At 46.6% G+C, this 243,826-nt stretch overlaps 9 protein-coding genes and 1 long non-coding RNA gene across 22 annotated transcripts in view; 5 read left to right on the top strand and 5 right to left on the bottom strand.

The window, feature by feature from the left end:
* The first annotated feature begins 18,308 nt into the window (after positions 1-18,308).
* ATP1B2 (ATPase Na+/K+ transporting subunit beta 2) lies at positions 18,309-34,102 on the top strand. Its single transcript, XM_033925419.1, has 7 exons — positions 18,309-18,522; positions 22,751-22,879; positions 24,308-24,412; positions 27,190-27,395; positions 29,135-29,203; positions 31,637-31,747; positions 32,934-34,102. Exons 1-7 carry the CDS (start codon positions 18,411-18,413, stop codon positions 33,093-33,095), a joined length of 894 nt encoding a protein of 297 aa, XP_033781310.1. The 5' UTR covers positions 18,309-18,410; the 3' UTR covers positions 33,096-34,102.
* An 8,133-nt stretch (positions 34,103-42,235) lies between these two features.
* Positions 42,236-61,906, bottom strand: TP53 (tumor protein p53). 3 transcript variants are annotated; one of them, XM_033925416.1, is made up of 12 exons: positions 61,731-61,906; positions 60,154-60,254; positions 54,601-54,735; positions 53,907-53,955; positions 53,233-53,472; positions 50,410-50,596; positions 50,102-50,214; positions 48,456-48,565; positions 47,203-47,324; positions 45,285-45,367; positions 43,468-43,574; positions 42,236-42,519 (listed from the first exon to the last, which is right to left on the bottom strand). In XM_033925416.1, exons 2-12 carry the CDS (start codon positions 60,246-60,248, stop codon positions 42,432-42,434), a joined length of 1,329 nt encoding a protein of 442 aa, XP_033781307.1. In that variant the 5' UTR covers positions 60,249-60,254; positions 61,731-61,906; the 3' UTR covers positions 42,236-42,431. The 3 variants fall into 3 exon arrangements, with proteins under 3 accessions (XP_033781307.1, XP_033781308.1, XP_033781309.1); XM_033925417.1 differs by lacking the exons at positions 60,154-60,254; positions 61,731-61,906 and adding an exon at positions 57,688-57,904; XM_033925418.1 differs by lacking the exons at positions 60,154-60,254; positions 61,731-61,906 and adding an exon at positions 54,958-54,980.
* A 2,139-nt stretch (positions 61,907-64,045) lies between these two features.
* On the bottom strand, positions 64,046-81,266 carry TRIP6 (thyroid hormone receptor interactor 6). Of its 5 annotated transcripts, XM_033925412.1 has the most exons (11): positions 80,925-80,935; positions 79,183-79,282; positions 78,603-78,826; positions 78,317-78,504; positions 75,520-75,639; positions 73,289-73,855; positions 72,116-72,206; positions 68,175-68,344; positions 66,130-66,308; positions 65,770-65,890; positions 64,046-65,125 (listed from the first exon to the last, which is right to left on the bottom strand). In XM_033925412.1, the coding sequence occupies exons 3-11, from the start codon at positions 78,814-78,816 to the stop codon at positions 64,994-64,996; spliced, it is 1,782 nt and encodes a 593-aa protein (XP_033781303.1). In that variant the 5' UTR covers positions 78,817-78,826; positions 79,183-79,282; positions 80,925-80,935; the 3' UTR covers positions 64,046-64,993. The 5 variants fall into 5 exon arrangements, with proteins under 5 accessions (XP_033781303.1, XP_033781299.1, XP_033781300.1 ...); XM_033925408.1 differs by lacking the exons at positions 79,183-79,282; positions 80,925-80,935 and adding an exon at positions 81,113-81,266; XM_033925409.1 differs by lacking the exon at positions 80,925-80,935 and having other exon boundaries at positions 79,124-80,539.
* Positions 81,267-81,278: 12 nt separating this feature from the next.
* LOC117350795 lies at positions 81,279-85,604 on the top strand. The gene is made up of 3 exons (XR_004537290.1): positions 81,279-81,354; positions 82,358-82,632; positions 85,350-85,604. It is a non-coding gene; the product is annotated as an uncharacterized LOC117350795 (long non-coding RNA).
* A 4,420-nt stretch (positions 85,605-90,024) lies between these two features.
* On the top strand, positions 90,025-102,662 carry BCL6B (BCL6B transcription repressor). Its single transcript, XM_033925413.1, has 8 exons — positions 90,025-90,136; positions 90,887-91,152; positions 92,783-93,004; positions 93,938-94,627; positions 95,691-95,836; positions 97,274-97,404; positions 97,859-97,996; positions 102,035-102,662. The coding sequence occupies exons 2-8, from the start codon at positions 90,929-90,931 to the stop codon at positions 102,200-102,202; spliced, it is 1,719 nt and encodes a 572-aa protein (XP_033781304.1). The 5' UTR covers positions 90,025-90,136; positions 90,887-90,928; the 3' UTR covers positions 102,203-102,662.
* A 12,489-nt stretch (positions 102,663-115,151) lies between these two features.
* On the top strand, positions 115,152-129,251 carry SLC16A13 (solute carrier family 16 member 13). Of its 4 annotated transcripts, none has more exons than XM_033925016.1 (6): positions 115,152-115,640; positions 119,009-119,086; positions 119,388-119,624; positions 121,779-121,922; positions 123,344-124,129; positions 127,004-129,251. In XM_033925016.1, exons 3-6 carry the CDS (start codon positions 119,420-119,422, stop codon positions 127,210-127,212), a joined length of 1,344 nt encoding a protein of 447 aa, XP_033780907.1. In that variant the 5' UTR covers positions 115,152-115,640; positions 119,009-119,086; positions 119,388-119,419; the 3' UTR covers positions 127,213-129,251. The 4 variants fall into 4 exon arrangements, with proteins under 4 accessions (XP_033780907.1, XP_033780905.1, XP_033780906.1 ...); XM_033925014.1 differs by having other exon boundaries at positions 115,153-115,640; positions 118,943-119,086; XM_033925015.1 differs by lacking the exon at positions 115,152-115,640 and adding an exon at positions 117,214-117,235 and having other exon boundaries at positions 118,943-119,086.
* A 7,694-nt stretch (positions 129,252-136,945) lies between these two features.
* LOC117350615 (monocarboxylate transporter 13-like) lies at positions 136,946-145,773 on the top strand. Its single transcript, XM_033925013.1, has 4 exons — positions 136,946-137,203; positions 140,171-140,314; positions 141,748-142,530; positions 144,966-145,773. Exons 1-4 carry the CDS (start codon positions 136,996-136,998, stop codon positions 145,223-145,225), a joined length of 1,395 nt encoding a protein of 464 aa, XP_033780904.1. The 5' UTR covers positions 136,946-136,995; the 3' UTR covers positions 145,226-145,773.
* A 2,515-nt stretch (positions 145,774-148,288) lies between these two features.
* Positions 148,289-179,778, bottom strand: LOC117349544 (monocarboxylate transporter 13-like). 2 transcript variants are annotated; one of them, XM_033923095.1, is made up of 6 exons: positions 179,727-179,778; positions 163,411-163,598; positions 160,360-160,578; positions 159,767-159,910; positions 154,748-155,533; positions 148,289-150,418 (listed from the first exon to the last, which is right to left on the bottom strand). In XM_033923095.1, exons 3-6 carry the CDS (start codon positions 160,568-160,570, stop codon positions 150,147-150,149), a joined length of 1,413 nt encoding a protein of 470 aa, XP_033778986.1. In that variant the 5' UTR covers positions 160,571-160,578; positions 163,411-163,598; positions 179,727-179,778; the 3' UTR covers positions 148,289-150,146. The 2 variants fall into 2 exon arrangements, with proteins under 2 accessions (XP_033778986.1, XP_033778985.1); XM_033923094.1 differs by lacking the exon at positions 179,727-179,778 and adding an exon at positions 165,141-165,434.
* Positions 179,779-180,943: 1,165 nt separating this feature from the next.
* Positions 180,944-232,464, bottom strand: ACAP1 (ArfGAP with coiled-coil, ankyrin repeat and PH domains 1). 3 transcript variants are annotated; one of them, XM_033925103.1, is made up of 23 exons: positions 232,263-232,461; positions 210,321-210,378; positions 209,981-210,100; positions 206,472-206,525; positions 205,886-205,944; positions 203,431-203,614; positions 202,571-202,615; positions 202,170-202,265; positions 199,649-199,723; positions 199,179-199,291; positions 197,740-197,791; positions 197,551-197,651; positions 195,181-195,292; positions 193,184-193,386; positions 192,413-192,482; positions 192,126-192,220; positions 191,672-191,859; positions 188,849-188,902; positions 185,996-186,186; positions 184,916-185,025; positions 183,407-183,517; positions 183,024-183,073; positions 180,944-182,062 (listed from the first exon to the last, which is right to left on the bottom strand). In XM_033925103.1, exons 1-23 carry the CDS (start codon positions 232,307-232,309, stop codon positions 181,956-181,958), a joined length of 2,295 nt encoding a protein of 764 aa, XP_033780994.1. In that variant the 5' UTR covers positions 232,310-232,461; the 3' UTR covers positions 180,944-181,955. The 3 variants fall into 3 exon arrangements, 1 of the variants encoding a protein (XP_033780994.1); XR_004537275.1 differs by lacking the exons at positions 180,944-182,062; positions 183,024-183,073 and having other exon boundaries at positions 185,955-186,186; positions 232,263-232,464; XR_004537276.1 differs by lacking the exons at positions 180,944-182,062; positions 183,024-183,073 and having other exon boundaries at positions 183,479-183,517; positions 184,916-185,491; positions 185,863-186,186; positions 232,263-232,464.
* A 6,407-nt stretch (positions 232,465-238,871) lies between these two features.
* The window catches only part of LOC117349800 (protein phosphatase inhibitor 2-like), a 14,562-nt gene continuing 9,607 nt past the window's right edge, over positions 238,872-243,826 (bottom strand). Inside the window, exons 6-7 of the mRNA XM_033923395.1 lie at positions 239,162-239,318; positions 238,872-238,962 (exon numbers count right to left, since the gene is read on the bottom strand). Of these exons, the coding sequence (XP_033779286.1) occupies positions 238,872-238,962; positions 239,162-239,318 (248 nt within the window). The remainder of the gene's footprint in view (positions 238,963-239,161; positions 239,319-243,826) is intronic.

Genomic DNA, 243,826 nt, shown 5'->3' with positions numbered 1-243,826 from the left:
CATCTCGTATTTTTATTTTTCTATGCTCACCCGTGTTCCCCACTGTCCCTAAGAATAGAACACAGGAATAGTCTTATTGGGTCAGATCAATGGCACATCAAGCCCAGTAGCCCATTTTCATGGTGGTCAATGCAGTTCCCTAGTACCTGGCCAAAACCCAAAGAGTAGCAATATTCCATGGCATTCCAGGTCAAGCAGTGGCTTCCCCTGTGTCTTTCTCAATTACAGACTATGGGCTTTTCCTCCAAGAACTTGTCCAAACCTTTCTTAAAACCAGCTACACTATCCGCTCTTACCACAACCTCTGGCAATGCCTTCCAGAGCTTCACTATTCTCTGAGTGAAAAAATATTTCCTCCTATTGGTTTTAAAAGTATTTCCCTGTAACTTCATCGAGTGTCCCCTAGTCTTTGCCATTTTTGACGGAGTGAAAAATCGATCCACTTGTACCCATTCTACTCCACTCAGGATTTTGTAGACTTCAATCATATCTCCTCCTGTTGAAGACTTGCTAATGGAAGAGGTAAGCCACACAACAGATTCTACTTCTGCTGCAACACAGCCACCAGAAGTCTTTTCTACCCCTCTCCAGTGAGAAAAGCCACGACAGTGTTTCCAGATGCTGATATGCCTCAACTGACTTCCTTCTCAGCATCCTGTAGCACCCTTTTTCCTCCAACTCCTGCACAAGTTCGTCTCTGGCAGCTCTTCCTTCCCCCGAACTCTCTCCTATTTGCTCCTCCACCTCACAGCCCTCACCATGTACCACAACCTCGTCAATTCCAAGGCCATCCCCGTTCATCCATTGGTATCACACGTCATGCGTGGCCTCCTCCATGTTCGTCCTCTACTATGACATCCTGGACCTAAACGGGACCTCAACATTGTCCTCTTGGCTCTCATACAATCTTCCTTTGAGCCTCTTGGCCTATCTTCTCTCAAACATCTAACTTGGAAACTGTGTTCCTCTTTGCCATGACGTCCACCAGGCATATCAGTGAACTACAGGCTCTAGTCACTTAGTCTCCTCCGACCCCCAGTTTCCCCAGAACAAGATGTTGCTTGAGCACCCACTCCAAGTTCTTCCCGAAGGTTATCTCTGCCTGCCACATAACTCATTCCATCATTCTTCCAGCCTTCTTTCCAAAGTCACACTTTTAACCAGTAGAAGAAGCTCTCTAGTCTAGACTGTAATAAGGCCTTGCTTTTCTACCTCTGTGAAGCCAAGACTCTCCATTAGAGGTCACAGCTGTTTGTCACTTTCAACTCCAACTAGCCTGGCTTACCGGACTCCAAACAAGCCACCAGTCACATTGCAGCAACAGTCATAACAGGTCTGACTGGTGTAAATATAACCTCAGTGTTTAAAATAACCTACTCTGGTGGCATCAGAACACATTCTGGGCTTTGCAATCTGTTGCCACCCTGCAGAAGTGAGTGGGGGGGGGGGTGGAGAAATGGAGGGAAACAGCATGTGATCAATCAAATTAATGAGCAGATCTGATTTTCCCCAAAGCTTTCCCTCTCCATGCAGCAGGGGGAGTCCTAGGACTGAAAGACCCCCCCCCCCTGAGATTTGATTGCAAAGTTGCTTTGTTCTGCGGCTGTGGGCCTTCACATCTCTAGCTACCCCCTTGCAGTTCTGTCCTTTCACTTCACCATAAGGCTGCGATTAGAGTTTCGAGTGTCAAGCATAGGGCAGGCCACTTAGCAAGCTCTGGCAGAGTCCATGAAGCAACATAAGGAAGAAAGGGATGATTTCATAATCTAGGAACATGCCCAAGGAGAGAAGAGGGAGGGATGGATGAGGAGTGGCAGCGGTGCGTGCATCTTTGTGTGTGCCTTTCATTTGGCATGCAAGGGAGTGTGGAGAGGGACTGAATACATAAGAACATAAGCAGTGCCTCTGCCGGGTCAGACCAGAGGTCCATCCCGCCCAGCAGTCCGCCCCCGCGGCGGCCCAACAGGTCATGACCTGCCTTAATCACCAAAAGGGGCCCCCTTGCCCCCTAGGTTTCTCATCGAAGTCCTATCTTCCCATCAATGTCCTAACCCTCCGGCCTTGCACCTGCACGACCTGGTGAGCTGTCTATACTTATGCAACACCCCAGCACCTCCCTCAGTACCCCACGATCCCCTTTTCCCTCAGGAATCTGTCCAATCCCTGTTTGAATCCCTGTACTGAATGAAGGGGAGAGAAACGGGGCCGGTGCAACGCGATGAGCACGGCAGGGAGGGAGATGGGCAGTGCTTGCGGGAGATCCCAGAAACTACTTCAAACACTACTGGACCACCTCTGCGAGCGCAGTTCAGCTCTTATGTACTTCTGTCGCTTTCATATCTGTGTGCAGCAGACTGTTTGCTTAGTAGCGTTATAGAAATGATAAGCTGTAGGGGTCAGCCACACGGGGCGGCAAGAAGCTCTGCTTCAAGTCTCACAAGATTTCAGACCAGGAGACGCTCATGAGAACTGCTGCCTGAATTGGATGTCAAAATGTAGTAGAGAGCTACTGGAGGCAGGCCAAGTGGAGGGGGGAGGGGTTTGGTAAGGAAGGGAAGGGAAGGAGAGATAAGATGCTTGACAGCGGAAGGGGTGGCACCTGGGACAGCTTAACTTATGGACCAGGTGAGGCTCTGGCCAAGGGCACTGGCGTTATAAGGTACCCATAGCCGTGACATCACCGATCCATACGTTAAGCTACTCTGCGGCTTGAACACTTCCTTCCTCCTCCTCTTCCCTTTTCTGATGCTGCTGCCCTGTTCACAGGTCAGCTGCCGCAAGGGGGGAGGACCAGCGTCGGTGACAGAGGAAGGACGCTCAGCGCCTCCTTCCTCCCTTCTCTGATGTTACTGCTTGACACTGATGCTGGCCTAGGGAGCCACAGGGCAGTAGCATCAAAGGAGGGAGGAGGGAACTGGCTGGGGGGGGGGCGGGGCATGGACTGGGGTGCCGTAAACTCTTGAGCCGGCCCTGGGGGAACACAATGATTTATAGGTGGCGGGGGTGTCAAAAACTCCCTCCCTGGACAGAGTGCTCCCGAGGAAGGGATAAAGGGAAGGAGGGAGAATGGGCGATGGAGAGTGAAGGGGGCAGAGGCAGCGAAGGATTAATCCTTTGATGGGCCCTAGGCACACAAATACACTGGGCCCCCTACCTTCACCCCCGCCCCACAACTAAAGGACAAAATACTGCACAATGGGTGGATGAACCATCCAACAGGCGACGTACGAGCATATATGTTGCATTTCGCCAGCTCTGGTCTGGTTATCGCTTAATTTAACAATTGCCTTTCATTTTTGATTGCTTCCCCCCCCCCCCCTACAATGTCAGAGAATATCAGTGGCTTCAAAATTGCAAGACCGCCAACAGACATTGTCCGTTACTGATTCCCGGAAGACCTCGCCGTAAGGGGCAAATTCTGTAAAGGACGCCGAAACATTAAGCATCATTTAGACGTTTGGGAGCACAATGCCCAGCGCAATTCTATTACGCATAGGCGCACAATGGAGAATCACGCTCAGGGGTGTCCAGTGAATTTAAGCACTTCTATATAGTTACATGTCCCTTATAGAATCACCTATTAGGCATCACATAGACGTTCTGACAATGTCGATAATGTTATCGTGTTTTAGAGTTACAATGCCATTACAACAACAATTTTATGAGGGTTATTTTTTTGACATTAAAATAGCACTGGTATTATATTTATTTATATACCACTTGTCCTAAGTAATTGCTATTTTTAAAAGGGCGGTTGGACTACCTAAGTATTTGTTATCTTTCGAAAGCGTCTGAGTAAAGATAGCATGCGAGAGAGCCCTTAAGTTTCTTCCGGGCAGATTCTTCTCTACGGTAACGCGGCAGAGGGTTCCCGATTTTGGGCGGCGTTAATCGTCTTGTGCTTATTACCTTTAAAGATGGGGATGGATAAGAGGTGCTGATTTGTGGATCTGAGCGTCCTCGGAACTGAGGCGGGAATTATGAGCTCATCCAGGCCTACAAACGTGAGGAAGCGAGGGAGGCGGAGAGTGAGGGGACGCAGCAGGCCACTGACATAAGCTTTGGTTGGATCACCCAGTCCAAATGCGGAGGTGTTTTTTTTTTTGTTTTGTTTTTTTAAGGCTTGTCCCAGGCTGAAGCATCATTACCTGGGAATTAGGTTCGTCTGGTGAGACAGGTTCAGGACCTTATAGAAACAGCAGCACCAGATTCAACTCGATTCTTCTGCCTGTATCCTAAACCTGCACCCTGGATCCTACACGTCAAAAGCTTGTATCCCCTGCCCTGCATCCTGGACCTCCCACTCTTTGCCCTGGAAAGTTCATCTAGCACCAAACTCTCTATTGCACCCTATTTTCAGCGTCACACTTCATCAAAATATACAAAGAGAAAGGTGCAGGAACTGAAAATATTGTAAGAGATTCTAGCAAAATGTACAGAGTGTAAGAACGTAACGTGAGAACATTCAGGGACAGGCCAAAGGTCCATCAAGTCCAGTATCCCAAAGAGTAAATTTTGCTGCTTATCCTAGGAATAAGTAGTGGATTTCCCTACATGCATCTTCATAATGGCTTATGGGCTTTTCTTCTAGGAAATTAGCCAAACCCTTTTTAAACCCTGCTAAGCTAACTGCTTTCACCACATTCTCTAGCGATGAATTCCAGAGTTTACATATATTAAATTATACATTATACACATACATATATGGTCAGTGAAAAAATATGTAATTCAGCTTTAATGCAAGCAATTCATGTCTACCTGTTCCACTCTACTCGGTAATTTATAGATCTCTATCTTATCTACCTTCTGCCTTCTCTTCTGCAAGCTGAAGAGCCCTAACCACTTTAGCCTTTCCTCATCACTGCAAAACACAGGGAGCATACCAGAGGATACTTCAGCAAAAGAGACTGCAGGGCCTGAAAATATACGCCGTATACAATTTCAAGGGTCCCTTCCTGATATCACTTATAAAAATATTGAACTGAACTGAACCCCAGGATGGACCCCTGAGGCACTCCACTCATCCCCCTTCTTTCCTCTGAGTGTACTCCATTCTGTTGTCCATCAGTCATCTGGTTTCTAAGCCATCTGCTCAATTTATTCATAAGCCTCCTGCTTGGGACATCTAACATTTGTCCACCCCCCCCCCCCATTCTAATTCTTTGGTCACCAAGGCAAGGAAACAGATTTGTTCAACATGGTCTCCCTCTGGTAAAACTGTGTTGTCACTGATCCTATACTCCTCTGGACTGAATCATTTCATGGTAATGCATTTATCTGCAGGGAATTTTTTAAAAAAAACATTTTTGCCAACACTGCTGAGCTGGGAGCTTGCTGCAGGTTCAGACAAAGTCTCCCAACACTTTGAACGCCTGAATCCATTTGGTTATTAAGGCATTAAAAGGTCCCCTCAGTTCCAGGCGGCATTTACGCCTGTCAGCACAAGAAAAAAAACAGGCAGCATATATGCCCAACCTGTGAGCAGCATCATTTCAGAGAGAAGCTGGCAGAGGGAGCTTAGTGAAAACCCGAGGGCACAAAGCTCATCATCTCACTACACCGACCTCAAATGTCCTGTGGTTTAGTTGAAAAATAATCAGGAATTTTCGGGGGGGGTTTTCACACCCACGCATTGGTATCCATTGGGTGGACTCAACTCCATTGCTACTCTGAGGCCTGCTCAGTCTTCCTGGCCTAACCGTGAAAAGAGAATTTGAACGTTGGCATGTGTAGCCTATCCAGAAGAGTTTGGGCCTGGAAGGATCAAGGGAGGGCACAGGAACACAGAGCCCATCACCTCTTGGACTGAAGACGAAACTCAAAATAATGGCACTGACCTTTCTAGGCAGACTGACTAAAAGTCCACGTTGATAAAAGAACAAAAATCAACGTTTTTGGTGAAATGCTTTGCCGATTCCAGCTAATCGCTCTTCACTGCGCGATGTGGAGGGTCCTAAGACGATTTGATACACTTTTGGGTATGATTACTGTTGTGGGGGATGGGTTTGTTTGTTTGTTTTCAAGGTGAGGGATCTAAAATATATTTTCATACGCTCAGGAAGATTTATTCCCTGTTAAATTGAGCTGTGGACTTTGATCTACACGCTCGTGATGAATCATTTTCGTAGTTTTACAAACCACACTCACAGTGGTTTACACACAGGTACTTCAAGCATCTTCCCCGTCTGTCCTGGGGGGGGGGGGGAGCTCACAATCTATCTAATGTACCTGGGACAGTGGAGGATTAAGTGACTTGTCCGGGGTTACAAGGAGCAGCACAGGGCTTGAACCCACAACCTCAGGAGGCTGAGACTGGAGCTCGAACCACTGCGCCGCACAATATTAGAAGTGAGCCAAGTCTAGAACAATGAAGCCATTGTGACATCACCGATGAGGTTGGCTTTTATTGGTGGAATGAGGCATTATGACATCAGGGAAAGGGATACGCCACCTTTTGGTAGTTTTTCAACCACACTTAAAGCGGTTTGCATCCAGGTACTTGTCCCGGTGGACTCACAATCTATCTAAACTTCCCGAGTCAGATCTGTAGGTGGGGGTGTGTGACACACATACACCATACATAAACAGAGACACAGACTGACACAGAGATAACCACACACACACACACATAACATAACAAATTTCTAGACCGCATAACTGAAAGTTCTATGCGGTTAACAAAAGATTATACTAATGAAGAAAGAGCAAATGATATTATAAAGAATGCTAAAAATAACTAATTTGTCAAAAATTTAGAAAAAAAGAAAAGTTTTCGACAACTCGATAAAGTGCTCATTATGAAACAGATCTCACTCAAAGTAATCGGAAATCTTTATCACGACACGTTGCCTGATAAGCTAGGGTATGTTCCTGATATTTCGTACTTTGGCAGCCCTTAACCCGGGGGTGTCAAAGTCCCTCCACGAGGGCCGCAGTCCAGTCGGGTTTTCAGGATTTTCCCCAATGAATATGCACGAGATCTATTAGCATACAATGAAAGCAGTGCATGCAAATAGATCTCATGCATATGCATTGGGGAAATCCTGAAAACCCGACTGGATCGCGGCCCTCGAGGAGGGACTTTGACACCGCTGCGGCTTAACCCGAAGGAAACGCCAACAGAGCATGTGACCTTCTGTGACAAGATATCAAATCTGTCAACAAGATATCGTGGGACAAGTCCAAAAGCTACCTTATAATACAAACATCCCAAATGAAAAATTACTCGAGCCTCGACACATATAATAATAATAAATTCATTCTTTTATACCACCATTGCCAAAAGTTCTAGGCGGTTTACGCCATAAGAAACTGAACAATCAGCGAAATACATTCGTACCATAAAAATAAAATCATACAAAAAGTTAAAAATGTGATTACAATCTTAAAAATACCCAACTAAGTAATAAATAAATATATATATATACAGAACAAGGCAGAGCCAAGCACATACACTAGCACAAAGGCAGCGAAAACCACTCCGAGATACACAGGCACACTTCCACATATTCACATGCCTTCGTTGTGTGCAATCAGCAGATCTCCCGCGGTACTTATGTAAGCGGAACGCCCATTTCTGCAGGCGATGGAGACTTTCGCAATTCCAACCCAGGACGGGATCTGAACAAGTTGTTCTGAGACCTCGAACCTCTCTCTTCCCCTTTCACCCGTCCCGTTCTGGCCCTCATCGCTCACGCTCTGTCTCCCCTCTGGCTTGGGAGTTCAGAAAGCCACTCGCCCGCATTCCTGCTTCCCTCCGAGCACGGGTTACAGAGTTTACTCACTTCAGTTCTGCACTCACTCACAGGGCCCAGGGAAAGGCATCTGCTCAGGGCTGACCCCCCCATCTTCGGCCAACCCTCTGCTATGAAGGCTTTTTCTTTAATTCATGTTATATAGACGTAGACATTTTTTTTGGGGGGGGGGAGGGAAGGGGGAGTTTTGTGTCTAGCTGTCATGAAACCGTGTAAGCATAATCAGAGAAAGATACACTGAACATGAGACTGGATTACTGAATTACGAGACAGGTGCAATGAATGTTGGCTCAAATGGCTAAATATGAGATTGGATTACCGAACAGGTGTGCTGACCGTGAGAAAGAGGAGACTGATTGTAGCACAGGTGTACTGAAACTCGGACCGGATTAACGATTCTCAGACAGGTACAGTGGACACGTGACCGGATTACTGAATGTGCCAGAAATGCCGAATGTGAGACCAAATCACTGAAGGTGGGACAGGTGTTGTGAAAGCCAGAACAGATTTACTGACGATGAAACTGGATTACCAAATGCGGAACAGATGTCCTGAATGGGAGACCGGATTACTGATTGCGGAGCAGGTGGGCTGAGTAGGAGTCTAGCACGGTGGTTCTCAACCCTGTCCTGGAAGACCACAGCCACTCAGGTTTTCTGGAGAGCGCTAATGAATATGCATGGGGAAGATTTGCATGCCTGTCAACTCCGTTATATGCAAATCTTTCTCATGCATATTCATTACCTTTAGTATGCCCCGGCTCGAGAAAGTTTGAGAGACACTGGTCTAAAGCTTGACAGTTAATATATATATATATATATTTTTATCATCTTTATTCAATTTCAGATGAACATACTAGACCATGAACAGATAAATCTAAGAAAAGCCATGCCTGGTCAGCAAGCAGAATTCAAATGAAAACAATCCAACAACCTAACAGGTCCAATTCACACAATATGTTAACTTATACCAAGAAAAACCCAACCCGTGAACTATCCCACCCAACCTCCCCCTTCCCCCCCTCGCCCACGCCAGGTGGGTGCGCAGAAGCAGGGTATGGCTGTGGAGAGTGCAAAACTGCACCAATCACATATTGAAAAGACGACTCCGGGCCACAGGAGTTAAAGTGGACCAAAAATGTTCCCATATCATGGTAATGATCTACGTTCCGTGGAAGCTTGCATAATCATCAGGGAATGCCACTGGGCCACAGATGGTGCAGCCTGCGTCAGCCAACACTTTTTCCCCAGAGAGAGTCACTCGATGAAGGAAGTCCTGGAGACCCCGCAGTCGAGGGTGTGCCTCGCCTCCATACACAGTTCCAGGAGCGTGAGACTAAGGCGATCAGAGCAGACTCAAAAGACACAATCTGTGGACATGACCAAAACATATGGCCCAGGGAAGCATCTCTACAAGAACATTTAGGGCACTTTCCAGTTGGACGTAATGTAGCCAGGTAGGCTCTACGGGGGGGGGAAACTTGACAATTAAATTTTTTAAAGTTTATTTTGTTGAGCAAATTGAATGATTACAAACCAGAAATATAAACAAATTGTTACTTAACGTGGGGGAAGATTGTAGGAAAAGAGAGAAGAAGTGATGACACGAGTAAAACTGTAGTACGTCTCAGTGGAAGAAATTATGAACTGGATAGATAGGCTTCCAGTGGGGGACCAGATTTGCTTATTTGGAGACCGGGTTAGTGAATGTGGACAGGTGTGAAAGGGAGACTGGATGGGGGGGGGGGGGGGGAGGGGCTGAGCTTGGATCCTGATGTGAACAGATGTGTGGGGCAAGAACTCCTCAGGTTGAGGATTCTCTTTGACTATCGATGCCAAAATTTATCATGTCTCATCTTGCCACTTTACTTGCCTTCTGGATATGGCAGAAAACAAGAATCCAAAATCTGAGCAGCAACTTTCAGCGTCCTCCAGCCTAAAAAGACCGAAAACAAATCCACTGATACTGGATGAAACGGCGGACAGAGACAAATCAGAACCACTTGATCCTGTCCATTCTAAATTCAAATGTTTAAATTGCAACTAGAACGGACCAAAAATCTTCAAAAAGAACTGGAGGACTTGAATTTAAAATTTAATCTATTGAAACAGCAATCGAACAACTTGGAACAGAGAATCTCAACTAGACTTGGCTCCAGAAAATCCTAGGTCTTTCCGTTGTGAATGGGCCTACAGAATTCCCTTGAGGCCTACTTTTAATAGTAAACACCCAAGGCCTGTCGTGGCACAGATCCCTCATTATCAACAAGCTCTGAAAGTCCTCACTGCGGCAAAATCTATATAACAAATCTTCTTTCACGGTAAAAAATAAATACACTATGTTCCTGTTCTAGCGAACGCAACCATGTTCAAAAGGAAACCATGCCTGGAAACGAGACAAGATCGTAAAGATTGGGAGCTAAATTTGGCTTGCACTCAGCACAGATGATTATTTTTTTAGATTAATAAAACAACTACTTATGTTGACCCTGCTCTTTTTCAAGATTTTATTGGTAGACATACAGTGCAATGAATCTAATGCTCCGTCCGTGTATTGAATCAATCTATTCCCTTTGTAATGAACCTTTTGAAAGGGAGACTGCTTTACTGAAGATGGAACAGTTGTACAGAACAGCAGACCGGATTAGCAAATGTGGCACCTCAGGAGAGGAGGAGAAAGCGAGAGCTCAGAGATGTGGTTTGCCAAGGAAACGTCAGTGTAGTGTGAAATTTAGATAAGTGCTGGGTTCACGGAGAGCAAGCAAATGCACAGGCCATCTACAGGCGAAGAAGATGGTCTGTGCATACGTCGGGATCGCTCTGCAGCGATCCATGTGGTCGGTGTGGGCCGTGCCTCCGATCGCTCCCATTTGCACGAGGAAGGTTGGTGAATCGGTCGCCTGGGAAGACTCGGCCGCGGATCGGATCGCTAAGATAAGTTTGGTGAATCTAGGCCTTAGTCTCCGGAAATTTGTGCAGGGCCCCAATGCTCTAAGCCAGGGGTGTCCAACCTGCGGCCTGAGTGCCGCATGTGGCCCTTTGAAGTATTTTGTGTGGCCCTGGTCGAGGGCGATGCAATGTTTTCCTCTGCTGCCCCTGGGTGTTTACCGTCTTGCCGGCTCCCTCCTCTGTCTTGTTGCAGCGTTTGCGCGGCCCCAGAAACATTTTTTCGGCCAATGCGGCCCAGGGAAGGTAAAAGGTTGGACACCCCTGCTCTAAGCCCACCATGCCTTTAACGAGCGATACTAAACCAGGTCTTCGTGGCAAAATTACATTATTTGCAGATGACGCTAGACTGTGTAACGTTGTGGGCAACGCAGCAGAACCATACCCGACTCTATGACGCAAGACCTGCTTTTACTGGAACAATGGTCCAGTATTTGGCAACTGAATTTTAATGCCAAAAAATGTAAGGTAATGCACCTTGGAAGAGGAAATCCATGCAGAACATACACCCTGAATGGTGAAAACCTAACAAGAACTGTAGCAGAATGGGACTTGGGAGTAATCATCCGGGAAGATATGAAAGCTGCCAATCAGGTGGAGAAAGCTTCAGCAAAGGCTAGACAAAGGCTGGGCTGCATCAGAAGGAGCTTTATTAGCCGAAAACCTGAAGTTATACTGCCGTTATACAGATCCATGGTGAGACCTCACCTGGAGTACTGTGTTCAGTTTTGGAGGCCACATTATCAAAAGGATGTGAAGAGAATGGAGTCGATTCAGCGGATGGCCACCAGGATAGTCTCAGGACTTAAAGATCTCCAATATGAGGAACGTCTGAGCAGACTGCGCAGTGGAGGAGCGCAGAGAAAGGGGGGGAACATGATAGAAACATTCAAATACATCACAGGTCGCATTGAAGTGGAGGAAGAAATCTTTTTTCTTACCGGTCCGACAGTGACAAGAGGGCATCCGCTAAAGCCCAGAGGGGGAAGATTTCATGGGGACACCAGGAAATACTTCTTCACCGAAAGGGTAATTGATCGATGGAATGGTCTTCCACGACAGGTAATTGAGGCCAGTAACATGCTCGACTTCAAGGGGCAATGGGACAGACAGGTGGGGTCGCTCAAGAGGAATGCTTAATAGATGGATTCTCAAGGGAGGGAGGGATGCTTAATAGATGGATTCTCGAGGGAGGGAGGGATGCTTAATAGATGGATTCTCGAGGGAGGGAGGGATGCTTAATAGATGGATTCTCGAAGGAGGGAAGGTTTTTGAGTGGGCAGACTTGTTGGGCCATCGGCCCTTTTCTGCCGTCATGCTCTATGTTTCTATGTCTAACTGGTTTAGCGTCAAAGTATTTCAGCTACCGATGTCCAAAATGGCTAATTGCGGTCTTTTCCGAGGTTTGTAGCAGCCTCCAATAATCGTACGTGAATGGATTACAACAAGCTCATCAGTATTAAAATGAGCACTCTGACCGATGATCAGATGATGCCCGAAATAAAGCTCCGGCATTTAACGATCCAAAATTAGCGACAGGTCAGGAAGTGCCGGTAGCGTTGAAACGCATCGATTAGAAGCGTATGCCGGAAAATCTGGGCCACTGATTACATATGGAAGTTCATAAAAAAATACGTTTTATGGGATTGGGGACCATATAATTTACACGTGTGTAAAGAGCGTGTCTCGTGGACGTTAAAGTCGTGTTTCACGTGTGTCTGTTAAAAGCATATAGGGGCTGGGCTGGGACTGCCGATTGCCTATGTCCCACTGAAGCAGTGTAGAGAAAAGAATATGTATACATCTTGTGTTTTCACATTTGCACGATTTGTTGTTCGCTGGTTTGCGCTTGTGTCGGTCGCTTTCTCCTACGACTGATCGGATGAGATTACGTCGGACCTCCGCAAAACTCATATGCCTGCGAAGCTGCTGGACCTCGGTCGCCGTTTTCAAATCAGACAATTCCCCGGCACCTTCCGCGACCCGCAGGATTTTAACATCGATTTTAGAGCATCGGGGCCTGGATTCTTAAAGACTTTCCCTGCGGAGATACGGAAAATAGAGAATGAGCAGTAATTAATGGTGAGATGTCCTTCCCTCCCCTACTTTAAACTTTGCCCATCCTCACAGAACACCTCATTGTTCTGGGCCTTCAGGACAATAACGACAGTTAATCAGGGCTTCATCAAACAATGATAGTGAAGTGCAAAGTGATGGGTTGGGAGTAGAGGACTCCTTTGGTTGCTCTATTCTGGAGGGGTCTTTTGCTTGAGTACCTCTGTCCACCCCTCCTTGTGTGCCCTAAGAGACAGGGAGCTTTGAATTTTGTTTTGAATCTCTCCACCCTTCACCTGTCCAGCCTCAAATTAGATATCCACAACCACACAGGCACCAGTTAGAACCAGTACCTTTCAACCAAGGTTGCAGACTTCAATCAAAGTATTTAAAAGGGTGGAGATGTGGAGGGGGGAGAGAGGAAGGCAATCCAAGGGAGGGGGGGGGGCTCTAGGGTGTCACTCTTTATCCAGTGCTTGGCATCTCATCATCAGCCATTCAGATTCAGAGAAATAGGGGGAGGGCAGTAGAGCATATATTAATTCCCTCCCTTCCCCCATCTCTCAAAAATCTTAGCAGGTGAGTTGGTGGGTGCTCCTCAGTGAACATACCATGAAACACTTATCGCAGAATTCCTGCCCTGTAGGGAACGGCGCCCGACCCATACCGTGGGATCAGAGCCAAAACTTAGATCCTCAATGCTCAACGCTAATGGTATGCAAATGGTACTTAACCCCTCCATTGCTCCAGGTACATTAGACAGATTGTGAGCCCGCCAGGACAGACAGGGGAAAATGCTTGAGGACCTGAATAAATTCATTTGAACCGTTCCGAGCTCTCCTGAGAGAATTGAATGAATAAATAAATAAAATCTAACTTTAAAAAAAAAAAAAAAAAAAAAGCAGCAGAAATAAAAGCGCCGACCCTCGGGAAGGGAGACTGCTGGGAAAAAAAAAAAAGGGCCTTCAGCGGCTGTTAAACCCCCCACCACCACCACCAAAAAAAAAAAAAATACACCGCACCACTGATCCCTCTTCATACAGGTCTCTGGATAAGGCATTTTGTGATATTGGTGCCAAATAACAGACGGTGAAGCGACTGACCCCGACTGTAAATCACGTCTTCCTCCTACTATCTCGTCGCATGCAGCGCTCTACCTTAAAACGTTCCGGAGACAGTATCGAGCGATACTAAAGCACCCCGAAGGGGTGCCGAAATACACGATCCTATAAGTGCATTATGTTCTCTGGCACTCAGGTAACCAATGATGGGAACGCATATAAAGGCGCAGCGTGCATATTTGGATCCACCAGCTAACAAAGTGGTCCCCGCCGGGTCCTACTTGGAGGCCCTCGGGATGTTTATCATAATCACAAAAGTAAAATAAAACAGTTTCTTGATCATACGAGTGTCATTTCATAAATAATGCACTCTATTTTTTTTTATTTATTTACATGTTTTGGGGGGTTTTCTTTTTTTTTTTTTGTACATCTTTATTAGTTTTCAATTATTAACAGTGCAATACAGTGAATTTAAACATAAACAAAAGCACTTTAAATATCTAAATATTTCAACGACAAACATTTTCACCCCCTTCCTCCCCCTTAACTAATGTATGTAACAAAAAGAACCATGTTTGTCTCAAGTATTTCTTTACAATCCTTCAATATAGTCTCCCTGCTTTGCAATGACCGAGTTCCAACGTCCGGGAAGCTTCATTATTCCATCCAAGACACTATTTAGTTCAGTTGCCGAATGGCTCAGGTACCGGCGGAAAAAAGCTCTTCCAGAGATGCAAAACAATGTCTACGCATAGGTTGCTTCAACTTTGGAAAAAGGTCGAAGTCTGGAGGACTCGTGTCTGGACTGGAGGGAGCGTGAGGTAACACCTCCCAGCCGTAGTCGCGTAGTTTTTCAGTGACGAGTGGAGAGTTCAATCTTCCCAACGGCCCAAAAAATTTCGATGAGCTCAATCAAAAGTCAAACCAATGATGATTTTTGCTTGTGATCATGAAGGCATCATCGTCACAGACAAAGTTGGAAGAAGTGTCGCAGCAGTGGATGATCGTGATTTTTGTGCAAAAAATGCACAAAACCCGACCTCAGTTCCTCTTGGATGGGCCACTCATTCTTGACGACAACGCTCGCCCGCACATAGGGAATGTCGTCAATGAAAAACTACGCGAATACGGCTGCTCCCTACAGTCCAGACACGAGCCCACCAGTCTTCGACCTTTGTCCAAAGTTAAAACAACCCATGCGTGGACATCGTTTGCATCTCTAGAAGAGCTTTCTTCCGCCGGTACCTGAGCCATTCGGCAACTGAACTAAATAGTGTCTCGGATGGAATAATGAAGCTTCCCGGACGTTGGAACTCGGTCATTGCAAAGCAGGGAGACTATATTGAAGGATTGTAAAGAAATACTTGAGACCAACATGGTTCTTTTTGCTACATAGAGTTTTTTGGACCCCTGTTAGTTTGCAAAAGTTAAATAGTTCAAAGTCAAATAGATGCTGGCACTGTCATCTTGAAGCAGGGACACTGGATCATTTGTTCGATTGTCCTTTGATACTCAGTTTTTGGAGATCAATATGGAGACAAATCAACTTGATTTTGGAATCTTGTATTCCGCTGTGTGGCACTTTGTTGTTATCCAAACCTCCTTTAGACAAATACAAAAACTAGATTATTTGATATCAAGACCAGGATAGCCATACAGATGGCAACGAAAAATTGGGATCGCCTTAATTTTGCATATGTTACAAATATGATAGAATGATCTCAGAAATGATGGGAAATAATAAGTCTTTCAAATTAACACGGAGTCCACTGGTAAATTTTATTAAAGTCGATTAGTTGGATTTTTTTTCCTGATTTCTCATTTGAATTACCGTATTTTTACGCATATAACGCTCATACGTGTATAGCGCGCGGGAACAAAGCATTTATTTAAAAAAATTTCCTTATAGCGCGCCCACGTGTATACCGCGCATGACTATGTAACCTGTACAAAATAAATCGCCAAACGTATTCTAATAACAAGCGGTCCTCGTAGACGATACAGTCGATGCTGTTGTGATCCGTGTGGCGGCGACGCTGGGGTGCCGTAAACCTAGATGCGCCAGTTTGCAGCTAAAACTCCCTATTACAATTATTCCCTATACCTTTTACCTTCAGGAGCGAGAGTTAACTTGATAGAAAGGGTCCCACGTGTCTGACCTTTTGTCAGGTTACCTCAGAGGCTCTCAGTCAGGACCTGCACAATGCAACTGCTGTTCCACCCCATAGAGTTCCACTTGGAAAAAAAAAATACAAGCTGGAAGGCATTATCGGGGCGGCAAATGCCGTCTCTGCCGTATGGGTGTCGCCGAATGTGGTATCAGCAATGTAAAAAAAACAAAAATTGTGTAACGCACTCACAGATATAACGCGCATGCTTATTCCGTGTTTGTAAAATCTTGTATAGCGCGCGTGTTATATGCGTGAAAATACGGTACACATGCAGGGAGGGAGGGAGGGTGGGTAGAGGGGGATTATATTTTGAGGTCATCATTAATCAACAAGTTACATATGAATTCATTGATGTAATGTATCGTGCTTGATATTGAATGGGGAGGAGAGGGGAATGTTTTTTGAAGAAATTTTATTTTGATGCGAATGCAATTTTGCAGTTAATTATTTGTGCATGCTATTGCATTGTTTTTGATTGAAAATCAATAACGATTTAAAAAAAAAATAATAATTAGTGTGCATTATTTATGAAATGACCCTCCAATGTCTCTTTAGCTATAAATGACAATATTATTATTAAGACTTAGCCACAAGGAAATATTTATAAACTATAAAGAGTTTTTACCTCATGCAAAACTGTCGTTTCTTTAATAAGACATTAACTATTTTTTTCTGAACCCACCCCCACCCCCCAAGTACCTACAAATCCAAAATGTGGCCCTGCAAAGGGTTTGAGTTTGAGACCACTAGCTTAACTGTAACTATGACATCCTGTTTGTCTTTGGGAAGCAGAGCTGAGATTGTGATGTCATAATGCCTCACTCCACCAATAAGAACCAGCCTTATCAGTGTTGTCATAATGGCCCTCCAACCCAGCCAGCAGATTAACTGTTCCCCTTAACTCAGTGGTCTCAAACTCACGGCCCGGGGACCACATGCGGCCTGCCAGGTACTATTTTGAGTCCCTCGGTATGTTTAAAGTAAAATAAAACCGTCTCTTTAGCTATAAATGACAATATTATTATTAAGGCTTAGCCAAAAGGAAAGATTTATAAACTATACAGAGTTTTACCTCATGCAAAATTGTCATTTCTTTAATAAGACATGAACTATTTTTTTTCTGAAACCCCCTCCCCACCCTCCAAGTACCTCCAAATCCAAAATGTGGCCTTGCAAAGGGTTTGAGTTGGAGACCACTGGCTTAACTATAACCATGACATCCTGTTTGTCTTTGGGAAGCAGAGCTGAGATTGTGATGTCATAATGCCTCATTCCACCAATAAGAGCCAGCCTCATCAGTGATGTCACAATGGCCCTCCAACCCAGCCAGCAGATTAATTGTTCCCCTTAACTCAGTGGTCTCAAACTCGTGGCCCGCCAGGTCCTATTTTGAGGCCCTCAGTATGTTTATCATAATCACAAAAGTAAAATAAAACAGTTTCTTGATCATATGTCTCTTTAGCTATAAATGACAATATTATTATTAAGACTTAGCCAAAAGAAAATATTTATAAACTATAAAGAGTTTTTACCTCATGCAAAACTGTCGTTTCTTTAATAAGACATGAACTATTTTTTTTCTGAACCCCCCACCCCCACCCCCCAAGTACCTACAAATCCAAAAAGTGGCCCTGCAAAGGGTTTGAGTTGGAGACCCCAGGTTCTGAGCTGGTGATATCTAACCTGACTTTTCTGGATTCAGGAGAGGTTGGGGTGGGGGGGTGGGGGAACCCGGGGAAATCCAGCCTTCACGTGCCCTCCAGACTCGACAGGCAGGATGCTGGCTTTGCCTATGCAGAGAGGACAACCTGCACCGATGCCTATCTGGCAACACACTGATGGCTTTATGTCTTAATTGGCCCGTGTGGACATGTAGGGCGAATGGAAAAAACCTGTCCCACAATGGCATTTTAGTGTGTGTGGAGCCATCTGGAATCTGCTCCTGAATCAGGAAGCTGCCATCCATCCCTGAGGTGGCTGCATGCCCTGATTAAGTGTAGCTACTTACCTGTAACGTAGGTTCTCCGTGGACAGCAGGATAGTCAGCCACTCATTGCGAGTATTTGTGGTTTCTGGGGGGTTTTGGGGGGGGAGGGTAGTGTTTTGTTTGTTTTTCTAAAAAAATTAAAGTTCTTCAGATTTTTTTCACGCCCAAAACACGTTTAAAAAAAAAACGGGGAGAAATGCAAACTATGGGCGGAGTCTAATGGTATATTCACGGAGTGGGCGGGGCCTGCACGAGTATCGGCAGGGCGAGGGCGGGGCTTGTGAGATGTTCCCTATATAAGTGAAGCTGGTAGAAGTTGCAGAGCATCACCTGGGCACATTCCATCTTTCACCCTTCCCCTTTTATTTTTTGTCCCTTCTTTCCTCTCTCCTTCCTCCAGCTATTCTCCCCTCCTTGCCGAGCAGCCGAGCAGCAGGATGGCAGCCCTGTCGCATAAGAAGAGCTGCGGGCAGCTGATGGAGGAGTGGAAGGAGTTCATCTGGAACCCCCGCACCCACGAGTTCATGGGCAGGACGGGCAGCAGCTGGGGTAGGAAATCCGGGGCAACCGAGGGCACATGATGGCCACTTCCCCCCACCCCCACCCCTAAACCATTTTAATCGTTCTGGCTTTTATGAGGTTCGAAATCCAGCGGAGCTGCAGGGATCAAGAGGCAGGAAATGGGGGAAGTAGGGTAAAAGGGATCCGGAGTATAAGACGAGGGATCTGGGTAAAGGGGATCCGGGAGCAAAAAGACGGGGGAGCTGGGAATCCTGGGAAAAGGGGAGCTGGTGCAAAGGGGATCTGGGGCAAAAAACGGGGGAGCTGGGGCAAAGGAGATACGGGGGACAGGAAAAGGGGGACACTGGGGGTAAAGGGGATCCAGGAAAGGGGAAAAACGGGGGAGCTTATGGAACAGGGGAGGTCATAAATTGCTGAAACAGGAAAGGGGGGAACATGGGGCAAATGGGATCCAGGGCAAGACAGAGGGAAGCTGGAGTAAAGGGGGAACTGGGGCAAAGAAGTTCTGCGGTCAGGAAATTAGGATGGGGAGTAAGTTGGTTAAAGGGGTTCAGGGCAGGAAATGGAGGTGCAAGAGGCTGAAGCAGAGGAAACTTGTCGCTGCCCCCCCTCCCACCCCAACAACTTGGCAAGGGGGAACAGGGCAAAAAAAAGGAGAGTAAAAAGACCCGAGAAAAGGAACCTGGAGACCTGGTGGGGGGGAGCAAGGGTAGGAACGGGGGGCATCTAGGTTAAAAGAAGACTGCAGCAAAGAAGTCCTGGCCGCGGGGGTGGGGGGGAGGAAGAAACGGGGGAACTGGAGCGAAGATCTCTTCGTATGGGTGCTGAGTGCCCAAAACTTCTCTGGGCACTTGCGTTTCTGAAGCTTCAATGGATGGGGGGGGCAGCTTCATTTAATCTCTGTATGGCTGTGTAAAGTGTTCTTGCGGGGAAGGGAGAGCTACGGTTTTCGAGGAGGCGGGGGGAGGAACTGCGACTGGGGTAGGGTTTGAGGTTCTGAGTTCAGCAATCTGGGGGCTGTTCTTTGCCGTTTGGGGGACTTGCTTTGCCCGCATCTTGCCCCGTAATTCCCGGTACATCCTTGTGGAATGTGCGTGTAAGGGGGACCGTGGTGGAAACAGCAGAGACTCTCTTTTTATAAACATGAAGAAATCAGGCTAGGCAGGTTTGATCGGGATTATTAAGATTTTGCATATCATTTCCTCCCCTTGTTTTTCTCTCTCCCCCTCCTGCTCGTCTCCCTTTCCTCGTTGATTTATTTTGAATTCTCTTCCTCCTTAGCATCTCATTGATTTCTTTCCCTCTTTTTTTCTGCCCCCCCCCCCATCCTGTTGCCTCTTCCTCTCTTCTCTGCCATTGGCCTCTCTCCTCCCTTCCCCTCTGTTTTTTCTCCTTCACTACTGTCCCTCCCCAACACCCATTATCGCCATTTCTTTAATTCCCTTGTTCCCAAGAGGGGGGATGGGGGGCGGGGAGAGCTGGGAAAGGGGCGTTCCAGTTCATTATATGATACAGTATTTAGTTACAATTCAGGTGGTGACCATGCTGCTTTTTTTTTTGGGGGGGGGGGGTGAGTGAGGGGTGTTAACAGAACAGACAAGAGACCACCAACCCATTTCTTCCGCTCTACCTCTTCAATTTCAGGTCAGGCATAGTTGACTAAATGCATTAGCTCAGTATGAAAAGTAAATGAATCCCCCCCCCACCTCTCACCACACACACACTGTTCTTTCACTCCACTGCTGCACTGGGGGGGGGGGGGGGGGTCACAGAAGGAGAAACTGTCCGTGATTTCATTCACTTGCAGCCAAAAGAAATTTTCCCCAAAAAAGCGTGAGCTGGCAGTGGAAACTGCTTGTTGCTTCCCCCCCCTCCAACTGTGTCCCCAGTTCCAGAATGCTAGCAGCCTGGTCTTGAATACAGAAAGAGATCCCGCATCCCCTTCCTTCCTTCCATCACTGCAGGGTGATTCCTTTCTTTACTGCTCTGCCTGGGGGGGATTGAACGATTTAGGCAGTACAAGGGAGGGGGAGCTGGGATATTCTCTTCCTGTCTTTTTTTTTTTGGGGGGGGGGAGACTAAATGCTTTGGTTGTATCAGTGTCCCCTGTACTAGAGAGCAGGGTTACCTCCTTCCTCCCACCCATCCCTTTAGCTCCAAACTGGGCAAGTTGGCATTCCAAAGGTCAACTCATTAGCCCAAAATGTAAAAACTGACCCAGAAAAAAAGGCTGCCTAGTTTAAGTTCAGTCTCCAGTTTCTCTGCTTCACAGACTCCTTGTTGGGTGAGAGGGTGGGGGGGGGGGAAGATAATGACCGATGCCGGCCATTCCCCCATTATCCTCATCCAGAGGAGAAAGTGGGGTTCCAGTTCCCAGAAGACTGTTGAACCCCAGCGGCTGTTGCAATCTTCTGTCCTCTGTCCACATTACCAACAATCGATATCCTTTAAAGAAGACAATATTTCTGAAGATTGCACAATATAGTATCAGGCAAGGTGAAATATAATTATTTGGAAGGGGGGGGGCTCTTGGACCATATTTCCTGATCTCCTAGTTTAGGTTGGGACCTCCTGTCTTTGCAGAATGCAGTACCCTAACCTCCTTCCCCCTGCAACCCTGTTCCTGGGTACTTGGCACTTCTGGCTCCTGTCATGCCCCGATTAATATTCTGCAGAGCTGAGAGAGACAGAAGTAGCTCCCCCCCCCCACCTTCGCAGCTCCTTGGCAGGCAGAGCCGGGGAGCCGGTTTTACAGGGGCTGATCTCTGTTGCAGCTTCCAGCTCAGGTCTGCTTAAGTTGGTTTTAGCAGGTTTGAGGAGGAGATAGAGCTGAATGAACCTGTTACTGGGTGGATCCCTTTTCAGAGGTGAATGTCTTATCAAGGAGCAGCTGCAATTAATCCTCCCTCTTCTCTCCCATGCCTCTCGCTCACCACTTTTCTGTTGTTTTTTTTGTTTTTCTGTCCCCCTCTGATCGAAACTTTAAAATAAGCTCTTTGGGACAGGAGCCCATGCATTTCTAATTTGTACAGTATATAAAACCCAGGATTTCAGCGCCCACCAAGCACACACCTGGCTTATGGGCTCATGGGATGCCAGCCTCAGTGTTTGTTTTTAGAACTATAAAACTTTGCTCTGGAATTGGATCGCCTCCGCCAACCAGACCTGTCGCTATCACCAAGACACTGACCTCACATAGATTTATATCGAGGATAACACGCCTGCTTCCACATGACTTACACCGAATCACTTTATTTTAAGGATAAAACACTCATTCTGCCCACTGTACCCCATAGATAAATCACAGCTAATCATTTAATATTAAGGATAAAATCTCCCCTCACTGTTCCCCATACATGAGCTCCACAGCATTCATTTAATCTAATGCGGTGTCTTATATACCGCTAAAGGATTCAGAGCGATTTACAAAACAATTAAATTGACTTATGCAATGGCCAAAAATCAAATCGGGTACTTTGAATTTCCCTCTCTGTCCCAACGGGCTCATAATCTACTCCATCACATTATATTAAGGATAAAATACCCTGCTCCCTCGCTGATCCCAAAACTTTCGTTATGCCGTATACCTGTGTATTAAGACTTAATTACTCATTCTTTTCATTGTCCTCAATGCATTCTACACTATGCAAGGGGCTGTCAAAAAGCTCTCAGCCCGGCCAACAAAGTTGAGGCAGTCTCTAGCGAGGGTTATACGCTTAGACCAGCGATTTTCCGCTTTTTTCATTCTGTTGGGAAAATCCGGAACCCCCCCCAAAAAAAGTGTCTAACCCTCGATGGAGGCTGCCCCAATTTTGGTTGGTCGATCTGAGAACTTTTCAGCGGCCCCCTCATATAAATTTATATTGAAGACCAGACACCCAGTGCTTTGTGTTTTCATTGGGTATAAAGAATCTGAACCTGTATTTTCAGATACCTGGTCCGCAATTTCTTTTCACATGTGACATTTCAGTCATTGAAGGTGAAGAAAGTAAACGACCTTGGATCATTCTTCTAAGGACGTCAGGGTTGGAGGCAGGACAGCATCTCTCATTGCTTTCTGCTCTGGCATTTAATTAAACTGGCCTAGTGCCACCCCTCTTGCCAATTCCAGTTGGCAGCTTACTGGAGGGGAAAAAAAAAAAAAGGGCCTTGGTGCGGTCACAGCTCATTATCTGGTGATTCTTGGAAGCTGGGACTGGGGCTGTCCCACTAGTTGCCTGCTTGTGACCAGTCTCTCTCTCCTGTCTCATTGCAGCCTTGATTTTGCTTTTCTACTTGGTCTTCTATGGATTCCTCACAGCTCTCTTCTCCCTCACCATGTGGGTGATGCTACAGACTATCGATGACTATGTTCCAACCTATCAAGACAGGTTGGCCAACCCTGGTGAGTATCTTCTATCCCGCTCTTTCGGTCCATCAGGATAGCACACGTTGCCTTGGATGAAGTGGGCGGTATTATATTGAGATGGTAAAGGTTTGTTTCCCTCCTTGGGAACAGGATAAATAATAGGGCTAAAGTGTATAAGAACCAAGGGGATATCAAGAAGAATTCTGATACAAGTTCCCCCGGGAATGGTTGCAGGTCCGACACATATCGGTCTAGGATGATTTATATTATTTATTTATTTAAAAATGTATGTACCCCATAATAATTATGCGATTTACAAAATGGCATAAACTGAACTTAGGTTAGACAGATTGTGAGCCCACCGGAACAGAGAGGGAAAATGCTTGAGGACCTGATTGTTAAAACCGCTTAGATAACCTTGATAGGCGGTATATAAAAATCCTAATGAAACTTGATCTGATCATGTTTCAACAAGACAAAGCCAGAATGACGTTAACAGACAATAATCACGTTCAACATTTTCTTCAAATTCATCCTACCGGGATAGAGCCACAAAATCCCCAAAAGGCGTTCACAAGCCCAGGAAGGCGTTGACAAAGTAGTGGCGTTTTCGACATTCATCCTCCCATCACGGAATCGCAAAATACCAGGCATCGCATTCCAAAGCTTAACGCCAGCCTGCTCTTAACACGGGAGGTTGAAATCTTACCCTCTAAACTCAATTTCGTGCTATTTTCTGATCTCAAACATTTTATGGGTTGGTGGGTTTCAAGAAAACCCTTGAGTACCTTTGGAGAAACGTGATGTAGAATTTGATTCATTGACCTTCTGAGGTCCTTCCAGCCCTGCCTTTCCACGGTGTTAGATCAGACATGGGAAGAATAAATATATATTTGTGGAACCATCCCATTTAGAAATGTTTCTTAAAGATAAACCTTTGATAGACCTTGTGGAGACTAATGTGATGGCTGAAGAAATGGTAGAAAACGAGACGTAAAGATTCGTCCCACTCCCAATGTAATAATAAGAAATAAATTTTTTTCCTTTGAATTTGATTTCCTGCCTGAATTTATTTGTATGTAGATTTGTTATGGTTGTAACAAATAAAATTAAATTTAAAAAAAAATGTACATGAGCCCATTTCGATTTTTAATCTGGCCCGACAACCATCCAAACCCTGCCGACCGCGAGCCCTACATACCTCCCTCCAGAGCAGCGCCGGGCCGCGTTTACTGATGACATCGTCAGCGATGTGGCAGAGGGAAATCCCCAACGAGAGAAGACCGCGAAGCAGCCAGTTTAGAGGGCTGCCGGCCCGACGCTGCTCTGGAGAGAGGGGTCAGCGCAATTCATTGTGCCAGAATATCCGGTAACCCAAGACGATAGAATATTTTGCCATAGGCAGGGGCTGTCAGACTGTGGTATCTGTTTTCGTACTCAAGTTGAAACTCCATTCCCCGGCAGGCTTAATGATTCGTCCCAAATCCGATAGCCTGGATATTGTGTTCAGCGACACAGACAATACGACCTGGAAGGATTACGTGGACAAACTTGATCATTTCCTGCCAGGTAAGTGTTAACCAGCAGGAGCCCCTCCTCCAGAAAACTGTATACTCGCTAGGTACTAAGGCATGAGTTGGAGAATGAGATAAGTAGCCCATGAAGCACCTTGCAAGTTTAAATCCTATTTCAGGCTTTCAGAGCACCCTCCAGAAGCAGACAAAATTTAAAATGTCTGCGATCTCCCGCCAAAGCATCACTCGCACAGAGTTGATCTGCAGGACATGGGCAAACCCATGGAGGAATAAAAATTTAAAAAAAAGACTAGAAATTGAAAACAAATCAGGAGCAGAATTAAATGATTTCAACCATACAGCGAAGCTGCAGGAACAAACTGAGCAAGACTAGGCCTCTGTAGGGATCCCACATCTACGTGGGATCCCTACAGAGGCCTAGTAAGGCACTCAGACTTGATGGGGTGGGTCAGTAGAGTGGGCAGACTTGGTGGGCTATAGCCCTTTTCTGCCGTCATCTTTCTATGTTTCTTTGGGCAGGTAGCCCAAAGAGGAGGGATCATCTTTTAGTTTCAAGTTTCAAGTTTATTCAAAATTTGTTGAATCGCTTATTTAAATTTACTAAGCGATTTACAAAAACAAGAAAAATAATACAAATACGGGGTTAGTTAAAATTTAATACAATGTTAAAAACATAAAGTTAAAATTATTGCCCTGCAGCTGAAGCTATCAGACATACAAGAACCCTCTAGTTCAGCCTCCAGAGGGATTGTACAGGAATGCGCCCATTATAGTCTATGGACGCATTAGCATTTAGCTAAATCGGCTAGCAAGCCTTAGTAATTAAGTCCTGGGACATAGAACTGTCAAAGCTGTACACCTGAGCTTCATTCTCACCACTACGTCCCGATCCCCACGGGAACTCAATTTAACCTACCCCGCAAGTTCTGTCCCTGTCTCTGCCCCGTTCCTGGAAGCTCTGCCTTAACCGTACAAACCCCAAACGCTCACGATTTTAAAGTGTTTGAGGCTTGTGCAAATGAGGATAGAGCTTACAGGAATGGGACAGGGTTCAGAATTTGCGGGACGGGAAATTGAGCTCCCACGGGGATTGGGAAAAAGTTGTCCCCAGCTGTCTGTGTCATGTTTCGTAACCACCGCTCGGTATTCGCTCTATAGTTGGGGGGGGGGGCGAGGACCTTATAGGAGGGATCTCGTCACTTATTTCATGATAGGCTAGGACGCCAAAAAGGCACTTTTGAACCTGCGTTGCTTCATTGACCCCCAATATAAAGGTGACCCGTCATAAGTGGGTGGGACAAACGTGTGCCGACAATCACGCCCAGGATTTATGCGCGCCAGATTAAAACAGCTACTGTAAGCGCTCCAAGGGGGGAAGTGTGTGGGGGAATCCCCCACTAAACTTAGAAGTGTTCGTGCTCCCGTTGGTGGGGGGGGAACCCCCCATTACAGAGGAAACTGCCGATTACCCCCCAAAACGAGGTAAAATGGCAGTTTCCTCTGTAATGGGGGGGGGTTCCTCCCCCCCAACGGGAGCACAAACACTACTAAGTTTAATGGGGGGGAGGGGATAAGTGTGTGTGGGAAACCCCCAATTAAATTTAGAAGTGTTCATGCTCCCGTTGGGGGGGGGGGGAGGAACTACCCCATTACAGAGGAAACTGCCGATTACCCCCCAAAATGAGGTAAACGGCAGTTTCCTCTGTAATGGGGGGGGGTTCCTCCCCCCCAACGGGAGCACAAACACTACTAAGTTTAATGGGGGGGAGGGGATAAGTGTGTGTGGGAAACCCCCGACTAAACTTAGAAGTGTTCATGCTCCCGTTGGGGGGGAGGAACCCCCCCATTACAGAGGAAACTGCCGATTACCCCCCCAAACGAGGTAAAACGGCAGTTTCCTCTATAAGGGGTTGGGTTCCTCCCCCCCCAACGGAAGCGCAAACACTTCTAAGTTTAGTGGGGGGATTCCCCCCCACACTTACCCCCTTCCACTAAACTTAGAAGTGTTCATGCTCCCGTTGGGGGGGAGGAACCCCCCATTACAGAGGAAACTGCCGATTACCCCCCCAAATGAGGTAAAACGGCAGTTTCCTCTATAAGGGGGTGGGTTCCTCCCCCCCAACGGAAGCGCAAACACTTCTAAGTTTAGTGGGGGGAATTCCCCCACACACTTACCCCCTTCCACTAAACTTAGAAGTGTTCGTGCTCCTTTGGGGGAGGTGAAGGGGTGAACCCCCCCTTACAAAGGAAACTGCTGTTTTACCTCATTTGGGGGGGGTAATCGGCAGTTTCCTCTGTAAGGGGGGGTTCACCCCCTTCACCTCCCCCAAAGGAACGCGAACACTTTTAAGTTTAGTGTGTGGGGGGGGTAAGTGTGTGTGGGAATCTCCCCACTAAACTTAGAAGTGTTCGCGCTTCTGTTGGGGGGGGAGGAACCCCCCCATTAGAGAGGAAACTGCTGATTACCCCCCAAAACGAGGTTTCCTCTATAAGGGGGGGTTTCACCCCCTTCACTTCCCCCAAAGGAGCGCGAACACTTCTACGTTTAATGGGAGGGTTCCCACCCCCACCCCCACCCCCACCCCCCTCAGAGCGTTTACTGTAACTGTTTTAATCCGGCGCGTGTTTGTCCCACATGTTTTAGTTGGTATACCAATATAAAAGTTACAGTAATATTCTCATATAATGGATGCTATTTGTATTGAACCTGGAAAAGACCCAGAAGCAGATTAGAATATAAGAACTGCCCTTCTGAAGAGCCATTTGTAAACGCGGTGTGAATACCCTTTCCTCGTTTCCTCTTATCCTCAGCATATGATGATATGAACCAGACATCAAAAAACGAGAAATGTCCCAGTGGCGCTTATTTTGAAGACAAAGATAACGGCAATGTCCGGAATCACCCGAAGCGGGCATGCCAGTTCATGCGCAGCGTCTTGGGAACCTGCTCGGGGCTGGAAGACGCCACCTATGGGTATTCAACGGGGAAACCCTGTGTCCTCATCAAAATGAACCGGGTGAGTACCTACGGAGCTTGAGATCCCTGGATCTTTTTGCAAACCGGATCGCTAGGACCCCAGAGTTGGGTTGGGAGAGGTCTATGTTCTCAGAAACCTATGAAGGCAAACTCGTTTTCTTCTTTGGAAAGGGTAGGATGTATTTTTTTTTTTTTTTTTTTTTTTTTTTTATTTATCAAATTTTACATCATTATCATTTATACAGATAACAATAAAGAAAGGAAGATCACAAGTAAAAAACAGAACCATAACTAATATTAAAACATTTCACTAACTCCTCAAGTCCACATAAATGGGAGAAAATATCCTAGTAATCTAAACAAATCAATCATAAGGGTAGGATGTATTGATTTTATTTTAAAATTTTCTATATCGTCTGAAACCTAAAACGGTTTACAAAATCTTACGTGCGTAAGTTTTAAAACAAATTAAAAAAAAAAAAAAAAGTGAATAAAAATTAAAAAAAAAAAGAAAAAATTTTTTATTTTTTATTTATAAATTTTAATAATTACAATATCAAACGATATCAGGAGAAAAAAAGGAATCCTCCACAAATTTACAATATTAAAAAAAAAAAAAGTGAATAAACATAAATAATCAGATCCTCAGAAAATCAGCAAGCAGGAGAAATCAATGCCTAGGGAAAAGCTTGTACAAACAATTGTGTTTTGAGTATTTTCATATATAATAATAATAATAACTTTATTTTTGTATACCGCCATACCCCGAAGAGTTCTAGGCGGTTCACATTGGTTAGACAGAGATTACAAGTGTTTACATATCAAATTGATCATAGAGTAGCAAACAACATGGAGATAGTAATTACAAGTGGTTACATATCAAATTGATTGTAGGGTTGCGAACAGCAAGGAGAGAAGAAGGGGGGAGGGAGGGAGATGGGGGAGGGGAGTAGGTCAGAAGGAGGGGGGGGAGGAGGATAGAAAAGGGGATTAAGGGTCTTGGTCTCGAAATAGGTGAGTTTTGAGTAGTTTTCTAAAGTCGAGGTAGTTGTAGGCCTTGAGGACCATTTGGGCTAGCCAAGGGTTTAGTTTGGCGGCTTGGAAGGCGTAGGTATATGTACCTCTATTATCATATTTCCGTATCTGCCCCACAAGTCAGTTCCACAATTTTACCCCTGCACAACAAAAGGTCAAACAAAAGGTTTCTGCATGCTTTGGGTAGACATTCGCTGAGTTTTCTGAGCGCAATGATCTTATCGGTTGGCAATTAGCCATCTTAGTCTTGAAGAGTTCAGGAATTGTTCTGTACGGGAATTGGTGACAGATCATCACTGCTTTGTTAACTGGATCGCTCATACCTTAGTAGGCTCAAGGCGACTTACAAAGGAAAGGTGGAGAGAGGGAAGGACGGAGACAGGGGGAGGGGAAGAGAGAAGGGTTACAGGAGGGTAGGTGAATTGGGGGTGGGGAGAAGAAACATGCATGTAGATTCAGGCGTCAAAGAGAAGAGCTTTTAGGGACTTATAGGGCTCCTTTTACAAAGCCGTGCTAGCGGGGTTAGTGCGTCGGACATATCAATCACGCGCTAACCCCTGCGGCAAGCAAAAAAAAACCTAACGCCTGGTCAATGGAGGCAGTATTCTACCGCGCCTTGATAAAAGGACCCCAAAAGTCTCCCAACTTCATTTGAACGCTCTGTACTGTAGTAGCTGGTTTCGGTGGGTTGCATGATCACCTAACCTTTGGCAAGCTCAACAGGACATGCCCTTGTCTTTGCAGGTTGTCAACTTCAAGCCCAGACCTGTGCCAGCGACTAATCCCTTTATAACTATCGACTGTGCAGGGAAGGTGAGACTGCAGGCTCTAATTACCTGGTACTATTTTTCCCCCCATCTTTCTCTTTCTCTTCTTCCGCTCGCCTTTTCCACCGCCTTAATGTTTTCTTGTCTTCTACATCATACGCTCTCCGTGTTGTCTTTTCCTTTGCTCTCTTTGCGTTCCATCTTCAGAAGTACAAACCTGGAACGAATAACTCGGTAAAAGTGGAGTGTCTGTGACCCCCTAAATAAGGTTTTGTATAGGGCAGAGGGAGCCTTCAGACCAAGCCAATCTTTCATTGAGTGCAAAGGTTGCAGCGAGTCCTAGAAAACTTTCAGAGACTAAAGAAAACAGAGCAAACAGAAGACGAAAGAAGGAACTTGCCTCAACATATAACAAACAAGCCAGGAAGAAAGGCAAGCAAGATGTCGCAATCCACCAAAACAATTACATTGATTTAATGTTTAAAGTCGGTGTGGCGGAGTGGTTAAAGCTACAGCCTCGGCACCCTGGGGTTGTGGGTTCAAACCCCCGCTGCTCCTTGTGACCCTGGGCAAGTCACTTAATCCCCCCCATTGCTCCAGGCGCATTAGATAGAGTGTGAGTCCAGAGAAAAATGCTTGGGTACCTGAATAAATTCATGTAAACCGTTCTGAGCTCCCCTGGGAGAACAGTATAGAAAATTGAATAAATAGTGTGACAAGTTTCAGCCTGTGATAAGCAGAGCTGGTATGGTGACATCATAATGCCTCATTCCACCAATAAGAGCCAACCTCATCAGTGATGTCACAATGGCTTCATTGTCCCTATACCTGGCTCACTTCTACTACATTTTGATTACTAGAGTGGCGCAGTGGTTAAAGCTACAGCCCCCTGAGGTTGTGGGTTCAAACCCCCGCTGCTCCTTGTGACCCTGGGCAAGTCACTTAATCCCCCCATTGCCCCAGGCGCATTAGATAGAGTGTGAGTCCAGAGAAAAATGCTTGGGTACCTGAATAAATTCATGTAAACCGTTCTGAGCTCCCCCTGGGAGAAAATTGAATACATAAATAAAAATAACGAATAAAGAACCTTGTCGTTTGTCAAGGACTAAGTTCTGAATCTTGGCGAAATGCTCGTCGGCGTCCTCAAAGCGAATAGCACCAAAAAAGAAGCCATCTCGCTTGTCTTTCTTCCTGGTTGATTTGTTAGAGAATAAAGAAAAACATCTGTTTAGAAAACCCCTATAGGGTAGAAGAATTGAGGTAGTCTCTAAACTATATATATATATATATCGCACCATCAGACTTTCCAACTTGAAACCTAGAGAAGCTTCCATAGCAGAGGCATAGCCAGACACCCAAGTTTAGGTACGCCTGGAGGATCCCAGTTGGGTGGGTAAAGATCCCTTCTTCTGATCCGACACTCATAGAATTCGTCAGTGTGAACTTGTCCAATATTTTTAACATTTGATGAGATATTTTTTTCATTTCATTATATTGGACATCGTTTAATAATAATAATCATTTAATTTTTATAAAACGCTATACCAAAACGTTTGACGCAGTTTACAACAAGGAATGTTAATACGTACAGTGTGAATAGAAATAACATAAGAGGTAAGATAAGCAAATAAAATTGGAATAGATCAGTTAAAACATGAGATTTTTTAATAAAAACAGGGAACGCATTAAGGTGTCAACCTATCAAGCAGATTTAGAATAATTACCCTGGAAATTATTGGATGCCAATGAAGTTTTAGCAGGGGGCGGAGAGACTTGATCGAATTTACTTTTTTTGCAAAGAGAACATTTATGATCACGGAATTAATCTTTTCCACCTGGTCATTTATGGTGTGATCCTGCGGTTTTTCAAAGACTGAACCAAGGAGTAGAGAATGACACGGTGACAAAATTCATCACCGTTCCCGTCCCCGTGGATAACCACGGGAAATAATCCCATGTCATTTTCTAGTGTCTATTTCAACCTCGGTCCTTCTACACCAGCATTCTTCAAAGCAAAGCTTGCGGGTCAGTGGTTGTGGCCATTCATACTCTGATTCTTATGGGAGCCAAGGATAATGAAGACATTGTGACATCACTGATGTGATTGGCTCTTAGGCACTGGTGGAATGAGGCATTATGACATCACAATATCTGCTCTGGATACCAGAGACTGTCATTCTGTAGTGTCTGTTCAGCCTCAGTCCTTCTACACCAGCATTCTTCAACGCAAAGCTTGAGGGTCAGTGCTTGTGGCCATTCCTACTCTGATTCTTCCCTCTCTCCTTAAAGAATGACATGAAGATGGTTTACTGCGGTTATCCATGGGGACGGGAACGGTGATGAATTTTGTCACCGTGTCATTCTCTACCAAGGAGCTAAACTTTCTGCATCCCAGTGAGCTCACTGAATGGGATGCCATAGTGCTTGGGGACCATTACTCTACACACATATTTCATATCTTATATCTTTCCTTTAACAGAAAGAAGAGGACACCCAAAATCTTGGGGAGCTTCGGTACTTCCCCAGCAATGGTTCCAACTTTGGCATTATTGACCTGATGTACTTTCCTTACTTTGGAAAAAAGGTTCAGGTGAGTAGAATCTTATGTCATCATCACCTCTTTGCTGGCTACTTCCTTCTAGGTACATTTCGTGGAGCAAAGTCAACTGGAGGGACAAAAAGAATCCATCACTCATCCCTCGTTATTTATTTGTATGCTTTTATAGCCTGTTCTCCCCAGGAGCCTAAAACGGGTTACAGACAGTGGCATAGGGGGGCAGGCGCCATCTTGCTCGGGGCACCAGCACCCCTCCATCTCTCTACCCCCCCCCTGCCGCATGCGTGCTCCTTCCCTTCCCCGTACCTTTTTTAACGTTGGCGTGAGCGGCCACCGACTTGCTGCCCGCTTTGGCGCTCTCTCTGCCGTCATTTCCGGGACCCGCGCCTAGGACACGATGTCAGAGCGCGCCGAAGCCGACGCGGGCAGTAAGGGTGGGGGCTGCTTGTGCCGAAGTTAAAAAGGGTGCAGGGGGAGGGGCGCATGTGCGCGGCATGGGGGAGTGGGGGAGGGGCACCGCCCGCTCTGAGCGCTGCTCACCCTCGCTATGCCACTGGTTACAGAGATACATACACGATAGTACAGAAGACTAGTATGGAAACATTACACGGGAGAACATTAAACAGCATATAAGCTACGAGTCCCAGGTGGCAGGGTATGCCGTAACTTGGGTAGTTAGAGTCTTAAGTCAGGTATGTGCTGGTTTGAGAATAAGATTGTCGTCACTGTATTCTGGAAGGGTAACAGGGTGGCTGTAGCTCTGATGGCTGGAGTAACATAGTAGATGACAGATAAAAGCCAAATGGCCCATCCAGTCTGTGCTCAACCCATTAGTACTGCAGAATCCCCTAATAGTCTAAGCTAAAACTGGCTATGTTGCTTGTGTTTAGGGTCCAGATCAGGGTGGAGTCAGCTGCATGAAGTAATTGGACAAAGTGGACCCCATTAAACACAGTCCTGTCTTTTGTTTAATGTCACCTGAATATTGACCTTCACCAGATACGTATCAGCCAGCTACATATACCTTGATATGGCCCAGAATTGAATATTGGGGCATAAAGCTGCCCCTGCCTGAATATTTACATTTAGGCAGTGAAATATTTAGTCTATGATCAGTGGCATTCCTGTCATGATATTATTTTTCCTCTCTCTTTCTCTGTCATTTGATACCTTGTATAATAAGGGCATCGACATGCCATTTTTCCTCCTTGCCATCTAGGTCAACTACAGTCAGCCACTGGTGGCCGTGCAGTTCCAGAATGTGACACCTAACATGGACATCTACGTGGAATGCAAGGTCAATGCCCAGAACATCAAAAACGATGATGACAGAGACAAGTTTGCTGGGCGGGTGGGATTCAAGTTGAGGGTGAACAGCTAGACTCTTGGGTTGGCCTCCTGTTTTCTGCCTCAAATTTGTCATCAAAGGACTCACGCGAGATCTCAGGAGGACTCGAGGATGAAGGGCGCAGGATGGGGTGGGAGGCGGGAAAGATGCTGCTTCCTCATTTTCTCAGAGGAAACCTTGTGAATGGAGAGAGGAAGGCCGTGAAGACGGGGTGAGGGTCACCAGAAATACGTTTCTCAAGAGACAATTAGGCATCTGTCTTTTTACTTCTTTTAACAAGATGTTGCAAAGGGACAGGAATGTGCCATTTTATCCCACCTTCTCCTCCGTGTTTCTGGATTTCTTCACCTTAGAATGGCATTTTGTTCTCTCCTATCTGCCAGCCTTGGAGGTCTTCAACGACAGTGTATCATCTTTTAATATGCTCATACTACATGTATATTGTGTAAATCTCTTTCATTTTTCAATAGCCTGTTTTGATTTTCTCGGCATTCTCATATATAATCCGCCCAACCCTTCCCAATCCAGAACTCAGTTTCTCCTGCTGCAGAACAGAGTTCTAAACAGATGAGGAGATTTGAAACAAACTTTGCAGTCAGTTTCAGTGTATCAGATGGCAACCATTTTTTTTAAAGAGCTTCCATTGCACTGCATGTGAAAATGGCCGCCTTGCTTTGGTGGGGGTGATGAGGTAAAGTTTGAGAGCCCTGAATGATGAGAGAATTGAGACCAGCAGGTTTCTCAGGCTGGAGAAAAACTCTTGGTCCCTTGATCTGAAATTGATAGGCGGGCTAAGGCAATGTAAATATGCTATTTTTTTTTTTTTTACATAGCCTGCCACACTAAGATGGTAATTTTGTAAAGTGATTTCTGCACGTAAAGAGGGTTTGACACATGGAAAATGGCCATTATAAATTGTACACAGGTATACATGTATAAAAAGTATGAACACTGCTAAAGAACCTGTATATAATAAGTGCAAACCACTTTAGCTGTATCATAGAAAGGTGGTATATCAAATCCATGATAGATGGGGTTTAGAAAGACACATATGTACCTGTTTCCTTTAGAAAATAGGCACTTATTTGAACATTTCACATAGGCTCCTTGATATAAAAGTATCTGCTCCCCCCCCCATGCTAATTCCAGACTAAAGGTCCTTTATCAATAGACACACTAACTCCCTCTGGAGATAAGCATGGTTCCCTGAGCGTAAGTCCTCCACCTGCAGTCCTGCCAGTGGAGGGTGCTGTTTCACTATCACATTCTCAAAAGTGAGGGACAGGCAAGCTCTGCAGGACTCTAGGGAACCCGACTGGCTCTAGAGTATGAAAACACAATATTGAAGCTACCCCCCCCTCCCCCCCGTGGCAGCAGTGCAGTTAGAAGACTCCCGCATAGCTCAGAGGGAACAATGGCGGTAAGTTTCATTCTCCACTAAAATAACCTTGAATTGTCATTTTGGTCTCGGGTTCTAAATATAGCACCGAAAGTTAGGCGCTGATAAGATCTACACTGAGCCTCTATTCTATAAAGGGCACCTGGCCTGTATAGACTACTGGCATAATGCCAAGGTCGTGCCTATCTTTTGGCACTGGACTTAACGCCCGATAGAAATGGGTGCGAGTCGGGCAACCGAAGTTAGGCAGGGATTGGCGCTATTCTATAACTTGGCGTCTAATGTTTGGGCGCGCCTTTGATCCGCTTATGCCTGTCCCGCGGCCACGTCCTCTTTGGGTTGTGTGGAGGGAAAAGTTAGGCGCCAAGTTATAGAACAGGGAAGATCCAAGTGTTAACGTCAACGAAAAACCAACTGGCACCAATTAAGTGGTCAATTAATGACCAGTCCCTCATTAAGCTGCACACAGATCTTGGATCCGTGTGCAAATTCTAGCTTCTACCATTCGGCGCTCTATGTAGAAGCTGAAGGCGAGTGACGCATCTTTCTCTCCCTAATGGGCCAAGGACTAGGACCAAACTGTTACGATGGACTTACAGCAGTTTTGTCTTTAGCTCATGGGACAGCGTCATATAGCCTCAGGGGTGGAAGGGAGGATGGAGGGATTGAAAGGGGTCAACGTATTTTTTGAACCAGGATCAAGTGTCATGCTGAAGGGGGGTGGGAAGTGAGACATCTTGCAAAGATACCTGCTTTTTCCTTATTGCCTCTCCCGTCTGATGTGTGGTACCGAATGTTTTGGAATATAGAATTTATTGACAGGGAATAAATGTTCTTCTAATGCCTGCCAACGTGGCCTGTTTTCCCGGTGTCAGGTCAAAAGCGCGCCGGGACAAAGGCGCGAGCAGACAACTGAGCGCAGTGTGGAGGCGCGCGCCGAAGAAAAAGACTGTTTTTAGGGGCTACAACGGGGGTATGGGGGGGAACCCCCCCACTTTACTTAATACAGATCGCGCCGCGTTGTGGGGGCGTTATGGGGGATTTGGGGGGTTGTAACCCCCCACATTTTACTGAAAACTTAACTTTGTCCCTGTTTTTAGGGAAAAAGTTACATTTTCACTAAAATGTGGGGGGTTACAACCCCTCAAACCCCCCACAACGCCGCCACGATATGTATTAAGTAAAGTGGGGGAGGGGGCTCCCCAACAAAACCCCCGTCGCAGCCCCTAAAAAGACTTTTTCTTCGGCACGCGCCTCCGTCTTGTGCTCAGTTGTCGGCGCGCGCCTTTGTCTTCTGCGTTACTGTCTATGAACCCGTTTTCCCACAGAGATGTTTCACGCCTATACATTTGGCCTGTGTCAGATTATATTATAAATGGAAAAAGCAATGAATAAAAATAAAGATTAGTGTTTTAACTTAAACTGTTGACTTTGTGTCTGGGGGAAAAGAAAAGGGTGTGAGGCCTTCTACCCATCAGACATTTTCAGCCCCTTGGCCCTTTTCGTTTAACTGTCTTCCTGTATTTTCAACCCCTGCACTCTTTGCCGATTGCTCATTTCCTCTGGCATTTTCGACCCTTGCCTTCTGTATTTTTTTTTCTGGGCTTTTCTCTAGTTAATTTTCAGCCCCTGTGCTCTCTGCATTTTGCTCAAGTGTCCTCGGCATTTTCAAGCCTTTTTTCCGGTGTCTTCTCTGATATTTTTAGCCTCCATTCTCTCTGCATTCTGCTGGAGTCTCTCTTCCAACATCTGCGCGTTTTGCTGAAGTCTCTCTTCTGTTCTTGAATTTTAAGCACATGAGCGCCCCTTAAATAGATGTAGGTCACTAGCAAAACCTTAGCATTCTGGGAGCCGAGTGACTCTTTGGTAGTGGGAGAGAGGGAGAATAGGGCTTTGTTATGTAGGCACACACTGAAAAAAATGCTGCCTGCTTATTCTCTCCCTCACCCCCCCCCCCCCCTCCACCACTCAACTTGTGTTCAGGATACGAAGCCTTGCTTTCTGCCCTGTCCTTGGTCCTTTACTGCACTGGGAAAGGAAAGAAAAGCTTAGCCAGTGGGGGGCGGTGGGGAGGACAGAAATACAACCCTTTCTTTTCTCCCGCTTTCACTCCAATACAGATGTGGCGTAGCCTCTGCAAACTGGGCATGCTGCCAAGAAACGCCAGTGCCTTGTGCACAAAGAAACTGGGGCATGTCACAAAGCCTGGCTCCCAGCCCAGAGAAGAGCCCTCTTCCTTTGCAGAAGGGTCAGGGGAAAGGGGGGGGGGGAAGAGAGAGCCTATCAGAACCATCCCCCATACTTTCACAGCTTGCTCCATTTGGGCCGCGTTCTTTAATGCTAGAAAGCAAATGATTTTGTCTCTCTGAGCTGGTGCTGGGCAAATCCGCAGAGTGTTCTTGTAATTGGCTACAGGGGGAGGGAACTGAAAAGGAAAGCAACTGGATTTGCATGGTGAACCCATTAATGCCTCGCTACCCTTTCTTTCCTAGAGAAAGATTTGGAGTGGAAGCTGCAGAAAAATACAAAAGCCCACTTCTTCCAAACGGGAATCCTGAAGGCTTTAAGAACACACATCCAGTTCCATACCAATATGGAGTATAGTTCAAAGAAGCAACAACCAATAGTTATTGCTGGTGGTCACCAGTGAAACTAGCACCATAGAGCTGTAACTTGAGAATTCAACCATTTCCTGCAGTGGAGTCCCTAGAACCACCTTTCAGCACCACGGACAGCTCCAGAATGGCCAACGCAACAGGGTGTTTCATAGGCAATCCCCCAAACCACCATCATTACAAATGGCTCCAGAACTAGGCCATGACTTCTGGTAGATGCTTTCAGTAGATCCTAATGACTTTGATAAAGGGTTGGTTCCTAGAAGCAGTCATGCCTTACAGCTGACAGTTGGGATGTATCCTTAGAAGGGTAGGCAGGAAAGATTGAGCAGACTGGATGAACCAATTGGCCTTTTATTTGCCAGTAATCTTCAGTGTTCCTTTGTAATGCATTTTGCAGTGCAATCTGGCAACGGGTGCCCTCCTGCATTCTTCCCAGGAGTTGTGCATCATAGAAACATAGAAGATGACGGCAGAAAAGGGCTACAGCCCATCAAGTCTGCTCACTCTGCTTACCCACCCCCTGTCTATGCCCTAATGACCCAATTTCCTTATCTTGACCCTCGTAGGGATCCCACATGGGTATCCCATTTATTCTTAAAGTCTGGCACGCTGTCTGCCTCGATCACCTGCACTGGAAGCTTGTTCCAATCAGTATCAGTCGTGAGGGGCAGGCAGGTACCCTGGATGTCCTATTGAACTGCCTGCCTTTTGCTATTGAAAACATATTAATGAACCACCCCTGTCAGTAGGAATGCAGGTGGAGGACACCCACACAGCTTAGAGAAAATATTACTTTGTACAGAGCATGTCTAAAAACCCACCCAAGTCGGCACTTGGCCATCCTAAAAGACAGGTGCCGATAATCGAAATGTATCCAGGGACTTTTGTGCGCCCAGAGCTGAAAGGGGTGTTTCTGAAGGGTGTTAGGGCAGGATGTGGGCCGTCCTAGACTTAGTCAATCTGCAGGGATAATCAAAGGTTTGACGAGACTTGCTAGGCAAAACTTATGCATTATGAGTTACAGGATGTAAAGACAGATATAAGTGCCAAAAAGGTATCCAAAGTGACCATATAACCACTGCAGGGACAAAGTAAAAACCCACACACACTCCTCCCATGTTCGCTGACCCCGCTGCACCCCCACAAAGTTCAGAATAAAAACGTACATACCTACCTCCAGAACATCAGCACCTGCTATAGGAAAGCTGCAAAGAGGTGGCTTAAGTAGTCTGAGGGGTGGGCTACTGAACCACAGAGAGGAGGACTCAGGCCTATAAGCCACTTTAACTGCTACTTTAATGGTGGAAAATGTGAGCCCCCCCCCCCAACCCTACTGTACTGTCATATAGTTGCCACCTGTAGCCATAAGGGCTATTGGGGTTGTAGACAGGTGGGTATAGTGGGTTTTGAGAGGCTCACCATAACCTATAAGGGAGTTCTGGTGAGACGTTTATGTGGCACTCTTTTTGTGAAGTTCATAGCAGTGCTCATATCTGGGTGGCCAGTCCGTCACAATGCTGGCCCCTCCCACGTCCAAAAGGTCTTGTTCTGGGTGTTTGGGACTTGGACATATTTTTGGTTGAGAATGTAGCAGATTTAAAACAAACTGGAGAAAATATTTCTTCACACAATTTGTAATACAACTCTGGAATTCGTTGCCAGAGAATGTGGTGAAATCAGTTAGCTTAGCGGGATTTAATAAAGGCTTGGGGAAATCCATTGCTTATTCCTAACATAAAATCTATTTTACTACTTGGGATCTAGCTAGGTACTTGGGTAAGGTTACCATATGGCTCCAGAAAAAAAAAAAAAAAAGAGGACAGATTGAAACATCCAGGTTTTACTTCCATTGTTTTCAATAGAAGTAAAACTCAGATGTCTCAGCTCATCCTTCTTACTTCCACTGCTTTCAATGAAAGTAAAACCCAGGTAATCCCAATCCGTCCTCATTTTTCTGGAGCCTACTTTGGGATGTAAGTTCAAAACCCAGGACTGGACAAAGTTTCCAACCTTGAATTGGGTAACTTAGCATCTATGATCAGAGGGATTAGCTGGCCCTGGATTTCTGCCACTCATCCTGGTGCATTATGGGACCTGCAGCACTGGAAGCAGAACCCAGATGTCTCGATCTGCCCTCCCTTTCTGGAGCCATATGGTAACTCTATCCTGAGGTAACTGTGATGAAGTGAGTGGGGCAGGAGCATTAGTGGGTGTGTTACCCAGGGCACGATTCTGGCTCAGGGACTTGTCTTGCTTTTCTTAGAGAATGCAATGGGGAAATCAGAAATATATGAGGGGGGGCACTGAAAAGTTCTCAGCCCAACCAGCTTCCCAAATTCTAAAGCGTTATTTTGCCGCTGTGCCTGTAATTTTATTTTGCAGAGTGCCAATCTGCAGAATCTTAATGCTATGCTTTGCCATTGTTTCAGATCATTGATTGAACCATGTCAATGTGGAATTTTCAAGTGTGGAACTTCGAGCCGTCATGAAGTTCCTATTCCTGCAGATGAAAACTCCAAAAGGAAATCCATGAATGTTTGATGCAAACATTGAGTGACAAATGCCCATCCTCCTCCAAGGAAGTGGTGTGCAAACTTTCATTGTGGAGATTTCGAGCCCAAAGATGCTGCAAGGTCTGGGAGGCCTCAAACGGTGTCAATTCCTGAAACTGGTGCCCATGTTCATGACCTGATTTTGGCGGACTGGCAAATATCGGCGAAAACAATTGCCGAGACATTACAGATATCTAGGGAACGTGCTGGGTGTATAATCCACGAGCAGCTGGGTATGCAGAAGCTGTCAGCTAAGTGGGTGTCCAAATGTTTGATGGCTGTCAAGAAACGACGTTGAGTGAACACTTCTAAGCTGATTTTGCAGCATTTTCAGTGAGCTGGTGCCAAGTTTTTGGAACGACTAGTTACTGTTGATGAAACATGGTTACATCACTATGATCCTGAGACAAAACAACAGTCCATGCAGTGGTGGCATTCAGGTTCTCTAAGTCCAAGGAAATTCAAGACCCAAAAGTCAGCAGGAAAGGTCATGGCCACAGAGTTCTGGGATCAGGAAGGTGTTGTAACGACTGACAATCTTCCAAGGAGTCAACCAGTTAACGTAGTTGGCGTTTCAGTGCATAGACCATCCACCCTACTCCTCAGATCTTGGTCTGTTTTCTGTTTCCAAACCTTAACAAGAGTTTGAAAGGGCAACAACTGAAGACGTATCTCAATGACCAGATATCAAAGTATTTTTTTGGAAGGGTTATAGAAACTTCAGACATGATGTGGCAAGTGTGTTGAATTTAGGGGTGAATATGTGGAATAACTCGTGTTGCACCCCCCCCTCGTAAGTCCCCGCATGCAACAGGATAAACCCAGGACTGGATCAACCCTGTCCTGCGAATCTGGATCCAGTTGGCAGCCTTATACCATGATCTTCCTCTAATCTACTTTGCCTAAAGCCAAGAGTGTCTCGGGAGTCCCTACATTTGCTTAAAAGGTGAATACGTGACCAAACTGTTATGCGTGCAGGAATAGAAGCTAGGAAGGATGTGCGAGGGTCTCCCATCACCCTTAGGGACACATAACTTCTTTGTAGCCCCCCCCATGTCCAACTGCAACGTCCCCCACTCTACTGCTCTGAAAATTTTAATCCCTTTGCAGCCGTGCTAATCTCAGAGAGGGGGGGGGGGAAGAGGACAGCAGGCAAAGATTATGGGATTTATAATGAAGGGTTGGGACAGGGGATGGAGGAAACTGGGTCACATTTACTAAAAAGATTTATTGGCATCTGAGTATGTTAATATCCTGGAAGTGGCTAATCCATGTGGCACTGAAGCCAGGATGGTGGGAGGGGGAGGAGCTCCCAGACAGGAAAACGCAGCACATTCTCCAGGTCCCATTCAATGCCGCAACTCCACATATTTGGGCATTGAATATGGAAACACACAATGGGAAGGAGGGGGGGAGATAAAGACACTTCAACTATTATAATCTCTGCCCTTCCACAGATGCAGCCGATTGCTGGTTTTCCTCCTTCCTACCTTCATTCTGAGCTTCCCCTGGGAGAACAGAATAGAAAATTGAATAAAAATAAAAAAAGGTTCCTTTTCTCTCCAGGTCTTCCGTGTTCCCTATCTTTGGGGCTTCCATGCCCACTCCTCTCTAGGCCTCTACACTCCCCCGAGACCTCTGTACTCCTTCTCTAAAGGACTTTCAAGGTCCCTCATCCTCAAATCTTGATGTACGCTGAGGCGTCACGAAGGGTTGTTACGGCAAACCAGAAACCACGTGGTGCGGGACAAAGGGTAGCGGGTAGACAGTCAACATTCAACTCCTGCGTAGTCTGGACAGAATCTGTAAGTTCAGGCGTCAGTGCCCGAGGCAGGATCCTAGAGGTCAAACTTAATGGCCTTAAAGCCGAGTATTGGTCCCAGCATGGTACAAGGGAGCTCTAGGAACCCATTACTAATCCCTGTCCCAGATGTGTTGGCACCCTCCTCCCTCTGGGCTCAGTACTGACCAAACGCCTCACCAAGGTGTTTCACCATTGTTCCCTCTGAGCCTCTACCCAAAAGCAGGCTGGATTCTGAATGCAACCCAGAGCCTATCCTGCCCTCTGCTTCCTCACTGAAAACCCATTTTTCCTGCATTCGCCGATCTTCCTCAGAAGAAACAGAGGGGCTTGAGCTCAGCCGGGCGTCACACAGAAAGTGCAAAGCACGTCACTCAGTCCTCTGCTGCCCACAAGTGGACACTGCAGGCAGCGCTTCACATGCCGTTCTGTAAATGTGAAGCCCCTCCCCATTTTCTGACAGGGTCCTGATTCTGAGGCTGTCCCAAGTGGGTTCTCCGGAAATCGGGCACAAACAGCTACATTTTAAGCTCTCTGTCTAGGATTTGGCCGACGTCAGCAGTTATGAAATAATAAATTAGGAAAATAACATAGCTAAATGATATTTTCTATGCTCTCCTGAGCAACCTTGGGAGTCCCCGGTTACTGTGGCATGAATAATGGAATGAGAATATCGTTTTGTTTCATTTAATTTACCCTGGATGCTTAAGTGTCTCTATTTTTCATCGCAGTTGATATGTTCATTTAGATATTGCATACATAAAAAAAAAAAAAGAAAAGAAATTCCAGGCAACCTCCAAACAGACTGACTTAATGAATTAATCTTTATTTTTTAAAAAAGAAGGGGTTTGTTTTTACGTAAACTGTGTATATATGTAAAAAATATAGAGCTTATTACAAAGAGCTTTGAAGGGTGGCAGTGTACAGTCATTTTCACGTACTTTAAAAAACAAATGGAACAATGGAACATGAAAGCCTTGAGTGCAGGGGAAGAAAAGGCTAGTCTGAATCGGGGGCTTCGTCCTTTACAAGTAGCTTCTTCCCTTTCTTTGGTGCAACCATGTCCCGCTCCCTTCGGGTCTTCAACCTGAACCAAGAACAGACTGCGTTACAGGTGACACCAGACAGCGCATCTATTATGCTCTTCCTGAGAAAACCAAGTCAGATGCATTAGGCATGTAAACACACACGTTTGGCTTCCCCTCCTAGTTCAGCTCCCCTCTTCCACTTCTCCCCAGTCCGGGGAGGGAAATGCCTACAGGAGGCAGGCAACAAAGGAGGGGGGACAGGCAGAGATGCTGGACCACAGGAGGGGAGGGAGATGAGAGGCTCATCCTCAATGCCAGGAGTCCCTGACTATTGCCCTGGAGCCTCAGCAACATTTAAAGAGGAAAAAAACATGCAGATCTTTGCAAACGTATATCTCAAAGGCACTGTAAGAAAATTTCACTCTTTGGGATGGGCCATCCTCGACTTCTCTGCTTTTCCTAGGTCTATAATAAGAGAAATCTCATCCCTCCCTCAGCAATCAAAAAAAAAAAAAGTTACTGCTAATCCTATGTGAAACAGTACCAGGTAACCACAACCTCCAGATTTAAAGTCTTCCTTCAAGCTGTTTTCCTTCCCTTCTCACTAGGAAGAGGGTGCCAGATCATCAGCTGTTCTTCTGTGGTCCAACTTAGCCCCGACCAAAATATGCCGAGGTGGGCCCTAGCACACCCAACACACTGCGGAATTTATTTCTCTCCACTCAAAACGCCATGAAGAATCACTGCCTGTTTGAAATATCCACAGTCTGGACCCCTCTTCCCTCTCAGACCACCAGGAAGGATATTGGAGTATAATCCCCAGCCTCTTTATCCAGTGGGGGGGGGGAGGGGTTCATACTGTCCTTAGCCAAAGTCTGAAAAGGACCCTGGGAATATTCCTGTTCAAGGTAACCTCTCCTAGGCTATCCTGGTTCCTCCCCCCCTGCCCCCCATTAAACCAAGGAGTCTAGAACCCCAAAATGACAAGTCAGTAAGCCAGCACGTACTGTTTCTGTTGTTTGATTTTCTCCATCTGTTGCTGGGGAATGTAATCCTGGAGCTCCAGGGCATCGTGTATCGTCTTGATAAGCTCGTATCGCTGTCGACCACGCACCTGGAGATCGAAACAAGAGCCCCGTGAGAAAGCCCAAACCCATGCACACATTTCCAGAACCCGCAACCCCGGTGGATTCTCCTCATCAAGAGTTCCACAAGCAAGCGGTATGTTACTGGCGTTACGGAGTTGCGCTCGGAGGAAAGAGGGCTACAGATTTGAATCCCTCAAGCCTACAACAGAAGGAGGAAGGTCTTACAATTCAGGCACCTCTTTCCCATTGGGGTACTTCCTGGAGGAAAATTACTGTATTTATCTCACTCATCCCAGCTGAGGTTCTTTTGGTGACCCCCGCAGAGGCTTAATCAATCCGAAAGGCAGGTTTTGTTGTTGTTGGGTTTTTTTTTACTTTATCAAGCTGACTACCCTTCACAGGGAATAAGTCTTCTGTGATCCCACCCCTTGGGACAACTGGAAAGTAGAGAGTTTCACGGGGACAGAAATCCCACCCATCCCAACCTGTCCCTGCCAGGATCCTCTCCGTCCCCACCAGGATCCTCTCCGTCCCCACCCGTCCCCGCAAGGAATTACCTCTATCCCCACCCGTCCCCATAAAAAGCAGCAATTACTTCTGACAGGATCATCAATTCCACAGTTTCTTTTGTGTTGGCGCTGCTGTTTTCCTTGTGGAATCTCTTTGGTGGAACCCTTTTTTTGTTTTCTGTTCAGGTAATTAACTTATAAACCCCCTCTTTTACTAAGGCTGACGTGTGCATTATATGATATGGACGAACCCTGCTTCCAAAGCCTTCCATCCCCATGGGAGTCCCGTTGGCTAGAGGGAGGACCCTGTGGGAGTCCCGTGGGTTAGGGGGGGGATTCCCGCGATCCCCGTTCCCGTGCAGACCTTTACTGGAAAGCAGAGATCGCACCCCCTGGCATACCCTTCAAGTCATTTCTCCAGCTGTTTGAAACAGAGAAATACTGTCAAGAAATTCAGTTTCATAAGGAAGAAAAGCCAGCTTCAAGTACTGGAAACAAGACGACCAGAAAGATGTCTAGAAAGTCAGTTTCAAAAAAGCCTACTTGGATGTTTTGACTAGTAAGACTTCCAGACCAAATGCCAGTTTAGGCTGTCTTTTGAAAATGAGCCCCATAGCATGATAGAATGGCACGTAGGCAGATCCATGTGCAATTCCTATTTAGTGCCAATTAACATGAACAATTGTTTACAGCTCATTGACTAATTAGTTTTGAGTGTAGACCTTGGCTCCATACCTAAATGTGGGCCCGCAAATATGGAGGCCATATTTATAATTCATCGGATAGTGTGTTAAAAGACCTAGAACAATTACTTTCGCCCTCTACTTATGAGGTATTTAGGAAACGTCTAAAAACACACCTGTTCCTAAAACATCTTGACAACTGATCCACTTATCTCTTTCCTCTCAATAGCGACCTACTGTCCTTTTGATCACTTTTCTCCTCAACAATGAATTTCCTGTCTAATTACTTCTCTTTCTTCTTCCCCTCTTGAAGTCAGCCAATTTGTACCTTTGCTTAATCTTTTGTAAACCGCATAGAACTTCACGGTATTGCGGTATATAAGCTGTTATTATTATTATTATTATTAAAAGCCTCTCTCTGTTTCCATCTGCTGGCAAGGGGGCACAGCTCATTCATCATAGCTGATCTGGCAAATATGCTATGGGGAGTTGAGGATAGCGGGACAGATCGGGATCCCTCAAGCCTAACAATAAAAAGAGTCACCTGTAGTGTGAAAATCTCTTCATCAGAGGAGGTAACCCTCTTCTTCTCAGGGTGCACCGGAGCCTGGGACACATCCAGAATCGCTGCCAAGTAGAAAAGACACAGATGAGAAAAGATTTTTTAAAAGTTAATCCAGAGCAGCCAGATGGAAAAAAAAAAATGATAAAACAACAACAAAAAAAAGGCCATAAGGTAGATAAAGACAAACTGATTCATCCATTCTGTCTAGGTGGCTCCAAACATGTTTTTAAGATGGAAAAGTGATTCACCCATTCTTAAAGGCTCAGAGCAATCTGAACAAGCTCTGCGTCACGGAAAGGCACCAGCGTGACCACTGATAGCCGAGCATCACCGGGCTCCTAGAAGTCCACACTAAGGCCCAGCTGCACTCAAGCCAGCGATCGCCGCTAAACCTGTTTTGACGGCTTTAGCGACGATGCAGAAACCGGCTCACCGCTGGGTTTTCTGCGCGATCGCTCATTCCCCGATCCAACCATGCAAATAAGTTTAAAATTAAAATATCATATAAACTAGTAGAGTCTGATGCTCTAACGTGGCTTCCCAATGCACTAAAAAGGGATTGCATTAAGCGATCCCCCCCCAAAAAAAAGCTTTCATCAAGTGTACAAAAATTTATAATAAATAAACATAAATCTAAGCACTTGTACATCTTATCATTATATCTTATAATTATAAATATAACCCTCCCCCTCCCACCCTCGAATCCCTCTACTTATTTTATTTTCATATAATGAAAACCCACCCCCCACCCAACCCTAAATCTTACATAATTAATAGAAAAATATTAGAAAAATGGCATCAATCATGACAAAAGGACGTTAATGGCTCCCAAATTTTAATAACATTTTTATAATTTCCATTCTGTACCACTATTGATCTTTCCATTCTATATATGTGACATACTGAATTCCACCAAAACTTAAAATTGAGCCTACTATAATCTTTCCAATTATTAGTAATATGTTGGATGGCAACTCCAGTCAAAATCAATAAAAGTTTGTTATTACACATTGATATCTGACTCTTTTTTCTCATAGACATACCAAAAAGTATAGTAACTTTTTTTTTTTTTTAATGGGAACAGATGCTATGCATATTACACATGCACAGTAATCTGCCCAATTAGAAAAAAAAAAAAAAAAAGAGAAAAAAGCACCCCCCAACCAACAAAAACAGCAGGAATGCCCACTTCTTCTTGCCATGCCAAACCTACCGCCAAATGAAAGAAAAATTTTTTTGAGAGGGAAAGGGCGGGGGGTTTGGCGCCTGGCACGGGAGTGGGCCTTCAGTGGCAGGTGCCATGTGCCAAACCCACCACCCTTTCCCCTTCAAACAAACAAACAAAAAAAAAGGCAGGAGGAATGCCCACTCCCTTCTGCCACCGGAAGTCCCCCAGAGTCGAGGATTATGACGAACATCTGCGTGAATCATTTGCACGCAAACTTTTTACTGCATCAACAGCTTTTTCTGAATCGGCCAAAAAATCGGATCGGTGCAAGTGTGGGGGAGAAGTCTTATTATAGTAACACAGTAGAATATGGCAGAATAAGCCACTTGACCATATAAGATATTAAAGATTATAACATAGAGCTTAAAATAAATTCTTTTAAACTACGCTGATGCTCTGCAACGTGAAGCACTGCCTCCATTATATGCAAATCTCTTTCATGCATATTCATTGTGGATATCCTGAAAACCTGACTGGCAAGGGGGCGCTCCAGGACCGACTTGGGAAACGCGACCCTAGGTAACTGCCTAATGATGAGCTTCTCGTAAGCACTGTGAAGCGGGAGGTAGGTGCTCCCGTTTAAAGCAAGATAGCCAAAATGGTTAAGGTGGAAAGGAACAGGACTGCAGCGGGGAAAAAGGAGAGGGCAATTCCAGGAGCCACACTTACCCCGCTTGCTGTTTCCAGATTTCCCAATTTTCCTTTGGGAATTCCCCTCCTCCATTTTGCGATCACGGCCGGGGCAGGCGCAAATTCTCACCTCAAAGCTCCGCCGGCCCAGCAGCTGGCCTCTGCAAGAGGGTAAGGAACAAAGCATCAGGCTAAAAGCAGGGAATTTCAACCCAATCCTCAGGGCACACCCAGACAGTCAGGCTTTCGTGACACCCAGTGAATATGCATGAGAAAGAATGGAGGTGGCACATGCATATTTATCTCAGGTGTATTTATTGTGGGTATCCTGAAAGTTTGACTGGTTGGCTGTGTCCAAAACCTAGAGAATGACACAGGGACAAATTTTCCCCATCTCCGTAAGCTCCGTCCTCATTTGCACAAGCCTCAAACACTTTAAAATCCTAAGTAGCAACATTTTAGAGCTCAGATTGTGATGTCATAATGCCTCATTCCACCAATGCCTAAGCTCCGTCCTCATCTGCCTCAAACCCTTTAAATCCTAAATAGCAACATTCTAGAGCTCAGATTGTGATGTCATAATGCCTCATTCCACCAATGCCTAAGCTCCGTCCTCATCTGCCTCAAACCCTTTAAATCCTAAATAGCAACATTCTAAAGCTCAGATTGTGATGTCATAATGCCTCATTCCACCAATGCCTAAGCTCCGTCCTCATCTGCCTCAAACCCTTTAAATCCTAAATAGCAACATTCTAGAGCTCAGATTGTGATGTCATAATGCCTCATTCCACCAATGCCTAAGCTCCGTCCTCATCTGCCTCAAACCCTTTCAAATCATAAGTGTTCGAGGCTTGTGCAGTGAAGGCAGAGTTTGCAGATCAGGGACAGAATTTGAGGGGACGGGGGATACTGAGATCCCAAGGGAACAAATTGTTCCTCATGTCATCCTCCAGCCTAATACTGGGTTGAAAACCTCTAGTAACAGAAATCACCATCTAAGAGTTATTCTAGGCCAGGCTTGTCCAAGTTCAACCCTCCCGAGCCACAAACAGGAACTTACGTGTACTTAACGGATGGAGTGGGCATGCAAACCTGTTTGCAGCACTCAAGGACTGAACTTGGACAAGCCTGATTTCAGAGTGGTTAGACAGGAAGACTGAAAGCTCGAAAGCAGGGTGTTCTGTGCAAACTCTCCTAGAACTCCTCCCGAGTCTTCCTCTTCCTCCAAATAAATGGGCACCAATCCCCGGCTCTGCCTACCATCTGAAGCAGATCTCGGGAATCTTACTCACTCCTTGGTCTCCAGTGTGATGAGGGTGAGGATGGGACGCCGGTTCATGCCCCCCATGCAGGAGCTGTTACACATATAGTTGTACAGCACTGTGGTGAAGTCCGACCCCACCTAGAAATAGAAACACGGGGGCTCAGTGTCCCTCAGTATAGCCAGGGATTTGGGGAGGGAGCATGCAGCAGAGGGGGGGGGGGGAGGGGGAGGGAAGGGGCATGCTTTGCTAATATGAGGCATCCAACCCGAAGGGCTGAGAGGGTTAACTGAAATCAGAACTTAGAAAAAAGAAGAAAAAAAAGGAAAAGATGAGGCTAGCCTAAGAAAAAATTATAACTTAAAAACAATTATAAGTGTTCTTATGTTCTTATAGGCATAGAGGGATATGGGTGATTAGAACAATCAGGTGTATACCTGACTGGGCCTCCGCGTGTGCGGATCGCCGGACTCGATGGACCATGGGTCTGATCCGGAGATGGCAATTCTTATGTTCTTATGTTCTTATGAGTGTGGGGGGGGGGGAAAGCTTTTAAGAAGCGACACCCCTGTTTCCCTCTCATTACTCCCTTCTCCCTACCCTTCCTTTTATTTAGCATTGTAATTAAAACTTCCCTATTCCCCAAAACCTCTCGTTTCCAATCAGTCCTAATTTGTCATAGTTTTAGGTTTACTCTTTTTTTTTTTTTTTTTTTTTAATTTTACCCCACCCAAATCAAAAACTATATAAGACCTTTCTAATTTTTAATATTGCAAACCGCCCAGATACATGTGATGGTCGGTATATCAAGCCATGAATAAACTTGAATCCTTAAAGGGTGTCTACAGTCACAAGGGACCCACAGGATAGAAACCAAATACAGTAAAACCTTGGTTTGCGAGCATAATTGGTTCCAGAAGCATGCTTGTAATCCAAAGCACTCGTATATCAAAGCGAATTTCCCCATAGGAAATAATGGAAACTCAGACGATTCGTTCCATAACCCAAAACTTTAATACAAAATACTATACACACTTGTATTGCGAGACTTTGCTTGTTTTAAACAGTCACTACACTCCCGCAGCGTCCGAGAGAGAAGAACCATCGGCTCGGCTGTGATGTGTGTATACTGTATGCACTTGTATTGCAAGACATTGCTTGTATATCGAGTTAAAATTTAATCAAATGTTTTGCTTGTCTTGCAAAACACTTGCAAACCAAGTTACTTGCAATCCAAGGTTTTACTGTAATATATAAAATACAAATGACTCAACACGGGCCGTGTTTTGGCAAAATAAATTGTATTTTATACTTGATTTGGTTTTTATCTTGTGGGTGACTTGTGACTGTAGACACCTTTTTTGGATTGTTTTTAAGTTATCTGGATGCTTATTAAAGCACAAACTGGTACGTCCCATCTTCTGTTCCACAATCCTTATGCTGTTTTGCCGCTTCATTTCCTTTGTGGAACCTTTTGCTGTTCTTTTGATTTTGCGGTTTCGTTTCCGAATTGACGCAGAGAATTTGGAAGGATTTATCTTACCGAGAGGTACAGGAATCAGATGAAGCATATAAACACCCACTGCTAAGGTCTGGTGGCACTTATCGGGTCCAAACCTACACCGGCGTGTTCCCTGAACCCACAGAAGAGAGACGCTGGCCGAACATCGCATTACCTGTGGAGCCTCGTAGGGCACTGCGACACTGTGCCGGTGGGTGTTTGCGTTCTCCGTGTACCGTGCCAGATGGTTCCCTTCCACCCGGATCAGGTGATTACGCGGGGCGGTATCTGTGGAACAACGGAAATGGAGTAAAGAAAAAGCAGAGGGCGTGGCGAGATGAAGAGAGGAGGGGGGGGGTCAAGACATGGAGACACAGCAGGGAGAGAAAGAAGGGGGATGCGAGGGGGGGGAGGGGAGGGAGGGAACCTGGAGAAGACAAAGAAGAGAAGGGCTGGAGGGAGGAGAAGAGGTTGATCACATACCTTCTACTGACTCAGTACTGCGTTCATGGTGAGGGCAGCGCTTCACCACCTCAGCCACGTGCTCCGACTTCTTATATACGGCAGTGGCCCGGATCAGAGCTCCAGCGGGTGGGGTCCCCTTAACTTTGATCTGAACAGGGCAGGTCTTGGTCAGCTGGCAAAAAAGCTTATTCAGCTCTGGGGAATACTAGAGATGCCGTGAGAAAGACGGACAGAGTGAGAGAAAAGGAAAAAACAGTCGTTCTTGGATACTATCATTCGTGCTCACAAAATATCCGACCTCCAGCCTCCCAACCATCTGTTTCTGGATCCCAGTCCCATGTTTGCCACTGGTCACAGTCTCCCACATCATCTCCATGTGGTGCCCCCTCCTTAAACTGCTGCAAGGAATAAAGGGGAGGGACCGCCTCCCCCTTCCAACAAACCTCTTCATCCCAGACAATAAATGAACTGAAATATGGCCGACGTCTCCCTGTCCTGCTACGATGGCAGCACCAACCTCATTCTCCATGTTAGGGGCAGGAATCGGCTTCAGATGCTTTCAAGTCCCCACTACCTCTTTATCTTGCCGGCTGCTAAAACCCCTCCCCCAGACTCCAGTGGGATGGCTTAGGGAGGGTGGAAGGAGGGCCAGTCGTACGCCGACTTCTCCGTGGTCAAGGAACTTGCCTGGACTTGTTCCAGGTGTGACGATGCAGTGAGGGGGCAACGGAGGTGGCATGTCACAGTTGGCCCAGGCACATTTAGGGGAGAGGAGGCGAGATAAGGACCAAATTCTCCTCCACCAACCTAACTCAAACAAATGCAAAATTCCTTGCAAACTGGGAATGCGGTTACAAAATCCATTTTGGGCTCCCTTCAGAAAGGCATTCGGTAATTGCCCCCCCCCAAAAAAAAATATTTTTTTTATTATTTTCAATCCGCAAGAAGAATGCTTTACTCCCTTTACAGGAATAGCGCAAGTTACACAATTCGACATCTAGGGAAATTCTTGGTTCATAGACAAAACCGCCGAAGACAAAGGCGCGCGCCGACAACTGAGCGCAAGACGGAAGCGCGCGCCGAAGAAAAAGAGTGTTTTTAGGGGCTCCGACGGGGGGGGGTTTGTTGGGGAACCCCCCCCACTTTACTTAATACAGATCGCGGCGGCGTTGTGGGGGGTTTGGGGGGATGTAACCGCCCTCATTATACTGTAAACTTAACTGTTTCCCTGTTTTTTTAGGGAAAAAGTGAAGTTTTCAGTAAAATGGGGGGGTTACAACCCCCCACAACGCGGCGCGATCTGTATAAAGTAAAGTGGGGGGGTACACTCCCCCACACACCCCCGTCGGAGCCCTTTAAAACAGTCATTTTCTTCGGCGCGTGCCTCCACGTTGCGCTCAGTTGTCTGCGCGAGCCTTTGTCCTGGCACGCTTTTGACCCGACACCAAATTCTTAATGGACAAGATGGAAAACTAAAAATAAAGAGGGAGAAAACGGGAGAGCGAGGCAAGTAGAGAGACACGAGGAAATCAAAGAAAAGAGCATAAGGGAGTTTTGCACTGGTTCCTGACATACACTTGTACAGGACAATATCCAGGGTGCACCCATGAGCAGTACAGATAATATACAACCCGTCGCCTCCATTTTGACCACACAGAAGATTTGACTCATTCACGTCTGCTGTTCTACCAAAGCATCAAGAGATGTTTGTCTTGGTTTATTGTCACCTGTCTAGAATGGTGGATGGAGCAGGTAACAAAATATGGTTCATAGACAACGGCGCGAAAGACAAAGGCGCGCCCGGACAATTGAGCGCAGCTCAAAATTACTGTTTTTAGGAGCTCCGACGGGGGTTTTTGTTGGGGAACCCCCCCACTTTACTTAATAGACATCGCGCCGGCGTTATGGGGGGTTAGCTCGCTCCTGCCCCACTGCACCTCCGGACCACCAGGGATTCCAGCGGCACAGGAGGTACGATGGACAGAGAAGGGGGGGAGGGACAGGGGGCAGAGCCTGGTGGCCCGGTGGAAGTCTGGAGGACGGACGGGTTGAATATAAGCCAGGAACCCCAATTTTGGGCCAGTTTTTTGGGCCCAAATATCCCAGTTTATATTTGAGTACATATGGCATATTGGAAGTCTCAGAAACAATTTAATTCTGTACATAACACCAGTTCTAGGCTTTTTATCATAACTCCCGCAAGTGTGTTGTTCATATTTTGCAGCTCGAGTGCTATCATTACTGGAGTTAATGTTTCTATTTCCATCACAGCTGCTCATGTAAACCGCTCTGAATCGACTTCGGTCATTAGTAGTGGCGTACAAGCTTTAAATAGATGGCGCTGACAAGGACAGAGCAGAGCATGGCGTTGGCACCGCAGTAGCTATGTGCAAGCCAAGCGGGCTGAACAAAAGGTTCCTATAGGCCACAAACAGCCATAGTTTGCCCACTTAGGTCTTCGCACACGACAGACACACATTTGCTGGCGTTCGAAACAGGACTGCGGAGAGAAAATTCATATGTCTATCTTGCTCCGAGTCATATATTTTTAATCATAATACAAGCCAGTTTAAATACTAATTTGTTATAGCATTATGGAATTAAGCTTTGTTAGGCTGTAAGCTCTTTGGGGCAGGAACATTTTGTACCTGAATGGTTATCATCAATGTACAGTGCTTCATATGTCCAGTATTGCTATAAAAATGATAAATATTATTATTACTACAAAACAGATGATGGAAGGGAAGAAGTCTGTGGATCCGTTTCACCTCCCCCCCCTCCAACCCCTGCAATCTGTGCTGATCACATCTCTCTTGCACCACCAACCCTTGGCACACTTACCGTGCAGGTCACTGACTTGGCTGTACCCGACTGCTGAAAGTTCAGGAGGAATTCGTGATCACCAGGGTAGTCTTCTGTGGAGGGGACGATGGAGGACGTGGCAACGGAATTAGCCTCCGGAGAAAGGGGGACCTCAGACGGTGGAGCAGAGTCCAGTTCCTGAACCAGCATGCTCTCCTCCTCGATGAGCGGTTGAGGGGCCACCATAGAGACATGAAGAGAAAATGGTTCTAGATCCGACTGGAAAAAAGGGCGGTCCGCGACAGAAAAGGGAAATTTAATCCAGTACAGCTCACACCGTAATATCTCACCATGCCCCTCCTCTCCCCGACGACCAACCAGGAAAGGGAAGATTTCCAAAGTTTTCCCTCTCCAAGACGCTGACCAAAAATATGAAGATACTCTATTAAGAAAATGCAGAAAACTTGGAGAGGGGGATATCATAGAAAAAGTCTGACAGATTACCAGGGCAAGGGAAAAAAAAAGCCCTTGTATCTGCCCCCTGTACCCACCTTCCTTACAAATCCCTTTAAGCTTCTCAGAGAAAACGAGGAGAGAAACCATTCTAGAGTGGCAAGCAAACAAAAAACGAGATGCTCTAAAATCTGATTAGCATGCACCCCTCTCCTGCTCTATCCCAAATGAACTTACCCCAAACACCGACAGATACTCACCCATAAGTCATTTCCATGTCCCAGCAGTGGAGAGGAAAGATTGGGCAGACTGGAACATTTGGAGTGGGGGTGGAAAGCAAGAAGAGAGAAAAATAAATTAAAAATTTATATACGATGTCAATGAGCAAGAAACATACCTGAGGGAAGGGAGGTGCAGGCACCCAGAGAGGTAGCGGAAAGTCGGAGCAATGAATGTGGGTAACAGATTTTCTAATTTAAATGTAGAATGGTATAACCCAGTGGTCTCAAACTCTTTGCAGGGCCACATTTTGGATTTGGAGGTATTTGGAGGGCTGGACAATCGCGTACAGACCGAGGGCCTCAAAATAGTACCTTGCGGGTTGCATGCGGCAAGAGGGCCGCGAGTTTGAGACCGCTGGTATAACACATTCACAAAATAAAAATGCCACCCTTCTGCATGTGGTTTGCACCCAAACGTGCACGGATCAGAAGGAAGGGAGTCCTTGTACCCCCAACTCCAAATCCCTTCAATCCTCAAATAAAAGTTCAGCAAAGCAATAAAGGGCCACATCTGCTCTCCCTTCTGCTCCCTGTGGAGATGGGAGGGGGGGGGGTGTCAGACCCATACCCAGTACCAGGTCACGAAGGACACTGACATGAGAAATTGGGAGCTACGCGAGGTATTGGGAGATAAAGACAGGAAAGGCTGGGGGTGGTGCTTCTCCATACCCACCCATTCCAAAGGTCAGAGAAGCTTTCTTGACTGAAGGCCTCGTCTAAGCCGGTCTCGGACACAGCCTCGGACATCGTTAGGAGAGAGAGAGGGCAACAGTTTGGACAGCGACAAGCCAGAGGGGGCTCTGTGGTACTGAACAGAGAAAAAAGGAGAGTGTTACTATTTAACCGAAGAACAGAAACACTGGCTCATCATTTCCCTGTTTTTCACCTTTCATTCTATCCCTCTTTCATTTCTCCCACTCTCCAGCCCCCAGAGATTTCCCTCTTCACTACTTGCATATTCAGCTCCCCTCTCCCTCTAGCTTGTCTACCATGACCACACTTTCTCCCATCACCAGGGTTACCACCTCACCTCAGAATGATCCAGTGTTGGTTTTTATCTTATATTTTGACCTAGCCAGTTTCCTTCTGCTCCAGTTCCTTTGGATTTAAAGATGGGTGCCTGGCACCATGAACTTTAATTTACAATATCCTCCCACCCCCAAAATAGCTAGTTTGGCCATTTCAACATAAAGGTGGACAAGAAAACCACCACTGTGTGAGTGTGTGGGGGGGGGGGGGGGGCGCGATGACCATGCTGCTCTTTTTAGTTCTGCAGACAAACAAGCCCAAAAGGTTAGAGGCATGCCCTTGTTCTGGGCACCATTTGCCCTGCAAATGTCCTCGACTGAGAACCCTGTGCCAGGATCCCTCTAATCAGGGTCTCTGAATTTGGCTAATCAAATGAAATAAGCAAAAAACTGAACCTGTATTTGCCCTAAAGCAGGGTTGTCAAAGTCCCTCTTCGAGGACCGCATTCCAGTCGGGTTTTCAGGATTTCCCCAATGAATATGCATGAGATCTATTAGCATACAATTAAAGCAGTGCATGCAAACAGATCTCATGTATATTCATTGGGGAAATCCTGAAAACCCGACTGGATTGCGGCCCTTGAGGAGGGACTTTGATACTCCTGCCCTAAAGAGACCATTATAATGCATTCAACCATGCAAATTCTCTGAAATCAGGGGTCTCAAAGTCCCTCCTCGAGGGCCGCAATCCAGTTGGGTTTTCAGGATTTCCCCATTGAATATGCATGAGATCTATGTGCATGCATTGCTTTCAATGCATATTCATTGGGGAGATATCCTGAAAACCCTACTGGATTGTGGCCCTTGAGGAGAGAGACACCCCTGCCCTAAAGAGACCATTATAATGCATTCAACCATGCAAATTCTCTGAAATCAGGGGTCTCAAAGTCCCTCCTCGAGGGCCGCAATCCAGTTGGGTTTTCAGGATTTCCACATTGAATATGCATGAGATCTATGTGCATGCATTGCTTTCAATGCATATTCATTGGGGAGATATCCTGAAAACCCTACTGGATTGTGGCCCTTGAGGAGAGAGACACTCCTGCCCTAAAGAGACCAATATAATGCATTCAACCATGCAAATTCTCTTAAATCAGGGGTCTCAAAGTCCCTCCTCGAGAGCCACAATCCAGTTGGGTTTTCAGGATTTCCCCATTGAATATGCATGAGATCTATGTGCATGCATTGCTTTCAATGCATATTCATTGGGGAAATCCTGAAAACCCAACTGGATTGTGGCCCTTGAGTTGGGAGACACCCCTGCCCTAAAGAGACCAATATAATGCATTCAACCATGCAAATTCTCTTAAATCAGGGGTCTCAAAGTCCCTCCTCGAGAGCCACAATCCAGTTGGGTTTTCAGGATTTTCCCATTGAATATGCATGAGATCTATATGCATGCATTGCTTTCAATGCATATTCATTGGGGAAATCCTGAAAACCCAACTGGATTGTAGCTCTTAAATCAATCTGAACTACAAGAAGCTCTTCCAGGGGGCGGAGTTCGACGTCTGACCACGCCCCCTCCCAGCTTGCTCTGCATTAAACGATCGGAAAACGTCGAGGCCCCGCCTCCCCGGAACAAACCATTCCTATATGGTTCTAAACCCCCGCGAGAACCAACGTCCTTTTGCACTAGCCCTTCACAAACAAACAAAAAGTGAAAGCTGCCTCGGGTTTTCACCACAATCCGAGAGATGGGGGGGGGGGTAGAAAGAAAGGGCAATCTGTTACCAAGGAAGCGGCACCCGCAGTGTTTTCGCAGTGGTTTCGACCCACGCGCTTCAGAAACTACCAAAACAATCGACGGCGGGAGGAGCAAGAAAGCACGCAATGACTCAGAACCAGCCTGAAAACCAACAACAACCCGGTTCAGGAACATAAACAAAGCCCTCCACTTCCCTTCTCACTCTGCCTGGGGGGGGGGGGACGACGTAAAACGTGAGAAGACACAGCTAACAACAAAAACAGATCACCCCCCCCCTTTCCTTCCCGGGGTGCGATGGTATAGCCCGGTTCTGAGCCTGGTGCAAGGCTCTGTTTAAAAGGGCCGCACAGATGGCTAATAGGAAAAGGGGGTTTAATGACGTGTCGTTGCACCCCAGGCCGGTCACGATCAAAAATGCTTTTCAAGGCTCTGGAGAGAAAACCCGTCTCCTGGAGCGGCAGCTCGCGCTCATTCATCACGCTTCCTGCCTGCACTAGCCGGAGGAGCTTCTCTAGGATCTCCCATGCAAGTCCAGAATAAAATGCATTCGCCACCGTAGGTCTGGCCACTGACTTCTCCCCCCCCCCCAACGCTTGCTTCTATGCTCCAAATCGCAGGTTCCCCCGACATTCTGTTATCGGATCCCTGGAATCGATCGGATCCCTGGAATCGATCGCCGTTCCACGATCCGAATGACAGAATTGCCTAAGGTTCCACCATTCGAACTCCCGGGGTCCTCAACGTTCCACCATTCGAACTCCCGGGGTCCTCAACGTTCTATCATTCGAATTCCCGGGTTCCTCAATGCAACGTTCCACCATTCGAACTCCCGGGGGTCCTCAACGTTCTATCATTCGAATTCCCGGGTTCCTCAATGCAACGTTCCACCATTCGAACTCCCGGGGGTCCTCAACGTTCTATCATTCGAATTCCCGGGTTCCTCAATGCAACGTTCCACTATTCGAACGCCGGGGTCCTTAACATTCCACCATTCGAACTCAACAGATTCCTCAACGCTCCATACCCCCCGATCCTCGCCAGCTCCTTCCCGCTGCTCTCGGCGCGATCGGACCGTGGCGAAAGGAAGGCGGACCCTTGTCAGAATTGCTGGAGCCGAGCCGGTGGCGAGACCTCTTCTGCGCACGGCCCCGGGCCTCTCGGCTTCAGCTTTTGCCTTCGCTCCTCGACACGCGCTGGGGAATCCCCGGCTCCCCCAGCATGCACCGCTTGAGCGTCGGTCAGCTGATTCGCCGCGTAATCCCTGCCCAGCCGTTTCCTCTCTGCCATATTTAGTGAGGGCAACCTATCTCCCTGCAAGGAGAAGAGTGGGACCGCAGTGCCATTAACAAAGATGGCAGCCTAGGACTTCCGTTTGCTTTGGCATTTCATCTAAGAGCCCAAACAGGTTGATCCAGGCCTGGTTTTTGCCCCATTGCATGTATGGAAGTGTGGCTCATACCATACTGCTGTGGCCGGCGATGAAAAAGCCTAATGCAGCTTCCTGAAAGGGGGGAGGATTAAACTGGCACAAATGTAGGCGTGTTTTAACTTTAAAATCTTGTTTATTCAGTTGCAGTACAAAATCTGGCCCTTTTCGTTTCATTCACAATGGTCTTTGGTTCAACTATTTATTATTTCTATAGTGCAATCAGACACATGCTGCACTGTACACATTATGGGCTCCTTTTACTAAGCTGCGTTAGCATTTTAGGTGCACTAAACCCGCGCTTCGCGGCTAGAACTAACGCCAGCTCAATGCTGGAGTTAGCGTCTAGCACGCGCTATTCCACGCGTTAATGCCCGAACGCGGCTTTGTAAAAGGAATCTTGGCTACCTATGCAGCAGAGAGTACAGTTCAAGATTCTTTCAGTCATTCAGCAAATCTTATATCATGTTTCCCCCAAGGGTACTAAAGGAGTTTTTAAAAAAATCTATCAACCCAGAAAATGTTTGAGATCTGAAAATGGTACGACATTGAATTTGGAGGGTAGCAGGTGCCCAGCTTTGGAATACGCTACCTGGTATTCTACGATTTTGTGAGGGGAGACTGAATTTTTAAGAAAATGTTGAAAACACAATTATTTATTAATGCCTTCCTGTGCTCCTGCGTTTTGCTGTTGAAGCCTTACCATCCTGTAAATGTTTTTATGGGATTTTATCTTTCCAGCTTGTAGGCTGAATTTGAAAAAAAGGTTTTAATAATGATACTGTCAGTTAATGTTTTATTGTGTTTGTTCAGTCAAAACATGTTTTAGTATTTTTAATATGCATGTAATTTTGTAAACTGCATAATTTTTATGCGGTATATACATTTTTTAAATAAATCAATAAAGTTATACCACCTAATCAGACTTCTAGTTCTGCTCTGCTGTCGTGCATGTAAGTTCTTCACCCCCTAAACTGTACTTTTCCTTTGGTTTGGCACCGACTAGCATGCTGAATGCTCTGCTCTGCTCTGCTCCGACAATCAGCGTTCCTATTATTCTTGTTGAAAAACTCAAAGAATACTACTGTGATTTCACCTGCACTAAAATATGTTCCTTGTCTAGTGCTCCTTTTTTTTTTTTTTGCATTAAATCTCCTTTTCAAGATCTCCCAAATAATGTGGTGTGAATGCGAGGGAGCTAGCGATTCCAAACTCCCTTCGTGCTTTCATGCTACCCTAACTGAAAACAACTTTTCTGCTTAAATAATTCTGTTTTTCACCTAGTACTTGGATTAAATCCCAAAGCTTTCTTTCCATCTTTGTTATGGGATTTATGTTGTCATGTATATTTGAAAAGGCAGTACACGTGTCTCTTAAAACCATTTTGGAACCAACCTGGAACCTGCTTGGCAAGTATGTGTGTATATATGTACGTGAATATTTGGGTCTGGACTCGCGCTGGTGCCTATATGTCTGGGCACTTAATCCATATTATTTGATGACAGAGGCTGACTGTTTGTGGGTTGCTATGTGTAAGACAGAGCAGTTATTAACTTTCTCTAGATAATAAGGTTTTAGGCAGGAAATTAATTTTTTAAAATAAAATAAATACATTTCTTTAAATCTGACATTATAGAACAGAAAAAAAATATTTAAAGAAAGGGTTCCCGCGCTGCCTTGGACAAAACCACTTCTTCCTTCTCGCCCCAGACCTTTTCTCCTACAGGATATAAACTGACATATTTCAATTTGATTCTTCATATTATCTACTCCTTACCCCCTCCCCCCAAAAAAAAGAAAAAAAAAATGTAGCCTCTCTTATCCTACATGCCCTCAGGATCTGTGAAAAACCGAAACCAGAATTCACCATTTTAAAAAATTTTGTTTTACTTCTCAAGTACACAAAATGCCAAAGTTAGGAAAATAAAATGCACCGCCACGTTTTTTTTATTCCAAAAGAGATCTTTTCCCTTCACCACCTTTTGCTCCCCCACCCCGAAAAGTCATTGAGGAGCCCCCTAAGTACCCCTAATTCAAGCCCCCTGAAAATCGACAACCACTTACCTGAAGTACCACATGTCCAGAGAGGCATTTTCCAAACAGGAAGAAAAGAGATCTCTGAAAGTATGTGTATTTGCATCCTCGGGGTATAGATCCATGGCGGCCTAAAAAGAGAAATGGAGCCCAAATAACATATGCTTCTTTTCCGAGGGGCCCGGAATTGATCCTTGGGGACCCTCGTTGCGCTCATTGCGCCCAATCAGAAAGCAGGAAAGTGTAAAGACAGGCTTTGTGATTGGCCAACTCCTCAAACTCTCTTGCTTCCTCCTATGATATTCAGGCTTCCAAATAAGGTCTCTCTGCAAGCCACGAGGAATAAAAATCACGTCCATAGTAACGAAAAAATCCAATAAAATGACTATATTTCGAAAAACCAAGTATTGTAATAGACTAATGTTTAAAAATATCTTTGCAAACATGAAGGGGAGGCAAGACGTGTTCCAGCAACGTAAGTGACTGCATCCAGACTCCATACATGAAAAAGAAAGTAGGATCGCTGTGGTGCAAGAAGGATCTTTCGGTGGAGTTAAAAATAAACAAAAATACTATTTACAATGCCCTTCTGTAACGATCGTGTCATCTCTCAAGTTTAATGTCAGCAGATTGTTCCTTCCACTCCACTGACTCATGCAGGTCTCTCTCGGGAGCAGCAGACAGAGGATAAGTACTCCAGTGGTAATCCTGATTGAATGTTTGCACCCCTATTTTCTTTCTGAAATGGACCTCGGAACAAAAAAGGAACAAATTACGATTGGTGTGGGGGGGGCAGTGGAGGAAGTGGAATCAATTTCAACAGTTTGAATTTAGAGGGGAAAAAAAAACACACCAGATGCTGAGTCAGAGAGAAATTTCCCTTTGTGGTGTCATAGGCTGCTTAGGGAGCCCAGCCCCGGAAACAAAGCCAAATTCTGTCTTCTCAACCAAGAAATGTTTGGTTTGTGGTTAAAAAGGCACGACAAAACAAAAAAAATAATCACTGGTACAGGTGCAGAGTGTGAGAACGTTTGGCAATAGCTGGACTTTTTTGAATTTCAGAAACTCCTCTTCTTGCTAGCAAGTTACAGCTACAAAGCCCCTGCGAGTTCTAGGGTGGTAGCAAGACTTGCCAGAGTTTTGGGTACCTTCATATAGTATATGTAAAATCACTCTTTGACTGTGCTCACAGAAAGGCAAAATATCAAATCCATGACCCTTTACAATCAACGCATAGAGGTAAGCCACTCTTAGCGCTTTTGCACTGGTGGTGGGCCCAAAATTTGAGCAGAGTAATCTATAGATTGTGATTCATGACAACCTGGTTAGTGATTGCTTGAAGGAGGTCTTCGATTGTTCCAAGCCTGCTTTGATGGCATAACTTTAAATCAGAAATGTGCAGCTTTCTGCAACAAAAAGCATTAGAAGAGCAGAGAAAATTATGAACACTCAGGGATGATCTATCAAGAAATTAAGTCCCAATTCTATTCTGGCTGGTATTTTTTCCGCTAGAATATTTGGAGAAGTGCTGCTGCAATTGCATTCAGTGAAAACAAAGGTTCATAATGCTTTTGGTACAAGGATAGATTCTATTGGTTTAAACTTACCTATAAGGGTCTGTGATGTCATAGTGATGCTTTCACCTGGGCCCCCAATAGGTTGCTTTTGAGATGTCATTAACTCCAGTCAATCAATACCCAAGATTGGGCTAGCTCGAGAGAGTCAATTGGGGGGGGGGGGTAAGGGAGAGAGAAAGAGCTGAAGAGGATGGAAAAATCTTTGCCGGTTCTGGGTGACTGGAGGGAGCGGCTTCCTGTACTGAAAAGACTGAAATCCGCAGACCCATGTGATCGCAGCAGCTGATTTGGTCTGCTTTGGAAAGTCCCTTATTCAAGACAAAAGCATACTGTGAAAGCTAACTGACCAGATCAAAGAGAGCATGAGCAATGAATACTGAGCCCACATCCTTTTCAGAAAGTATAAGGTAATGAGCAATGTAGAGGGCAACAAAAGGTTGAGGGAGGGGGGGAAGTTTGCTAGTAGGTTCCTGCAGCTTTGGGTGGGCATGGGAGTCTAGGGTGATTGTGTCAGTTGTACCTCCAAATACTAGCCCTAGATACAGTCCCTAAGGGGCTGTTCTTGTAGATCACAAGGGATATATCTGAAGTCTTAAATTTAGGGGGGGACATATTGGAGACTCCAACAAAATGCAGAGTGTGAAAATAACTAGAGGGGACTGGCAAAATGCAGCATGCAAAGGGATGGAATATTTTGGTTCAGTAGAGATTTTGTTTTCATCCTTTTTAAAGCTGGTTGCTGCAAGGCTGGTTTAAGGGTGAGAGGGACGGGTAGGCTAACAAACCCTTTTCTGTGGAGCCACCAGGGTCAACCTTTTTGTTTGTGGTTTATAGAATAGGGCATTTTTCAGCACCAATTTTTTTTTTAGGTGCCGTAAACTGTACAGAACTTTTCATGAAGAGAATCTCCTAAAGCAGTTTACAGGGTTAAAGATACATTTAAGTACCTCACGGGACGTGTTGAAGTGGAAGATGATATTTTCTTTCTCAAGGGACCCTCGGCCACAAGAGGGCACCCGCTCAAACTCAGGGGCGGAAAATTTCATGGCGACACCAGAAAGTATTTCTTCACAGAGAAAGTGGTTGATCATTGGAACAAGCTTCCAGTGCAGGTGATCGAGGCAGACAGCGTGCCAGACTTTAAGAATAAATGGGATACCCATGTGGGATCCCTACAAGGGTCAAGATAAGGAAATTGGGTCATTAGGGCATAGACAGGGGGTGTGTAAGCAGAGTGGGCAGACTTGATGGGCTGTAGCCCTTTTCTGCCGTCATCTTCTATGTTTCTATATTACAGTCTCAGCACCCCGAGGTTGTGGGTTCAACCCCTGTGCAAGTCACTTAATCCTGGATTTGAATACTGCCAGTGATGGCTCCTGCTGTATCAAGTCAGACAGTTTAAAGTTTAAGGATCAGAGTAACCGTCCTCCCCATTGCATAAGGACTGCCAACGCAATGCACTTGTATTTTTTCATTTTTTTTTCTTTTAATTACTGCATCTTTTGTTTTGTAAAGGTCTGTATTTCCTTCAACTTCCACTAAGGAAAAAAAAAAGGCATTATATGAAAAGGGGAGGAATGGAGAATTTTTGCCCCCTGTTAAAATGTAAAAGGCAGAACTGGAAATCTTAGCAAAATCGATTATGCTTGTATACAGTATAATCTCGTTATGACGGACTTCAAGGGACCTGGCAAAATAGTCCGTTATATCCAGCGTTGCATTTTTAAAAAAACTTTATTTAGGTCAACTCGGAACAACGTCCAATCAATGAACATCAGTCACTGCACGAGCGTATCAGCAACATCGATAACAAAACTCTGCAAAACATTGGTATGGCACGAAATGATTGCAAAACCAGAACACTTAAGATGTTTTAAAGTATTATGTCGCACTGTACTGGAAAGAAAAATAATCTGTCATTTTCTTCTGGGCTGCATTTCTTTCATATGTCCGTTATAGCCGAACAAAACTACAGCTAAAAGCGGCTCTGGGAACCAAATTGTTTGTCCGTTATATGCGAGTCCGCTATATGCAGTGCTTTTCTGCAGGTTCGTAAAGGCGCACGGCCGCTATAGGCGATATTCCGTTATAAGTGAATCCATTATAACGAGATTATACTGTATTCCACCAGGGTAGCATTTTCAGAAATGTTCCCAGTTGTCTCTTTCAGAACTGTGGGCAGTGAAAGAATGGGGAGGATTCAGAACCCATCAATTTTTTTTTCTTCTTCAAACCCTCATTCTGGGCTCACTGAAGCAAGGGGATGAATGCAAAAAAAAAAAAAGAGGCAGAAGTTAACAGGAGATGAACAGCAATGCAGAAAGAATATATCAAAACCACCAAAATGGCACTCAAACTTTTATTGTTCAAATTGGGTGCAAGGAAGGGGAGGGTAATCAGCCCCAAAAGGGTTCACCACTTTATTTCTAAGCTTCTGTAAAACAGCTTTCAACCTAACACAAACATCATCGTTCCAGTCCCAGAAAAAGGTGTCGCTCCAAAATCCACCAGCAGGTTGAGCCACTCCTGTGGTTTTGCACACTCCATGCTTATACCTCTGTAGGTTTGATTTTAATCACTGACCTCCCAAAGAAATCCAGAACTACAACTCCCTGCATGCAGCAGGCCCACAACAGCCTTCTCAGGTCACATTACACATATCCCAGCATGTCCGCACCAACCAGGCAGTGCAAGATACAGATCTCTAGCTGCTTGAATGCAAACTTTTTCTTACATAATTACAAAAATGAAGGGGGGGGGGAAAAAGCACTTTGACCTTTAGTCTTTTGCTGCCCTCTTCTGGCTTTGGGTAATATGGCAGAATATGAAATGTCTATGGGAGAGAGTGGGGACAGGGATTGTCAGAAGCCACAATGGAGAGAGGGGCGGCAATCCTAAATCTCCCTTTGTGACAGAGCACAGGCATTCGATCCCCTGCAGAATGTGCATCGTATATATATCTCACAAATAACTGAAAAAAAAAGAAAAGCCATCCATAATCAAAACTATTCAAAGATTCCAAACCACTATTCTCATAAATAAAACCATCACCAGGAAGGTCCAAAGCTCTAAGAGAATCCTTAAATCACCAGCGATCGTGACGTCCGAGATGGACTCTTCGTTCCAGCCTTAGCTCTCTCCAGGAAACCAGATGTCTGGGGTGCAGACTCTCAGTCCAGCTGGGCCATCACTGAGGAATCGGGGACCCGTGGAACCAACTTGGCCACTGATAAAGAGGAGATCGGCGAGCACCTGAAGTACAGATCGTCAGTCTGGGTGATGGGGCGAATGTCTTAACAATCGGTAGTGATCTTTGACGAGAGTTCCTGGATTCGGCGGCCACTACAACTCTTGCACAAGATATGGCCATCCAGGGGATAACAACCCCTGCCTTCACCCTCGGAGGACAGCAGCAGCCCACACTCCTGGAAAGGACAGAAGCAGGATAGAGTTAGCAGCCCATGGCAAAAACTGGAGCAACTTATCAAATGTGAGCCCTGCATTCCACAACTCCTTCCCCCAGAGGTTGATCGTTGACGCCTCTCTCCTCTCCCACTAGCTCCTGAAGTGGATTTCCACCGAGTCCCCCTTCCCCCAAGTTCAAAAACCGTAAATATAAAACCAAAGGTAAATGTAAGCGGTTTGCACTAAAAATATAAGAAAATAAATAAGGAGTAGAGAACGCACAAATTTCACAAACAGCCAAAACAATAAGGAGAACACGAGGGAAGAGGGATCGGTAGGTTACAATAAAAAAAATATGATTGGGGAAAGGGAAGGGATGAACAATATGGTGGGGAAGGAGAACCTATTTTTGATTCTGCCCACGCAAAATCGAGAACTGTGATAGTAAAGGCTGGATGCAGCTTTAACGAAAAACTGGGAGGAATGGAGAATTTTTGCCCCCTGAAATAGGTCTGTGATCTCAAACTTCAGCATACCTCTCCCACCTCCTTGTCCACCAAAGGCCCTGCAGATCCCGAGATACGATTCCTGCCTCTCTCCACTCCCCCCCCCCTACTGCTTCTATCGATGCCCCCTCCCCACCCTCCAGGGGACCTTTCACTACCTCGCACTTGTAACAGCCAATGTGGAAACTACGGTCCAATGCCACGATCCTCACGGTCTCCTCTTGTCCTGGTTCCGGCATTATGGCATTCCCACACACTGAGCACCGAGGTGCAAACTTACTGCAAAAGGAAAGAGAAGTAAAAGGTAGGCATTTAGGATAAGGCTTCAAGGGGGGGGGGGCTGCCACTCCCAAGAGCTGCTATAGTGCAGACATTTTCAGAGATGGAAGTGGGGGTTTACTTGCACGGCTAAGCAAACTCCTAGGCACAGGGGAGAGGAAATGAAAAGGGATCTCCCTACCTACTCCTAAGAGCTTAGAACTACACAGCAAGACCTCGGTACCCAACCCATTGCTCACAGGTGGAAGTCTTCAATGCAGTGGATCTGGCTTGATGCGTCCACAGTAAACGGTACCCCATCCAAACAGCGCCGACACACCACGCAGACAAAACACTCTGGATGGTAGGTCTTTCCCACAGCCCGCAGGATCCGGTCCAGGATAGGCTTGGAACAGAGGCAGCACTTCTCCAGGGTGACCTTGGGTCAGAGGAGCAAAGAAGAACAGCATCAGACTTAAGGGGGGGGAGGGGTGAAGGGAAGCATCTCCAAATCATGGTGCACCCAGGACTTAATTTTGAGGTGGGGGGGGGGGGGGAAGAGGTGGCAGGAGACTGAATGCAGTTCCAACACTTCTTTTCAGCCTCTGGAGCAGCAGGGTATTCTGCTCGGTTCATAGACAACCCCCGCGAAAGACAAAGGCGCGCGCCGACAACTGAGCGCAAGACGGAGGTGCGCGCCGCAGAAAATTACAGTTTTTAGGGGCTCCGACGGGGGGTTTTGTTGGGGAGCCCCCCCAGTTTACTTAATAGACATCGCGCCGGCGTTGTGGGGGGTTTGGGAGTTGTAACCCTCCACATTTTACTGTAAACTTAACTTTTTCCCTAAAAACAGGGAAAAAGTGAAGTTTTCAGTAAAATGTGGGGGTTACAACCCCCCACACCCCCCACAACGCCCCCACAACACAGCGCGATCTCTATTAAGTAAAGTGGGGGGGTTCCCCCCACGCCCCCCCCCATCGCAGCCGTAAAAACTGTAATTTTCTGCGGCGCACGCCTCCACGCTGCGCTCAATTGTCTGCGCGCGCCTTTGTCCCGGCGTGCTTTTGACCTGACACCATTCTGCTCAAGCAACTCCCATTCCCTCCCAGGCAGCCTACAAGGGAGTGGGGGGGGGGGAGCTGAAGCGGAGCTGAGAACAGTCACTCTACTCCAGTATATTGCAAATTGTACGCCACGCGAGCCGGGGAGCAGAAGCGCCAGCTGACTACCTACAGAGGCACAGTTTGCGATACTCCGCTCATAAAGGAATGCCTCGCTACCTCCTATCGGTACTTATTTCTATGTCCCTTCACTTAATGCTCATCAGCTGGTCATTCCTTTACCTTGTGGGAATCTACTAGGCAAAGTGCATTTTTCTTTTTAGCTCCATTTTTACGGAATGGACTCTTGTTAATGCTTCGAGCAGAAGTGTCTCTCAAACGTTTTTAAGTCATTACTTAAGACTCATTTATTTCACTTGGCCTTTGAGGGTTTGGGGGCTACAGAGCGACTTAACCACCTGTATACGCACACGCACACTTTAAACAAATTAAGATGACAGAAAGATCATAACTCCCCTCTAATCACCCCAATTAATTTTCTTCTGCAAAAGCAAACCGTGCTCGATTTTTTTTAGTTGCCTTTCTCATCTTTTTTTTTTTCCTTGTTTCGTTTTTTCCCCAATATGCCCCCTCTGAAATCCTAATCAAATTGTATTTTGTAATTCTGGACCTTTCCATCTAATATGTCCCCTCTGAAAATTCCTAAGAAACTGTATATTGTAATTTTCGCTGTATTTTTTTGTAATTCGCGAGCTTTTCCAAACATGTCCTCTCGGAGATTTCTTAGCAAACTGTATATTTTATTTTTTCGCTTTCTTAAAAATTTCTGTCCTCTGTATTTCCTCTATCTGCATATTGTAACTCGCTGAATGTCCAGCTCTCTTGAATGTAAACTGCCTAGAAGTCGCAAGATTGTGGCGGTATAGAAGAATAAAGTTATTATTATTATCTTTCTACTATTGATCTTCCATATCTATTCCTTACATTCTCAAATTCCTTTGACATTTTTATTGCTATCACTGTACTAGAAGCCACAGAATCAAATGTAGGGATAAATGTGGCAAGCGGACTGATATCTTGACGCTCCCTTTACGGACGCATCATGGGAGAGCAGAGGCTTCGAAGAGCTCAGGCCCTTGGGAAGGGCCAACCAGCATGAAGTCCGTGACCCCTCCCCCCCTAGCTAGGACATATCCCTGCGAGAGGCTGTGGCCCAGCCAGGAGGCAGAAAGAGCAGCACTTACAATGTAGCAGGCTTCGCAGTAGGACTTCTTATCGATGGAGTAGAAGGGCTGACCGCGCAGGTGGCACTGGCAAGTGATGCAGGTAAAACATTCCACGTGGAACACCTGCTCCATCGCAATGCAGCCGGTGCCATCCCCCACCACGTTCTCTCCGCAGCGCGCACAGCGGCCTGCAAGTGTCAAGACAGACTAGTTTAGCGACAGAAGAGGGACGGGTGGTACATACTTCCACACGCGCCCGCAACACGGGCGGAAGCTTCCCGTACACCAGTGTCCGGCAAACTTTTTCGGCCGGTGGCACGCTAAATCCAGTGCCCCAGCCGGAAGGCACCCGGAAGCGCACGACGTGATCACATCGACGTCCGCGTCCCATGTACGGAGGCCCTCTGGCCGCAATCCTGAAGCTGTCGCTTCAGTGGGTGGGGGGGAGGGGGATCTTGGAGGTGCGGGAAGAGGAGAAGAGATGCCGGCTGACCGCCTACAGGACGTGCCTCTCACCGCAAGTCAGCCGGCGCCTCTCCTCCTTACCGGCATCTCGTCGGGGCATGCAGTTTGTAATGCACTGCCACAGACAAACACACACACTGCAAGGTTTGGTGTCCCTGCATTATTTTTATGTTGCAGCCAGTGCTGTATTTTAATTCACCCCGAGACGTAAGATTGTACATAAAACATCAAATCTGACAATAAATTGCAGTGGTACCTCGGTTTGCGAGTGTTTTGCAAGACGAGCAAAACATTTGCAAAATCGGCACCTCGGAAACCGAACGTGGCTCGATTTACAAGCGCCCCCCCCCCCCCCCCCGGCGATCCGGCACCCTCCCCTGACGCGATCCAGCACCCCCCCCGCCATTTCTTACCATCATCTGGGCACCGGCATGTCCTGTGCCCGAAGATCAGCCTCCTCTTCTGCTGAGCCTTGAGCATCTGCGCATGCTCAAGGCCTGCGAGTTCACGTTCAGAGCCCAGATGACTGTAAGAAGCGGCGGGGGGGGGGGGGGGGTGCAGGATCGAGTCGGGGGGGGGGGGAGGGGGTGCAATGCCAGTTCTCGTGGGGGGGGGGGGGGGGGGAGAGAACGTATCAAAGCGGGTTTCCATTATTTCCTATGGGGAAACTCGCTTTGATAAACAAGCATGCTCCTGGAACGGATTATGCTCGTAATCCAAGGTATTGTATTTGAATTACAACCATAGTTACTTTCAAATTTAGAGTTATTTTATGCCCCCTAGATGGTTATTAAGATCACTGAATGATAACAGAGTTAATTATACCTCATAAATCTCGAGCCCATCTTGCTTCAACTAAAAACTCCGTTTTTCTATTTGGTTCCAGTTTTATGGAATAGTTTACCATGGAGTTAAGGGAAGATACAACCCAGAAAAAAAAGAGTGGGGAAGGGACACAGCACATCAGCCTCAAGACCAATCAGTTTATTAAAAACATATAAATAGCTAAAACATATATAAAGAATAATGCAAACCTAGACCAGCAAAAAAGGATCAGAGACTCTATGCTAGGCTTGCTTTAGTCTTAGCTATTAACATATTTTTAATGATGAAAGAGAACATAGAGATCCAGAAAAATATGAACATCAAGAGTACAAGTCAAGGTTTATTAGAAATCCGTTTGCTCGCCTATTAATATTCTAGGCGATATCCAATATTAATGAGAACCAAAACACAAACAAGACCCACAGACAAACGGAAATACAATATTTTAGAAAAGAAAACAGTTAAAAATAACATAGGGGGAGGGGTACGCTAGTTGAGCGCTGCTTTTTCATAGCTTGTGAGAAAGACCTGAATTGTGGAGTAAAAGCATCTCTGTAGAGCAGGGATCTCAAAGTCCCTCCTTGAGGGCCGCAATCCAGTCGGGTTTTCAGGATTTCCCCAATGAATATGCATTGAAAGCAGTGCATGCACATAGATCTCATGCATATTCATTGGGGGAAATCCTGAAAACCCAACTGGATTGCGTCCCTCAAGGAGGGACTTTGAGATCCCTATGCTATGGCTAGTCCAGGGGTGGGCAACTCCGGTCCTCGAGGGCCGGTATCCAGTCGGGTTTTCAAGATTTCCCCAATGAATATGCATTGAAAGCAGTGCATGCACATAGATCTCATGCATATCCATTGGGGAAATCCTGAAAACCCGACTGGATTGCGGCCCTCGAGGAGGGACTCTGAGACCCCTGCTGTAGAGGAAGCTTTTCAATGCCCCTTTAAAATTTATCAATTATTTGATTCTTCCCTCAGATAAGAGGGCAGGCGTTCCAGATTTGGGGAGCTGTAACGGCAAATGAAGTGGTACGTCGCATACGAAAGGTCTTGAGGGAGGGAACAAAAAGTAGATTCTCAACACAAGTAATCCATTAATTCCATCGCCATGAGCTAGTTATATGGTTTTCATAAACTGATTGTCCTTGAGGCTGATGTGCTGTGTTCCGTCCTCACTCTTTTTTCAGGTTTGCATCACTACACGTGAGATTGTGTTGGAAAGAAGTCATCATTACATTTTAAAAGACATTTAAAAGGCCCATTGTTGTTAGACAGCCTTTTTTTTTCACAATGATGGGACTTGAATTCAGTGTTTCAATCTGTATTATATTATACTAGTGTTTTAGCCCGTTACATTAACGGGTGCTAGAGTAGATGTCTGTCTGCCTGTTTTTGTTTTTTTTAATTTGTCTCTCTCTCCTTGGACACTGTTATTCTTTCTGTCTGTGTCTTTCCCTGGCCCCCTGTCTGTCTATCTTTATTTCTAACTCTATCCTCTTCCCTCAATCCTGCATGTGCCCTTTTTTCTTTCTCCTACCCACTTCCTTCCAACGTCTGCTCCCCCTGTCCTCCACACTTCCATTCAGTGTCTGTCTCCATCTCTTTACCCCTTCCATCTACTGTTCACCCTCTGTCTTGCCCATTCCATTCACTGCCCTCTCTTCTCTTTCCATCCAGTGTCCGCCCTCTCTCTCTGTTCCATATGGCCTCTCTCCATCTCCTCCTTCCTTTTCCCTTGGTCTGGCATACCTTCCTCCTTCCCTCCAAGCCATTCTCTCCCCCTCTGCTCCCTTTCCTCCTTGAACTACTTCATCAGGCAGCAGCAGCATTCACAATTCATTGCTGTTGCTGGCTTCAGGTCTTCCTCTCTGGCAGGTTCTGTCATCATGAAAACAGGAAGTAGGCAGGACCGGCCAGAGAGGAAGGCCTGAAGCCGGCAACAGCAGCAAATTGTAAACGCTGCTGCTGTCTGAAGCACCCGAGGCAGACGCTTCTCTCCCCTCCCAGCCCAACCCCCGCTGACTCTGCGACCCTCCCAGCGAAATGACTTTAATAACAAACCTCCCTCCAGCGTTGGCAGCCGCAGCATGTTAAACAGGCTGCTACGTGGCTTTCTTCTGCAGTTGAGTCCCTCTGTCGCATCATTGATGACATCATCAGTGACACGGCAGAGGGACTCAACTGCAGGAGAAAGCCGCGAAGCAGCCTGTTTAGCGTGCTGCGGCTGCCAACACTAGAGGGAGGTTTGTGCCGGTATGTGCAGAAGCGGTATGTTCCTCCCCCTCCAGTACATGTGCAGCACTTGCGCGGCACATCCTCCCATGATCCTGAGTCGGCCACAGCGCTCGAGTGTGGGCCCTAACCGCGCATCCGCTCTCCTGCCTGCCACGGACCTACGGATCACGGAACACGCAGGTAGGAGTGTGCATGCGCGGCTAGCGTTTTATTATATAGGATTATTGATGCATTGTAAGTAAGTTAGTTATGTTATTTTGCATATTGTTGGGATTTTTCCCCCCCCTCTTTCCTATTTTAATGAAGTTCTTTTCAATAATTTCCAAATTGTTTTGTTAACCGCTCTGATCCTGCTTGGTAAATTAAACGGTATATAAAGACTTTTAATAAACGTACGCATAAATTTTAAAAAAAAAGATGGGAACGCACCAAAGTATTCGCCGGCGGGAGGATGGTTCATATCGTAAATAAGTTTCTTTGTCAGTCTGTCCAATTCTTCCTCTGGTCGAGTCACGGAGCCCTGAAACACACCGCATCGGGATCAGGTCTGTGAATAAGGTAATCGCCACCCCCTCCCCACCACACCCAGGCTCCAATCCCACAGCACAGAAAATGATGGCAGAAAGTCGGCCTATCCAAACCAGTAACCCCATTATCTACTACCCCTTCCTCTCCTACAGAAATTCTCTGTGCTTTAATTCACATAAAGCCCTCACCCCCACCACCCACTGAGAAGCTCTTCAATGCATCCACCACCCTTTCTAGAGAGAATATTGGTTTCTGTTCTTTAAAATAGAGAATGACACGGTGACAAAATTCATCACCGTTCCCATCCCTGCGGATAACCGCGGGAAATAATCCCATGTCATTTTTTAGTGTCTATTTCAACCTCAGTCCTTCTATACCAGCATTCTTCAAAGCAAAGCTTGCGGGTCAGTGGTTGTGGCCATTCCTACTCTGATTCTTCCCTCTCTCCTTAAAGAATGACATGAAGATGGTTTCCCGCGGTTATCCACGGGGACGGGAACGGTGATGAATTCTGTCACCGTGTCATTCTCTAATTTAAAACCTATCTAAATGAATGACAAAAAAAAAAAAAAATAGTCAACGCATAATATTAAAACATACAAGCAGCCCTAGATACGATGCTCAAACAGCACACCAAAGGATTCATGGGAAAGCATTCCATGGGCCTGCTACAGAAAAGACACGGGCACAACTCTGTCTCCTTTCACCCATAACCCAGGGCTTCCTCTGCCGTGAAAGAGACCTGCTTTCTGTGCATGCCAATGGTATTGCTTTCCCGCATGACCGTCTGGCTTTTGCTGTTGTCTTTTCTATCTGTTTGACCACCCTGAGATCCTCAAATACAATAAGCCCCAAAGCCCATTCTCGTTTGTATGCACAACTTCACCCCCTGTACGGTACTGCGCTGCTTCCAAAGGTATTTGTAACTCAAACATACGATTCTTTGCTCTTTAGCTTTAAATCTTAGCTACCAAAGTCTAGACCTGCAAATCTGCTTTCCAACCTCAGGACCAAGCTGTGGATCCATGTGCCCATCTTTTTTGGATGCTCTGACTTGCTTGAGGGGTAAATTACCTGTTGCCGATAGCTTGTAAGCCCTTCAGGGGTTTGCCGCAGAGGACCAAGCTCTTCCTTGTTTGTCTTGCCACTCCCTGGCTGGTACTGGGCCACCGAGGCCTTAGCGCCAGAGCTGTACAGCTGTGGTTCAGACCTCCTGGCACTGTGCAGTGCGTACCCTGCATCCAAGGGATGGTCTGGTCTGCCGGCATACTGAATAGGCTGGTACCAATTCTGCTCACCGTAGACTGGCCGTGATGGAGCCTGGGGTCCGTATGCTTGCTCCACCCTGCGGTGGGGCTGTGTGTAGTTTGGCACGGGCTGTGCCACCTGCACCTGGATGTTAAAGGATGAGCCAGCAGGGGTAGAGGCTGTGGCATACGGTGCAGGGGTGGGCTGCGGATAGGGTTTCTGTGGCATATGCTGAGAAGACCCACTGTACCACTCTTGGTGGCTGTATCCTTGTGGTTTTGATGCAGAACTGTACGGCCCAGATGCTGGCAGAGGTCCTGGCTTATAGGTAGATGGCGCTCTAAGAACAGGCCCAGAGGGTGAGCCCGGAGGATACGCAATGCTTTCAAAGTTCTGTGGTGGGGACAAGGAAGAAGAAAAGGGTCACACAAGAACTGCCGCCACTGGGTCAGACCAGTGGTCCATCGTGCCCAGCAGTCCGCTCACGCAGCGGCCCTTAGGTCAAAGGCCAGTGCCCTATTTGAGTCAAAACCAAACACCGGCAGCCAAATTTCCCCAGGTACTATGTAACTTTAGGATTTAATTACTCTATTTTCTAAACTCGCACTCAAGACAATTTACAGTTCAGGCACCGTGAAGTCATGTCCTATCCCTGACGATTTAAAATGTTAATTTGGTACCCGAAACAGTGGAAGGTGATCACAAAAATAGGGGAGAAGCAGAATTCCTGGTTTTCCAACTCATCGCTCTAACCACTAGGCTGCTCTTCCAAATTAGAGAGTTGCACGGGGACAGAAATCCCACCCATCCCCGCCAGGATCCTCTCCGTCCCCACCCATCCCCGCAAGGAATTACCTCCATCCCTGCCTGTCCCCATAAAAAGCAGCAATTACTTCTGACAGGATCATCAATTCCACAGTTTCTGCTGCTGTTTTCCTTGTGGAATCTCTTTGGTGGAACCCTTTTTTTGTTTTCTGTTCAGGTAATTAACTTATAAACCCCCTCTTTTACTAAGACTGACGTGTCCATTATATTATATGAACGATCCCTGCTTCCAAAGCCTTCCATTCCCATGGGAGTCCCGTTGGCTAGAGGGGGGGGGGTCCTCGTGGGAGTCCCTTGGGTTAGGGGGGATTCCTGCGGGACCCCCGTGGGACCTCTATTCCAAATCAAGTTTCAAGTTTAATGATTTTTTGATTAATCGCTTAATCATAATTCAAAGCGATGTACATTTAAAATACATTCAGAGGGAAACAATACAATACAAACTTTTAAAAAGATTAAACATATAATACAAATCAAACTTGAATAATAACATAATATTAGAAATAGTTCAACATTCGTAACAAAAGGTAAAAAGGGGAAGTGAAATACAATTCATGATAGAAAAGTAGAACAAACAAAGGAAAAAACATTGGGAAGGTATGTAACAGTAAAATTTAAGATTTAAAACAACAGTTTAAAAATTAATAAATCAAATGCCAAATGCATCTTTAAAAAGAAATGTTTTTAAATTACTTTTAAATTTTCCCAGATCATGCTCATTTCGTAAATAGATTGGGAGGACGTTCCAAATCTGTGGCGCAGTTACTGAAAAAATGAATTGCCGTCTTGTATTAATGATCTTGAGTGAAGGAATGGTTAGTAAATTTTGCTCATTGGACCTTAATGTTCTAGTCGGATTGTATGGGATTAATAATTTATAGATAAAAGCTGGAGTTTTATTGAGTAAAGCCTTGAAGGTGAGTAGACAGAGTTTATAAGTTATTCGATGAGCGACTGGGAGCCAATGTGCTTTTATTAAAAGAGGAGTAACATGATCAAACTTTCTAGAGTTAGTTATAGTCCTGCTCCCATTATAATATCCGCTCTGTCACTGCCTATATATGACCTTGGGCTGAGTTGCTTTATCCACCCTTATCTACAATTCAATAACAGCAGCAACATGGGCCTCCATCAGTGTCCCCACACTCCACCCAAAGTAGCTGCACATCTGGTTTCTGAAGCAAGTTCTCAAATTTCTATTTCTTACCCCACAGTGGTCTATCGTTACCTACCTGTCTGTCTGCCCGGCGTGGAGGCCCACTGCTCTCCATGTGAGCCAGCAAGTTGGTCAGTGCATCAATGTCTGTGTCCAGGCTGGAGGGGCGTTGAGGCCTGGCATCCACAGAATGGCTCTGAGAAGAGAGAGAGACACCAGGGGAAATGCCATGGAAATACTGAGCCCCTCTCTCCCACCTTTCTTCCAGAGCAGTGATTCCCAACCCTGTCCTGGAGGAACACCAGGCCAATCGGGTTTTCAGGCTAGCCCTAATGAATATGCATGAGAGAGATTTGCATATGATGGAAGTGATAGGCATGCAAATTTGCTTCATGCATATTCATTAGGGCTAGCCTGAAAACCCAATTGGCCTGGTGTTCCTCCAGGACAGGGTTGGGAACCACTGTTCCAGAGTATACATATTAAGGTCTCCAAGTCTGTCCCCATATGTTTTATGACAAAGACCACTAACCAATTTTGTAAAGTTTCTGTGCTGGCCTACAACGGCCAGCACAGAAACTGTGGCACCAACTGTATGTGTGTTTTGGTTTTTTTTTTTTACAACTATGGGAAAGAAGAAATCAGGACCAAAATGAACCCCTTTACTCCACGGGCGGGGAAGGGACCTGGGAGAGGGGGCAGGTGTTGCCCCCCAGGGTTGGCATCGCTCAGCTAAACACCCCTAGACTCCACTGAAGCCAACGCAACAGGAGAAGACAGTCTTTTTCAGCAGCCAGGAGCTAGAAGAATAGCATCCATCAGCCTCCTGGAGATAGAGTTCCATCCAAGAGGAGCACCTGCAAATCAGATCTCTATCTCCACCTGCTGGTGGGTGTGCTATCCCACTCGTCTCTGGAATCATCTGCTACTGTGGCTAAGAAAAGCACTATCACCTCCTTTTTCCTATGGGCCATTCTTCTCCCTATGCATCTGAGCATCCTCCTGACTGACCGTTTTCCACTTTATTTATTCTGTATTTTTCCCAAAGGAACAAAAAAAAAAAAAAAGTGGAAAATCACTGGACTAAGTGTTCGGAAAACCCTGGCCTACATTTCCGGTGTCCAACTTTGCCGACACGCGATTGACAGCCGCCGAAAACGGCACCAGTTACAGAATCCGGGCCTATATGTACAAATGTCACATGATTATTGCCGATATAATTGTCTGGTGCTCTTAAGACAATGTTTTGACTAGACATTTGATTTGTAATGTTTGGTTAACTGTTTATGAAATGCCACACGCTTAAATTACTGCAATCTACTCCTAACTGGTATCTTTCAGTGTCGCCTCTCCCCCTTGCAATCTGTGCGAAACTCTCCTGCACGACTCATCTTCTACCAACCTCTCTTCGCTCGTCACCCCTCTCCTTGAGCCACTTCACTGGCTCCCTCTCTGCCATCGCATACAGTTCAAGATCTTATTGCTGACCTACAAGTGGGTTCATTCTGCTGCCCCTCAATATCTCTCCTCTCTTCTCTCTCCTTATACACCTTCCAGAGAACTCTGTTCCTCAGATAAGCTGCTCTTAGCTTTACCCTTCTCCTCCACTGCCAATTCCAGACTTCATTCCTTTCATCTAGCTGCGCCTATGCCTGGAATAAATTACCCAAGTTTGTCCATCAAGCCCCTTCCCTTCCCTAAAAGCAGACTAAAAACCCACCTTTTTTATATAGCTTTCAATCCTTAACCCTACTCCTTTTCCCTCCAACCTTGCCCACTGATTAACCGTTCCGCTTAACTGTATCCATGACATCCTGTTTGTCTGCCTTTCCTGTTTAGATTGTAAGCTCTTTTGAGCAGGGACTGTCTCTTATGTGACTCTGTACGGTGCTGTGTATGTCTGGTAGCGCTATAGAAATAATTCATAGTAGTAGTAGTGTGAACTGAGCTTGTGATGTCATAATGCCTCATTCCACCAATAAGAGCCAACCTCATCAGTGATGTCACAATGGCTCAATTGTCCTATACTCCCCTCTGTCTTCCAACCCAGCCAGCTGATTAACCGTTCCTCTTAACTGTATCCATGACATCCTGTTTGTCTGCCTTTCCTGTTTAGATTGTAAGCTCTTTTGAGCAGGGACTGTCTCTTATGTGACTCTGTACGGTGCTGTGTATGTCTGGTAGCGCTATAGAAATAATTCATAGTAGTAGTAGTGTGAACTGAGCTTGTGATGTCATAATGCCTCATTCCACCAATAAGAGCCAACCTCATCAGTGATGTCACAATGGCTCAATTGTCCTATACTCCCCTCTGTCTTCCAACCCAGCCAGCTGATTAACCGTTCCTCTTAACTGTATCCATGACATCCTGTTTGTCTGCCTTTCCTGTTTAGATTGTAAGCTCTTTCGAGCAGGGACTGTTTTCTTTATGACTCTGTACAGTGCTGTGTGTGTCTGGTAGCGTTATATAAATAATTCATAGTAGTAGTGTGAAGAGTTTCGGTCTTTGGGAAGCAGAGCTGAGCTTATGATGTCATAATGCCTCATTCCACCAATAAGAGCCAACCTCATTAGTGATGTCACAATGGCTCGATTGTCCTGTACTCCCCTCTGCCCTCCAACCCAGCCAGCTGATTAACCCTTCCCCTTAACTGTATCCTTGACATCCTGTTTGTCTTATCTGTTTAGATTGTAAGCTCTTTCGAGCAGGGACTGTTTTCTTACTCCTTGTGGCTCTGTGCAGCGCGGTGTACGTCCGATAGCCGCTATAGAAATAATTAATAGTAGTTACCTGTTTGGCTCTTAATAAAAAATATTATTTAAAAGAAAGAAAGAGGGGAGATTAGCTGGATTGATTACTATAAGAAACTCACTTGCATCTGGAAGGAAGTACTGGTGGCAGAAGTTGGTCCCCAGGTGGCTGAGCCTCTCTCATCCTTTGCGGTAGAGGTGGCTGGGTAGCGTCGATCAGAGGCCCCAGGAGAGAGGGGGTGAAAGTCTCCAGGACCAGTTGAGAGCGCCCCGGAATCTTCTGGATGAGAACGCAGAAGGGAAAATGCCCCTAAGGAAGAGAGAAATGTTAGATAAGAAGGGGGAGAGGGGGGGATGATGCACCACCCTCAAGCCCCCTCGCCAGTTGAGACCCAACTCTGTCTTTACCTGAAGGCGACTGCTGATACTGAGGTCCTGCTCCTTGGACACCAGCACTAGTCTCGTATGAACCGTATGCCACTTTGGGTGCAGGGACAGTAGCAAACTTCCGTTGTGGCTTGTGGGCAGCGGGCATGGATACAGATACACTTCCACTGCCGGCTATGCCTGGCTGCTCCGGGGAGCTGAGATGCCTTGGGGGTAGCCACGTTGGCCCCGACATGTCAAGGAACCTAGAAAAGGAAAGGGGGAAAAAGAATTTTCAGTCATATTCTTATTTTGGAATCAACCCAGCGAGTTACCAGTGCTCCCAGCTGAACTGCTGCATCTATAAGACTGCCCCTCTCTTTTTCCTTATATCCCTATATAGAAAGTCTACTTTTACGCTAAATGACCGTTGCTATATTAACATAGCCATTGCATTCCCAATTTCTCTCTCAAGTATCCATATCACCTTGCCACTTTAACACATGCCCTGCCCCTCACTTCCCCTAAAAAAGCTCGCAGGGTGGATCAGTTGAAGCAAGAACCTGCTGCAGGTCCAAACACGTTGGCAAAATCTTTACTAGGGCAAGAGCTGCAGAAAGACCTTTCTGCCTTTCCTTTCTCTGCCCCAGCCTTTCCTTCAAAGGCTCCCAATCTCTTCTTTTCCTCCTGTTGGGACAGAATAGATCCCCAATGGATGGCTACTATTGGTGAGAAAGCATGATAAAATGTTAATCTCCAAGTTGCAAATGGTCAGTGAAGAGCCTGACAATACAGAGAGACCAGATAAGGACAAGAAGGAGTGAGGAGCAGTAGAGGGGGGAGAAGGGGAAAGGGATAGAGAGCAGAGAGAGAATCAGAAGGAAGACAGACATTCACATGGGGGAAGAGAGCAGAGGCTCAAGGCAGACAGACGTTCATATGGTGGTGGGGAGGGGGAGAGAAAGAGTCAGAAGGCAGACACACACATGAATTGGGGGGGGACAGATACAACCAGGAAAGGGAGGCGAGACTCATGAGGTTGGGGGAGGTTGAGAGCATTTGGGGGGGCAGAGACAACCAGGAAAGGGAGGAGAGACAAGGTTGGGGGAGCTAAGAGCACTGGGGGGGGGCGAGACAACCAGGAAAAGGAGGAGAGACTCACAAGGTTGGGGGAGGATGAGAGCATGGGGGGCAGAGACAACCAGGAAAGGGAGGAGAGACTCATGAGGTTGGAGGGAGGTTGAGAGTATTGGGGGGGACAGAGACAACCAGGAAAGGGAGGAGAGACTCACAAGGTTGGGGGAGTTTGAGAACATTGGGGGGTGTGAGACAACCAGGAAAGGGAGGAGAGACTCACAAGGTTGGGGGAGGTTAAGAGTATTGGGGGAGGGGACAGAGACAACCAGGAAAGGGAGGAGAGACTCACAAGGTTGGGGGAGGTTGAGAGCATTGGGGGGGGAACAAAGACAACCAGGAAAGGGAGGAGAGACTCACAAGGTTGGGGGAGGTTGAGAGTATTGGGGGGGACAAAGACAACCAGGAAAGGGAGGAGAGACTCACAAGGTTGGGGGAGGTTGAGAGAATTTGGGGTGGGGGACAGAGACAACCAGGAAAGGGAGGAGAGACTCATGAGGTTGGGGGAGGTTGAGAGTATTGGGGGGGCAGAGACAACCAGGAAAGAGAGGAGAGATTAACAAGGTTGGGGGAGGTTGAGAGCATTGGGGGGGCAGAGACAACCAGGAAAGAGAGGAGAGACTCACAAGGTTGGGGGAGATTGAGAGCATTGGGGGGGGGGCGAGACAACCAGGAAAGGGAGGAGAGACTCACAAGGTTGGGGGAGGTTAAGAGTATTGGGGGGACAAAGACAACCAGGAAAGGGAGGAGAGACTCACAAGGTTGGGGGAGGTTGAGAGAATTTGGGGGGGGCAGAGACAACCAGGAAAGGGAGGAGAGACTCACAAGGTTGGGGGAGGTTGAGAGTATTGGGGGGGACAAAGACAACCAGGAAAGGGAGGAGAGACTCACAAGGTTGGGGGAGGTTGAGAGAATTTGGGGGGGGCAGAGACAACCAGGAAAGGGAGGAGAGACTAACAAGGTTGGGGGAGGTTGAGAGCATTGGGGGGGGGGACCAGAGACAACCAGGGAAGGGAGGAGAGACTCACAAGGTTGGGGGAGATTGAGAGTATTGGGGGGGACAGAGACAACCAGGAAAGGGAGGAGAGACTCACAAGGTTGGGGGAGGTTGAGAGAATTTGGGGGGGGCAGAGACAACCAGGAAAGGGAGGAGAGACTAACAAGGTTGGGGGAGGATAAGAGCATTGGGGGGGGGACCAGAGACAACCAGGGAAGGGAGGAGAGACTCACAAGGTTGGGGGAGGTTGAGAGAATTTGGGGTGGGGGACAGAGACAACCAGGAAAGGGAGGAGAGACTCATGAGGTTGGGGGAGGTTGAGAGTATTGGGGGGGGCAGAGACAACCAGGAAAGGGAGGAGAGACACAGAGTAGAGGGAAGGGAGAGATTCACGGGGACGGGGGGGGACATAGTGTCATACATGCAGCCAGTCGGTCGCTCGACGGGTCAGCCCCGGTTTCCGCTTCCGGTCCCTCCTCTGCCCCGTTACCCAAACTTTCCCCTTGCCCACGGGGAGAAACTTTTCTGCACCGCCCCTGTCGCGACGTCATCGCATTCCAGACCCTCCCCCGCCACGTGACCGATCCCGGCCCCGCCCGGCGCGTGCGGCTGGATTTTTGCAAAACGCTTCCAGGCTGCGCGTGACCTCTTCCGCTCCTATCGGTGAATGCATCACCCCCCCCTCCCTTTCCCCGTCCGTTATCATGTTTGGGGCAAGAGGAGGCGGCTGCCTAGGGCGGCAGCAGTGCATGCAGAATCGCCATCTCTATGGGTGCTTTTCAGCCCCCCCCCCCCTGATAACTTGCTTCCTAGGATCAGCAGGTCCTTGCGTTTCATAGGCAGATCCTGTTTCCTCTGGGGCTGGGGGCTCCAGCTGGTGGTACCTGGGGGGGGGGGATCCTTGCAAATTACACCAACGATATGGCACAGCACCAGCTTCCAGGGTTTAAATAGCCTGGGGCTGGGGGCTCCAGCTAGTGGTACCTGGGGGGATCCTTGCAAATTACACCAACGATGTGTGCCACTCTTGGGTGGGCCCTTGTCTGTCTGGGCCCATCCCTGCCCCATGACACTAGTTGAGTTGAATTATACCAAACTCTTGGCAGAGAAGAGGGTGCAGGCTAGGGGCCTGGACGTTAATTGGTGGAAGGAGAGACGTGGAAGGCATGGGCAATGTTTTACTAGTGGGTCCTGGAGTCCCCCCCCCCCCCTTGCCAGCCAAGTTTTCAGAATATCCACATTGAATATGCACACGGCCTCCATTGTATGCAAATCCCTCTCATGGATATTCATTGTGGATATCCTGAAAAAGTGGCTGGCAAGGGGGTACTCTGGGATCGACTTGAGAGCCACTGGTTTAGGGTACCTTGTGCCCACTCTGCTTATAATAATAATAATTTATTTCTTATATACCGCTATACCGTGAAGTTCGAAGCGGTTTACTATAAAGATACATTTGACAGTACATGGGATAGAAACGGTTTACAATAAAGATACGCTTAGTCAGTACGTGGGATACAAGTGGGTTACAGTAAAGATATATTTTGTCAGTACATGGGATGCAAGTGGGTTACCACCTGTTAAAATGTTAAAATCCTGGGCTCTCTTCATGAAAAGGTCTATGCTAATAGTTCTGCCTTCTCCTCCTGTCTATTCCTTTCCACAGATGCAGCCTTCAACTTGGCATAAGGGTCGAAACCATCACTCCGAAACAAAGGATACAATAAATCAGTTCACTGCTTAAAGCTCTGCCCCCCTGAGCTGGCAGTAAGTCTACCGGGGATAAAAAGTCAAGATTTGAATATCATTGTGTTACAAAGTGACTAAAATAAAGGAAAAACTTAAAATAGTGAAATGTAATGTTTCAGCTGGTGGAACAGTGGGAGTGTGCCTTGCAGGCTGGCATCAGGATCGAGGAACTCTGCTATCTACTGGCCAAAGGTAGAAAGGAAATTTATGGTTTACGGAGACGGTAAAATAACATTCGAAACAGGACAAAAATACAAGTATGGCAAGGAATAGGCAGAATTATCAGAAAAGAAAAACCAAAGGGGAGGGCAGGCAGGGCAGTTAGACAAACCAAAAGTCCAGATGGAGGAGCAAATAAGAAAAATGTCTCAGATAAGGGACAGATAAGAACGGAGGGGTTAAGGAGAAATACCAGCTCTTTTGCTCTGTATTTTCAGAAAAGGGGCTTCCCTGACTGTAAAATTATCACAAACTGCAGAGGAGGAAGAACCTGAAGAATTTATGCAAGTGGAAAAGACTTTGGGACCGGAGATAGTAAGGTTGCTTACCTGTAAGTGGGGTGGGGGGTCTCCATGGACAGCAAGATAAGTAAGTCACACACTGGTGATGTCATCTGATAGCTCCATGGGTAAGCTCTCCCAGAGCTCAGAAAAATCTAGAACAGACTTTCTGAACCTGGGTGGATCAGTGGTAGGAAGCGGCTAGCAGATTTCCAAAATCGGTGCATTTTCCAGCTGTAAGGGTTCATCTTAGCGCAGGTGTGTCAAAGTCCCTCCTCGAGGGCCGCAATCCAGTCGGGTTTTCAGGATTTCCCCAATGAGTATGCATGAGATCTATTTGCGTACCACGCAAGCAGTGCATGCAAATAGATCTCATGCGTATTCATTGGGGGAAATCCTGAAAACCCGACTGGATTGCGGCCCTCGAGGAGGGACTTTGACACCCCTGTCTTAGAGCAAGAGACAGATTTCTTCTCTACAATGGAAGCAATACACACAGATATCTCTAGTGCAGGGGTAGGGAACTCCGGTCCTCGAGAGCTGTATTCCAATCGGGTTTTCAGGATTTCCCCAATGAATATGCATTGAAAGCAGTGCATGCAAATAGATCTCATGCATATTCATTGAGGAAATCCTGAAAACCCGACTGGAATACAGCTCTCGAGGACTGGAGTTCCCTACCCCTGCTCTAGTGCATGGTGTTTGTGGAGATCCTGAAAACCTGACTAGCTGGATGTGTCCCAAGGACTAGATTGAGAATCTCTGTCCTGGAGGGAAAGGCAAGTGTTTTGTTTTGGGTTTTTTTTTAATTGACTTACCCTGCTGCTCACAGAGAACCACCATTACAGGTAAGTAATCTCACTTTCTCCTTGGACAAGCAGGATGAGTCAGCCATGCACTGGTGAAAGAAAGGGCCAGATTCTGTATAGGTCAGATTGCCGCTGAGCTGATTGCGGCAAGGGAATCTCCCTGCCACGATCAGTTTAGCAGCCACGGCAGGGAACCCGTCCACCCCGTGAAGGCTACCAACAGGAGGGATGTCTACTCCCTCCTGCCGGAACCCCCTCCCCCGATCATCAGCAGAAGGGATGCCTAGTCCCTCCTGCTGGAACCCCCTTCCCCCAAAAGGCATGCCCCCGATCTCCCCAAGCCCACCCAGACCCCACCAATACCTTGTTTAGTTGGCCGGCAGGAGGGATGCTTCCTCACTGGCCAGCAGGCCCACCTTCACAGAATGGCGGGCCTTCCCCTTCCTGGTGCACCATGGGATCCACCAGGGAGGGGCCTAAGGTCCTGATTGGCCCAGGCACCTAAGGAAGGGCCTTAAGCGCCTGGGCTTCTCTCCCAGTGCATTCTGGGATGCACTGGGAGTGGCTTAAGATTCCAATTAATCGGATCCCTTAGGCCACCCCCCACAGGGAGGGGGGGCAGTCCCCCCAGGCACTGTCTTGGTGGGAGTGCTGGCACCTGTCCAACTCGCTACCTCCCATTCCTTCCCTGCCTCTCCACTACCGCGCACTCACACACACACACACGCTTCTTCCCTTCCCCCACAACTCTTTAAAGTTTCCGGCATGAGCAGCAACCCCAGCCTGCTGCTCGCACTAGCGTTGGCTCTTCCTGGACCTGTGACGTCAGAGGAAGAGCCGACGCTGGCAGGTTGGGGTCGCGGCTCGCGCTGGAAACGTTAAACAGGGGAAGGGAAGGAGCGGCTTGCACGCGTGCCTGCGGCAGGAGAGGGTGGGGAAGGAGCAAATGGGGGTGGTGGGGGCGGGAGGTCAGGAGAGGGACACCACCGCCCGAGGCGACTCTCGCCTCGTTACGCCACTGAACGAAAGTAAAACCCGGATGTCTCAATTCATCCTCCTTTTCCTGGAGCCATAGGGTAACCCAAAGGCTGTCATCAGCTGTGCCGCCATTCCTAAAGCTGCGCCACCCCCGTGAGACCGCACAGGCTGCAAACCTCTGAAGTTGGCCCTTTGTTTATGTGAGCTTGTGTGCTGTCGGTTGGCCTGTTTGTCCTTATTTCTGTCTCTCTCTGTTTGCTTTCGGTCTCCGCCCCGGGTGTTTGCTTTCTGCTTCTGTCTCTGTTTACGTGCCTTCGCTCGTCTTTGTGTCTGTCTGTTTGTCTCTAGGTGGTAGAGTGCTGGAGAGCCATCACAAGATTTTAAAAAGTTCACCCAAAACACAGGCCTTTCCTTTCCATCCCGTTTCCTCCCTCTCCGTACAATGCGAGGAAACCACCCCCGTGTAAGAGCGAGGGAGGAAGTGAAAGCTATGGACATACATGGACATGCTACTGCTTTTCGATGTTAAATAAGACCCGTGCCATGTTGTGTTCCGGTCTTTTTTTTTTTTTTTTAAATAGTGTAATTAGTGGATCCACTAATAAACCTTTATCCCTGCCAGGTTTCAGGCCAGTTCGTTCGCTGCTTCCGGATGGACCAGCTGAATCTCTGCTGTTGTAATTTTGCAAAGATATTATGGCGTCCTGTACAGCTTTCAAGCCCCTTCCAACTTTCAAACCCTAGGTTCCACCTGGAGATTGTGATGATTTGACTGGACAATCAAGAATATTCCGGCATCGTTCCTTCCAAAGCTATCTTGTAAAACATATAAGTGAGCATCATTCCTGCAGAATATTAAATGTTAAATATCTACAACTCGAGGACAATACCTATTTGTTTTTCCCGATTATTAAGCCTTGTCGCTACAAGAGATTCTTTGATAAATTGCTTGGTTTTCAGGCAGGTGAAATGGATTCACGGCTAAGTTCTATTATTTCTCAGGCCCATTCATGCATGTCCTTTAGGAAACCATTGAAAACTGATTTATTCCAAAAGTTTGTAAATTGATGTTTCAGAATATTGACTGGAAATTTCCACACTGATTTTATAGTTGTACTTTTTAAGGAATATCTATCTATTTTCGCGAATGCGTTTTATTTCAAGTTCAAGTTCAATTGATAAATCGCCTATATAAAACATTCTAAGCGATGTACAATTTAAAAACAGCTTATGGGGGAACAGACAATCTTAGGACACTTTTAAAAACAACAATTTAAAAAACAAAAATTATTAATTTTAGTCATTTTTAGATTTCGTACTTTTGTTTTCTGTTTGTATATTTTTAGTACTGTATGTGAACCGCCTAGAACTATATGGTAGGGCGGTATATAAAATTATTATTATTATATTAAGGACCAGTTCTAAACGTTATTGGAGGTGAGCCAAATATAGAACAATGAAGCCATTGTGACATCACTGATGAGGTTGGCTCTTAGGCATTGGTGGAATGAGGAATTATGACATCAGAGAAAAGGATTGGAACGTGTAAACCATCTTTCTGCAGTTATACAACCACATTCAAAGTGGTTTACGTACAGGCACTTAAAGCATTTTCCCTATCTGTCCCAGTAGGCTAATGTACCGGGACAGGATGAAGTGACTTGCCCAGGGTCACAGGGAGCAGCACAGGGTTTGAACCCACACCCTCAGAGTGACGAAGCTGTAGCTCAAACCACTATGCCACACGCTTCTGAAAATCTGAGCATGCAAATTTGAGCGCACAAGTTATAATATAGTGGCCACATCGTGTTTTAAACCTACCATGCATGTAACGGCTGACACTAAACCAGTACCAACCAGTTTAGCGAAGTATTTTTCCTATCGATGCTCATAATGGCTTATCGCTATCTTTTCTCTGCTGCATAGCAGCCTCCGACTCAACAATGCAAATGTAGTACAACTGAAAGGTCACTTGGACACACAAAGTCAGAGGCGTGAAGAAAGTATAAGAAATTTTATTCACAGCATGCCGGGACTCTAGTGCAGTTAATAGCCTGCCTACTAGAGTGTCAGAAACAGGAAATACATGGACTTTTATGCCCTTTTTGCAAACTAATATATGCAAAAACTACAATTTTCATTTGTTACTTCTATAACTTTCTACAATTATTATTGGTCCTAAGCCAGCACTTATGATAGGTTCAGGGGTACAACTTATAGTCCTATAGGAAACTAGCTCATTTCTCTGCTTATCTAAATCTTACAGGTCTAAATGCTACATGTACAGAATGGCAGGGTACATCATGGCTCAAACTCTTATCTATTTAGCTTACAATGTGGTAAGGCAGGGACATACATTTTAGGCAGATGAAGTCAATAGATTGTAAACTTTCTTCAGCTATGTAGACCAGAGCAATATTTTAAACAACAGTTAACCATTTCATGACCCTACACAACGAGGTCATTAATATTGAAATGAGCACTCCAAGCGATGCCCTAACATTTGCCTGGTGATGCACTAAATGAAGTGCCGACCTGTAACAAGCCAATATTACCGACAGGTCTGGAGGTGCCGGCAGTGTGTGAAATGGACGTCTCAGGTGCACACGTGTCAAAGTATGCACCGGCAAGTCTGGGGCGCAGATTCTAGAAATTGAAATAACAGGATTAGTTTTTCACTTGGAGGGCCATATGTGCACGCTCGTTGAAAGCTGCTGGCAGCATATATGTGCCGAAGAAGCAGGATAGAAGAAAAAGCATTCATAGTTGCATGGTTTGCTGGTTCTTCTCCACTCCTACCGCCCCCTCCACCTAGGGCGTGGATGGACGCATATGACACGCGCCTGTGCGTGTGCCTATGGCGTAAGGCACGCCTCTGATCGACGCCCATGCGACATCGCTTTTCCTAGTGCACGCGCACGTCTGTGCCGCTCTCTTTGAACTAGTCTGCGCGTGTGTCGGTCGCCTTCTCCTGCAAACAATCGGATGGGATTATGGCGGACCTCCATGAAACTCATTTGCACGTGAAGTTGTTTGAAACGCTGATCGTCCTTTTCAAATTTATCGGCACCAGAGCAAGCCACGGGATTTTAACAGCGATTTTAGAGCGTCGGAATCGGTGCCAATTGCAGGCGGAATTTAATTAGGCGTCAATTGTCCTTAGGTACCAGTAATAGACTTTAAATAGTGTTAATTAGTGCAAGAAGATTTGTCTATAATCTTAGCGCGTAAATGCTATACCAGTCACCACATAGGGGACGGCACATGTACATAAAAGTAGTCTTCCTGGGTCAGACCAGTGTATCTAGCCCAGCATATAGTTTCCATGGCCAGTCTAGGTCACAAGTACCTGGCAGAATCCCAAATAGTAGCAGCATTCCATATAGAATCCCAAATAGCAAGATTCCACAATCCCATAATAGCAACATCCCATGGGCGGCTCAGGAGCGCGTCTTGCACTTATGCGCTTAAGTTATAGACTCCTATATGGGGTTTTGGAAGGGGCAGTTTGGGGTTTCGGTACTCCATTATTAGGTATTGTGGCTTGCGGTGCAGAGGGCTGCTTTGCTGACCCTTTCCCTGGTTGGGTTGCTCCTCGTGACCCCGTCGGCTCTCCCTCCGAAGTCACGTCCTATGCGCGACACCCAGTAGTGACGTCAGCGGGAGAGGTGACGCAGCTGCGAGCATGTTGACGTCGTTGTGGCGGTGGCCGACTAGGGGGGAGGGGGGGGCGCGTGCGTGGTGAGGAGCGCCGTTGGGACGGCGTCTGCGCGTGAGCGGATGCAACACGGCGATATGACGCCATCGCGTCACACCAGTGCGTGCGCAGATGCCCTCCCGACAAGTGACAGGTTGAGGGGGGGAGGGGTTGGGATTGGGGCGTGACTCGGGCAGAGCCGGGCGGGGCCATGGGTCCGGATTTCAGTTCCGGAAAATCTGGGAACCCTACAGTGTAGTTACTTACCTGTAACGTAGGTTCTCCATGGACAGCAGGATAGTCAGCCACATATGGGATATAAAAGTGCATCCCCTTCACCTACAGAAAAGCGCAGCGTCAACCGCAGGTGGGAGCCCACGCCCACCAGCGCAGAGCCATAGCCACCACAACGGCTCATCTGCACCACACACCCAAGTCCCTCCAGAAACTCACACAAACAGAAAACCAGGTGGCCATGCACTGGGGCGTGACTCGGGCAGAGCCGGGCGGGGCCATGGGTCCGGATTTCAGTTCCGGAAAATCTGGGAACCCTACCACGAGGATATAAGAGCCCTGCAGTGGTGCCCTGGAGACGGTGTCGGAGAAGCAGCCTCAGGAGATGTTGGGGGAGGGCTAGTATCATACTTGGTAGAGAGCCAAGGGCGGAGTCAGGACAGCGATGATGGAGACTGACTGGGATGGTGGGGTTGGCGCAAGTGAGTACTAGAGAGTGTGTTGGGTGATTTGGGGGAAAAGCGTTTGGAAGAGTCGGGCTGAGAGAGTGCGTGGGGAAAAGTGTGTTGTGGGGGGTACCACCAGGCCTCATTTTAATTGCGCGTTCTGAGGGGCTGCATTCATATAGGGTAATTCCTCTTTGGCTCCATGACATCACTGGAGGGGGGCTTTTGCCTCTTGCTTTGTATGTCAATGGTTCTGGTCCTCACATATAGTTTGTTGCTGGTTTTGTTTGCTTGCTTTGGTAAGGTGACTTCCTCCTCCGCCCCCCTTGAAAAATACTGAAGATAATGACCCTGTGTGAACCTAAGGCATAAGAATCGCAATACTAGATCAGACCAAGAGTCCATCTTGCCCACCATCCTGTTATTAACAGTAGCCACAAATATGTGGCAGAATTTTTAAAAGTGGCAAGATTCCATGCTACCGACCCCCAGGGTTAGGCCATGCCTTTCCCTGGGTCTACCTTAATAATGGTTTATGGACTTTTCCTCTAGGAATTTGTGGCCTGAAGAGCCCCAACCCTTTTCTTTCCATCTCTCTTTTGAGGGGGGGGGGGGGGGCGTCCTCTTGCTACACTGATCTCAGTAAATGGCTGCAGCTTTTCCTACATACCCTCTGAGAAACCTCTCATCCCTTCCCCAGGTTATATGAGATCCTTTAAACCTGCCCTTTTCCTCCCCAGACTAAAAATACCTCTCCCCTTCCTCCCTCCCTCCGCATCCAGCTGGGCTATGAACGGAAATCCCGGGGCGAGGAAAGAGAGAGAGGATGTGACAACAGCAGAATCCGTTTCCTCCCCAGGAGATATTATACCGGACACCCCCCCCCCCCCCCCCCCACACACACACACACCCTTGCTCTCCAGCAAAGGAGAAGAGCAAGGATTGCCCCGAGGCTGGCACTCGGGACCGAGACATTGCCGGCTCCGCTAGTACCGGATCTCTGACAGGCTCAGAGGAGCCCTGCAAGTCAAGGTAAGTTGGATATTCTGCCAGAGATGAAATTTAATTGCTTGTCCAGTTTGGATATATCCTCAGTTTTTAGTGAGGTGTGCGGGATTAAAGTGGCCAGTCATTGTCTACGGAATGGAGGGATGTTTCTTTTGGAGTAGGGAGCTGTTTGGAAGACAGGGCTTTGTTGGGGGCCATGTCCATACCCTACCACTAGGTGATTTGGTTTCCGAGGGAGGGTTGTTAGGTGAGGAGTCAGAAGACCAAGCAAGGGCGTAGGACTGAAAAAGCAGAGTGGACGTGGGGATTCTTGTGAGATTTGGTTTATGGCTAACAGTCTTAAATGAAGGGCTACATAGGCGGCAGAATGGGATGGACCATTGGGGCTGTGGCCTCACCAAGCGTTTGCCTAGCATAGCATCAGTATTAAGAGAACTTGGGGGGCGGGGCCAGAGATTGGTTTCCTTGGCCCCTCCAACTAATATGATGTTCTGTTGCTTCTCAGGCTAGGAGGGAGAGGTCCAGCCTCCATCCACCAGATTACGTGCCACCTGGGGCATCTCCATAGCTACTTACCAATGAAAGCTGGGATGCTGGGAGCCAGAATTTTCCCAGCTGGGACACTGGGAGCCAGTTTTCTAATGGAAGTCACCAAGCTTCTGCCCGCACTAATGACAGGACTAATGACAGGACTACAGGACAGGACTCCCTCCTGTATCCGAAAATGTCTCTGCACACGACATAGTTTGCAACGCTCTCCCATTTCTCTTGCAGGAACATCATAAGCTCCCACGAGAGCCCTCTCCGCCGGCAGACATGGCTCTGGCTTCTTCTCCTGAACCCCAAGCTCCCTCCCTTCACCGACAGCGGCCAGGCATGAGCGTCGCTCCAGAGGGCTATGTCCGGGAGTTCACGTGCCACGGCAGCAGCGTTTTGCGGAATCTGAACGAGCTACGCAGCCTCCAAGCCCTGACAGACGTGACACTGCTCACCGGTGGCCGGCAGCTTAGGGCGCACAAGGCTGTCCTGGCTGCCTGCAGGTGAGTTCACTCTTGAGGGAGTCACAGGCGGGTGGGGTGGGGCTAGTCCTCATTTTACACCTTTCTAAAAAAATAATCCAGCCATGTCTTGGTGGAGCTGGAGGACTGGCGTATTCTGTGGTATAACTGGACAATATTGACCATTCATTAAACTAGATGATCGCATGACAGAAGACTGTTGACTGTACTTGATTTTTTTAAAGAGAGAAAGGGGCACTAAAAAAGTATTTTCTGTCGCCAGAGAATGGCAGTTTTTGGGTGAGGTGTGTCTCAGATGTCCTTGCTTGGATTCCATGAATCTGTCCTCTCCTGGTTTGCCCTCCTACCTCTGCCATCGGACCTGTAATAATAATAATAATAACTTTATTCTTGTATACCGCAATACCATGGAAGTTCAATGCGGTTAACAGAGGAAGAGACTGTACATTTACAGCGAAGTTACAAACATGGCAATGATAAGGCATATAATATATAGGTGTGACAAGGGTAGGCCATTTAGATAAACAGAATCGATTATGAGAGGTCATATAGTGGCTTGGCAAGGTAGGAGGGTTCAGAGATTGGAGGCATATCAGTGTATGGGATGTCGGATCCTCCTCTGCCGCTCTTCCTCGTGCGGTTGGCATACCCCAGAGACCTGTCTCCGCCTCTTCCCCTCGGCTTCCCGTATTACCTATACGCTGATGATTCCCAGATCTACCTCTCGACACCCGAGATTTCGCCACAAATCCAAGAAAACGTCTCGTTCTGTTTGGCTGACGTTGCTGTCTGGATGTCCCACCCGCCACCTGAACCTAAACATGTCCAAGACTGAACTGCTCCTCTCCCTCCGTTCTCCCATCTCTGTAAATAATACTGTTCTCATTCCTGTCTCCTCCGCTCGTATCTTCGACTCCCGACTGCTCATGTCTGTCGCTGCTGTCTCTACAACATCACCAAAATTCACCCCCTTCCTCTCTGAGCACACCACCCGGACCCTTGTCCACACTCTTGTAATCTCATGCTTACACTACTGCAATTTACTTTCAACAGGTCTCCCGCTCAACCTCCTCTCCCCACTGCAGTCTTTGCAAAACTTCTGCCAACCTCAATACACTCACCTCGGCCCTCTGCTCAAATCACTTCACCGGCACCTTATCCGCCTTTGCATATAATTCAAACTCCTATTACTAACCTACAAGTGTTTTCGTTTTGCAGGCCCCTAGGTAGCTCTCCTCTCTTGTTTCTCCTTATACACCACCCCGGGAACTCTGTTCCTCAGATAAGCTGCTTTTATCTATACCCTTCTCCTCCACTGCCAATTCTAGACTTCTTTCCTTTCATCTCGCTGCCCCGTATGCCTGGAATAAATTACCCGAGTCTGTCTGCCGCGCCCCTTCCTGAAAACCCACCTTTTGAGATTGCCTTCAACTCATAACCCTACTCCCCACTGCCCTCTCTCTGCTCACCACCCTAGCCACAAGTTTAACTGTAAACCCTACCATGGTATCCTATTTGTCTAGATTGTAAGCTCATTCAAGCAGGGACTCTATACAGCACAGTGTATGTCTGGTAGTGCTCTAGAAACAGTAGTAGCAGCAGCAGATGGGAGGGAACCCCTGTATAAGCAGTGCTCCTTTTCTTTCCACAGTGGATTCTTCTATTCTCTGTTTGTGGAGCAGGCAAGTGGCGAGGCCAGCATCCTCTCGCTGCCTGCCGGGGTGGAAGCCGAGGGCTTCCAGGTGCTGTTGGATTTCATGTACACCTCCCGTCTGCCGCTCAGCGCTGACACTGCTCCTGCCATTCTCACCGCTGCCCGTTGTCTGCGCATGGACCATGTGGTGGAGGCCTGTCACCACTTCATCTGTGCCAGGTAAGGACTCCCAGAACCCGCACCCAATGGGCCCTGTCAGGAAAGGGAGGAGCTGCTCCTGTCCTCCCCTCTGACGATAAGCTCTCCATGACAGAAACCACCTGCCAACTGAACCCATGGTGGGGAAATACTGCAGGGACCCTCTGGCATCTGTACACCATGAGCCCAATAGCCATTAAAGAGTAAGCTCTCTGTGACAGGTACTATCCCTTACTAAACTGGCCACTTCCCACAGGAACTTTATGGTATCCCATTGCATGTAAGAAGGCAAGAACCTAAGGATAGCCATACTGGGTCAGACCAATGGTCCACCAAGCCCAGTATCCTGGGTCTTAACAGTGGCCATCCAAGGGCTTGTACTCTTGCTTTTGTTAGGGAATGCAATGGGGAAATCAGAACTACAAAGCCCTGCATGCAAGTGGAGGTGGGGTGGGGTGAGGGGGGCAGTCCACTCGGGGTGCCGGCACTCCTCCTCCTCTCCATCCCCTTCCCGCTCCCCCCTCCGCCGCACGCGCGCCCCTTCCCTTTCCCCCAGCACCTTTCTCACTTCGGCGCGAGCAGGCCTCCGACTTGCGGCCCGCATCGGCTTCGGCGCTCTCGCTAACGTCACGGGCAGTAAGTTGGCGGCCGCTCGTGCCGAAGTTTAAAAGGACTGGGGAGAGGGTGCGTTTGCGCGCGGCAGGGAGGATGGGGGGGAGGGGGCCGCTCACCTTCACCACTGGGGGTGGGGGAATGATAGAGAGAGGAAGAGAGTGAGGTGGGAAGAGTAACTCTCAAGCACCAGAAGCTACAGTTATCAGGCACCCACCAATCCCCATGGGTGCCGGATAACTGAGAGTTTACTGTAGCATAAGCTGTCTGGATAAGCCACTTTCTTTTCTGTTGACATGCTAGTTTTATCCTCACTAGGGTTTTCTTTGTCTTCTTTTTCAGCTATGATGGGACGAATTTTCGCTTTATACCTCCAAACGTTGAGCTTTCTCCCTTTTCTGCTTCCCTCCCACCTACACCAGCCCCTAGAGGACTAGCTTTGCATCTCTTAGGCCAGAAAGGCCAGGTGATGGCCACTGCTGGCAGTGCCTTCCCCAAGGGCAGGGGACCATCGCAAGCAGGGGCAGGTTCCCCCTGCAGCAGTCTCTCGACCAAAGAAACAGCGGGGGCTACGTGGATGCCTCAAAGCAAGAGCCTGACGGTTCCCCAGGACAGTGAACTGCTCCATGGGGCATCCGGTCAGGATCCCGTCCAAACCCCACTGGAAAAGATGAATGGTAATGACCGGAAACCTCCAATCCCAGCTCCCCGTAGCCCAATGAAGTCCGAGTGCCAGCCTGCCTCACCCGTGGAGTCCAGTGGCTGTGGCAATGTAGTCCCTTGTTCCCTGGGAGGCCCCGGCCCAGACCCCAAAGCCTGGAACTGGAAAAAGTACAAATTTATTGTGTTAAGCTCCCTGCAGCAGGCAGTGAAAGAGGAAGGGGAGAAAGGGGGATCCCCACCGTTGCCAAGGAGAAGTCCCGGGCCCTCACCCAGCTTGTCTGCAGAGGCCAAGGATCCATCGCAGACAGGGGAGGAAGAATCCAGCAACAGAGAGGGTGGGAAGAGTGCGTCATGCAGCCCTCTGCACAGGTGAGATTATTTTATTTATTTCGATTACTATCCTGTCCTCTCCAAGGAGCCCAGTATGGGTTACACAGTACACAGTAACATACATAACAGTTAGCAATAAGACAAATAACAATTAACAACAAGGAGCAGAAGACTAAGGGGTCCTTTTACTAAACGACTAGTGCCCCTTAGTGAAAGGACCCCTAAGGCACTAGGGTACTGTGAAATGTGTCTAGTTCAAATTTTTTTTTGGATTAGCAGACACTTGGAGCCTGAAGCACGCACAGGGAGAGAGTCAGTGGAACATCATAGAAACATAGAAAGATGACGGCAGAAAAGGGCTACAGCCCATCAAGTCTGCCCACTCTTCTGACCCACCCCATCAAGTCTGAGTGCTAATGACCCAGTTCCTTAGCTCGACCCCCGTAGGGATCCCACGTGGATGTCCCATTTATTTTTAAAGTCGAGCACGCTGGTGGCCTTGAGTAAGAGTCTGAATGTTAGCTTGTCTAGCGGAGTCAGGTGAAGAGGTGGGTTTTTATTGCTTTCCTAAAGCTCAAAAGTCCATCGAGGGATTTGATGTTAGGAGGTAGTTGATTCCAGTACTTTGGTAAGAAGCGAGAGTATGACCTTCGTCTAGCACTTTCTAGTCTGAGGCTCTGACCAGGGGGTATTTGAAGGCACGATTCCTCCTGGGAGCGGAGGGGTCTGTTTGGGACCTAAGGTGGGAGTTTAGCTGATATGTAGCAGGGCACCATGTTGTGTAAGGACCTGAACGCAAGGACTAAGTCTTTGAAGATGCAGCATTTGGTTATTGTTGGCTTATGGATCTCCGCTCTGGATCCTTCTCCGCAGGGTGTGCTTGGGGTATAGGGTTACCTTATGGCTCCAGAAAAAGGAGGACGGATTGAGACATCCTGGTTTTACTTCTACTGAAAGCAATGGAAGTAAGGAGGACAAATAGAGACATCTGTTGAAAGCACTGGAAGTAAAACCCGGATGTCTCAATCCGTCCTCCTTTTTCTGGAGCCATATGGCAACCCTACAGCCAGGCGCACCGCTGAATGCCTCTGTCTCTTTCCAGCCCTCCCAGATTCTCCCCACTCTCTCCCTGTGAGTCCTGGTGTGTGATCTGCAGCCAGCCCTTTGAAGGGGTCCCGCAGCTCCACCGCCACATCCTGTATGCCCACCAGAGAGGGGAGCTGCTGGGGTGCACAGACAGCAGAGCGGGTGAGTCCAGACCTCTTCCTGTATCTCTCCCCCCTCTCTCCCTCTGTCTTTGCATCTCTTGCTTTTATCTGTATGTTCTCTAGGTATGTCTTCATTTTTATGCTTGTATAAAGGCACTCGCCGTTTCTCTCTGTGCATGGGTCTAACCAGTGGCAGAGCCATGTGGGAAGAGGGGAACACCAAAATTGCAGCACTGTCTGCTGTGGCTGGCAGAGATTCCCAAGCCCTGCCAGCAGAAAAAATCCACCATTGATGGCTTGGAGTCAGCAACACTTACCATGGGCTGCCACCATGGTGCGTTCCCTCTTTCAGGCGAATGCTCAGGTTTTAAAAAAAAACTGAGCATGTGAGCAGGAGGGACTGTATGGTAGTGGCCCATGGAAAAAGTCCCGAATACCGGGCTGCTGGTGAAGGACTTTTTTCTGCTGGTAATGTAGGGTCATGAAATGATTAACTGTTGTTTAAAATATTGCTCTGGCCTACATAGCTGAAAACAGTGTACAATCTACTGACCTCATCTGCCTAAAATGTATGTCCCTGCCTTACCACATTGTAAGCTAAATAGATAAGAGTTTGAGCCATGATGTACCCTACCCTCCTGTACATATAACATTTAGAACTGTAAGATTTAGATAAGCAGAGAAATGAGCTAGTTTCCTATAGGACTATAAGTTGTAGCCCTGAACCTATCATAAGTGCTGGCTTAGGACCAATAATAATTGTAGAAAAGTTATAGAAGTAACAAATGAGAAGTTGTAGTTTTTGCATATATTAGTTTGCATATGTTTAGTGAAAAGGGCATAAAAGTCCGTGCATTTCCTGTTTCTAACACTCTAGTAGGCAGGCTGTTCACTGCACTGGAGTCCAGCATGCTGTAATAAACCTTTTGTACTTTCTTCATGCCACTGACTTTGTGTGTCCAAGTGACCTTTCAGTGGGACTGGGGATCCCTGCAAAGGGTTGTCAGATTTTCCAATCGGAAAATACAGACCCCCCTAGACCCGCCCTCCAGACCCTCAAAGTTCTGCCCATCCCCGCACTGTACTGCCCTAATCCCACCCCCAGTCCTGCCCCCCCGCTGACTGCTCTTCTCGGGCAGAGAGGAAGCCCATGGATGCACGTGCGCGTGCCATCATCGCGTGGCATCAGTACCACGGCGAACTTCCCCCCCTCCCTGACGCGATTTGAGGAAGCTTTTCAAAACCTGGATAAAATGCCCAGGTATCCCTATCCCTGCCAGCTCCGGTACTTGTGGGTTTCAGGAAGGGGCAGGGAGAGCAGGGCAGGGGCAAAGAGCAGGAAGGCGGGGAAAAGTTTTGTGCCCTCCTATTTTGGACTCAGACCCCCCCCTAAAATATAACCCAGTGGCTATGCAACTGGGTCAGACTGTCATCTTGCCTGATTGCTAAACCTTGTTTTCTCACCTCCCTTCCCCAGGAGAGAAGCCATATCAATGTACCATCTGTGGGGCACAGTTCAACCGGCCTGCCAACCTGAAGACCCACACACGTATTCATTCTGGCGAGAAGCCCTACAAGTGCGAGACATGCGACTCCAGATTCGTGCAGGTTAGCCATGTCTTGAGGATCAATATTTCTATTAAAGGAGCTGGTGGTCTAGGAGCTACCCTGTGGCCTACTAGTTAGTTTTTGGGAGGGTTGATGGGCTGGTGAAACACAGCAGTGGGTATATTGACTAATATGAAGAGGCTGATGCCCCCTGGTTTGTAATTAGGTGGCAAGTAGGGTTACCATATGGCTCCAGAAAAAGGAGGACAGATTGAGAAATCCAGGTTTTACTTCCATTGCTTTCACTGGAAGTATAACCCGGAAGTCTCAATCTGTCCTCCTTTTTCTGGAGCCATACAGCAGGGGTCTCAATGTCCCTCCTTGAGAGCCGCAATCCAGTCGGGTTTTCAGGATTTCTCCAATGAATATGCATGAGATCTATGTGCCGCGGCCCCTCATTTGAATTTATATTACTGTGTATGCTCCCTTTCTGTGTGTCCCCCTCCCCCCTCAGGTGGCTCATTTGCGCGCCCATGTTCTGATTCATACTGGTGAGAAACCATACCCGTGCGACACCTGCGGCACACGCTTCCGGCACCTCCAGACACTGAAGAGTCACATCCGGATTCACACGGGAGAAAAGCCATACCACGTGAGTTCAGGAAGAACTGAGGTGGGTGGGAGAGCATCACGTAGGGGTCAGGAGGAAATAGGGGAGGGGGTAATTGTGTCACTTGAGGGATGAGGACCGTTATAAGTAGGGTTACCAGATTTTCTGGAACTAAAATCCAGACCCATGGACAAAGTGCCGGGATTTGAAAAGCCGTCTGGATGCCCGGACATGTCCTCTAAAAGGAGGTCATGTCCGGTGAAATCCGGACGTCTGGTAACCCTAGTTATGAGGACATAATGAGGAGGAAGAACTGTACTATGAGCAATGAAGGACTAGGGAGCATGAAATCTGCACCACATGACAGCTACAAGGAACGAGGGGAGGAAGAAAACTGCACCACATGACAGCCATGAGGAATGAGGGGAGGGGCAAAACTGCAGCACTTGGCAACTGGGGAGGGGGAAAATTGTAGCACGTTACCCATGAGGAACCGGGGGGAGGCAAAACCTTACCACATGACAGCCATGAGGAACCAGGGGAGGGGAAAACTGGACCACATGACAGCCATGAGGAATGAGGGGAGGGGTAAAACTGTAGCACTTGACAACTGGGGAGGGGAAAAATTATAGCACGACACCCATGAGGAACCAGGGGAGAGGCAAAACCTTACCACATGACAGCCATGAGGAACCAGGGGAGGGGAAAACCTTACCACATGACAGCCATGAGGAACCAGGGGAGGGGAAAACCTTACCACATGACAGCCATGAGGAACCAGGGGAGAGGCAAAACCTTACCACATGACAGCCATGAGGAACCAGGGGAGGGGAAAACCTTACCACATGACAGCCATGAGGAACCAGGGGAGAGGCAAAACCTTACCACATGACAGCCATGAGGAACCAGGGGAGGGGAAAACCTTACCACATGACAGCCATGAGGAACCAGGGGAGAGGCAAAACCTTACCACATGACAGCCATGAGGAACCAGGGGAGGGGAAAACCTTACCACATGACAGCCATGAGGAACCAGGGGAGAGGCAAAACCTTACCACATGACAGCCATGAGGAACCAGGGGAGGGGAAAACCTTACCACATGACAGCCATGAGGAACCAGGGGAGAGGCAAAACCTTACCACATGACAGCCATGAGGAACCAGGGGAGGGGAAAACCTTACCACATGACAGCCATGAGGAACCAGGGGAGGGGAAAACCTTACCACATGACAGCCATGAGGAACCAGGGGAGGGGAAAACCTTACCACATGACAGCCATGAGGAACCAGGGGAGGGGAAAACCTTACCACATGACAGCCATGAGGAACCAGGGGAGAGGCAAAACCTTACCACATGACAGCCATGAGGAACCAGGGGAGAGGCAAAACCTTACCACATGACAGCCATGAGGAACCAGGGGAGAGGCAAAACCTTACCACATGACAGCCATGAGGAACCAGGGGAGGGGAAAACTGCACCACATGACAGCCATGAGGAATGAGGGGAGGGGCAAAACTGTAGCACTTGACAACTGGGGAGGGGAAAAATTATAGCACGACACCCATGAGGAACCAGGGGAGAGGCAAAACCTTACCACATGACAGCCATGAGGAACCAGGGGAGGGGAAAACCTTACCACATGACAGCCATGAGGAACCAGGGGAGGGGAAAACCTTACCACATGACAGCCATGAGGAACCAGGGGAGAGGCAAAACCTTACCACATGACAGCCATGAGGAACCAGGGGAGGGGAAAACCTTACCACATGACAGCCATGAGGAACCAGGGGAGAGGCAAAACCTTACCACATGACAGCCATGAGGAACCAGGGGAGGGGAAAACCTTACCACATGACAGCCATGAGGAACCAGGGGAGAGGCAAAACCTTACCACATGACAGCCATGAGGAACCAGGGGAGGGGAAAACCTTACCACATGACAGCCATGAGGAACCAGGGGAGAGGCAAAACCTTACCACATGACAGCCATGAGGAACCAGGGGAGGGGAAAACCTTACCACATGACAGCCATGAGGAACCAGGGGAGAGGCAAAACCTTACCACATGACAGCCATGAGGAACCAGGGGAGGGGAAAACCTTACCACATGACAGCCATGAGGAACCAGGGGAGAGGCAAAACCTTACCACATGACAGCCATGAGGAACCAGGGGAGGGGAAAACCTTACCACATGACAGCCATGAGGAACCAGGGGAGAGGCAAAACCTTACCACATGACAGCCATGAGGAACCAGGGGAGGGGAAAACCTTACCACATGACAGCCATGAGGAACCAGGGGAGAGGCAAAACCTTACCACATGACAGCCATGAGGAACCAGGGGAGGGGAAAACCTTACCACATGACAGCCATGAGGAACCAGGGGAGAGGCAAAACCTTACCACATGACAGCCATGAGGAACCAGGGGAGGGGAAAACCTTACCACATGACAGCCATGAGGAACCAGGGGAGAGGCAAAACCTTACCACATGACAGCCATGAGGAACCAGGGGAGGGGAAAACCTTACCACATGACAGCCATGAGGAACCAGGGGAGAGGCAAAACCTTACCACATGACAGCCATGAGGAACCAGGGGAGGGGAAAACCTTACCACATGACAGCCATGAGGAACCAGGGGAGGGGAAAACCTTACCACATGACAGCCATGAGGAACCAGGGGAGGGGAAAACCTTACCACATGACAGCCATGAGGAACCAGGGGAGGGGAAAACCTTACCACATGACAGCCATGAGGAACCAGGGGAGAGGCAAAACCTTACCACATGACAGCCATGAGGAACCAGGGGAGAGGCAAAACCTTACCACATGACAGCCATGAGGAACCAGGGGAGGGGAAAACTGCACCACATGACAGCCATGAGGAATGAGGGGAGGGGCAAAACTGTAGCACTTGACAACTGGGGAGGGGAAAAATTATAGCACGACACCCATGAGGAACCAGGGGAGAGGCAAAACCTTACCACATGACAGCCATGAGGAACCAGGGGAGGGGAAAACCTTACCACATGACAGCCATGAGGAACCAGGGGAGGGGAAAACCTTACCACATGACAGCCATGAGGAACCAGGGGAGAGGCAAAACCTTACCACATGACAGCCATGAGGAACCAGGGGAGGGGAAAACCTTACCACATGACAGCCATGAGGAACCAGGGGAGAGGCAAAACCTTACCACATGACAGCCATGAGGAACCAGGGGAGGGGAAAACCTTACCACATGACAGCCATGAGGAACCAGGGGAGGGGAAAACCTTACCACATGACAGCCATGAGGAACCAGGGGAGAGGCAAAACCTTACCACATGACAGCCATGAGGAACCAGGGGAGAGGCAAAACCTTACCACATGACAGCCATGAGGAACCAGGGGAGAGGCAAAACCTTACCACATGACAGCCAGGAGGAACCAGGGGAGGGGAAAACTGCACCACATGACAGCCATGAGGAATGAGGGGAGGGGCAAAACTGTAGCACTTGACAACTGGGGAGGGGAAAAATTATAGCACGACACCCATGAGGAACCAGGGGAGAGGCAAAACCTTACCACATGACAGCCATGAGGAACCAGGGGAGGGGAAAACCTTACCACATGACAGCCATGAGGAACCAGGGGAGGGGAAAACCTTACCACATGACAGCCATGAGGAACCAGGGGAGAGGCAAAACCTTACCACATGACAGCCATGAGAGCCAGGGGAGGGGAAAACCTTACCACATGACAGCCATGAGAGCCAGGGGAGGGGCAAAACTGCACCACATGACAACTGGGAGGGGGAAAATTGCACCACATGACACTCATGAGGAACCAGGGGAGAAGCAAAACTGTACCATATGACAGTCACAAGGAAACAGGGGAGGGATAAAACTGCACCACATGACAACTGGGGAGGAGAAAATTGTATCACATGACATTTATGAGGAACCAGGGGAGAGGCAAAACCTTGCCACACGACAGCCACGAGGAGCAAAACGGCAGGGAAACTGCACCACATGAGTATGGGGAGCCAGGGAGGATGCTGGGAGCCTTTTCTTCACTGTCCCCTCCCTTGTCTTGCAGTGTGAGGCGTGCGAGCTGCGCTTCCGGCACAAGAGCCAGCTGCGGCTGCATCTGCGGCAGAGACATGGTGCCATCACCAACACCAAGATTCACTACAAGGTTCTTGCCGCTCCCTATGCTGCCGCCACTACCGCCATTGTAGTGGGGAGGGTGGGTGGATCTTGTTAGCGACACCCGGACTCTGCAGCCGTCCCTTGGGGGTTGAGGGGTAGAGTCAGAAAGGGAGAGAGCGCACGTCCACATAAAAAGCTTTGCTGGTCAAAGTACTAGAAGGAGAAATTGAACAGCACTTTCTTTCATCCCAAAAAGCTAGTGGCACTGCTCAAGTCTCGCCATAGTCAATTTCCCCTTCTCCAAAAATGCACTGCAGCCCTACTTGCCTCAGCACTTCAAGGTCTTCCCCTCCCCCAACACTGTCTTCTTCAGCTACAAGCGGGATGGATAGCCCTTGCTCACCTAAGGAGGTGGGAATATGCAGGAGCAACATTGAAGTTTGTTGCATCCTGGAGGAGAGCAGGGCTAGAACATAGAACACAAGACTAGCTTTACTGGGTCAGACCAAAGGTCCATCAAGCTCAGTAGCCAATCCAGGTCCCTAGTACCTGCCAAAACCCAAAGAGTAGCAACATTCCACGCTGCCGATCCAGGACAAGCAGTGGTTTCCATCCCCCCCCCCCCCCATGTCTGTCTCAATAACAGACTACAGACTTTTCCTCCAGGAACTTGTCCAAACCTTTTTTTAAAACCAGCTACGCTATCCGCTCTTATCACAACCTCTGGCAACGCGTTCCAGAGCTTAACTATTCTCTGAGTGAAAAAAAAAAAATTTGCTTGGATACTGGGTTGTGCTCTGCCCAAGGAAGTCCCGGAGGCGCCTCCGTCTGCGATGTGAGGTCTGTGTGTACGTGAAGCCTGTTTTCCCGGAGCGAGGGACAGGGTGGAGTTCTTCGCAAAGTAGCAGAGTTTAGGATAAACTTCGACCAAAAGTTGTAGACAGCAATGCTATTTTTTGTTTTATGTTTTTACTGGTGAAATACTTTCATTTTGTGCACACGAAGGGCAATTTTGTAAATTGAGCGCCTACTTTTATGCACGCATTATGCACTTAAATGTACAGAATAATGACATGTGCATATATGCACACAATTGTGGGTAAATTCAATAATCTGCCTGTATATATGTGACTGTCTTGTATAGTGGGTATTTGTAAGGGAATGGAGCATGGGGGGGACAAGCAGTGGTGCAGCCACGCAGGGCCTTGGGGACTTTGGATAGGCCCTCTCCAAAATTTCAGCATCCGTTGAATGGCTAGCGGAAGTGCTTAAGCCCTGTCAGCTCAGTGGTGTATCTATGGGGGGGGGGGGGGGGCCCTAAAGAATATGCATGAGAGATTTGCATCTCATGGAGGTTTCAGGCATGCAATCTGCCCCGTGCATATTCATTAGGGATGTCCTGAAAACCTGACCGGTCCTCAAACACAAGCCTTGGCTCCCGCAGGGTGCAGGATGGAGTCAACCCCGTTAGGTTTTAGTGGCGAAGAAGAATTACAGCTAAGTTATGGAAGCAGCTGGGTTTCTGCTCCAGCATGTAAAAGTCAGGGGGGGGGGACATGGGGAGTTTCCTGCCTTCTGCCTTATATTGTTGACCAGTTTGACTCTGGGAAGCAGAGAAGCTGGCGACCAAGAAAAGTAAAGCACTTGATTTGAGGTGAGCCAGGGTAGGTGCAGGATCTGGAGTTGATAAGACATGGGGAGGGTGAATTTTGTCTGCACTATTATCAGATCTGGAATCTGTAGCACTATATAGTGGGACTTTTTTTTTTTTTTTTTCTTCCAAAGAGGCTAATATAGGGGGCGGGGGTAGGCTTTTCGCTGACATTTTGTTCAGGAGCAATAAGTGATAGTGGGGGAGAGATTGGAAGTGGCCTAAAGGTTAGAGCAATGGGCTCTCACAAATATACTTTGTGCAAGTCACTTTATCTCTCGTTGCCTCAGGTACTCACTTAGGGCCCCTTTTGCAAAGCCACGGTAGCGAGTCCCGGCACGGCAAATGCAACGCAGCCCATAGGCCCCGTGGGCTGCTTCGCATTTGCCACGTAGGAATCGCTACTGTGTCTTTGTAAAAGGAACCCTTAGATTTTATAAGCTCTTTGGTGAAGGGTCCCATTGTACAGTACCTGAATATTTATCAACACTGCCAATGTCCAGGAGTGCTTTAAAAATTACTATTATTATAGAGACAACTGGTTGTCTCTCTCAAGAGTTGGAGGAGAGGGGGAGCAGATAGCTGAGATGACCTACTGATTTCCATTGCTTGACAAGCAAGCAAATACTCTTGTGGTGGGTTAGCTGAGATTCTGTTTTCACAATGCATGGGAATGAATATTTAGGGCATGTGGGGTGTTTCTTGTGCAGGGGGCTCCTAGAGAGTGACACAGGGACAGAATTTGTCCTCATCCCCGTCCCCGCGGATAACTGCGGGAAACCATCCCATGTCATTCTTTAGTGTCTTATCTCCACCCAAGTCCTTCTACACCAGCATTCTTCAATGCCAGGTTTGAGGGTCAGTGGCTGTGTCCATTCATACTCGGATTCGTCCCTCTCTCCTTAAAGATTGACACGGGGATGGTTTCCTGCGGTTACCCCGCGAGGACAGGGGACAAATTCTGTCCCCGTGTCATTCTCCATGCTTCCAGGCACCCCCATATTCAGTGCGTCCTCCCACATTTTGTAAGCTCACACCAGGGCCTTTCTCTGTTTAAAACTTATGATGCTTGTTTATCACACCTGCTGGTTTTTTTTCTGTTACATGGGATGGTGTGGGCCGCACTGGGACTTGGTGGTAAGCTGGTCTTTCATTTGTTATAAATTTGTGGTGCTAAAACTCAAATTGTTTTTTAAACCATGCTGTGCTGGCTCCCTATCCTTTCGCTGTTTTTTATCTTTCTTTTTTTAAATAAAAAGATGGAAGTGTTTTGAGAACCTCTGGTTGGTGTGGTTATTTCAACAAAATCTGGCATTCTGCCCAAGCAAAGGAGGTAATCACAAAGGACCCCCAGTGGTAAACGAGTGAGGATGGGCACAGAAGATCCTCAGTCCTGGGGTAGTGAGGGAAAGCCTGCGGGAAGCACAGAGGATCTTCACAACTGGGGGAATGAGGGGTTAAGCCTGGGATGTTATTTTAATCATATTTTCTATTCTGCCTTTACCTAGGGCAGGGGTAGGCAATTCCGGTCCTCGAGAGCCGGAGCCAGGTCAGTTTTTCAGGATAAGAACATAAGCAATGCCTCCGCTGGGTCAGACCCGAGGTCCATCGCGCCCAGCAGTCCGCTCACGCGGCAGCCCAACAGGTCCAGGACCTGTGCAGTCATCCTCTATCTATACCCCTCTATCCCCTTTTCCAGCAGGAAATTGTCCAATCCTTTCTTGAACCCCAGTACAGGATATCCACAATGAATATGTATGAGATGGATTTGCATGCACTGCCTCCTTGAGATGCAAATCTATCTCATGCATATTTATTGTGGATATCCTGAAAAGCTGACCTGGCTCCGGCTCTCGAGGACCGGAATTGCCTACCCCTGACCTAGGGTTACCAGATTTTGTTAAACTAAAACCCAGACATGTGGACCCCATCCCCAGCCTCACCCTGTTCTGCCCCAGCCATGCCCCATTCTGCCCAAGCCTCGCCCTGTCCTGCCCCAGCCCTGCCCCCTAAATCTCTTCTCTCTCCTCGAGCTCGGAGCCGCGTCTGAAGAAATATCATTGTCATTATCAGAAGGGAAGAAATATTACAATTATAATTATTAACAGAATCATATTCACATTACCCATTGATGAGATACTATATTAAATCTGTGTAGTATGTTTTAATGTTATATTTATTTTATGTATGTATGTTGTACACTACTTAGATTTGTAGATTTTTGGTACTTAAGAAATTTTTACATAAATAACCCCCCCCTTTTACAAAAGCGTAGCGTGGTTTTTAACGCTGACCACAGTGGTAACAGCTCCGACGCAAATAGCGCCTGTTAATGCCCTAACACAGTTTTGTAAAAGGAGCCCTAAGACAAACATCAGTTTTCAACAACTTCCTAAAAGACGAATAAGAATGAGGCTGAGAAATAATGGCACACAACCAAGAATTCATTTTGCCTGCCTGAAATGCAAATGATTTATCAAGAAAGCTCTTGTACTGACAAGATTTTATAGTTGGAAAAGCAAAGAAATGATTTCTTTGAGTGATCCTGTCCGGTTTATATCCTTCAAAACGTGAGGACAGGTAAGTTGGAGCCAGACCAAATAGAGCCTTGAAACAAATACAACCAAATTTGAACAATATTCTTGCCTCCAATGGCAACCAATGTAACTGTTGATAAAATGTACTAATATGGTCGTAGTTTTTAGGCTAAAAATCAAACCAACCGCTGTGTTTTGAATGATTTTTTAATCTTTTAAGGAGCTTTTTATGAGATCCCAAATATATTATGCTACAGTAGTCAAGAACGGACAGGATGGAAGATTGTACTAATAACCTAAAGGATGTACCATCAAAATATTTTTTTATTGTTCAAAGCTTCCAAAGAATTGAGAAACATTTTTTGGTCAGTAGATCCGTATGATCATCCAAGGTCAGCTGGCGATCTAATGTAACTGCCAAGATTTTATAATGGAAGTAGCTATTGAAAAAGTTTGACCGCTCAAATGGAGTACCTTCTCGTTGATGTTATCGGTAGGATACAGTGTGATATTGGCAAACCAGTGAGCTGTTTTTAGTAGTGGAGTGACGTGGTCGAATTTCTTTTTGTTTGTAATAATTTTTATGGCCTTTTGTGTATGATTTATTATGTTTGTTGATTGGAACTCGCCTAGATATTAGGCAGAAGATAAGTTTTTTTTTTTTTTTTAAAGTCAAATCTTTTTATTGAGAACGAATAAAAGAAAAGAAAAACAAAAAACAAAAGTAACAGCAGAGCAAAGCTTCCAAAAAAGATTATACATCAAAGCAATACAGATAAGTACTATACATAGGTAAACATACAGATCAAATCAAACATCCCCAGCACAGTAATGCTTCATAGGAGACCAGGTACCATGGAAAGATCTCTGGGATCCTCTGCATTCTGCCAGACGGAGCTCGTATTTATAGCATAAGAGTACCATGTTCCACCAGTGGGTTGTCAATACTGGAGATTTGTTTTTCCAATGGAGTAGTACAGTCTTTATCGCTAGACCCAGGAGAATGTCATAGAGAATATTGTGAGGTCGAGACAAAGGGGGATCCAATGCAGCGGATCGAAGTATCACCTGAAGGTAAGATATTGGCCTTGAAGTAGAGAAAATCTGACCCAATATATCTCCCACCTCAGTCCAAAATGCAGACACAAGAGGACAATCAAAGAGAGAAGATAAGTTTTTAAATAAATTAATTAAAAGCATACTAAATACCAAGATGCCTATTATAGTCATATGAAACAACAGTCTCCAAAAACAAGATGGCCAAAGTTCCTTACAAAGAGACCGACAAAAAGGCAAGAATGGTCAAGGGTTCCAAGAGTGGTAGCAGAACAGCGCACACCCCGACAATTAAATAAACCGCAGATAAAGATTAAAACACTATAAGAAATTTTGTGAGGTTTAGGAACCCTCAGTGTGAGGGGTCAGCGACGGGAGCACTGCCCCAACCCTTCACACAACAAGGTGGCGCCTATAAGACCACCACCTACACACCATCATAGGGAACCTAAGTGTGTTTTTAAAATCAAAATAACGCTACCACCCAAAAAAGTGTGAAATAAACACAGGTGAAAACGATTACAGCTACCACTCTGGGAACCCCTCCCCAGCCAACTCCCAAAAATATAAAGAGCAGGTAGTACTTAGCTTAGGCTCGGCCAAAACCTGGGAGTCTGACCCGACATGTTTTGCACAAAAAGTGCTGTATCAGGGGTCTCCCGAGGTCGCCGCTTTCTCATATACCTTATTTGGAGTCGGATGACAGTGCGACCTCGGGAGACCCTTGATACAACACTTTTTGTGCAAAACATGTCGGGTCAGACTCCCAGGTTTTGGCCGAGACTAAGCTAAGAACTATCTGCTCTTTATATTTATAATATTTAAAATAATTATCGAATGGAATTTTGTAAAAAAATGGATAAAAAAGAGTGATATTTAAAAAGATACTATAATGGGCAGCCAATGATGAAGCACCACGTAATTCTTCCCGCAGTGGCAAAATAATACAGCGGTGGAGTGGTGGGGCTGAGGCTTCCTTTGAAGATAAATAAGAAATAGGGAAGAACCAGAGTGAATCCAGATCCTATTTTACTTCATTTGAATGAGGGTATATTTGGACATCTGGCAACCCTACCCCTAATGATTTAACGTGAGAGAGATTTACATACCTCTAGTTAGGGTTACCAGATTTTACTATTGTAAAACCTGGACCCATCGCCTCACCCCCCAGGCCCTCCCAGTTCCAAATGCCAGGTGTTGAAAAGCAGTCCGGACATGAACTCTAAATCTCTCTTGGGAATATTTATTAGAGATACCCAGCAGACTGGCCCAATGGTGACCGTGGAGGACTAGGAGTGAAGATCAAGGCTGGAATTTGTGTTTTTGCAGCAGGACGCAGGGCTTTGTCGGCCATGCAAAGGGGGGGCCCAGGGCAGATGCTTGAGAGGACCAGCAGGCTTTTCCTGCTGATCACAGTGTCGGTTTCCTTGTCTCTACTACTCCCAGCGTGATCTTGGGACATTATGTTGTCTTAAAGACAATCAAACAAAATAATAAAAAAAAAAAAATCAACAACTATTAAAGTGGAGACTACTAACATTTCAGATAGCACTTTGCGGCGTTTCTCAAGATAAGGGCTGTTTAAATTCTGCTGCTGTCTGGTAAAAGATTGAAAAATACTATAAAAATATTACAAAAAACACCACGACAAATATTTAAAAATTACTTTAAAGTGATTTAAAAATACTAAAAATTATATAAAGCATTCGGTGTTTGGATCAATGATTGAGCCACTGACTTGCAAAAACACTAGCAGTCTTGCTGCCTGAATTAAGGTCTCTGAGGTCCGTTTCCTTATGCTTATAAATATATAGTTTTTGCTATTGACATTGGTGTGTTTGGTTTCTGTTGTCGTCTTCCCATTATTCCTTGTATAGTCAAAGTATTCTAGCATTGGCCCTTCAAATCCCTAGACAAAGCCTGCTTCCTCCCTCCGTGATTTCATCTCCCAGTTTCACTAGTTCATTCTGTCTGTGTGGGGGCTCCCTGGGTTTCCCCGGTTCCAGGCACACCTGCATCCTGTAGGGCCAGCCAAGCCTGATGTCACTCGTAGATAGTAGGTGATATCATTTCCTGAAAGAAATCCTCCCATGATGCCTTAAACGCTCGCCTGGCCTTGGCTGATTTTAACTGCTTTTCTAGGTATATAAATATCCCAAAGCTTTTTGCTTCTCTTGCTCCCATTGACCACATTCTCTGCCTCTTTGTTTTGTAGGTGTATCTTTGCTAGCTGGTAAGCTAAGTGGAGCAGGGACTACTTTACTGCTTTTTGATGCCCTGATGCCACATGGTGAAAGCCTTCTCTATAATGGTATCTGGACACCCAGATTCCATTATAGGGGGTGGGGCAAAAAAAGTAACCCCCTACAGTTTTTTTCAGCAACCGTAACCCAAAGGTGTCAACCACACTGCTTGAAATATCCAATAGAGTTGGTAACACCTGTGACTTTATTATTGATGGTGGCTTTGGCCCCAGATAATAATTTGTGTATGGAAAATGTCTTTAAAGACAAACAGAAGGAATTTTTTGGTTTAAAAATTCAGATGTACCCAGATTTAGCCAGAGATACCCAGAGACGTCGGAGATAATTCTTATTCTTAAAACCTGGAGTCTTAGCTATGGGGGCGACGTTCTACTTACGTCACCCTTGTAATGTGTTATATATTATTCTTCTCAAAAATATGTGGACCCCTTTCTGCTATGTGTTACCAAGCTCTGTTCTTACTGGTCTCTTCTCTTCTCTCCACTAGCCTTATGGGTATTCACTGAGGATCCTTTGTCTCAAGAGTCAATCACACTTCTGCTTCCATCTCAATCATGTGGCTTTATCCTCTGCAAGCAAAGGACTAGCCTTTTCACCAGACGCTATCTGACCACACACAAATAATTCAGTATTTCATCTCTGGAACTTGGAATACATTACTAACATAGTAACATATAGTAACATAGTAGATGACGGCAGATAAAGACCCGCATGGTCCATCCAGTCTGCCCAACCTGATTCAATTTAAATTTTTTTTTTTTTTTTCTTCTTAGCTATTTCTGGGCGAGAATCCAAAGCTTTACCCGGTACTGTGCTTGGGTTCCAACTGCCGAAATCTCTGTTAAGACTTACTCCAGCCCATCTACACCCTCCCAGCCATTGAAGCCCTCCCCTGCCCATCCTCCTCCAAACGGCCATGCACAGACACAGACCGTACAAGTCTGCCCAGTAACTGGCCTAGTTCAATCTTTAATATTATTTTCTGATTCTAAATCTTCTGTGTTCATCCCACGCTTCTTTGAACTCAGTCACAGTTTTACTCTCCACCACCTCTCTCGGGAGCGCATTCCAGGCATCTACCACCCTCTCCGTAAAGTAGAATTTCCTAACATTGCCCCTGAATCTACCACCCCTCAACCTCAAATTATGTCCTCTGGTTTTACCATTTTCCTTTCTCTGGAAAAGATTTTGTTCTACGTTAATACCCTTTAAGTATTTGAACGTCTGAATCATATCTCCCCTGTCTCTCCTTTCCTCTAGGGTAGACATATTCAGGGCTTCCAGTCTCTCCTCATACGTCTTCTGGCGCAAGCCTCCTATCATTTTCGTCGCCCTCCTCTGGACCGCCTCAAGTCTTCTTACGTCTTTCGCCAGATACGGTCTCCAAAACTGAACACAATACTCCAAGTGGGGCCTCACCAATGACCTGTACAGGGGCATCAACACCTTCTTCCTTCTACTGACTACGCCTCTCTTTATACAGCCCAGAATCCTTCTGGCAGCAGCCACTGCCTTGTCACACTGTTTTTTCGCCTTTAGATCTTCGGACACTATCACCCCAAGGTCCCTCTCCCCGTCCGTGCATATCAGCTTCTCTCCTCCCAGCATATACAGTTCCTTCCTATTATTAATCCCCAAATTATTAATCCCCTAACTATTCTCTCACCTTTGTCACAAAGCTTCTGTTCTTCAACTCTTCATCTCCAGCTTCAATATGAAAAAAATGAGTATATCTGGTGTGCTAAGGATTAAGCTCTCTGGAAAGTATAGCCTATATCTGCTTAGAGAGCCCTGGACTGCAGCAGCACGCTAGATGAGTCCAGAATATACACATCTTTACACATATTAGAGTTATGTCATAAACTAGTATGAAGCTGCCAAGGGACATTGTTTTTGAGTGTTGCCTGATGGAAGGTGAGAGCAGGTGGCTTGGAAAAAAGTTGTACTTTTACCAATGGGTCCCTTGTTATGTAGGGACCAGGGAAGCTGCCCCTTTTGCCTATAGTTAAAAACAGCCCTATTCCCAAGACAGTATTCTGGACTGAAACTATATCTTGCATGATCTGACCTGAGAAAAGGAGCTGAGAAAGGCTGGAGAGGCACACATGAAGTTTATATAAGTTTATATAAAAACTCTGCCTTTGTCATACTTTTTGAATTCTGAATCACAACAGATTTGGACCTTAGGCTCATTCTGGGGCCCTCTGACCTTCCTCTCAGCTCTTATGCATTCTGAGAAAGAAGCAGGAACTGGGGATCCCACAACGCATTGGGACATTGGTCCATCAGCAAAACAGGAATGACCACAAATGTCCCTCCAGGAACTAGGCAGAGGTGAATTTTCCTTCTAATCCAAAATTCCCCTAATCTCCTCTTCTGAGACCCAGTATGACTGCTGGAAAAGTCTGCAGGTCTCTGAGTCATCCCATCCAGGGCCCAAAGGCTGTGAAGTCTCCGGAAAGTCACTGCCTCCCACCACCTGCATCCTGTTTTGGGGAGCAAGCTGAGGGCAGGATCATCCAACCCACTGTAGAAGCAACATCATCTGGTGCTGCCTTACATCTCAATGCAGATTCATAGAGGAACTGCTGTCCACACACCCCTCTCCCTGTTCTAGCTCAATGAATTCCTGCTTGCCCTGTATTTTTAAGAAACCTGTTTTCTAACTTTCCTTAAGTCCTTGAGCCCTTCCTTGAGCATCTTCCACTTGAAATCTTTTCTTCTATGTGTAACATTTCTGTGTATTATTTCAGCATGGCCTCTTTAAACTGTGCTATAAGGAACACACAGCCTTTTCTTGTGGAGAAAAAAATAAGTGATGCTGGGTGTATACAATCAGTATAAAAACTAACCACTATTGTTCATGAGACTTACTTATGCTTCAGTTTAGCGATTCTTTGCTCTTACATAGTTGTGCGGTCAGCAGCGAGGTAAGGGGTGGGTGGGAGCTGCAGACCGCCCTGGGTGCCGTGCCGGTGGGAGCGTCACCACCTCTCGCTCCACCACGCTACGCCATCCCTCCCCCCACCTCGTACCCCTGTAGATCTTCTCTAGCGTGAGCAACTTTTCCTGCCTGTTGCTCACACCAGCCTGGTTCCCCTCTGAATCACTTCTGGGTCACGGGGCCAGGAAGTGACATCAGTGGTAAAGAATGTTGGAATTCCTGTGGACTTCTAGTAAACCAAGGACCCAAGATATGGAACAACCTCTGTCTTCACCTGCAATAAACATGCACTTACTATATCTTCAGGAAGAGGATAAAAACTCACCTTTTCTCCTTGAACCAATAACATAAACTCAGCACTCTATCCACCTAACTTTTCTTCAGTGTTCATGTGCTCTGATCGAGGAGCTTATTGCAAACCATATTGGATCCTAGTCAAAATTTGTGGTATAGAAGAAAAATGTATGGTATGGTTCATATTACATCATGACTGCTATAGGAAAACAAAATGACTTCTGCCATGGTAGCCACTTCATATTGTAAAACAGGGGTTCTCAACCCAGTCCTAGCCAGTTAGATTTTTCAGGATATTCTGAACGAATATGCATGAAATAGATTTGCATAAAATGAAGGCAAATCTAGCTGTAGGATTACCAGATTTTGCAACATTAAAATCCAGACATGTGGAAACATCCCCCCCCCCCAGCTCTACCCAGTTCTGCCCCCAAACCTCCTTGAGCTTGGAGCCGTGTTTGGAGGGCCTCCAAGCATGCATGGGTGACACGATATCACAAGCATGCTACGTTGCATCTGCGCATGCACAGAGACGCCCTCCAGATATGGCCATGCGCTTAAAGCTTTCCAAAATCCGGGCAAAGTGTCGGGTTTTGGAAAAGCCATCTTCTGGACGCCTGAACAGTCCTCTAAAAAGAGGATATGTCCGGGTACATCTGGTAACCCTACTAGACAGGCTGTGCCCTGAGGACCCAGTTGAAAATCCTCTTTTATGATGAATGTTTTTGTACCCTTTGGGCGATGAAAAACTCCCCAGAAAAAAATGTAATTTAATACAAATGAGAGCTGATGGTTAGGGGGGGAGAGATGTGGAACAGACAAGCCAGTGCCCACACAATTTGTTGGGTATATTTTTATCTTTTCTGGTTTACGTTGTGCCAAGATAATATAAAGGATACATGTTATGCTAATTTTTATTTTTTTGTTATTCAAAAATATCCTGGGCATGTTTCTGAATTTGCATGAAACCCCAAAACAAGAAAGAAACTGCAGATGGGAATGTACAAGGACAGAAATCTTTATTTAAAAAAACATATAAATTTGTAATCCTTGAAAAATGGCTCTCATACATGGAATACGGACCCTACACAGTCTGTGTTTCGTAGAAACACACCTTCTTCTTGGGGGCCGAGATGTCCAATGTATCACATGTAGAGTGAGACGGAAAACAACGTAGATTAGATTTTTCCGCATCAAATTTGAAAATTTTGATGGCCATATTACGTTGTTTTCTGTATCACTCTCTACATGTGATATATTGGACATCTCGGACCCCGAGGAAGGAGTGTTTTTCCAAAACACGGACCGTGTAGGGTCCGTATTCCATTTTTAAAGGATTCCAAATTTATATGTTTTTTTTATATGAAAGATTCCTGTCCTTGTACATTCCCATCTGCAGTTTCTTTCTTGTTTTTGGTGTTCGTCTTTTACTGCAGACTGGTTGGATTTTTCTTTGTTTTGCTTTGCGAATTTGAATGAAAACCAAAAACAAGAAAGAAACTGCAGATGGGAATGTACAAGGACAGGAATCTTTATTTAAAAAAACCATATAAATTTGTAAACCTTGAAAAATGGCTCTCGTACATGGAATACGGACCCTACACGGTCTGTGTTTCGGAGAAACACGCCTTCCTCGGGAGGCGGAGATGTCCAATGTATCACATGTAGAGAGTGATGCGGAAAACGTAGATTTTTCTGCATTAAATTTGAAAATTTTGATGACCATATTACTACGATACATTGGACATCTCGGACCACTGAGGAAGGAGTGTTTTTCCGAAACACTGACCGTGTATTCCATTTTTAAAGGATTACAAATTTATATGTTTGTTGTTTTTTTTTTTTAAATAAAGAGTCCTATCCTTGTACATTCCCATCTGCAGTTTCTTTCTTGTTTTTGGTTTTCATCTTTTACTGCAGACTAGTTGGACTCTTCTTTGTTTTGCGAATTTGAATGAAAGCATTACATTAAAAAAAAAAACACAAAACCCCGTATAAAGCACCAGATTTAAATAAATAAACAATCAGCCGAAGGACAAAGAAGCAACTAATGAACTGCGTTGCTCGGCTTTCAGAACCTGGGGTTTCCCCCCTGCGGCGTTAAGCCCGCCACATAATAACCGCCATCGGAACGCCGCGCGCCAATCCAACAGCCCGGCACGCGCGCCAGAGCGCGGGCCGCTCACACTGGTCCAGCGTCACGTGATAACGTTACTAAGCGCTGGGTGCCGTTACTAAGGAAGGAGGGAGCCGCATCAGCTTTCCGATTGGAGCAGCCTCTCCGAGTTCCGCCCCCTTTGCCCTTTTTTTTTCCGCGAGAACCTGCCGCGAAGGGAGCGGACGAGGACCTCGTAGGTTCAATTATTGCCGCCCCGGGGGGTGGTGGTGGCGGCATTTATTTATTTCTTTACGATATTTTATGCGTATATAGCCTCGGGCGGCCGAATGCAGGGATGGGGGCGCGCGCTGAAAATTCGAGGAGGCTGAGCGGAGGCCCGTCGGTCGCGCGCCATGTTGCCTCCAGGTGACACTTCCTGGCGCTCGCCTGTAGGGGGGCGGGGCGCCGGCGGACCCCCAGGGCGACGGTTGCCGGCGTTCACCTGTAGGTGGGCGGGGCTTCGGCTGACTCCAGTCAGGCAGCCGCAGGTGGGCGGCTCTTTCGCGGTTCTTTAATGCGCCTGTTTTAGAAACGTGCCACCCGAGGCGGTCTTCGGTCTTCACTGGAGCAATCGAGGCGGACCGACAAAACAAAGAGAGAACCTGAGTCAGGGAAGACAACGTGGACGCTTGGGCTACCCCAAGAACAGGTAGCAGTCAGTCAGTGGGCGGTGTGCCTGTTTTCTGTTTGGTCCTTATAGATTTTTCTGGACTGTATTGCTTCACTGTTTATATCCCTCTCATCCCCCCCTATTGTGTGGATTTTATATGGACTTTTGCTTAATCCTGACAGATTTTTTAACCCACTGATGTTATGGATCACTTATGCTTGATTTTTACACTTGTCGTTGTGTGTATCTTGATTAGAGAATGACACGGTGACAAAATTCATCACCGTTCCCGTCCCCGCGGATAACAGCGGGAAATAATCCCATGTCATTTTCTAGTGTCTATTTCAACCTCGGTCCTTCTACACCAGCATTCTTCAAAGTAAAGCTTGCGGGTCAGTGGTTGTGGCCATTCATACTCTGATTCTTATGGGAGCCAAGGATAATGAAGCCATTGTGACATCACTGATGTGATTGGCTCTTAGGCACTGGTGGAATGAGGCATTATGACATCACAATATCTGCTCTGGATACCAGAGACTGTCATTCTGTAGTGTCTGTTTCAACCTCGGTCCTTCTACACCAGCATTCTTCAAAGCAAAGCTTGCGGGTCAGTGGTTGTGGCCATTCATACTCTGATTCTTATGGGAGCCAAGGATAATGAAGCCATTGTGACATCACTGATGTGATTGGCTCTTAGGCACTGGTGGAATGAGGCATTATGACATCACAATATCTGCTCTGGATACCAGAGACTGTCATTCTGTAGTGTCTGTTTCAGCCTCGGTCCTTCTACACCTGCATTCTTCAAAGCAAAGCTTGCGGGTCAGTGGTTGTGGCCATTCATACTCTGATTCTTCCCTCTCTCCTTAAAGAATGACATGAAGATGGTTTACCGCGCTTATCCGCAGGGACGGGAACGGTGATTAATTTTGTCACCGTGTCAGATTTCATTGTAAATTCCTTTTTTAAAAAATTTGGTTTAACTGTTCTATATAACCTGTACCTCTGTAGTAAAGTAGGTAACGTAGCCTTGTAGCCAATAATTTGTCTCTTCTCCAGTAATGCAGCCTGACATTCACCTCCAGACAACATCTGAGCCCAGGTTATTGTACGGCTCCAGAAAAAGGAAGAGGGATTGAGACATTTGGGTTTTACTTCCCTTGCTTTCAGTGGAAGTGAAACCCAGATGCCTGGTGTCTCTTCTTGTCTGAAATTCTATTTGTATCTGAAGCAACGGAGGATTGAGTGACTTGCTCAAGATCACAAGGAGCCAGCAGCGGGCTGTAAAGTGGGCTCTGATTTATCAGGCTGGTGCTGTAACCAGTAGGCTACTTCTTGGATAGTTAATGATACAACCTAAAAGCTTGACTAAACCCTGTTTTACAAGTGAGCTTTCCTGGCACTTAAGGGAGGCTTTATGCTAATTAATTTTATCCTACATGTAATTTACCTTGAACTACATCTGAAGAAAAGGTTTAAGCAACATCCAAAAATCCATGTTTTTTTCCTGTTGATGATCCATTCCAGCTGGTTTTCCTCCTATTTCAAATCTTTCCAAAGTCCAATTCTGCATTCCATTCTCTCCCTCCACAGCCATTCTCTCCAGCCTCTGACAAGTCATTTTACTTTAAAAGGTAAAGGAAATAATACTAATTTGTTCAAAATTGTTTTTTTTTGAAGGGGATTTGATGTAGGTTGGAAGTAGCATTTTTGGGTACTAGGCTGGGATCTTTTCCAGATAAGCTCTGCCAAAAAGTTAACCCCCGCCACCCAAAAAAAATTATAAAAAAGAGGCGCGATCTGTAGAAAGTAAAGTGGGGGGGTTCCCCCCCATGCCCCCCCGTCGGAGTCCTTAAAAAAATGGTCGACAGTTTATCCTATTTTTTTATAATGTTAAGTTTCATATCCTCTTTTTTTATAATCTTTTTTGGATGCTCTGACGGGGGGTGGAGTGGGGGGGAACCCCCCCACTTTACTTTATATATATCGCCCCGCGTTGTGGGGCCGTTGTGTTGAGAACTTCACTGGTTAAGGTTGCGTGTGCTGGCAAAAGGTGGCGGGGCTTAACTTTCGGCGCGTCCACTTTTTCCATTAGTGGCGGGGCTTATCTGGAAAAGATCCCTAGGCTGATTCTTAAAGAGTCCCGTCTACTCTTTATCTCTTACTTTTTTTTTTGTATAGCTTTTTAAAGCAATCAAAATTAGATCGCTAGCATTCCCTAACCAGCAGCATCTTTCTCGTTTTTATTAACTGCTTCCCTTCCCATGCAAAATGCTCAAGGCGACTTATGCTTTCTGAATAACTGTATATTGATTTGTAGCATTACTTCAACTCATAAAATAAACCTTGAGTTAAAACAAAATCAAACTATAATGTAACATTAAGAGGGAGTGTGTGGTGCAGTGGTTAGAGCTACAACCTCAGCCCTCTGAGGTTGTGGGTTCAAATCCCATGCTGCTCCTTGTGACCCTGGGCAAGTCACTTAATCTCCTATTGCCCCAGGTACATTAGACCGAGTGTGAGCCCACCGGGACAGATAAGGGAAAATGCTGGAGTACCTGAATGTAAACCACATAAGCTACTTAAAAACAAAAGATATAAAATAAAATTTATGTTCAAGATGATGCACTCAAGCAAGAGCAGTGGCTAAGAAATGCTTTTCTCCATAGCAAAGCAGTTCAAACCTTATCGGTTTTGCCAGTGCATCTCGGCTATTGTGGGTTCTTGTGGAGTAGGGTTGATCTCTTAACCCGTGCCTGGGCATTGCTGAGCACTTCATGTTGCACATATAAATGTTTAACAGTGGGTAACCCCGAGGTGATACTGTCTGTTCTGCACCTGCAGACTGACAGGGCCTCTTAGTTGCATCATCTATTGATTTATCTGTAAAAGGGTTTGTTCTCTCAGTCCACAGCTGGGATGGGCTGACATTTCTTCACTACCGATGAATCATTTACCCCTAAGCACTGAGGCACCTGTTGTCCATTACAACAAGTTAAATTGTTGGTCAGTTATTCACTGTTACGGCCAGACTTTTTTCGATCCTTAAGTTATGTTTGTCATCTGGAGAAGCTTTCTAATGCAGGCTGCATTACCTGCCCATTACTGTTAGTTGGGGTCTTTCCTCATTTGGCCTTTCCTTTTCTCCCTAAGCACTTACTGGAATGCTTGTCAGGATTTTGTTTTTTGCTTGCTTTCTTTTTTTCTCTGAAGATGTTTTTCTGGTATAGGCTAGTTTTACAGGTACTTTGTAATTTCCCCACTGACTCCAGATGAGCCTGCCAAGTTATTGTTCCCCAGAAAGGGGAGATCTTGACTGAGACGATAATGTGTCATTACAGAGCACTTGGTCATCATGCGGAGCCAACAGACTGCCATAGACACTGTCTCCATTCTGCCACATGCAGGTGAAGGTACAGTCTGCCGTTCCAGTAGCAAAGCCCTTGGAAGGTGGTGACTGGCAAGAAAACAGCTGTGAATCAGAGGTATCTCAGCACTACCCAGAGTGCAGGGCTCCTGGGACTTGTTAATTACAGGGAAGTGCATTATGCTGACACAGCAGCAGCTGACATTCTCTATAGAGTAGTCAGGAGCAGCTGATATTGATAGCTAACTGCATCTCATATTCTCCGAGGTCCATTCCCATGGAAGCAGTTGGTTGCTAAGTCATGGAGGAGACCTTGCCCTCTGCTCTGCCCTCAAAACTCCTACCTGCAAATAGGAAAAGAAAGTGGTTCTAAAAACCATCCTTATCCTGAGGTGACCCCTTTTTCTCTCACCTTTCAGCCACTTTTAAGGTTGGCTCCTGTCCATAACGAATGGCTTCCCCAGTGTATTCAGAGTCTCCCGATGGAGGCTGGGGCTGGATGGTGGTGCTGGCAGCCTTCTTCCAGACAGCACTGGTTTTTGGAGTGATCCGGTCCTTTGGAGTCTTCTTCGTGGAGTTTGTCCAGTATTTTGATAAGCTCTCTGGCAGTGTTTCCTGGATCACATCCATCGGCATTGCTGTGCAGCAGTTCGGCAGTGAGTAGTGACTATAACACTGTATGCTTGTCTCTGGCTGTGATTTCTGCAGTAGGATCACTCACCCCAGTCTTATTCATTGTACAGTCAATAAGTAGAGAATTACTGTATATGATCCCCCCAAAAAGTGTAAGCTGCTATGTTTTCATTAGATTATTAATTGGCTAGTTTTCTGGAGCTAATTGTTCTTTTTTTTTAAAAAAAAAATTCTTTATTCATTTTAAAACTTTCATCAAGTGTACAAAAATTGCAACAAATAAAATAGATTTAAACACTTGTACATCTTATCATTATATATTATAATTGCAAATATAACCCTCCCTCCCATCCTGAAATCCTTCTAGTTATTTTTATTTTTCATATAATAGAAACCCACCCCCCCACCCCACCCTTATCTTACATAGTTAATAGAAAAATGGCATCAATCATGACAAAAGGACGTTAATGGTTCCCAAATTTTAATGAAGTTTTTATAATTTTAATTGTTCTGAGCTGAAGAAGAGATCATTAGCTTCCAAAAGCTAGCTAAGTTTTATATATTTGGTCTAGAAAAAAAGTTTCAGCCCATATTTGTTGTTGACCTTTACTGCCAAACAGACAAGTGGCACTCACGTATTTTATCTAAAGAGTGGCTGGAGTAGTGCTTGATTTTGCAGGGGTTGAAAACTTCGGAATTAGACCAGGAAGTTGTGCTTCTCTCTTGCCCTTTTGACCAGCGCTTGTCAATCTTTGTGGCCACGGTCCTATGATTGCAGCCAAATAATTTATTATTTTTTTTCTTTTACTTCCCTCCGCCACCCCCCAGCAATACAGAATAATGATGCACCAAAGGACAGACTACCCCGGTTGTGACCCCAAATGTGGAGGCGTAACCTATTGGTTAGTGCAGTGGCCTGAGAACTGGGTTCGATTCCCACTGCAGCTCCTTGTGACTGGAAAAGTCACTTTACCGTCCATTGCCCCAGGTGCAAAATAAGTATCTGTATATAATATGTAAGCTGCTTTGATTGTAACCACAGAAAGGTGCTATGTCAAATCCCAAACCCTTTCCCATTTGGAGTCCCAACCCACCGTTTCTGGGCTGCTTCGCTTGTGATAGTATTTTAAACTTGGGGTTAATTGAATGTTGGGTTTTCACAACCCAGGGTCCTTTTTCATTTTTACTGATTGCGAGATGGGGGAGAAGGGGGACACAAACAGCAAACTCCTGCATTTTCAGGAGTATGAACGCAGGATTGCACTCCCTAATATGGGCATCAACAACACCAGATAAGAGAGGTAATATTGTACCTGAATGTACTGCTTTGATTTCTTTTGGACTTGCAGGCGGTATATAAGAGACTAAATTAAAAATGCCCTCAGCTGAGGTGACTTTGCCTCTGCTATACCTGGGGTATCAGACCAGTTGCTGGTGGTCACCTGACCCTTAGGAATATATAAAATAACAGTTTCTCATCATCCTACCCCATGTGAAGAAATAAGTCACCAGACAGAAGGGTGACCTGCTAAACTGCTTGCATCCTCTGCCTGTCCATGATAGACTGTATGGAGCTGTTGGCTGCATGAGAGTTGTTGTTTTTTTTTAATTCATTTTTCATATAACAAGTGTATCATAAAAATTCATACAATTGCATTAAATATATACTTGATATTTCCATAACTTACTGTAAATACAACATATCATTATATAGTCCTTACTATAATTTTAAACATCATATAATATTTAATAATTATATCAACTATTATTTTGATAGTTGCATGCAATATAACAAATATTATGATAATTTATTTATATTTTGTGATAAAGAGAATAAACCACCCCCCCCCCCTTTATCAAGTATCTTATTATGGGAAAAATTATATCAATCATTGCAAAAATCTGTTAATGATAAGTTGGTTCCATTCACATATAAAGACAGATAATATCTCAGCCACCCTTCAGAGTTGTCTCTGGAGGGATGTGAAACACATGTACAGTACAGTTTAAGCTGCTGGTGCTTTCTGCAGTAGTTGAGGTCGTAAATCCTTCCCAGCGCTGTGACACCCTCCTGCTGGGAGAGGCTGGGGCTGCAGTAACTGATAGGCCCCAGTAATACCTGGATTATTTGGCTTTGCTCTTTTTCCTGAATCAACAGTTGTGTCTACCTCGGACAGGTCCCTTGGCCGGTGCTCTCTGTACTTGTTTTGGAGCACGCCCTGTGGTTATGATTGGAGGATTGGTCTCGGGGCTGGGGATGTTTCTCGCTTCTTTTGCTACCAGCTTGATGCACCTTTACCTATCCATTGGACTTCTTTCAGGTACAATACACATATAATTTCAGTCTGCAACATAATTAGCAAGTAATGGCCATGTTGATCTTTCTGTCTTATGAGAGTTTTCTCCTCATCTGAAGCTAACATTCAGTTATCAAATTCTCAGTGATGTAAAAAAAATTTCTATCTGTAATTGTATGGAAAGATAAACCATATTCACTACGGTATGTTTCCCCCTGAGTACTAGCTGGCAGAGACAGAGGGCACTAAAGAGGATCGGTAAGACCCTATGGGTCTGCTCTGATCTGATTTTCTGATTCAAAAAGAGCTATTGATGCACTAAAAAGTTTGTATGCAAATGATTCACGCGGAGGTTCGTTGTAATCCCCGACTCTCCTGTCTGATTGATCGCTGTGAGAGCAATTCCCACACATGCGCTGAGCCAGCAGGGGAAGCCCGAACAGCTGAGATGCATGAGAAGCCCCTGAAACTAGGCTTCTACCACTCAGCTGTTCAGGGCAGGAAACCTTTTTTTTTTTCTTTTTCTTTAATGGGCACAAATGCTGTGTGTGTTTATACATTCACAATATCTGCCCCATTAAAGAAAAAAAGCCCCACCCTCCCTGAAAACCCCCAATGAACATGGTACCGGTAATCCCCGTCCCTCGTGCTAGCGAAAATCAGCAGGAGGGCTACCCATTCCCTCCTGCCATGCCACCTCTCCACCGCACGAGAAAAAAACGTCAGGAGGTATGCCCACACCAGGCAGTCCCCAAATACCTCCGGTGGCAGGAGGGAGTGGGTATCCCTTCTGCCTATTTTTGGGGGGAGGGAAGGGGGAAGGGTGAGGGATGTTTGGGGAGGGCTCCTGGTGTGGGGGTGGGTCTTCGGTTTGCAGGAGGGAGTGGGCCTCCCTCCTGCCATTTTTTTCTCATGTGGGAGGGGCATGGCGGGAGAGAATGGGCATCCCTCCTGCCAATTTTTGCTAGTGTGTGGGGAGGGGGTGCGATTCCTGATGCCACTTTCATCAGAGGTCGTAGGGGAGGGCCTTCAGCGGCAGGGTGATTTTTTTTTCTTTTCTTTTTCTTTTATGGGATATATTTTGCGTGTGTAACACGTGCAAAATATCTATGCTATTAAAGAAAATGAAAAAAAAAAAAAATCAGGCAGACCTGTCGTTTTTTTTCAGATTGATAAAACCTTTGCTTTTTTTTTCTGCGCATAGCCAAGCAATGTTAGTGCATCAATCACTTGGCTAGTTTGCATAGGGTTTTAGCTCATTTGCATGCCTGAATCAGAAAATGGGGGATGTGGGTGGTAGTGGGGAAACGCACGATGAGCCATTTTCTGCATCGGGTCAGCAAATGTGATTGTCGCTAAAGCTGTCAATACAGGTTTAACGACGATCGCTGGCTTTAGTGCATCTGGGCCAGAGTACTTACTCTGTTTGTTTTGCTTTGTTACAGGGTTAGGCTGGGCCATGGTTTTCACCCCTTCTATTGCCTCTGTGGCACGGTACTTTAAAAAGAGGCGAAGCTTGGCGACTGGACTGGCTTTCACAGGTGTGGGGCTGTCATCTTTTGCCTTCTCCCCGCTCTTCCAGTATCTTGTGGATATCTTTGCGTGGCGTGGTGCACTCGTCATCCTGTCTGGCATGACCTTCAACCTTCTGGTCTGCGGTGCTCTCATCCGACCATTAACCCTAAAGGAGGACCTGTTGGCCTCGGAGAAAGTGGCAGTGGAGCAGAGCAAAGATAGGAATTGCCTTGGTCAGTGCTTCTCCCTCTTTGACTTATCCTTACTATCCCACAGACCCTTCATGAGATTCGTCTTGGCTATCACCCTAATCAATACAGGATATTTTGTTCCATATGTCCACCTGGTGGCACATGCCCGAGGTAAGAACTTTGATGAATACCGAGCCGCCTTTCTCATGTCTGTAGCAGCTGCAGCTGACCTCTGTGGAAGGATCTTTTCTGGCTGGATGGCAGACTTAGGTAGGTTCCAGATCCTTCACATCTTGGTGTTTTGGACCTCCTTGACGGGTCTGAGCCTTGCCCTGGTTCCACTTGGACAGAGTTATACTACATTGCTGGCAATCAGCACTGGTTATGGATTCTGTGCTGGTGCCATGACTCCTCTAGTGTTCTCTCTGTTGCCAGAGATTGTGGGCATTGGACATATATTTGGAGCCCTTGGTCTGCTACAGATGCTAGAGAGCATTGGTGGTCTCCTTGGAGCCCCACTATCTGGTAAGAATCAGTTTCCTCCATCTCTTCCTTTACCCTGAAAGCTTTTCAAAGGATAGACTATCCCAACAATGAAATAAAAATACGTGAACTGCTTTAACCTAGAGAAAATGATACTCTTCTATATTCTAATGATTTTTATTATTTCAAATATAACAGGCAAGTACAAGAAATAGCATCAGTCATAATTAACAGTACAAACATAACCCCCCATCCCGGGAGTCCAAAGCCATGCCAAAAGCTGAGAGTCTGAGTTAAACTTAAAGGTTCAAAAGTCTACTGCGAGCACGTGGTGTAAGGTCCTGCCAGAAGTATTCCCAAATCTGACAAAATCTACGACCTGGGCCTTGCTCCAAGTCTCTCACCAGTCTCCGCTCCAGCGTTGCATGAATTATCATCAGGGATCTCCATTGTGCATAGGTCGGAGGATCAGGTGAAAGCCAGTTAGTAAGGATGGCTTTCTTCCCTAGCAAAAGCACTCTGGTTACAAAAGCTGACATGCCCCTGGGTTTGGGCGTGGCGATGTTATGAAAACCAAATAGCGCCCTCGGTTGTGGGAGCCAACGCCTCCCCCAAAGCAACGTAATATAGCGTCCAAGGTGTCTCCAGAACTGTTGAATTTTGGGGCATGCCCAAAACATATGACTCAAAGAAGCGTGAGCATGGTTGCATTTCGGGCAGGAATGAGATGTGGTAATTCCCATCCGGGCAGCACGTTCAGTCCTTCAAGGAAAGGCATGCAGATACTGTCATTAATCTGCTCTCTCAATCATTGGAAAGCTGCAAAATTTTATATATCTCTGCCCTTTAGTCCCAGGGGAAAAATTTATAGAACTGACCCATATCCATTTTCTGTACTTATACCTTATCTGGTTTCTGGTATTGGAAGCTACTAAGTTACTCAGTTCCAGGAGGGAGAATTTTTTTGGCCAGTTGTGATTTTAAACTTAGATCCCGAAGTGGCATGGTACTTATAGCCCCTGATTCTTCCCACTAAAAATCACTTGTTACTGGTCCCATAATCCATCATGATGAGGCTGGCAGAAATCCAGAACTGGCTTAAAATCTCCCTCCTGAAACTGGGTAACTTGGAAGCCCTGCGGTTGCTTGGAGCGGAGACTCAGAGGAGACATGATAGAGACCTACAAGATCATGAAGGGCATAGAGAGGGTAGAGAGAGACAGATTCTTCAAATTTTCAAAACATAAAAGAACAAGAGGGCATTTGGAAAAATTGGAAGGGGATAGATTCAAAACAAATGCTAGGAAGTTTTTCTTTACTCAGCGGGTGGTGGACACCTGGAATGCGCTTCCAGAGGGCTTAAAAGGGCAGAGTACGGTACTGGGGTTCAAGAAAGGATTGGACAATTTCCTGCTGGAAAAGGGGATAGAGGGATATAGATAGAGGATTACTGCACAGGTCCTGGACCTGTTGGGCCGCCGCGTGAGCGGACTGCTGGGCGCGATGGACCTCAGGTCTGACCCAGCGGAGGCATTGCTTATGTTCTTATGGGAGAGGAGGAGATAGTGGATGCTGCGGATGGACCATTTGGCCTTTATCTGCCATCATGTTTCTAGGTTTCTATAACCATAAAGCTCTATGACATCACAATGCAGGTGCAAAGAGCCTTAGCCTATAGGAAGAGGAGATGCAAATGTTAAGAGCCTTAGCCAATAGGGAGTGGAGGCAACAGTGGATGATGCAGATGGACCATTTGGCCTTTATCTGCCATCATGTTTCTAGGTTTCTATAACCATAAAGCTCTATGACATCACAATGCAGATGCAAAGAGCCTTAGCCTATAGGAAGAGGAGATGCAAATGTTAAGAGCCTTAGCCAATAGGGAGTGGAGGCAACAGTGGATGATGCAGATGGACCATTTGGCCTTTATTTGCCATCATGTTTCTAGGTTTCTATAACCATAAAGCTCTATGACATCACAATGCAGGTGCAAAGAGCCTTAGCCTATAGGAAGAGGAGATGCAAATGTTAAGAGCCTTAGCCAATGCGCTTCCAGAGGGCTTAAAAGGGCAGAGTACGGTACTGGGGTTCAAGAAAGGATAGGACCATTTCCTGCTGGAAAAGGGGATAGAGGGATATAGATAGAGGATTACTGCACAGGTCCTGGACCTGTTGGGCCGCCGCGTGAGCGGACTGCTGGGCGCGATGGACCTCAGGTCTGACCCAGCGGAGGCATTGCTTATGTTCTTATGGGAGAGGAGGAGATAGTGGATGCTGCGGATGGACCATTTGGCCTTTATCTGCCATCATGTTTCTAGGTTTCTATAACCATAAAGCTCTATGACATCACAATGCAGGTGCAAAGAGCCTTAGCCTATAGGAAGAGGAGATGCAAATGTTAAGAGCCTTAGCCAATGCGCTTCCAGAGGGCTTAAAAGGGCAGAGTACGGTACTGGGGTTCAAGAAGGGATTGGACAATTTCCTGCTGGAAAAGGGGATAGAGGGGTAGAGATAGAGGATTACTGCACAGGTACTGGACCTGTTGGGCCGCCGCGTGAGCGGACTGCTGGGCACGATGGACCTTGGGTCTGACCCGGTGGAGGCATTGCTTATGTTCTTATAACAAAGTGACTGGCAGTTAGGAAATAAGAAATGTGCAGGATTTAGAAAACAGCTTATTCTGTCATCTTTTACTTTTTATGTTTCTGCTGTAGCATCTCATTGTGTCGAAGCTTCTCACTGATTGGGCTGGAGGCTGGATAGGTTTATGTGTTTGGTTCAAAATGTGCTGGAGGCTGGGAAAGTTATAGGATGAACTACCTGGGCTGGGTTCTGACATCGCTCACTGTTTTAGATGAATTAGGTTCCATGCTGCTGTTTTTGTGCTGGATCTAAAATCTTGTGTCTGTTTTCCAGGTTGGCTCCGCGATCTGACAGGGTCCTATACAACCTCATTCTGTGTCGCCGGTGGTTTCTTTCTGCTGGGGAGTCTGGTCCTGTGCACTCTGCCGAATTGCTTTTCCTGCTGTTCTGCAAAGCCTCTCGATCAATTAGCAGTTGTCCCAGAGGAGCTGAAAGTAGATCCCGCTAGTGATCTGTTGAATCACGAAGTCACCGTTCACTAAAAGAGATGCGGGTCTTTACTACAGCGAGTATGCAGGTCAGCTTTTGCTGCTGGAATGGACTTGGGAGTTTGAGAAACCGATGGAAGGCGCAGAAGTTTAAGGCGGGTCTGAACCCTACAGTGACGAAAGAGCAGCTTAACCAGCCTTTCAACTAGAGAGCAAAAATGGAGGTTATCACAAAACATAATGGAATAGCTCTGACTGCCAAACACACAGAGGCTCACGACATGTGTTGCTAGAGACTTGAATTGCTTATTGGCACTTTTTCTCCCAGTGCAGCTTTAAGTGTTTTGTTTTGCTTTTTTTTTTTTTAATAATGTGGAATACTTTACAGACATTGCCAGCTCCTGTCTGTGGCAGGGAAAACGATTGACCCAGTACACAACCCATCATTGCATAAGAACTTGCAGTACTGCATTCTGTTAACGAGTAGGATGGAGCACCAGCACTTAACTCTCTGTGCCAAATATTGCAGGCTGTTGGGAAAGAACGGGAAGGGAAGTTCAGTGTTAAAAAAACATATATTTTGGACAAAGTAGCATAAAATCATTTAGAGATGGGCATGTGGTATTTTAAACATGGTTTCTGGTCCAGCACTGTTGCCAAGGTCTGACATTTCTGTATTCAAAGAATTTCATTTGGGTATTAAAGCGAGTGGCGCCTGGGAGCTATAGTCACACCGAGGCCTGCCCTATCTATATCATGTTCGGTTCCGTGACAACACCTGCTGCAATTCCTTGGGAACTCTTCGATAGTCATGCAGGATAGAGGACTGGAAGTGCCATAGTTGCTTCTTGGTTGCCTTCCTCCTTTTTTTTTTTTTTCTCTGATGGGGAAAGCTCCAGCATACCTGGTGATCTGCAAACCATGCTTTCTTGAAGAGACCTACCAGAGCGTCACGTAACGGCTGAAATACACAGTATTTGCATCCAGTTCTTCAGACAGTGGGGGTAAGGTGCAGAGTTGGGTGTAATATATAAGTAATATATTACTTTTACAAGTAATACATTATTTTTTTACAGTAACCTACTTAGACTAGTAACTGTAACACATTCCTTTGGAAAAGTAACTTACTCACTTTTAAAAGTAATACATTACCACTAATATGTTGCCAGTAATATATTACTGATACTATTACATTTTCTTACCCTTTCATTTGACAATTGGCATTCTTTCCTCTCAGATTTAGATTTATCCCCTGAGGAAAGATGTTATATTAAACAATGAGGCCAAGAACAAAACAAAATATCACCAACATGTTCCACCAACACACCAAACAACAAGCAAAACAAACAATCTGCCCAACACTGGTATGGTGTCTGCTTGGACATATATTGTTGCTTTTCACCTAATTTGTATTATGTTTTGGAATTTCTGCTTTGTTTGTCATTCTTGAATTTTGTTCAGATATCAAGTTTAAATAGTAACTGTGCATATATCTAGACCAGTGTGTCACAAACTGTGTGCCTCCTGAGATTTTAGGTGTGCCATGAGACTGGGGAGGAGGAGCTGACTGACTACAGGATGTGCCTCTCATGACGAGAGGCACATCCTGTAGGCAATCAGCCGGCACCAATGCCTCTCTTTCTCTCTGTGCATCTTCTCTGCAGGCACTCCCTGCTGGCGGCTCAAGGCTCGTCCGGAGGGCCTTTGCGCATATGCGGACATGCACTGCTGGGAGCCTGAAGCCGTGGCCATTACGTTTTAGTGTGCTGTGGCTCGACAAAGTTTGCGGGACACTGCTCTATACCGCTGTAGCCCCTTTGGGGCAAGACCAAAAGGTCCAGAGTGCTTCTTTCTTAATAATTCAGACTAAGCTGCTGCTATTCATTGTACCAAGGTGTTGGTGCAAGAGAACTAGTTCTTGGAAGAAGCCTGGGACCTCCCTGATACACTTTAACACAATAAGGAAGCTTTATGTACAACCTTGCTGTACTGGGAGGATTGAGACCAGGTGCCTACTGTTTACAGCACCTAGCAAGTGTATGAAAAATATAATTGCACATGTCAAGGGGCGTTATTAAAACATTTGTTTGTGATCCTTGTGTCGGCTGGACTCTTGTCTACACCATGCTGTCCGATGGAAAGCACTATTAATGATAATACAAGTACAGTGATACCTTGGTTTATGAGCATAATTCGTTCCAGAAGCATGCTCGTAAACCAAATTACTCGTATATCAAAGCGAGTTTCCCCATAGAAAATAAGGGAAACTCGCTTGATTCGTGTGTGTCCCCCGAGAACCGGCATTGCTTCCCCCCCCGCGATACGACATCCTCCCCGTACCCATCACCCACCTGAACACATCACTTACCCCCCCATCTGGCACCCGGCACCGGCACCAACGCTCAGAACATGCCGGTGCCCGACGATCTGTCGTCCTTTTTGCTGGGCCTTGAGCATCTCGGAGAGAGCAGGAATTAAGGCCTTGAGCATGCGCAGATGCTCAAGGCCCAGCAAAAAGGATGACAGGTCTTCGGGCACCAGCATGTCCTGTGCGTTGGTGCCGGGTGCCAGATGGGGCGTAAGTGATGTGTTCGGGTGGGTGATGGGTACGGGGAGGATGTTGGATTGCGGCCGGGGGGGGGGGGTGCTGGATCGCGGGGGGGGAGGGGGGAGGCGCTCGTACATTGAGGCAAGCTAGGTTTGCAAGGCACCGATTTTGCAAATGTTTTGCTCGTCTTGCAAAACACTCGCAAACCGGTGCACTCGTAAACTGAGGTACCACTGTACATTGTTATAAACGTGGCCAGAGCTTCCTTGAGAGTAGTTAGTACCTCATGACTAGGTATGAAGGGAGCAATTAAAAAAAAAAAGGTGTACTGTTTTCAGACCAGTGAGAGAATTTCAAGGGAATCTAAGAAGCTGCCTCTGCAGGTGATTTGTGCACACATAAAATTTAAAATTGAGTCCAGCGGATCTGCTCTATCGCCCATTCCCGCCTTCTTGCAGTGCACATTGCAGAAATCATTAACATACTTTAACCTCAGGTGGAATAGGAATTTTTTGACCAAGAGTTACCTAGGTAGACATCATTGTACTTCATGAACCTGAGGAGGGCAGTTGTTGTCACATGACACTGTGCAGGATGTTCCTGAAACGTATTTCTAGAGGGCAAAGAAGAACTGTGAAGCACATGTACCTTTCACGTTTCTTTCTTTGTTACATCCCTTGATAAATTTAAAAGTAACTTGAAGGCCTTTCTTTTTAAAGACACTTTTGGTGTATAAGGACGGTCATGGAAACCTGTTCCATGCCATTTTTTAATCATTTTAGCCTATTTTACAAAATACTAGACTTATTTATTTTATTGTTCCCCTTCCTTTTGTTCTGGTCCTTTTCCCCCCTGCTTTCTCTTTTTACAAATTGTATTTCCGCCCTTTTCCATCCTGCATCGGTAAGTTAATGTTTGTCAGTGCGTTTGATTGTTTGTAGCATTATTTGTAATTTGTTTTTAACGTACGCTCTTTTTATATTTTGCTCTTATATTATGTAGAACCGCTTTGAATTTTGATAAAGCGGTATATCAGATTTTTGAATAAACCTGAAACCTTAAAGTGCCGAGGGGCGGGTTGTTCACAACATTTTCGCCCACCCCGTCATATGCAGTGGATCAGCCTGTGGACACAGAATAACAATATTAGGGTGGTGCAGAGTAGGGAAAGACCTGGGTTTCTTATGTTTCGCCCTTTTTGGTCTCCATATCTCGCATCCCAAGTAAAAAGCTTGACGTGTTGCCTCATCAGTGATGTCACAATGACTTCATTGTGCTCACTGGTGCTATTGCATTGGAGGAGAGCGTGGCACAGTGGTTAGAGCTATAGTCTCAGCACCCTAATGTTATAGGTTCAAACCTTTGCTGCTCCCTGTGACCTTGGGCAAGTCACTTAATCCTCCTCTGCCCCAGGTACATTAGATAGACTGTGAGCCCACCAGGACAGATAGGGAAAATGCTTGAGTACCTGAATGTAAACCACTTAAGCTATAAGCAGTATATAACATAGGTTTTTTTGTTCTTTTTTAAAATATTTATTCAATTTAGATGCCTTGTTCCCTTCCCCCCCCCAACTCCTCACAATCTGTTTATGATTTAACAATTTTAAATAATCTTATGTTTATTTAAGATTTGATCTACCGCTCCTGCGGTTTACAATGTATCAAACTAAAATGAAATTAGGCACTTGAGAAAAACGACCCTTATCTGTCCCGAAGGCTCACAATCTAGCTCAAGAACTTGATTAAAATAAAAATATGTAATACATTTCCAAGATCAAAAGTCAAAGAAATAAAAAATTTAAAATAAAATAAAACAAATTTAAGAGATGGAAAGTCTCTGAAGCAGCCTGATAGCAAACAGTCCTATTTTTAGGGTGTCGGGTCAAAAGCGCGCTGGGACAAAGGCGCGCGCAGACAATTGAGCGCAGTGTGGAGGCGCGCGCCACTGAAAATTACAGTTTTTACGACTCCGGTGGGGGGGAACCCCCCCCACTTTACTTAATAGAGATCGCGCCGCGTTGTGGGGGTGTGGGGGGTTGTAACCCCCCACATTTTACTGAAAACTACACTTTTTCCCTGTTTTTAGGGAAAAAGTTAAGTTTACAGTAAAATGTGGAGGGTTACAACCCCCCAAACCCCCCCACAATGCTGGCGCGATCTCTATTACATAAACTGGGGGGCTCCCCAACAAAACCCCCTGTTGGAGCCCCTAAAAACTGTAATTTTCTTCGGCCCGCGCCTCCGTCTTGCGCTCAGTTGTCGGCGCGCGCCTTTGTCTTTCGCCGAGTTGTCTATGAACCCTATTTTAGTGCAGGTCTTAATACAACTCCCGGCACAGCCCACTTCACAGATCCGTCACTGGCAGAGCTTGAGAGCGTCAAAGAAATGAACATTTCTAAAACATAGCCACTAAAACTGTTATATGAAATAAATCCAAATCGACACGAATCGGTACAAATTAAGGCAGATTGCGGTCCCCTTTCCTTTTTTCAATTCGGGAGAGCCATTTGAAAAAAATGTGCTTTTAGATGTCTATTAAAATTTTGAAATGATTCTTCCTTCCTTAACTTTACTGATAAATTGTTCCACGATATTGGAACCAAGTAGAAAAATGCACCATTTCTGGTTGATCAATACAAAATATAAATATCACCCCCCCCCCCCCCCCACTATATTTTGTATTGATCAAATATATATCACTCGGAAGACTATTTATTATTATAAGGCCACAAAGAGAGTGATTTCCATTTCTGGTTGACTTATGTCATCTGCAGATTTAATTGCCTCGTTCATCATTCCCTCTTCCTCTTTTAATCAGTTCTCCCAATCCACAACAGGACACCGCTTCCTATCCTGTGACTTTTTGTTTCCTCGGGAGTTTTTCCTGAGAGACTTTGTCAAAATGCCCTGTTTATGTTGGAAACAGTGCTTCGACTGACTCATCTTTAACCACACGTTTATTATGAGTTTCAAAAACATATCAGATCGCAAAGCCCATGTTGATTATGTCCCGTTAAACCATGTCTGTCTATTTATAGGCCCACGAGAGATTTCTACAACGTAGCTGGTAAAATGAGACGTGTTGATCCTAGTTTAGAGATGTAAAGATCTATATTTCTGAACTAAGAGTGTTAGTGAGAAAAATATAAAATTTCTTACAAAAAAAATCATATAAAGAAATATAAATAAAATAGGGGGACTAACAAGAATTTCAGAAGTAAATGAATAAAGAAAAAAATAGCCAATGTATAAGCTAACTTCGGCATTTTTTTTTTTTTTTTTAAATTCTTTATTCAGTTTTAACTCTTGCAACAAGTGTACAAAATTCAATCGGATAATTTGTACAAATCACTTGACATTCTAACAATTATTGTCAAATGCATATAAAAAAGACCCCTTCCCCACCCATCCCATTCATCAGGAATAAACCCATTAAATCGCATAACATACCTCCCCATCCCCACATTTTTGCTGATTCATTTGCCACAAATCAATTGTGCAGTAGGCTCTGTATTCTGAGGCTTTTTTCCCCTTGGTAGGGGGGCACCGGTACCTGTCCTCCTTTCCACCCCCATTCCTTTTTGACCCCCCTCCCCGCCCCGTGCGTACACCCATTCCCTTCCATTGTACCTCTTTAATTTTCCCGGTGCGAGCAACATCACGAGCTTGCTGCCCCCCGTTGGTGTCGGGCCTTTCTGACATCACTTCCAGGTTCCGCGTCTAGGAAGTGACAACAGAAAGAGAGAGCAGACACAATGCAGGTGGCGAGTTTGTGATGCTGTTTGTGCCAGGGGGGGGGCGTGCACTCGCCCTTGCTATGCCACTGCCCGCCTAGTCTGCTCTCGCACATCCTCCATGTCCCGTCATCTTTTCCTCTCTCAGTAAAGTCCCAAGAAGTTTGAATCCTGGGGAACTGGGTTCGATTTCAATTGCAGCTCCCTGTGACCCTAAGCACGTAACCCTCAGTTGCCCTAGATACAAAACTTACCCTGGGTTTTACTAAACCCAGCTTCATTCCGACGCTCATTCAAGTAAGTTTGTACTTGGGACAGTGGAGGTTAAGGGGCCCTTTTCCCAAACTGCAGTAAAAGTGACCTCAGTACATCCTTGCGCTGGTCATTCCCACGCGCTAAGGCCACTTCTACTGCAGGCTATATTTTCCCATTAGTGTGTGGCCTCCTACTGCCACCCATTATAAAGGCAGCGAGGACTTCTTTCTCCTCCATAGTGATTCCTCTGTCCTATTAATCTCTTTCTCCTCAACAAACGCATTTCCGGTCCTATTAACTCTCCTCTTCCCCCCTCTTAAATTCAATCAGTTTGTACCTCGCTTAATCTATTGTAAACCGCATAGAACTTAACGGTATTGCGGTATATAAACTGTTATTATTATTATTATTATTATTAACCATATGCTAGTCAGTTAAATAAATAAACCTGGATCTTTGGATAGGAACTTGGAAGACAAAGGGATTGAGGGGTACAGATAAGAGTAGAGGTAGATTATAGGGATGGGATTAGAGGTAAGTTACAAAATTAATCAGGGACCACTGTTCAGGCACTAGGCCTGATGGGCCGTCGTGGGAGCAGACCTCTGGGCGAGACGGACCTCTGGTCTGACTCAGCGGGGACAACTTCTTATGTTCTTTAGTGAGATCAAATTTCCCCTGTAATTTTATTGGAAAACTCGGCTGTATAAGGGAGCACCGGGACAGGTTGCAGAATCCTGGCCTGCAGATTTGTGTGCTGATTATAAAAGGTAGCTGGGCCACTCCCTACAGGGCTCAGTTACTTTGTTTTTTCATGAGGCTTGTAAGACCTGGCTTTTTCAGAAAGCATTTTAAGTCTTTTGTGACGCGGGGTTTTATGTGCTGTATGTGTGTCCTGTGAGCTGACACTTTTTAAAGAAGCCTTTAACTCAGGGGTGTCCAATGTCGGTCCTCGAGGGCCGCAATCCAGTCGGGTTTTCAGGATTTCCCCAATGAATATGCATGAGATCTGTGTGCATGCACTGCTTTCAATGCATATTCATTGGGGAAATCCTGAAAACCCGACTGGATTGCGGCCCTCGAGGACCGACATTGGACACCCCTGCTTTAACTGAAAAAAAAAAATAACAATAAAGTTCATTGCAGCTGTAATACCTTAAGATTACTATCTTCCCCTAAAACATGATTACTAACAGCCTTTTCCTTTGATCTTTCTTCTGCCATTAATACTCTTCCCCCTACCCTCCTATTGTACTTCCCTTTTATGTACTTTTTCTTCAAAAATTGTATTTCTACCCCTCATTCCTATTGTTTCCCGTGGTTTTAAAAGTCAATTACCCTGTAGGTCATATTATGTATATTGTGATTTTTACCTTTTGTACAACGCTTTGTAATTTGGAAAAGCGTTCAATCAAATATCATGAATAAACTTGAAACTTAAACTTTTATTTACGGACATGATTATTGCCAATGTAAGAGGGGGGGGGGGCGGACTGAAAAGTTCTCAGCCCAACCAAGCAGAGAATGACGATGGATTCGGTTCAATCAATGATCTGAAACAATGTGAAAAACGGGAGAATTTTGTTTCTGCAAATTGGCACTTAAACGCTCTTTTCAGCTCCAGTGGCAAAATAACGCTCAGTTTAGGAAGTTGCTTGGATGGGCTGAGAACTTTTCAGCACCCCCCCCCCCCTCCCGTATTCTGGAAAGCTCCCTGAAGCTTTCTGGGCTGGTGTCTCAAAAGTTGTAATAAATCCCTTCCAGGAGTAAGTGGTCTATCTGACTCAAATGCATTCCTAGCGAGATGGGCTTTGATCCTCAAAATCTCGTGTCTCGAGAAACGGGTTAGCCTGGCAGGTGCCACCGTCTCGTCTCATGTTTGACACTCCAGCGTCAAGTAACACTTCCGGAAGTTTCCTTCGTGATTATAAAACAGAAAGCCACATGCTAAGCTGATAGCATGTTAGATTCTGTATGAAAAGAATATTCTTTTTTTAAAAAAAATCTTTATTCATTTTCAAATCAAAATAACAAGTGCACAAAAATACATCATAGAAGTAATTCCAATATAGCACTATAATATCTAACACATAAAATCTAATAGCGTAATAACCCCCACCCATCCACCCACCCTTCATCACATTTTCAACTAAAATAGAATATACACGTTATATAACATATTATAACATATCTTATAAAATTACTCCCCAACTCCACCCTCCCCCTTGAAAAGAATATTCTGATTTATGATATTTCACCTGCTACACCTGGACTTTGTCCACCCATTGACTCCAGCACTTTACCTGTCCTAACTTCCATGTTCCGGCTTCAGAGTTGCCTTCCGATCTTAGAAGAAAAGACCGGAATCTTGCCCCCAGGTAAGCCTTCCTTCAGCCTACACAATCTTGTGTTTGTAAATTCTAGGGGTTCCCCCACACACTTTTTTTTCCTTCTGAAGCTGCTTCATTTCCTATGATCAATCCGGGGAGCTTATCAAACTATTCCCCTGACCCTTTAGGACAGGCCAGAGATCAATTCAAGTCTGGCAACAAATATATATAGAATGATCACTCTGTAGAGATCCCCCAGCTGTTTCCGCTTAATTCTGGCTGTGGTTGGCAAGCCTGGGTTTTCTAATCGAAGCATACTGCAGTCTCCCAACACAGGCACTGTCACACACAAACAGTCTGAGGAGCAAGATGGAAGGATCCATCGAGCCCAGGATCCTCTTTCCAACAGTGGCCAACCCGGATCCCAGGTACCTGGCAAGATCCCAAAGAAAGAGTACAAAAGTTTTTTATGTTCCAATCCTGTCTCTGCCAGCCACCAGTCTTTTGGCTTGCTCCAGTGTTGAGAGTCTTCAGTTAGAGCCAAGGCTTCCCCTCTTTATTTCTTAATTCATGCACTCCCCCCCCCCCCCCACCTCTCTAGTTGAGCAATGATGATACTTGGTCCCGGCTGGGGCTCCTTCAGGAATCTGTCACATGCGTGTGCTAGATCAGCCACCACTGAATAATGGCTGAGACCCCCCTCTCCCAACACCACAGTACTGTTTATACAGCAATCCCAGTCCTGCAGAAACAGGATCCGAGACGCTTACTGGTCTGGCTCCCAAATGCACCAAATAACCCTAAATCCCCTATCAGAGAAACTTCTGGGCTTGCAGAGCTCCCATAGATCCCTTGCTGTTTACATCTCCCCTCCCCATCTCCAAATTGCAGCACCTACCTTAATCCTGATCCTTTTGATAACCCCCTCCTTTTTTCTCATTTCCAGCCCTGCTGCAGCGGGGGGGAGCATGCCCGCGCCCCGAGTGCACCAGGAGCCCCCAGATGGCGGCTGGGGCTGGATGATCGTGCTGGGCTCCTTCATCCAGACGGCTCTGATCTTCGGCCTCATCCGGTCCTTCGGGGCTTTCTTCGTGGAGTTCGTGGACTACTTTGACGAGCTGGCCGCCCGAGTTTCTTGGGTCACTTCCATTGGCATCGCCATGCAGCAGTGTGCCAGTGAGTAGATGTTGCCCGTCTTGTGCCCTCTCCAATTTATTCCTAGAGCTTCTTTCTTGTGTGTGTGTCACGCATTCGTGTCACTAGATCTACCATATGGCTCCAGCAAAAGGAGGACTGAAAGCAATGAAAGTAAAACCCGGATGGCTCAATCCATCCTCCTTTTGCTGGAGGAAGTAACTTGGTGTTCCAAATCCAGGTGAAATTTTTTGAGCAGCTCCTGGACAACTGACTGCACACCCTACTGTTATTTCTTCTAAAATCAGCACTGCAAGGAGCAGGCAGATGAACAGAGAGAAAGATTCAGGACTTGCCTCCAGGGGCCCAGTCCTTCAGTGCCCGCTGTACAGGTGTGCCAAGAAGAAGTACTTGCGACTCGGGAGTGTGCTGTTAAAGCGGATCAGGGGGGGGGGGGCCTCCCTAAAATCATTATCCAGCAGCTCAGAGTCTCTGCTGTCTCTGAAAATGATGCTTTAATGCAGGGGCTTGGGGGACTCGGAACTCTCTTGTCATCGTCTTGGTTTTTACCTAGTGGTAGGAATGGGCACTGCAGCTCACCCAGAACAACCTGGAGATGGAGATCAAGCCCTAGGTTTGCCCCATTGCATTCAGGGAGTTGTAGTTCTGATTTCCCTTAGACATCCCTCGGTATGCAATAAGGACAAAACTAGGATTCAGCTAGCCTCTCTGGATTGACATGGACGAGGTGGCCACCAGAGGGGTGTTTATTATTCTTTACATAGGTCTCCTAATACAAAAGTGTGTGTGTGGTGGGGGTGGGAGAGCCAGTATACTATGGGTGAAAGAGGTGTAACGTATAAAACAAACAAAAAAATTATTGCATATTTGTTTATTACCTTTTATGGTTTATGATTTGGCACCTCCTAACAACCTAGATTCTAATCTTATCTTTTATTTATAGATTGCACTATACCTGCATAGGTTCAAGGCGATTTACAAGTAAGAGCAGGGGAAACATACAACTGAAGGTCATATCAGATATACAATAAACTTGTTAGAGCAGGGGAAACATACAACAAGGTCATATCAGATATACAATAAATTTGTTAGAGCAGGGGAAACATACAACTGAAGGTCATATCAGATATACAATAAACTTGTTAGAGCAGGGGAAACATACAACTGAAGGTCATATCAGATATACAATAAACTTGTTAGAGCAGGGGAAACATACAACTGAAGGTCATATCAGATATACAATAAACTCACCAGAGCTGCCAGATTACCCAGTTCCAAGAAGGACTTTTTGGTTAGTTTTATTAGTTTTGAACTTACACCCCAGAGCGGGGTGGGTGGGGGGGTGGGGGGGGCCTTTTATCATAAACTTCATTAACTTCTTGTGGCTGCTTGAGGACAGTTTAAGTGGCCCCTTATATCAAACAGCAGTAATAATCATTTTATTTTTATATACCGGCCAAAGCAAGTTTCAAGTTTATTTAATTTTTGATGAATCGCCTATTACAATTTCTAGGCGATGTACATATTATAATTAAGATAGAAGAAACTTACAAAATAAATTCAAATATCAAATTTAAAACAATTCAGACATGAGTTTGAGGTATGGGGTTAAAAGTTACAATATTTGGGTTGGTTAGTAGTTTGAGGCGGTTTACAATAAGAAGAGCTGGACAATCGGCGAAAATAATTACAGTGAGTCGTCGAATACATGTAGAGAGGGAGAATACTTGTGGGAAGGGAGAAAGACAGAGTAATAGTCACACTGTAGGGACATCGAGTTCATGTAAGTAGAATACAGGGATAAGGCTTTAAGAGTTCTTGGTTACAAATCAGTTAAACAGAGCTTTTTACTGCGGGCCAACGAGATAGGAACTGAATGCACGTCGGAGCATTTACCTCTCTGGCCTGTGGTAAAAAGCTTGATAAAAGGGGCCCTAATTTAGGATAACTGGTGCCAAGGAGAGTAGATGAATGTTTGGCAGGTCTGTCACAGGCTGTTGAACGTGACATTTAAGTATTTTACTTTTGAGTTCAGCGCACCTCTAAACCATATCTGCTTGAAATAATAAGCATGTTACAGGCAAGGTACATATTTCTGTTGAGCTCCCATTGCCTACTGCTGCTGTTAGAGACAGGGCGTTGGGCAAAATGGACCTTTGGTCACACCAGGTCTTGTCATTTTCATGTTGTTATGCAACATAATAAAAGCTAGTGCCCTGGCTAAGGGCCACCAAAAAGACACCGTGAGGTAGCAGCATACAGTCCTTTGCAAGAGGCAGGTAGAATTCAGTATCTAGAGCCACAGTGACCCCCCTCCCCAACACAAAAAAAAGACAGAAATAGTGCCTCCTGCTGGGAGAGGCAGGGACTGTAAAAGTTTTGAGCGCCCCGTAGCCTGTGCTTCTGCACCATCCTACATAGCACCTCCTGCTGGAAGAGGCTGATACTGCAGAAGCTGTGTGCATCCTCCCCAGCCAGCTCTCCTGCATGACTGTAGGTTGGAGCCTCAAATAATAATAACAGTTTAATAATAATAATAATGATAACAGTTTAATAATAATAATAATAACAGTTTAATAATAATAATAATGATAACAGTTTATATACCACAGTACCGTGAAGTTCGGTTTACAAAAGAATAAAAGAAGGTACAAATTGATTGAACTTAGAAGAGGTGAAAGCAATTGGTTGATAGGTCAGGAGAACCGTTATTGAGGAGAAAGAGATGTATGGGTCAGCTGTCTAGTATTTCAGGGTCACGACCTGGGCGGCTCCCCCCTAGTGCATCATTATCCTGCACTTCGGCGGCAGTCATGTCGTTTTATTTGGCCCCAGTCACGGGCTCACAGCTACAAAAAGATTGGCAAGCACTTCTATAGCACCTCCTGCTGGAAAAGGTGGGATTGCAGTTACTTATAGGCCCTAGTAGTGGCCTGCGTTTGGTTTGGCTGGGTCTTGAAACAGCTTTTGATTTTTTATCTGCAACAGGTCCCTTGGCCAGCGCTCTCAGTACCCGCTATGGCGCGCGCCCTGTGGTTATGACCGGAGGATTGGTGGCAGGGTTGGGGATGTTTATAGCCTCTTTTGCCACCAGCTTGGTGCACCTGTACATATGCATTGGACTTCTTTCAGGTATAGTACACATCAAAAATTGAATCCTCCACATGCCAGGAGTAGAAAAATTGAAAGAGACTTTAAAACACTGGAAGAATGGTCAAGGGGGGGAGGGGTGAAGGGGGGGGGTCTGCCCCGGGTGCCATATTAGTGAGGCGCATGCACCCGTCCTCATCTCCGACCCCTGCTATTTCACCCCGCTTCCCTTCCCTGTACCTTTCTAACGTTCCTGACGCGCGCAGCAACCTCCAAGCTGCTGTCATGCCAATATCGACTCTTCCTCTGATGTCATTTCCTGGTCCTGCACCTAGGAAGTGACATCAGAGGAAGAGCCGATGCTAGTACAACAGCAGCTTGGGGGGGGTTGCCTCTTGCACCAGGGATGTTACAGATGTATGGGGGAAGGGAAGGAGCATGGGGGGGCCACCTCCCTGGGCACCTCTCACCCTCCTCGCTACACCACTGGTCAAGGGTTTGGAAAATGAACCTCAGTGCTAACATGTGTAAAAACATTCCATGAGCTGCAAATTCCATTAGCTACGTTTCCCTTAGAAGAACCAGAACTAGAGTGTGGTGAAGTGGTTTAATGCTATACCTGCTGTACCCTGAGGTTGTGGGTTCAAACTAGAGAGTTGCACGGGGACAGAAATCCCTGCCCGTCCCCATCAGGATCCTCTCCATCCCCACCCGTCCCCGTCAGGATCCTCTCCGTCCCCGTCAAGATCCTCTCCGTCCCCGCACCTCCCCGCCAGGATCCTCTCCGTCCCCACCCATCCCCGCAAGGAATTACTTCCATCCCTGCCCGTTCCCATAAAAAGCAATTACTTCTGACAGGATCATCAATTCCACAGTTTCTTTTGTGTTTGTGCTGCTGTTTTCCTTGTGGAATCTCTTTGGTGGAATCCTTTTTTTGTTTTCGGTTCAGGTAATTAACTTATAAACCCTCTCTGATGAATTCTGGCACCATGTCATTCTCTAAATTTTAGTCCATTCCATATTGCAATATACTGCAAACTCTGTGCCACGGCACACTAGTGTACCACCGCAGATTCTAGGTGTGCCCTGATAAGACGCCAGTAAGGAGGAGAAGCGCCGGTGCCAGCTGACTGCTCGCAGTGAGAGGCACGTCCTGTAGGCAGTCAGTTGACGCCGATGACTATCCTCTTCACCGGTGTCTATCTACCCGCACCTCACCTCCTCCAGGATCCCCCACTGGCGAAGTGACAGGTTCAGGGTCACGGCTGGAGGGCCTCCGCGCATGACGTCATCGCGTCTACATCCGCGCACTTCCGAGTGCCTTCCAGCCGGGGCACTGGGTTTAGTGTGCCGCCAGGCCGAAAAGTTTGCAGGATACTGCCTCGTTGCATAGAACCAGTTAACAACCTAACTTGTGATGGATGCTGCTTTCTCTTCACCTGGTGTTAAGATTGCTGCACGTGTCTTTTTCACAGGGTTTGGCTGGGCTTTGGTGGTCACGCCAGTCATGGCCTCTGTCACCCGCTACTTTAAGAAGAAAAGGACAATAGCTACCGCCTTATCCACCACTGGAGTGGGGCTCTCTTCTGCCTTCTCACCGCTCTTTCAATACCTCATAGACTCCTACTCATGGCGTGGTGCCCTCATCATTCTCTCTGGCATGACCTTTAACCTGATGGTATGTGGAGCTCTCATCCGACCGCTGACCCTGAAGGAGGATCTGCCAGCTTTGGGGAAGGAGGTTGCAAGGCGGGACCAAGACAAGAAGTGCCTGCAGCAGTGCTCTTCCCTCTTTGGCTTGACCTTACTCTATCACTGGCCCTTCATGAGATACGTCTTGGCCAACACGTTGATCAATATAGGATACTTTGTTCCATTCATTCACCTGGTGGCACATGCCAGGGGTGCTGGGTTTGACGAGTACCAGGCCGCCTTTGTCATCTCTGTTGCTGCTGGGGCTGATCTCTGTGGCCGGATCTTCACCGGCTGGTTGGCCGATTGGGGCCGAATCCGGCTCCTTCATATGTTTGCAGTCTGGACCTCTGTGACGGGTCTTGCCATCATCTTGGTGCCACTGGGGAGCAGCTATGCCGCACTCCTTGGAATAAGCATTTTGTATGGATTCTTTTCTGCGGGCATGGTCCCCCTGATCTTTTCCATCGTGCCAGAGATTGTAGGGATTGGTAATGTCTTCCGGGCAGTTGGGATTCTGCAGATGATTGAGAGCTTTGGCAGTCTGCTTGGAATCCCCTTATCTGGTAAGGAATTGCTCACCTTCTGCCTTCTCTGACTTGTGCATATTTGTGGCCAGCTTCCAGAGGGAGACATCTCCCCATTACAAAATTTTCCAGTATACGTTCCAATGCATTGTGGGATTTGTAGTCATAGCTTCTTTCATTTGACTTTAGCATTGCAGGTAGTGGAATGCATCAGGACCAGCTGAAAGTCTCTCTTCAGGAAGGGTGAGGTGGGGTCATTTGATAGCTGTTATGTTTATTTCTGTACTATGCAAAATCTCACACTGCTTGGACCAGAGGCTGGAAACATTCGTGCAGTGGGGGTTTAAAATCTCCTACTAGATTGAAGGGTGGATTCATTCTCTGAGGCAGTTTCTCAACCCAGACTGATTTTCAGGAACATGCATGGGATGAATTTGAGAGGAGTAGCTTAATGGTTAATACAGTGGGCTTTGATTCTGGCAAAACTGGGTTCATTTTCCACTGCAGTTCCTTGTGACTTTTAACCGGATTTCATTCCCATTCTGCCCCCAACCCCATCCCGCTCCATCCCCAGCCCCGCCTCCACTCAAATCGCAAGTCTCCTTCCCCAAATTTGGGGCAATAAGAACTTAAGAATAGCCTTACTGGGTCAGACCAATGGCCCATCAAGCCCATTAGCCTGTTCTCACGGTGGCCAATCCAGGTCACTAGTACCTGGCCAAAACCCAAAGAGTAGCAGTATTCCATGCTACCAATCCAGGGCAAGCAGTGGCTTCCCCCTTGTCTTTCTCAATAACAGACTGTGGACTTTTCCTCCAGGAACTTGTGCAAACCTTTCTTAAAACCAGCTACGTTATCTGCTCTTACCACATCCTCTGGCAACATGTTCCAGAGCTTAACTATTCTCTGAGTGAAAAAAAAAAATGTTCTCTTATTGGTTTTAAAAGTATTTCCTTGTAACTTCATTGAGTGTCCCCTAGTCTTTGTCATTTTGACGGAGTGAAAAATCGATCCACTTGTACCCGTTCTACTCCAGCTTGCATAGTTCATCATATATTAGATCACAGGTGTCAAACTCGAGGCCCGCGGGCCAAATCCGGCCCGCCTGGTCGTTTTATGCGGCCCGCAGTCCGGTGTCCCCAGTTTTACCTTGTGGCGGGCTCCTTCCTCCTCACCGATGTAATGTGCATGCAGCGGCTCCTCGCGCGTCCCACACCTCATCCAGAAGCATTCCCTCTGACGTTGTGATTTCGGAGAGAAGGCTTCCGGTTCAGGTGCAGGACGCAGCTCCGTGCACACTACGGCTGTGAGGAAGAGAGAGCCGGCCACAAGATGACACCGGGGGGCATCGGACTGCAGGTCGCATAAAATGGCCAGGTTGGAGCCGGCCAGAAGGTTAGACACCCGCCGCAGGGAGGCACAGCATGGAGGGAGGGAGACAACAAAGGTAGGGGGAATGGCTTTATTTTCAAGTTAGTGTTTGAATTGTGTCAATTTTGAGCATTTTAATCTGCTATCTTTTGCACTGCTCAGGAAGAAATACATTTTGTTTCTTTTTTTTTCTGGGGGTTGTACTGCATGCAGAATCTTGAATCTTAGGGTGTGTTTTTATATATTAGTATTTTTAGTTTTTGGTCCCGTATTTGCATAGGGGTTTTTCTGTGTTCTGGTAGGTATGAATGTTAAGAAGCATACAGTGTGTTTTCTGTAGTTTAATTTTGTGGTTAACCATTACCATTATGCGTTAATAAGATTATATTGTGTGTATATGAAAAATGAATGGAAAAAATGGTGGTATAATTAGTATTATTATGGGGGCGGGGTCTGGGGAGGAGATTGGGCAGAGTCTGGCCCGCGACTTAGCCTGTGTTTTGGATTTCGGCCTCTTAATGTGATTGAGTTTGACACCCCTGTATTAGACTGACTCTTCAGATAATCTAATTTTGCTTTTTTCTCAATTGCATAATTCTTCCACCAACTTATATGGTACTTTATTACTACATTTTCCACAGTTAGAGGATTGCAGAATAAACATCTCAACTCTTCTTTTGCTTTCGCTGCCATTACAATTTGGAATAATCTACCTGTTCACATTAGGACTGATATCAATTACATAAGAACATAAGCAATGCCTCCGCTGGGTCAGACCTGAGGTCCATCGCGCCCAGCAGTCCGCTCAAGCTGCGGCCCAACAGGTCCAGGACCTGTGCAGTCATCCTCTATCTATACCCCTCTATCCCCTTTTCCAGCAGGAAATTGTCCAATCCTTTCTTAAACCCCCAGTACCGTGCTCTGCCCTATAACATCCTCTGGAAGCGCATTCCAGGTGTCCACCACACCAAGGTTTCGTAAAAATTTGAAAACTTTTTATATGAATTGTTGTAATATTCATGGTCTGATGATATTTTAATTATTGAATGCTTTTGTTGCTGTTTTAATTGTGCTGGATCTGAAATCTTTCTCTGTTTTCCCAGGTTGGCTTCGAGATCTAACAGGGGGTTATACAACCTCGTTCGGTGTCGCCGGAGGTTTCTTACTGTTGGGGAGTCTGGTCCTGTGTACTCTGCCAAATTTCTTCTCCTGCTCTTCTCCAAAGCCTCTTGATCAATTAGTTGCTCCGGAGGTGCTGAAACCGGACCCAGCTGGCGAGCTATTTGATCTTGAGACGAGTGACACTGACACAGAGAGCGTGCAGCCTAACGGGAGTTGCAAAGACTATCCTACCACCTCGTGATCAGACCCTTTGCAGAGGATAAGAAGAGGGTGTCAGCAAGGCTTCAACCTGATAATCCTCTCCTTTTCCAGAGATTTCAGTGACATCACCCCCTTCAAAATAGCTGGGAAACCAGGCAGACCCAGGCTCCAGTTGCTCCTCTGCCACTAGGCCGTGATGACAGCACACCCAGGTTCCGATCCCACCACCACCTCCAGGCTCAGGTCTACCCTGGTCTGACACAAACGTTTTAGAAGGAATGGAGCGGCTAAGCATGTTATTTATCATATACAGGTCTGTGTACATCGGCAATGCTATATAAATAATACCATGTTATGAATGCACAAAGACTACCTCCCAAACCCAACTGTGCCCTTGCTTGCACGAGGGGCCGCTGAAAAGTGCTCAGCCCCACCAAGAAGAGAATGATGTGGAGCCGTCACTTTTCTTGATACTTTTCATTTCAGTGAGGCAAATGCATCTGGCAAATAGGCACAAGAATAGGGAGACCAAGCGATTGTGACATCACCGATGAGGTTGACTCTTAGGCGTTGGTGGAATGAGGTACTATGACGTCACAATACGAGGGGCTGCTGAAAAGTTCTCAGCCCCACCAAGACGCGAATGATGCGGAGCCAGGAAACTTATGAGCTATTCCACACTTTTCTTGACACTTTTCATTTCATTCAAACGAAAAGTGTAAGTTTCGTGGCTCCACATCATTCTCTTCTTGGTGGGGCTGAGAACTTTTCAACAGCCCCTCCCTCGTACAACGTATCGTTTCTAAAGCACTGGTAGGCATAGACAACACTGTACACAGTACGGGAGACAACACAAAATGAAAATGTTCTAGACCTGCTTCCCCCCTCCCCCCTCCTCTGCCTAGAGCATGGCTGTAGCCACATCCAATATGCTGGAGGATTAAAGGTCATGGCTGCCATATTGGATACAGCCATAGGTAATAGTGAACCAGTATTATCTTGCCTCTAAAGACCTTAATAGACCCCCTACTAGAACACCAGAGATACCACCACCAGAGATATGTTCTCCGGTTTGTTTTAAATCTACTTATTAGCTGCATGCCCCATTCATTCTTACTATTTTTGGAAAGAGTAAAAAATAGGGTTATCATATGTCCTGAAAAACCCGGACATGTTCTCTTTACTTCCTATTAGCTCTGTGTTTGACATTTTCCACTTTTGAGTACTGTTATTCCCAAAGAGAAAACATTCACATCTTTAATCTCTTTTTCAATTTAAAAAAAAATTGGGGGGGGGGGGGAGAAGAGGAGGAGGAGCTGTAGAAGAGTGAGATTTGTGGAGTGATGCTGCCACCTCATGGTCACTTTGGAGATTGCAAGACCGTGAAAGGAAGGGAGGATTGTGGTTTTCTTCTATACCATTAGCTTTCCAGCTAAGACTGCCAATAGGATCCAGATTTGCAGGACGGGGCTAATCCAATCCTGGGTTTATTCTATTGCATGCAGGGACTTGTAATTCTAATTTCCCCATTGCACTCCCTAAGAAAAGCGAGACTGAAGTCCCAGCACGCACTGGGATATAACCAGGACTGGATCAACCCTGTCCTGCGAATCTGGATCCAGTTAGCAACATGTATGTGCCAGTATTCTATAATCATAGCATGCAAATGATGTTTACATGTAGGCAGTAACTGGTTGATGTTCATAATGGCTAATGCGGGTAGGAGAGGTTCCTGTCTGCTTAAATCACTTGTCTATGGCTAATCACAGATATTCAGTGGTATAGTAAGTGGGGGTGGGTCACTGGCACCTCTCCGCTTCCCCAGTCCATGCATGCCTTCTCTTCCCATCCCCCTTGCCACTAGTTCTTTGCTTCTCGCGCCAGCCTTGGCTCTTCCTCTGCCATCATTTCCTTGTCGCGGGACCAGGAAGTGACAGAGGGAGAGCCAAGGCCGTTGCAGGCAGCAAGCTGGAGATGCTGCTCGTGTCAAGGAAGGGGAAGGGAAGGGGTGCACATGCGGCAGGGGATGGGGAAGGAGCAAGGGGGTGGAGAAGATGGCAGGGCTGCCAACGCCCCAGGCACAACTTACCTTCACTACGCTACAGCTGGTTAGCAGGATTAGTGCCTATGCCACAGCTGGCTAACTTATGGATGTTCCGGGGGCAGAGCCAGTGGTTAAGTGCCAATATTCCATCCTTAACTACATAAGAAAAGGGCTTAATTTTGGCTTCATAAATAACAGACCTATCTTTATATGGGTTCAGCTTATGAGGTCACGGTTTGAAAATTGCACTTAAACGGCATAAGCCAACATATAACCGGTTATTCAGTGCCGGAGCCTGGACATGGCATGGCATTACGATTGTAAAATCCGGACACCCTAGGCCCACCCCCCAGGCCCGCCCTAGCTCTGCCCCCCCCCCCCCCCCGCTGCCTGCTGTGGTCAGGCAGGAGGCAATCCACACATGCGTGGGTGGCACGCGATAATGTCAGTGCCAGGTTTTGAAAAGCCATCCGGACCCCCTGACATGTCCTCAAAAGGAGGACATATCTGGGGAAATCCGGACTTCTGATAGCCCTACATGAGGGAGATTGTGGCTAATGTAATAGCTGAGCCGTAGGGTTACCATATGGCTCCAGAAAAAGGAGGACGGATTGAGACATCAAGGTTTTACTTCCAGTGCTTTCAATGGAATTAAAACTCGGATGTCTCAATCCGTCCTCCTTTTTCTGGAGCCATATGGGAACCCTAAGTTGAGGTCTCTGCTTCAACCCAGGTCTCTGATTCAACCCTTTGACATCAGTGCTGTAGTCTCATAATGCCTCAGCATAAGGTTGTCATAAATCCAGGACTGGCCCAGAATTTCCCTCCTGGAACCAGGCAACGTGATCATTCTGGACATACAATGTAAAGCAGGGGTGTCAAAGTCCCTCCTCGAGGGCCGCAATCCAGTTGGGTTTTCAGGATTTCCCCAATGAATATGCATGAGATCTATTAGCATACAATGAAAGCAGTGCACGCAAATAGATCTCATGTATATTCATTGGGGAAATCCTGAGAACCTGACTGGATTGCGGCCCTCGAGAAGGGACTTTGACACCCCTGATGTAAGGGATAATGGATTTGTTCTACCGCCTTTCTGTGGTACAACCAAAGTGGTTACATTTATTATAGGTAGTAAAACCAGAACTTGATCGACTCGTCTTCTAAGCACAGAGCCAGCTGGAAATCCTTGACGGGTTTCTTTAGTACAGCAGTTTTTTTTGTGCTCCTTTGGGGTCTGGTTGAATTGGAACCAGCCTTATATAGGCTTTTAGTCACGCACTTACTGGGGAAGGAGGAGAGGGGGCGCATACTCCATTGGCTTCCCATTTTCTATCTAGGCCATCTGTTGTAATGATGTTTCTTCAGCACATTTTTATTTAAAAAAAAAAATTAAAAAATCACGATCCTTGAAACAGCATTGAAGAGATATGGAGGAGGAATGCGACTCTGCTCGTGGCATGAGCAAAAATCCTGCGTTTTTAGTGCGAGTCTGAAACCTTGAGTCAGAAATCATCAAGAGGGTGCAAAAACACCTCAACGCCCCGTGAGAAATTGAGAAATATTGGCACATACCCCGGCAGTACTTTGATATTTACTGTAACTCTTACACAAGGTGGGGGAGAGGCATGCTTTCTGGGACAGCATCCTTGAACTGAGGTGAGAAGCAAAGAGCACCACAGTTCAATACCAGGAAGATCACAAGTAGTAAATCTGAGATTTTGACCTATTTAACACTCTGGCCAGTGGTGCCAAGTCCACTCAATCAGTCCCTGCAGTGCATCCAGGTAGGAAGGGAGCAACGTAGAGTCACTCCTCCGTCTTCTGCAGTGCATCCTCCCTCTTCTGGGGGTCCATTATGATATTTTGCTTGGGTGTCACTAAACCCTGGCTTAAGAACGGAGTCCTTTCCTGTTATGGTGTGCGCTGCATCTGACAGAAAAACACCGGGGAGGGGCGGGACGAAGGACAGAGATTTCTCACTGATCTGACACTGGAAAAACAGACCCAGAAAGTCAACTGGAGACTGAGAGGAGATTATTGTGTCTACAAACTGTGGGACTGTCTCTTCCTTCTGAAATATCTTATCTGACGCTGTCTCATCCCTACCATGAATCTTTTTTTGTTTTTTGTATTCTCTTGAAGCAAATCAGCCTGACCGCTCTAGCCTTCTCTATGCCAGTGGAATCTGATTTGCTTTATAATAGCTTCGAGGCTGTCTTATTCCTGCGAGATCGCCTCATATTAATTAGAATAGAGAGCCTTTGGCCTTCATAAGAGCATCTCACATCGATTGCAATATATTCATGACTCCAGGGCCAGAATTCTACGTATTTTGGCCCCTAATTTGTAACATTTAAGAGCCTCTCCCCTCTTGATTAAATAGGAAGTAAATTTTAAGGTTTAATGGTTTTCCATGCTACTGAATTGTGAGGCTCCATGTCAAGATATTTATTTTTTAATATCTTATATATTTTTATAGCCTATGTGGTTCACATTCAGGTACTCAAGCGTTTTCCCCTCTCTGTGCGATTCTTAAGCTGTAGCTTGTCCACCTCATATGTAAATCTGACCCTTAATGGCTGTGTGAGATGCCCTTATATGCCATTTCTAGTCTATTAGTGGCTATGGTATAATAATGATGCTTCTAAACTGATCCTTATTTACAATATAATGGCTTGGGGAGAGGAATTTTGCTGTTCTCCAAGGATGCCAAAGGACAGCTGGTCTGTAAACTATTCATAGAGGGCAGGGGAGACCACTGACCATAGCAGCAGGGACCACTACGGTATAAAATTAATCCAACAGGACAGGGGTGCAGGTAGGTGTCTGAGCCCCCTTCTCCCCCTCTGTACCATAGGCTACGGAGGATATCGCCACCAGCTGGAAAGATCCAGGAAATGCTACTCGGAGAAACTTAGCAGCTGCTGTCTGAGAGTGCAGTGGACAGCCGAGTGGTCTGGGATGAACGGAGGGAGTGGTCTGTGGAGGACTTGGCGATCAAGACACTGGATGACAGGGGGTCGTCTTCTGGAGCCAGGGGATCCTGGTCCTTCCTCTGTGGACAGGTGGAAGAGGCGCAGGAGAAGAAGGACGGAAGGCCAAGCAAGACGCAGCTGCCCAAGAGGATGAACGAGGCACAGATCAGGAAGGAGGCCCGGAAGTTTCCGGTGAGGTCTCGGAGGAGTCCTGCAAGTTGAGAGTGAGAACAAATGAATCAGAAGATCCTGCCTCTCCAATTTGGTTGATTGACTCTTGCACCCACCAATAGGCAGAAGGGGGAGGGGGCACCGGCACAATTATATTGTAGGCAAAAGTCGATTCCAGGAACTCTATTTCTGGGTAGGGATAGGCAGCTAGAAAGTTTTCGTTTTGTGTTTGAGAGGGTCTTTTTGTGTGGAAAAGAATGCCATCAGGAGGGTGCATTATAAACACATATCCCCCCAAATTCTATAAATGGTGCTAAAATTTAGCCGTGCAATTGCACACTGAGCTATGGAACAGACTCAGTTAAGCTAATTGATGCAAAATTGACACTTATTTAGAAATAAGTACCAATAATTGGTGTTAATTGAATTCGAACTCCCACTCGATACTGCCCTAACCCCACGCAAAGATCCCACCCCCCCCACACCCTACGTCAACTCCCTAATTCGGTCAACCCTCAAGATATGACCGCAGGTATTCGCACCCTAAATGAATCTTGTACCCAACATCCCCTATCAATTGACCTGGCAGCCGCCACATGGCACTCTAACATCCAATCCCTCTATAATAACCTGGTCCAGACAAAAACAACCCAAATAATCACCAACAAAGCACCTGCTCCCTGGTACACTAATGACCTCCGATCCATAAAACGATCCCTGAGAAAAGCAGAAAGGATCTGGGCCAAACACCCGGACAATGAAACCAAAACCCACTGGAAAAGCATATCCACCACATACAAAGCTGCCATTCTAGAAGCAAAAAAGACCTACTACTCTCGTCTCCTACAACAAGCCCCTTCTAGATCTAAACAACTGTTCACCCTCACCAACCATCTCTTCACCAACGCCCAAAGGAATAATCAAACCAACCAAACAGAACTCGATAGCGAAATTCTCTCGGACTTCTTCCAGTCCAAAGTACAAAACATCCGAGCTAACCTCGACGTCAACACCAAACCCACTCCTACTCAGCTCCAGCCAATTCCATATACCCCCCCTTCCGCCACTCTCTCCCAATTTCATCCAACTACTCATGCGGAGGTCCTCGAAACCCTGAGAGAACTCAAACCCTCCAACACCATCCTCGACCCCTGCCCGTCCAGCCTCCTGCTGTCTGCCGGAGACGCCATGGCAGAATCCATCCTCCCCATCATTAACACCTCTCTAACTACTGGAACTGTTCCCCTCAGCTGGAAATCAGCTATTATCAAGCCCACTCTCAAAAAACCCTCCCTTGATCCTAATGAACCTGGCAACTATCGCCCAGTCTCCAACCTCCTAATTGTCTCCAAACTCCTTGAACGAATTGTGCTCCACCACCTACACCCTTTCATTGAAGAACAAGCTGCCCTATCCCCAGCCCAATCCGGCTTCCGTAAAGGCCACAGCACAGAATCAGTACTCCTTGATATCATCGACGACAGCTGGTCAATACTCGACAAAGGCAATGACGCCCTACTAGTCCTACTTGACCTTAGCGCTGCCTTCGACACAGTTGACCACCACCTACTCACATCTAGACTCCACGACCTCGGAATCAAAGACACAGCCCTCCAATGGATCACCTCCTTCCTTCACCAAAGGACCCAAACTGTCCTACTAGGGACACATAAATCTAACCCTAAGCCTATCAAATATGGTGTTCCTCAAGGCGCCCTTCTATCCCCCCTCCTATTCAACCTCTACATCAAACCCGTCATCGATATAGCGCAAAAATATAAAATCAAAATCCACTCTTATGCAGATGACATCCAGCTGCTCCTCCCCTTAGGCGAAAACCGGCCATCCCAAATTGCTAACCTCGAACTCTGCCTCACTGACATGAAAACTTGGATGTCAAACAACAAGCTTCAACTTAACGCCTCCAAAACCGAACTCCTATGGATCAGAAACAAAAACACCAAATACCTACGACCTACACTAACATGGGATTCCACTCTTCTAACGGCAGCAGATCAAGTTCGCAGCCTGGGAGTAACCCTAGACGGACACCTATCCCTATCTGCCCACATATCCCAAGTAGTCTCCACCTCCTTCTACTACCTTCGCCAACTGAAAAGGATCAAACCCTACATCTCCACACCAGACCTCGCCCAACTCCTATACGCATATGTCCTCTCCAGAATGGATTATTGTAATTCCCTATTTAATGGACTAACCAAAAATAATATCAAACGCCTCCAACGGGTCCAAAATGCAGCCATCTGCCTCCTACACAACCTCAACTACCACGATTCCATCTCCCCGGCACTCCATGCTGAACACTGGCTCCCAATTAGCCAACGCTGTACTTTCAAAGCCCTGGCAATTGCCCACAAGAGAATCTATTCCACCACCCCCTCCTACATAAAATCCAAGCTTCCCATCTACAACCCCACTCGCACCCTCCGCTCAAAGTCAGAGATACGCCTATGCACCTCCCCCCCCCCCAGAAGATCCCTGCTCACAGAAACTGCCCACAAACGATCCTACAGCCACTTCATTCCACACCTTTGGAACCAACTCCCCCCCCAACTTAGACAACAGAACTCATTATTAACATTCCGTAAATCGGTAAAGACCCTCCTCTTCAACTAAAGGTCTCCTTTGTCTTCTCCCCCCCTTATGCCCCACCCCTCCACTCTCCTATCACCTCCCCAAACTCCAGTATAACCCTCTCTTACTCTCTCCACTAACAAATTGTACCTAAACGCATATAACTTTCCTTAAACTAAACTACTGTATTTCCCCCTTCTCTCTTTCTGCTATACTCTCCCTGTATTTAATTCTCTCCAAAATCTATAAATCCAATCACTGAACCTGTTGTATTACTTATATGTCTAGTTACTCTCCACTGTGTATGTTCATTTGTAGACCGTTCTGAGCTACTGGGAGGACGGGATAAAAATCCAAATAAATAAATAAATAAAAAATAAATTAAGAAGCACTAATTAGCAATTGTGCATATATCTGACTTACGCCCTATTCTGTACACTGAGCACTGCATTCCAGGAGGAAATAGTTTTATACTTAAAGAATAGTTAAGCTCTGGAACTCATTGTCGGAGAATGTGGTAACAGCAGTTAGCGTGGTTGGGTTTAAAAAAAGGTTTGGACAAGTTTCAGGAGGAAAAGTCCCAAGTCTGCTATTGAGACAGACATGGGGGGAGGGGTGGGGGGGGGGGACCGGTGGAAGCTGCTGCTTGCCCTGGATTGGTAGCATGTAATGTAGCTATTTTGGGTTCTGGAACCTTGCTACTCTTTGGCATTCCAGAATCTTGCTACTCTTTTGGGGATTTTGGAATGTTGCCACGTTTTGGGTTCCGCCAGGCACTTGTAACCTGGATTGGCCTGGAAACAGGAAACTGAGCTAGATGGACCATTGGCCTGACCCAGTATGGCTGTTCTTATGTTCTCTTATGTTCTTATAGTGCCCAACTGCAAAGGGGGTATTGACACGAGACGGGCTTGAGTTTGCCAGGGGCGTTCCAACTCTTCCTGCATGCCCTTCACAGATCGTTGCATTTACATGTCCAACTGCTGTAGGCGCCAGCCGTAAATACGGTGTAAGTGGTCTCACCTAAGGCTTAGCACATAATTTCAGACTTTCATTACCATTCCATAACAGATCTGGCACAGTTCTGCCACTATGGAATGCTGCTACTCTTTGGGGTTTTGCCAGGTACTTGCGACTTGGAATGGGATACTGGGCTAGATGGACCTTTCGTCTGACCCAGTAAGGCTATTATTATGTAGGCTTACAAACCCTGGCAGATTGTGACAGGACTAATTCACATAGCAGCAGTTCTCACATCAAGCTTACCCTGTCATGTTCTATAGATAACACAGACCCAGTGGCGTATTAAGGGGGGAGGTCCACCCCGGGCAACGTCTTGGTGAGGGCGCAGTCATCCGTCTTCCTCTCCACCCCTCCAGCTCCTTTCTTGCCCCCCCCCCCCCCCCACTGCTGCTTCCCTTACCCCGTGCCTCTGTAACGTTCCTGGTGTGAGCAGAAACCCCCAACCTGCTGTCGCGCCAGCTTTGGCGCTTCCTCTGATGTCACTTCCTGGACCCGCATCTGGGAAGTGACATCAGAGGAAGAGCTGACACTAGCGTTACAGCAGCTTGGGGGTTGCTGCTTGTGCCAGGAACATTACAGAGGAAGGGATGCAGCAGGCATGCGGCAGGAGGGGGAGGGAAAGGAGTGTGTGGAGGTGGGGGGGAGGAAAAGGGGTGCTACGCCTTGCAATTAGTGTTTGTGCAGGGAGGGACTGCCTTGCTGGCTATTATCAGAGGTGAACTGTGGCTACCTGCACCATTTTTCTCCTTACCTGAAAGAGGGGGGCCCAGTAGCCCCCCAAAACTCATGACCATCAAGCACAGCCCTATGGCATTCGTCACCCTGGAGACTCCCACAATGTCAGGCACCACAGCAAAGATCAAGGGGGCGAACCCCCCAGCACTGCATCCATAGAAGGTTCCCAGGGCCATGATGCTGAAATAGGATTCGCCAAAGGGCAGCAGGAGAAGGCTGAGTCCCGTCAAGGTGTTCCACAGGAAGAGGAGCTGTGCTGATGACAGGAGTCTTAGGTCGGCGAAACAGCCCGAAATGAGTCTCATGGCTGCATCTGCCAGGGCTGTGATAGACATTAGAAAAGCCGCCTCGTAGCTGCTCAGTCCTAGATCTGTTCCGTGTGGCACAAGGTGTACATAGGGGATGAAATAGCCAGTCCCTATGAGAAGAAGCGCCACTGTGTACACAACAAATCCACGATTTTGGAACAAGCTGAGGTCAAAGATGGAAGAAAATTTTCTTAGGCACAGCTGACCCCTGGACATATCCTCAGAGTTTGCAGACTTCTTGATAACCTCGCCTTGGAAAGCTGGGGGTCGGAGCAGTGCTCCGCACACACAGAGGTTGAGCACGATGGCAGACAGGATCAGAAGGGCACCCCGCCAACTGAAGTTATCAAGGAGGACTTGGAAGAATGGCGAAAAGAGGAAAGAGGATATTCCGTTGCCAGTTAGAGCCAGGCCCAAGGCGAGGACACGGCGACGGGTAAAGTACTTAGGAATCATACCCATTGTTGGGGTGAAGACCAGTGCCCAGCCAAAACCTGATCAAAAGAAAGAACAATTTTATACTGCACCAAAGCACGTTGGGTTGATGTTCGTTATCCCACATCCCACTTAACCAATGCTTTTGCCTGGCCAGGTCAATATATGGAATCCTAAAATGATATGATTTACTATATGGAGTGACGATGTTCCTAAATGGACATTATTTGAAAGTGTCAAAGTTCCAAAGGTCCACTGAAATCATCCACATAAAATAATTCCATCCACATAAAAGTAAATCATCCACATAAGAGCCTTAGTCCGCTAGGGATACAGGACCCAACACGGTCCGCGTTTCAACAAAAAGTCTTCTTCAGGGGTCCCTGGGGGTCCTATAAAGGTGAGTACGTGGGAAACAATTGTGTGGTGAGCCGGAAGTGAGACACTGCTTGCATTTGCAATAGAAAGGGGACCGTGTTGGGTCCTGTATCCTTAGCGGACTAGGTCCTTTAAGGCTCTTATGTGGATGATTTACTTTTATGTGGATGGAATTGTTTTATGTGGATGATTTCAGTGTACCTTTGGAACTTTGACACTTTCAAATAAAGTCCATTTAGGAATATCGTCACTCCACAGAGTATTTTTGATTTTCTCTGGATTTTCTTCTTTGTGGATATTTCGGGGTCAATTCCTTTTGTTTTTATGATTTACTATACGTCATAAACATTTCATCATACCATAGTAACATAGTAAATTACGGCAGATAAAGACCTGAACGGTCCATCCAGTCTGTCCATAAGTTATACCCATTAAAAAATACATGATTAAATCAACTTGTCTCTTCTTTGATATTTCTGGGCCGTAGACTGTAAAGTCTGGTATTGTCCTAGGTTCCAAATGCTGAAGTTGCCGTCCAAGCTCACAGCAGCCTATCCAACCATCCCGTTGTTTGCAGGATGTCTACCATAAAGTCTGACCAGTTACATCCTCATGTTCCGTATTAGTGGAGTTCACATTGATGCCCTCTCCAGCCCATCCTACACCAAATCACCACATATGGGACACAGACCATGTAGGTCTGTCCAATACCATCCTTTATTTTCTAATTAGAGATCCTCTATTTTTATCCTATGCTTTTTTGAATTCCATCACCGTTTTCCTATCCAGCACTTTATCATTCATCTTCTACCTGTCCTCAGCTGTCCATTGGTTTACTCATTAATTCATCCTAAATGTTGGCCATCAACTTATCATCCATTAATTCATATCATGCATCCTTCTCATTATTCACCACATATACACATACAGCTATCTGTCCTCAATATGGATCATTTATTCACCGTCAGTAAACCTGTCATCAGTACTTCTCATCCATGGCCTCTATTTGTTTTTCAACTTACACCATATAGTGATATGTTTGTCCAGGATCTATAATCTATTAAACCATCAAGGTCCATGAAACCATCTAATAATTCTTTCATTCACTCATTGTTAGCATCAGTCATTTATCTGTTCTCTATCATAAGAACATAAAAATTGCCATAGTGGGACAGACCAAAGGTCCATCAAGTCCAGTATCCTTTTTAGCTAGTGGCTAGCTAGATCCCAAGTATTGAAACATATTTTATGGTGCTTATCCTAGAAATAAGCAGTGGATTTCCCTAAGCCATCTATTTTTAAAATCAAATCAGAGAGAGAAAGGTATAAGAGGCAGAAAAGTCAACCTAAAAGTCATCGGTTAAGTGGCGGCCTTATGGACAGTGTTCCTGTTTTTGGAGCAAGAGGGTTCGGGTTCAAATCCTTTCATGAATAAATGTCTTTTATCTATTTTTAAAAGCGAATCAAGAGAGAGAAAGGTATAAGGGAGAGAAAAGTCAACCCAATAGTCCCTGGGTAAGTGGTGGCCTAGTGGTAAGGTAGCACAGTTTTTGGAACAAGGGGTGAAGGGTTCAAATCCTTTTAGTGAATAAATATGCTTTTTATCTATTTTTAAAATCAAATCAGAGAGAGAACGGTATAAGGGAGAGAAAAGTCAACTTAAAAGACACCAGGTAAGTGTTGGGCTACTGGAAGGTGTGCCTGTTTTTGGAGCAAGGGGCTGAGGGTTCAAATCCTTTCGTGAATAAATGTCTTTTATCTATTTTAAAAATCAAATCAGAGAGAGAAAAGTATAAGGGAGAGAAAAGTCATCCCAAACATCACTGGGTAAGTGGTGGCCTAGTGGAAGGTGGTACAGTTTTTGGAGCAAGAGGCTGAGGGTTCAAATCCTTTCAGTGTATAGATATCTTTATGTAGAATCTAAGGAAGCAAGAAAAAAGCATTGATCAGCAGAGCACACTGTGGCAGACAAGGTGGACCTTCTCACAATAACACAGTGTGGTCCCGGTGTCTGTCTGTTTGCTTCATTACACAATTAAAAACCCAAAACAAAGTGATATCTTCAGACTACCAGGGAGTCAGCATTTGAAAACGGCTCAAGAGATGGATTAGGTTTATACTCTATCACATTATATTTAGAGAACGCCCTCTCCCCAATTATGGAACGCAAAGCAGTTTATCTCAATAACAAACCGATGGAGATCAATTTAAAAGGGCAAATAAAAAGGGATTCATTCATTCACTTCTGCCATTTTGCTCTACTGGTAGTTTGCAGAGGCTATTCCAGTCAATGGCCACTGGAGACCGCATTGCTTCAGGAATCAGTATTGCAGAGATGCTCTGAGCCATCTCCTCCAAGCTGAAGAGGCCTTGCCGCTTTAGCCTTTCCTCATAGGGTAGTCCCATCCCTTTTATCATTTTCATTGCCCTGCTCTGTACCTTTCCTAATTCCACTATATCTTTTTTCAGATGCGGCGACCAATATTCCATAGGGTTCTTCATCTGCAACCACTATCCTCCTTCTATCATCTTATGTCTATCCACATCTACCTTGTAGTCCATTCAACTGTCCTGTCTCAGCTTATCCATTCTCCATTTCATTCAATATTCATGCATCATTGTGGGGTGGAACAGCCAGGAAGCTCTTTCAAATAGCACTCAGACTCAGGGGCTCTCCAAGAAACTAACAGATAGCAAATTTAAAATAAAACTGATGAATGTATTTTTTCACCTAACACACAATCAAGCTGTGGCATTTGTTATTGGAGGATGTGATCAAGGCATTTAACATAAATGAGTTTAAAAGAGGATTGAACATGTTCCTGGAGGAAAAGTTGGTAAACAGTTATTAGTCAGATACATGTTAGCCAGCTCTTATTCCTGGGAGACTGCAACAAGAAATGGATTTATTCTTTGGAAGCCACCAGGCACTTCCTCGTGGTTTATATTGGCCGCTGTTGGAGACAGGATGTTGGGCTCAATGGACTTGTGGTCTGACCTAGCACAGAAAATGTTTTTGTCTCTCTTCACTCTCCTTCCATCCATCCATCCATTATCTTCAGTCTTCATCTCTACCACCATCTCTCTCACTTCATCAGCTCACCTTTCATTTATCCATCATCTTCTAGTTCCTTCCATTCACTGGGCTAGATGGACCAATGATCTGACCTAGTATGGCTTAGTACTCTGCATCCATTCATCATCCGCCCTTCAGTCATCTACTCATCACCTGTCTCTTCATACCACTTGCCATCAATCATACTCTTGTCTTCAACCATTATCATTTCTCTCCTGATTGATCTTTCACCTTTACTAGCATCTTCTGTCTCTCCGTATTCATTTTCCAACCACAATTTTCTATTTTTCCTCATTCCTCATCCCTCATCTTCTACATCTCCTCATTAAAGTGGGGACATTTCCAGTGACACTTATAATAAACCCCTCTGTGTCTCACTGTCTTACCCATACTGTGCGAACATGACATCTTTTCTATCGAGTTATTGGAGTTCCTTTATATTCTTTTAAGTAGCCTGTAAACCGCTTAGTTCTGCCTTGTCCATTTTAGCGGTATAGTAAACTCTTAAATAAATAAGTCATTTGTCTACTCATCCATTCATCACCTTCTGTTTCTCCTTATCTGCCTCCATTATCACATTGTATTTCTTCTTCTATCTTTCATGTCCATGTCTGCTATCATCTTCTATCCTTCAATATTCACTCCTCATCCATTCATCCAACTTCTTCTGTCCATGTCCATCCATCTCCTGTCCATTATCCACCTCCATGTCCACCATCTTCTGTCCCCCTCCATTCACTCTACTCCCATCCATCATTATCATCTATCTGTCCTCATCCATCCATCTGGTCTTTCATGAATTTGAGACATCGGTAGCTTTTGCTTGTTTGGTACCCACCTGTAAGCACCCCAAGGCCAAGGTAGAGATGTAACAGGCTTTTCCCAAATGAGGCTAGCAGGATGCCCAGGCACGATAGGACACCTCCTCCCATCACCACCAACCGTTCTCCATACTGTGAGCTGATGGCGCTGCCAATGGGACCTGAAGACATATAAACAAGAGAAGAAAAAGCATGCCTGAGAGACCTCCAGGAGACTAGAGATAGACTGCTATTTTGGCCACCTGCCCATCCAGTCCAGAAGAGACTGCATGCAGTTTTTGACTACAGTATATTGAAATCTTGGTTGCATGATAGCAGGTGCTGTATCATCTTCAGCGTGCGGCCATGGAACCTTGACGAAAGCATGTATACATTTGTAACGCATAATTAAGCTCTTCTTGAATGTGACTACATGACACACTTTCAGTTTGGTTTTGTGACAGAAATCGATTCCAATTTTGATGCTATCAAGTGGATATTGAATCTGGACCACACAGAACAGCAATCCTTTTTCATAGGAAACGCCGGTCCACCCTCCCCCACTGCAACCCTCATCCATTAGGCTGTCCTCCTCATGCCCCCTTTCCTTCTCCCCAACTTAAAGACTCACTTGCAAACTGCTGCACTGCGATGGCAATGGAGGAGATCCAGGAGACCTCCCCAGATGACTTGTCAAAAAAATGGACAAATTCCACAAAGAAAACTCCCACTGAACGGATGACCCCGTAGGATAGAGAGTTCATCAGGAACGCTGCAAGGACAATCAACCAGCCCCAGCCTCCATCCGGAGGCGCAGGGTCTCGGGGGGCAGTCGTGGGCATCTCACAGGCTGGAAACAACATGAAACACACATGGTCACATCTGTCCATACTTTGCATTCATAATGGCAACGCACAACATAAGTGAAAAGGAAAAGGTATAGGTGACAATGCTATTCCTAGACAATGAAGCTCCGCCATTGGCACTACAAAGTAATGTCTCTAGGGAGTTTGTACCTGAGTGTTTCTTTAATTGGTATAGACTGGATGTTCTTGTTTTATCTACAAATTCTCTTTCTTATTTGCACATAAATGCATAAAGGGGGGATTGGGATAGAGAATGACATGGTGACAAAATTCATCACCCTTCCCGTCCCCGCGGATAACAACAGGAAGCCATCTCCATGTTGTTCCTTAAGGAGGGAGGAAAGACTCAGAGTACGAATGGGCCCAGCCACTGACCCTCAAGCCTTTGCGTTGAAAAATGCTGGTGTAGAAGGACTCAGGTTGACATAGACACTAAAGAATGACATGGGATGGTTTCCCGCGGAGACGGGAACGGTGATGAATTTTGTCACCGTGTCATTCTCTAGATTGGGCCTTTTTGTAGATATACAACCACACTAAAAGCGGTTTAAATACAGGTCCTTCAAGCATTTTCCAAATCTGTCCCAGTGGGCTCGCAATCTATCTAACGTACCTGGAGCAGTGGAGGATTAAGTGACTTGCGCGGGGTCACAGGGAGCAACACAGGGTTTGAACCTACAAGCTCAGGGTGCTGCTAACCACTGCTCCACACTCTCCTCCAATGCCATATCCTCCTCCTCCAATGCCATATCAGAAGTGAGCCAAGTATAGAACAATGAAGCCATTGTGACATCACTGATGAGGTTGGTTCTTAGGCATTGGTGGAATGAGGCATTATGACATCAGAGAAAAGGATTGGGCCTTTTATACCATCTTTTTGCAGTTATACAACCACGTTCAAAGTGGTTTATGTACAGGCACTTTCCCTGTCTGTCCCGGTGGGTTCACAATCTATCTAATGTGCCTGGAAACAAAGGGATCCATAGGCAGCGAGACACTTTTTTTGTTGGGGGGGGGGGGGGCAAAAGCTTTGCCCTAGCCCCAGCAGGATCCTGAGGCATAATGACTCCCCCACCTACCTTCCCCAGTCACTGTAATTTTAAATCTTCAGGTTGCCACCATGCAGCATCAACAAGCCCCGGAGATCGTCATTCTACAGCGATACCTGCAGATTTTAAATTACGGCAGCCGGGAGGAGGTGGGTGGAGGAGCAGAGCCATAACTGACCCTTCTGACCACCAGTTTTCGGGGAGGCCATGGCCCCTTGGGCCTCCCCCCCCCCACATCGAATACTGGGCACGGTTGATGCAACAGTGTTAGGCGCTCTAAATAATCTTCATCTTCCCCCTCCCACAATTAATGGTCAAGTTTCTAGCCCCCTCCCCTCATTGAGATTTCTATACTTAAATTAAACTTGATAATCATTATTCCATCATTACCCTTCCCAAAGTAATCCTGTGCAAAATGGGCATCATACCTTGGATGGTGGTTTTTTTTTTGTTTTTTTTAATTGATCGGGATTTATTAACTGCCTTTTTGAAGAGATTCACCCAGAGTGGGCTATGGCTTCACATAAAACTAATGGCAAATTGAATTCTAGTAACAGAACTAACACGAAACGTATCAGAAATATAAACATTTAACCGCACTGTAGAACAATCATATATTTTTTTATACTATTATTTTTATAGCACTACCAGACGTACGCAGCGCTGTACAGAGTCACAAAGAAGACAGTCCCTGCTCCAAAGAGCTTACAATCTAAACAGACAAACAGGATGTCCTGGATACAGTTAAGGGGAAGGGTTAATCTGCTGGCTGGGATGGAGGGCAGAGGGGAGTAACAGGACAATCGAGCCGTTGTGACATCACTGAAGAGGTTGGCCGTTATTGGTGGAATGAGGCATGACGACATCACAATCTAAGCTCTGCTTCCCCAAAGACTGAAACTCATCACATTAACTACTATGAATGATTTCTGTAGCGCTAGCAGACGCACGCAGCGTGGTACAGAGTGACAAAGAAAACAGTCCCTGCTCGAAAGCACAGATGCCATCCCGACCAATAAGAACAGGTTGAGGGGGTGGGGCTGGGGCCTGATGTGGGCGGAACAGGGTGAAACTGGGCATGCCTGGAGGCGGGGCTATGGGTCTGGATTTTATTTAACTAAAATCTGTTAACCCTACCCCAGATGCCTAATGGCCGAGCCAGCCCTGATCCTGAGCAACAGGCTTGCCCACGTTCAGCCTAGATCTTTTGGTTATGAATATGCATGAGAGAGATTTGCGCACAGTGGCGGTCAATGGCATGCGACTCTCAAAGACTGACCTTGGACACACTTGTTATAGAGTAGACCAAGGTCATGAAGAGTCACCTCTTTACATCAGGGCCAGCTCTGCCTATGGACCAGATGAGGGACTAGCTCAGGGTACCAGTGATAAAATCCCGGTCCAGCATCTTTCCTTGTGAGTGGGGAGGGAGGGACAGATGCTAGACTGGGATTTGGGATTTTGGCACCCTTTATCAGTAGCAGGGTGGGAGGAACTTGAAAGACAGATAGAGCTACTAGATTGTGTTGGGGGGGGGGAGGAGGGAGGCACTGATGCAAAAGTCAGCTCAGAGCGCTACATTGAGACGGACATGCTCTACATTTTTCTTTATCGACCCCTGTGTTGGTGTGGAAAGAGGGTCTAATAGGGGAATAAAGAATTCTCCACATTAATTCAGCCTTTGATTTCTTCCCCTTCCTATGCGCTGGTCTTTCTCGAGCGTTGAGAGAGGCTCCTTGTCTCTGGGTCTTGAAGGTTTCACCTTACCTTGCACAGCGTAGAGCTGACCTCTGGCTCGCTTGGGTGACCGTATAACTTCAGTCGAGTTCCATGGATCAGATGGGAGTCAAGCAGCGTTCTCACCGTAGAGACCCACAAGCTGCACCAGTGATGAACTGGGAGGCAAGAGGGGTTTATCTGGCTGACGGTGGAAGCCTCTGTAAGACTTCAGTCACCTGGAAAAAAACAACAGCTGATCAGTGACCGAATGTACAGCGTGAACACAACTCGCGATACGATTTTTTTTTTCCGCCACAGCACCCACACTTTGGAATTCTCTCCCACCTGACATCCGATTAGAAGAATCTCTCGACAAATGTAAGAGGAAACTCAAAACATTCTTATTCCACGACGCATTTCTAACATGAGACAAGAGCACTTCTCCCACCCCTCCTCAGATCGAGGATGGAAGTGAACCACTTTTAAGAAGCAACTCCCTCCTTCTGTTTCCTTCCCTTTTCACTGTCCTTTTAATTTTTTTTTTACTTCAATGCATTTTATTCTCCCAAACTAATCCCCCTACCTTACGTATCAACCCTGTCCTGTCTGTCAATTATGTAATTATTTAGTAAATGACTTTTCTTTTTAGAATTATATTTTAATTTTAATATTGGAATTAACATTGTAATTTTACTCTATAAACCGATCAGATACTCGCCGATGGTCGGTATATCAAATATAGAAGAAACCTGGAAACCACAGTGCATCACCCTCCCCCTGCCATCCGCTGAGATCCTGTACCATGAAAGGGAAGAGAATGAGGCAGGGTAAGAACATAAGAATCGCCGCTGCTGGGTAAACCACTGGTCCATCGTGCCCAGCAGTCCACTCCCGCGGCGGCCCCTAGGTCAAAGACCAGCGCCCTGAGACTAGCCTTACCTGCGTACGTTCTGGTTCAGCAGGAACTTGTCTAACTTCGTCTTGAGTCCCTAGAGGGTGTTTTCCCCTATAACAGCCTCTGGAAGAGCGTTCCAGTTTTCTACCACTCTCTGGGTGAAGAAGAACTTCCTTACGTTTGTACGGAATCTATCCTCTTTCAACTTTAGATGGTGCCCTCTCGTTCTCTCTACCTTGGAGAGGGTGAACAGTTTGTCTTTATCTACTAAGTCTATTCCCTTCATTATCTTGAATGTCTCGATCATGTCCCCTCTCAGTCTCCTCTTTTCAAGGGAGAAGAGGCCCAGTTTCTCTAATCTCTCACTGTACGGCAACTCCTCCTGCCTCTTAACCATTTTAGTAGCTGGAAAGTGGGGGAATCTCTCTTAGCTGTAGGCATGCATGTGAGCTCCTTCTTTTATGATGTGGTCCTAGTATAACTTACTGAAAAAAAGAGGTCTTTCTCCCCTCATGTCTGCTGAATCTAAAGAACCAGCCCTGGGCCATGTCTTCATCTGTGGACACTCTGCTCTCTCTTTACATGGCTCTCTTTCTCTCTTCTTGCATCTCTTCCCTCTCTCCCCCCACTCCACAGCTCTGCATCACCCTGTGATTTCATGCAGTCTTCAATGTACTCCACCACCAAATAAACACACTCACACATCCTAATATTTATATATGCCAGACTTCTACAGCCTGGTTACCTTCCTCCTTGCCAGCAGGCTGTTACTGTCCTCTTCCTATGTGTCTCCCAGATCACGCTACACCATCAGCCCTGAAGCTGAGAAGCAGGTCCCAGTCCCGAGTGCTAGAGGAAAACCATATGCCAGTCCAGCACTCACCAGAGGTAAAACCAGTGGTCCTCCAAGAAGCCTGCTGCAGAAGTTCTGGCAAGCGCAAGGCAGAAGATCTCAGTTAGGTAACGATGGCTCCTCCCTGTGCCAGCCTCCCTCTTTTGCCTACTTGGTGAAGTCTTTTGGATTTGCAAAACAAAACTGGGAACACATAAACAGAAAAAAGAAAAGAGCACACCCTGAACAGTGCCTAGCAGCCGAAGGGTCAGAGATAGAGGCTGATTATTACAGAACAGGTGAAAGATGACATCAGGAAGCCAGTGCTCTTTCTTGTGACTGTTACTTTGTCAGCTCATAATGTAGAAAGCGTGGGCATAGCTTAGTTGTACCTGTGGGACACAGAGCTCGACACCTATAGGACCGGCTGGCTTAGAGGGTAGATGACGGCAGACAAAGACCAGCACGGCCCATCTAGTCTGCCCAATAAGGTGGTTAGGGTAGGCTACTCAGATGAAACATGTCAGAGGGCATTTTCTGCTGGAGCACATTCTGAACGGAAAAAAACAACAACAAACTTCCTTAGAATTGAGGTTTTTAGATAATACAAGTGGGTTTTGAATCTGCTTTTTATTCAGGCATTTGGATTGTAAATGAGCAGAGTGGGGGGGGATTATATTTTATCAGGCTTGTGATGTGATGTGAGGAGCATTTGTGATGTGTTGTGGTCTGTTTAGGGGTTGCGTTATGCGACTTTTCGAGATTATGTTTGGAAATGTATGGCTCACCCGCAACAGTGGATGACTGAGTGATAAATGTTTTCGGATACATAAAAACACCTTGCATTGAGTAGAAATATTTTATACCACTCTCCTGAGAAACAGGGATCCTCTGTGTTTTTTCTCTTTTTTTAAAAAATTCTTTCACTAATTTTGTCCTTTTCATTTCCACCGGGAGAGCACGCCAAACGTCCGCCACCCTTTCCATGGGGTATCAAGCCCTGCCACTTCTAAGATTGGGGCACTGGAACTAGTCCTACTACAACTTATCACTTCTATGGCGCTGAAAGGTGTACGCTGCGCTGTACATTTTGGCATTTATAGACAGTCCCTGCTCGGAAGAGCTTACAATCTAACTTGGACAGACAGACATGACATATATAAGGTTGGGGATGCAGAACCCAAGATGAGAGGAGTTAGGAGTCGAAAGCACACTCGAAGAGGTGGGCTGGCATTTATAGATGGTCCCTGCTCAGAAGAGCTTGCAATCTAACTTGGACAGACAGACATGACATATAGGGTTGGGGATGCAGAACCCAAGGTGAGAGGAATTAGGAGTCGAAAACACTCTCAAAGAGGTGAGCTTTTAACTGGGCCTCGAACACTGCCAGAGACGGAGTCCAGCGTAGAAGGGTGGACAGATGAGCACAAAGACGTAAGCTTGCCAGCTGGATCCAGAGTCACCCAGCAGGGCTGATCCAGTCTTGGGTTTAGCCTATTGCATGCTGGATTCGTAGTCTTCTTTTCGTAGGGAAATCGAAACTACGAGTCCCTAAATGCAGTGGGGGTAAATCCAGGACTGGATCAGCCCTATCGGGTGACTGTGGATCCAGTTGGCAACCCTAACCTGTTACCATTGGGAGTATGTGGAGAAAGTCATCTATCGCAGCTAAATTAGGATTAGAAAATCAACATCGCCAAAAGAAACAGCAGTGCCCTCTCCCTGTGATACTGTCCTAAATCTAACGAGCCTTCGCTCTCTTTTCCTCTAACCTGTGAAAGGCTAGAAGGCAGAGAAGGTGTCAGCCAGTGAATGCAGAGCTTACGAGTGTAGAGCTTACCTTGCATCCCCCCTACCCGACAGCCGGAGTGGATTTCTTCTGGCGCTCAGGATTGGGACCAGCGTCCCAGTTTCAGGGGTGAAGGTAGAGAGTGAGCTTGCGAGACAGACAGCGAGAAAGCAGCGACAGCCTGTTGGCAGCCAGGCTGCAGAGGGTTTGGCATTCGTTGGCATGAAAATCCTCCATTACCTAACACTGATCCAGTTTCAAGAATATACTGCCTAGATGATAGGTGGTTTAACATTCTAAGATCATTTAAATCGTTAAAAAAAAAAGAGAAGAAAAAGGGTGACAAACATGAGACGAACAGGATTAAGTGGAACAAAAGGGTTGGAGGTAGGAAATCCGTCTTAAAATAGTACATTAATGCAAGAAAGAGAATAGCTATGTTAATCTGAGTTAGGAAGGAGCCACACCTCTGTCCCCAAAGTCCCTATGGTGTTTGCATGTGTTTGCTGGGGTGGGAAGGTGATTCTAATCAGATAATACAATAATACCTGGCAATTATGTGTTAGCTGTAACTAGACTGGATTTAGTAGGCAGTTAATCATCGAAATAATTGTATTATACTATAATAATAGCAGTATCCACAACGGTGTGACCTGCAGGATTAATAAAGGAGGCCCCAGTGAGTAGACCCTGCACCGTGAACCCTAGCATGTAGGCGCCCCCTACGGTTCCAACTCCTTTTGCTGAGCTTACAAGCGCGTTCACTCCGCGGCTCCTCCGTCCTCTCTCCCTATACTCCTCCCTGGGAACTAAACTAAACGGAAACTTGAATTTATAGACCTGGGTCATCTTCCTATGGTAAAGCTCGACTCGGTTTACAGTACATTAAAAGTGAAAGAAATAAAAAAAACGTACCATTTTGAGACATAGCCAAGTTTTTACGGTTTTAGCGGAAGGATTGAACTGAACCTAATTCACTTCAGCTTAGGGGAATACTGTTCCGTATTTCTGTCGGTTTAAAATGAAGAGGATTTCCCTAGTTTAATTGCTGGAAACCGAGTCGAGCCTTCTCAGAATGATGACTCGGTATACAAAGTTAAGCTTTAGTTTAGTTTAAGTTTTTTGCAAAGTCCTGACCGGACCCTGTCTTTGAGAGTTAAGAGGTACAAGTAGAGAGCATATGCCACAAAGAAGCTTAAAAATTAAAACAGGCACCTTTAAAGTGTACCCTGGAAACTCCGCTCAGCGAGTAAGCCTCTCTTATCCGTACCCTTCTCCTCTACGGCCAGCTCCAGACTCCGTCCCTCTTTCCTTGCTGTACCATATGCCTGACTCAGTAAATCAGGCTCCATCTCTGGCACTATTCGTAGCCACGCTCAAAGCCCACTTCTCTGACGCTGCTAAGCATCCATCGCTGTCTTATCACTCCCTCTGTAGTTCCCCCCACTTGAGCCCTGTGTGTACATAGATGCACCTTTTTGTCCAATTTGTCTGTCATAACTCGATTGTAAGCTCTTTCGAGCAGGGACTGTCTCTTCCATATTTGGTGCACAGTACTGCGTATTTCTGGTGATAAGTAGTAACCAGCAGTAGTGGTAGAAATGAAGGGAAAAGGCCAGAATATTATTAATCAAAAATGATTTTTCCCCTCAAAGAAGGCCAGCCCCTACTCAATCCCATCCCTATTCAAACAGTTTCTACCCTAAAATTACTCGGAGTGATCCTTCATGGTAAATTCAATTACCACGATCAAATCAGTGCCGTAGTTAAAAAAAATGTTTCTACCGTCTGCGATTGATCCGCTGTCTTTCTTAAGTACTCGAACCCTCAACTGTCAATATTCAAATTCACTCTCTGGTGATCTCCCATATTGACTATTGTAATGCCTTATTCAAAGGGATCACACAGAAAGAAATCTAACGATTGCAGATTATTCAAAATATTTATTTTAATTTATAACATTTTATTGAAGGAAATAATATAATATAATACAAATAGATTTCATTTCAAGCAGATTTACAATTATAATATTTACATATATATTTCTATCATTCCTTCAAAATATATTTCCATATGACCCAAATCAACCTCCCTACTACCCCACCTCCCTTCCCCTCTTCCCCCCATTTCCTCCCTCCCCTTTCCTCCTCCTATTCAAATTATATTGAAGTAATTAAAACCATAATATAAAAATAAATTTATCATTCCTTCAATATACCTTTCGATATGACCTATTTCATCCTACCCCTACACCCCCCAATTTCTACCCCCTCTTTTGAATGGAAGATGACACATATTACTAGGTATTACAAAGTTATAAATATTTCCAAAGCTTCAATGTAAAATATTAACAATCATGCTCTAGAGGAAAGATTTTGAATAGTATATGGGTCCCAAATTAAAAAAAAAAAAAATCTTTTAAAATTATCTTCCAGCCAAGGAAATTCGACCATGTTTTCACCTCTACGAATTAAAGCACATGGGCTCCCCATCGAACATAGAATCACTTATAAAATTCTTCCGCTTACATTCAAAACTAGAACTTGTAATCAACCGGAGTTCATAAACAGACTTCTTACACCCAACGCCCCCCCACCCTCAGATCACTCCGCTCCGCAACATCTTCTCAATATCCCCTCTTTGCGCTTAAATATCTTTTCGGTCACGGCACCCTCCCTCTGGAACTCTACATAAGACAGGAAACAAATTTAAACCAGTTTAAATCCAACTTAAACCAGTTTAAATCCAAATTAAACCAGTTTAAATCCAAATTAAAAATCTTCTTGTTTAAAGACGCCTTCAAGTAGTAACGTCTCTTTTAAAGATGCTGTTTAATAGCCACTGTCCTTCTAAGGACAATTCGACTTCTTCTTTTGGTCTTTCCCCCACCTCTTGTTCCTTCCTTCAGTGTCTCTTTCCTATAATATTGTAGTTCGACCCCTCTTTTCCCTTTGTCCGCTTGTCCGTTTGGTTAATTATTCCCCCAAATACGTTGGTTAACCCGATTGTTTTCATTCATTAATGTACACCGCCTAGAAGCCTGGTTAGACCGTATAATACATTTTTAAATAAACTACAAACTTGAACTTGAAACTAGTAGGGTTGCCACATCTCCCAGTCCACCTGAACAGGCTGATCCAGTCTTGGTTTTGGCCCAGAGATATAATTCCTACTTATCTTAGGATGCTCACAATAAGATGGCATTAGTCTGTTTGGTTTGACCGGGCCGAGGTAATAATTCTGCCTAGCAGACTGCGTAAGGTCCACAAAAGCAGAAAAGAAATGGGAGGACCTGGGGGTTGTGATGTGACGCTGAAGGGGGAAACGAGAGCCATTCTTTTTTTTTTTTGGGAGGCTTGCAGGGGCCCGGAAGTGCCTTCGGCAGAGGTGGTGGAAAGCAAAACAGTGGCAGAATTCAAGCATGCATGCGGCAGATACATGCATGCGAAGTGATAAGGGCATGAAGGGAGAAGCCTAGAAGGCTGAGCAGGGGTCTCTAGGATCTCAGCAGGCAGGGAGCAACGGGGCACAGGGGGGGCGAACCAAGAGATCCGTAAAGCCTCATTCCATCCTCCCACTGATGAGGGAACGATCTGGAAGATAATGAGCGCCATGCTGGTATGGAAAGAAATCATGTACCCCACCCCACCCTTTACAAAAGCGCGCAAGAGGTTTTTTAGCGCCGGCTGGCGTGCAGAATGCTCTGCGCTGCTCCAGCAGCCGTACAGTTCCTATGAGCGTCAGAGCAGCTCAGAGCATTCAGCACGCCAGCCGGCACTAAAAATGGTTTTGTAAAAAGGGGTGGGGTTTAACGTGGTTCTTATCAGGGATCCTTCTTTCTGAAGCACCTCTCCTTCCAGATCTCTTTGAGGATTCTGCCTTGAAATGTTTTGATAATTTCTCATATATATATATATATATATATATATCTCTCCAAGTTCCGTACAGGTTGTCCATAGTTAGGTGCAAAATTGTGACACGTTCCGTACAGGTTGTCCATAGTTAGGTGCAAAATTGTGGACATGGATTGCAGAAACGCGCACAAAGTAATTGGCGAAATTGGCGATAGGAATCCATAATCGGCCTTTGACTAAGCTGCATTAGGGCATTAACGCACGGAATAGCGCGCTGAATTACCACGCGCGCTAGACCTTAACGCCAGCATTGAGCATAGCACGCGGTAATATCCTCCGTGCGCTAAAAACGCTAGCGCGCCTTAGTAAAAGGAGCCCTAAGTGGCGCTAATCACCAGTTACGCCATATCTGCTCCGTGCCCCTGCTCTATAACCTCTGTGCTTAACTGATCTTGTTTGCAACTCTACGGGGGAGGGGGGGGGCGTGGCCGGGTCATGGGCGTTCCCAGGATTTTAGGTGCAGAGTTATGTTCCAAAACCTATAAAAGAAAGGCAACGGACCCCACAGCAGGAAACCAGTCAAGAAGAGTTGGGCCAGATAAATGGTTTTCCCCCCCCCCAAAAAAAAAACGGGAGGAGGCCTGACGAGCTCCAACCAACAATTATATTAAATGACAGGCTAGAAGAGCTCCTAATGTCCACCACAAAGCTACGACTCAGCACGGTTTGAAAAGTATTTCCCTGTAACTTCATCGAGTGTCCCCTAGTCTTTGTAATTATTGACGGAGTGAAAAATCGATCCACTTGTACCCGTTCTACTCCGCTCAGGATTTTGTAGGCTTCAATCCTGTCTCCCCTCAGCCGTCTCTTCTCCAAGCTGAAGAGCCCCAACCGTTTTAGTCTTTCCTCATACCAGAGGTGTTCCATCTCCTTTATCATCAAACTCTTGAAGCCTGACACACTGACTACAAAATTCTTCTTCCAGAGGCCGTGAAAGCGGCCCTCTGCTGCAGCCCAGTATAACCCACCAGGGCTGAGAAATGCAACTGGAGCTCACGAAAATCTGGCAGAGAGATATCAAAATACTTCCCATTGTTTTGGGAGCCAAAACAAACACGGTGGGAACGACAGAATGAATAGAGGAAGGAAATCCAACACAGAAATGTCCTTTAGTGAGATAAAGCGTATCAATTCCAGATGGTTGCCTTCATTGGAAGCCACAGGTTTGATTTAAAGGAATTTTTAAGCACCCTTGCCTATACATGTCACATCTTACGAACTCCAGAGGGAAACACTCCCCCACCTCCCATCCTTTTACTAAACTTCCACTTCAGGTGATCGAGGCAAGCAGCGTGCCTGATTTTAAGAAGAAATGGGATCGTCAGTGGGATCTCTGCACAGAGATAAATAGGGGAGAGTCATTAGGGTGGGCAGACTAGATGGGCCGCGGCCCTTATCTGCCGTCTTTTTCTATGTTTCTAAACTGTGATAGCAGTTATTAGCGCAGGGATCTGTGCTGAATGCAGATAAAGTCCATACGGCCTATGTAGTGTTCCTGACCATGCAATCCACTATCCCCTCCGCTCCCTTTAGAAAGCATCGCACAATGAGGCATCTATTGGAATTTCTTTAAGCTTCTCATCCATCTAGCTCTTCGGGGAGTTTGTGACACAGTGGCTAATGCCAGAGCCTCCGCACCTTGAGGTTGTGGATTCAAATCCCGTGTGATCCTGGGTAAGTTACTTAATCCACTCAGCCCTAAGTCAGGTGGAAGATTAGATTAAGTAAGTCAAATCCGATGTGATTCTCCTATGCTTAGTGACCTGCTATTTTAATGAATTAGCTAGTTTATGAGTTTGGAAGCAATATGTAACTTTGAAATGTTTAACTCTTCGTAAGATGATTGGTGGTCGGTAATCCACTGAGCTCTGTTAGTATCAGCAAAGAGTGAAATAGCCTGAATTTTGCTCTATGAGGACTTCTTATTATTTTTGGAGTGGCTATTCAAAAGAGGATTCATTATTTTAAATATATTTTTGGGTGTTATTAGTGTCTTAATTCTTCTTAAGTTTGTCAGTTCGCCTGAGAATGTTAAAAATAGACCCCTTTTGACAAAATGTGATTTTTTTTTAATATTAAGCAGTTGTTTAAAAAGTCTGTATTTTGGATGGAAGTAGTCTTTCCTGATACGAGAGGAGTTCCATCCCCCTTCACCATCTCGGTGGCTCTTCTTTGAACCTTTTCTAGCGCCTCGGCTTCATTTCCTTGTTACTTCATCGTCCGCTGCCTCATATACAACCATAGTAAATGACGGCACATAAAGACCCGAATGGTCCATCCAGTCTGCTCAACTGTACCCTCTCTTTAAAATTTAATTGAAATTGTCCTTTTTCCTAGATATTTCTGGATCAGAAAACCAGAACTCTGCCCGGTATTGAAGTCTCTGCCCCATCTACTGAGGTCTCCGTCAAAGCTCACTCCAGCCCTATCTAAACCATCCCGGCCGTCGAAGCCCTCCCCAGCCCATCCTCAACTGAATGGCCATATGCAGGACACAGGCCGTGCAAGTCTGCCCAGTACTGGCCTTAGTTCCTTCAACATATACCCATTATTTTCTGATTCTAGATCCTCTGTGTTCATCCCACGCTTCTTTGAACTCCGTCACCGTTTCCCTCTCCAGCACCTCTCTCGGGAGCGCATTCCAGGCATCCACCACCCTCTCCGTAAAGTAGAATTTCCTAACATTGCTCTTGAGTCTACCACCTCTCAACCTCATATTACGCCCTCTGGTTTTATCATTTTCCTTTCTCTGGAAAAGATTTTGTCCTGAGTTAATACCTTTCAAGTATTTGAACGTCTGAATCATATCTCCCCTGTCCCTCCTTTCCTCTAGGGCAGGGGTGTCCAACCTTTTGGCTTCCCTGGGCCGCATTGGCCGAAAAAAAAATGTTTCTGGGGCCACCACAAACGCTGCAGCAAGACAGAAGAGGGAGCCGGCAAGATGGTAAACACCCAGAGCAGCAGAGGAAAACACTGCATCGCCCTCGACTGGGGCCGCACAAAATACTTCACAGGGCCGCAGGTTGGACACCCCTGCTCTAGGGTATACATATTCAGGATTTCCAGACTGTCCTCGTACGTCTTTTGGTGCAAACCTCCTACTATTTTCGTCGCCTTCCTTCGTCGCTGTCCTTACTGGGAAGCTGAATCTATAATCTAACAGCAAAACACATTGTAAGCCAGTCCCTTAAAATAGGCATTTTAAACTAATGCAGCCCAGGCATACACACCAAGGCACACCTTTTTAAATCTCCTCTGTCGAGGTCAAACTTCAGCAACACCACAATTAACGGATTAAAGCCTTTCCTCATCTCTTCCTGGTTTCTGTTTCGCACATCTTGCTTACCAGGCCCAGGTGTGCTCTCTGCCGTCAGGGCCTTGGATCTTGAATTAAGACGCGTACCCCAAATCTCCAGAAGGCTGCCATTTCTGTTCTGAGACGGACAAACACCGCAGTGTCGATTTACGGAAAAACATCAGCTTCTGTTATCTAACGCGGTGTAACTTATGTACGAGGAACAGCAAAGGTATTTTATTCTTCGTATAAACTATTCACTATAACTCCTGCATGCAGGACAACAAACATAACGTAATTCTTTATTTGGTGACCGTACAATGCCTTTCGGTTCTAGGCGGTGAGAGAAGGAATACAGTAAAGACAGAGTAGAAAGAATTGTTAGCATTAAAATAGATATTTCATAGATGTTCCTAAATTTACAGATAGGAGCACAATCTGTGTAAATGACATCTAAATTGAAACTCAAAATCAAATAAGTCTGGCAGAAGTCCAGTTGCCTGAAGCAGCTCTGTTGCCTCAGCATATCTTAATTTATAACATTTTATTGAAGGAAATAATGTAATACAAATAGATTTCAATTCAAATAGATTCACAATTATAATATTTACTTACATGTTTCTATCATTCCTTCAAAATATATTTCCATATGACCCAAATCAACCCCCCTACTACCCCACCTCCCTTCCCCTCTTCCCCCCATTTCCTCCCTCCCCTTTCCTCCTCCTATTCAAATTATATTGAAGTAATTAAAACCATAATATAAAAAGAAATTTATCATTCCTTCAATATACCTTTCGATATGACCTATTTCATCCTACCCCCACACCCCCAACTTCCCCCCCTCATTTGAATGGAAGATGACACATATTACCAGGTATTACAAAGTTATAAATGTTTCCAAAGCTTCAGTGTAAACTATTAACAATCATAGTTCGTGCTCTAGAGGAAAGATTTTGAATATATGGGTCCCAAATTTAAAAAAAAAAACCCAAACCCCCCCAAAAACCCCAAAACGTGTACGTCTTGGAAACTTACAACCATCCCTAACTTCAAATAAAATTAAATAATCCCATCGGCGAAAGTCCAGACGGGGACTGATAGCTGCTACCCCGACTCCTCGCTTCTGGGCCAAAGAGCACTGTCAGGGAGGATTGGCAGCGTTTGCGCAGGCTCCTCGACACAGATCTGCGCCAGAATGATGAGGCAGAGGTAGACAATCCAGCGCCGGGCTCAGCAGAACAGACAAGGGGTGGGGGGGGGGGGAGCATAAAGGCGAAACGGTGGGCTCAGTACAACCCTGTCGGTCAGGACTAGCAGTGCTGGTGCTTTGCACGGTGGCCCCACTGCGCAGGAGAAGAGCCGGGGAGCAGCTCCCCTACAGCGCTGCAGTCTGCGCCTGCCACGAGTGCTTAGTCCGCTCAGGCGCAAAGCCTCCTCTTGGCCATTTGCGATGCACGACCACGCCACCCGCCAAACCACGCGCGCTCCTTCCACGCACCCGTCGCCCAACCCCCTATGCGGGGACGGTTGCAGGTTTCAGGATGAATTGTCATTATCGCCGCCTCTGCTTGAAGGTAGGACACGGAGGGGGCGGGTCCGCTGCGGCCCCTCCCTCAGGGCTCTAGAATATGCGTGAAAAGCAGGCTCGGCGCGTGAAGGCACTTAGGGCTCCTTTTAGTAAACCGCATTAAGGCTTTAATGCACAGAATAGCGTGCGCTAAATTGCCGCGCGTGCTAGACCTGAACGCCAGCATTGAGCTGGCATTAGTTCTAGCCGCGTAGCGCGGGTTTAGCGTGCACTAACGCAGCTTACTAAAAGGAGCCCTTAATGTTTGTAAGTGGAAGCCCAGCGGTGGTGAAGGGCTGGACGGTCGACAGGCCGGATTAAAAGAAATCTTTTGTCTTACCGGTCCCACGGCGACAAGAGGGCAGCCGCTAAAACTCAGGGGGGTGGGGGAAGATTTCACGGGGACACCAGGAAATATTTCTTCACCAAAAGGGTAATTGATCGACGGAATGGTCTTCCACGTCACGTAGTCGAGGCCAGTACCACGCTCGACTTCAAGGGACGATGGGACGGACAGGTGGGGTCGCTCCAGAGGAATGCTTAAAAAAAAACGGATTCTCGAAGGAGGGAGGGTTCTTGAGTGGGCAGACTTGTTGGGCCGTCGGCTCTTTTCTGCCGTCATGCTCTATGTTTCTACGTAGTTATGTTGCAAACTCATTGAATTTGTAATCAGGAAGTGAAGGACATTTGATGAGTTGCAGATGGGAATAGGGAGGTGGAGGAGTAGGGGGGGATTGGAGAGACGGGATGGGGGATGTAATGGGAGGTTGTTGATAGATACATTAATGTTATTTTAAGTCTCTTTTCTTGTTCACTTGTCTTAATTCTTGATTTTTTTGTTCCTATTTTGTACATAATATTCTTTGCAAGATTTATTATATGTATGATTTTTATTATTATAATTCAATAAAAATTATTGCACATAAAAAACTAAACAGGACAGATATGGCCCACGGGCCGTAGTTTGCCCATGTCTGGTCTATTCCAATGGCAACTCTTTATGTTCTTATACCAGCAGCCAAAATTGTGTGTGAGCGTGCAGCAGGTGTAAATGTTTGTGGTTAAATATAAACTTATTAACCACCTTTTTTCAGAATAGTAGACGCCATAAAATTTTTTAAAATAATCTCTTATGATTTATGAGGAGGTGGGTGTGGAAAGCTCATGGCAATAAGAGGGAAACTGAGCCTCGATTGACACTTCTGATCCTGCTAATTCTGTTTAAAAATTACGAGAACCTTTTGAATGTAATAAAAACTTTATGGTGTTTACTATTCTGAAAAAAGGTGGACTAGCTGATTACCCGGCGTTGCCTGGATATTTATTTATCCCAATTATCTATTGTTTTTGAAAATTTTTACATGCCACCCCCTTCCCTCCCCCACAGTATTTTTTCACAGATAGTAAGTGATATGTATACCAAGTCTGGTTGCAATCTATGAACATAAGAACATAAGCAATGCCTCCGCTGGGTCAGACCTGAGGTCCATCGCGGCCAGCAGTCCGCTCACGCGGTGGCCCAACAGGTCCAGGACCTGTGCAGTCATCCTCTATCTATACCCCTCTATCCCCTTTTCCAGCAGGAAATTGTCCAATCCTTTCTTGAACCCCAGTACCGTACTCTGCCCTATTACGTCCTCTGGAAGCGCATTCCAGGTGTCCACCACACGTTGGGTAAAGAAGAACTTCCTAGCATTTGTTTTGAATCTATCCCCTTCCAATTTTTCTGAATGCCCTCTTGTTCTTTTATTTTTTGAAAGTTTGAAGAATCTGTCCCTCTCTACTCTCTCTATGCCCTTCATGATCTTGTAAGTCTCTATCATATCCCCTCTAAGTCTCCTCTTCTCCAGGGAAAAGAGATCCAGTTTCTCCAATCTTTCTCTCTCTCTCTCTCTTTCTGTCTCTCTCTCTCTCTATTTCTCTCTTTCTGTCCCTCTCTATGCCCTTCATGATCTTGTAAGTCTCTATCATATCCCCTCTAAGTCTCCTCTTCTCCAGGGAAAAGAGACCCAGTTTCTCCAATCTTTCTCTGTCTCTTTCTCTCTGTCTCTCTCTCTCTTTCTGTCCCTCTCTACTCTCTCTATGCCCTTCATGATCTTGTAAGTCTCTATCATATCCCCTTCAAGTCTCCTCTTCTCCAGGGAAAAGAGACCCAGTTTCATATACGTTTCAGAGTTATGTTAGAACATACAAACATACATACACACACACACACACACAGTTACATCTGATTTTATATACTGTATATAGATATTCTCAGAATAAAGTTTTTTTTGCCAATTATTTGGATTTAAATACAAACCTAAGCATTCTCTTTGGGCAGAGAATGGGAAAAATCACAAACTCCTCCCCACACTCCCCCATACCAGGGCAGCGGCATAGCCATGGGTGGACCCGGGTGGGCATGGGTGCATTCACTTTGAACTAGGCCCACCCATGCAGCATCGCAGCCTTGCTTTAGGCGGTGGGGATCCCCAAGCCCTGCCAGCTGAAGACTTTCTCTGAAGGCATCCAGAACTCCCTTCTGCCAAGCTCGGCAGTGTTCAGCAGTGGGCCTGAGCTGACCACTCCAGCATCCTGTGAACGCTCAGCTCATGTATGAGGTGCCAATGTCAGCGGCTCAGGAATGTTGCTGCCAACTTCTGAGGTAGGCAAAAGGAAGTTCTGGGCACCTTCGGAGGAGATCTTCAGCTGGCAGAGTTCGGGGATCCCCACTAGTTGAGGTATTTATATTTTAACGTTGAATTGTGGGAGGGGCCAGGGTAGAGAAAAAAAATTCCCCCCACCCTTTTTGGCTCTTACTGTAAAATTTTCCGGCTGGCTATGCCACTGCACCTGGGTCATGTATGCACTTGAATGTGTGAGGTACTTACAATTTTGGGAGCCCATGTGCTTTTATGAACGTGTAATGTGGTCAAATTTTTTTCATATTTTCGATCAGTGTTATCTAATTTGCATTAGCCTGATCTCTTTTGGGGAAATTCCTTTATATAATGAATTGCAATAATCAAGAGAAGAAATAACAGGGGAGTGAACCAGAGCGTTCAACGCAGAAGAGCCAAAAACTTTGGAAAGGCAACATATTATCAGTCGTAGTCTGTGGAAACCATTCTGTACAACAGAGCTGAATTTGCTGTTGATGTGTCAGCTTACTGTCCAAAATGGCGCCCAGGAGCTTCATGGATGACGTTAAATGAAACGGTGTGGAGCTGAGGCAGATGGGGGGGGGGAAGGGGGTTTGCAAATGGATTTCTGCCTTACATGGAAATAGCACTGTCTCGCATGCTAGTATTCTAGAACAGTGGTTCCCAACTCTGTCCTGGAGGACCACTAGGCCAATCGGGTTTTCAGACTAGCCCTAATGAATATGCATGAGAGAGGTTTACATATAATGGAGGTGACAGGCATGGAAATCTGTTCCATGCCTATTCATTAGGGCTAGCCTGAAAACCCGACTGGCCTAGTGGTCCTCCAGGACAGGGTTGGGAACCACTGCTCTAGAACTTGCTTTGTGCAATTGGCGCCTAACTAGGGTTACCAGATGTGTGGATTTACCCAGATATGTCATCGTCGTGCCCTCCAGACGCAGCTCCAAGCACGAGAACAGGTTTTTTTTTTTTTGGGGGGGGGGGCAGAACGGGGCGTGACGGGCAGAACTGGGGGTGGCGCCATGGGTCCGGATTTTACAATAGTAAAATCTGGTAAACCCGATGCCTAACATCAGGCACGGTTAAAAGAATCTGCGGACAGAACACCAAGCAAAGAGAGAGACACGCTAGCTGATTTCATCAACCTTTATCCCTTCGGAAACGTGAGCTGGCCTTTAAACGTGGCAACTCAGACACACTGGCACATAACAGGGCAACAATCTAGCGTGTGGGCCTTTCCTATCATTTTCTGTTCCGTCTGATCTTTGCCCAAGACCTGGCCCACCCTGCACCTCAGACACTTCTTCCGTGCACTGAATCGATCAGGAATTTCTCTCTGTGCCATATGAGAGGATCGAGTCCCTCCAGATCGGAGGCAAAGATTCGTGCAGCTAACCAAGACGGCGGTGTGTTTAACTTACCCTTCGCATATCACCAGGCTCACATCCTGCTCACCGGTCTCTCTCTCTCTCTCTCCTCCCTTTCTCTCCTCTCTGCGGGGAACACTTGTTTATCCACTTCAGACACAGAGAGGACTCTACCTGGTCGCTACAGCAACTTGGAAGCCATCCCAGGAGATAGTGAGGGAGGAAAGAGGAGAAGAAGGCAGGCAGGCAGCCCAAGTACATTCCTAAAGACCACAAGCAGAGAGGAAGGTAGGCCTCAAACTATTATACAGGTCACATTGGATCAAATTCATAGTCCCTTCAGCCCAGCATCCTTGCCTTCAAAATTGGGCAGTTCAGGTCACCTTAATGGAGACCCATTCCTGTTTTTAACTTCAACTTAGGGTTTCAATCAAGGTTGGCCTTGCCTAGGGCATGTTTTGGGGGGAAGCACAGAGGCTGCTGCCATCAGCTTGTTTAAACTAAGAAGCCTCATTCTGGCTGGTGTGTGGGGACTTGAGCATGCTAAAGGCCTTGCAGATCCCACTCTCACCCCCCCCCCTCCCCCAAAACAAGAAGTTCAGAGGAGGCAGAACTCGGCAGGCCTTGAGCACATGCGGATGCTCAAGAACCTGCACCAGCCGCAATGAGACTTCTTTGAACAAGTTGACTGTGGCCTCAGTTGTTCCCACATGGACTAGTTAAGGGAAGTCACTAGACACCTTGGGGAGGGGGGGGAGGATAGGGGGGAAAGTGGGAAGGGAAAAGGACTTGCCGGATACCTAGGGTTATCATATTTGTAATGTGTATGGCTGAAGATTCACCTAGGTTGCCAGATACGCCTGGGCTGACCCTCGTTTCCCATCCTCCTTCTCGGAGAAAATTCTGGAAAAATAAAACAGAGAAACTTCTGTCTAGGGGTTGGTGTCCTGAGTTGTGTCCTCAGCAGGAAGTAGAAGGAGCAGTCTGGTACTAGTGAGGTTGGAAGGCGGTAGGTGCCTGAATCGCGCTCTCTCTCTCCTCTGGTTCCATCTCTCCGTGTAGATATAGCGGCCTTTCTCCTGTAACGCTGGATTTTTGTAGCCAGAAGGGTGCTCCACAGGATTGCAGACCTATCTGAAGACTCCTAACCATGTGTCTTCTGTTCATTTTCTCCCTTTTCTCTCTCCCATGGAGGTCAGTTGCAAACTAAGGACAGATTCCAAGAGTTCCCCCCACCCCCAAAATCAATAGTCACCTCTATATTATACAAATTCCCTCTGCACTTTATTGGAAAACATATGTTCATAGATGTAATTTATGATCTGTGCTCATAATGTAGGAAGGCAGCAGGAAATACAGACTTGGGGGAAGGGGAGGCAGCCATATTGGTTCCTGGCAGAGTTCCTCTTTGGCCTCTACCTAGGGCTGGGCAAAGCAGCTCGGACAACGGAAGTGGCCAGAAGGTTACCCAGGACGAAAACGAACCAGAACAGACGCCTGTGGTATGGAGAGCGACACCTGACGGGCAGTGGCGTATCGAGGGTGAGAGGCGCCCGGGGGGGGGGGGCACTGCTGCCCCTCTCCCGTCCTCTTCTCCGCCCCCCACCCCCACCCGCTCCTTCCCCCCCGTTCCTCTTTAACGTTCACGGCACGGGCAGCGACCCCTTTGACGTCCCTTTCTAGGCACGGGTCCAGGAAGTGATATCAGAAGAAGAGCCGACGCTGACGCGAGCAGCAGTTTGGGATTCCCGCTCCCGCCGTGTATGAGGGAAGCGGAGCGGTAGTGGGGGTGGGGGGGACAGAAAGGAGGAATGGTGCTGGGCGGAACCCCCCCCCCCACTTACTATGCCTCTGATGATGGGAGTGGGGGGCTCCAGAGCTCCACCTGATGGGAGTCGGGCCCTGGGTGACGGGAGTGCCAGGGGGGCTGCATGATGGGAGGGGGACCTTGCCATTGCACAAGTTGTACTGGGAAATGAGGAACTGAATACCAGCATTTCAAAACAAACACAAAATAAATAGAAAGCCAAATGTTCAGTCATATGAGGCAGTCAGCAGCCCAGGAGAAGCAGCTCAGAAGAGAAAAACAGCGAGCGTTCCTCTCCCTTGCTCTACAACCCCTTCTGTTCCCTGAGCGCCTGTCAGAGAACATGAAACACTGAAGGAAAATCAAAAAAAAAGAAGACTGCTCCGTGGGCAAGAGTTCAGGGAGGGGACGATGGACAGACATCGCACTGCAAGCCGCTGCTCGGAACAGCAATCAGGCCGCCCCCACTCTCTCTCCTACAGCGTTGTAAGCTTCAGGTCATAGCTCCGGCGGTTCAGCTTCTCCGGATTATCCGAAGCCATTAGAGAGAAATCCCGAAAGATATCCAGGTAGGTTTCATCCCCTAGAGACAGTCCAGAGAGGGGGGGAAAAAATGAGTCCTTCTCTTCGGCACATGAGTTCCAGGCATCCTCCCTCCCAGACAAATACCTGAGTCCTGCCCTGCCCTGCCCATCCCTCTGCTGAGATCCTCCACTTTCCCCCCCCCCCCCCAACAATGCTGTACCAATGCACTTCAGTTCTGCCCATAGCATCCCCTGCTATTCCAGTGCTGATTCCCCATTCTTTCTCAGCATGGGCAAGGACGTAGGCCCAGATCCACTAAAGACAGCGACTCAATCGCTGTTGGCCGACCCTCTGGCCAATTTTTAAATAGCAATTGATTCACCATCTAGTTTGCATGCAAATGATTTGCACGGACTCTCTGTTTACCCATATTTAAAATGATTAGCTTGTTTCAGGGCCCGCTCCTCAGATGGCCTAACAAGCCTTTCCTTGTCCATTTAGCAGTGGTTAAAGCTACAGCCTCAGCACCATGAGGTTGTGGGTTCAAATCCACACTGCCCCTTGTGACACTTTTGCCCCAGGTACATTAGACAGATGGTGAGCCTGCCGGGACAGATAGGCAAAAATGCTCAATACCCCTAAATAAATTCATGTAAAACCAGTCTACGCTCCCCTGGGAGAATGGTATAGAAAATTGAGTAAATAAATACATTAAATCCTTTTAAATGTCGAGCCTATGCTTTGGCCCTTCAAATGAGGAACTCATTTCATGCCAAAATGTAAATTATGTGTTCAGGGTTTTAGGATATTATTTAGCAAAGGAAAAATGTTAATCATTTGTACATCAGAATAAACTCTGATATTTACCGGGAAAAATTAGGAGGTTGTTTTTTTTTTCCCCACCAATTTTCTCCTGGTTTTGTTTTACTTGAAACAGACACCGATAAATTCCCAGGAAAAACAAACCCATGAAAAGTAAAAAAAACGAAGGTCCTTTTATTAATCTGACACAGACAAACCTGATTGGCCAAGGGCTACTTCCGCTTCCCGCATCTTTGCCAAACGCAGCCTGCAGTGAATTAAAAAAAAAAAGGCAAAACAGATTCACTTCAGCACCACATATTACTGTCTGTCTGAACTAGGGTTACACCATATTTCGTTCAATAAAATCCCCGACGCATGGCCACGCCCCGTTCTGCCCTAAGCCCCACCCCCTGAAAGCTGCATTTTTTTAAAAAAAAATTCTGACTTGTGGGTCGTGGCCAGAGCTTTCCAAAACCCGGACAACTGCCTAAAAAGAGGACATGTCCGCGTTTTCATGGACGTCTACTATCCCTAGTCTGAACTGCTGTCGTTTAATGCCTACTGTCTTTCCCCCTTGTCCCCACCAGAAGCCACTCACAGCGTCACGATGTCTGCATTGGCATTTTCTATTGCAATGGACAGGGGGTCTTTTCCTTCGGTATCCAATGCGCTCATGGTGGCGCCCCGCTTCAGGAAGAGACATGCCAATCTGTCACAGAGAGAGAGAGAGAAAGAAAGAGATAACAAATCCAAAGAGACATGAATCTAGGAAGAGATGGGGGGGGGGGGAACTCACAAACAGATGTACACCCAGACAGAAAAAGAGAGAACCCAAAGAGAGAGGCGGAGAGAGGGTGCACAATAGAGCTGCCCGATTCAGTAAAAAATATTTCGATTCGATTCAGCCTATTGAATCGATTTTTCGATTTGATTTTCCTGCCCAATTAAGTGTTTTTTTTTCCAAACATCCTGGTAAGTTTATTTTATAGCCTCTTCGCCCCCTTTGCCCTCTCCTACCCACACTGGCGCTTTGGTGTAAGCAAAATAAACAAAAAAGACTTTTCCTCTCTCTGTTAAATCCTAGCTCACGTTTGCGGTCTAACACCAGCTCTGGCAGGATACACGTTTCAAATCTGACGTAATGTAATCACAAAACAAAAAATGAAATTATTTTTTCTACCTTTTGTTGTCTGGTCATTATTCAAATCATGTTAGTCCCACGCGGTGGTTGTCTTCTGATAACTCGCCTGCCAGGGTCTCCTTCTTTCTCCGTGCTAACCATCCATCTTCCATCTCTGTCCTCCCCTTCCATTTCCCTTCCCTCCCCTGGAGTTCTGGCATCTTTCCTTTTTTTGTCTCCATCCCCCTGCAGCTGCAGCGATGGACCCCACCATCCCCAGATCCACCATCTCTCCTTTTCTCAACTATCCTTTCATCCTGCATCTCTCCCTCCTTCCCCACCACCCCAGGGCTCACCATCTCTCTCATTCTCTTCCCAACTACCCTCCTATCCAGTATCTCTATACCCCCCCTCTACACCATCCCTTGTGTCCAACTTCTCTCCCTTTCTGTTCCTTCCCTCCCTAAATCCCATTGTCCACCATCTCTCTCCCTCTCCTGTTTTTAGATCCATTATTTCTTCCATCCCTCCCATCTCCCCTCTCCCTCCCCCCATATCTCCTCTCCATGATCTCCCCCAAGTTCATCTCTCCATGATCTCCCCCAAGTCCATCCCCCCCTCCACCATCCATCTTCCCCCCTCCACCCTAGTGAAGAAACAGCATGAGACCTATCAAGTTATCCAGTTCCAGGGTGAATCCTTCAGACCAATCTGGGATTTCTGGCTGCCTCATGCATAGTATGCATGAGGCAGCCAGAAATTCCAGACTGGTCTGCTATCTCTGTTGCCTCTTTCAAACCAGAGAGAAAACTCTCAATGTGCAACCTTAAATGTGGTGTCCAAGATCAGAACATCGTTAACAAGAAAAAGGTAGAATCTGGGATGGGTCTTCTCGTGCGACAGGCCTGAGAATGCTAGAGAAAGGTGTGCCACCACTATCCTGCCCATACACATGGATTCCCAGGAGAAGGCACCAGAATATCTTACCCCGTGTGGCCCAAGATGGTCGCATGATGGAGTGGGCCCCGGCCACAGCTATCAGCTTGGTTCACGCTGGCCCCGTTCTGCAGAAGAAACTCACAGGCCACCAGGGAATTCTGGGAAAGAACATGAGAGGGACAGAAATGATTAGAAACAGGAAGGCTTAGGGGTGGGGACAGAGAGCATATCATCTCTAGGACGGGTTGGTATAGAGTTACTTCTAGTACTGGATTGCTCAGGGGGAGGCACAAGGACACCAAGCCTGGCAGCCTCTCCAGGATTTTCCTGTGGCTCCGACAGCAGAGTAGGATCCCTGCCTCTATCGGCTTTTTAGTGAATTTCTACTGCATGTATTTTGATCTGATCCAGGCATCTTTTTCCACTCTTACTGCTCTGACCAGCAGAGGGAGCCCTCCCCAAACACACAGAGACCCAGAAACAGCTGTGGTTCCTCAATCTGGCCTCATACATTTGATTAACGGTGGAATACTCCAACTTGAACATTACGACCCTGATTCTACATATGTCACCTTAAAAAATCTGCCCCGAGCGCAGTACTAAGTGTAATTCGATACAATTTAGGAGCACCGTATAAAATTGCGCTTAGACCACCGAAGCTGCCTTAGCTCTCACTAGGCCTCCTAACTTTTAGGCACACCATTTTTCCAAATAACCTCAGATCATCCCACTGCAACAGAAACGTCTGCCTGAAATTCAAGACACTTCTGAGCACTTTATTCTTTAACGAGATGGCGCGCCAGCGCATCGCGTTCGCAAAGAGATGGAGCTCTTAGTTAACGAGGGCCCAGAATCCATCCAAGAAGACTTCATAAATGCGTCAAGATATGAATTAACAAAGAAAGCCCCCCCCCCTCCCCAATTATACCAATGTATTTTCAAAGGTCAACCTAAATGTTTAAACTATTGCAAAATATTTCCCAGACACCAAGTAGCTCAAGGAGGGGCAACTGTAAGGAATGGACGGCTCAGAGGTTTAGAAAGGGGAAAATAAACGCTGTCCTATCTGTAGTGGCATATATGAAACCTGTAGGACGAGTACGCCCATCCACCCCAGTCCAGCATTACAATGAGGACAGCCTGGATGAGCGGCGTCTTATTCGCCTCGCCGCCGTTGACCCAGTTGGCATCAGCTCCGTGCGCCAAGGCATCAGCCATGATGGGAAGATTCTGGCAGGCCGCTGCCCGGTAAAGCAACGCTCCGGGGTGAAGATTCCGCAGGTCCTCGCCCATGCCTGTCGCCTCGCCATCAGCCGTGACTAGAAAGGAGAACACGGTGGGATGAGAGAAGAAGAGAAAAAAATAAAAATAAAAAAGCCAGCCTGGGATTCCATATACGTCTTCTCGTTGCTACCGACTTTAAGCGTTGCAAACAGGTTTATAAACGCCACGCAGATATCACTGTGCGTTAACCCTGAAGTTTGTTCACTCGTCCAGCTTTCTGTCAGTAAACTTCAATTTCTTTGGTTTGAAACGTTAACTGCTTCTGAGATGAATAGTTGGCGGAGGCGGAAGGGAAGGAATTGTAGGCAGGTTTTGTGTGTGCCCATCCTTTTGGAGTTTGATAAAGCAATGTTACTTACCGGAACAGTTGTTATCCAGGGACAGCAGGCAGCTATTCTCACTAATGGGTGACGTGATCCAACGGAGCCCCGATGCGGACGCCTCACAAGCAGTCTTGCTTGAAGAAACTCGAAGTTTCGAATCGCCCGCACCGCGCTTGCGCGAGTGCCTTCCCGCCCAGACCAGGGCGCGTCTCCTCAGTTCAGCTAGCTAGCAGAGAAGCCAACCCAGGGGAGGTGGGTGGGACATGAGAATAGCTGCCTGCTGTCCCTGGATAACAACTGTTACGGTAAGTAACATTGTTTATCCCAGGACAAGCAGGCAGGTATTCTCACTAATAGGTGACATGATCCAACGGAGCCCCAATGCGGTGATAGGCCGGGACATAGGCCAGTAAAGCTCCGCCGCAAGATCGAAGCCACGGGGCTGCGGCCACGTGGCCTGCCCGGTCGAACGGATGGAAGAATTTTTTTTTGAAAACAATAAAGAACGACGAAAATCAGCGATTAAGAGAGAAAAGACCCAAAACCGCGGACTTAAGAAGGCACAAGTGAAAAAACTTCACGCAGAGAGTCGAAGATGGACTTCTCAGCTCTGCGGAAAAGTAAGAACTGCGGAGACGCGCCCTGGTCTGGCCGGGAAGGCACTCGCACATGCGCGGTGCGGGCGACTCGAAACTTCGAGTTTCTTCAAGCAAGACTGCTTGTGAGGCGTCCGCATCGGGGCTCCGTTGGATCACGTCACCCATTAGTGAGAATACCTGCCTGCTTGTCCTGGGATAACACCGACTCCTGAGGTAAACATTTTTGACCAGGGTCAGGCAGTGCCATACCAAGGACAGTGCAAGCTACCACAAGGTGCAAATATGGACAGGCACAACACAGTAGTATCTTGATTAACATTTTAAAAATGTATACGCAATGTTTTTCTTTGGTTATATTGTAGAGAACGAGGCAGGGACAAAGCTTGTTGCCATCCCCAACCCGTCCCCGCAATTCATTTTAAATGATTACTGTTACGGCCGATTACTGTGCGATCCCCATCATTCTCTACACTATTCTGCACGAATTTTGATAGGATTTATTATATTTTTTACCAGGGACCCCCAAACTAAGGCCCATGGTAGGGGGGAATGCGTCTTTCTGGCCCGCTACATTTTTTTCTGCCTGTGGCCAAACTAGTTCATAGAACAAGGCTTATGTTGTTATTTTTTAGGCCACATATAGCAGGAACAGCGAAAGACGGAGAACCTGCAAACAGCGGCACAGTGAGGGAAGGAGGCGCCCGGGGCGGTGGCACCTGGCATTTGCCACACTGTGTGCCACCCCTGTCCGAGCACCCTTTCAAATCTTGGCTGGCATCTCCCAGCTGCTGCTCACACCAGTCTTAGCTCTCCTGCTGATGTCATTTCTTGATCCCTGCAAACAGGAAGTGACGTCAGAAGGAGAGCCGAGGCCAGAGTGAGATACTGCTAGCTGCCAGAAAAGATTTGAAGAGGTAGGCTGGTGAACAGGAGGAGAGGTGCCAGTGCCCCCGCCCAGATGGCACCTGGAGAGGTCCTCCCCTTGGCTACACCACTGCCAGTAAAGTCCCCACTCACAGGGTTACTAGATTTCCTCTTTATATAAAAGAGGATACCTGGCCCTTCCCTCGCTCTCCCCTTCTCCTTTCCTACCCATCCCATCTCTGTGCACCATGTCCTTCCTCTCCATCCCTGTGTACCATTTTCTCCCTCTCTTTCCCTCTCCTATTGTCTGACATCTGTCTTCCCCCTTTCTCCCTCCTGTGGTCTGGAATGTTTATCCTCTCCTTCCCACAGTCTGTCATCTCTGTCCCCTCCTTCCTTTCTCTCCTCCCCTCTTTTTGGACTGGCCTCTCTGTCTGTCCCTTTCCCTCCCCCTGCCTTAATCTGAAACCTCTCCCTCCTCCTTCCTTTCCCTTGTCTGACATCTCTCTCTTCCCCCCCCCCCGTTCCCCATCCAGTGGTTTTAACATCTCTCCCCTTCCCTTCCACCCCTCCCATAATCTGGCATCTCTATCTGCCCCTTCCCTTTCTTCCCCTGGAGGTCTGGCATCTTTCCTCCCCATCACCGCGGTCCAGCATCTCTTACCCTCCCCATGTTATTCCCATATCAGTAGCGGTTATATTCATTATTCTTCCCCCCTTTTACAAAACCACAATAGCGTTTTTTAAGCGCAGGCTGGCGCACTGAATGCCTTGCCCTGCTCCCGACACTCATAGAGTTATTAGGTATTATTAGATGCGACTAATGTGAAGTTGATACACCAAGTTTAAGTGAGCCTTCTGGGTTGTAGCCAGAAAGCCGAGATGGGGGTGGGGGGTGGGCGCTTTCCTACCTTGTACAGGGCTCAGGGCTGGAGAACCGCTTACACTGAATCCACGGCTCACACCTAAGGAGAGAAAAAGAAATGTTTAGACCACTATTGCTTTCTGGAGCGGGCCTGAGGCAGGTTACTCGGAGCCTTAGATTCAAACGGTTTTATTGATGCAAACATCATCAAATACAACAAATATAACATCAAGGCACCGATTACAAGAAGAATGCATCAAATCTAATAAAATAATATACATAATAAAAGAAACATATTCCATTTTCAATAAACCCCCACTTTATCTATATGAGACTATGTGTTTGAACCTTTCAATAACCTCTTACTGCCCCACTCCATACCCTCCCCACCCCACCCAATGCTACTCTCTACCCTACCTTATCAAAACATACCAGTATTGTTTTCATTCAATTAAATAAAAGCCCAATTAAGAGACCCAACTTAAAACCGCACTACGGCCCTTAGGATGTAAATCTTGCAAATATGAATCCCAGGTTTGTAGAACCAACATCTTTCGCTGGTGTCAGGTCAAAAGCGCGCCGGGACAAAGGCGTGCCCAGACAATTGAGCGCAGCGCGGAGGCGCGCGCTGCTCAAAATTACTGTTTTTAGGGCTCCAACGGGGGAGGCATGGGGGGGAACCCCCCCACTTTACTTAATAGACATCGCGCCGCGTTGTGGGGGGTTTGGGGGGTTGTAACCCCCCACATTTTACTGAAAACTTCACTTTTTCCCTGTTTTTAGGGAAAAAGTTAAGTTTACAGTAAAATGTGGAGGGTTACAACCCCCCAAACCCCCCATAACGCCGGCGCGATGTCTATTAAGTAAAGTGGGGGGGTTCCCCAACAAAACCCCCCGTCGGAGCCCCTAAAAACTGTAATTTTCTTCGGCGCGCGCCTCCGTCTAGCGCTCAGTTGTCGGCGCGCGCCTTTGTCTTTCGCGCCATTGTCTATGAACCTCTTTCACTTTCTAGTAAATCCAGCATCTCTAGCTTCCCAAATGGCCAACTGATGTACTCGGAGCCTTATTAAAAATGCTGCAGGAGGAAAGGTGACGTTCCACAGTCCTGAGAGTAAAAGCTTCCACTGTTAATTATTTCTAGAGCGCTACCAGACGTACGCAGCGCTGTGCAGAGTCACAAAAGAGACAGTCCCTGCTCGAAAGAGCTTACAATGTAAACAGACAAGACAGACAAACAGAGGAAGGGTTAATCAGCTGACTGGGTTGGAAGGCAGAGGGGAGAACAGGACAATCGAACCATTGTGACATCGCTGATGAGGTTGGTTCTTATTGGTGGAATGAGGCATTATGACATCACAGCCTCAGCTCTGTTTCCCAAAGACTGAAAGTCTTCACACTACTCCTATGAATTATTTCTATAGCGCTACCAGACGTACGCAGCACTGTGCAGAGTCACAAAAGAGACATTCCCTGCTCAAATGAGCCTACAATCTAAACAATCAAGACGGACAAACAGGATGCCGGAGGGGGGGGGGGGATACAGTTAGGGAGGATGGGTCAACCTACTGGCTAGGGTGCTGAGCAGAGGACAGAGGGGAGTAGGGTTATGAGTTGAAGGCTGTTTCAAAAAGGTGGGTTTTTGAACAAGGGAAGTTTGTCATAAAAACATACGAATAGCCTTACTGGGTCATCAAACCAGTAGCCCATTCTCACGGTGGCCGATCCAGAAACCCAAATAATGGCAACATTTCATGCTACCGATCCAGGGCAAGCAGAGGCTTCCCCTATGTCTTAACAGCAGATATGGACTTTTCCTCCAGGAATTTGTCCAAACCTTTCTTAAAACCTGCTATGCTATACGCCAGGCCTGCACAACTCCGGTCCGCGAGGGCCGAATCCAGTCGGGTTTTCGGGATTTCCCCCAATGAATATGCATTGAAAGCAGTGCATGCACATAGATCTCGTGCATATTCATTGGGGGAAATCCCAAAAACCTGGCCTGGCGAGGGCTGAAGTTGTACAGGCCTGTTACCTGCCTACGACAAATGGATTGCAGAGAAATGTACGTTGGTACTAGATCTCAAAATGTGTCACATTAGGCTAAAAACCTGTATTGAAAAAAGCATGCACTGGCACGGACAACTTTGCAAATCGTAACCTGGAATCTCTCTTTGTTTGTACTAGATCCCTAGTTTGCATCAAGTTAGGAGACAACCTTGTATAGCAGGGGTGTCCAATGTCGGTCCTCGAGGGCCGCAATCCAGTCGGGTTTTCAGGATTTCCCCAATGAATATGCATGAGATCTCTATATATGCTAATAGATCTCATGCATATTCATTGGGGGAAATCCTAAAAACCCGACTGGATTGCGGCCCTCGAGGACCGACATTGGACAACCCTGTTGTATAGTAAACTTGTTCCGTAATTATGTCAAATTGTAACCTGTCAATTATATAATATGCATGTTTAACCCTTTCAGGACCAAGGGACATATAACTTTAAAATCCTATAAATTTTGATTGGGATAGTCTACAGTTCTAAATTTGATATGTACGGATTCCATATGATACTGCCTTTATGTAAACAAACTGGTTCCGACATTCATTCATTAGCGTCGTTGCCAGATTGACGAGAAGATTCACTTGCCACACTGTCCATAAGCCAGAAGTGTGATTTTTTTAAATAAAAATAATGATATTTCACAAAAAAAATCAATTTTTTGGCATCTGCAAGCCCTTTTTACCATAAAAATGTCGTCAAAACCACAAAAATTGGCCTACGATCCTTATGGTCCTGAAAGGGTTAACCCGTAAGCCGTTCTGACCTCGTTGGGGACAATGGGAAATGAAATAAATAAATAAGAAAGTACCTGGGGATCGCGCCAGCGTTCCTGGTTTGGGCTTCAAAGGAGGCTTGAGAAACTTCTCTGGCCTGCCGGGCAGTCTGTCCAGGGTGTTCCCACGGTTCCGACAACAAAGTCGGATTCCCATCTCCGGCAGTTTGTTAATGAATTTCTTCTGAACGTATTTTGCTCTGATCCAGGCCTCCTTCTCACTCCTGGCAGGGAAGGTAGATCAATTAGGCACTGGCCCATGTGACCAGCAGAGGGAGCCCTCCTCTGACGCAGGGCGCCTAGGATAGCAGCGGCGTATGATTTACCAGCCTTTCGGCAACTGCGACCCCGATTTCTGCGACAGCCAAACGCGCAAAATTTAAGCAAGCTCAGGCCAGTGATGCCCACTCAAGTCACGACCCCAAACATAGGTTTTGCAAGCCGCAGTTGGGGAATCTCCGGTGTAGACACCTTAGTGCAAGGGGCTCACCTGGAACAGCTGGGGTTCGGCTTTTTGATGGTCATTTCATCAATCCGGGCCTCGTAGATCCGATTAACGGTAGAATTCCCCAACTCGCACATTAACTGTGAGAGACAGACACAGAGGGGATAAAGAAGAGAAGACAGCACTAGTGATTCACAGACACCCAAATACATGAACACAGACACGCATATGTTATTAAAATTCATTATACCGCCATAGCATACAACTGTTCATAGGAAGACACAGACACCCAACCCCACCCCCCTCCCCAGTTGCCACAAAGTTCTTTGTACCTTGACAAGCTCTGGTTCCCAGGAATCAAGAGTCAAGGATCGGACCTTGGAGAAGTGAACGCCAAGGCTCCTGGGACGAGAGGAGAGAGAGAATGAGGGTGTGAGGGAAGCTAGGAGGGGAAGGAGAGCTATGAGGAAAAAGGATCAAGTAATGACAGCGGGATAGGAGAGTGTGAAGCAGGGGGAAGGGTGGCTGGTGGAGGTAAATGTCCTCATTGCACCTTGATCTTTCACATCTCTCACTTGTAGACCCCCAAGTGGCCCCAAGCAGTGGCCTAGCAGGGTTAGGGGGCGCCCGGGGCGGTGGCACCTCCCTCGCTTCTTCCCCCCCCCCTCATGCCACACTCGTGCCCTCCCTTTCCCCCTGTACCTCTTTAAATCTGAGCCAGCGCGAGCAGCTTCTCCGGCCTGCTGCTTGCGTCGGCTTTCCCTCTGATGTCACTTCCTGGCTCCATGACCCGGAAGTGATTTCACAGGGAAGCCTGGCTAGAGGAGTTGCTCACGCTGATGAAGACTGAAAAAGGTATGGTGGGTGAAGGGAGAGAACAAGCGTAGTGTGTGTGTGTGGGGGGGGGGGGGGGCGGAGAGATGCTGGCACCCCCACCAAGATGGCGCCCGGGACAGTCTGCCACTGGCCTTAAGAGTGTCTAAAAGAGAGGGAAGAGCAACATAGGGTGGAGGTGAGAGGTCGGTCTCTCTCACATGTGCATCTCTTGAATGGCCCAACGAGGTGAGGCTAAAATTGTAGGTGAGAGGTGGGGGCGTCTCTACCTGTGGATCCCCGAGCACTCGATACACAACGTGATCCCCAGGTTGATGCTGGCCCACTCTGGGGCCGGCTCCTTACAGTCACAGCACTGGGCGTTTCCAGGGATTCGCTGCACCTGCTCTAGCACCTTCTTATCCAGGCTGTCATGAGACGACCGGGAAGGGTCCAGTGTGGCTGCAGTCACAGAACTAGCTCTCTCCAATCTCTGGAAGGGAGACAAATCATAATGTTGCCAACGCCGCAAACAGGAATCCTAACGCGGCACTGCTAATGCACCTCATTCCTGCCCAGTAGTTCCCTGGCGCTGCACCTCATTCCCACCCTGCAGTACCCGCCGGGTTCCAGTCCATTCTATACACGGTAGAGAATGGCACGGGGACATATGATTTTAAAGTGTTTGAGCCTTATGCAGGAATGGGGCAGGGACGGGGATAGAGAGATCCCACGGGCGCAGGAAACATTTGTCCCCGGGTCGTTCTCTGAGCTCTACCAGTGCTCCTCAGTCTTGCCCTGCTGCACATTATGCTGTTAAGAGCACCAGATCCCCCCCCCCCACGCACTGCACCTCGTTCCTACCTTGCAGCAGCTGCTGGCTTCCAAAACTGAGAGAATAAACATATGGTCCACTAAGCCCAGCCCTGACAGTGGCCAATCTGGGTCAGCTGGAACGATCCGGCAGATCCTAACAGGGACGTATATTCCTGGTTTTTCAGTCCCAGAGGTGGCAGGTCAGGATCCCCCGAGGCCTTCTGGTTAAAGGGCCTGCACTTGAAAAACTTGGCCCCAACCCTTTCATTGCGTGTTGACCGGAAAAATACTTTCTCCAAGGTGTTTTAATTTGTTACCTGCTTCCAGTGGTGGTAATATAGTAAATGACGGCAGATAAAGACCTGAACGGTCCATCCAGTCTGCCCTTTAGTTATATTCATTAAGTTTCAAGTTTCTTCGGTTTCACAATCTATCTAATGTATCTGGGGCAATTGGGGGGGGGGGGATTAAGTGACTTGCCCAGGGTCACAAGGAGCAGCGAGGGATTGGAACCCACAACCCCAGGGTGCTGAGACTGTCGCTCCGACCACCGCGCCACAGATTGACAGAGAGGTGTTCTAATCTGTTTTATTCTCTATTCCTTCACGAATAATTACTCTCCTCTATTTGCTTTCTGACTCCAGTCTGCCAGCGCACCTCACTCCTGCCTTGAAGTACCTTCCCGCTATTACATTACTGAGGGTCCCCCTCCCCCACATAACTCTGCAATTCACTCCTGCCTAAGCGGGTTACATGCAAGTATTTTTCCCTGTCTGTCTCAGTGGGCTCAAAATCTGTCTAACGTACCTGGGGCGATTAAGCGACTTGCCCAGGGTCACAAAGAGCAGCGAGGGATTTGAACCCACAACCCCGGGGTGCTGAGACTGTAGCTCCAACGACTGCATCACACACTCCATTCTATTCCATTATTGAGGAATCCCCCCCCCCCAACTCTGCATCTCATTCTCACCTTGCGTAGTAAGGGGGGATGGTCTGCGCAGAGCGTCATCTCGGTAGGGGCACCGGCCCCCATTCTCCTCTCCGCAACTTCCTGCCCCCCCCTGCTACGCGTGCGTGCCAATTCCCATCCCACGTGCTGCCCGCGTCGGCTCTCTCTGACGCCACTCCCGGGTCCCGCGCCTATGAAGTGATGTCAGAGAGAGGGGCCGATGTGGGCAGCAAGTTCGTGATGCCGCTCGCGCAGGGAACATGAAAGAAGTACAAGGGAAGGGAATCGGTAAACACGCGTAGCAGGGGTGGGCGGGGAAGAGGGGGGAGGGGCGCCATTCACCCTCACTACGCCACTGTATTCCAGTACCAAGAATCTCGCCCACACAGCTCCGCACCTTATCCCTACCCTGCAGCACCCCCGCAATTCCAGTGTTGAGGAACTTCCCCGTGCAGCTCTGCACCTCATTCCCGCCCTGCAGCACCCCCTGCCGGTCCAGGGCAGTGGCTGTGTAGTCCTCACCTGCATTGCCGAATCCTCGCGGCTCTCATTGAAAGCTGTCGCAATGCTGCTCTGAACAGCGGAGATCCAGGTCTGATGATATTTATCGGAGTCCGCCTGCAGCATACAGCTCCTGGGACCGAAAGCACAGCATTACCCTGGAAACACACAGACACCCACAGACAGAAACTCACATATATCCACCCCGCTCTGGAACTGTGCTGCCGGGCCACACCTGCCCCGTGGCGGCTTCAGACAGGAGGGGGGGGAGCATTTGCTGGCATGCCCCGAGATCTGTTTCTGTCCCCCACAGCTCTTGTCTGCGTGGTTCCATTTCTTGTATTTGTATAAGACAGTTCAAGCCTAGCATCAGCTTCCTGGAATGATCTGTAATCTCTGTTTTCAAAAAGATTGCCTCTTGCGTGTGACCTATTTCCTCCAGCCACCCCCAGCGCACGCACGGACTCGACTGGTCCATTTCCCTAGTCTTGTGTTTTCTGCACCCCTTCCCTGCAAAACAGAATTCTCCATCGAGGGCTCATGCTCAGGGTAACCCGGAGGTCCGGGCGGCTTTTCAAAACCCGTCTCTTTGTCCGGGTTTTGAAAAGCCTCATTAAATTGCGTTGGGTGGGGAGGACGTCCGCTCATGCGATGATATCCATATTCTTCATACCATTGACCCCCCCTCTAACATAAACGATATCGCTTCCATCAACCCCAAAGTAGACAAAATCCGAGACTGGCTACACCCGAATATGTTTCTCCCTAAATGTTTTTTCTTTTGGTTATTTTATTTTAAACAAATGTCATTTATCCTTCTATTCCTTATGTATCTTTAGATAATTATAGATAAGATTGTATGTTTTTATTGTTTAAATTGTTATTTGTCCCCCCCCCCCCCAAAATTACTATTGTTAAACGCACTGAATTATTTGATATTGCGTTCAAATCAAAATTTTAATAAACTTGAAACTCTCTCTTAGCATCACAAAAAACAATTACTGTATTTGCCGGCGTATAGGACGACTGGGCGTATAAGACGACCCCCCAACTTTTAGTTAAAAAATAGAGTTTTGTGTTATACTCGCCGTATAAGACTACCCCTTCTTCCGCACACCTTCTCTACCGCCCCGGGTGCAGCACAGCCGGCCAGGTTCCCTTACTTTTGTGGCACTTCCCCGACCGACCGACAACAGCCCCGGTCCGACAAACCTCCCTGCCCTTAACCGCGAATCTAAATTACCTTCTTACAGCTGCTGTAAGAAGGTATTTAGATTCGCGGCTACAGGGCAGGGAGGATGGTCGGACCCGGGCTGTTATCGGTCGGTCGGGGAAGTGCCACAAAAGTAAGGGAACCTGGCCGGCTGTGCTGCAACCGGGGCGGGACGGCCGCCCCTCTCTCTTGGTAGCCACTCGAACCGCGAGGCTACTCTCCTTCTCCTTACCTGCCATGCCTGCAGCACAGAGCCGAACGGAAGTCTTCCCGACGTCAGCGCTGACGTCGGAGGGAGGGAGGGCTTTGTTTAAGCTTTGTTGAAGCCCTCCCTCCCCTCCGACGTCAGCGCTGACGTCGGGAAGACTTCCGTTCGGCTCTATGTTGCAAGCAGAGAAGGTAGGGAGAAGAAGAGCCGCGCGACTGAGTACATCCAGCCCCGCAAGTAAGGGCATGTAAATTGTACCCGGCGTATAAGACGACCCCCGACTTTGGGGAGGATTTTAAGGTACTGAAAAGTCGTCTTATACGCCGGCAAATACGGTAACGTTCTTTTCCCTTGGAAAGAGGGTTTACAGCTGGTTTCACCAGTAACTATTGATAACACCCCACTTGAATCTACCTCTGCAACTAAAATCTTAGGTGTCATCATTGACAAACTAACACGCCGACCCCCAAATCTGCTTTTAATTCACTTTCTCGCCATTTCAAAAAAAATCGATTACTGCAATTCATTATATAAAGGGTTATGTCCAAAAGATATCAGACGCCTCCAACTAATTCAAAATACGGCTATTAAAATCGTCACGCACTCAAAAAGATTTGATCGCGTCACGCCTTTACTACAGAACGCACACTGGTTGACCATTCCGCGTCGGATTACATATAAAATTGCTCTATTAATACCTTACGATCACCCCCCTCCGAACCCTAAGATCTGCTTCTCAACATACTCTCTACCCCCCTCGTCTACGAAACCGCGCTGCTCCCGACGCTCAAAGGAACTCAAATCCCCCGAAGGCCCTGACCACACGCCACTGAAGCTACTCCAGGCTCATGCCAAAACAGAAGCCGCCGTGGAAACCCAAACCTTGCTCCCTGCTACACCATTCCTTCCGCCCAGCGCTATCGGACCCTGGACGGAGGGTGGTGTGCCACGCCTGCTCTTGGAAACTCACTTGGACGGGGACACCACCTCAAAGCAGAAACGCCTCTCGTAGTCCAGGCAGGGTTTCACGGTGCAGAGCCTCAAATCGTCCACCACCACGGTCAACGTGTCCTGCGAGAGAGAATGTGCAGATCAAGATCCCATCTAAGGGAAAGAAGAGATGCTTCACCCGTGGGTCCGACCTCCTCCCTTTACACACCTTCAGTTTCTTCTGGTAAACCAGCTGATTGTTCTGAATGGAAAACCAGCGCCTATAAAAAAATCAGTTACACAAAACACAGTCAGAGGAGCAGAAGACTGACGAAAGGGGCGCAAAGCGAGAGACAGGAGACAAATGATAGTAGGCGCCTTTTTGAAGAAATTCAACGAGGGTGGGGTACAACAAGATCAATCTAGATACAAACGAGAGATAATTTCAACAGAAAAAAAAAAAATTAAATATTCATATTACATCATAGTACTTAGCAAGCTGACATAATGCATTAAAAAAAATCTTCATTTTAGACCGCACAGGGTGGAAACAGGTGGAACATATCGACAGATAAGATAAGAGCTGTATATCGCAAACTGTGGACCGCGGCACACCAGCGTGCCTTCTGAGATTTCAGGTGTGCTGCGACGTACGGGTGAGGAGGAGAGTCCTCCGCGCCGGCTGACTGCCTACAGGACGCGCCTCTCGCCGCGAGAGGCGCGTCCTGTAGGCAGTCAGCTCGCGCGGAGGACTCCCCTCCTCGCTGGCATCTCTCCTCACCTCCCCTCCTCCCGAATCCCTCCGCCAAAGCGGGTCACGGCCAGATGGGCGGACATCAACGCGATGACATCGTGCAGGCGTTGAGATGCCATCGCGTCAAAGGCCGTGCACTTCCAGGTGCCTTCAGGCCGGGGCACTGGGTTTAGTGTGCCGCCGGCCGGAACATTTGCGAGACACTGAGACAGAGCAACAGGAGTTAGAAAATCAAAGGAACTGACTAAGAAAATTGAAATAAATAATGTGAAAAGTTTCAGCCTCTGATAACCAGAGCTGGCATTGTGACATCATAATGCCTCATTCCACCAATAAGAACCAGTCGCATCAGTGATGTCACAATGGCTTGATTGTCCTATACCTGGCTCACTTTTACAATATTTTGATTTCTAGAGTTGTGCAATGTAGAGAATGAAGCAGGGACAAATTTTTCTCCATCCCCGCGAGTTTTGTTGCTGTCCCTGTTCCATTCCTGTAAGCTCTGCCTTAACCGCACAAGCCTTGGATACTTAAGATTTTAAAGGGTTTGAGGCTTGGGCAGATGAGGACGGAGCTTAGGCATTGGTGGAATGAGGCATTATGACATCACAGTCTGAGCTCTAGAATGTTGCTACTTATGATTTTAAAGGGTTTGAGGCTTGTGCAGATGTGGACGGAGCTTGCAGGGATGGGGCAGGGGCAGGAAAAGAACTCGCGGGGACAGGACAGGAAAATGAGTTTCCGCGGGGACGAGGAAAAATGTATCCTCATGTCATTCTTTAACATGGAGTGGGAAAGATGCATGAAAATGATCTCGTGGCGTGGGTAAGTAGGTGACGGTCAGTTCTATAGGAGGTGTCAGAGGCACTGGCCATCTCTTCACTCCTGGGCACCTTCCCCCCGTCTTCCCTCACCTGCTCCAGGTCTTGAAGGCATTGCTGGCCCGTTTGTATAAGTATCCTTCCATGACTACGCCACTGGGTGCGTCGGCTTTGAACTCCACTGTGGAGTCGCTCTGCGCCAGATCCTGAAGGAAAGAAAGCAGAGCCACCGCCGGCATCCTGTTAGCCCCGACACCCTGCCGTGGTCCTCTAGCAAAACAGCATGCATTAAATCGGTCCCAGACACCCCCAAGCTGCCTCCCCTCTTAAGCAGAGTTCGATTCAGGGCAACTCAAGAGAAGGGAACCCAAAGAACTAGAGCTTCAACGTCTGAAGCTCAGGATTAACTAGGGCCGCAAGCGGCGATGGTCAGCCATTTGTGAGGACATTGCCCAGGGCTTGGTTCAAGACCTGCAGCCTCCCTTTTTCATTCCCAGAGCTCCCCCTCCTCTCCCCCTTTAAGGCGGTCTCTCGCTTCTTTCCCTCCGGTCCCCCACTTTCACCTTCTGTTTGATGATGATGTGTCTCTGTTCCATGTCCCTCTTCTCCCTCGCCGACTCCAGGACCAGCTGATGGAGCTGAAAACAAACCACCAAAGAGGCAACGACCAGTTACAAATACAGGATTTAAACATCGGCACACCTTTGCGGAGGAAGAGGAGAGATGAACGGCATCGGGGAGGGGGGACTTATCCAACACTCCTGCACCCCTTCTTGGTCTCTCCTTCCAGGCCAGCTCTGCAGTCACAGTCTCCATCCCAGGAGGAAGAGTAATTAGAAGAGACAGTGGGTAAACACTGTCTGATTCCAAATGCCTTCCCCTTTCCCACCATGGCTGCTGCTGCTGCTGCCCCAGCCTCCTTCCCTGACGCTGGCCTGTGCGGTGGAAAGCGTTAAGGGTCAAAGTGTCACTCTTACAGCTCGAGCTAGGGACACAAAACAGGAAGCGGCCAAGCAGAGGTGATCAGGCAGCCGTTTCCTGCATCGGAACAAGCTCTCTGATAGGTGCTGACATGCCACTGGGTCCATTCCCAGGGAGATGTAACCCTCTGAGACAGCCATTGACAGAGCAGGGGATTATAGCTGGAACACAGTGGGATAACTGCTTGCCCTGGATCGGTAGCATGGGATGTTGCTACTATTTGGGTTTTTGCCAGGTTCTCGTGACTTGGATTGGCCACCGTGAGGACGGGCTTCTGGGATCAATAGCATAGAATGTTGCTACTTTTTGGGTTCCGGAACCTTGCTACTCTTTGACATTCCGAAATCTTGCCACTCTATGAGATTCTGGAACATTGCTACTCTTTGGGTTTTTGCCAGGTACTTGTGACCTGAACTGACCACCATGAGGACGGGCTAGTGGGATCAGTAGCATAGAATGTTGCTACTTTTTGGGTTCCGGAACCTTGCTACTCTTTGAGATTCTGGAACGTTGCTACTCTTTGGGCTTTTGCCAGGTACTCGTGACCTGAACTGGCCACCATGAGGACGGGCTAGTGGAATCAGTAGCATAGAATGCTGCTACTTTTTGGGTTCAGGAACCTTGCTACTCTTTGAGATTCTGGAACGTTGCTACTCTTTGGGTTTTTGCCAGGTACTTGTGACCTGAACTGACCACCATGAGGACGGGCTAGTGGGATCAGTAGCATAGAATGTTGCTACTTTTTGGGTTCAGGAACCTTGCTACTCTTTGAGATTCTGGAACGTTGCTACTCTTTGGGCTTTTGCCAGGTACTCGTGACCTGAACTGGCCACCATGAGGACGGGCTAGTGGAATCAGTAGCATAGAATGCTGCTACTTTTTGGGTTCCGAAATCTTGCTGCTCTGAGATTCTGGAATGTTGCTACTCTTTGGGTTTTTGCCAGGTACTCGTGACCTGGATTGGCCACCATGAGGACGGGCTAGTGGGATCAATAGCATAGAATGTTACTACTTTTTGGGTTCCAGAACCTTGCTACTCTTTGAGATTCTGGAACGTTGCTACTCTTTGGGTTTTTGCCAGGTACTTGTGACATGAATTGGCTACCATGAGGACGGGCTAGTGGGGTCAGTAGCATAGAATGTTGCTACTTTTTGGGTTCCAGAACCTTGCTACTCTTTGGCATTCCGAAATCTTGCCACTCTATGAGATTCTGGAACGTTGCTACTCTTTGGGTTTTTGCCAGGTACTCGTGACCTGAATTGGCTACCATGAGGACGGGCTAGTGGGGTCAGTAGCATAGAATGTTGCTACTTTTTGGGTTCCAGAACCTTGCTACTCTTTGGCATTCCGAAATCTTGCCACTCTATGAGATTCTGGAACGTTGCTACTCTTTGGGTTTTTGCCAGGTACTCGTGACCTGAATTGGCTACCATGAGGGCGGGCTAGTGGGATCAGTAGCATAGAATGTTGCTACTTTTTGGGTTCCGGAACCTTGCTACTCTTTGAGATTCTGGAATGTTGCTACTCTTTGGGTTTTTGCCAGGTACTCGTGACCTGAATTGGCCACCATGAGGACGGGCTACTGGGGTCAGTAGCATAGAATGCTGCTACTTTTTGGGTTCCGAAATCTTGCTACTCTATGAGATTCTGAAACGTTGCTACTCGTTAGGTTTTTGCCAGGTACTCGTGACCTGGATTGGCCACCATGAGGACGGGCTAGTGGGATCAGTAGCATAGAATGCTGCTACTTTTTGGGTTCCGGAACCTTGCTACTCTTTGAGATTCTGGACCGTTGCTACTCTTTGGGTTTTTGCCAGGTACTCGTGACCTGGATTGGCCACCAAGACGACGGGCTACTGGGCAAAATGGCCCATTGGTCTGACCCAGTAAGACTATTCTTATGTTCTCCTAAAGTGATTCCCAGTGAGGTTACATACAGAAATCAGTAACAGAGCCTGGGATTAGAGCTGAACCACAGGTGACTTACCCTGATGTCCCACACAGAAGTCTGTGACAGAGCCGGGGATTAGAGCTGCGGCATAGGAGGGGGGAATAAGTGAATTGCCTCAAGGTCACACACAGTCTGTGGCATTTTCCCTCACCTGCCCCGCCACGTTTTTGTGGTATGTCTCCAGGTCCTGCACAATGCGGTGTCCTTGCTGGTAATGTGAAAAATGGGCATCCATGTATTCCAACATCTAGGAGAAATAAGAAGCCTTAGAGAGGCTGAAAAGGCCAGCACCGCTGCACCCTCTCCACGTCCATTAAGGTACACCGAACGCTTACACTGTGCATCTGGGGAGCTTTGTATACATAATGGAGCAAGGAGCCCCCGAACGCTCTGCTGCCCAATGAATAAGGCGGACAATAAAAAACCCCCGAGGCCATGAGAATCTGAAGCCTCATCGGCGCCAGGAGAGCAGAGTCCCCTGCCCCGGGGATGCAACAAAACCATTCCCACCTTCTCCCTTCAACCAAGAAGCACCCTCCACCCACGACTCACAAACTTCATGATTTCAAACTTCTTCTTGGACTGAATGACATTGATCTGGAAAACAAAAGAGACACTCGGTATCTATTTTTCACTTCTCATGTAAACAACAGCTAGTAAGTCAAACATCTCTGTACATTGTTGTCTTACTTCCTCTCTTTTATTCTAACTTCCTGTCCCTGCATTCATTTCACAAGCCTTCCCTTTTCCCTCTACCCAGTAAGGGTGGGGGGGGGGGGCAGAGTGCCCCGGGTGCTGGCACCTCCTGCCATGCTTGTGCCCTCCAATCCCACCCCCGCAACTTTTCTGTATTGCCGTTCGTGCAGGCCTCTCAAATCACTTCCAGGAAGTGACATCAGAAGGAAAGCCAGCAACAGGCCGAGAAGCTGCTCGCGCTGGCAAAGATTTAAACAGGTACGGGGGGGGGGGGGGAAGGGAGGGTGCAAATGTGACATGGGGTGCAGGGAAGGAGGGGGGGGCAGAGAGGAGGATGCCCACCTACCCTCGCTATGCCGCTGCCTCTACCACACCCTCAATATCCCCCTTCTCCATCTCTCTCCTTTTCTCAGCTTTCTATCTCTATCTCTCTCCCCCCCCCCCCCTTTTTTTTCTGGTCTCACACTCACTCTCTCTCTCTCCCCTCTTTGTCTGATGAGACAGTGGAGCTCTGGAGTGACAAACAGTGAGGTAATGTCCACTGAGACAGACAGCAGCAGGGGAAGAGCTGGGAGAGGGGGACAGCAGGATGCAAAATCTGGAGAGACGGGAGCAGAGCTGCACAGACAGGCTCCCGAGCGACAAAGAGACCGCAAAGAGAAGTCACGATGAGACAGACTGAAATCACAGGGAATCAGACAGGACAGAGGCGTTACCTGCAACAAATAGTCCAGCGCTTTATCGTAGAAAGCCTTCCGAGCGGCAGTCAGCGCGGTGCTGGCCTCCTCGGCCTCGTGCTGTTTCTTGCGAGGGACCTCTGCGTTGTGGTGGAGGGCGCTGTCCAGACTCTCACTGCACCTGTCAAATTCCTTCTTTGTCTCTTTAAACTTCTTAATATCCCTGGATCCAAGGAATAGGGAATAGGGGGGGGGGGGGTGTCATTAGAGTTGCCTAAAACGATGCAAATATTGGAGCCTTTTGGACGAGACAGCTTTTTGTAAAACTTCATCATCGGATTTACATCTAATGTCTATCTCAGCACTGGTTGTATTCTTTAGAAGAGGGGGGGGGGGTTTCGTAAATTTATTTTTATTGAAAAATCAAAAAAAAAAACCCCACAATACTACTACTAATAATTTATTTCTTGTATACCGCTATACCAGAAGTTTGAAGCGGTTCACAACAAAAAATACATACAGTCAATATCTAAAATACAGAATAAACAGTCAATATCTAGATACAAAATAAAAAAACAGTCAATAAAAGGATACATCTGATAAGATCAATAAAAATGAAGACAAGTACAAGTACAGCACGCAACAGTTGCAACATGACTCTTTGAAACAAGGTAACTAACACATCTGCAAAAGTACTAGAAACTCCCCCCCCCCTACTTCAAAAGCCGATGGGACAAACAGGTGGGGGTACTACAGAGTTATGCATAAAGGATGGGTACACCAGGGAGGGAGGGTTCTCGAGTGGGCAGACTTGTTGGGCCGCCGGCCCTCTTCTGCCGTCTTATTCTATGTTTCTACCGTCTCCCCCCCACCGTGGTTTTAGGCATAACGTGAACAATTTGAAGACGTTCCTTTACAGAAAGCCCCCTTCGTTCACCCCAGGCAATATACGGTTTCCACCATAGCAGAAACCGTCCCAGTCTATGACGCTTCATAGGTGTCAACCTGGTCATACGAAAGACAGAGTCCATTTTTTTTCTACTACTCGTGCCTGGGAGGGAATAGACTCCTGACGCCATGCTACACCCAAATCCAGGTGAGCTGCGGTGACCAGAGAAGCAATAATGGTAGAGAATTTAGAGGGGTCTCCAGTTGGGGTCATGTTCAAGAGCGCACGTCCCACCTCTTTCACGATTATAGAAAACGGACACACCTTACATTGGAAGCGTTTTTATTCATTCACCTGAGGGGTTTCATCCGTTTACTCATGTACTGGTAGCACTGGATGACCCCCTGACGCAGGTGTAGTTTGCCGAAGCACGGCCCATGACGGGTCCTACAATACAGCTCCTCTTGACTGTCCCTATTCCGAAGGCCCCTTCCCCACCCTCGTCTCCGCCCCCGCTCCTTCCCCCGTCCCTGCGAGTCACGTGAGAACTGGCGCAGGCCTTGAGGAAGCAGCGCTGACAGGATCGCTCCAGCCCTGCTGGCCGCGATGAGGCAGAAGGCAGGTCCAGGGGACTCCGCGGCTGATCTTCCAACGAGGCGGCATATTTACGATGTCTTTAGATAGGCCGCCCCCACCGCAGGGGATTGTAAAACCCACATGGGCCTACACATGGGGAAATACGGTACACATGAAAGCACTCAAGATCAGAAAGGCAGTAATAACCAAATAAATCAAACGAATCAAGTTGGTTTTCATTGAAGGGCAAGCTGTCCACTATCGCCTTGACACTCTACTGCAGATCTGCCTCCATCCAGTGGTAATAAAACCCAGTAACAGTCCCTGAATCTGGACCTGCTACCACCGCAACCGATGCCTAGGCCACTTGCACAGCCTTTGCCAGCTGCCCCCAGAGCAAGGGAGACCATCCACTAATCCCCAAGGAAAGGGCATTTCAAAGGAAGCCAGCTGTAGCTGCCCGCTGGTTTGGACTGCCTTCCAATGGAATTGTCACAAGCTTGTTGGACTGCAGGCGACTTCGCCAGAAGTAGGAAACGCCAAAGACTGGGGGGGTCACCAGATGTCCGGGATTTACCCAGACACGTCCTCTTTTTAGAGGACGCGTCCGGACGGCTTTTCCAAAACCCGGCACTTTGCCCAAGTTTTGAAAAGCTTCCACCTCGGGACTGCGTCAGGAGGGCATTGTGGTGCCGTTATGCACCATCACACCTGCCCATGTGCGGTTGGCCTCCCGACGCAGCTCCGAGCGAAAGAACAGGTTGAGGGGGAGGGACTGGGAGGGGGGCGCGGTTGGGGTGGAATGAGGCGGGCAGGGACTTTGGGTCCGGATTTTACAATAGTAAAATCTGGTCACCCTACCAAAGACCATAGCCCTGAGATTCACCGGATTAGGCAAATTTCTCCCCCAATGATGAAATAAGAAAGCCAGTTCCACAAAGGCAGGCGCACGTACCCAGATACCCCACCGACTGACAGTCTTCCCCGCACGCATGCATAAAGGGGTGCTCTAAGCCTGCAGATACTCACTCCTTGACAAAATTTTGAAGCTGTTGCTTGAAGGCCTGCTGGGTGGTGTCCAGTAGCTCCTGCAGAGAGTCAAAGGAGCAGAGATAGTCAGGACCGATCCCAAAGCCCCCCCCCCCCTGCCCACACTCCCTCTCCCACCCCGGGAATCAGGACCTGGCAGCCTCTTCCTGCTCCCTGAGGGAGGAGCAACCTCTGGGGCTCACTACAGAGACTCCTTCAACCTACCAAGGTCGCCCTCTTTGGAGGTCACTTTACAGACTCGGGGGGGGGGGGGAGGGGGGAACCAAAACTGCTGTCATTCCTTCTCAGTCTCCAGTACCCCATTATCAAGATAGGGCAGATCTAAACTAACCCCTCTCCCCCCCCCCAAAAAAAAAGAATGAGTTAGAGCACAACACTTCCCTCACCAAGAGGGGGGAACAATCAGTATTCTACTCCCCCAAAGCTCAGTGAAAATATGGGGGCATCCCCTCGTACCTCTGAAACCACCTCATTGAGGGTATAAGGATCAGTCCGCTCCCCCAGGAAAACTTATACCCCTCTGCCCTCCCCTGTAGGAGTTGGGAAGATGAGTGAGGTGACTTACCATATGGCTGTCAATCATCTTGTTCAGGCTCTCTGAGAATCGTACAAGGCACTCCTGAGGAAGGAGAGGGGTTAAGGGACGGGAGAGAGAAATGGGGTGAAGATACAGCAGTGACTAATGACTCCATAACTCCCCTAGACCCCCATCACCTTATAGCAGGGGGTTTCGACCCAGTTCACAGGATACACCCAACCAGTCAGGTTTTCAGGATACCACAATGAATATGCATGAGATAAATTTGCATAGAAGAAAGATAGTGCATGCAAAATCTCGTGCTTCACCCCCAATATTGAGCAAACTCCTTCATTGTGTCCAGGGAGGGTTATTCATGCAGAGTACCCCCCCCCCTCCCCTTATGGTTTATTAAAGTTATTTCCTATGAGAAAGGAGAGGAATTAGGAAGGAAGGAGGGGAGAAGAGCCTGGGAGGATGACAGAGAAGATGCAAACGGCAGAGCAGAGATGAAACAGGGAGGGAAGATCCAAAGAGGTAGGGGTGGGTTCTGGGGCCTGCTGGCTGCAAGGACAGAGTTTCAAAACAACTTCCTTTGTGGCCACGGCTGACGCCTAAACAAGTGTTTATCACAGCTAGGCAGGTTTCGTAGGAATACATGTGTGTATATAGAGAACAGCGTCAACCGAAGCCAACACAAAGTGGAACTTGGCACACACTACCTCAGTTGGGCCTAAGCACGGAATATGAAGGCAGTGCTTGCCACGCTCTGTCCAATTACACTTCCCGCTGTGCTGTCACAGAGACCACCCAGCCCCCAGCTTTACCATCAAAGCTTCCAACTAAGGATTCTCCAAATAGGATCACCACCATGCCTCTTGTGCCTAATTTCTACTTTCAAATAACTCTGGCGTATTCCTCCAACCTCTCCTCTCGTGTACGGTACGCAGAGTTAGGTCTTGATAGATCTCATCTCACCGTGACCATGGTAAAAACCAGAGTCAGTTTCATTTTGGTTGCCTTTCTTGGGTATATAATACAGGCAATCCCCGAGCTACAGACACCCAACTTAAATACGACTTGTACTTAAGAACATGGTTGCGGCTTCATTTGATTTCACTGAGCGGTGTTTCCACTGGCCTAGACTCCTCCACTTCTGCAGCAGATTCAGGAATGATGCATGGCCACATTAAGAACAGTGCGTGGTTGTGCCTGCTGTACCTTAGAGGGAACACTTGTAGGGACAGTTGTCCCTTTTGTCAGCTGGGAGCAGAGATAAGCAGCAAGAATCTTAAAATCTACAAGTCCTGACTTAAGAACAGCTTTAAAAACATAACTCTTTCTTAACCCGGGGACTGCCTGTATAGAAATAATCAAGCCACTGTGACATCGCTGCTGAGGTTGGCTCTTAGGCATTGGTGGAATGAGGCTTTATGACATCACAGTACCAACTCTGGAATGTTGCTACTCTTTGGGCCTCTGCCAGGCATTTGTGACCTGAGCTGGCCACCGTTGGAAACAGGATACTTGAGGGACCTTCAGTCTCTCTCAGTATGGCAACTCTTATGTTCTTATGTGAGTCAAGTACAGCCAGTCCCCGAGTTAGATGACCAACTTAAGTACAACTTGTACTTAAGAGCACAGTTGTGGCTTCATTTGATTTCACCGAGCAGTATTTCCAGTGGCATAGACTCCTCCACGTCTCCTGCAGCAGATTCAAGAATGATGCATGGCCACATAATTACACGATATCAGCACAATGAAAAATATATCAAAAGCATCAACTTATCTACGTTGAAAGGAAAGTCTTGTCCAAGAACGGACTTTCCTTTCAAAGCAGATAAGTTGATATCGTGTAATTATATATAGTGACCTAGAAAACTGAAGACAATTTTCTCCCGTTCAAAGAGGGGATACCATGTATATATGGTTTTACTAGTTTGGGGATGGCGATTTTCCACTTATAACTATTATTAAGAAAGCACAGTACATTATGATGTACGGGGCAGACTCATTTTAGATTATATTATTATTATTATTATTATTATTCTTTATTCTTATATACCGCCATACCCAGTGAGTTCTAGGCGGTTTACATCAATTAGCAAATGATCTGCATTGAATAGCAGATTTACAATAAAATTATAGGTAGGTTTACAAAATTAGAAGCAGATTTACAGCATTGAATAGCAGATTTACAACAAAATTAGAAGTAGGTTTACAAAATTAGAAGCAGATTTACAGCATAATTAGAATTATAGGGCTTGTTCCCATATGAGTCGTCAGCCCGGGGGATCTTATAGAATCTTTGGTTCCCCAGTACTGAGGTCTGTTCCCTCCAAATTTCTAAGTTAGATTTGCATTTCCATATTGCATGGTATAAACCTCTTTGTGGCGGGTTGTATATGGTGAGAGATTTATTACTCTCTCCATATCGATTGCCAAATTGTTGTTGATTTTTTTCCTACAAATTATTGGCAATCTTAGGTTTTTTGTTCTTTTGCTTCTTACGAACGGCATCCGGAAGTGAAGTCAGTGGGAGAGCTGCGAATATGGAGGGGGGGAGGTGTACTTTTATTCCATCTTCTTCCCTTATAGATATTCTCTGCGTTTCCCCTACACTAGGGGTGTCAAAGTCCCTACTTGAGGGCCACAATCCAATTGAGTTTTCAGGATTTCCCCAATGAATATGCATGAGATCTATTGGCATACAATGAAAGCAGTGCATGCAAATGGATCTCATGCATATTCATTGAGGAAATCCTGAAATCCCAACTGGATTGCGGCCCTGGAGGAGGGACTTTGACACCCCTGCCCTACACCTTTTTTGAATTCTATCACTGTTTTGGCCTCGATCCCCTTCTGCTTCTTTACAGTAGAGACATCAACGCCCTCTGTCATGTCGTATACTTCAATGCTTATAACATTTTAAAAATTAGGGGACAAAACAAAACATTTTTATACAATTGAATACAAATTATATACGTTCTAATACATAACTGGTACAGAAGGCGAGGGGGGTTGAACTACAATCTTTAAAGAAAGAGAAGAAACATTTAGGGAAGAACACATATGGTGGGAACACAAAAGGAAAAAAAAAAAAAAGGATATAAAGGCAGATATAATCATAGAAAAAAGAAGATAAATTTACGGCCTACTCGTAGGTCTAATTAAGATCTAGAGATTAAGGTATAGTCAGTAAGTGTCGTTGTGTTGAGGACATGTCCGGGGGTCCGGATGGCTTTTCAAAACCCGGCACTTTGTCCGAGTTTTGAAAGTCTCCTCATATCGCGTCGGGCACGGAGAATGCCACGCGATGACGTCACATGCGGACTTCCTCCCCGCCCGGACATGTCCGTCTGGTAACCCTACCCCCTTCTGCTCGTCTCCTTTTCTTCGACAGATCTGAGAAATACGTTCGGCATCTTGCTTGAAATACTTTTCCCTCTCTCGGCACCTAATTCCGCACCAGGTTCCCCAGTTTTAAACCGCTTCCCTAGCCTCGATGTTGGATGGAACCCCGTCCCCAACCCCACGAGAAAATTGTTCTCACTTACACTCATCATTCTGTCCCCCTTGGCATGCTGGGAGAGGTCTCGGATCCCACACACAAAGGATTTGCTGTTGGAACAGTACTGCCGGCCGGTCTCCAACATCCCGGTGCAGAGCTTAACAAGCTGCGAGGGAGAGTCAGTGACACGCACAGAGAAAGAGAGAGAGAGAGAGAGAGAGAGAGAAAGTGAACAGCCTGTGCACACACAGTCCATCTTTCCCGTCATCCCTCTTAAGCCATCTCCCCGCTCCCTTAGTTCACCAGGCCTCCCCCAAAACCCTTGCCATCAGTAAGGGGGAGCGGAGCTTAGTCCCCCATCCCCTTCCTTCCCTTCCTGTTCCCACCTTCTCCAGCCGCGTCTCCAGCTCCGACACATCACACTCCACATCTTCAATGACAGACCTGAGGGGAGAACAGAGGATAAAAGAGTTCACTTTACATACAGGAGTGTGGGACGTCCGCACTGCTACTGGTGACATGTCCATGCGATGCATGCGTTCTGCTGAAGCTGCGTGTCATGGCTTGACCACACCACACGTGCTGCACAATCTTCCTACCAATATGAGACACACCATGTACACGAGTCTTAGGACAGAGCGGGGCATTTTACATTCCAGACTCTGTGAGAGACCCCCGTAGGGCACCTATATGTTAGAAAGCAAGGCCTGCGTACCTTTATAAATTAAGCTTCTACAATAATCTTCGATCATTTTGCACAAATGTAGGGTTACCAGACATCTGGGTAAACCCAGACTTGTCCAGGTCTTGAAAGGTCCCGGGTTCGGGGCCGCGTCTGGTGGGCCTCCGAGCATGTGTGGATGAAGCACGATGATGCCACGCTCATAGAAACATAGAAGATGATGGCAGATAAGGGCCATAGCCCATCAAGTCTGCTCACTCTACTGACCCACTCCCAAGTCTACTATCCAAGGGATCCCACTCCTGGTGACAGGTTCCCTTGGCTTAACCCTCTAAGGGATCCCACATGGGCATCCCATTTACGTGACATCATCGCTTCACTTCCGCTCTTGCTCGGAGGCTCTCCAGACATGGCCCAAACTCAGGGAAGGGGCTGGGGGGAGGGAGGATGGAACAGGGCGTGGCTGGCAGCAGAATGAGGTGTGGCTGGGGGGCAGAACAGGGCGTGGCCACATGTCCCCTTTTTTTTGTTGTTCTTCAACCCTACACAAATGCTCTTGTAACAATTTATGGCCTAAATTTGGTACATGGTGCTGAAAAAAATCCACGTTCCATCCTATTCTATAATGGGCTCTCAAAGGGGGTGCCAGGTGTAATTCCCAGTGCCCGATTTGAATGCACGTCCTCGGTATTCTAGAACACTGCGTGTAGAGTTTGCTTTCACCTTCATCCTATGCCCCCCTTATTCTAGAATTTCCTTTCAGTCGAAAGAGACGTGGCTCATGCGCAGTTATGCCAGGCGGGTATTTAAATGTCTCTGTCTCACAAGTACAAAAACAAAAATAACAATTAATTCAAAAATCTAAGGAAAAAAATGTTTATTTGCCAAGTGGTGGAAGCACCCACTGGAAACCATTTAATCAAAGGTGGAGAAAAAGCCTCAACCATCAATACTAAGCAGACGGCAACCCAATGGGGTTTTTGAGCCGTTCTTATTCTGTATCACGGGCAAAAAACTCCACTGTTCTCAAAATGTCGTTTTCAAAAACAGGAAAACATCCCACCGCAGTGCACAGGGAAAAGAAACAGAACAAGAGACCAAAAAAAAATGTACTTCTCTTCACTGATGACCCTTAACTCCGTCCAATATCATGATGTTCCGGCTAATGCACCTACAGCAGTGAAGTGAAGATAAGTGACTTTATTTCCAACAAGGCCCTCGTTTCGACAACCAGTGGCTGCATCAGGGAAATCCCATAACAAACTCTCGTTCTTTCCAACTCCACATGGATCCCAAGGAGGACAGCGAGTTTCTGGATAAACTTGGGATAGGCTAGGTCCTCCGGTGCTTGTGCCGGGGGCTTCGCTGTCGTCTGTGTTTGAGATGGCGCAGGGGATCGGTCCGAGTTGTAGGCGCTCAAGAAGCTGTCATCAGATTCGTCCCCCGTGTCGATGTCAGCGGCTCTGTTAACTTGTAGAGCTTGGGCGCTGCTCATCTGGGTGCTGGGCTGCTGCAGTGTCTGGGGGGTCCCCTGCTGAGCAAGAAGCTGGGTCAGAAGCTGGACCAGTTGTTGATGGTCAACCCCCTGGCCGGTCGTCTGACGCTCGACCCCCTGGCCGGTCGTCTGACGCTCCAGGTGGGGCATTCCCTCCGTGCAGTCCTTGCGTTGCTTGGTCAGTGGTGAGGATGCAGAAGGGCTGGAGGGAGATGATGTGCTGTATGGTCGCCTGCTGCCTCTCCCTCTGGATCTGTGTCCTGCAGGAGAGTGGTGATTGCGCCTTCTGTCACCCCTGCTACGGCTGCGCTGGTGGTGGTGGCGGCGGAAAGGCTCCCCCCGGGGAGATCGGGAAGCATCCCGATGCCGAGTGTGCTGGTGGGGGGAGTGCCGATTCCTCTCCCTGCAGCGTGCTTCGTTGTGCCCCGTTCTCAGGCTGCTTGTAGCTGAGCCGGCATCCTGAGTTGATCGGGGAGGCGTGCCCCTGCAGTCTCCCTGCCTGCTGATGTCAGGAGGGGTTCCCCGACGAGTTCTCTCTTCAAGGAGGCGGGTCTGGCTGCTGGTTGGCTGGTTGTGCAGGAGGGGCGGACCTGGGCGGCGATCTCCTATATGTGGCTGACTCATCCTGCTGTCCACGGAGAACCTACGTTACAGGTAAGTAACTACACTTTATTTCCAACAAGGCCCTCGTTTCGACAACCAGTGGCTGCATCAGGGAAACCCCATAACAAACTCTCGTTCTTTCCAACTCCGTCCACCTACTGGCATCAAAATGGCTCCTGGATTTGAAACTCCGCGTTTCCGTGGCGTCATTTCCGCCGGAAATCATTCAAAACACGAAAACAAAAATAAAAACATGATTTCCGGCGGAAATGACGTCACGGAAACGCGGAGTTTCGAATCCAGGAGCCATGTTGGTGCCAGTAGGTGGACGGAGTTGGAAAGGCCCATGGTGCATAGTACACGGTCCAGCATTGAACTTTCCGGGCAGCATCTACAAGAGATTCCTTGACAGATCCCTGGCGTTCCAGGCAGGCAAATGGAACAAATGTCTATCCACTCTCATCTCTAATTCTCCCTCTTACCAAACTTTCAGGAAATCAATCAAAACTTATCTCTTTGACAAATATCTCTGACTCCTGCCATCCTTGTATCTCTACCTTTATCTACGCCTTGTACCTCCCACCTACCTACACCTCCTACCTACCTGCACCTCCTACCTACCTACACCTCCTACCTACCTGCACCTCCCACCTACCTACACCTCCTACCTACCTACACCTCCTACCTACCTACACCTCCTACCTACCTACACCTCCTACCTACCTGCACCTCCTACCTACCTACACCTCCTACCTACCTGCACCTCCTACCTACCTACACCTCCTACCTACCTGCACCTCCCACCTACCTACACCTCCTACCTACCTACACCTCCTACCTACCTGCACCTCCTACCTACCTACACCTCCTACCTACCTGCACCTCCTACCTACCTGCACCTCCTACCTACCTACACCTCCTACCTACCTACACCTCCTACCTACCTGCACCTCCTACCTACCTGCACCTCCTACCTACCTGCACCCGACTTCCTAAGCTACGCTGATTGACTTGTTTATCCTCGCTATCTCCTTCTTGCCTGCTCCCAACTTGCTAAGTTATATTGATTGATTGACTTATTTGTAACTTCCCTGTCGATGTACAGTCTCTTGTCATGTAAACCGCTCTGAACTATTCTGGTACTGTGGTATACAAAAATAAAGTTATTATTATTATTATTACTCATTTGAGCTTTGGTGCTGGAGAAGGATTTTAGGGGCGCCATGGACCGCCAGAAGACTAACAAATTGATTCTGGAAGAGATCAAACCGGCTAAGATGATAAAGTTACGACTGTCTTATTTTGGTCACACCATCAGAAGAGAGAGATCACTGGAGAAGATTATCATTTTTGGGAAGATCGAAGGAACCGGGTGAAAAGGACGACCTGCAATGAGATGGCTTGGCACACTGAAAATAACCATGGGAATGACGCTGGAGGACCTTACCGGACTGGCCCAAAACCAATTTCTTTTTAGATCTGTAATTCATCAAGCCGCTAGAACTCGAACACGAGTCAATGGCACCGAACTAATGCCAGCAGCGGTCACCAAAACACTGAGGGCTGCCAGCCCACAGCGCTGTACATTAAACATGTAAGAGACAGTCCCTGCCCGAAAGAGCTTACATTCTAATTATGGCAGACACACTTGGCAAAAATGGTGAATAAATACATGCAGTTCCTGTAGAAAACTACAAAGGGATGGAGAGGTAGAGAAAGTCAGGGACTACAGAGGGAATGATAGACAAATATGCCGCTTTACAAGTCGGTGGAGTTAGGACTAGTGGTTAGGACCTCTGAATAGCCTTACAGACCACCTCTGCACTATGCAGACAGTGCCGGGGGGGGGGGGGGAGGTGGAGAGTGTGGCAGAGCCTGGAAGGTTATAGAACTTATCCAGACCATGGCAATAGTCAGTCAGCTATCTGGATAACTTAGGACAGACAGAAGGCTGCCCTAAAGTTATCTGGACTTTTTTTTTAACCACCACAGCTGGCATTTAAAAATAAAGCTGCCCATGAGGCTGACTATTGATATGAATGTTTTCATAATGAATAATTAGGGGATGTTTTGGAGAAAAAAAGGACATCAAGAACAGAGATGCAATTGTGAAGATTAAAACAGAGACAAAGAGGAAGAGAAAGAAAACGTGTCAAATAAGGAACTGGAAAGAGAAAGAGAGGGGGGGTGGGGAGAGAAATACTATTGATTCTCTTGGAATAAAGTGTTGAAGAACCTACAGGTGGATAGGGTTACCAGAAGTCAGGGAAAACTCGGTCATGCCCTCTTTTTGGAGGACTGTCCGGGTGACAAGACAGATTAAAAAAAACAAAAAAACAGCCGTTTGGATTTTCGAAGAGCGCCAAGTTCAGGACCATGTCTAGAATGCCTCCGAGCATGCACGGATGTGATGCGATGATGTCCCATGCATGTGACATCATCACATCCGGGCATGCTCGGAGGTCCTCCCGATGTGGCTCCAAGCTCGAGGAGAGGAGGTTTACGTGAAGGCAGGGCCGGGCTGGACACGGGCAGAATGGGGCAGGGCCACAGGTCCCATTTTTGGCTCCACAAAATCCGGTAACCCTACAGGTGGATAGAAGATACCACTGCAGATGGAGAAGAAACAAGGTAGATGATGGCAGATAAAGACCTGCGTGCTCCATCCATTCTGCCCAACAAGATCAACTCATGGCATGTGATATAACATGCTTATTACATTACATTACATTAGGGACTTCTATTCCGCCTATACCTTGCAGTTCAAAAGAGCTAACTGGACATTTCCAGTGAAGTTACAACAGTTTTGGGGTTTTGTTTTTTTTTGGTTACAAGGGAGGAGAGGTACCTGGATTAATTCCGGAAGAACTTGCAAATTGGTTATTAAATTGACTGTACGTTACTGTGTGATATAACAAATAGATTACAGTTAGAGTACAAATAAGATTACGTTACATTTCAGGGATCTGAATACTTGGTTGGCGTTTTGGGGAGGAAGAGATTATTTAAGTGGAGGTTTTGGGGGAGAATTTATCTAGGAGGAGTGGGAAGGGTTGGGTTAAGATATCTGGATATCTGCTTATGCATATTTGATCATGATCTGTCCTCTCCATTTTGGGGGCCCAGACTGTAAAAGCCTGGCCCAGCACTGGCCTTATTCCCCCCACTACTGGAATGGTCATCAATGTCCACTCCCATCCATCCAGATCTGTTTAGCCATAATTCGACGTGGTCTTGTTTCCTAATTACTGGAGCTACCCTCTAGGCCCCCCCTTTGCTCCCGAGTCTTCATTGGCTCCCGGTTTATCTTAGAATTCAATTCAAATGTGCTTGCATCTCTTTCATAATTTTATTAATATAAGCCCTAGTTGTAGGCAGCCGCGCGTCCGTCCCCCCACTCGCCGTTGACCCTCCATCCTTACCAACCGATCCCCGCCAACCGCAACTGTCGGGCCAGCAGCCTTCTCGCTGGGGGCCTTCTGTGTACTGACGATGTCAAGAAATCCATGAAGACTAACTTACACCGTATGAAACATTTCAATCCTCTGAAGCAACCCCGCTCTACTCTGTAACACCTCTGGACAGGTCCAGAAATCCTCTTCTGTAATCCGCCTTGAACCGCAAGGTAATGACGGAATAAAAGTCACTAATGTAATGCAATATGGTATTTTTATTCCCCTCGCTCCCTTATTATGGAACGTCTACAGCTTCTCCTATGCAAGAGGCAACCAACAATTCAAACTCTTCCTTCCTTCCAGAAAAGGAATTAAAGGAGTTAAGATCTTCAGTCAATCTTTGGCTTTTAAACTTTCGCAACTATGGAATGAACTCACCTTAACTCTGAAGAGCCCCAGTCCTTTGCAATCTTTTTGTAAATGTTCGAAAAACCTTTCTATTTGCTAAACATTTTGAAAATTAATCTCTTTTGAAACCTCTGTTTTTACTTTTTTCAGTTATTTAACTGTTGTAAACCGAGTCGAGCTTCCTTAGGTTGATGACCCGGTATATCAAGTTAAGCTTTAGTTTAAAGTCTGGTTTACCGGTATATCAAGTTAAGCTTTAGTTTAAAGTCTGGTTTACCGGTATATCAAGTTAAGCTTTAGTTTAAGTCTGGTTTTCTTCCATTCTCTTTCCATATAGGAACCTCCTCTGATGCCATACAACCATCGCACACTTTAAAGGTACGGTCAAGTAGGTATGATTTAAACCACTGCAAAACAGTACCCCTCATTCCTAAATTTTCCAGTTTTCTCAATAACATATGACATCAATTTTGAAGAAATTACACCGGTTGCCAGTTTTATTTCAAGTACAACCCAAGGTTATTTCTATGATCCATCAAACTGTTTATCATCAAACACCGTGGTATTTTCAACACGTCATTGCAAACTATAAACCAAGCAGATATTTACAGTCTGAAAATAAAAATCTATTAACCTTAAGGAAGCAAGGTTACTGTGCAGACACCTAAGGTTACAAGACGTCCGGATTTCCCCTAGGAATAAGCAGTGGATTTCCCCATACCATCTCAATAATGGCCTAAGGACTTCTCCTTTGGGAAACTATTCAAGTCTTTTTTTAAACCCTGCTAAGCTAACTGATTTCACCACAATGAACAGGGGAGATAAATGAGGAGAGATATTGGGGGGGGGGGCTGCAGAGTGAATGCAGTAAGAGGAGTTTGAATTGCATATGGATAGGGAGCCAACGAAGTGACCTGAGGAGAGAGGTCATGTGAGTACGGTGGCTCTTATGGAGTATAAGTCGTGCAGTAGAATTTTGATCGGATTGAAGGGGAGAGAGATGACGGAGCCACAGACATCATGCCTCAAGACAAGAGGAAGACCTGAGAGAAGCTTTTCCTATCCAAATACTAGTCAACCTTGAAAAGAACTTGGCTCTGGTTTTTGGTATATATTGCATTTTTGTTTGTTTCAAATATTTATTGAATTATAAATGTTACAATATAAAAGCTGCAGAAAGATAAAAACGACAATAAACATATACATGCTTATACCGATATATAATAAAGTATCAAAAGGTTGACTTCCATTTTCTGATTTTTTTTAAAAGACTAATTTAAAGAACTATATTTTTTGTATGGCAAAACCCAATTATCTTTCCAGATATTGATAACAAGTTTTAAAGCTATAGAAAGAAGTCAAAGATGGTTTTGTCAGCCGAAAGCCTGAAGTCATAATGCCGTTGTACAGGGCCATGGTGAGGCCTCATCTGGAGTACTGTGTGCAATTCTGGAGGCCACATTACAATAAAGATGTGCGCAGAATTGAATCGGTTCAGCGGACGGCCACCAGGATGATCTCGGGGCTCAAGGGTCTCTCGTACGAAGAGAGACTGAACAAATTGCAGCTCTACACTCTCGAGGAACGTAGGGAGAGGGGAGACATGATCGAAACATTTAAGTACCTCACGGGACGTGTCGAAGTGGAAGATGATATTTTCTTTCTCAAGGGACCCTTGGCCACTCAAACTCAGGGGCGGAAAATTTCATGGCGACACCAGAAAGTATTTCTTCACAGAGAGAGTGGTTGATCATTGGAACAAGCTTCCAGTGCAGGTGATCGAGGCAGACAGCGTGCCAGACTTTAAGAATAAATGGGATACCCATGTGGGATCCCTACGAGGGTCAAGATAAGGAAATTGGGTCATTAGGGCATAGACAGGGGGTGGGTAAGCAGAGTGGGCAGACTTCATGGGCTGTAGCCCTTTTCTGCCGTCATCTTCTATGTTTCTATGTTTCTATGGTTTTGTCTTCTTCTGAGAGATGTGAAGTCAGAGCCGATGACTTATAGATTATGGGGCTCATAATCGAAACAGAAATCGGTCTAAAAACCCACCCAAGTCAGCACTCGGACAATCGAGAAGACAGGTCGTCCAAGGCCGATAACTGAAATGGGGTTTTAGGCGTATCCAAAGGCTTTTTAGGCCTCTGAATCATGCCCAGAGCAGGAAGGGGCATTTTTGAGGGACTGGTTAGGGCGGTGTGTGGGCCAAACTAGACTTCGGGCTCCTTTTACAAAGCCGCGCTAGGGGTTTTAACGCACGCACCCGATTGGCGCCCGCTAGCCGGAAATCTACCGCCTGCTCCTAGCGCGACTTTGTAAAAGGAGCCCTTAGTCCTACTGCAGGGATAATCAAAAGGGTTACGAGGCCTGGACAGAACTTATACGTTGTGATTTAGACAATCTAAAAACAGGTCTAAGTGCTCAGAAGGTATCCAAAGTGATCAGATAACCAAAGTACAGACCCCCCCCAGTGATTAGTGACCCCCCCATACACACCGCCATAAAAATTGGAATAAAAATGTAGATACCTGCCTCCAGAATATAAGCCTAGTAGAGCTACACAGAAGTGGCTTAAGTAGTCGGGGGGGCGGGGGGGGGGGGAGGCTAGTGAATCATACAGGCCCAGTGAAGGATCCAGGCCCATAAGCCACTCTAACCATTGAATTCATGATGGAAAATGTGAGTCTACCAAAAAAGCAAACAAACCCTACTCTACTGCCATATAGGGGCACCTGCAGCTACAAGGGCTATTGGGGCTGTAGACAGGTTGGAATAGTAGGTCTTTGGGGTGTTTTGTGGGGCTCACCATGGCCTGTGAGGGAGTTGTGGTGAGATATTTATGTGGCACCCTTTTTGTGAAGTTCACAGCAGTGCCCCACTACTCCGTTGCCATGTCTGGGTGGCCAGTCCATCGCAATGCTGGCCCCTCCCCCGTCCACGTGCTAGGCGTTCGGGACTTGAACGATTTTTTGGTTGAGAATGTAGTATAAACACAGACGGACGTACTAGCCGTCTGGACGATCAAACGGCTGGACGTAGAAGTAGACGATTTTCGGGGGGGAAAAAATTTGAGAAGTATTTTTCAAGAATGGACTTTGGACGCTGCCGTCTTTGGGCGACTAGCATCCTAGGCCCAAAATGGACTTAGATGTTTGCTTTGATTATGCCCCTCTATGGATCTAGGGGCGAGTCTTCAAATTTAAGAATGGCTTGCATTGTAGACCACATGTCACTCCTCCCCAAAATTTGAAGATTGCCACAGTAATAAACTTGATGCATAAAAGTACCAATTTCCTTGTGACGTGACCAACGCAAGTCAGAATTTGCGGAGTGGCATAATTTGGCTGTCCTCGGTGTCCACAATGTGTGGAACTGGAGAAAAAAAAAATAACAATTGTGACCACAATATGATCTGTTATGATGTTTCTTCTTTTCGCCTACCACGATTCGTTATGTTTTTCTACCATTCTCAAACTGTTCTGAAACAGCCAAGAATAAGAATTGTCCAAATGTTGGTGGTACGACATTAGCCACACATTGTGTCTTCAAGGGCCTTCAAGGGCGTTTGAAACCTTGCATGACATAGCGCCCGGGCTGCTTGTCGACTAATCTTCCTCCGTACCTACCGAATAGGTTGCTCCGCTCCCAGGGAGGAAATACACCTCAAAACGCCCCCCTGGCTGTGCTCTTCAACTGCAAACTGCCAAACGACGTTCCTACTCCCACTTCGTACCGAGCCACTGGAAACAACTGCCCCCCCCCCCCCGCAGATCAGATCCCTTAAAGGACTCCTCAATTTTAGAAAAGCAACAAAGACATACCTCTTCACCTAACTCCCCTGCCTAAGGCCGATAGATCACAAAGAATTAATGTATATTGGCACCAGATCCTCAGTATGTGGCAGGTTAGGATAAAAACTTATATTGATAAATCTTGCACGGAAACTATGACAAATTGTAAACCTGTGAAGTGTATATTATGTATGTTAACTTGTAAACTGTTCTGAGCTCTTTGGGGAGATCTGGAAAGGCAACAAATGAATAAATAGAAGGACAGGCCGTCATGTTGCTTTAAAAATGACCTTTTTCTCGCACTCTCCCATGAAGCATACACCTAAGCTGCTTGATTTAAAGTCTTAAGGCCAAAGGCTGAGCCGCAAGCCCGCTTGTTCTCAGCACAGGTTTCCATGGGCGACCCAGTCCCACACGAGGCTGTGGGCCACCTGCATGCACAACAGTCTAGAGCCAGCATGATAAGGACATCAAAAAAAGAGTCTGTCAGCTTGACTTTTGTGGTGGGTGGCTCACTTCCTGCCTGTGCTAATCGCTCCATCGGGCCTACACCACTTCCTGGCAAAAATCCTACGGTTGCCTGGAAACAGCAGCAGGTTGCCATGGTGACCGGGCAGGCCAAAGGAGCCTACGCTCAATTGCACATATGTTCAGGTAACAAACCCACACAGTCAGTCGTCAAGCTATCTTTTCGTAAGATTGCATTGATGCAGGCCTACGAACCTGGCATTTGCCGTGCTCTCCAGCCAGAGGCAAAATATTGGAAGGGAAGCCCGAAAGCAGGTTGAAAGCTGCATCTTTCTAAGCTTCAAGGTCCCTTGTAGCATCCCCCTCCCTTCATGCAGACCCTGTATCCTGCTCACTGGGGTAATTAGCGGACTTGGTGGTTTATGTGTTTTTCAGACCAAGTTACGCATTTCTAGCTTTCCCAAAGCCCCTCTCCCCCCCGACACCTCGTCCTTTCATTATTCTGCTGCACTGCAGGGACTTGCTGTTCCGAAGGTGCAAGAGATGCACAAAGGTGCAAGAGATACAAGTTAGAGAATGACACAGTGACAAAATTCATCACCGTTCCCATCCCCGTGGATAACCACGGGAAACCATCTTCATGTCATTCTTTAAGGAAAGCGGGAAGAATCAGAGTATGAATGGCCACAACCACTGACCCGCAAGCTTTGCTTTGAAGAATGCTGAGATTGAGCAGCAACATTCCAGAGCAGATATTGTGATGTCATAATGCCTCATTCCACCAGTGCCTAAGAGCCAATCACATCAGTGATGTCACAATGGCTTCATTATCCTTGGCTTCCATAAGAATCAGAGTATGAATGGCCACAACCTCTGACCCACAAGCTTTGCTTTGAAGAATGCTGGTGTAGAAGGACTGAGGTTGAGATAGACACTGAAGAATGACAGTCTCTGGTATCCAGAGCAGATATTGTGATGTCATAATGCCTCATTCCACCAGTGCCTAAGAACCAATCACATCAATGATGTCACAATGGCTTCATTATCCTTGGCTCACATAAGAATCAGAGTATGAATGGCCACAACCACTGACCCGCAAGCTTTGCTTTGAAGAATGCAGGCCCTCTTGAATTCAGACACAGCCTCTGTCTCCACCACCTCTTCCGGGAGACAGTTCCACGCATCCACCACCCTTCCCATGAAAAAGTATTTCCTCAGATTACTCCGGAGCCTATCACCTCTTAACTTCATCCTATGCCCTCTCATTACAGAGTTTCCTTTCAAACGAAAGAGACTCGACTCATGCGTATTTACATTACGTAGGTATTTAAACATCTCTATCATATCTCCCCTCTCCCGCCTTTTCTCCAAAGTATACAGATTGAGATCTTTAAGTCTGTCCCCATATTCCTTATGACGAAGACCACATACCATTTTAGTAGTCTTCCTCTGGACCGACTCCATCCTTTTTACATCTTTTTGAAGGTACGGCCTCCAGAATTGTACACAATATTCTAAATGAGGTCTTATACAGAATACCTCCTTTTTCCTACTGGCCATACCTCTCCCTATGCAACCTAGCATCCTTCTAGCTTTCGCCGTCATCTTTTCGACCTGTTTGGCCACCTTAAGACCATCACATACAATCACACCCAAGTCCCGCTCTTCCGTCGTGCACATAAGTTCTTCACCCCCTAAACTGTACCGTTCCCTCAGGGTTTTTGCAGCCCAAATGCATGACCTTGCATTTCTTAGCATTAAATTTTAGCTGCCAAATTTCAGACCATTCGTCAAGCTTCGTCGGGTCTTTCCTCATCTTATTCACACCATCCGGCGTGTCTACTCTATCGCAGATTTTGGTATCATCCGCAAAGAGGCAAATCTTACCCGACAGCCCTTCAGCGATATCGTTTATAAAAATGTTAAAAAGAACAGGCCCTAGAACAGACCCTTGAGGCACACCACTGGTGACATCCCTTTCCTCAGAGCGATCTCCATTGATCACTTCCCCTCTGTCGCCCTCCACTCAACCGGTTCTTGACCCAGCCCGTCACTTTGGGACCCACCCCCGAGGGCACTCAGTCAAAGGCTTTGCTAAAATCTAAATACACTACATCTAGCGCACACCCTCTATCCAATTCTCTGGCCACCCAGACAAAGAACAAGTTTTAAGTGTTTATGCTAAGATGTATAAGTAAAACGCGCTCTGTGGACTTAAATCCCCAGAAAGCTTTGCTTTTCCCAGAGTCAAGCTGCAACTACAGAGCCTATGCCCACCAGTCTTCTTCAGTTTGAGAGAGAACGGTTGCCATATTGAGAGCTCGTCCAACATATTATTTAATAAAATTGTTCTTTGGACCTCTTCAGGTCTCTCTCCCTTTTATTTCGGAAGACCGTTTATCTGAGCCTACTTTTTTTTTTGATTATTCTGAGGGATCCATGGCTTGCGAGGTGCGGCCTAATTTTACAGAAGCCTGTTTGCATAAGTAAATCAGCGTTTCACATGCGAAATTTGTTTATAAAATCACTCTTGATGTGTCTCAATATCTCCTTCCCCAAGTCTTACGGTTAGAGACAGAGAGTCTGACAACCGGCAAGGACACTATCCCTGCACAATTTCCTTCCTGTTCCAGTACCACACATACCACATTTTACCCCTCATTTCTTGCACTTAACAGATCCCGTGTGCTTCTCTCAGGCTTGTCTGAATCTCTTCACTGATTCTTTCTCCACCGCTTTTCCCATGAGGCTATTCTATTCACCCGCCAGCCTCTTTGTCAAGTACTATTTTCTCTTACTCCTGAGATTGATCCCTGTGGAGCCAAGACCTCTGAAAAACAGTCCGTTTCTTATGTTTGAATAAAAACAGAAGGTAAGCTGTGCACGGTCCGACAAAAATCGATCATTCCCGGCACCCCATCGCCAGCCATGGCAAAACCAGGTCACTTAAAGGTACCCATCAGGTCCTAAAGAGTAGATCCACTCGATGTATAACTCACCCCTTTTAGTAGCCAAACCTTTCTTAAAACCAACTACGCTATCCGCTCTTACCACAACCTCTGCCAACGCGTTCCAGAGCGTAACTATTCTCCGAGTGAAAGAAAATTTTCACCTATTGGTTTTAAGAGTATTTCCCTGTAACTTCATCGGGTGTCCCCTAGTGAAAAATCGATCCACTTGTCCTCGTTCTACTCCACTCAGGATTTTGTCGACTTCAATCCTATCTCCCCTCAGCCGTCTCTTTTCCAAGCTGAAAAGCCCTAACCTCTTTATTAAAATGTATTATACCACAATTTACGATCCATGTGGCTTAACACGCTAAAATCTGTTAAAAAAAAGAGAAAAGAACGCCATTATCAACAGGTAAGACCTAAATCCAAATATTGAAGAGAAGAAACCCCCCCCCCTCCCAAATCTCTTTTTGTTGTGGTCTCCTGAATGCAGTCTTCTCATGTCAACTGCCGATCTAAAAGTTACGTCAAATTAAATGCCAAAATGAGTTTTCAATGAGACTTACATCTTGGAAATGAAAGTTCACTTTGAATAACTTGGGGGAAATGTCATTCCATAGGGATGGAGATATAAAAGGAAAAGCAGAATTATGAACTGATTCATAATGAGCCATTTTTTTGGGTGAAGGAAGTCCCGGTCTCTGAAAGTCAACCAACTGTAATGTACGTGTCGGGGGGGGGGGTATATGTCCTTCCTCATACGAGAGGAGCTCCGTCCCCTTGGTCATCTTGGTTGCTCCGATCCTCTCGTCACCTTGGTCGCTCCTCTTTGAACCTTTTCTAATTCTGCTGTATCTTTTTTGAGTGACTTTTGAACGCATTTAAGTCTTTTCAAATATAAAAGTTTATTGAACCAAAATCAAGCAATATTCTGTGGAGCAGTGATCAAGGTTTTTTTTTATAAAACAACTATGACTGGAAGGTGAACTCTTCACCCAAGGGAGGTTTTCAAGCCTTCCTTACAGAGTTCCATAGCTCTGAGGAATCTTATAACATCATTTTGATCACTCTCCATGAATTTTGCTATATAATGGAGGTCAGTTGCACAATTTGATATCATAGACCATTTTTGACCTCAGGTCTACAATTATTATCCCTGAACATTATAGTATCTTTTTTGAGAGCAGCGTTGAACACAATACTCAAGGCGAGATCACGCTTTGGGCCTTTTCAAGTCCAGCTGTAGCCACATTGGCCACATCCTCTGGCAGCTAATTCCAAAGCGTGATTGCTCATTGAGTGACAAATACTTTCGACAATTTGTTTTATATCTGCCATCTGCTAAGTGAACACATGGAGGCAGACAGCTTTGCTTGGGGGGGGGGAGACAGAAGGGGGGGGCCACAGAGAGATAGGGAGGAACTGGAGCGGGAGAGGGAAAGGGGCCTGCTTTGGGGGAGGGGTGTGCTTGGAGGCAGACAGCTTTGCTTGGGGGGGGAGACAGAAGGGGGGCCACGGAGACACAGTCAGGGAGGAACTGGAGGGGCAGAGGGAAAGGGGTCTGCTTTGGGGGAGGGGTGTGCTGGGAGGTAGATAGCTTTGCTTGGGGGGGGAGACAAAATGGGGGGCCACGGAGAGACAGTCAGGGAGGAATTGGAGGGGTAGAGGGAAAGGGGTCTGCTTTGGGGGGGAGGGGTGTGCTGGGAGGCAGACAGCTTTGCTTGGGAGGGAAGACAGAAGGGGGGCTACGGAGAGACAGTTAGGGAGGAACTGGAGAGGGAGAGGGAAAGGGGGCTGCTTTCTAGCACCCGTTAATGTAACGGGCTTAAAGACTAGTTATTTAATAAAATTGTTATTTCATGGCTATCAAAGGAGTAGTTGTTCAATATCTGTTCCACCCCATACTCATATAGACCTCTGTCACATCTCCTCTTGGCCAAGCTGAAGAGCCCTAACTTATTTGGCCTTTCTTTGCAGCTGAGTCATTTTATCCCTCTATTGTTTTCTTACCCTTCTCTGCCTCTTTCGCAGTTCCTCTATCTTTTTTTTTTTTTTTTTTTTGAGATCAGGCAACCAAAGCTGCACGCAATTCTTGAGATGCGTTCGCTAGGGTTACCACATGTCCGGGGAAACCCGGTCGTGGCCTCTTTTTTAGAGAACTGTCCGGGTGCCCAGATTTTCAAACCCTGGCAGTTTGTCCGGGTTTCCCGCGCCCGGGGCCGCGTTTGGAGGGCCTCAGAGCATGCACAGTATGTGACGCGATGATGTGTGATGTCATCACGTCACATCTGCGCAGGGCACGGCCTGGACTCGGGAAAGGAAATGAGGGGACAGAGCTAGGGGCAGAAGAAATCTAGTAACCCTAGCATTGGCACCATGGATCTATACAGAAGTATTATAATTGTGAACATTTTATAGTACTTTGCTCTCTACATAACTCCTCATATTCTGTTTGCTTTTTTTGGCCGTGTCCACACAAATTTAGAATATATCGTACATGACGATCCCAAGATTCTTTTCCCAAGCACCACCTCCTGATCTGGAATCCAATATTTTACAACTATAATTAGGATATTTTTTGCATTACTTTGCATTCACTATGTTAAACTTCATCTGCCATTTTGACGCCCACTTCTCCCTTCTGGCAAGGTCCTTCTGCGGTTCAGCTCGTGTTTCAACCAGCTCGAATAGTTTCACGTCATCTGCAACTCCCGACGAGTAGTAGCCCCAGTGGGTAGGGCAGTGAAACTGTGAAGCCACAATTCAAATCCCACTTCTCTCATTTGAAAGGAGTTTAGGCATTGGTGGAATGAGGCATTATGACATCACAAGCTGAGCTCTAGAATGTTGCTACTTAGGATTTTAAAGGGTCTGAGGCTTGTGCAGATGAGGACGGAGCTCAAGCATTGGTGGAATGAGGCATTATGACATCACAATCTGAGCTCTAGAATGTTGCTACTTAGGATTTTAAAGGGTTTGAGGCTTGTGCAGATGAGGACGGAACTTAGGCATTGGTGGAATGAGGCATTATGACATCACAATCTGAGCTCTAGAATGTTGCTACTTAGGATTTTAAAGGGTCTGAGGCTTGGAAAATTTAAAACTGAACTTAAAACCTTCCTTTTTAAAGATGCTTTTACAACATAATTTTACAGTTTCAGTATCATGTTTTCCTATATTATACCTGTATTAACTATTTCCCTTTGTATTTTCCCTTAATGTTTCTTCTTTACCTTATGAATTGTATTTCATCCCTCCTTTCCCATGTTTATCAATGTTAATATCAAGAGTTCTTACCCATTTTTTGAGTAATTGTATGTACTGTATTGTTTGTTTTATTTTTTTTTATTTATTTAATAATTGTAAATTTTAAAGTGTACATCGCTTAGAATATTTGATTAAGCGATTGATCAAGTCTCCTAATAAACTTGAAACTTGAAACTTGTGCAGATGAGGACGGAGCTCAAGCATTGGTGGAATGAGGCATTATGACATCACAATCTGAGCTCTAGAATGTTGCTACTTAGGATTTTAAAGGGTTTGATGCTTGTGCAGATGACGACAGGGTTTGCAAGGATGGGGGCAGGGACAGGAAAAGAACTCGCGGGGATGGGACAGGAAAATGAGTTCCAGCGGGGACAAATTTGTCCCCATGTCATTCTCTCACAAGGAGCAGCCAGGGTTTAAAAATCCGTGTGTGCACCCGGACAGTTCTCTAAAAAAGAGGCCACGACTGGGTTCCCCCGGACATGTGGTAACCCTAGTGAACGCATCTCAAGAATGGCAGTGCTCTTCAATCTCTCACTAAGTACGGGGAAACAGCCAACGTCGTTCCTCTACATAAAAAGGGTTGCAAGGCCGAGGCTGCGAACTATAGACCGGTAAGCCTCACCTCAATAGTGTGTAAACTCATGGAAACACTAATTAAGTATAAATTAGATACGATCCTGAACGAGGGAAATCTCCAGGATCCCAGCCAACATGGATTCACCAAGGGTAGGTCATGCCAGTCCAATCTAATCAGCTTCTTTGACTGGGTAACAAGAAGACTGGACTCAGGAGAGTCCTTGGACGTCGTGTACCTGGACTTCAGCAAAGCGTTCGACAGCGTCCCACACCGCAGGCTGCTGAACAAGATGAGATCGATGGGATTAGGAGAGACTCTAACTGCATGGGTTAAAGATTGGCTTAATGGCAGACTTCAGAGGGTGGGGTTAACGGTACCCTCTCTAAAATGTCGGAGGTGACTAGCGGAGTGCCACAGGGTTCGGTCCTGGGCCCACTCCTCTTCAACATATTCATTGGGGATCTAACTCAAGGGCTTCAAGGCAAGGTAACCTTATTCGCTGATGACGCCAAACTATGCAATATAGTAAGCGGCTATAAGAACATAAGAAATGCCTCCGCTGGGTCAGACCCGAGGTCCATCGTGCCCAGCAGTCCGCTCACGCGGCGGCCCTACAGGTCCAGGACCTGTGCAGTAATCTTTTATCTGTACCCCTCTATTCCCATTTCCAGTAGGAATTTGTCCAATCCCTTCTTGAACCCCAGTACCGTACTCTGCCCTTTTAAGCCCTCTGGAAGCGCATTGGCTAAGGCTCTTAACATTTGCATCTCCTCTTCCTATAGGCTAAGGCTCTTTGCATCTGCATTGTGATGTCATAGAGCTTTATGGTTATAGAAACCTAGAAACATGATGGCAGATAAAGGCCAAATGGTCCATCCGCAGCATCCACTATCTCCTCCTCTCCCTATTGGCTAAGGCTCTTAACATTTGCATCTCCTCTTCCTATAGGCTAAGGCTCTTTGCATCTGCATTGTGATGTCATAGAGCTTTATGGTTATAGAAACCTAGAAACATGATGGCAGATAAAGGCCAAATGGTCCATCCGCAGCATCCACTATCTCCTCCTCTCCCTATTGGCTAAGGCTCTTAACATTTGCATCTCCTCTTCCTATAGGCTAAGGCTCTTTGCATCTGCATTGTGATGTCATAGAGCTTTATGGTTATAGAAACCTAGAAACATGATGGCAGATAAAGGCCAAATGGTCCATCCGCAGCATCCACTATCTCCTCCTCTCCCTATTGGCTAAGGCTCTTAACATTTGCATCTCCTCTTCCTATAGGCTAAGGCTCTTTGCACCTGCATTGTGATGTCTTAGAGCTTTATGGTTATAGAAACCTAGAAACATGATGGCAGATAAAGGCCAAATGGTCCATCCACAGCATCCACTATCTCCTCCTCTCCCATAAGAACATAAGCAATGCCTCCGCTGGGTCAGACCTGAGGTCCATCGTGGCTAGCAGTCCGCTCATGCGGTGGCCCAACAGGTCCAGGACCTGTGCAGTCATCCTCTATCTATACCCCTCTATCCCCTTTTCCAGTAGGAATTTGTCCAATCCTTTCTTGAACCCCAGTACCGTACTCTGCCCTATTACGTCCTCTGGAAGCGCATTCCAGGTGTCCACCACACGTTGGGTAAAGAAGAACTTCCTAGCATTTGTTTTGAATCTGTCCCCTTTCAACTTTTCCGAATGCCCTCTTGTTCTCTTATGTTTCGAAAGTTTGAAGAATCTGTCCCTCTCTACTCTCTCTATAAGAACATAAGAAAGTCTTCTAACCAAAAAAAAACTCTGTGGAGTGACGATGTTCCCAAATGGACTTTATTTGAAAGTGTCAAAGTTCCAAAGGTCCACTGAAATCATCCACATAAAATAATTTCATCCACAAGTACTAGGGGTCACTCGGAGAAATTGAAAGGGGACAGGTTTAGGACAAATGCTAGGAAGTTCTTTTTTTACCCAGAGAGTGGTGGACACGTGGAACGCGCTTCCGGAGGTTGTGATAGGCCAGAGCACAGTGCGGGGGTTCAAGGAAGGTTTGGATAAGTTCCTGAAGGATAAGGGGATTGAGGGGGTACAGATAGAAGCAGAGGTAGGTTATAGAAATGGTCAGGAACCACTTCACAGGTGATAGACCCGATGGGCCGCCGCGGGAGCGGACCGCTGGCCGCGATGGACCTCTGGTCTGACCCAGTGGAGGCAACTTCTTATGTTCTTAGAAAAATGAACCATCCACATAAAAGCCTTAAAGGACCTATCCTTTAAGAAAGATCTTCAAACATTTTTATCCACTGATGCTTTTCATTCTCGATGCACTCCAGAATACACCAGTGGGAACACAGAGACCTACCTGGCCTTTTGTGCTACCCATTCCCCTTTTGTGTTGTGTGATGTGTTTTTTTTAAACTTTTTTTTTAAATATCAATTTATATTGTAAGCTGCTTAGACCTGATCTGATTTGCGTGATCTATATCAAAAAATAATTGTCTCTTCCCCCCTCCTATACCTTTCTTTGTGCCCACCTTCTTTTTTACCACCCTTCTCTCTTTTCCCTCCTACTCTCCACCCTCCATTCCTCGTGGGTCCTGCCTCCGCTCATTGGGTTTTTCATGGCCGCACCTCTCTGCCGCTGGTCTTTCCAGTTTTCCCGGGTCAGGCCTATGATCCCCCGGCAGGTCCTGTCTCGCTACTCCCAGCCCTCTGCCCCTCCCATAGGGAAAGTGGGTCATTCAGCGGCAGGAGGAAGAAATGGGGTTGGGGTGGGAGAAGAAGAAGATTCACGCCACTCAGATAACATGCCAAACCCATTCTACTTACAGATATTTGTAACATGATATGGGGATCGTTTCCTGCCCCCTCGTGAGAGGAACAGTAGATAAGGGGAGGAAGGAGAGATGACGTCCCCTCACCAATTTCAGCTGGGCCCTGCACTTCGGCTCAGAAAGAGAGAAGCAGGGGGGTCTAGCCCACACCTTCTGAGAACAGGACTTTCACAGCAAATATCGGCATACCTAAACCACAATGTATTATTTCTATATAGTGCTACCAGGCGCACACAGCGCTGTACATTGTACACGTGAGAGACGGCCCCCGCTCAGAAGAGCTTACAATCTAATTATGACAGACACACAGGACAAAAGGGGCGTCTGAACTTAGTGCTCAAGAAGGGAATAGGAGGGGACTGAAGAGATAGTTAGGGGACCACTGAGGGGATGACAGATATGTTGGTAGGGTTAGGATTTAAACGCAGATTCAAATAAGAGGGCCTAAACAAAACTGGCACCCCCCCCTACCCCCGGCTGAGAGAAATAAGGATGCTAACTGGCACACAAGCGTGGGCTCTTCCTGCTTATGTGGCACAGCTTTCGTTTCGAAGTGATGGGAAAGCCAGGGATGAGCCGGGCTTCGTCCAACCCAGGAAGTGAAGTGAGCAGAGACCAGATGTGCCTTGCTGGAAGGGAGGGGAGAGATTTCTGCAGCCCTAGGTGCCCACATTTCAGCATGCAGGAAGTTGCTCAGGACTGGAGAAACTCAGCACCCCCCCCAAAAAAAACAAAAACAAAAAACCACAACAAAAACAGCACCTAAAACGCAGCTATTCACCATCACTCCTAAGAAGCCAGATTGTCTCATTATCACTGTTGAAACCAAGACTTCCTAAAAGCATCCCCCAAACAAGATCCACTTACCCAATGGAGACCGTTCCCTTATATCCCAAATGGGGTCCACCCCCTTCTACTCACAGCATCCCTAAAGAGATATGGACCACCCGTTCCCAAGAGACATCAAACAGTCCCTCCCGCCGTGACATCCCCATCTCCAAAATGAACAGCAGCGACCCACCCCACAGATCAAAGGTCGCCTCTCTTCCCCCCTACCTGTACTCCTAAAGTGTCTTTCTTCCCTCCCTCCTCCTAGAACCCCCTTCTACTCACAGCATCCCTAAAGAGATATGGACCACCCCTTCCCAAGAGATATCCCCATCTCCAAAATGAACAGCAGCCACCCACCCCACAGATCAAAGGTCGCCTTCCTTCCCCCCCTACCTGTACTCCTAAAGTGTCTTTCTTCCCTCCCTCCTCCTAGCACCCCCTTCTACTCACAGCATCCCTAAAGAGATATGGACCACCACTTCCCAAGAGATATCCCCATCTCCAAAATAAACAGCAGCCACCCACCCCACAGATCAAAGGTTGCCTCCCTTCCCCCCTACCTGTACTCCTAAAGTGTCTTTCTTCCCCCCTCCCCCTTCTACTCACAGCATCCCTAAAGAGATATGGACCACCCATTCCCAAGAGACATCATGCAGTCCCTCCCGTCGTGACATCCCCATCTCCAAAATGAACCTCAGCGACCCACCCCACAGATCAAAGGTTGCCTCCCTTCCCCCTACCTATACTCCTAAAGTGTCTTTCTTCCCTCCCTCCTCCTAGCACCCCCCTTCTACTCACAGCATCCCTAAAGAGATATGGACCACCCCTTCCCAAGAGATATCCCCATCTCCAAAATGAACAGCAGCCACCCACCCCACAGATCAAAGGTCGCCTCCCTTCCCCCCCCTACCTGTACTCCTAAAGTGTCTTTCTTCCCTCCCTCCTCCTAGCACCCCGAAACTGAACTCCTCTGTCTCCCAACTGCCCCTAGCCCTCCAAAACGAGTCTCCCCTGCCCCCCCCCACTCTGTCTTACCTGAAGCGGGGAGAGTCCTTCAGACATTCCTCGAAATCCACCGTCATCCCGAACCAGAACCGAAAAGGAGCCGAAAGAGCCGAAAAGGGGCGCGATTCGAATCCACAGCAGAGCTCAATCCGGAGCAGACCGATTCCGATGCGGGAGGGTGGGGGGGAGACAACGCGTCCGGAGGGGAGGACAATGGGGGAGAGGGGGGGAGAAAAACACCCCAGCAGCGTGCAACCTCCGAGATCTAGAGTGCCGGCACCCGGGGTGGAGGAGAGGGAGGAGGGACCCGCCCCGGAGAGGGAGGAGATCGCAACTGAAGAGACTGCACATAGAAAGAGACACGGCCTCAGAGGCTGAAGCGTGCTGAGAACATTAAGACTGACCTTACTGGGTCAGACAAAGGTCCAGCAAGTCCAGTAGCCCAAAGAGTCCAAACTCCTACTACAGGTTTTTCCTTTTGAATTCGAGCCTTCCCGGTGGCAAGAACATTTTGCAGAAAGTAATCTCCGATTTGGTACCGATCCAGGGCAAGCAGAGGCTTCACCCATATCTTAATAACAGACTATGGACTTTTCCTCCAGGAATTTGTCCAAACCTTTCTTAAAACCAGCTACACCATGTTCCAGAGTTTAACTGTTCTCTAAACTCCTACCCTAGCTAAATCCAAGTCCATAATAAGGCAAGGGTTAGCAAAGAAGCAGAAAGTCCTAAATTTCCCATATCTTAATAACAGACTATGGACTTTTCCTCCAAGAATTTGTCCAAATCTTTCTTAAAACCAGCACGATGTTCCAGAGTTTAACTATTCTCTAAACTCCTACCCTAGCTAAATCCAACTCCATAATAAGGCAAGGGTTAGCAAAAAAAGCAGAAAGTCCCAAATTAAAGCTCCCTTCAAGAACCCTCTGCTCTCTAGGGCACTGTTCTTCAACCTTTTGACACCTATGGACCGGCAGAAATAAAATAATTATTTTGTGGACCGGCACCAGTCCACGGATCGGCAGTTGAAGAATACTGGGCTAAGTTGTGGGCCAGACCCCGCCCAGGCTAGGAAGTTCTTCTTCACCCAACGGGTGGTGGACACCTGGAACGTGCTTCCAGAGGGCGTGATAGGACAGGGCACGGTATTGGAGTTCAAGAAGGGTTTGGACAATTTTCTGAAGGAAAAGGGGATAGAAGGTTAAATACAGGTTTCTGGACCTGATGGGCTGCCGCGTGAGCGGACTGCCGGGCATGATGGACCTTTGGTCTGACCCAGCAGAGGCACTGCTTATGTTCTTATCTCCACCCCTAGACCCACCCCAAAATAGTACTAATTGCAACACCATTTTTTCCATTCATTTGTCATATACACACACACACAATATAATCATATTAACAACACATAAGCCCGAGACCCCCGTGTCGATGGGCGGAATGTAACACGGGGCTGATAGAGCCCTCGTGTCGCCCATCGGCTGGGGGGGGGGGTTTAAAAGGGGAAGATAGGAAGCTGGGATAGGGATTGGGCGGCGGGCCTGTCTGTAGGAAAATTTTAAAATGATTGGCTGTGGGCGCGAGGGGCGAGGACTTAAAGAAGGGACCCTGGAGGACTCGGCTCCTTCCGAGGTCCTCCAGGGCGGCATTTCCCACCCGCCCGCTCATGCTTGGGGGGACAGAGGTTGGCAGCTCGGGGGTGCGGATTTCCCGAGCTACTGGGTCATGGGGCTCATCAGGTGATGAGCGTTGGGACGGCAGGGAGCCGTGCCTGGTGGGTCAGGTGACCCGGAAAATGGGGCATGAGGGACATGGCACCCCTCCGACTCTTGCTGTGGTGGCGGGGTTGAGGGCTGCGGCTACATTTATACCAACCAGAAGACTGTGGTGTGTTTTTTTTTTGGTAAAGCAAAGGGGAGGGTTTTGAAGGAAGCGGGTTTGGAGTATTTAGGCGGACAGCAGGGCCTATCCAGAGCCCGCTGTTACAGATAAGCCCACGCAATTACGGGACCAAAAACTAAAAGCAGTAATATTCACAAACAAACCCTAAGATGCAAGACTCAGCAAGTACAACCCCAGAGGAAAAGAAACAAATGCATTTCTTCCTGAACAGACAAATCAATCACTAAATAAAGAAAACAGACAAATCAATCACTAAATAAAAAAATAAAAGCGTTCCCCCTACCGCTGTTGTCTCCCTCCCTCCATGCTGTGCCTTGCCCTCTGGCCTGCCCCCCCCCCCCCCCCCCGGTGTTATCCTCGGGCCGGCTCCCTCTTCCTCAGTGCTTCAGTGCACAAAACCATGGGTGGCGGCTCCTTGCTCGTCCCGCGCCTCATCTGGAAGCCTTCCCTCCGACATGGCGACGTCAGAGAGAAGGCTTCCGGTTCAGGCGCAGGACGCGCGGAGGAGCCTCTGCCCACGGCTTTGTGCACTGCAGCAACTGAGGAAGGGGGAGCCGGCCCGAAGGCAACACCGCATCGATCGCACCGTGGACTGGCGGTTGAAGAACACTGCTCTAAGGCACAGGAGCCAGCCATATGAGTTGCATACTGGGACAGGCCCAAGGTCCATCTACCCCGTATCCTGTTTCCAACAGTGGTCAACCAAGGTCACAAGTAGCTGGCAAGATCTCAAAGAGAAAAAAAAAACAGATTTTATGCTGCTTATCCTAGGAATAAGCAGTGGATTTCCCCAATTCATCTTAATAATTGCTTATGGGCTTCTCTGTTAAGAAATCAGCCAAACCTTTTTTAAACCTCGCTAAGCTAAGTGCTTTTTCCCCACATTCTCTGGCAATGAATTCCAGAGTTGAATTTCATGTCGAGCCAAGACAATTGATAAATCAACCTGACTGGCAGTTTCTCTAGAGAAGTAATCCATTATTGTAAGTTTCCTTGTTATTTAAAAAAAGGCCAACACTAGCGTTAAAAAATGCATTATAAGTCAAGAGTTGGAGCAAATGTCGTTCCTTTGTCTATGACAGAGATTTCCTTACTATTTAAGATCCCGAGAGGTTAAATATTTTATCAAAACGGAAGATACAACCAGAAATCAGAGCAGATGGAACAACTGATAATGCGCCCGTGGAAGTGGAGAACACACAAGGCTCCTTTTACGAAGCCGCGTTGCGCGGAATAGCGCACGCTACATTGCCGTGCACGCTAGACGCTAACGCCAGCATTGGCGGTAATATCCTGCGTGCGCTAAAAACGCTAGCGCACCTTAGTAAGAGGAGCCCATAGGGTAAAATGTTTAGGCATCTCAGTTTTGCTTTCCAGGACCTTCTCCCCATTTGCCATTTGTTCCCGTCTTCTTTCCTTTCTCCCTTAGATCCATCTCTAACACTGATCCATTCTAGTCGGCTTTCTTCCATTTATTTTTCGTCCTCTACCCACTCAGATTTCATCCAATCCTCGGGTCTCATTTTGGATAGCATCTTCCTTCAGCTTTCCCTCTCTCTCACTCCCCTTCCAGCCCACCCCCTATTCTTATTTTCACCCCCCATCCTCTCACTCCCCGTTTCTCCTTTTTTTTCAGCTTCTCATTCCATAATCTTTCGCCAACTCATACGATGGGTCACTTGTGCACTCGACTTACTGCCCTCCAAAGCTCACCTCTTTGAGACTGCTTTCAACGCCTAACTTTTCTCACGTTGAGCTCTGCATCCCCAATCCTCTAGGTCAAAGTCCCTCCTCGAGGGCCGCACTCCAGTTGGGTTTTCAGGATTCCCCAATGAATCTGCATGAGATCTATCTGCATACCCTGCTTTCATTGTACGCTAATAGACCTCATGCATATTTATTGGGGAAATCCTGAAAACCCGACTGGATTGCGGCCCTCGGGGAGGGACTTATACACCTCTGGTTTAGATGGTGCCCAGTGCAACGGAGAATATTGCTGTATCTTTCCACTTCATCTTCTTGGTCTTTGCATTTATCGCTTGAAAGTGACACGTCTAGCGGCAATGCCATTCTCATGGTTTTCTCCTTTATCACTGTATCCAGTTTTTGGGTTAACCCAGGGGAATCACAATTTCTTCATTCTCCACAAATCTCTTTATCTGCCGTCATCTACTATGTTACTATAAGTCTTAACAGAGATTTCGGCAGTTGGAACCCAAGCACCGTACTGGGTAAAGCTTTGGATTCTTGCCCAGAAATAGCTAAGAAGAAAAAAAAATTTAAAAAAAAAAAAAAAATTTAAATTGAATCAGGTTGGGCAGACTGGATGGACCATTTGGGACTTTATCTGCCGTCATCTACTATGTTACTATGTTATAAGCCCACTACTTTCTGGTACTGCAGTGCTACAATATTTACATGAATGTTTCCAGTGGATGAGACATGCTACCTTATTAGACTTTTCCGTAGATAGATTTTCTACATCAATGTTTCACAGCCACTAAGGAAACCACCTTTTTTCTAGGTCTGATGTACCAAAGCTCTTGCTGGGGGCTCCCCCTGGTGTTTCTCAGGGTCCACTGCATATCCTGTCTGGTTGTGGTAGGATATTACATTACATTGCATTACACTGGCGTCTTCTATCCCGCCAATACCTTTCAGTTCTAGGCGGTTTACTAAAGAATTGACCTGGGCATTCCCAGGGAGATTACAAGGTTGATAGTTGGATAATGCATTAGGATCTGGGGAGTCGGGAAGGTTAAGTTAGATCCATTGACATTATGCTCGCAAACCAAGGTTGTACTGTATGTAAAATTTAATGTGGTTGGGTTACACATTTCGCGCACATATACTCCCAGTGAAACTAGCTTATTTCCTTTGCAGTGGCATAGCAAGGGGAGTGGGGCGAAGGGGTGGTCCGTCCCGGGCACCATGTTGGGGGGAGGGCACGGCACCCCTCTTCCTCCCCTCGCCACGCGCGCACCCCCTTCCCTTCCCCCACACTTTAGTTGTTCACCGCCGCGAACGACAGCTTCAACGTGTTCCTTGTGACCGCGTCAGCTCTCCCTCAGATGTCATTTTTGGGTGAGGGAGGGCCGCCGGGGTCGCGAGGAGCATATTACTGGCGTTGGGAAGGGAAAGGGGAGGGGACACATGCACAGCGGGGGGGGATATTGAGGAAGGAGCGGGGGGGGGGGCTGTAGATGAGGGTGGAGAAGAGGCGCCTCCATCCCGGGCGCCTGTCACCCTCGCTATGCCACTGTTCCTTTGGATTTTTGAATTGTGAAATTCTTACTTGCCGTAGGACGGTTTATTTGCAGTGAGATTTATAGAATCAGGGTTGTAAAGTGCCTCTATAAATAGGCCCATCCATCCCTGAATTCTTTGTATGACACTGCATATTGCATGAGCAAATTCGGTTGAATGCCTAATTTGCATGCACAATTTAATTAACAAGCCAATTACCTTCAATCACTGGCCGCTAATTTAGCGTGGAGGGAACAGCAAACCCCTTGTTATTGAAGATATAGACTGCATATCGGAAGACATTATTTTCCTCGCTATGTAGCTACGTAGAATTTTTTTTCCCTTTTTCTTTATACCCTGTGCACAGTGCTGGGCTTCGGCCCGATGAGAGAGTAACAGTAGCAATTGTGGAGTTTTTTTTAATGCCAATGATAAGCGAATGAACAGCTTAAAATCATTATGGATTGCTGCCAAATAATCAATATTGCGGCCTTTCCTCCGCATTTATTTGCGATTGGTTCTCTCTCTCGTGGGGATTCCACCTCTGGCTGGTAACATTAATATTATTAATTATTTGGGGATTTATTGCTACCAATTTCTATTTTTTTTAATCATTTGGATATACCCTTCTTGGGGGCAGGTGTCTATTTGCGCATTTGCGCATTACTGGGTGTCGTTAAGAGGCAGATTCAGGACCTGGTCCCCGGATTTGGCAGCTGAAAAAAAATAAATGCACGCTGAGCGCATTCGAGGAACGGGCGCTGTTTGTATAATAGCCCGTTTTAGGTGGGAGAATTTACACTGACGCCTGGCGTGAATCATTGCGCCTGAATTAGGCACGCTTCTCCCACATTCTACCATACCGGGTGCATCTTCGGTGAACGCCTGTGCTCCTCCCTTGGCCCCACCCCCTTCTCAGTTACACGCTAAAGGATTTGCGTGCACGTCTTTATAGAATAGCAGGCAACGGGCTGTGGTAAAGCCTTCATTGGGGGGTCCATACAAAGCTACAGCAATACTCGTACGGTGGCTGTGAAGACTCCCGATGAAGCCTTGAGCCGAAACACGGTCTTTGTTGGGTCTCATCTGTGTATCTCTATAATAAAGAGCTGTTTAACTTGTATCCCATATTCTCTTGCCTGGCGTTTCCCACTGTACGCATCTGCTCAAACTATGCCCCCCCGAATTACTACTCACACTGTTCGTAGACCACCACACTATCTTGTGTTTCTACTTACACACCCATGTTCGGTCACACAATTTTATAAGATATACACAGAGAATCACAAAGAGATATATATATATATACAGACAGAAACGGCTACATGTCTCACATGCATGTAACACAGCTTTGTGTATAATGGAAGACAGACATAGATACACATGTTCTCCCACAAAAGCCCACAGCCATGGAGAGGCGGTGATCTATCCTTCACTGTTTCTGTCTCCCTTGTGCTCGTCCTAATGTAACAGCTGGAGATCCCTCGCTAGATGTTAACGGCCCCGATACGGGGCCCGGCCTCCCCTTTGTCGCCTGGATCCTCTTTGCTCTTTGGATTCCTCTTCGTCGTTCCACTCCTCCTTCCTGTGGGAAAATGAGGAATAAATCAGGCAGGCTTGGGGACCCCCGATTTATTCAGCCAACGGGCCAGCCAACAGAACAGGGGGGGGGGCCGTTTATTTGGACGTGGTTCACCTAACCCCACCACACCCCTTCACGTAACAGAAGAGAAGGCCCCCCAGATAAAGCTGCACTGCCCATCTCTGGCTTGAGGCCTCCTCACCCCAGCTGCTGTTGCTCTTCTGTTTCATTGTTTCTGAACATCCCTGAGCTAGAGTTCTCTGATTTCTTCCTCAGGTTCTCACTTTTCATCCGGAACCAGTTGTACCAACCCATCTTGGAAGAGGTGGAGATGTCCTTGAATGCAGAATCATCAGTCTCTATAAGACAGAGAGAGGTCAAATGTAAAACATTAATCAAGCCAGCCAAGAAAGATTTGAGAGAAAAAAAACCCAACAACTTGCCAAAGAGCTAAAAACTAATATTAAAAAAATCATTTGCAGGTACTCAAGCATTTCCCCTATCTGTCCCAGTGGGCTCACAAGGAGGATTAAGTGACTTGCCCAGGGTCACAGGGAGCAGTGCAGGGTTTGAACTAGAGGTCTGCACGGGAACGGGGATCGCGGGAATCCCCCCCCCCCTAACCCACGGGACTCCCACGGGGACCCCCCTCTAGCCAACGGGACTCCCACGGGGATGGAAGGCTTTGGAAGCAGGGTTCATCCATATAATATAATGGACACGTCAGCCTTAGTAAAAGAGGGGGTTTATAAGTTAATTATCTGAACAGAAAACAAAAAAAGGGTTCCACCAAAGAGATTCCACAAGGAAAACAGCAGCGCAAACACAAAAGAAACTGTGGAATTGATGTTCCTGTCAGAAGTAATTGCTGCTTTTTATGGGGACGGGCGGGGATGGAGGTAATTCCTTGCGGGGATGGGTGGGGTCGGAGAGGATCCTGACGGGGACGGGTGAGGACAGAGAGGATCCTGACGGGGACGGGTGGGGACGGAGAGGATCCTGACGGGGACGGGTGGGGACAGAGAGGATCCTGACGGGGATGGGTGGGGACGGAGAGGATCCTGACGGGGATGGGTGGGAACAGAGAGGATCCTGACGGGGACGGGTGGGGACGGAGAGGATCCTGACGGGGACGGGTGGGGACGGAGAGAATCCTGGCGGGAACGGGTGGGGACGGAGAGGATCCTGACGGGGATGGGTGGGGACGGAGAGAATCCTGGCGGGAACGGGTGGGGACAGAGAGGATCCTGACGGGGACGGGTGGGGACGGAGAGGATCCTGACGGGGACGGAGAGGATCCTGGCGGGAATGGGTGGGGACGGAGAGGATCTTGATGGGGACGGGTGGGGACGGAGAGGATCCTGACGGGGATGGGTGGGGACGGAGAGGATCCTGACGGGGACGGGTGGGGACAGAGAGGATCCTGACGGGGACGGGTGGGGACGGAGAGGATCCTGGCGGGAACGGGTGGGGACGGAGAGGATCCTGACGGGGACGGGTGGGGACGGAGAGGATCCTGACGGGGACAGGTGGGGACGGAGAGGATCCTGACGGGGACGGGTGGGGATGGAGAGGATCCTGGTGGGAACGGGTGGGGACAGAGAGGATCCTGATGGGGACGGGTGGGGACGGAGAGGATCCTGACGGGGACGGGTGGGGACGGAGAGGATCCTGACAGGGACGGGTGGGGACGGAGAGGATCCTGGCGGGATCGGGCGGGGATGGAGAGGATCCTGGCGGGGACGGGCGGGTCGGGTGGGATTTTTGTCCCCGTGCAACTCTCTAGTTTGAACCCCCAACCTCAGAGTGCTAAGGCTGTAACTCTAATCACTACACCACACCTTCCTCCTTGAGAAACCTGTAGGGGAATCAGTTGGATCACCCAGAATGAAGAGGGATATATTGGAAAAACTAAATTAGTTCTTTAGCAGGGAAGATGCTGGAGAGGCACAAATACTGGAAATAATTTTTATGTATAACAATTTTTATTTAAAGAATCAAATGATCAGTACAATAGGATAATACAAAAATACATTCAATACAATAAGAATTACAATAATATTTCATACACATTTAAATCATTCTTTGAAATTTAATTTCCATATGAATTAATTCAATCTTATCTACACCCCCCTTAATTCCATCCCCTACCCACTATCTTCCCCTAAATGAAATCCCTCACCCTGGATGAAAGTTGACAACAATAAAGAATTAAAATAAATAACTGGAATGTAATTAGTAAACCTAATTTTACATTACATTGGTGACTTCTATTCCGCTCGTACCTTGCAGTTCTAGGCGGATTACAAAGAAGCTAACTGGACATTTCCAGGAGATTTGCGATTTAGGGAGCTGTATACACGGACGATACTTTGGAGAGAAAAAATTTACAAGAGAGGGTGAGACTTTGAGGGGGGGATTTACAAGGGAGGGGAAGAGTTAAGATATCTGGATAAATTTTTTGAATAGCAGGGTTTGATTCCTTTTGAAATGATTTGAAGTCGCTTATTGTTGTCAGCAAGTTGGATAACCAAACTTCGTATTTTTGGTGAAAGATTCTGAATATAAGGATCCCAAACCTCCATAAAAAGACAAGTTTTTTTAGGCGAACCTCGAACCTCCCAACTCTCAAATAAAAATAAGCGATGTAATTGATTCCTCCAATGCCAAAAACTTAGAGATTCTTTCTGCAACCCAAATGGCATAATACATGTATGCCCAATCATACAGGCTTTCTGAAATAAAAGACATTTTGGTTGGCCAAAACCCCCACAAGCTGATGCTTTACCAAAAAAATTATTCCCCACTATCGAATTACCCCATAAAGAACCCAAAAATAATAGGATGGCAGACCAAAATGAGTTGATCAAAGGACACAACCAAAAAGCATGAGATAATGTGCCAGGATCTTTATTACATTTAATACAAATTGGAGTATCTATTAAATTCGCATGAAAAGCTTGAATTTGGGAAAAATAAGCCCTATGCAAAATTCTATAAGTACATTCTCTCCAAACACACTCTTTTATAATCTTTGGTAGTCTATTAATAGATTGAGTAAAATCAAGAGGAGAAATCGGAATTCCCAACTCCTCATTCCAATTTTGTGGAATTTTATCATATGTACGGGGTGGTAATATATTCCGCCACACTTGTGTAATAAAGAAACTGAAATAATTTTTAAAAAGTGACAATTCAGAAAAACCACAAGCAAGTAGTTAAGAAACTGGAAGATGCAATAAACAGTTTGCTAAACTACAAATTAACAAATCACCGGGACCATACCGCTACTAATGACTGGGTAGTCAATTCAGAGCGGTTTACATGAGCTTCAGTAATGGTGATACTATACATGAGGTACGATTTATGAGCTTTTATAATGATATTACAATACTTGAGCTTCAGTAATGGTGTTACTATGCATGAGGTACGATTTATGAGCTTTTATAATGATATTACAATACTTGAGCTTCAGTAATGGTGATACTATACATGAGGTACGATTTATGAGCTTTTATAATGATATTACAATACATGAGCTTCAGTAATGGTGATACTATACATGAGGTACGATTTATGAGCTTTTATAATGATATTACAATACTTGAGCTTCAGTAATGGTGATACTATACATGAGGTACGATTTATGAGCTTTTATAATGATATTACAATACATGAGCTTCAGTAATGGTGTTACTATGCATGAGGTACGATTTATGAGCTTTTATAATGATATTACAATACTTGAGCTTCAGTAATGGTGATACTATACATGAGGTACGATTTATGAGCTTTTATAATGATATTACAATACTTGAGCTTCAGTAATGGTGTTACTATGCATGAGGTACGATTTATGAGCTTTTATAATGATATTACAATACTTGAGCTTCAGTAATGGTGATACTATACATGAGGTACGATTTATGAGCTTTTATAATGATATTACAATACTTGAGCTTCAGTAATGGTGTTACTATGCATGAGGTACGATTTATGAGCTTTTTAATGATATTACAATACTTGAGCTTCAGTAATGGTGATACTATACATGAGGTACGATTTATGAGCTTTTATAATGATATTACAATACATGAGCTTCAGTAATGGTGTTACTATGCATGAGGTACGATTTATGAGCTTTTATAATGATATTACAATACTTGAGCTTCAGTAATGGTGATACTATACATGAGGTACGATTTATGAGCTTTTATAATGATATTACAATACTTGAGCTTCAGTAATGGTGTTACTATGCATGAGGTACGATTTATGAGCTTTTATAATGATATTACAATACTTGAGCTTCAGTAATGGTGATACTATGCATGAGGTACGATTTATGAGCTTTTATAATGATATTACAATACTTGAGCTTCAGTAATGGTGTTACTATGCATGAGGTACGATTTATGAGCTTTTATAATGATATTACAATACTTGAGCTTCAGTAATGGTGATACTATACATGAGGTACGATTTATGAGCTTTTATAATGATATTACAATACTTGAGCTTCAGTAATGGTGATACTATACATGAGGTACGATTTATGAGCTTTTATAATGATATTACAATACATGAGCTTCAGTAATGGTGATACTATACATGAGGTACGATTTATGAGCTTTTATAATGATATTACAATACTTGAGCTTCAGTAATGGTGTTACTATGCATGAGGTACGATTTATGAGCTTTTATAATGATATTACAATACTTGAGCTTCAGTAATGGTGATACTATACATGAGGTACGATTTATGAGCTTTTATAATGATATTACAATACTTGAGCTTCAGTAATGGTGTTACTATGCATGAGGTACGATTTATGAGCTTTTATAATGATATTACAATACTTGA

This window comes from Geotrypetes seraphini, chromosome 16, assembly GCF_902459505.1.
Source record: "Geotrypetes seraphini chromosome 16, aGeoSer1.1, whole genome shotgun sequence".
Classification (NCBI taxonomy): domain Eukaryota; kingdom Metazoa; phylum Chordata; class Amphibia; order Gymnophiona; family Dermophiidae; genus Geotrypetes; species Geotrypetes seraphini.
Note: the sequence above shows the minus strand (reverse complement) of the source record. Positions and strands in the feature narration are given on the sequence as shown.

Excerpts from the sequence above, each read along its gene's own strand:
- ACAP1 (XM_033925103.1), bottom strand. The coding sequence starts at position 232,309 with ATGACGGTGGATTTCGAGGAATGTCTGAAGGACTCTCCCCGCTTCAG. Across the intron at positions 205,945-206,471 it reads AGATGATTGACAGCCATATG|GAGCTACTGGACACCACCCA; the intron begins GTAAGTCACCTC and ends GACTCTCTGCAG. Across the intron at positions 188,903-191,671 it reads AACGCTGGCGCGATCCCCAG|GTGTGAGCCGTGGATTCAGT; the intron begins GTACTTTCTTAT and ends TTCTCTCCTTAG.
- TP53 (XM_033925416.1), bottom strand. The coding sequence starts at position 60,248 with ATGGATCTATACCCCGAGGATGCAAATACACATACTTTCAGAGATCTC. Across the intron at positions 48,566-50,101 it reads TGCCCTACGAGGCTCCACAG|GTGGGGTCGGACTTCACCAC; the intron begins GTAATGCGATGT and ends TTCTATTTCTAG. Across the intron at positions 43,575-45,284 it reads AAGAGATTTTCACACTACAG|GTGCGTGGTCGACAGCGATA; the intron begins GTGACTCTTTTT and ends TTCGATCTCCAG.
- LOC117350615 (XM_033925013.1), top strand. The coding sequence starts at position 136,996 with ATGCCCGCGCCCCGAGTGCACCAGGAGCCCCCAGATGGCGGCTGGGGC. Across the intron at positions 137,204-140,170 it reads CGCCATGCAGCAGTGTGCCA|GTCCCTTGGCCAGCGCTCTC; the intron begins GTGAGTAGATGT and ends TATCTGCAACAG. Across the intron at positions 140,315-141,747 it reads ATGCATTGGACTTCTTTCAG|GGTTTGGCTGGGCTTTGGTG; the intron begins GTATAGTACACA and ends TCTTTTTCACAG.
- BCL6B (XM_033925413.1), top strand. The coding sequence starts at position 90,929 with ATGGCTCTGGCTTCTTCTCCTGAACCCCAAGCTCCCTCCCTTCACCGA. Across the intron at positions 94,628-95,690 it reads TCATGCAGCCCTCTGCACAG|CCCTCCCAGATTCTCCCCAC; the intron begins GTGAGATTATTT and ends GTCTCTTTCCAG. Across the intron at positions 97,405-97,858 it reads GCGACTCCAGATTCGTGCAG|GTGGCTCATTTGCGCGCCCA; the intron begins GTTAGCCATGTC and ends CTCCCCCCTCAG.
- SLC16A13 (XM_033925016.1), top strand. The coding sequence starts at position 119,420 with ATGGCTTCCCCAGTGTATTCAGAGTCTCCCGATGGAGGCTGGGGCTGG. Across the intron at positions 119,625-121,778 it reads TGCTGTGCAGCAGTTCGGCA|GTCCCTTGGCCGGTGCTCTC; the intron begins GTGAGTAGTGAC and ends TACCTCGGACAG. Across the intron at positions 121,923-123,343 it reads ATCCATTGGACTTCTTTCAG|GGTTAGGCTGGGCCATGGTT; the intron begins GTACAATACACA and ends GCTTTGTTACAG.
- TRIP6 (XM_033925408.1), bottom strand. Across the intron at positions 75,640-78,316 it reads GTACTTCCTTCCAGATGCAA|AGCCATTCTGTGGATGCCAG; the intron begins GTGAGTTTCTTA and ends CTCTCTTCTCAG. Across the intron at positions 68,345-72,115 it reads TCCCGCCGGCGAATACTTTG|GCCGCTGTGCGCGCTGCGGA; the intron begins GTGCGTTCCCAT and ends TGACACTTGCAG.
- LOC117349544 (XM_033923095.1), bottom strand. The coding sequence starts at position 160,570 with ATGCCCACGACTGCCCCCCGAGACCCTGCGCCTCCGGATGGAGGCTGG. Across the intron at positions 159,911-160,359 it reads CGCAGTGCAGCAGTTTGCAA|GTCCCATTGGCAGCGCCATC; the intron begins GTGAGTCTTTAA and ends ATATGTCTTCAG. Across the intron at positions 150,419-154,747 it reads ACTGGGCCCCCCTCTTTCAG|GACTCCTCCGAGACCTCACC; the intron begins GTAAGGAGAAAA and ends CTCAACTTGCAG.
- ATP1B2 (XM_033925419.1), top strand. The coding sequence starts at position 18,411 with ATGGCAGCCCTGTCGCATAAGAAGAGCTGCGGGCAGCTGATGGAGGAG. Across the intron at positions 18,523-22,750 it reads CAGGACGGGCAGCAGCTGGG|CCTTGATTTTGCTTTTCTAC; the intron begins GTAGGAAATCCG and ends GTCTCATTGCAG. Across the intron at positions 27,396-29,134 it reads TCCTCATCAAAATGAACCGG|GTTGTCAACTTCAAGCCCAG; the intron begins GTGAGTACCTAC and ends TTGTCTTTGCAG.